The 266083-nt window shown below is 38.4% G+C and overlaps 14 protein-coding genes and 2 long non-coding RNA genes across 23 annotated transcripts; 6 read left to right on the top strand and 10 right to left on the bottom strand.

The window, feature by feature from the left end:
• Positions 1-6975: 6975 nt before the first annotated feature.
• On the bottom strand, positions 6976-21459 carry slc7a9 (solute carrier family 7 member 9). Its single transcript, XM_008405722.3, has 13 exons — positions 20799-21459; positions 18437-18543; positions 15631-15778; positions 13490-13732; positions 13144-13269; positions 12930-13029; positions 11994-12038; positions 11693-11816; positions 11384-11487; positions 11135-11231; positions 10802-10951; positions 10026-10200; positions 6976-9872 (listed from the first exon to the last, which is right to left on the bottom strand). Exons 2-13 carry the CDS (start codon positions 18539-18541, stop codon positions 9811-9813), a joined length of 1479 nt encoding a protein of 492 aa, XP_008403944.1. The 5' UTR covers positions 18542-18543; positions 20799-21459; the 3' UTR covers positions 6976-9810.
• A 1070-nt stretch (positions 21460-22529) lies between these two features.
• Positions 22530-26841, top strand: nudt19 (nudix (nucleoside diphosphate linked moiety X)-type motif 19). The gene is made up of 3 exons (XM_008405724.3): positions 22530-23431; positions 24694-24901; positions 26157-26841. Exons 1-3 carry the CDS (start codon positions 22673-22675, stop codon positions 26369-26371), a joined length of 1182 nt encoding a protein of 393 aa, XP_008403946.1. The 5' UTR covers positions 22530-22672; the 3' UTR covers positions 26372-26841.
• Positions 26842-32511: 5670 nt separating this feature from the next.
• On the bottom strand, positions 32512-34965 carry LOC103462751 (regulator of G protein signaling 9 binding protein). Its single transcript, XM_008405723.3, has one exon. The coding sequence runs from the start codon at positions 34190-34192 to the stop codon at positions 33455-33457; it is 738 nt and encodes a 245-aa protein (XP_008403945.1). The 5' UTR covers positions 34193-34965; the 3' UTR covers positions 32512-33454.
• An 11628-nt stretch (positions 34966-46593) lies between these two features.
• Positions 46594-57237, top strand: zdhhc7 (zDHHC palmitoyltransferase 7). Its single transcript, XM_008405725.3, has 8 exons — positions 46594-46821; positions 47594-47687; positions 51025-51375; positions 52084-52208; positions 52541-52637; positions 53168-53249; positions 53782-53912; positions 54439-57237. The coding sequence occupies exons 3-8, from the start codon at positions 51031-51033 to the stop codon at positions 54619-54621; spliced, it is 963 nt and encodes a 320-aa protein (XP_008403947.1). The 5' UTR covers positions 46594-46821; positions 47594-47687; positions 51025-51030; the 3' UTR covers positions 54622-57237.
• Positions 57238-60566: 3329 nt separating this feature from the next.
• Positions 60567-62265, bottom strand: LOC145551135 (uncharacterized). The gene is made up of 3 exons (XR_014086956.1): positions 61438-62265; positions 61019-61160; positions 60567-60933 (listed from the first exon to the last, which is right to left on the bottom strand). It is a non-coding gene; the product is annotated as an uncharacterized LOC145551135 (long non-coding RNA).
• A 3403-nt stretch (positions 62266-65668) lies between these two features.
• On the top strand, positions 65669-71984 carry terfa (telomeric repeat binding factor a). Its single transcript, XM_008405726.3, has 13 exons — positions 65669-65949; positions 66501-66596; positions 66832-66962; positions 67273-67359; positions 67760-67900; positions 67972-68096; positions 68635-69162; positions 69289-69387; positions 69845-69964; positions 70067-70210; positions 70450-70529; positions 70621-70667; positions 71561-71984. The coding sequence occupies exons 1-13, from the start codon at positions 65799-65801 to the stop codon at positions 71717-71719; spliced, it is 1908 nt and encodes a 635-aa protein (XP_008403948.1). The 5' UTR covers positions 65669-65798; the 3' UTR covers positions 71720-71984.
• Positions 71985-72079: 95 nt separating this feature from the next.
• On the bottom strand, positions 72080-74989 carry nip7 (NIP7 nucleolar pre-rRNA processing protein). The gene is made up of 5 exons (XM_008405728.3): positions 74742-74989; positions 74543-74629; positions 73845-73983; positions 73589-73729; positions 72080-72539 (listed from the first exon to the last, which is right to left on the bottom strand). The coding sequence occupies exons 1-5, from the start codon at positions 74795-74797 to the stop codon at positions 72420-72422; spliced, it is 543 nt and encodes a 180-aa protein (XP_008403950.1). The 5' UTR covers positions 74798-74989; the 3' UTR covers positions 72080-72419.
• cdc42se2 (CDC42 small effector 2) lies at positions 74875-81018 on the top strand. Its single transcript, XM_008405729.3, has 5 exons — positions 74875-75003; positions 76938-77186; positions 77748-77849; positions 77935-78013; positions 78941-81018. The coding sequence occupies exons 2-4, from the start codon at positions 77133-77135 to the stop codon at positions 78007-78009; spliced, it is 231 nt and encodes a 76-aa protein (XP_008403951.1). The 5' UTR covers positions 74875-75003; positions 76938-77132; the 3' UTR covers positions 78010-78013; positions 78941-81018.
• A 3430-nt stretch (positions 81019-84448) lies between these two features.
• On the bottom strand, positions 84449-92419 carry irf1a (interferon regulatory factor 1a). Its single transcript, XM_008405730.3, has 7 exons — positions 91763-92419; positions 91483-91582; positions 86065-86244; positions 85798-85971; positions 85656-85708; positions 85383-85473; positions 84449-84635 (listed from the first exon to the last, which is right to left on the bottom strand). The coding sequence occupies exons 1-7, from the start codon at positions 91913-91915 to the stop codon at positions 84517-84519; spliced, it is 870 nt and encodes a 289-aa protein (XP_008403952.1). The 5' UTR covers positions 91916-92419; the 3' UTR covers positions 84449-84516.
• A 2381-nt stretch (positions 92420-94800) lies between these two features.
• Positions 94801-99603, bottom strand: LOC103462758 (uncharacterized). The gene is made up of 9 exons (XM_008405731.3): positions 99320-99603; positions 99136-99229; positions 98889-99040; positions 98654-98793; positions 98358-98520; positions 97564-97657; positions 97381-97450; positions 96296-96369; positions 94801-96215 (listed from the first exon to the last, which is right to left on the bottom strand). Exons 1-9 carry the CDS (start codon positions 99378-99380, stop codon positions 95312-95314), a joined length of 1752 nt encoding a protein of 583 aa, XP_008403953.1. The 5' UTR covers positions 99381-99603; the 3' UTR covers positions 94801-95311.
• Positions 99604-104500: 4897 nt separating this feature from the next.
• Positions 104501-109731, top strand: ddias (DNA damage-induced apoptosis suppressor). Its single transcript, XM_008405732.3, has 5 exons — positions 104501-105000; positions 105138-105299; positions 105938-106046; positions 107177-107472; positions 107610-109731. The coding sequence occupies exons 1-5, from the start codon at positions 104879-104881 to the stop codon at positions 109213-109215; spliced, it is 2295 nt and encodes a 764-aa protein (XP_008403954.2). The 5' UTR covers positions 104501-104878; the 3' UTR covers positions 109216-109731.
• A 3667-nt stretch (positions 109732-113398) lies between these two features.
• LOC103462760 (uncharacterized) lies at positions 113399-121901 on the top strand. Its single transcript, XR_014086955.1, has 3 exons — positions 113399-113581; positions 114420-114556; positions 115791-121901. It is a non-coding gene; the product is annotated as an uncharacterized LOC103462760 (long non-coding RNA).
• Positions 119066-124812, bottom strand: LOC103462761 (uncharacterized). Its single transcript, XM_008405736.3, has 7 exons — positions 124635-124812; positions 123662-123784; positions 123366-123482; positions 123219-123275; positions 122952-123119; positions 122515-122628; positions 119066-121727 (listed from the first exon to the last, which is right to left on the bottom strand). Exons 2-7 carry the CDS (start codon positions 123782-123784, stop codon positions 121680-121682), a joined length of 627 nt encoding a protein of 208 aa, XP_008403958.1. The 5' UTR covers positions 124635-124812; the 3' UTR covers positions 119066-121679.
• Positions 124813-125376: 564 nt separating this feature from the next.
• On the bottom strand, positions 125377-144785 carry lpin1a (lipin 1a). Of its 4 annotated transcripts, XM_008405737.3 has the most exons (24): positions 144589-144783; positions 141761-141961; positions 140752-140847; positions 137358-137454; positions 137057-137276; positions 135936-136010; positions 135688-135780; positions 135392-135500; positions 134401-134638; positions 133707-133853; positions 133521-133614; positions 133051-133247; positions 132818-132911; positions 132387-132456; positions 131706-131792; positions 131383-131475; positions 131201-131262; positions 130965-131103; positions 130364-130512; positions 130112-130198; positions 128702-128854; positions 128099-128213; positions 127797-127900; positions 125377-127664 (listed from the first exon to the last, which is right to left on the bottom strand). In XM_008405737.3, exons 2-24 carry the CDS (start codon positions 141950-141952, stop codon positions 127511-127513), a joined length of 2865 nt encoding a protein of 954 aa, XP_008403959.1. In that variant the 5' UTR covers positions 141953-141961; positions 144589-144783; the 3' UTR covers positions 125377-127510. The 4 variants fall into 4 exon arrangements, with proteins under 4 accessions (XP_008403959.1, XP_017159614.1, XP_008403960.1 ...); XM_017304125.2 differs by lacking the exon at positions 135688-135780; XM_008405738.3 differs by lacking the exon at positions 131706-131792 and having other exon boundaries at positions 144589-144782.
• A 6114-nt stretch (positions 144786-150899) lies between these two features.
• Positions 150900-213913, bottom strand: greb1 (growth regulating estrogen receptor binding 1). Of its 5 annotated transcripts, none has more exons than XM_081605314.1 (34): positions 213763-213913; positions 169789-169970; positions 169541-169648; positions 168855-169031; positions 168481-168663; positions 166368-166511; positions 166137-166262; positions 165159-165320; positions 164922-165044; positions 163032-163217; positions 162292-162428; positions 161903-162179; positions 161692-161820; positions 161395-161604; positions 160928-161125; positions 160604-160787; positions 160333-160516; positions 160108-160244; positions 159679-160030; positions 159452-159567; positions 159136-159341; positions 158486-159050; positions 157692-157848; positions 157496-157598; positions 157214-157369; positions 156951-157087; positions 156678-156839; positions 156095-156299; positions 155815-155977; positions 155601-155719; positions 154114-154346; positions 152912-153112; positions 152158-152296; positions 150900-151837 (listed from the first exon to the last, which is right to left on the bottom strand). In XM_081605314.1, the coding sequence occupies exons 2-34, from the start codon at positions 169961-169963 to the stop codon at positions 151674-151676; spliced, it is 6018 nt and encodes a 2005-aa protein (XP_081461440.1). In that variant the 5' UTR covers positions 169964-169970; positions 213763-213913; the 3' UTR covers positions 150900-151673. The 5 variants fall into 5 exon arrangements, with proteins under 5 accessions (XP_081461440.1, XP_008403965.2, XP_008403963.2 ...); XM_008405743.3 differs by lacking the exon at positions 213763-213913 and adding an exon at positions 175288-175688; XM_008405741.2 differs by lacking the exon at positions 213763-213913 and adding an exon at positions 171087-171416 and having other exon boundaries at positions 157214-157366.
• Positions 213914-237272: 23359 nt separating this feature from the next.
• On the bottom strand, positions 237273-255372 carry spata17 (spermatogenesis associated 17). The gene is made up of 7 exons (XM_008405744.2): positions 255274-255372; positions 253544-253633; positions 252423-252504; positions 250985-251035; positions 247434-247537; positions 241398-241521; positions 237273-237617 (listed from the first exon to the last, which is right to left on the bottom strand). The coding sequence occupies exons 1-7, from the start codon at positions 255339-255341 to the stop codon at positions 237345-237347; spliced, it is 792 nt and encodes a 263-aa protein (XP_008403966.2). The 5' UTR covers positions 255342-255372; the 3' UTR covers positions 237273-237344.
• Between the last annotated feature and the right edge of the window lie 10711 nt (positions 255373-266083).

Here is a 266083-nt window from a genome sequence, read left to right as displayed (position 1 = left end):
TTAGTTAGACACAGGGAGGGCTATACCGCAGAGGATTTCAGAACCGCTTTTTCAGTGTTATTATGAGCTTTTATTTTAGCACAGGTCGACTCTGTTGCTCAGCAGAAGCAAACTTTTAAAGTGTTTGCCAGTGATATTCATACATTTACAGTGCCACCTTCTCATAATTATAACGTAGGCATTTGGTACCATAAGGAGATTTTTGTGGCAGTTCAGAGAGCAAACATGACCACAGCAAACTCCAGTTTTGACTCACACAGAAGAAAAGCGTCTGTTACTTCTCTCTATAGCTTGAGTCCAGCCTCAGGCTACTCTGTCCCCCAGAGATTTAAAGAACTCTACTTCAAAGACAGATCCCCTCTCCTCATGTATCGAATACCCTCTTCCTCTTCCCCTGCAATAAACACAAGAACTTAAGGAATTAATTAGACACTGGATCAAACATGGGTTAGAAAATCCAGTGAGCAGAGAATGCTGGAGGGGGGTAGCTGGGGACCGTGCGTATAAAACTTGGGGCCTTGAAAATGCAATAAAAATGTTCTTGATACAGCTGTGTCAGGTAGCAGATTTTTCAAATATCATGTACTCCTTCTCATTTTATCCACTACATTTAATTTATAACGTCAGGGTATCCCAATCAATATCTTACACCTCACGGCCTTAACATAACCAGTGTGATGTCTTCATCTATATGTACAGTGGAAATCAGAGCCTGTACGGATCATACTGATTTTCCCACCACTCTTATATTAGCCCGTGCGTCGATGGAGAAAGCTGATTCATAGCTTCTACAGCGAGAAAACGGCTCTTGGCAACATGCGAGGGATGGATTGTATTGGAAATCCATGCGCACGCTGGTCTATAAACTCAAGTCTTTGTTATCTTTTAGTGCCATCCCCAGATAGGCAGGGTGCCTGGTATTTGCAGGAGGACAAGCAGGATCTCACAGTGTGTTCAGAAAACAGGATCTCGTTGTTCAATCAACTGCAAAAACAGCGATATTGATTTGAGTAAGCAGGCTGTCCAAAGATGGGATATTAGTGACTTCACAACATATCAAGCAATGATGTGCATCGATGGCTGAATTTTAGGGATGTTTAACAATAAATATGTTCTGAGCCCTACTGAGGGAGCAGAATGGGGCTGATAAACTGCTATCAACCTAAATTGCTAATGCTCATAACCTCAGTCTTTCATGTTATTCCTGGTAGAAACACTTGACAATGCAGAGTCATTGTGCCAGTGCAAGTGGATTGATTTGGCTTTTTGTTGATTGAGTTCAGCCAAATTACACAAAGTGCTGTTTTTATTTTATTTTATTTTTTTATAAAAATAAAAACAGCATTTTTATTTTATTTCATTTTACATCGAGCTGCACAAAAGCTCAATGACAGATGAGGGAAACCACTCTTGACAAGGAGGTGAGAGATCATAACTTGGCTGTGAAGCAGTGCTGGCTGGAGGCAATGTTTAGAAATACACACAGGCCAGGATAAACATCAAAAAGCACACAGTGGGGCGGCCAGCATTCATTCAACCCCCCGTTTCACTAATGTTCCCTTTTCATTCTTCTTTTTTTTTTTTTTCCTTCACCACAGCTGGTTGAAATAATGTAAAAGACACTGGAATTATTTCCGTATATACTCTAATTCGTAATGAACAAAAATTACATATGAGGCTCTTCAAGGCTCCATTCTTGGGCTACTTTTATGATCTAAATGCAGCTCATCTGAGATGTTGCTTCCAGAGACTAATGGGAGATTTGATCATTTAATTTTTACATTACACAAATTGCTCCTTGCAATACGAGAGCTTTTAAAATAGCGATATTAGTTTATAAGACAACGAATGATCTTGGGCACCTAAACGCATGTACACTCCCCAGGTCATAACAAACCTGCTCACTCAGTTTTCTCAGGACCAGACGCAGACAAACTGTGTCACCACTTAGTTTCCACTATCTTCAGCTCTGTAACAAACTCCATGTAAAAATAGGACTAACAATAGTACTGTAGCTCTTTCTTATGTGTCAGATATTATTTCAGAAAATAATTGTTTGAATGGCTTTATTGTTAGTACAACATTGTTTCTTTCTGTTTGATGTTGCATTAGTTACTACTGTATTTATTTATTATTCTTCATTAGAATTTATTTTGTTTCTTTATTCTGCCTTAAAGCACTTTAAATTACATTATGCATGACGGATGCTATACAATAACGATCTAATAAAGAAAGTAGGTGAAAATTAGATTACTTTATTACTTCATTTATATTAGGCCTAAGTATATTTTGTTTTATGCGATGCTTAAATGTTACTGTTACAGTATTGCCTTATTCAAAAAGCACTTTGAATTACCCAGTGCATGAATGCTGCTATACAAATAAACTTGCCTTGTCTTTATTGGAGATACTTTTTTTCCCCTAATGTTCGAGGCGCATCAACATTTTTCTTTTTTCTGTCACATTCGCATATGAACCATAACGTGCATCATCACACACACACACCAAAGGTCCAACCTCCCGCTGTGTGCGGATAGTGCAGTGAAGCTACCCGTACATCATGCAAGGAAGCCAGCACATAACCATCCTCCCCACAATCTCACTATCGGCTGATCAAAGAGCCGCCAAACAGCCAGAAACTACAGCTGGTTCAGAAACCAGTGCATGCACAGCAATACAATTAGCAGAGCTTCTTTCCATGTTGAATTTTAACTCCCGACCCCTGACATTTTCACTCACGCACCCGGTTGTGGCATGTGTGCATGCAAATCGAAGCAATCCACAACCGAGTGTGCAAATTCTTCTACTTTGTTTTTAGTATTCTGCACTCAAAATGCACACATGTAAGGTGTGATTAAAGGCAATTTCTACTGAGTGACCATTTTTGATGGTAAAATACTCCTATATAAGTTGAACAATTAAACTGTGCAAAGAGCTCCAACCGGGCAGAACAGGACAGCGCAGGAAGAGAAAGATCAAAGTGGAGGGGAAAGTGAAAAGCAGCAGAAGACATGAGGGCAGAGAATGGAAGATGATGCATGAGAAATACTGTGGATGGAAGGCAGCAGCTGAAACGGTCTGCAAGTAAAAGGAGAGATGTTCAAATTGGTTCAGTCTGTGCAATGATTTTGGACAATGATTACTATAGCATGATTCGATTTTTTTATTTGGAGTTGAGCACTGATACAGCTAAATATTTTGTGCCTGTGCGTTTAATTGGAACATGTTGGCAAGAATTAATTTAGCTCTTAAAAGCTTTTTATGGGCAGACACAAGATGGAGAAAAAACCAAGAGTAAAAAAAGAGGAGAGATTATAGTGTTTGTTAAGAACAGATGGTGTAATCCTGAACACATTCCTGAGAAGAAGCCTCCATGCACCCTGGGTATTGAGTTGTTAGCTGAGTTTCAGTCCATGGTGTTGGGGATGTGAGGTCATCGCCCTAGAAACTGATCTAGAAAATCTGATTTCTGCAACAGCTGCTTGCCTAGGAACAGGGATTGCCTAAAAGTCAAAGCCTGATTAGATGTGGGAGTTTTTGTCGACATGACGTCACAACTGATTTTGGATGTGTGCCACTGAATTATATGATCTATACAAATGAATTCAGTTGACTAAATATAACAAACTGGATTACTTTTTCTTATAGGTGCCTGGAAATCATGTTTACATGCTTCATAAATATCCTGAAATTTCTACTCATGCTCACTATAATTTTACTGCAGCACAACATTTTCCCTTTGGATTTAAGGCACTATCCAGTTCTAGTCAAATCACACTTCTTAATAATCAGCATATTGACTCAGCCACGGTTGCAACCTCAACCAACCCGTTATGAACAGCTGTTGACAATTGGATTGTCAAAATATCTCCTAATCTTGATGGAATCATCTTGAACTTTTTAATTTAAAGCTGAAGACATTGCTGTCTCAGCAATCTCATCAACGTCCCAGAAGGTCAGAGAGTTAAGTTCTTTTTCTTTACTATGCTCAACTTGTATTGCACTTGTGTACACAAACGCATCGCAGATCTTTAGTTAGTGGTACGTTCTCTCTGTACACATGCCTGCAGTAATGGTTTTTAAATTAGATTTTAAACAAATAATTCCAAAATTGATTTCAAGAGGTCAGATGCAGTTCTGAAGGAGACGCAGGGATTTCCAACAAATACTGGTTGTGCTTGACGTATGACAAGTGTCCTGTATTTTCCATATTTCTGGACTAAGAAGAGGTGCTCATAAGATATTATTTTCTTCTAAAAAAAAACCCTCAAAAATTTGTAAGATGTGTGTTAACGTCAAGCTTTAGCGTTTGAGACACAGTTCTGAAAAGCATGCTTTGTACAAAAACTGCACTGAAACTGATTAGAAGAACATTGTAAAACATGACATGGTACTAAACCTCTTTACGAAGTGTAAAACATTATGTATGAATCCAAATATCAATCAGTTGTGACGTCAAACTTTCAGTTGCCTGTTACAAAGCTGAAAATGAAGAGGAATTTTATTTTTCTTTACAGTGAGTCCAACCACACAAGCAAGTCAACAACAGAAATACTTTATGAGATGAAAATTTACATTTTAGAATAGCTGAGCCAAAGTCCACAAAACCAACAATGTATCCCAAAGTAACCTGTGGAAAAGAGAAAGTCCGCATAAGTAATAGCAAATCATGGCAAGTCAAGATATGGGATCCTAACAGACTCCAATCAAAGAAAGATAAATGCTTCAATTGCAGTTTAATAAAGTATTAATTTAAGGATGTGAAACATTTTCACATGGATTACTTTTTTATTGATCAGTCTTTCCCTCAAATATATTTCTCTATTATCCAGTTAGACAGTGCAGGATAAATGTCAAAAAGTATGCGGAAAAAGCTTTCACCATAATTTATCAGAGCCTCATTTTTTGCATCACAGAAGTATATCATTTCAACAGGGAGCCGCTCTGTTAACACAATTCACCTTGTGCTTTGGTTGTAGCTCAAAAGAAATGTAGCAATTCCAGAAAAAAAAACTAATAGTATAAATTTAGGGTGGAAAGAGGGTAGAGTCACAAATTATCATGCAGAGAAAAGCAATCAAACAAAATGATTAACTTGACATTTCTAAGAAACAACCATTTGAAACTTTATAATAAAGAGAAAGAACCCCTTTTTCATAACTATCATAACATTAAAGTCAATGAAAGGATATTTCTGGGAGCCGTGCCATGAAGAGGCAATCCACAAATCTAGAAGAGCTGAACGCTGGACTGTGAAAGGATAATCAGCCTCATGAAACGGTCGGGTCCCCTTGCTGCTGTTTCTTATTGAAGTGTGCCCTCCAGTGGAAGAAAGCATAAAAGCTGACTAAAACTGTCTCCTTTGCTGAATATACGAGTGATTGTCAGTTTTATAGACAAGGAAGTGGGAAACATTTCCTTTTTAAAAAGAAAAGAAAATATATAGACGTTGCAGCAGCAACATGCCTTGATTTTGACATTTCACATTTTGCACCTTAGGATGTTTTTATATATTTGTATAAAAGAAGAATCCCACACCTCCAAAATGGTAAATACAAAACAAACAAAAAAACATGTAACACCTGCCGTCAATTTCTTTCTTGATGAATAAAATAAAATAAACACAACAGGAAGTGGTAACCATTGTAAGCATTTTAATAGAGCAGAATAAAGTGCAAGTCAGAAAGTAAACTAAGAAATTCAAGTCTCAAACCTAAAAAGAAGCTAAAATCATCATCCCAATGGTCTGGTGCAGCCTGGAGGGTAGAAGCATTATTTTAGAAAATATGCAAACAATCAGAACAATCACAGGTTTCATTTGTAGCACAGGTTCATTAGGGATGCATTATAATGTAGTTTTTGGAAAGGTCGCTGAATGATTGCGAGCCTCTAATCCAAATGCTAATTTAGTAACCAAATGCAAAAGTGCAGTAATGTCATGATAATGACATGCAGATGAGAGCTCATCAGAACTGCTAACCATTAATGAAGCGATATTTGAGCGTATTGTATGCATCGGTCTGAGTATGTGGCTATGCTGTCAGTACTGCATGCATATCTACATAATGTGTGCATAAAGAGTGCTCATCCGCAGCAGAATATTTACCATATTAATGTTCAATCAGTCTGCCACCGTAGCAACGCACAATTTGATTAGGACAGACCAAGTTAGCAATTAACACATGGAAATAACTCCCCAACTTTGAGAACCAGTGCTCTTTTTTTTTTTTTTTTTGAAAGTTTGAAAACTTAGATTTTCACTTTGAGAAGCTGGGGAGTAAAGAATTAGTGTTAGCATGTTAGCACTACATGCCTAATGCATGTGAGTCAACTGTGATCTATTTTAATTCAGAATTCAGTACTTAGAAAACGTCTCCTATTTAATGACAGAAATACAACATTAGGCCAATAGTGAAAACCAGAATTCACAGTAAAAACAGCAGTGGAAAGCAGTCACATTTTTAAGAGTCTCCTTGCCTTTGCTGTAGCTAAGATGTATAGTCATAATTCTTTCATAATTTTCTCATAAGTGATAGTTGTGACTGACTCTGTGATGAAGGGAGATGCAACTTGTTGGGTGTTTTCTCATCCTGTGGCCTCAGTGTACTTAAAAGACTAAGACTCAAATATAAACGTTCCATTCACTTTCACTTAATATTTACAGCGTGATGAGGAGCCTGATGTCTCCCTCCAGATATAAATGGGCAAGATTCACGGTGCAATTTGAACAAGTTTCCAGTCAATCACAGATACAAACAACATGATCACATTCAAATGTGAGGGCAGTTTAGGCTCACTAATTGACCCAAAATGGAGGAGGACATTACTGAGGTGAAAACTGTGGAGATTTGAATGCAGAGGATAAAATGGTGCATGACTAAACAGGAAAAGATGGTGGAGTTTGTTGAGCCTCGATATCTGTTAAAGGATGAATGACAAGTGTTGGGCCAGAATTTTTTCTTTTTTTTTTTAGTATTTATGAAAGTCAAGTAATTAAAACAGGTTTTACTGGAGCTGCATATTTCTGTGATTCAAAGTTGAATATGAAGTCATAACATGTCATTCTGTTGACTGAAGTGTCTGACAATGTCAAAGCTATAAATCCCAATTCATTTACAGCTCATCTATTTAGTAGGCATTAATTTATGACTTGGAACCGAGAAGTAAACTACTTCATCAGCACATCCAACACCATCCGCGGCAGCAGCACCGCAAATGATGCCTCATTTTTTTTCAAGTGCACTTCGCAATTTGTGAAGATACTGCTCACATATCAAGCAGAACCGCAATTTGAATTGGCTCCTTGGGTGTGGATTTCTGGTGAGGAATTATTCTGTTTTTACAACAACAAATAAGGTCCTTGACTGCTGGTGTAACGCAATACGGCACTAAACATTCGCGCTGAAAAGGAGGGAGAGAAGGCTTGGATCCCCTCATAAGCATCAGCAGCTCTTGAAGAGCCAGCTCGTTATAAATTCTGCCCCCCTCCCTCGTTTAGTTGTTACTAAAATGAAAAATGTTATTTCTTACAGCCTCGGTTTGAAAATCTATAAAAGAATGACGAAACAGAATGTAACTGCTCAACTTTAAATGATGCAAAACATTTTCAAATGCAACCTTAAATTGGTCAAACTGAAATATGCAATATTATGTTACTGTACAGACTTGCAAACCTGAATCACAAGCAAGACTTTGGCAGCTCATCTCTCTGAACTGTGAAAACTCAAATCGATTCCGCTTTCCATGCAAAACCACCACATAACCTACAAAAATAAGAGCCTGCACAAACAGCATGTTGCTCCTGCTGGCTGCTACGATCTTACTAGTCAAAAGCTGTGATTGTCAAAAGCTGTGACAATCACAGCCTTTGACTAGGAAGATCCTAGTACTGATTTTGGAAAACCCTCCATTTTAAACTTGGAACATTTTTACCTGTGAGTTTATGTCTGATTACCACTAGAGGGCAATAAAGGAGCAATCAATTATCCAGAGGAGTCTGCGATCAATTATCTTTGTTTGCCTGCCTGTCACCAAGTGATGCCCGACTATAAATGTTGTCATGTGCAACTAATGTCATATTAAAACACTGCAATAATTAAAAATAAATATACAACTAAATAAAAACAGCAGATTTTTTTTTATGTCTTCTGTAGAAAACGCAGGAAAGCCAGTAATCCACATAAAACTCTCTTTATATTTAGTGCTGAAATTATAAACACATGAAACATAAACTGACAACTAAAACCACAAGTTCCACCGACGGAGTACGTCTGATATATAGGTATTACACTGACACCTGGTGGACATTCTTAACAACCTGCTCTTACCTGAAAATATAACGACAAATGCCTCATACTACTTGCGTCACAATCTACAGTAATTTAGCTAAAAGTATTTAAAATGTGTTAAGTATTTTTGCTAAGGGAAAAATCAGGTGACAAGACCCTGCGAAAGTATACACACCCTTGGGTCTTTTCACATAATGCCAACAGCTACAAAGTCGAATTTATTTTATTGGAATTTGCAGTCATCATTTTTTTTTATTTTTATCATTTATTGAACAATTTAAATGAACACACTTGACGGTTTTCCTCCAGTGAAATAAAACTCGAGATATTTTGTTTAATGTCCCTGAGCCGTTCTTCAACATACAGAATGTGACCCATCTATACGCAACAAATTTTATATTTTAAGCACAAAAGTGTTACTTGTGCTTAGTTTACAAGGTTTTTTCATTATTAAAAACCTCAAGGGAAGTAACCAATAACTGACACTTCATTATTTATGCCTCCTACATCTTCAAAATCAAATCATTAAATTATTAGGACAAAAAAATCATACAGTACATATTGTCTCTCTGTTTTCCTATATATCTAAACTGGCAATCAACTGATTTATTTCAATCATTTAAACATTTGTGAAGTTTTAAAAAAGTAGCGGCTTAAAATAAATATCATTGGATGTTTGGGTTTGAAAAGATTAAAACTTTAATAAACAGCGAGTAGTACAATACTCTCGGTATAGAGACAATATAACTTAACAGTAAAGAAAGCTTTACAAAATGCACTTTTAAACATAAAATCTGATAATTCAATTTGAACTGGCAAATAATCATCTGCCTCATTTCTAAATGCATTTTAACAAAATTAAATCATATTCCGCCCTGCGACAGACTGGCGACCTGTCCAGGGTGACCCCGCCTCTCGCCCGGAACGTTAGCTGGAGATGGGCAACAGCAACCCTCCCAACCCCACTGAGGGACAAGGGTGTAAAGAAGATGGATGGATGGATGGATGGATGGATGGATGGATGGATGGATGGATGGACGGATGGACGGACGGACGGACGGATGGATGGAAATCGTATCCCTTTACGGAAAAGTGAATCCACAAGAATTTAGCAGCTATTTTTCATTCTGGTTTTGAATTCAGGTGGCAAATGTCATAGTGAGTATTTAATGCAAGTGATGTTTACTTCCACAAATAGATAAAAATACATATATTCTATCCTGATATGTTCACAAGTTCATGAACAATGCAGCACAACCATGACTAATGACTACAACACTCTAGTCTAGTCATCTGTTTCTATCAGACCTAACCTTCTATTGTACGATAACCTCATAAATTACTAAAAATGACTAAAAATCATGATTGTTTCAACTCATTCTCCCTAACATAGGGATACCTTTTCAAACAGAGTAGGTTCTTGTTTTTGACAGTGATCATTTACGAGCACCAGATCTTCTCCTGATCAAGTCCAAAACGCAGCAGAGGATCTCAAGAATTCAGCTGAACAGGTTGTCCCTTCTTATTCGGTTTTCTCCGGTGGAACGACCTCCATTAGCAGCTGGAGATGCATGGTGATGGGCCCTGTGGAGGGAAGAAGATGGGGTGTAATATCAGCTAAACATCACTAAACATTTTTATCTGCCTGCCTTTGCTAATGAGATTTCTGACATTAATCTCTATATGCAGGTGAATTGAGTCTGCTGGATATTCTGTTAGCTGAGAGAGGAACCATACTCATGATTTTGCGAGCCCAGTTTGCCTTCTTGTAGACCAATGGGAAGTAAAGGATGAGTCCACTGAAGATGAAGATGGTGCAGTAAAGGTACTCCCACTCAGGCTGATCGATAATGGGAGCCAAGACAAGGTAGCAGGACACCAGGGTTACGAGGCCAGCTATGACCACTGGCACCTTTAGTATGTAGCAGAAACAGGTTATTTTAGCATTTTTTACTAAAAAATTTTATTTAAAAAAAAATATAACACCCACCTTCCATACACACACAAACACACGCACACACACACCTACACACGCACATGCACACACATACAGTATGTTACAAAGCTTTGCAACGTTCAAAGCTTTGACACCAGTAGAGGTTATTAAGATTTTTAATTCATGTGTGACAATGGCTTAACGTAAGCCTAATTTGTGGCAACAGATGAATATTTACTCTCCATCTAATCTTACTGAGTTTAGGGAGTCCTTACAAAAAAGAAAATTACAATCTCTGGATGTGTAAAACTAATTCTGACATACCAGCTCTATACAATATTGACTCACTGGAAGCTGAAAACATATGTATGCCACAACTTTCTAATCGTTTGTTGGAAAAATGGTAGTCAAATATTGGTATCTGCTCTTTCTGCTGATCTATTACCCATAATCTTGATAGAATGCATTGAGATGTGTGACAAAATTGGAAAACACTTTTTATCACTCGACACTTTTAAGTGTGTTTTTTAAAGCAAAACACAATTAAATCTGTTGAAAGCTTTTCAGAAAGCCTCACCTTCACAGGCCTGTTGAGATCTTTCCGGGTGAAACGCATGACAATCAGAGCCAGAGTTGTCAGACCATAGAAGGCCCACTGAGCAAAACTGAAGTAGTTTATCAGTGTATTGATGTCCGCAGGAATAATGTAGAATATTGCCAAAATGCCCTAGAATATAAAGCAAGAAAATAGTAAAATTACTTGTTGATTTAAATAACAAAGTGAGAAACGTCTTTGCACAAAGGATTTTTAGCTATTTTGAGTTTACAGGTCAGCATTAAAAATAAGCAAGGTGATCCTGTGGGACCATGTTCAACACGAGAACTCAAACAATAAATATATTAGACTTACATTAAATAAGAGAGCAGGTAAAGGAGTGAAGCGTTTCAAACTAATATAGGATAAGATTTTCACCATGTGACCCTCTCGACCAGCCACATAGGACAGTCTGAGGGAGAGAAAAAAAAAAATCTAATGTGAGATAATAATAAATAATACAGTTGACATTGTTCTACTTCTCACTCCAAGTATAAAAATGATTTTACTAACCATAAGATATGTACAATCAGAAATAAAATTAAATGAATGTGTTTGTTTTACCTGCCAGCAGTGAAGCAGCTTCCATTTGCAGAACCAAATGTTGAAAAGGCCACAAACAGAGGAACTATCCAAGCCACAGGGTAAAGGACTCTGTCCCCAAAAGTCTATGGAGACAGAAAAAAAAGTCCCTCAGGAGTTAATCTGAAGACCTAAAAGTGGGGAGTGTCAAACATTCTGTGTTTGAAATGGTCATTAGCTCATGTTAGAAAGCTCTCATTAAAGCCTTTTAATATGTATGCCGTGCTGATAAGTTGTATAAGTTTTTTTTAAAGTTGTGCAGCTCTTTGGTTTGTGGATAACTGTCCTTACCACTGCGACAGCTGAAGACGACAGCAGTTCAGAGGGCGTCATGACAGTAAAGTAAGCGATGTTGACAAACACATAGCACACAGTCACTAAAGGGATTCCAATGACGATGGCCAGAGGCAAATTTCTGTAGTAAATTGAGAGAAAAAAATTATTAAAAGGGACTTTACACTGGTTAATATTCAAATTTTGCAAGATCTTGATATACACACAAAAGTATGCTTACCAGTTTCCGAAATAAATATCATGCAAGCATTTTACTAGCAATTTCTTGAGCAGAAGATCATAAAGGTAAATATGTTACCTGTATGGGTTTTTTAGCTCCTCTGTGATGAAGTTCAGTTGATTCCTGGCAAAATATTTGGAAAAAATAAGTTTTAATTACTGAATAAAAAAATTATACACTGCTCAAAAAAATAAAGGGAACACTTTAACATTTAAGTGAACACTGAAGTATTCTCTTTATTTTTTTGAGCAGTATATAAATTTGATTCACTAACAAACTGATTAAAATGCATCTATTTATTGTTAAGAGATTATTATCAACAGCATCTTCAACGCATAGTTTTTATGTAACGTCACACTTCCGGGAACTTTGTAGCTGACCGCCATCTTGGAAGGTATCCATAACTAACTATCATGACAGTTGCTATGGAGTTGCTATGACGACAATAAACACGCAACCTTCTCCGTCTCATATGGGTCAATTCCGACAGCAGTGATTTTGTTGATGTATCGTTCTCTTGCAAATTTTCTAAAGACTGTCAATATGCTTTCTTTTTGTTGGTCTTGAAGCCACGGTTCATCTACGCTCTGCGTTGCGCTTGCCTACCAAGATGGCGGATCACTTCCGGTTCAGACTAATAATGACTAAGCCTTCCTCAATTTGACAAATCTATCACTTCTTTATTAGACAATTGCTTGCAAAGAGGTTTGAGTGTATTTTTTTATTTGGGTGATATTTTTTTTAATCCTTTTTACTCTTCAACTTGACAGCCGGGTCAAATTGACCCAAACATTATCTATATAAAAAGTAGATGCAGGGGGGGTTGCAAATGTGCAAAATGAATACATTTTAAATTTATATGTAGAGTGCACCTATTAAAACAAATAGAAAAAGTTTCATGCAAAGCAAAAATATTTCCAACTATTTTTAAAACATTTTTAAACTTTAAAACCTAACAGGAGGGTTGATGAAGAAACCAAATTCGCTGCAAAGTAGAAAAATGTAAATTATTACCATCCATCATAAGCCCAAAGTCCGTTATAAAAAGCGAGTCCAATTGCTCCAAAAGACGTGGATGAGCCTTCAAATGCATTTGACAAGTTCTCTGTTTTTCCTGCATTCAAAAATATAAAACCATAAAACTGAGATTTCAAGGTTACTTCATCAAATGAGAAGTACTTAAGTTGAGACCTGAAATGAGAAGAGTAATCAGAGTAAAAGGGCCGACCTTGAGCCATCAGAACGATGCCAGCCACCACAATGATGACGATGATAATAAGTTTGGCCCCAGTGAAAAAGTTCTGCACATAGCTTGCTAGTTTGACGCTAAAACAGTTGACACCAGTGATTATGACTGTAAAGAAACAAGAAAAAATATCAATGACAAAAAATTAACATTTATCTTCATAAGCAGCATCATTGGAAGACGAGTCGCTATTTTATCTATTTTAAGCATATTTCTGCTACGCTTTACATTGACATCTAAACAAGTTAATTAAAAATGGATGAAATTATCTGTGATATCAGCAAGAACCAAATTTATTGTCCCGTCTTGTTTTGTTTGTGCTACTTACTTATTGCAGCTGCTGACAGGCACTTGATAATCACGAGCGGAGGGGTGCAGTCAGGGTAAAATGGAGCAGAGGCATATTCTGCAAAGCTAAGAGTGATGATAGCAAATGAAGAAGGTTTCAGCACCATAACAGTGGTCCAAGAGTAAAGGTAGGCAACAAGGGATCCAAAACCCTCCATTAAGTAGGAGTACTCTGCCCCTGATTTGGTGATCATAGTACCAAGTTCAGCATAGCAAAGGGCTCCTGAGCAGCCAACACAAAAAGACAGAAACAAAGAAAAGTCTTGTAAAACACAGCAATAAAAAAGTAGCTTCAAAAAGTCTACATTAATGCTTTTTGTTTAGAGCAATCATCAAAGTTAAAATTGATCAATAACTCCGGTCTCTTTTGGCAAAGAAGCCACATTTCTGTTTGTTGGTGATGATTATCCACCTGCTTTCCCAATTTTTTTTTTTTTATGTTGCACACATACACATTAACATTTACCACCCTGACATTGAAGGACAAAGTCCTGGGCTTTATTCTGGAAGTTTATATTCAAGAACCCGTAATTTTCCACGAAGGATTAGATTTTATAATTGTCATAAAACAATCACAGGTTAAAAAAAAATGGTGTTGTTAAAAAATAAAAACGAAATGGCTCTCAGTGGTTTAACTGATGTATAATTGTATCATTTTATGTGAGGCTTAATTGCTGCTGTAAGGTATTGCAGTATGATTGCAATACATTACATTTATAAAAACATAATAAAAAGTTAAGTAGCACGGCAAAATTTTATTACGTGTTGAACCAAGCGTCCCTTTGCAGTTGCCATATTTAACAATGAGGTTTTTAAAATGAAATAATCGAAAACATAAAGTAAGATGGTTAGATTTTAAAAGCTAAATATTTAATGACACAAACTGGATTCTGTGCAGGAAAAAGGCCATACGGTTATTTGCAATGTTAAGATGACAGACTTTACATGTCCTGAATAACTGTAAAGACTTAAAACTGGGTTCTAAATGCCTTCATCTACAAATATTCAATATTTGTAGATATTGGCCACATCTTCAATTCTAATCAGAAAGTTATTCTGTTCACAACACAGACCATGTTTACTATTAAAGTAACTATAAAGATTAAGACTTATTTTTTTCCAAAAATGATAGAAAATAAGCAGGTTTGCAAACAAGAGCTTGGGGAAATGTGGAGGCTAGAGAAGACGTAAAATGCAACTTTTGTATCCAATAATATTAGTAAAGTCTCTTTAGGTTCTTCAGTAGTTGTTTATGATTTTATGATTTCTTTTGATCAAAAAGGGCGTCGCTTGCCAAACCAACGGGTCAAGAAGAGTCCACAAAGCCTCTGCTTTAATAGGCTTGGTCAAGGTCAGTGCCTGCCTGAGCATTTCTGGCTCCATAACTCTGCTACAGAGTAATAAATTGTTATCATTCGTTATCACGTTTTTGGTGAGGAGCACAGTGACTGTAGCACCACGGCCTCGTCCTAAAATGCATTTTCTTACTGAACCCTCTCATCTCTGAGTAGTTGTGGCCCATCTCAGACACACTGAGGAATCAAACAATGTTTCATGCAGCGACTCTACACAGCTTGCATGAACTTCTTGAACAATTTTCGAGACCTAGAAATTGAGATTGTGATAAATGATTTGTAATCATTGTTGTGACATGCTTATAGTGTATGTAACCACAAAAACAGTAAGGAAAAACATTTTTTTTAAAATTAAAAAGACACAATAACCTGGTTTCATTTGTGTGCACAAACTTCTACTTTGTTGAAACAACTTTTAGTTCATGTTCACCAATTACTATTACTGAATTCACACAAATGAACCCAAAAAACTCATAGTTGATCAAATTATATGTAAAAGATGCACATCAATAACAGATAACATTAAAATCAAAGAAAACAATGTACTGTAGAACATTTAATACACAACCTAGTTCTGTTAGAAAACAGGCATGTTTAAAATCTTGTTTCCCACACAGAGTAATAAAAGCTTTGCACTGCTTTAATAAAAACTGAATTGAATCAAACCTAAAGACAACATGAAAACTGCTCTTCATATGGGATGGTTTACGACGACACCACGCAGATGGTGAACTAATCGATGTGTCACTCTGAATGCTGCTCTCACCCATAGTGGCTAATACTCCACAGGCAGTCCAGATGAGGAGACAGGGACCCACAGCTCCTGAGTACAGCAACACTGATTTAGGAGAAATGAAGATCCCTGAGCCAATCATTGTTCCCACAATCAGGGAAATGCCACTCAGCAAACCAATCTGTTCAAACACACAGGAAAAGAAAAGTCAGTCACTTAGTGGCTTTTTCAGCCTGATTCTGTGGAAACTGCAGTGTTTACATGTTCTATTTCATGTCTTATCATTATATTATTGTTGTATCTCAGTACAGTAAACATGTGAAATGTCCCCTGACTGATCTACACCAATAATTTGATTGATCACATTATGATAAAGTGTCATCAAGGTCAAAACAACTGATCATGTTCTCCAGAGCCTCTGAAGACTACTTATGAGGACAGACACTGATGATGGACAAAAAAACCTGGCTCACAGTCTCTGCTCTAAAATAATTTCTCAACTGGCAAGACTCACTCTAACCAGTTCATGTCTGGTTCGGTTCAACCCCAGTAAGCTGCTCCTCACTTTGCGGGCATGAATATGGGAATGTGGACAACTGGTAAGCAGCAGTCATGGTTGAATCTCTGCTGATGTTTGCAGTGACACTCAGCAACGGAGAACCTTGAGGTTGTGGTTGTGATTCATTTTGTCCTATAAAAATTTATTGCTGGCCCAAAACTTAATCATCATCATCGTCATCGTCATCGTCGTCGTCGTCTTTATTAAAGACACAACTATGTATTATCTCATTATACATATAAATATATTTATATTTTGCCACTTTATTTTTTTTTAAACATGCAACCTTTTGGATTTAGGTAATAGAGTCAGAAGATGTAAAACCAATATCCACACATGAACTTTACCTAAAAAAATTCCTAATGGCATCACACCAAACATAACCTTTCATGCAGTTCTGGTGTTTTAAACCGTTGGTGTAAACTGCAGCTCAGACAGAACGCTGCCCAGAGCCACAATGTTCTTCAGAGAGACCTGCAGATTGTAAGGCTGTGAGATCGCAGTCATTCTGCTCCAACAGTTAATGCATGTGTTCCTGGCAGCTCAAAATTAAAGCCATGGTTCTGCTCCTCCACACCGAGCAGCTCTCTGCCTGTCCACCGCTAAACTATCCGAGAAATGTTGTTTGGAGTTTCCAGTGACGTAAATCACAGACCAATCAACGAATGCAGTCTGCTGTCAATCAATTCCCTTCCATGAAATACACAGCTTGGCGCTGCTGGTGCTACCCCTGACTCTGTTGGTGTGCAGCTGGTGTGCAGTCACGCTGGAACAATAAGTGTCCATTCCCAGAAAATTGGAAGTAAGATGTTGTCCAAATTGTTAATGATTAGAAATTCTTCCCTAGCTCCTTGCAGCCTCGTAACATGATTACCTCCGCACCAAATTTTACACTTGACTCAGGTGTGACTCAAGTACCCTTTTCTTGGCATCAGACAAATACTGGATCTTCAAGCAACACATGTACTTTTCTCTTTTAATTGCACTTGGTAATACAAGGTTAGAAAACAGCTGTTCAGCCATGGAAACCCACTTCAGAAACTCTAATTGAGTTGGTCTCAAGGCCACATGAAGTTTGAAGGTATGTATGGCTTCTGCAGAAGGTTAGACAACCTCTATGCACTATGCCCCACCTCTGAGAAGTGAACTGGCCCACTGGCTGAATGTGGGATATTTAGTTTCAGGGTCAGTTCACAACTGGACTTAGACGTGACCTTAGAGGTGACCTCCTATCATGGTATTAGGCCAATCTGCTGAGAGTGACCTGTTGTTTCTGAAACGTCTCTAAAATCAGTCTGCATGACTAGACACTGAACTCTATACACCCAACAACCACCTACCCCCAAAGCAACAAAGTGTCTCCTTAACATTTGCATAAGAAGAGACGTAAAACCTTTAGGTGTCGGTCTAAAGTCAGTAATAACAATCAGATTTACCTCACACATTTTTTTTTACTAAAGTCCTACATTTCAATAACATACTAAACAGCAATCTGCTTCTCTCTTAATGCCAGTTTGACCTGCAAAACACAGGGACTATTAAATCAAGCATGATTTCTTGCCTGTTCCTTATCTGTAAAAACCTGTTATCATTCCACTTATCATATCATATCAGTATTGCATGCAACTGCAGTGACTAGGAGGTTTATAAAGATAATATGGGGACTATTTAATAATCCCAGAGATTTGAATGCAAATATAGTAGTAGTTATTTTGTCTTTTCCCTTTTCAAAAAGATTTTTTTCACTTGTTACTGTCATGAGGGTTTTAAAAAGTATACATTGTGCTTTGTTCAAATGTAGGTAGACTTCTGAATGTCAGCCACAAGAGCTGACTCATCGAGTTGGACCCAAAAGGGGGAAATAGTTACACACAAGCTCAGTTGCCTTTATCTTTGTGTACTTTAACTCTTTCGGTATGTTACTTTCTGTTGAAGAATGTCTGGTTTGTAATATACCAGGAAGTTGTGTTTGTAGAACATTCCTCTCAGTTTGACTTTGTTCACATATACAACATCAGCTCCTCTGCATTTATTCTTTTCCAACAACAAGCACTGCATTCAAACTATAATATCCCAAAACATATATCAGGACTGTGAGAGTTCAGAGAGCCTGGAGCTGATGGTTGCGGGGTTAATTTGCAGAGACACTTGCTGTAGCACAGCCTGGTACGCAGCTCTTGCTCCCCCCCACTTACTGCAAAAAGGTACATATGATGGGATTCTATGGTGTGAATGTTTATCCTGCCTTTTTCTCAGAACACTGCTTGAAGCAATACTCACATCTTGTTGAAGCATTGTTGCTTTCTCAGGTCGCTTTGTCTCCAAGGGCCCATCTTTGTCTGTGGGGCCATTTTGTGAAGCTTTACTGATGCTGTCTGTTTCCATTTCTGTAAAAAAAACCACACACACACACAAACAGCTTAAAGACTGCAAAGACTGACATTAGGTCAGACTGAATCAATCAATCAGATTTTGTGTAAGTTATGCTACAGTAAATGTCAGCATAATGATAAATTTGGCGGTTTTAGCTAGTTTTTATATTTTTCTGGATGTTAGCACATAGATTAGTGATCTAGTCTGACTTAAAACCGGAAAGATTTTGTCTGATTAAATGAAAGAGTGGGAAATAAATAGTTTTGTGTGTTCTGAGATTAATATCTCTTTCAACTTTATCAGCAGTCATGTTGACAGTTACTCAACTAGTAAACATGCTTGTTGTCACTTGCGTCACAAAACAAGATAAGGTTTACTGGAAATTATGTTGCCTTACAACCAGTAAACTGTTTTTATTAACTAACGAGAGCATCACCCAACAAACACATGCAAAAAAAAGAAAGAAAACAACTTCTTTTTTTTTTCCTAAATCATGTTAATTTTTTATGAAAAGTTCACCAAAAAGAAACATGATTTAGATTGTTAGTTGTCTAGCAATGTTGATTTTATTTCCAGGTTGTTTTTTTCCTGGAGTATTGTATCTGTAGAACCAGAGAGAGATAGCAATCTGAGCTTTATCAACATCATGACTAGTTATTGTGAATCAAAGAGGTGGAGAAGTTTCAATCTTCAGAAAAAACATTCTTGTGATTTGATCTTAAAACTTAAGTTAATTTATTCACATGTATAAATTAAATGTGAAAAAAAGACACTCTCAGTCTTTTTTCCACAAAGACTGAGAGTGTGAAGTGCTCACCCCCAGGAACCTTTTTAAACGTTTTATTATGGATCACTTTATGAACAGGTGTGTTCAAAATGCAGCATCGTACAAGCAGACAAATAGCCTAGCAAATCCACATCTAATCTAAAAACAATCTAGAATTGTTAGATCCGTTGATAAAATTAAAATGTATTTGCAAAATTAAGAGAGCGGAAACAATAAATACAGTGAAAACAACACAGGGCCACCAATCAACTCAAAAAGAAAGCTTTTTAATTTTAGATGTTAGCTTTTTTTATAGTTTTGTCTTCATTTTTTTTCCTAAAAAAAAAAAAAAGAAACTGGAATGCAACATTTTAGCTTCTTGAGCAAAGTCATTCCATGTCTCCTAAAGCTGCTACAGTTTAAATTTCTGAGTTGATTTTGTTGTGTTTTGTTTTGTCCAGCAATTTGCTTTTTATTATTGGTGGTAAAGTTGTACACAGGCAGTCAGATTGGAATGAGGTCACAAAATTTATGATTGACTGTGTTAAAAAACATATCATGAAGAGTTAGACTCAGATATACATAAATGTGTGTTGTTCTTTCTTTTCTAGGTGAGTTGGAAATGTGTTAAACCATGAGATGTTGCTGTTGTGTAATGCAATTAGGTTATATGCAGGGTAAAAAAGGAATAAAAACTCTCATCTTGAAGAACAAATTAGCATGTTTAGAATATATATTATTTAATCATCAATGTGACATTTCAATTTAGAAATAATGAGCATTTTGTAGAGCTAACTCTGAACACAGAGTTAGAGTCGTTTATTGATATATTTACTTGTCAGTTTTTTATAGGAACAGAACATGATGTAGTTTGTTTTGCAGATATTAAGTAACATTTGTTTAACCAAAACTAGGAGTGTTTTCTTTTTTTTCAAAAGCTGATTATTTAAAAATTGTTAATCTTTTCTGAGATTCTGGAATTTGACTATTACAAACAACATACCAGACACTTGGGATGTTTTTGAAACCTGTTTTCAAAAATGACTCCAAGTCGAGTGTGAGCTTTGAAGCATCAAGTAAAACTTAACTTAAATGATGCAACAAGTAAAACTTAACTTAAATAAGTCATCTAGATTTTATAATTACAGAAAAGATTAACTTCTAGATATAAAGTGAATATTTCCACATGTTGCTTTTTGCATATTAGTAATGACTAAAGCTTGGAATTCAAGTTTCAAAAAAATTATTTTTTATCTAAATTTGGCTACTTATAAACTGTGATTATTCAAGTTTTTAAAACCAGATTGAGTCACAAACTTTGGGAGAGACATAGGGAACATGTAGTTGTTGACTTCTCCCATCGTCCAAGATAATGTGTAACTTAACAGTGTGTTAATATATAATCAAACAAGTGTCTACAAGTAAAGAAGTAAAACAAAGAAAACATCAGGAATGCCATTCTTGATGTCCTATCTGAAAAATCATGTAAACTGTTTCACTTACTTGTGATTTGAAACCTCTTTAGTTAGAGTCCATAAACATCCACCACAGCTTCTTCAAAAACCTGGGGCCAGTGATGAGACGAAAGAGATGATGCTTAGCCAAGTTAGGAAAGAACAGCAGGAAAGTCTGACCTGGGAGAAAACCTGAGGCTCCATGAGTCTGAACACACACTCCCCTGGGGGAGGTTCCTAAATCTGATTGGCCATCCTGGGAAGTCGTGAGCTGAAAGAGGGAATGCTTCACAGCCACAGCAGAAATACACGAGTTATAGAAATGCACTGGTAAGAGCTGAAATTAAAGCATCCAAAGACAAGCAAAAGAGAAATCTGAGTATAGTCAGCTGTTTTGAGCAATGGTGCATGCATATACCTTACAACAGAATGTTGTGGGAAAAAGAGAAGAAAAAAACTGTAATTTTCTGACTAAATGGATATTAATTCTGCATGTACAACTCCATGCATGCATTGTATTTTAACTATATGTTGAGGTAGCTGTTGCTGACAGAGCTCATGTTCTGCTACATGGAGCGACAATTTCAAGTTAGAACATTTTTCTTTTTTCTCTGAAAACCTTAAAACACTTCCTTCCATTTCAGCTTAAACAACCAGACCTCTTCACAATGCCTCTTTGATAAAGATATATGATACCACTGAAGTTGTGTGCTTATTTGTGCATGTGCTTGTGTGTGTGCGTGCGTGTGTGTGCGTGTGTGCGTGTGTGTGCGTGTGTGCGTGTGTGTGTGTGTGTGTGTGTGTGTGTGTGTGTGTGTGCGTGTGTGTGTGTGTGTGTCTACTGCATTGCCTTTCCACGCTGGCCAGGTTTTGCACTGTTTTCCTTTTTTTCTTTTACTACTTTGAGCTGCATAGAAGTCAGAGAATTTGACCCTGCAACACCATAATTATTTCTTTACTGAGCTGTTTTGTTTTTTCTCAAGGCAGCTCATTACGTCTCTTTGACTTAAGATTTGTCTGGCTTTTTCTTCACCCAAACAGTTCATTGCTTATACATGAGAGATATATAAAATACAATAATAGTACAGTTCACGCAAACACAGTTGGAAAAGGTTTAGTCTTCCTGCAGTCTCTTTCTTAATACAATAAATGTTTTTAATCTTTCCGTTGGCAAACTTGTTTTTTTTGCCTGCTTTTTGCATAAGGATTGTAAGAGAATTTGAACAGTTGCCTCACAGGCAACTGTAATCTTCTAGCACAAGAACACACTGACATATAAACTCAGTAACCCCGTGAAGAACCAGAACAATATGACCAAGTCTCAGACACATTCAGGGAGGCTGAGAATCTGACTGAATTTGTTCTCAGCAACAAAATGCTGTCTTGACAGTATTATTTAAGATTTTCTTTTTTCCCACTACAAAATGTATTTATTCTTGAAATCTAATCTAATGGTCAGATTTGTAATCTAATCGCTTAGATTAGAAAGTGAATGGCCACTTTCTAATCTAAGTGAAAGTGGACTTTCACTTAGATTAGACCACACAGGTCCATGCTAAAATTGTTTTGAAATTTATTGAAAAACTGTTTTTAATTCAATAAGTCATGTTTGCGATATGAATGAAAATGAATTTAGAATTTCAATTATTATTTGACTTTTTACCTATGGGGTACTTGCTATTGAAAAGAAAATGTCTAAAAACAGTATTACAAAGAAAGCCTTGTGGGCGCCCCGTTTTATAGAAATATTCCTGTAAGTCTATAAGGCCTCCGGCCTGTAGGTGGCGATAGTACGTGCAACAGAACCCTTTAGTTGTGTCACTTCCGTCACATGTAACGTAAAGGATCTGACCGAGTGAATGTTGAACTGGGTATGAAACTTTCAGAAATTGAAAGTCGTTTAAATGCTCTCGTAGCTTGAAGATGAACACCGCTCTGAAGCAGTGGAAGGAGGCGTCCACCCTAATCCTCACCGCAGGACGCAGGCTCGGTGCGGACAGCTTGTGGCCAAGCACACCGCTGGACCGCAACGGCGCAGCGACACGGCTGCCGCACAGCTCCCAGTTTGATTACGACGTCCTGTTGCTCAAACGAAGCGCTAAAAGCACATTTATGCCCAACGCGTATGTGTTTCCCGGCGGTATGGTGGACTCTTCGGACTTTTCAAGTGATTGGTTAGACGTCTTTAAATCTTTTCTTAATTCCCCTGGTTTTGGTTTAAGGAGCGTTAAGCAGCCCGTGGAGAACAGACCCCCGATCTTTGCGACAAACCGATTGAAGCTCGGCTCTCCCATCCCGGGCGAAGTCGCCCTGAGAATTTGTGCCGTCAGAGAGACTTTTGAGGAATCAGGAGTGTTGCTGGTTGTGCCTAAAACGGAAGAGAAACGCATTTTGAAAAGCTTTCAGGACGCACGTTTTAGTCAACATCACGCAGAACATAAACTGGGTTGTGATGAACTCTCAAAGTGGAGGGCGTTGGTGAACAAGAACCCTTCCAACTTCATGAGGATGTGCCAGGAGTTGGAGGTTTTGCCCAATATCTGGGCTTTGCATGAGTGGGCGAACTGGCTGACCCCCACCGCCAAATATGGGAGGACGAGGTTTGACACAGCTTTCTTCATGTGCTGTTTGCAGGAGATGCCCAGCACGCTGCAAGATGAGAAGGAAATTGAGCGCTTTCAGGTAATTTTTGAAATGTAAGCAAGTTGGGTTTTGAAAACTTATCCTATATGCACTGATCAGCGATTTTATGACCAATTTCCAAATGCCAATATTTACTTTATAGCCTCCCCTGATTCTCATTTCTGTTTAACTGCAAATAACTAAAATTAGCAACAATACACCCTCTTGTACATCATAGAAAATTTGAACAGTCATAACTTTTCAAAAATTCCCAAAATTACAGAGTTGTCTCACTATATGTCGCTGAAAATATGTTGTGAAATTACCAGTCCTGAACAGATCTCGTCATGTTGTTGTCTTCATCTTTCAAATATTGAGGTGGATGGCTTGAAGACTTGACCAGCTTGTTTGTCTTTCTTGTCAACTCCACTGAGATGGTGGCCAGAAAAGAAACTGTATACCTGAAGAAACCCAGAAGAAACTGAACTGGGTTGAATACAAGTCTGTAAAAGAGGCCATGTTTAATTATCAAAAGGGATTCTTAGGCATTAGATTCAGAAACTTTTGACGTGGCCCAAGACCATGTCAATACTGTCTTGAATCATTTCATAAATAACAGCCAAAGTGTTTTCATAGGGGCTCCCTAATTGTATAATTTAATTTTTTATCTTGGCTTAGCTAAAATTTACAAGTAGCAAGACCACACCAGCAGGACTTTCAATAAAACGTTCATCTGATGGACAATATTGGACATTTCCAAAATTTGAAAAAATATCGATGTATGCACTTCATAAAAGATGAGAGAAAATTAAGCTGAGCTACTAATGTTTGAACTGCTAACCATTTTAAAAAAGACAGCTTACTACATTCACTACATACCAAAACAAGCCCATATGCTGCAGCTGTCTTACCACAACAGAACATAATATTCTAGCATCACCACCAGGGTTAAGGTAGATAATTATACAGAAGAAATGACCAGAACTTATTATTATTATTGTTATTATTATTAGAACCAGGGGTGATGTCACACTGTGTGTGAAAGAGAGAGAGCAGTCGGCATTACACAGCTCTGTAGTTGAACAGAATCTCACAGCTTTTTTTAAACACCTCACTGATATGTAAAGCACCCGAGTCGTCTTCTCACAGTAGCAAAAGGTTACAAATAAATGACTTTTAAAAAAAAAATAAAACAACTAAGCATCAGTATTTTAATTTTACCCCTTTCACGTTTGACATTGTGGTTTATTCTGTTGTCTCAAACGACAAAAATAAAATAAAAGAATACAGAATGAATCAACTCTACCTGTTGTGTGTTTCAGTGGTCCACACCCTCAGAGATCCTGCAGAGCTACCAGGCACGGCGACTTTGGATCGCTCCTCCGCAGTTCTACGAGCTCAGCCGGATGTGCCGCTTCCCGCTGCTGAACGACCTCCACAGCTTCGCCCACCAGCGGGCAACAGAAGGCTGCGATCAGTGGATGCCTGTTATCGTCCTTCAAGACCAGCAACACATTTCTCTGCTCCCAGGTGCTGATTATCGGCCATGTCTCTTCTAATGATCGGCCTGAGTGATACTTACGGGATAAACAGCCGCCGTGATCTCACAGTTTGGTTTTCTGGGCTGGGACCTTTGAATACAGCATTATGGCTATTGCGTCATCCCTTTTAGAAACCATACGTGTATACAGGTGATGATTGTGGACACCACAGTATCACCTGTTGATTTAAACCCCTAAATTATAATATTTAGAAGAAGACACTAGGCTAATGCTTTTTCCTTAGTTGTCTTTTCACACCTTTTTGTGCAAGTGGTAACATTTTTTGTTAACTTTCAGCCTTATCTCCAGTACTTCTGGCTTCTCAGCCTCTAAAGCCCTACGTTAGTTGAATATCTGCCTTACATTAATTAAGTACCTGCAACCTTTAATTCTACTTTGAGTCGAGCCGTTGGACTTTGAGCCAGTGTGTCCTCTTCATTTCCAAAGAAAAACTAAGTGTGTCTAAAACTAAGCTGGTGCTCTTGGAGTGATGAGTTCTGAAAATAGATTTTATTGGTCTGAGGGAACTTGCTGCCCAGCTGCCTGCTGGTATATTTTTGGAAAGTAGTTTAGCACAAACTGGTATATTGTCTCTTCTGTTGCTCTTTGAGTTGCAACTTTAGTTTTGGAGAGTCTGAAAAAGCATGTAGAAGTCCTACAAACTCCAAGATAGATTAGTGCATAGGTACACCTTGAAAAATTAGAATATCATCTTGAAAAATTTGAATATCATGGAAAGGTTTTACTGTTTTATAATATAAAACTGTATTATATAAGTTTATATATATATATATATATATATATATATATATATATATATATATATATATATAGTTTATTCCACTGTCTATTCCACAGACAGTGGAATATTTATTTCCTCTAATTTTGATGATTATGGCTTACAGGTAATGAAAACGTTTCTCACAATCATTACATACTGGAAACTCAGGGTCTATGTGTAATTAATCTATATACAATATGAGTATAACTGCCTGAAATGAATGATGAAAATGTAACTATTTGCAAATTTTATTCAGATTTGAGTCACATTCTTAGGTCTTAATCAATTGCAGATGTGAAAGTTATTGACTGACTCGGCCTTCCTGAAATTTGCATGCAGGATATTATTGTTTAATCCAAGACATTTCACCAATCACCTAGTCAATAATAATTAAATTAGTGCTGCCTGTAAATTAATTCCAACAAAATATTAACTTTTCACATTTATTCCCTCTTCCTTCTAGGGGACAAGCTTTATCCGGCAGACCCTTCAAAGCCGACCAAGGATGATCACAAAGACTCTCAGTTGGAGGAGCCAACAGATGATTCTGATTTGCACCGTATGGTGATGTCAGATCCTTACACTACAACCCTACAGATCACTGTCAAACCCAAATATAACCATCTGCTCCCTGTTGTGGCGCCAGCCTTGTCACATGATCCAAAAAGTCAACTTTGACCTGCACTGAAACATCTTTTTATTTTTTTGCACACAATTTTTTGTGCAAATTTACTGGCAGTAAATTTGCATGTGAAATTTACTGGCAGTATGTCTGCTGTTGAGTTCTGATCTCTAATAACAGCATCGAGTTCTGTTGGTGTGTGTGTTATCTTAAATATTGAAAAAAAAAAAAAAATTGTAATTTGGATAACTTGCATTTATTTTTATTTTGAATAAAATGGCTACTAATAACCTAAGTTCATATAGGATCTGGGTTTAATTTTAAACAAAAATGTGAATAAGCACAATTATGTACTGCATAGCAGCACAGCTACTCTGCCTTAAGCAGGGCAAACAGAAGTAGTCTGTTTGATAAAAAGTACGTTTTATTATTTGGAACAAAATTCATGTTTTTGTGTGTTGTCTTCAGTGAAGATTTTGCCAGGAAGATTTGTTTTGTCTTCAAAATAAAATAAAATAAAAACGTCTGTCTTGTATCAAATATTCTGAGGTGAATTAAAGCTGTAATATTAATATAACAAATGTTCTTTCACCTTAAGACTGCATCCCAATTTTACAACTTATGTTTATCATGACTAAAACAACTAACAGAGATGCAATTTATTTAGAAACAATCTGGTGCCTTTAAATTTGAATAATTAGTTGAGTTATTTGGTGGTGCAGCAGTTCAGTCTGCTTTTAACTGTCTGCATATCTTCTCCATTGACATAATGTGTGCAGGACATGCAGTCATCTAAGCATACATGAATGCGCTTGAAAATACTATGATGTAATTTAATTTAGACTGAGATATAAAAATTTAATTAATACAAGCAAAAAAACTGTTATGGACTCTTTATTTTCATTTTTATATGTTTTCAAGTATATTTTGGAACTTTTATTGTAATATATACAGAAAAAAATAGCAATAAATCGAGTACTGCAGGTAGTCAAAACCACTAACAAAAATTGTAAAAAATCGTATTTACTACCAAATGTGCTTCTTCACTGCAGTTGCATCAAGCCGTATGACTGCTTTAGTACGCTGCTAAACAGAAGGCAAAGTATCTTGTCACAAGAACAAAAACCAATTAAAACAGGACTTTGAAGGTGAGCATAATGTAAGCATATTGAAAACTAAAGCAATTATGACTGTGTAGAAATGTTGCCGTGGTGTTTCCCAGTGGGTTGCATTTATCAGTGGTGGCAGCGCTGCATGTCTCCCATCTCGGCACATTTGGGGGTCTTCCCTTCCCACAGCAGCATTCTTCATGGCATGACAAATGAGAGATATTCTGTATTAGACGTATTGTGCTGTTTGCTGTTCATAAGTTTTATATATATAATTACAACTGGGTTAGAACCTTTCACTGAAAAAAATATGTAGGAGTTTCTGTCCTTAATAGTCCTCGTATCTTCTGCATCAGTTGTCAGCCATGAGGAACCCATCAAATGTAACAGACAGTATTGGTGAGATAAGATATTCAAGGTGAAGGAGGACTGAACTGATGGTATCAAAAAGCCAAAGTTTATATTGTACTTCTCTGTTAAGAAACCAGAGTTAATCGTAATCTTGTAAAAAAAAAAAAGAAAAAAAAAAAGTTGCTTAAAGGTGCTCCCGGCTATCTGGAGTATTTCTTTTCCCTACAGTTTTTCAGTCCAGCTCCTAAATTTGGCCATGCTCTATGAACAAATAGAAAAACTTAACTAAGAACAATTTTAATATGTGTAATCAATTTAAAGAATAAAATCCTTCTCAAATTGAGAATTATGACATAAACCTGTCAGAATTGTCTTATTGTCATCACTTGTTCTAAACTTATATCAGTCATTCTGGTCATTAACTGTGTGTGAACTGATGCTAACCATATTCCAGATGTGTGATAACAGTAAAAAAAAATTACACTTTGGCTCATGAAACTAGAGCTGAAACGATTCATCTTAAATCTATTATTGAAATAATTGTCTAATTTATTAATTGATTGATTGTTAACTGGAGTATACAGACTCTTAAAAGGCCTTTTGCTAAAAGACAAACATAGTCAGAGAAGTAAAGCCAAACTTGTACAAAAATATTTGCCGTTAAGATGAAAAAAAAAAGATTTGTCTGTAAATATCTTCTACCCTGGACTCCTCAAGTGGCATAGTTTTAGTTTTGGCTGGTTAAAATCAGTACAAAAGAAAATAAATATCTTATTAAGCACCTTTTGCTATGCAAATATTAACTGGTCAGTCCAAAAAATATCAGATCAGCCCTACACTGTATTGGCGTTAAATCAAGTAGACTTAACATGTTAGAAGTATTTTTAGCAGCAGATGCGTCTTTTGCTACAAATGATGAAGCCTGCTCTAATGGAATTAAGCAACATTTTATTGCTTACATTTCAAGCAATAAAATGTTTGTTTTTACTTGAAAAAGAAGATGAACTATTTGTTTATTTGCATCTTTTAGTGTATTTCTAACATTGTTTGAAATGGTTTAAATGGTTAAATGAAAAATATACTGAATGAGCTGATTTTTTTATGATTAACTGATTAATCATCAGAATAATCAATTACTAAAAATAATAATTAGTTGCAAACCCCAGTAATAACTAAAACTGATGCTAGCCCCATTCTTTGGGCTGCCGACAAAAGAGCTGGTGACCTCTGGATGACCTCTGGACTATCAGGTTGTTTAGCCCTGCTGATTTCTTGCTTTGTCTTGTTTCAGAGAGCAACATGCTTCAGATGGCTTTCATATAAACAGAACCATGGTGTGTTGTTTTGATTTAGGAGTTTGAGAAAGCCTGTTTTACTTTATGTTGGCTAGGACAATTTTGTCTAAGTGATAAAAATCGAGCAAGGCAGCTGAAGCGGGTCGGAGGGCAAAGAGTGTTTGGAGATGAGAAATCTAAATCTAAATGTCGCTTAAGTGCAACAAAGGATAACAGACAGACACAAACTATGAAAGGGGTTGCTAGGCTGAAGCAAAGTTTAAAAAAGCAATCAAAGTACAACAAAAAACTCTTGACATACTCTAAGATGAAATGTACGTATTTCAAGATAATTTGAAAGATCTCAAGAACGTCAAGCAAACGTCAGAGATGGTTCAAAACGTTTGTGGCTAACTAAATAGAAACGTGTTCATAAGTTATTGTCATGTCAGCGATTCTCTTATTGATTTAGATTTTAAATCAAACAGTTAGGTGTATCAGTGTTGCCTGGATACCCAAATGAAGACTATGTCACTATGAAGTGACTCTGACTTGATTGAAACACTTTGAACCACAAACCTGATACATACTCCATCCTGCCACTTTAGCTTTTGGGCATATTTTATTACAACGAGACACAAGATCTTGAGATTCTGTCATCTTGCTGGCGCTGCCCTCTCCTCTTCTCGCGTCTTCTTCTGCTTCAGAGTGCTGTGGATGTGTGTGTGCGCGTGTGTGTGTGTGTTGAGCGGCGGTGAAGAAAAGGGGGGCGAGTTGAAATAACACCGCTCAACCTTCTGTGCTGTTTGCAGTCTGTTGAAGGTTTCTATGGAAACTCAGAGCTTTGGAAACCTTGCATCTAAGTCCAGATGAAGTGATGATGCTTTGGTCTGTCTCTGCCCACAGAGTGGATATTACCTTTTTTTATCTGAACTAGCTTGATGTATGAGTTCAGGTGACATGAAATGGATCATGCAGAAGTTGTAATAATAAAATGTTTTTAGATTTATACAAAAATATAAACATACTCACCTGAAAAACCTTGTTACTGATGTTATTGCTGCATTCATTTTACTCTCTTTGTTTTTAAGACATATTATTGACGATGAGGAATCGTTGTCTCTTCAACTATCTAAAACTTTCTCCTTTCCACCACATGTTTAATTTATTGCTTTTCGTATTTTTGGATCCCAAGGATGGCAAAAAGTCTGTTGTGGATTTAGAGCACAGAGGTCCATGAGTCACTGCTGGAGAACTTGTGAAGTAACTGCAACAACAAATGAGACGTTTGAAAGCTCACTGTGACTCAGATGTGAACTCAGCAGCCATTGATTTTTATCCACCAAGGTCCTTACAAGAAATCCAGTCAGCATATTTTATGTGTTGCTCTTTTTAATGTTTCTAACCAGTAGTCAAAGATGGCTCACAAACTGGATGGCGAACACAAGTTTAAGATCACAGAGAAATAAAAAAAATGAAAATTGTGTAATTTATTTTTTACCCATTAACCTTTTTAGGCAGAAGAAATTTAACAGGTTTGACAACATGCCAACAGGAAACCTTGAACACTCCGCATCTTGACGAAGATCTTTTTATATATATATATATGTACTGACAAGAGGTCTGTTGCTAATTCTTAGCATTTAATAAAAGCATTGTGTTTTCAGTAATAGTATTTTTAGATCCAGATTTATCAGCCGCTATTTCAGTCCTTATCCTGAGAAAGGCAACTGAAAATGTCATTTATTTTTGAATTATGTTTTACTGTAAATATCTTCAGTTGCATTTTTTTTATTTTTTTTTTTACCAAAAATTGTCATTGATAGAAGTTTGGGAACCAAAGAGCCTGGGATCAAATATCCAGATGTGTCAGTTTTAAAGTAGAAAATGTATGTGACACATTTTGATATAAAAGGACAGAAAATACTAATTTTCTGTCCTTAGGGGTAAAACACATTATGCTACTGTCTGTAAAAGGGATTTTTCATAGTATGAAACTATGATTTCTGACTGAAAGTGAACTAAAACAGATTTGTCAGGACGTTGATTCTTAAAACAGCTCTATAGATAGATAGATAGATAGATAGATAGATAGATAGATAGATAGATAGATAGATAGATAGATAGATAGATAGATAGATAGATAGATAGATAGATAGATAGATAGATAGATAGATAGGAAGAAAGAAAACAACCATTACCAGGGTTAATTAATCTGTATAATGTGTTTGACTTGACTTTGTGACTAGAATTCAGGAAATTTAAAAAAATTGACAGTTTTCTAATTTACTGATTGGATCGGCATGAAGGACAATTTTGCCATAATAAACATGTTTCTTTGACATCCCTACATGCATCCAGCCTCTACCTGCTCTTTAGACACCAGAAGTCGCCCATGAGTTGATGAGGTGACTGTTTATATTAAGTAAGTGCTCATTTTGACAGACTTCTCATTAGATTCCCAACAAATGGCTGCTTAAACAGATTATCGAGTAAATTATGTCAGCGAATAAGGATTACCGGTTTGCATAGTTACTATCTAACAAAAAGTGCCGCTCAGCTCATTTATCCCATGCAGCTTCCGTCTGTTTTGTTTCAATCCGTCATACTTTTTAAAATCATTACAAAAAAAAATCTTTGAAAAATTCTAAATTTAGTAGCTATATAATAAATAGAATCTACTAATAAAGAATGACAATAGTTATGCTGTCATAAAACTGCTTAGCTCTTCTCTGAGTATCAGTTTTTAACTCAATATTTCAACATTCTCAACCCAACACACATTAAAATCCATATTTCTTTAATCATCAATATTACACTTGTTTTGTATCTTCACATGCAGTTTATTACTGATCGAAAATTATTTTAATATGCAGAAAAACTAAACGAAACAAAATTTAAGGCTTTTTAACAAAGAAAGCAAATTATATGAGCACACTATTTCAGTCTTTTCCTTATTTTGCTTTCTGAGTGCATCAAATGCATCTACATAGATTTTGTTTGAACTTCAAACATTCGGTGAAAGGCTTGATCCACGTTTGTAGATTAGAAAGTTAAGGGTCTATACTCCACATCTATTTTTCTCCAGCTCACTAAGTTCATTGTGACCCGGGACAATCATCCCATCACTACTAGTCTCACCCTGGTGCCAGTCCAGAAATACCTCTAAATACTCTTAGATTTAAAACTACTAAGGAGCTAAAGCAGCATCTGTGTCACTCTCCTTTCACAATAATTTAACACTAAGGTTGTTAAGTCTGAGACTAATCCCCTGCTTGAAATACCTCTGAGTGCATTTCAGGTATGTATCTCCGTCTTTGTAGTGATCCAGATCTGACATTTATCACAACCAATGCTGGTAAGATTTTTCTCAAAGGCAACTGTGTAATGTCAAATGGCATACAGAGACTGTTTGTGCACCATCGGCGGAGCTTTCTCGAAACTGAATTCACATCGTCAAGAGAGTGTTTCAAAATTTTATTATAATAAATATACTAGATCGTATTTACATGACCTGAAACTGCTGTATAGATTGTATGTACAAATCTTCTATTCACAAGTTGCAATGTTTTTTTTTTTTACATTCAAAACTGCAAGAGAAAACCCTGAATAGAAACAAAGAGCAGGCTTTGCAGTGAAAAAAAAAAGGTGCAATAAGAAACGACTGTTCACATCTTGTCCTGTTTCTCACGAAGCCTCTGAAATCGGATGCAGTTGAGTTCAGTAAGATGCAGGCCTATTACAGTGCAATTGTAGAGATTATTACGGTGCATTAAAACTGTGCTGTCAGGACGGTAGAGCAGTGCAGATTTGTGCACCAACCTACCAAAGTGATGCGTAGGGATTAACTGCTGGCTCTAGCTTCCAAAGGCATAAACCTAATTTTAAGACGAGATGTTTCAACCTGCTTTGCGTGAACACACCTGACCGTTCTGGAGTGAAATCGAGACTTTAAAGCAGCAGTCAGATGGACATCAACCGGGATACTTAACCATCGGCTACATTTACGCTTGAGCTTTTCCACTAATCCACTTGGATTACGTGTTGTGTATATCCCTCTGATGGCCAGACACTGTCACGTAATTTTATGACTTTTTTTTTTCCCTCCCTTCCAAAAATACATGACCTATTGCCCCCCTCCAAATGCCTTTAAGGGCCAATGGCCGTTCTCTCCTCAGGCTCACATTGTCTATAATATTTTAGTAGCCTATGTTTTATCAAGTGCAACTCCTCAGATCCACCAAATACATTCAAAAATCCAAAAAAGATTCATAACTTTGGGTAGGAACATTTGTTTTTTCACCCCCTTCTCTGTCTTGTAGAGCTCTTGCCTTTTCACACGGATGTCTCCCGTGGAAAGCCGAGCAGGTGTCCTCCAGGGGCCTGCTGTTGGTCAGACAGTTCACTACATGTTGACAACTAAATATCCTAGAACCAGAGCGACTGCCACGATGACAAAGAACACCACCACGGCGCCGATCGACCCAGAGCCCCCCTCCCTGCCGCCTCCACCTTCATCGTCTTTGGGCTCCTCTTCGCAGATGGAGATGACACCCACGGAAGAGTTCCCCACGCTCATGTTGGACTTGAGCTCGGCGCCCGCTTCTTGCTTCGCCACCACGGCCCACGGCGCCACCTGCACCTTCATCTCCATCTCCTCCATCATCTGGCTCACCTGCGTGATCTCGGTCTGCAGGTCCCTGAGGTCCGCCGTGTCGATGTTGCTGTCGGCCTCGTACTTCATGTTCTGAACGCTCATGGCCCGGGCGGCCACCGCATTCGTGCTGCCGGTCATGCCGGTCTGGATGAGGTGCCTGGTGGGCACCTTGAGGGGGAAGTCCTGCCCTATCTCCAAGGATCTCTTCATGTCCACCTCCAGGAGCTCCATGCTGCTGGAGAACAGCACCCAGAGGCGCTCGTACTCGGCGCGGTCATCCTTGCTGATGGTCTTGTCTTTGAGCAGGGTGGTCAGTTTAGTCCTGTTGGCCACGGCCAGCTCCTGGGCCTTTTTGCGGGTCTTCTTTAGCTCCTCTCGCAGGTTCTGGGAATCCGATGTGCTTCCCAGAGCGATGACCAGATGCCTGTAGCAGGCTGTGACTTTGTTCAAAGCATCCAGCATTGTTTTGCACTCCTCTTTCCCCATCACTGATTGGGGGGAAAATAGCAATATCCTCAACAAAACGGAAAACAACAAACCAAAGGGTCTTTGGAGGAAAAGGCGAGGTTAGTTGCGGTGCTTTTGTCCCTCTCTTCAGTTCAGTTTCCACGGGAGCACACCGCCCGCTCTACAAATCCACACAGCGCCCCAGCCAGAGGAAATTCATCTCTATCCATGCTCCCCCTGCGTACGAGCAGGCACGCAGAGCGGCTTAGAAATTAATGCTTCCGTCACCTAAAAGGCTTTGGGTGACATTTGCTCTTCCTTGTCACGGGACCAAAACGGCACCAGAGCCCGTATATCCTGCAGAACCGACACGAAACAGGTGTGAAACAACCCGATTTTTCCTGAACCCGTGATCCAGAATCAGCTACAGGTGCCCCGACATCCGCCCCACTGCACGATGTCTCCCTCCCTCCGTCAGTGTTCGGAAATAACGCGCAGGCTGGGAGTCACTGGTGTTTTTCATTCAGTGTTACGAGGAGAGGAAGCCGAGAGGAACCCACCAGGAGGAGCATCGGCAGCCATCGGCGCTGTTTATCTGCGTGGGGAGCTGTCCACTTCAGCACCCTGTGGCGGATGTTTAAATACCAGCGAGCGCCTTCTGCGGTCACATGTAGGCACAAAACGGTGCCATTCAGAAGGCAGACAGGGCGACAGGGAAGCTCCTCTCCCATTGGTTCGATCACAGAGGCATCTGCTTCAGCCGCGTCCTGTCATTGGCTGCTCTCTGCGTGAAGTGGAAAGCCATCATCCATCTTCAACCATCTGGATTCCTGCATGTTTCCATCTACTGTCCAAGACGAATTAATAAACAATCGGATTTTTTTTCTCTCTCTCTCTCTCTCTTGATGAATCTTTGCTGAATTAATGTGTAACAGATTATAAATATACCCAGCCGCATCTAAAATAAATAAATAAATGAATAAATATCACCAGTCTATCTATATAAATCTATGTATTTCAGTATTCTAATTCAGAAAGTGGACGATTTTGAGTTTTAGCGATTAACATAAACCGTTTTTAGTAAATAATAAGCTAATGTTTTAGAATGAGATTAACAATTAAATAACAAACTAAAAACTCAGTCTGGAATTAAGATGCTCACAAAAAGAAATAGATTCCAGCCAGAAGGAATGTGTTAAATGGTGATATTTCGCGCTTTATAACTAGGAAGAGATGTTTTGTTTTTACTGTATATGGACAGAAACACAAACAGCTAATGCTAAGAAGGCAACTTTAGCTCTTTAACTTTAGATGTGTCTCCTATGGTTTACTGTTTAACTTATATCTGCCCTCTGATTTTCCATCCTAATAGCACTGTAGCCTTTAGCAGGACATATAGAAAATATTACAAAGTAGCTGATCTTAAACCTATGTTTGTATTTTGTTTGAACCATCAGTACAACAGATGGACAGAGACGAAGCTTCCCAAAAGCTTTGACTATAACTTAAGCATAAATTTGTTGTGCTTTGGAGTACAAAGCTCCGGTTCAAGACAATTAAGGGTCTTATTTTCTCATAAAATCACAAGTCTGGATTCTGGGTGCTTTAGTTTGCAGATTGTAATTTATCTGCGGCATTTTTTCATAAAAGGAAGTTATCAAATTTGCTAATTCATAAATATGATAATGCTGTCACTACTATTACCACAACTACTGTTCATATTAATGTTTATTACGTTTGTTTGACGAAGCTGAAGTTGGTGTCAGATTCCAGCTTCCGGTTCGGGAAATAGCTAAAGGGCGATTCCACCTAATTTTTCACTACCGTCTAGGTGGTGTAGTTAAAAAACTACAACACTCAGACTCTTCAAACCTGGACTGGATTCGTCTGATCTAATAGCAGGATATTGAAAACCATGCATGTTTGGAATTTGTGAAGCTTCTTTCTGATTTGTTAAACCTCAATAAGGGGTCATTTTTGTCCTTTTTTCCCCCTCAATCTCGGTCAAACTAGAACTACTCTAATTCCAAAACTCCAAAACCTAGACACTTCAAACCTGGACTAGATTATTCTCAACTAGTATCAGAATATTTAGAACCATGTTTTGATTTGTGAAACCCTTTTCTGATTTGTGAAACTTCAATAAAAGTTGATTTCATCACTTTTTTCGGATCTCGAACTGCTCCAGCTCCAAACATACACCAGACACAGACATGGAGACACCATTCTCACAAATGAAATCAGTACTACTTGAGTCCTCTGTAGCAGTTTTCCAAGAACTTCTTTTTTTTTTTTACTCTTACTTGAGTCATTTTCACTTGAATGCATTAGTTGGATACTCAACCAACCTCTGACCGTGATTAATTTAAACACAATAATCATAGTAAGTAATTTTCATATGTTAATTTTCACATTACACATCATACACTCATTACACATAGACTGACAGATTCACCATTAGCCCTCATGTCATGTGACTAACAATTAGTCTGCAGTGATTACTTTGTGAAATGCCACAACTAATACAGCTTTTATAGGCCAGCGTGATGCCAGCTGCTGCACACACCATCGGCTGGATAATGTGTTAAGTTGGCTCCTGCTGTGCTAGGATGTGCGAGACAGATAAGAAGGCTGTATGGTGTTTGCCTGCTTCGCTCTTTTTGCATTATTGAAGCGGATGGGGCCTAATGATGCAGTGACAGCACTGGAGAGCTAATGGACTAAAGAGCAGGGGATGCCACAAGATGGAGTGCGGAAGCTCGCTGTTACCTTCGGATGACTTCTGCTGCGACAAACGGATTTCTTTCTTATCTTTGCTTGCTCTTGGAAACATAAAACTCTTTGCTCACTGAAACTGCATGCACATTGCTCACACATTACGATGTAATGTAAAAAGTTGTTCTTACATTACAGTGCTGAGTTAAAAAGAGAAAGGTGTGCAGTGGGAAAAGAGAAGACCTGCAGACTGTAAACAACTGTAAATATGGGATCTAATTACTGTAGCCTTTACTACAGAAAGGTTAAAGGAATAAAGCCAGAAGTCTCTGTCTATTTTCCTGTGATGAGATTGAAGACAAGCTGGTGTGTTAGACACCAATGTGTAGGATGAGTTAAGTATATGGTGGTCTGACTGCTTTCTGAGTGAACACATCATGGAAAATAAGATTGTTTTTATTATTATTTTCTGTGCAAAAGGACAGAAACCCTATACAGATAGAGAAACTCTGCACGAGGAACCCTATAACATGTTAGTCATACTTTTACACTGATTCAAAGAATAACAATTCCAAACAAATTTTACACTTAAATTTAATAATTGCTTTCCTACTTGTCAGTGATATGATAGAAGAGTTCTCTTAACACAAAATAAAGCAATTTGCTTCATTTCGGTTTTACAAAAGTAACAGAGTGCTGTTAAGCATGTAAACATTTTTCTCACATGTGACTCTTAATGTCACACCCAAGTTCTGTGTGATTAAATTCACTTAAAGCAATGGCCATCTTTTTAAAATCCAGCTGGTCGAGCCTTTTCGAATGTGTGTCAACACACTGCCAGTATGGAAAGACATCAGCAATGTTTACAGAGAAGCAGTGGCTGCTGTCCATCCCTCTGAGAAAAGCTATAAGGTCATTAGTTTAACTCGATCAGTCAAGTGGAAAATATTGAAACTGTTCTCTATTTTCTCCCAGAAATTTTATACTAGAAAATTCACCCAATCCTTAAATCGTGCAGTTTTTAGGGAAAACTCAAATAAGGTATGAGGAAAATTTCAAAGTGTACAAGCTTTATCCTGGACAGATCACCACACAATTACAGGACAACACGGAGACACACAGGCGAAACAACCTTGCAAGCACATGTTCATACCTCAGGACTTGCAAAATTAACGGAGACTAAATAACTTAACAGTCTTGTTTTAAAACAATAAGAGGTTCCTGGATAGAACCCAAGTGTGTTCAGTAAGAAGACGGCTGCAAACCAGGGACCTTCTGGCTATAAAGCAACCTTTGCGCCGACATAGAACCCATCCTCTTGTCAACTCTGAGACATTGATTTCATTCAGATATTCATTCAAAAACAAGAACACACCTGAGATCTCCTAAACATCTCTGCTGCTTTCAATTTCATTCTACTCATCATTAAGAGGCACGGAAGGAAGAATTTAGCAACATATAATAGTTCATTTTCAGATTGCTATGAATTTGGGAACATATTTTTCTGCTTAAAAGTAGTTTGTTCCTTTGGCAGTATGTAAAGAACTGAGTACTCAAAGCTTAATAAGCCTTGCTCACCAGATTTCTTCTGTCCTGGCTGATTGGATTGAAACCTCATGTGAACTTACGTCTTCACGTCCTGCCTCTGGGTGTTGGAGTTTTAATCACGCCTTAGCTTGGACAAAGAAGGATTTTTCCTCTACAGCACTATGTGAAAGTCTTCAGCTATTTCCCCAAATCGTTTTCTTCCAAGAAGCTATTATTTCACATGTTCATGATCTCATTATTAATGCATATTCACTTTATGAAAAATGTATACAGGCAACGTTTTTTTTTCTCTATTCCAACACATATGTCACTTCTTCTAGTCGGCACTGGAACCCATTGTGTCAACAGAAAAGTATGTTTTTTTTAATATATATGTTAAACTGCATTTTTAACCCAATACATGCTACAAAAGTATGCTTTCCTCCTCATTGCACCTTTTTCTTCTCACATTTTTATCACCTGTTGAAATTGATCCTCCGCACTTTCAAGTGTGTCTCAGGGGCCAAATGGGATTTCACAGCTCAGTGAAGACATGCCGTGACACCAGGAGCAAAGTATCCATGCGAAAGCTGAACAAAAGCATCTGCAGTTTCAAGATTGATGCTATAAAATGGTTCAAACTGTAATCCAGATTAGCACATTTCTGAAAATCCCTGGATTATTAGTGTAATACGCACTAATGTATCTTTTAATGGAGAATGTCAAGTGTATGGCTTGCGTTTTTCTTCCCATGGAATCAATGTTTTTAGGCAGGAAACGGTGCTAAAAACATTAATATGCTTGCATCAAAGCTCACTACCTCTGTGTAAATCCATTAGAGGGCTTTTTAAAAGCCTTGTCAACTCTTTTGATAATCCAAGGAGTCAAACTTTTGCTCTCACTTTAGTCAAATGTTGCATTCTGTCAAAGATAAAGTCAACAAGGCTTTTTACAAACATCATCTGTTTGCTGAATCTACGGTCTGACCATGTTGGTTTCACAGCTGATTAAAAGATATCCACAAGAAGATTCAGATTTGTAATGAAAACAAATCTGTCAGACATGAAGACAAGGGTGTAAATATATTCAGGTCAGACGATAATGTGCAAGAATGTCATATGACATTGGGGGTTTTATGATTCACTTTTGTGCCAGAAAAAAATTACATCAAAGCATTATTCACATGTTTTCATTAATGTCTCATCCTGCCTGTGGAAAACCACTCAGCAGTGTCGATGTTTTTCTCCTTTATCCACAAATGGGCCTTTTGAGTGTTTTTGGGGGGAGGATCTTTGTCCTTCTTAAAAACCCAAAAATGTCAAAGTTTACAGTAGAGAATCTAAGAGGGAATCCTTCTCTATTATTACATTGTCCACCTTGGTAAAAAAAAATAAAATAAAATAAAATAAATAAATAAATAAATAAATAAATAAATAAATAAATAAATAAATAAATAAATAAATAAATAAATAAATAAAGTAATGATGCTACATTGTTCTTCATTTTAAAAGTCTCATCATTACAAAATATCTTTGTCCATGTAACCAAAAACAGTCAGTCTAATCTAATAAGAAGTTTTTCAACAGAACATTAAGGAGTCCATTTTTGAGCAGTTGCCTCCAACTTGGTTTGCACCTTTTTCACTCCATGGAGAAGAACCAATTTCCTTTCCTTTGATTTGGATGGCTGTGAATCTATTTCCAGACTTTGCCAAGGTGGTGACACATCTAAATAATTCCCATATTCCTCCCTCTTAGGTCTTCACTGAGTCCCTATGACTTTTCCATTATCCTGAGTATTGGTTGATCAGATGAGTATCCAGGTATTTGACAAAGTTCACTATATTTTCAAACCCCTGCAACAAATTCTTGTTTTAATCATCATTTGAAGTGATGTGGTTGTAATTGTTTCACTGTGGAATTAAAATAGCTCAGATGATTAACAAAATGTCCAAAGTTAAACTGACATTCATGGCAGTAATATATGCACTTATTAAACGTCTGCCTGGAATCATAGCAGCAATGATTATTTCCAGTTCAGCTGTGCCGTCAAAAATACAGTTTCTTAAAGTCCTCAAATGTACCAATCAAACCTCAAAGGCCAGACCAAGTTGTAACATCCTAAAATAAGAATCAGCAAATGGCTTGTCTCACTCTGCATAACTAATTTAAGCATTAAAAAACTTGGTGTGTTCCTGATACAGAGAGAGAGCGCGAGAAATCCTTTGAAAGCCAAAGATCACATGAACTGGACTCAGATCGGAAGTACTGCACATTCCAGCCTCAGCAAACCTAAGAGAACATACAGGCTGAAAGATGAGATCAGAGAGGAGAGCTGTTTGTAAAGCTAAGATGAAAAAAAGAAAAGACTCAGACAGTCAGAAACATGGAGGCAGAGCAGTGAGAGAGGAAGTCAGTCTTTGTTGAATTATTGATTATCTCATCTACTATGTGCCCTCGTATTCACTGCACAGTGTGGAGCCATGAGTCATGCCTTCACGGAGGTGAAGACTCTTTACTTAACCTTGACATACAGACCTATGTCTACCTGCACACAGATGTTAGTGCAGAGGGTATCACGTTGACTGACAGGGATTTATTTATGAAAAGTCACAAGTTTGTCGGTTTTATTCTCATTTGAAGCCAACAGTTTGCACTAACATTTAATGATTTATACACTTTGAGGTCCTTTTAAGCCAGCATACACACTCATGTGTAGGTTTTGCATGCAAAATTATACCCTCACAAAAAGTAAGTGTACCTACCTGAGCCAAAAAAAAAATAAAAAAATTAAACTCTCTATGAAAAGGAAAGTTGAGCTCATCTTAAAAGCCTATAAAAACTATATACTTTGTATTGATTGCAACTAATGTGCTGCAGCTCTTAGTGATGCGTTGCTGGATGTGGAGGGTGTGTGTATCAGTGTGTGTGTGTGTGTGCGTGTGTGGTGTGTGTGTGTGTGTGTGTGTGTGCGTGCGTGCGTGTGTGTGTGTGTGTGTGTGTGTGTGTGTGTGTGTGTGTGTGTGTGTGTGTGTGCGTGTGTGTGTGTGTGTGTGTGTGTGTGAGAGAGAGTAAATGATACAGACATGATTTAAAATCTGCTTTGCTCTCCTGAAGCTGCTGGTTTTTGCACTGACTTGTCATTAGATACGCTTCAGTCTACACTTAGCTTTGAGAAAGCTACAGGCATGGAAAAAAAAAAACAAGTTTCAAAGACTGTCGGTGCAGAATTGGAAACTTTATTTTTCCTAATATGATTGATGAAAATAAGATGAACCCAATCTACTACAGCACCACATTTAGCTACAACAGCTTGAAGTAGCTACCTCACGTCGGCCTTTGTTGTCCTCTCACGTTGTTGTGGAGCCGTTGTGACGTTTTCTTCTTCATACAGAGCTTCTGCAACTTCTTCAAGTCTGATTACACAAATTCAGTCAGGTTCAGGTCTGGAACGCTACTGGATCGCTATGACACCTAGATCCACTCCTGTTCAGCCATTCTGTTGCAACTTCTCTGCCACGTTTGAGATCATTTTTCTGTTGCAGAACACGATTTGGTCCAAGCCTTAACTTCCACAGTGATGTCCTCACTTTTGATTTTAATTTAAATACTATAAAGTGCAAAATCGTTCATAATCTGTACTCTGACTGTGAGGCTGAGTAGCTGCAAACATCATCATCATCACTTCTCCACCACTGGTATAAAGGGATTGTGCTGAACTTGCAGCACATTTTCTCTGCACCAACCGTCATGGAAATGTTTTCTGTTCCCTAAACTGCGTAAGCCTTCCTGTTCCAGCTTGTTCCGGCTCTTTTGTCGTAATTGAAATACAACAAAGTGCCACAGATCTTTTCACTGAGCTTGCAAACATAAAAACAAAAAAAAAAGGATTTTTCCCTTTGAAGCATTTAAAGTCCAGCCTCCGAGATAAACAAAAGGCTAGATCGCCATGAAAAGGAATTATAATTAATAGGCTTGCTTTTAAAGCATGAACATCTTTTTAACCATTTAGCTGAACAGCGTAAGCCTTTCTGATGTGCTACAGTAGTTCCACAGTATGGCTTCTATGCCAAACTCAGATGAGCCACAGTGATCCATGACATCTGTTGGGTCAAGGCTTAGCTCTAATCCCATCCCATCAAGGTAAACCATATGAGGTGAGCTGCAGACAACCCAGGCGAGGTTTGGCAAGTGTGAAAAGCTAGAAAAAATCAAATAAAATACAGGTAAACAACAACAAAATGCTAACATTTGTGTCAGTTACTCTGCATGTTGCAATTTAAAATTATTCGGAAAACAGCTATTTGGTATCAGCCTCCTTTCAAATCCCGAGCCTGTTGTTCTCTGCTTTAGATGATAGTCTCTAATGAAAACTAAAGTCCTCATAGCAAAAACTCCAGCTTTTCAGCCCGTGATCTTTGTGTGTGAAGAAAGTACTTTCTGGTTCAATTCCCTCCTTCTCTTTGAAGCCTTAATGCAGCCTGATCCATTGTACCTTTTTCAGATGACAAAAAAATAGCAATAAAAAGCCTGAACAAGTGCACTAAGAAGAAGTCCTTCACTAGGCTTTAAAAAGACTACAACAGCAGTTGCATAGTTTAGGAGCTTCGTGTTGGTTACAACTGACAACAGTGTAGCTATTGTTTGCTTTTTATTAATCCATTTGGATGCTGCTGCCGCACGAAGAAGAGGATCCTCTGGTCAGCAGGGCGTGAGGTCTACGGTCCTGTCACCTGTAACTCTTTCACCTGTAAAAAAAAAAAAAAGAAAAAAAAGTTAATCAATTGCCCTCAGAAAATCCCCACTAAAATGCTTTGCGGTTTTATTCGCATGGGTGTGGCGACGCAGCAGAGATAAGCACGGGGAGTGTCAGAGGCCTCTCGATCTTGGTCAAGCCTCTTTATCAGCGAGGATAATTCTCTCTGCAGTCAAAGCCTCGGCTCTCCCACTTACGTTCGAGTGAACAAGAGTCTGAATGCGAACGTGTGTGTGTCTTTGATATTCGAGAGTGACGAGTCAGATCTGCGTGAGATCAGTGAGGCGGAGATGTGCATTAGCAGAATTAAAACTTTCTAAAGAAGCAGGTCACGAGGCGATTGAACTTACAGTGCCATCTGCAGCTCCATAAATATGGGCATTACGTGAAATGTTTTGTTATGATACAAAAAAAAAGTCAGACATCGTTCACATTCATTTTATTTGCTTAATTTCATTGATTTTTAAGACATATTTTGTTATTTTATGCTGGAGATTTTAGGTAAACGAAGTGAAAATGAAAGGTATTTGCAGCAAACATGCATGTGTGTTCGCAGGAGGCATGTTTCAAGCGTCTCTCTGCTGGAAAACCTCTGACTCCAAGATATAAACCATCTCCCCAGAATTTTATGAAGTGTCTTAATCATCCAGCATTTTGAATTCAGGTGTCATGAAGCAGGAGAGTATTTTAAACATGCAGGTTAGTGGGTGACAGAGATCAAACACATTTTTAAATGTTACACAGATCAGGCATAATTTACCGATCAGTTAGCACTGATTTTTTTTTTCATTTATCGTGATTCCTGCTAAAGGGTGGAATGTACTGTGCAGAAAGCGAACTTTTTGTCCTCAGAGTTAATGTGTTTGAGGAAGGAAAACGTGGTTTACCAAGGTGTTTGAGAGATTTTGACAAGGTGCAAAGATGCACTATGCTACGAAGGCAAAGTGATGCTGGGGCATTTTATTGCTTCTCAAAGGGATTTCACAGTTCATATAACATTGGTTATTTTATACCTCTGCAACTTAACTAGAATTGACTCAGCGTGAAACTAAAAAAAAAAAAAAAAAGAATCATATCAGTTCTGTTTCTCTCAGAAAGCTCTTGCTCTTGATGATGATTGTCACAGTGAAAACTGAGCCTTCATGTCAGAAAACTGTCCTTACAATTATTAGCTTCAGCAGCAATGACAACAGCAAATACTCAGAATGTAGCTGGATTTGGTTGGTTTTTTTATATGTTAAATGATATATTTTGTACAAGTGAAAACGTTATAAAATATTATTTTAGCAGGGCTTGTTGGTTGCTTACATCGACCATAAGTAAAAGAAGCAGACATCTGAATATCTCTGGTTAAGATCAGAGAAAAGAACAGAGAGGTAAGAAATGCCTGGGGAGCGCTCCAGACATCAGCCCTGCAGAAAGCATTTAAAACGAATGTTTTAGTCAGCTTATGGCTCAAAAAGGGGAAAATATATTTGGAATATAAAAGCATGCAGACACATATTGTTCCAGTCAGGGCAGCCGGGAAGGGCAGGACTGTTCATAATTTAAAATGTTTGCTGCAAATGTTTTTCTTTTCTTTTTTTTTATATAGAAGGTAACACATTTCCTGTGAATGTTTTCAGTGTAATTGTGTTCTCTGCATTATTTGCATCTCTCAAATGTAACATTTTTTCAATATTAATTCTCTCACTTTGTCAATACAGTGCAGTTATAGCTCCACTTGGTTCTTTATTTTAGCTTCTTCTTTTCTTGTCATTGTTCTCTTTCTTCTTTTCTTTTGTCTGCTCTCCTCTCCTCTGCTCATCTCCTCTCTTCTCTCTGGTGCAAACCAAGCCTTGCATCCAGCTTTCCCATTTTATTCTTGCAACACAAACACAAGCCCACACATTTGCAAGCAGACAGTCTGACGTCACGCAGTCACTTAAAACCTCTGCTCTCCACTCCACTTTGTTTCACTTCATTTCCCTCCAAAAGCCTGCGTGTCAACAAAGGGCGGAGAGAAGTGCACCAAAACCCAGAGCTTCCAGACTTTGTGTCACACATCAGCAGCACTCAGCATTTATTATTGAATCACAGACAAACCTCCTGATTATAAGAGTTAAAATGAATTAAGGCTTTTTTTTTTCTACATATCTTCTTACATTCTTACACTATATTCTTCTTCTGACATTTTCTAGATGTTTTTTTCTCAGGAAGCTGGACCTGAAGAGCCTCAGAGAGTGTGCAGCAGGAGATAGTTTGCATGTAGCCACTGCGGCGGCTGCTTTGGCCGTCACTCAGATGCTCATCTAGCCGTGATGGAGAGAGAAGCGACTCTGAAAATGGAAAAGGCTTCAGTCCCCTGATTCAGCCTTTAAGCTGCTTTAGAGGATTGCTGGGTATTTTTTCTCTTGCCCCTCTAAAATAGACAGCTGATACTGGCTCTGAACCAGAACAGGAGAGGGCAGGAAGCTCTGAGCGCTCAGCGCGTGGTTGCAGACTCGGAGAAGAAAGCGTCCAAGCTGCTTTGTCTTGGCTTTATTATCTGCTCCTGGGAGACACATGACAATTGGGGCCGCTGCCCCCACTGGGGAGGCTAGTTGGGCATCTGTCCTCAGCTGATTAGAGACTTTGGTTTGGGTCAATCCAAACATTTCACTGAATCAGAATTTTCTGTTTTGCAGTGGCATTCTCGGCGCATATCCAACAATACCGAAGAGGACTGGAAAAGTGGATGGCATTAATGTTTTAGTCTTGCAGCAAACAGGACGGAAACTGTTTTCTGCTTTGTTGAATTCCTCATAAATACTTTCATACCTTTTACAAGTTTAGCTAATAGTGAGAAGCAGCAACTTCAGAACACAGCAAGCTTGGTTCCAGCGAGGCTGGAGAAGCTAAACCAAAAGCAAAATAAGAAATGATGGTATGATTTTTTTGATGCAACATGTTTAAAGAACACCAATAATAATTCAAGAGGCTAACTGTATGTGCTTAAGGTTGGCTCCATCTAATAAATGACTTTGGGATATCTTATACCACATGTTCATTCTAAAGTGTATGGGAAAAAGATATGGGACAAATTAGCTTCACTGCAGTTTAGGTTTTCACATCTTTGTTTGTTTGTTTTTGTTTTATCAATTAATCTATTTTTTTCTGTCCCTGCTGGGACTTAAAAGGAAATTAGCAGGGAAAAAAAGTCATAATCTGATGCCGTACATCTTTTGTCTTTGAGCTCTGTTTTTATGTACATTGTCATATATGAAGAAACAAATAATTTTATGTGATTGTTTATTTAGTCTTTACTTCAGTTCAGCATTTTATATTTGACGTTTTGTCTTTTGGTTGAAATATGGGGTGCCGTTTTGTCTGGCAAAAATGTTACGAAATCTGTCCAATAGCGCCTGTTAGTGGACGTTTGACATTAATGCATTTTTGTATTTCACTTCTGCCTTTGAGCACAGGGTGGCGCTATTTGGAACGACATCATTCGCCGGAGAGTTGCGAATGACAGCGGGAAAAGCCGAAGCGAAGCCCCGGAAGCTTCGTCGTTACTGGTCACTGTCAGCCTGTTGTTTGAGCGATGTGCTCAATCTGCCGATGCTCCACTGTGTTGGCTGCGGGTTTAATATAAATGGAAATAGAAATATACTGATAAGGAGTTCCTCGCGTACGAGGCAAAGTCGGCAAAGGTATGTAATTCAGCTGACAGTGCTGAGGTATTTGCATACACAGCTAGCATGCTATCGTTTGTTAGCTTCTTTCAGCGGCTAGTTAGCCAGCGAGATCCAGCAGCCAGCTCGGTGTGATGAGGTATATTTGGGCAGATGGAGACGTCTGGGCTTATCGCGTCTGAGAGAGTCCTTTCAGTTATTATTAGGACTAACAGGAAGGGAAAAATGCAAATTCTGCGTATGGCTTATTGAACATTACTCATACCTTTGCCACACCGACATCAGATGATATAACTGAAGGTGGTGTTTAGGGAGCTCAGGTTAACTGGCTTTTGGTTTATTATTACAAAGGTTATTTTGACTGACAATGAAAAAATAAAGAGGGAATTAGACCAAACCTTTGGCAGCAACAGGGTCTGTAAAACCTGAGCTCTCTATTTGGAAGAAAAAACAAATGCGGTGTTACCTTATTACGAAAAATGATGGGCGTGTTTCCTGAGCAGTTGGCAAATCCTACATGACATCCAGAGAGGAAGTCAGACTTCTGTAAATAGTGGTGATCTAAAATGAAAGCTTGAGCTGACTTCTTCAGTACAACGTTTAATAATGGTGTAGTTTATCGTGCCTTCTTTCTAAGATTTACTGACACATTTAGAAGTATTTAGTAAAAGAAAATCCTGACAGATACACGATGGTGTTGAGCTTCAACTAGTATTTTTACAGTAAATCTTCAACTTTTTGAAGGCATTTGCTCTGCAATGACACATTTTCCATTCTCTGTTCTTTTCAGGTCTCAGCCAAAGTTCCCATCTGTGCACATGTGCTTCTTCCTTAATGGTGCTCAGCACACCACAGCATGTTGTTGTAAAGCTCAGTAATATCAGGTATGTTGAAATTGACAGTCTCACATTTCTTAAAACTATACTAGCTCTTTTTGTCTTGTGTAAAAGGTGGGGAACTTGCATTCCTTACTCTAAGGGTGGCTTAGAAAACTTAAAACATGGGGAGATATACGAGACAGTCAAAGAAAAAGATTAAGTTCTTTACTGATATAATCATTACTGATATAAATTTGTTATAAAAGTATTATTCATTGCACTTTAAAAATTAGGTAACTTTATGTTATTAGAGGTAAAGTTTAAACAGTAATGATTTCTTGGTTAATATCAAGTTGTCATAACAGACATTCTGAATTATGTCAAATTTGTATTAAAAGTATCATAATTTACTGAATGTTTAGGTTATCAAAAATGTAAAAGTGTTATATGAAGATAAATTCTATTTGTGTATGAGTTTAAAGACAAGAAATTGTGATTTATGATTTTGCATTGTTTGAATTACTAATTATCAATGAGAAATCAGGAAACTTGCTAATTTAATTGGTGCATCTTCAATACCTTAGTATTTGATTTCTTGATGTGTCTCTTAAAAATCAGCCTCCGTTTGTATCAGAATTAATGGAGTTTTACTTCGGTAATAGTCTCAGGAAAATAGGTTTTTATTGTTTCTTGGACTTTTTTTGTATGTAGTTGGATTAAGTTAAGCTATCTATATATGATTACATTCAGTTTATTTATTCAATTTACAGCAAACGTAACCTCAAGGGATTGGACAAGACAAACAAATCCAATGCACGATCCATTCCTAAAGATCGCTCTGTCAGACATTTCAGTTCAACTCTCATTCTATAAAAGTGCAGTAAAAATCGCTTTATGATGCCAGATGATAAGCAGGTCTCTAACAAAGCCCAGCTGCTTCTCCTGAATAAGCAAATGGTAACAGTGGAAAGGAACAACTCCCTTTGAACAGGAAGAAACCTCCAGCAGAATAAATCACAATTAGAATTGTTGTTTTTTTCTTGGTGTTAATTTCCATGTGGGCTGCTGTTTAATGAAAGTGTGTTATGGACGTATTGGATGTGCTGACAGCAGCGATCTATTTTGTAAGGTGGCTTTAGCCAGATTGCTGGTTTTCAAAAGAAAATATGAGGGAGACAAATATTTTTTCCCTGAGTCCAGTCAGCTGGACAGTCATTTAGTGGGACTTTAATCGATCCTTCTTAACTTCACTTCAAGAAAATCAATACTGTTGTACTGCTAAAAGTATCTTCTGATTCATATGTGGACAGTAAAAAGGAATTTACTGTAGTTTATCGACTGGCCATTTTTTTCCCTATTACTTATTTATAAGCAAAAAACCAATCTCGTTTTATTTTCCGTTTCCTTTTTCCAAACACCTAGAGGCTTGTCTGCAGCTCTTAAAACAAGCCTGGAGCAAAAGCTGATGTATGCTGCTGGGAAGTCAACGTTTCAGCATAAAATATTTGTCCCACATTAGTTACACAACTGAAAAGAAAACTCAGTGAAACAACTGTCGAAAAATCCTTAAGTACTCATTCCTGATGTTCCTCGTTCAACAGACATATATAATTAAGTAATAATATATATAAATTACAGGTAATTTTAAAACAAAGGGTGGGGTCTGATGCAGTAAAACTGGTCTCTCTAAGAGAACACCCACAGTCAAGTGTTAGGGAAACAGGACAAAAACCTTGAAGTCCTGCTTTCCATTTTGCAGAGGAAGTGAGTGGACGACAAGAGAAGCAAACATCTGCAAGGCTGCTAGCTAAAAGTTGACAGCTCAGCACCAGCCGTGTCACTGGAAATGTCTCATTTACTTTAAATGAGACAGACACATTTTGCTTCAGAGCAGCTGAATGGACCTTTCACCAAACTAGAAGTTGTTTACAACTTAAACTAGCTTTCTTTCTACCACAACTTCGGGCAGTTATTTAAATGATATCTAATTTTTTTAAAAAGCAGGCCAAAAATGTACATGCATGTTGCATTTCCCCTGACATTTGGTGGTTAGCTAATTGAGAAAAAGTAGTTGTACTGTTTTAATGATGATTTCCACTGCTCCTGTTTTCTGCTAGTATGCATAATTATACAGACTATTACATTTGGGTAATTTTAAGTTTAAAATGTAACTTTTTTTTGCAGGTTCATTATTTATTTTTTTTTTATTGGAGAATGATCAAACATTTCTTCCCTGTTGTTTTTGACATAAATGCTAGTTTTGCTCAGATTCCAAAACAATCTGTAGCTCATACCTCTGTTCAGTTCCTAAAAACATCAATAAATACAGACATCTTCAGTTGAGTTGTACAGATCAGTTTCCCTTAGTGTGTAGGATGATGTCAGACTTTTAAAACCTGAGCCTAGTTTTACTGCCGTGTCTAAAAATATTGACGGTTCTACTATGATTTCAAACCGTTTACAGCTTCCCAGACATGTTCTCATATTTTTGATGAAGAGTGAAATTAAAACAATAGAAAAATGGAATCAATGTCAGTGTATGTAGCAGCAGCAGCAGCTGTGTGTTTTGAAGGTTAGAAAGGAGAAAGATGTGCCACCCTGTTCTGAATTTTGGGATTGGTGTATTTATTTATTACTAATATTAAAAACGGTATTTATTTGGTCTTCATCCTCTCCAGTTGTGGCACATGCTTGTCTGGATAAAATATTTACAACCTCGATTGATCCATCTTGATTGTTGCTGAAGCATTGCAGTTTAAAGGAGATGTGAGAGTCATGAATCTTTTAAAGGAACATTAAATGTTGTTTTCTTTTTTATTTTGTAGAAATTGACAATGTTGGGGTTTTTTCCCCCTATGTTGTTACAGTTTGAGTTCTGATGATGTTTTGATACAGACAGGTGGATGCTTTTAGAAATGACCTCTCAGTAAATTGCATTTCTGGTCTCCTCTTTTACTCTATAAAAACCTGAAACTCTGTTTTCTTCAGTTCTATGGGTCAATAACAATCAGGCCTGGCAGCAGCAGATTATTATTAGCCCATATGGACTGCAGCCTTTGGATCAGTTTTCCAAAGAGACATGGGTAGCCATTGATTGATCTTGAAGCTGTGGACTTTGTCTTCCTGTTTCTGCTGAATGTTACCCGCCGACCTTGGCCTGAAAACAAAAGTTAAAAGCTTTGGTGACTCAGGCTTCTGACAGGGGGAGCTGCAAGGCAAACTGAGAACCAGTGACCATATTTTAAGCATTTCCTAAAGGTGCGAAATAAAATGACATCAGTCCATTTCTAAAGACGACTTTCACTTAAGTAGTTTTATCTCTTGTTTTAATTACTTCCTTTATGTCAGTAGTTTGTCAAAATGAAGCCAAAAGACTCAACGTCAGTTTTTGTTTCTTCCACAGGGCACGATGGAGTCTTCAAACCACCGGCTACGAGACATGGAGCAGCACCACCCGCTGCTGGCCGCCGGCGCGGACGTAGAGGCGGGCAGCCTGGGAGCCGGGGTGATGGTCGGAGGTCCAAACGCAGGGCACTCAGAAGGGAACCGCACGGTCTGGTTCATTCAGGACAGCTGCGGCATGGTGTGCGCCACCATGACCTGGTTTCTGGTCCTGTACGCAGAGTTTGTGGTGAACTTTGTCATGCTCCTGCCTGCCAAGAACTTCTGGTACTCTCTGCTGAACGGGGCCACCTTCAACTCGCTGGCTGTGCTCGCGCTGGCGTCACACCTACGCACCATGTTGACTGACCCAGTAAGGACCGTCACACTCAGTACAGTGGGAAGATATTAGATGTATTAAACACTTAGATGCAAAGTGGAGTAACGAAAGGAGTTTCAAATAGCATATTACTGTACATGCAAAGGAAGGTATTTACATTTATTCTGGTTTTTGCAGTCAGAGAAGAGTTGAAGTTACAGCTCCCGGTACAGAGCCAGTCACTTGCTGATATAATATGGGACACCGAGCTGGGAATAGTTTGCTGTAGGACGTTCTGTGCATAGACTCTGGAGAGTAGCTCCTTTAACCAAGACTGAGCTTCAGGGCTTCAATGTAATTCAACATCAGAGTTCACATCTTCACCTCTCTGATAAAAGAGGAGTTTTCACTTCATTTTCATATGAGTTTTTAACATTTCCCAGTCAGTTTATATTATGACATCAACTGTGTCAGAGACTAGAGAGAAAAGATGAGTTTATGAACAAGAGTTACATTTAACAATTGAAGTTACAAAGCAGTTCAAACCTCAAGGGGCTGGGAATCTTTGGACACTTTCAGCTGCTTACCAGTCAGAGGGATATGATCTGATATATGGGTAGCCAGGAAACAAATGCTCATATTAGTTAGACTTGTTCTCTTTTAGTTGTGCCAGTTTTAATAGAGACATAAAATCACAACGTAATTTAATAAAATTATGCATCAACTGAAGTGAGTTGCCTTGCTGCCTTTGCCACACTTTAGGGTGCAGTTCCTAAGGGCAATGCAACCAAGGAGTACATGGAGAGCCTGCAGCTGAAGCCTGGAGAAGTCATCTACAAGTGTCCAAAGTGTTGCAGCATCAAACCTGAAAGAGCACACCACTGCAGGTGGGTGACAAAAGCTGTTTATCCTTTCTTCTGCCTAGCAGTGGGATGTTTTGACGCATTAATGCTTAAAAAACACTCACTTGTGTTTGACAGCACTCAAACTGCAGCAAAATGTCAGTGTGATCAACAGTTTTACAGACAGCAAATTTAAACTAAGCTTTCAGCTGCATCAGTTCGTCTCTGAGCTAGTGCTACTCACACATACAAACTCTTCTGTATGTTGAAATTAAAATTGCTTAACCCAGCTAACTCAACAATATGGATATTTATCAAAACTGTGTTTATGACTATATTCCTGTTTTCTCAAGCTAACCTGTGTCTCCTCCCTGCAGCATTTGTAAACGATGCATCCGGAAGATGGATCATCACTGTCCCTGGGTCAATAACTGCGTGGGAGAAAAGAATCAGAGATACTTCGTTCTTTTTACTGTAAGTACACAGACGTTAAGGAAGGAAGTGGCGAATCTTGCAAGAGGGTGTGACACAGATCGCCAGCTCTTTTGAAATGTTATCACTGCTGTAGTAAAATGTGCATGTCGCTTGTTTTGTTTCTTAATTCCTAAATATGATTATGTTCTTTGAAATTGTCTGAGCTTATAACATTATGAAACTATGTTTATTTTTGTGGAGGCAGAACCTCCCTTTGATCAGCTGAAGTTCAGAGCTCGGTGCTGTAGTGAAGAGCAGCAGCAGACCTACATTAAATGTGCACTCGCTGCCATCTGGGACTCCCTTGATAAGATCAGCACTTTTTATGGCTTCCAACCCTGACTGGATTATTCTGAAGACAGAAAAATAAAGCTGCCACATATGGCTGAGTGTTGCAGCTCCCCCTGCCATTCACACTTTCATTGATGGAAAATGAAGCAATAAAACAGGAACTTTTGTGTGAATTGTCTCATTTTTTCATGTAGAAATTCCATGCTTTTGTTTCTTTTTCCATTGTTTTTGCTCCACAGATGTACATAGCCTTGATTTCCGCCCATGCTCTGGGCCTCAGTGGGATGCACTTCTTCACATGTATTAAGGTGCAGTGGAACGGTAAGAACTGGCAAGATAAGTTTGCGTTAAAAGACGTTTCAAAATGTGAAGGGAATTTAGAATTGCATCTTAAAATAGACAAGTGGAGATGCAGAGATCAGAGGAAATAAAGGTACTTCTCCTGCTTCTGCTCAGAGATCACCAGAATTGTTTCTTACAATTCTGGTGAATGAATCCTCATTCACTTGCTATTGCTCTTTATGCTTCACTGTGGTCTGCAGGAATGAATCAGCTCATTTTTTAGTATTAATTCAAATTACACTGCGTCTCTTGGCTATGAAGAAAATGCTGTTCTTTTGCTTTGTAAACAGTTTCTGCAGCCGACAAGATTGCTGAATGAGTTTTTCTACATCTGTCGGTAGATTACCAGCTCCCACTGCTTTATGAGGCAGAACCTCAACACTGTGTCTTCTATTCAGATTTACACAGCCTGCTTTAAGCATAGCAAAAATGTTCATATGAAACTCATTTCAGTCGCTCCTCTACACTGTACAGACCTGTGATGTGTTCTTTTTTTTTTTGTCCTGTTCAGAGTGCAGTGACTTCTCACCGGGGGTGTCGGTCTTGTTGCTGATCTTCCTCTGTCTTGAAGCCATCCTCTTCCTCACTTTTACAGCTGTGATGTTCGGCACACAGATTCACTCCATCTGCAATGATGAGACGGTCAGTAACTCCATCACCGTTTGCTGCTCTGGGTTTAGATTTGTGATTTTCAAGCTGGGTAGGCATAAAGCTGGAAGGTTGACCAAACTATTAGTATGTTATGCATAATTACACAGACTGATAAGAAGTCTGGATGAAACCTTAATTGCATATATTACACTTGCCTTTTGTAAGTCTTTTTGTAAAATATGTGATCTAGAATAATAAATAAAGCTGCTTTATAGTAGCTGTTTGGTGTAAAAAGTTGCAGTAGCATCTATGCTAAACTGGTGCACATACATACAAAACAAGCTTTGTTTTTAGGTTCTCAAGTCAGAATGACTGATTTCAGGTTATATTTATTATTCAGATGCAGGTATAAATAAACGAACTGAACATCTAGATGGGTAAAAGATAAGTAGGTCAGGTTTCCGTTACGCTACTGAGGTTCTGTCAGGGGAACTGAAATGTTAGAAATTCACTTGAGATCATTTATTCAAAAGTCACACAATCTGAGTCTTTCTGAACTGATTTCCATGTCTTCCAGGAGATTGAACGTCTTAAAAACGAGAAGCCAACATGGGAGCGTCACATGAGGTGGGACGGAATGAAATCTGTTTTTGGGGGTCCACCGTCCCTTCTGTGGTGCAACCCGTTCACGGGCCTGCGTCTGCGCCGTCTGTTGGTGATGACCCAGGGTCGCCGCGGCGGCTCCGAGTTCTCCGTCTGACCACCTGGGCAGTGATGGAGCTCACACAGGTTGGCTGTCTAAAGCCCGATTTCTTGTTAACCCGCCTTGCGGGGGCTCAGATGGACCTTTTCATCCAGAGAGCGCGCCTAGGGAGGGGGTGACACACAGGCTGGACCCTGGAGCATCACAACTCTTGACTCCCACCGGCTGTTTAACACCCAACACTATTTGTGTTGCTCTGCACTTGTGTTCCCAATAATCGGGCTGTTAGTCCTTTTTTAATTTGTTTGTGTGGATTTTGGAAAAGCACGAACAGAACTCGAGATTTTTATCCCTCACAACGAAAAGTAATGTTGGAGACGCAAATATGTGATTTAGAGCGAGCGTCTTCGTCATAAGGGATGTGAACGGAGTTATGTTTTATCGTCTCTGGAAGAAGGCAAAAGGATCTCAAGGGGAGAAATGCTCAGTACTTATCTGGAGTCAGACATGGGAACCACAGTCCAGGAAATGCACTACATTGTTTAAAACAGCCTGGTGTGTAGAGCACAACGAACAGCAGTGATTGAACTGTGTGCTCCAACATGCATGTACAACAGACCAGTCAGTCAGCCTGGAAGTGGCTGTCTTTTAAAGAAACAGGCCATGGTGAACTCGAGCCTTATTTTTAGTCAAGAGGACCAAATGGGTTTTCTCCTCAAGTCGTCCTCTTCGTCTTGTAGTTTTTTTTCTGTTTCTTTCTCTTTTTTATTTTTTTTTTGTGCTTACGGGAGCCTGTAAAAAATATTCCATTTTTTGAGTGACTGCTGACGCCTTATCACCACGACCACTCCTCTCCAGCTAACCGTGACGACTCACAGGAGATGACTACTGCTGGTCTGGGTCAACGTTTGGATTAGAAAGTCATTTTCCATAAATCTATAGATTTGCCATTCATCCCTGCCTACATGCTGCTTAACGTCTCTGGAGCTTTTCTGAAACAAATGGTCAGATCACTGATATGCCTCCCTGTATTTTCATTGCAAAATAATTCAGGCCCTGGATTGAATGTTACCGAGTCTGAATTGTTCTCCTTTTTGTGTATCTTTTTTTTTCCCGTTGTGCTGTGAACTGGAGGAGACTTTTCTGTCTGGTAAGATTATACAAGAACACAATAATGAGATTATGTTGCATTCAAACACTGAGAACAACCACTCAAGCTGTTCAAGACGGAGCCAAGTCTGAGACATGGCTGCTTTGCATGCTGCTTGGCAACTGTGTGGTGCTTTTTTTGTTAAACGGTTCTTCTGAAAAACTAGCACAACATTATCGGGCGACAAAACCAAGCTTTTTTTCATTTCATTACACAGTCTTTAATAGTGAACCATAACTTGAGGAGCTCAACGATGCCTTTTTTTTCCACTCTACAATTTTAAACCCCTGCAATATCAGTCAGCAGAGCAGGAGTGTATCATAGCACTAAAGCTGTTAAAATGATCTATTGTGTTTGTGAAGATGCCCACCTTCACATTACCCCATGGCAGGAGTGATCAGCCTGTACGCACTTGAGGCCAATGCTTCCTGAATTTATAGTTAAATATTGTCTAAAAAGCTGGTGGTGCTTCAAGTATTGTCAAATTAAATCTTTTAAGTCTCATATCTTTAGTTGTTGTTATTATATACTGCTGTCTGTTCTCATCTGTGGTGGTCAGGAAAGAAAAAATCTCACCTGTTTACATATTAAAACCTCCGAGGACATAATGATTTGATTTTATTTTTAATGTTTTTAGGAAAACGCTGTCATAAGAATGTAAAAGCTACCTACGTTAGGCGCAGGGGACAGAACACTGAGCACACAGTGACATCAGGGGACTTTCCTAATGCTGGCCTCTTGTATCCGTTTATTTAGCTGCTCTGTAAGACGATCACAGCATAATGTTGGTATACTACTTGTTTATATTCAGAACTGTTCAAACAGCATGCTTAGTAAAAATTAATACAGCAAAAAAAAAAAACGTAGATGGGTAGAGATTTGACAAAAAAATCAGGAAATATGCTGTATTATTTGATGGGTGCAAAAACCAGAATGCTAATCAAGCAGCAATCGTTGCAAAAGGACATTCATAAGCGAAAAGGTACTGTGTCCCTAATCAACACAAAGTGTTAGAAACAGTAGAGACCAGTCGGGGCTATCAGCTAATCAAGAGTTAACATATTAACATATGGCAGAGTTATTCATGTTCAGATAATTCTGTGTGATTTAATTTTAAAAGAGATCTTTGTGTGTTACTTGACTGTGGATGGTGGTTGGACGTAGTGCAAACCCATCTGTACAACACTATGCTCTCAAAGAGGGTTTCCCACCAAGGTCGCAAGTTAAAGTTGAAACTGATTTTTTTTTTTTTAATGCAGAGACTTGTTGTCATGTACAGTAGCAGGATGGATGTTTTAATACATATTTATAATTCCACCATAAACAGTTATGGGAGAGTGGGTTCTCTGGCTAGAGGGAATATCTCTGCAAGAACAAAAATCATTCAGCTTTATAAACAAAGTATAAAAGTAATTATAACAATATAAACTGAATGTTGAGTTTTATTTTTATTTAAATTGTGTCAAATTTTTTTGTCATCCTTAATGTCATTTTTTTTTCCATAATAAACTTGAATAAAATAACTTGTGCTCTGAACTGTGACTGCTTTAAAGAAAAGAAAAAAAAAAGAAAAGAAAAGTAATTACTTATAGGGGATGCACTGATATGAAAATTGGGCCGATATTACTGTTGTCGAGGCCAATAACTTATGTTTACCAATAATGTATATATTTAGCTACACTTTTGACACTGAAAGTGACCGACCACACCACCTACATTATTTTCTGCTTTGGTTAACACCCCATAATTCTGTACAGCGTCATTATCACTGATGAACAAATACCACATGGTCAACTTCCTCCCCCTTCTGAAACACAAAAGCAGCAAAAAGAAGATGGAAATGAACAATAGTGCAAGTTCAGTTTTACTTACCAGATGGATAAGTAGACATTAGCTGATGCAGATATGTCGTGCCTCCCGTAGATACAACACTCACTGGTTTATTTCTAAACAAAAACCTCAAACCACTTATTGTGTGTGTCAAGTAGTCATTTGATTTAGATTTTCTTGAAAACAGGGAAACTGCAGTTTTGTTTGGGAATTAAATAAAAATGAATAAACTGAAATGTAACTGCTTCTAAATAGAGATTGCAGGCATTGAGAAAATCAGAATATTTAACTACATTATAAATAATAAAAAATGAAAAGGCCCTTTTTTTCATTTGAGCATGTTCTCTTTCAATCACTAAGACATTTTACAAAATCACAAAACACGACACACAGCGTGATGGCTGGTCACACGAATAACACAGCGTGGCTTGTACATTTGTGTAAAATAATTCAATAAGAAAAATATATCTATAATTTTAAGGTCATTGATGATGTATTTCCTATTTGGCATTGTGCAAACTCATAAAATAATAAAATCCATTAGCAGAAAGTGACTGCTGCTTTCTTCAAATCTAGTATTAAAAGCCATGCTACATGTTGCTTTTCCACTAACAGTTTTCTAATGAATAACAACTTTTGTATCTTTTTTGTATGCATCAAGGTAAATATAGATAGCTTTTACACTTTGTCAAGTCCAGATCACCATCAATAGGCCCTGACATGTAAAATCAAACTCAAAGGTGCAGTTTCTCTCTCCCAGTTATCGGACAAGAGTAGAAGGGTGTTTATTTAGTCGCATGTAACTCCATGTTCTCAAATAAGCAATGTGTCAATAATGGGTATGATTTGTCACCCGGATGTGGAAAGAGATCTTCGAGGTTATTTCAGGGATTTAATTAAACCGGCCCCTCAGTTTTGGTCTTGTAGCATCAATTAGTGAGAGATCAGTGAAGCATCGACTTTCCACAATGTCTCTGTTTACCCTTGGAGATCTTTGTATTAACTACAGACTGTTTACAAGTGGACTCTGCTGCAACTTCTTGATGAAGTGGTAATGTTTTCTCACCAAAAAGGAATTTTGCTGTATTTTCTCTACAGTCCAGTTGTTTTTCTTAATACCAGGTAAATATTGGACAGTCCCCGTTCTCTCTGTCCACCCATCATACTGTGGCCTTTTTCCCCTGAAGGTATGCGACCTTTACCACAGAGCCACTCTCACCATTGCTTCGGCTAAATACTGACCCTCTTGAAGGCTGCTCATTAGCCAGCTACTCTCCAAATTTCCACTTTTCAGACACTTGGGCAATTAGAGTCTTTATAAATACCACTGATACCCGAGGACAGCCAAACGTCCAGCACAGACTGTGAAGGTAGAACCAGAGGTGAAAGTAGTTGGGGGGTACTATGACAAAAAAAAAAGCTTCTTTGTGTGCTTTGGAGTTTCTGTGCTGATTAATTTTTTTTTTGCAAAGCGATAAAAGCTGGTAGCTCTTGAATTACTACAAAATAAAGCTGTATGTCTCTCAGCCCACTGGCTGCAATGTTGACACCTTGAGATGTCATGAGACCTAAATCCTGAACATCATGGCATGGAGTGCATCCCAGTTTTCCATGCCTGGCATATAACCATTCATTTAGCTTTTAAACTGGTTCTATTGATCCTGTGTCCAGACAGAGGGATAATCAGTAGCCCAGCATCATGACCTGTTTGTTCTGAAGATCCTGCAGCTTCCACTTCTCTTCCTAACATGGCGCCTCCTCACCCTGACTCTCATTCTGACAGGAGGAACCACAGAGCTCTGTTAGGTTAAAGCTCATCTTCTGAAGTTGGGATATTTTTCCTCCAACAGGTTCCAGAGGAATCACCTCAAACCAGATGTTGGACTGGATTTTATTTCACTGTCATTTGTGAATGTTAGAGCCTCATTTTCAACAGTGGATCTATAAAGGTTGAAAAAGGTTATTATTTTGGAGAAAATCTCATCAACATCAATATTTCCACTAAATAAGAAGCAAAAAACTAAATTGTTTGATAAAGGAAAAGCCTCTCAGACTCTGAGCTCGACCGCACCAAACTATTTTTTATATTAGAGAATTAATTTAATTTCACATAATTATTGCGGAAGAAGCCATTTGTTTGTTAAATACTTCATGAAACATATATACCGTGTTTGATGTTTGTTAGTCACAAAGAACAAGGTAATTAGTCCAAGTTTGTCGTTTATTGAATGTTCAGGAACTACACAGCAAAGGTAAAACAACCTGAACAGGTGATCAACTCTTTTTACTCTCCGTCTCTCTCTGTCATTTAAGCACACTCGTTGCCATGGCAACCTCCTGCGCTCCACAAGCCGACCAGAGATTACAAAATACAACATTCAGTCCGTTACGATAGCTTTGCAGGCTTGATATTTATTTTGCGATCATTAATAAACCTCTCTTGAACACAGAGGTGGTTGATTAGTTAATTTTAAACTCCTGCTCTGCTATTTATTTAGATAATGGAACCGAAACGCACAGAATTGCGCAACATCTTGTTGAAACAATAATTACTGAGATTGTTCATTGGGTCATTAATTTGAACATGTTTAGTTGATTTTGTTTGTTGTTCCTTCATAAAGTTTCATAAAGAGCCAGAGGACGTGCTGGTCTCAGCCTCCTGGCTGCGTTCAGTCTGTCGTGCCGAGATCGACTCAAAACCTTCCGCGATCAACGTATTGCACCGCTGCTCTGGCAAAGCACGAACAGTTCAGAAACAATATGAAATGAGAAAGAAGGTAGTCATTAACTGATTAAGTCGCGTTTTAAATTGTTCTTGAAAAACTAATCAGTCACGGCTGATTAGTGGGTGAACTCACGGCTGCACAGTGAACCCATTGATGTTTTACAGCAGACAGCCGCTCACCTCTCTTGCAGGTGCTGCTTCCCCCGCTAAATCCCGCTAAATCCCGCTAAATCCCGTACCCCCTCACTTTCACCCCTGATTATAAGTGGACCCAAGTGCACCAGGTGAGAGACGTAGTTAATTTAAGAATATTTAATGGAAAAACGAATAATCAAACTTACAAACATGAAAAAAAAAATCCAGGGAACAAAATAAGTGCAAAACAAAGACAAATTGGAGACACAGGTAGATCACAAGGAAACCAGGAAGAAATGAGAAAAGTGACTAGACAAACCGGCAACGAGGTGCTTAAATACTGGAGGTTGTGAGCTTCAGAAAAGACCTTGGGTGGATGATCCATCGATCCATTTTCTTACACCATTGTCCCAGTGGGGTCAGGAGAGGTGCTGGTGCCTATCTCTAGCAGAAGGAAGGGTTACACCCTGGACAGGTCGCCAGCAACACAGAGGCAGGACAAAACAACCATGCACGCACACATCCATACCTAAGGATGGGTACAGAAACCAATTAACCCAACAGTCATGCTTTTGGACTTTGGGAGGAAGCCGGAGTACCCGGAGAGAACCTACGCATGCATTGGGAGAACATGTGAACTCCATGCTGGGAATTGAAGCCAGGACCTTCTTGCTGCAAGGCAACAGTGCTATCAAGTGCACCCCTGTGCAGGACCTGGGCTGATGAGCAGGTGTGAGTGGAGGGAGTGGAAGCAGACTGTGAAGGGATAAGGAAAGTGGCAAAGGGGGGAAGATTACACAAGGGGAAACAACCAAAATACAAACACAAAGGAGTAAGGAGACTAAAGGAACCTAATTAAACAAGAACAAAGGAAAACTAGAAACAAGAAATAAACATAATTAGAATCACTAATGAAGAACAGATGTGGAAAACAAGGCTGAATTAAATGGAAACAGCTAAGAAACACCAAAAGAATCTGAGGAGGATGCCGGCGAACAGCAGCCTTGGAGGACGCTGGCAGCGGAGCTTGTACCTTGGTGGGTGTTGGCGACAGAGTGGGAACCTTGGGGATGCTGGGGATGTGTCAAGTCCTGACCGACCTCCTGAGCATTGTCGCAGGTTCTATCGACCTCCCAGCCAATCTCCTGAGACTGGCTTGGAGGTCAGTGGGACCTACGACACTAGCAGTTGAGCAAGTACCTGCTGGCGGCAGAACAGGAACCGGGAGGCCAATGGAACCCACGACGAGATTACACTTCTCTATTTATAATTACTCTGCTTGAACCCAGTACCTCAGGTTGTTCTGCACATTTTCAGAAGTCTATTGGTGAAGCCTCTGACCGCACGTCTGAATACTCCTCCTCCTGCTGACTGGCCTGAAACAGACTGGCTGTCTTCGTCGGTTTCTTCTTCAGGTAGTTGCTCCTCCAAGACCCCCAGTCTTTCGTTCAGCTGTTCCACTTCACGCTGCAACATTCTGTTTTCTTGAACGTAGGCGGTGCTTGTCAACTGCAGGACGATGCGATTTAGCTTCAGGTCTTTGTTTTGCTTTTCCAAGATGGTGTTTATCTGGCAGCGGATGTCATTTTCCTCCTGCAGGGATGTGTAACCCTCCTCCAGTTCAGTTTTTGTCTGCTCCAAGACAGTGTTGTTCTGCTCCAAGACGGTGTTGTTCTGTTCCAGGACGGTGCTTTTCTGCACCAGGGTGGTGCTTTTCTGCTCCAAGGCTGTGTTTATCTGTTCCAAGGCAGTGTTTATTTGCTCCAACACCATTATTTTCTGCTCTAGAGTGGTGCTTTTTAGCTTCAAGGCAGTGTTCTCCTGCTCCAAGGCAGTGTTCTCCTGCTCCAGGGCGGCGTTGATCAGGTTCAAGGTTGAGTTATCCTGCTCCAGAGCGGTGCTTTCCAGCTTCTGCTTCAGGCCGGCGTTCTCCTGTTCCAGGGTGGTCTTTTCCTTCTCTAGGAGTTCCATTTTTTGCTCCAGAGTGGTTTTATCCAGCTCCAAAGCAGTGCTTTTCTTCTTCAGGGTTGTGTTCTGATATTGCAGGGAGCTGTTTTTCTCTTCCCAGATGGTTTTTTTCTCCTCCAGGATTTTCCATTTGTGATCAAGGCTGGTGTTCTTCATTTCCAGGTTAGCATTTATCCACTCATATGAAGCATTTTCCTGCTTTAAGATGGTACAGTACTGCTCCACGGTGGTATTTCTATGTGCCAGAGTGGTGTTTTCCAGTGTCAGGGCGGTGTTCTCCTTCTCCAGGGTGTTGGTTTTTTTCTCCAAAATAGTGTTTTTCTTCTGCAAATCGGTATTTTTCTTCTCCAGGGCAATGTTCTCCTGCTCCAGGGCGGTGCTTTTCTGCTCCAGGGTGGTCTTTTCCTTCTCTAGGAATGTATTTTTCTGCTCCAGGGAGGTGTTTTTCTGATCCAGGACAGTGCATTTCTCCCCCAGGGCGGTGATCTCCTGCTCCTGGACACTGCTCATCAATGTGAAGGAGATTGTTTCCTTCTCCAAGACGGTGCTTTTCTGCTGTAGAGTGGTTTTTTCCTTCTCTAGCACTGTGTTTTTCTTCTCCAACGCAACGTTTTTCTTCTCAAGGGTGCTGTTATTTTCCTTTAAATTTTGATTTTCTTTGATCAGATTTTCTAAACCCTCGTCTTTTTGCCTAATCAAAGTGTCTTTTTCAAGTACAGCTTTTTCCAAAGTCTGAACTTGAATCTTCAACTCCTGGTTTGCGTTGAGCAGTTTCTGTGTCTCTGTAGACATCATTTTTACTTCATTCAAGATGTCTTGAAGCTTCCGGGTTTCTACAGCTAAAGTCTGCTGTGTCATCTCATTAAAAGAAGACGCCGGGCTACTCTGACTCATTGTTAGTCTTTCTATAGATAAATCCAAAAACTGCTCAATATGTGTCTCTTACCTTGTAGAACTTTCGCACTAACTCTCTTGTTAGGTGACAATCCTTCTACTTGCTTTCCCACTTCTATGATCCTTTGTGATGTCATCAATTCTCTTTGTGACATCAATTTGCATGATGTCAAAAATTGATGTCACTACCTCAGCAGAACAACTAGAAAACTACTGAAGTTTGTATTAAAACAAACTTTACAGCAGTTATTCAGTTATTCCAAGCAGACCAACGGTCAGGAAAAACACAGGGAGGAGGACAATGTATGTAATTAAGTGAAGGTTGGTGTATCAACTGTGGACTGGTTAAAAGCTGTCAACCATACTATCTGCCTCCGGAGTTTACTGCGGTGTTTGTCACCATTGTTTACACTCCGCCGGGTGCTAACGGCAACGAAGCATCAAAGGGGCTGTATGACACCATTAGCTCACTGCAGATGAAGCACTTGGAGGCATTTTACGTGGTTGCAGGGGACTTTAACCATGTGAAACTGATGGACACTCTACTCAGTTTTACCGGCATGTCATCCTTCTTACACTCTGTATTGTGTTTACACCAACATTCACGGTGCGTACAGAGCTCTTCCTCGCGCCCATCTTGGCCTCTTCGACCACTTGTCCATCCTGCTGGCGCCAGCATATCATCCGCTGATGACACGGATTAGGTCAAGGAAGAAGAGAGTCACTGTGTGGCCCAGGGATGCAGACTGTGCGCTCCAGGACTGTTTTCAGTCCACAGATTGGCAGGTCTTCAGAGAGGTGGCTCCTTATGAGCAGGGGTGAAAGTAGTTTTAAATTCTTGGGGGTACTATGACAATAAATAAATAAATAAATAAATAAATAAATAAATAAATAAATAAATAAATATGTGTGTGTGCTTCTTTTCTTTATGTGCTTTGGAGTTTCTGTCCTGATGAATTTTGAGATGCCACGAGACCTAAATTCTGAACATCATGGCAATGAGTGATCCTAGTTTTCCATGTCTGGCATGTAACCATTTATTTTAGCTAAACTAAAATAACTAAAATCTCCAGCATGGGGAAGTGGAATGAGCTCAACTTTTCTCTACACTTTTAAATCGGTTCTATTGATCCTCTGTCCGACAGAGGGATAATCAGTAGCCCAGCGTCATGACCTGTTTGTTCTGAACATCCTGCAACTTCCACTTCTCTTCCTAACATGGTGCCTCCTCATCCTGACTCTCATTCTGACAGGAGGAACCACAGAGCTCTGTTAGGTTAAAGCTCATCTTCTGAAGTTGGGATGTTTTTTCTCCAACAGGTTCCAGAGGAATCACCTCAAACCAGATGTTGGACTGGATTTTATTTCACTGTCATTTGAGTGGAGTGGAGATATAAAGATTGAAAAAGGTTATCATTAAGTCTCATCAACATCAATATTTCCACTACATAAGAGGCAAAAAAAATTGTTTGATAGAGGACAAGCCTCCCAGACTCTGAGCCCGACAGCACCAAGCAATTTTTTTTATATTAGACAATTAATTTAATTTCACATAATTATTGCGGTAGAAGCCATTTGTTTTTTAAGTACTTAATGAAAGATATTTACCGTGTTTCATGTTTGTTGTAAATATTCACAAAGAACGAGATAATTAGTCCAAGTTTATCGTTTATTTGTTCAGAAATTACAGCGGCTGTGATGCACCAAGACAAAGATAAACAAAGTTAAAACAACCTGAACAGGTGATCAACTCTAAACCACTCACACCTTTTTACTCTCCGTCTCTCTCTCATTAAGCACACCCGTTGCCATGGCAACCGCCTGAGCTACACAAGCCGACCAAAGATTACGTTAAAAACATAACATTCAGGTCGTTACGATATCAGTTTTGCAGGCTTGATATTTATTTTTGATATCATTAATAAACGCTCCTTGAACACAGAGGTGTTTGGTCGGTCAGTGAAGTTAGTGAAGTTAGTTTCATATTATTCGATATATATTCGATATATTCGATATTCGAGCTCGTTATTTTGGTAATGGAACCGAAACGCACAGAATTGCGCAACACCTTGTTGAAACAATAATTACTGAGGTTATTATTGTTGTTGGGTCATTAATTTGAACACATTTTGTTGATTTTTTTGTTGTTGTTCTTTAATAAGTTACGAACGTTTAAGCGAGCCAGAGGAGGACGTGCTGGTCTGTTTGTCTCCTAATGTCGAGATCTACTCTAAACCTTCCGCGATCGACATATCGCCCCGCTGCTCTAGCAGCACGAACAGTTCAGAAACAATATGAAATGAGACAAAAGCTATTTATTAACTGATTAAGTTGTGTTTTAGATTGTTCTTGAAAAAACTAATCAGTCACGGCTGATTAGTGGGGGTACCCTGCCGTGTCAAGGGCGTGTCAAAAACGGGGGCTTAGTTGTTCGCAGCAGTTCGCATAATGCTCGGAGGAGGCGGTATAGCGCCGGAGATCACTTTACCAACCACCATTAAACCGAAAGAAGAAGAGAAGTGAAGCGCGAACATGGCAGCAAATGAAAGTGTAAACATCGGTCAAGTAAAAGTGCAGAAGGTTGTTAACCGCTGGCTAGTGGAATATTACTTTTCTCTGACGGTGGAGTTCTTCAAGAACCAGCAGTATGCGGATTTTTGTGCTATTAGAGACGTGCTGGACGGTAAGCAGCCTCTATTCTAAACTAGCTTACACTTGCCTAGCTTCTCATGTCTGCCTATAGTAACTTTAGCGTCAACAAAGTGAACCTACTTGTTGTCTATTAACTATACCAAATGCTTATAATGTTTGCGCTTAATGTTGTAGGACAGTTTCACATTCTCTAGCGTTGCAGACTGAAATGTGAACTTACTGTATTCATATTTTGTATTCAGCAAGCACCTAAGCAAGAAGAACGACATGAAACAACTGGGAAGCTTATGTGAAATAGTTGTTTTATTTTGTGTTGCTTCTAACTGGACTCCTGCTATTGCAGTCTTTTGTCTACTTTTGACAACTCGTTTATTTCAGCTTTGGAACATGTATTAAATTACATTTGATACGTTGCCATTTGGCCAAATTTATGAGCTTTATCCTTTATGTGATAATAATAATGCTATGAAACTGCTTCATAATTTGCATCAAATGAACCTTAAATTAATTGGAAAAATCCTGAAGAGTAAGGGAAGGATTGTAGATGTGGATTGCTGAGTGTATAATTTCTGATCTCCGTAGCTGTCCTTCAACGTCCCATTGAAAGTGTTGATGACATGACCTTGAAGATCAGATTGTTGCAGTTCCTGTCTCGCATAAACGAGGGAGAAAAGCTTGGTGAGTTCATTTCTCCATGTTATTAACACAATTGCATTTATTTTAAGTGAAATGTTAAGAATAACTTGTGATACTCTCATAGTTTTACTTATGTTGGTTTAGCCAGTGCACTGGCAAAATGCTTTTAATAATGAGATATTACTTTCATTTCATTCATTTCATTCCATTCGTCCCACTGTCAGTCCTACTGTTATGGTGACCAAGCCTTGCAGTTATTGTTAATTCTGTCCCTCAGATTCATTTTTTGAACCCGATGAGTCCAAAACTCCGCTGGAATCGGCCCTAAACTTGCTGGAAAGTATGAAGGCAAATTTCCAAATTCCTCAAGCCGATTTCGACTATGTATCCACATTAATTAAAGAGATGGTAGGTGATTTATTTATGTTTTTATATATATAAACTTGTTACTGCTCTGGTCTAGTGTTGACACTTTTTAACTCAAAGACACCAAACATCCATCTTTGCAAAGTCAGAGGCTACAGCAGTTGTAATTGATAAGCCCAGCAAATCATCCGACCTAAGATTTAACCAGCAGTAGTTCTACGTATTGTAGTAGATTAATACTACTGCATATTGTTGATGAAGAAATGTGCTGATCATTTCTCTGAAGTTAAAACATGGAGATATCCTGAAAAGGCAGTTTTGATCCAGCAAATTATTTATTTCTATTTTTTAGATCCTGGGAATTTTCATAAAGAATGAGGTATTTGATAAGGCAAAAGCTGCACTCACTCTGTACTTCCCCAGTCCAGGAAATGAAAAGGTAAGTCCACCTAATCAATCTTTAACATGCTCTCATTTTGCAACTTCTAAACTAATATCGTAGATTATATTGTGTTTCTGCTGCTTCTGAGGAAATAATTAAACAATGCAAACAAAGGAATTGTGAACTGTCATTCAGCTCCCCTGGGTTGGAATATTTGGGTTGGAATATTTCTTGACATAACATAACATGTGGTTGAGGAACTAAATATTAGTTCAGTGATTAACGGGAAGCAGTAAATCCGCAAGCACTTTTTCAGTTCATTCAGTAAATGTTTGAGATTGTAGAGAAAACATGATTTTCCTGACTATTTGTGAACAGACAACCGTTACCGTTCTTGGCTACAAATTTAAGCAGTTTCCAACTGATGTTTTGCATGTCAACATTTGATTCTCTGCAGAGGGCCACATTCATGAATCTCATCTGTCAGAAGAGTAACAAACACAAGGTCATCAACCAAATCAACTTCCCACAGTTTAGGAAGGAGATGCTGTGTTTTTGCCAGAAGCTCTGCCCTTTTACTGTCCCTTTTCTTCACAAGGTTTGTTAAGACACCGCCTCTTGGACTTTTTGTTTTGAAGATGGTAATATAAATATATGTGTGTTTAACAGGCTGCATTGAGCCTTGTTGAGTCACGAATTGAAGCTGAACATGAAGCAGCAGTGAGGAGCGACGAGCAGGAGGAAGCCAGTCCGCCATCCAGCCCACAAGTAAACGGCTTTCAGTTCAGATCAAGGTAAGGAAAGTTTCATCTGCTTTTATGCTGTGAAATCTTTCTAATTACCTCTGTGATTTAAAAAAAAAATATTGTTATTATTATTTATGCAGTGTTTATCTTGCCAGAGTTACTACACTCTTTAAAAGACTTTAACCATATAGAATTAAATTCCATATGGAAATTCATATTCTAATTCTTCAAATTAGAATATGATGTTATCTATATTTCATATAAATTTTATTCCATATCTTATTGTCAACATAATAAAATTCTAGATTTCTAAAAGCAACTTTTTTTGTGTTTTTTAGATAAAAGGCGTACGTCAAATTTGTGCATTCATCTGTCCATTCATTTGCCTTTGTCTATCTGTTCTGTTGTCCATCTTTACTTCTGTCCGTTCATCCATCTTTTCATCCAACTGTTTGTGAATTCTTCCGTAATGTCTGAGTTTTGCCATTTCCATATTTAGTTACTATTAGATTTCAGGACTTTTTTAGGAATCCTGTTGTGTGGTTTTAAAACTTCTCAGTCGGTTTTTTTTTTGGTTTTCTCCCAGAACTTTGAGAAGGTGTACATTCATCCAGAAGAGCAAACTCGAAGTAGCTTACAAAGACATGGCTCTGTGCTTGGAAGAAAAAACATTTTCAGACTTGGAGCAAGAAGTGGAGGAAGAATCTCAGAAAAGAGTGTGCTTCTCCCTGGAGAGACACACTGATTCTGTTAGAGGCGCCACTCAGAGCTCAGAGCAAGAAGCCCTGTTTCAGAGAAAGTCAGTCAGCCCTATGGAAGCTTCCACAGCTGACCAGATGACACAGACGGGCGCAGAGCGCCAAGCAGCAGCGGGGTCGCTCTCAAAGACTCTCTACACGGTGGCCCGGTTTGTGGTCGAGCCGGACAGCCAGCCGAGCTCACAGTGCACAACGGCTACCGAGGAGCTGGACGTCGAGACGAGGACAACGGATTCTCCACAGATGCCGTCCACATCAAATGAAGAGCTGAGCGGCCTGCAGTGCTCAGATTCAGGCAGACAACATTCGAGGCCCAGGAGAAAGCTTCCCAGGCGCGGCAGCAATACACCGAGCAGGTTAGTTTACCGCCATCTTCCTCTGTTAATTGCTGCTTTTGCATTTTATCCCAACATGTCTGCTTTCTGTTCTTTCTTTAAGAACTGTAAGACTGAGTATGTGGGTTAAAAAAACATGTTTTTCAGAGCTTCAACTAGTTCCATCGAATACTCATCAGGCAGTGAAGGGGAATCCCCTCAGAGTGGGAAAAAAGAACTGGAGCGGCCGAATGAATCATCCAGCAAGTACGTCCAAGTGTAGTGTCGCCTCACACTGACCTGGCTTCAGGGAGTCCTAAAGATTCAGCAATTTTTCAGTTTTCAGAGTAACAACATCTGCAGTTGCATCTGAGTAAATATCACTGAAACGTTTTTACATTTCAGTCATTCAAATACAAAACTAAAAATCATGTATATTATAGATTTACTACACACAAAATATTTAGCAAATGCTTATTTCTGATCATTTTGATGATCATAGCTTATATATTTTGAAATCCTATCATTGAGTTTTCTGTAAAATCATTCAATGAAATCAAGTCAAAAATTCTATTGCACTGTACTGAAAAATGCATGGTCTGGTCACTCACTGTCACCCTCTACAATTTCCAATAAGAAATGTTTATTAAGATTCCGACCATCTGTTAAATAGATGAATATTTTCACTCGTTATGCTAAAAACATCGATTTACTTCCATGGCAGAAATGCCGACAGATCCAGAGAAGTGCCAGAAATCAAGGACGATCAACGGGCGCACCCAAACGTCTCCAGAACTCAGAAGAAGCGACCGCTCAAATGCATATCCAAGAGTTCTAAAACATGGTGAGAGGAATCATGTCATACTTATTTTTAATGTAGTGCAAAAGCTGACTCGACTCAGGTCTGTGTGGGGAAACCTTTATTTCATTTTTTTTTTAAACCCAGTGACCCGAGCAGTGGAGAGCCTGTTTGTCCGTCAGACTCTTCGTCGGACACGTCGGCTGATGCGTCCTCTCCTGACCCTGTCCCTCAGAAGAGCTCCACTCCTCACAAAGATGGTCAAAGCAAGATTCCCAGCAAATCGCTTTGGTTAGTAGAGCGGAGATAATCAGCTGCTGTCAGTTAATGAACATAAATGTGTAAAATCACCATATTTACTTTTTTTTTGTATTTATATGTTAAGAATTGATATATTCTAAACTGTTAAGCGTTAATCAATGTCCTCAGCCATGTTGTCGTTTAATGCTGCATGTTTTTATTATGGGAAGTTTTTGCTTTGCCAGTAAGAGGAAAAACTCAATTTCTTAAAAGCTTCTTGGTCTTTACAGGAGAGGACACAAAAATATAACGGAGGAAAAGGAGACGTGGATCGATGAGGACTCCCTTTTCCCCTCCACAAAGAACAGAGGTAATACTTCCTCAGCTATCAGAATCTAATCGATGCTAATCTGACTGTGAAGATCTAACAATATAAACATTATTTATGTTTTCTACTACAGGATCGGGATCAAATGAAAGCACCATGTCAAATTCAGGACACAGAAGGGTAAGCAATACGTTAAAAAAACAGTCAACTCTAAAGAATCAGTGCTAACTTAGGTTTTTCGGTGTTGTGTAAAAGTTCTTGCCCCTTTAATAGTTTTTTTTTTTCACTTTTCATTTCTTTTGCACATTTAAATGTTTAAACAAAATTTAAGACAAAAATGCTATTTAAACCAATGAGACAGGAAATAAATCCTGTCTCATCCCAAGCTCTGTTAATTTTAGTATTAAAAGTGATTAACTCAGCATTTCTAAGTTTAGCTCTACACATTACTGTCAGATTCTCAAGAAATCAGCTCAAAAGAACCTGCTTGGGAACATGAAGTAGGTTTCTTTTGATGCCTTCAGTAAAGGAAATTGAAGATTGGACATAATGGCCTGGAGAAATAATCAAAACATATTTATTTTTGCTCAATTTTTAAATTAAACCGATTTAATAATGTTTGGAACTTATATACTTTTAGTTTTTATTTAGTTTTATAATGATCCAACTTGACTGGATTTGATAAAAGTGACAGTTCTTCCTAACAAGTCACTGTTAACTACCAAAAACATGGACCCTTTTCTTTGGCACCAGGATGTTTCACTTCTATATAGGCGGCATAAAATGCTCGATAAATCAGAACAGTGCCAAGTATCTAATGCTCTCCTCCTATCCTTCGGTAAAGTAACGTTTTTTAGTTGGATCAAGGCAAATCCACCGATACTTTTGTGCTCCAAGGCCTTTTTAGGTAAACTGAACATCCTTGTGATTTTGTTGTCAGAGGCCTGGTGATACTCAGATTAAGCATTTAATGAGCTTAATTCCAGAAGCGTACTTCTTAATTTAGAGTAAAAAGTTTCAGCTTTTCAAAGCAGTACAAACCTGACCATCTTTTATCGTTTCTGCTGCTGCAGAGGTGGACTGACAGCGAAACGGAGAACTTGATTCAAGGGGTCAAGAAGTTCGGCGAAGGGAACTGGAATAAGATAAAGGCGTACTACTCCTTTAACGACCGCACCAACGTCAACATCAAAGATCGGTGGAGGACATTGAAGAAGAAAAAATTGGTTTAATTTTATTTTGTAAGATTTTTTTTTTTCTTATTCAGATGTTTCTGTTTAGAAGCTGAGTTTTTTTTTAACGAGCTGTAAAAAGAAAAAGAAAAAACTGGATTATTTTGTACATTTCTTGTTAAAGGAGTCATCCATGCAGTCTTATTTTAAAGGACTTTTGTAAAAGAATGGCACAGATTACAGCCCTGTGCTTTAAATTATCTTGGTTTTCACAGGTAATAAATGACCAATAAATACATAAAAAGGCCAGTGTTTTTATTACGCTTGTGACTGGTAAAGATATGAGGTCCCTGGTTCATGTTAAAATCCTGAGTTTATCATAGATAAAAGCATAATCATAAAACCCCAATCACTGCAAGAGTATGATAATTGGTTTATTAAGAGGAAAAACATTTACAGGGAAAAAAACATGACCTCCACCTTCAATTTGGTGATTTTTAAAAGAATCCATAAAAGACTCCACATATTCCAGGTTTGCAATATAAAAATAAGTCAATGGAAACATATCGCCGTTGTGGGACTGCAGAAAAATATTCTCCAGATGTTACGGATCCCACGGCAAGAAGAAGGCGACGCTCTCATCCCGCCAAGTCACAGTGAAATGTCACGTGGGCAAAACGAGCGGCTGTGACCTCCAGCTGCTCTGGACCCACATTTCTAAATGAGAAAATGAAAAACTGTCCATCCAGATGCAGGGAGTTTATGTCAGCGTGTCCTCGCTCCTGATGAACTCTCCCACATCGGCCTGGTGGAACACAACAATGGACATGGGGTCTACTCGCCGACACTCCTGTGTGGACTTGGCTGCTACTCCGAAACCCTGACGACAAAAGCAGAGAACATTCAAAGCTTTAGGTGAAACGAGAACTTGGACACATTGTCTAATTTAAGTGGAAATCCCTCTGCTTCTAGGACAGTTTATGTTTAGTATGTCAGAAATTATTCTTAACCATTAAATTGTGTGAGTGAGGGTAAATTTTAAATCACGCTAAATGCTCTCGATTACCTGGAGCAGCTGCTTTCATCGCTTCACACATGGAAAAACGGCAGCACTCTGCAGCAAGTCATGGTTAAAACAAATGAGCTCAGAAATGACCTGCACACAGCTCTGTTACCGGCTCCAGGGCCACATTTACAGCTAAGCAAAATTGTTTACACCCTAGCCAGTTCTGACTGAAATCAACGTCACCTTGGAGTGGCCTGTCCAGAGTTTTGACTTAAACTGGGAAGGGAGCTAAAGATTAGGCTAATAGCAATGAGGTCTTCCAATCCACCTAATTTCCTATCACAAACAAGCTTCTTTGTTGAAAACAGACTAAATCTGTTTGGCCAAAAGTATACAACCCCAAATTAAGTTCACTGACATCATGAAAATAGAAAACTACACCAAGGTTTTCAGCAATATTAGATAGTTGGAAAAGTACTTTTATCTTGGGCAACATTGGAGGTTTCGGCATGCCAGCGATTCTTCCCTCTCCTGGAAGATGCCTCTGTCACTTCCAGCAGGAAAACAACTTCTTGCTTAAAAATAACTTCAGATGTAGCAGTATAACTTTGCAAAGGTAGTTTTTAAAAATGTTATTTTTCAGCAGCTATTGACAAGTGCTAAACGTCAGAGTGAGTTGCTATTGTTACTTCTGTTGCATCATCAATTAACAAGCGTGTACTAATCCTATTGAACGCCTTGCAATCCTCCGAATAGGCTGAACTTTAACTGTTCAAAGAATGCCGCCACAGAACGAGTCTGACTTTTTAAAGTCACCTTATGGTAACCCAACTGAGCCTTTCCAGTCAAAATACTTTTGAAAAAGAGGGTCCATATTCAAGTATTTTAAATGCAAAAACGGTGGGAGTCAGAAATAGACTTACCAAAGGTACATCAGCCATGGAGTAAACCACTACTCCTTGATACTGCATCGTGTTTTCAGTAATTCTACCGAGGCCAGACTTCAGCACATGGTTCCCGTACAAGAAAGACTGCTCTGCTCCAGGTTTCACCCACACCTTGAACTGAGGATATGATAGTTTCAGATCATGTACGTCTGCTTTCAAATTTAACAAGTGTTGCCTGCGTTTTATCTCTACTCCAACTGGCATGGGAAGGAATCGTGCGGAGAATACACACCTTTGCATAGGGAGCCAGGAAATCCAGAGCTGTGATGTGCAGGCGGAACTTCTTGGTCTTTGTGAATTTTCCAAAGCATGTTCCCACTGAAATAAGTTTGTCTCTGGAAAAGTTTGTGGCCAACTTGAGAATTTTCTCGCTGTGGACAGAGAAAGTAGTTCTCAATATGATTCTCAGTTAACCAGTGGCAAAGCTTTTAAGGGTGAGACGAGGAAAATAATGGTGTTATCAGGAAAAAGAACATTTATGCCAGAAAAGCACTTTGTTACACATAAGACAAAATAGAAAAATGGTATTCGATATTTAAGTCAGCTCAAAGATTGACCAAATGAACATGATGAGAGTTTCAAAAAGATACAAATTTAACAACCATAATAGACCAGATAAGAAGATTGTGTCTGATTTAGCTGTGATTTAGCTTTTTGACATTGTATGTATGGTGAAGAAAGTTGTTCTAGATGGTCATTTGCAGTTATTTACAAAAAGTATAAGTATATTAAATTATTTTTAAGCTCTTGGCTTTTTAAATGAATGAGAAATGATCATCTGATATTGAGGACTCCTTGGAGGAAGTACTTCGGTACATGTGAAAAACAGGTTTTGAACAATTTGAAACATGCCATCACAAAATACGTGAACAGTATGGAGCTCCATGTGCTTATAAAAATAATTATATATTTGTATTAACCAATAATTACCTCATGTAGTACACACGGTCTTGATGTAGCCTGAAGCAATAGGTGCCATCGGGTCGGTCAACGAGAAGCTTAATGTTTTCCCCTATGCTTTTTGGGAAAGAACATACACTGATCACATGAATGCTAACATGCAAGCTAATACATATTATTGAAAGTTGCTCCCTTTCGGGCCAATAAAGATCATTTTAAGCTCACTTACTACTTTGATAGCTTCTCAAACATCGTTTTTGTCTCCTCCTCAGTTAACGGTCTCATTTTTAGGATTTAAAGCCGTCTTTTTTAGCAGGGAATGTGCGGTTTTTAGTCCGTAGAGGGGTAAAAACGTGGGTACCAGCGGAAGTAGTCACACTTTAAAGCGGAACTTGTCTTACGTAAACAGTCGGCACAGTTCCGGGTTTTTTTTGGGTATTCTGCTTTCAAGTCGAGCTTGCCTTTCCCTCCGGTAAACCGACCATCTTCTGGTGAGTTTAACCTCTTAAATTTAAAATGAAAACGCCTTATGGATATTTGATATGTTATTAGCAATAGATATACGGACGCTTGTTCATTTCCAACCTAGTTTTACCTTCCTATTCTTGTCTTGGTAATCGGAAATGAGCTCAGTTAGCCTAGTAGGCTAGTAGCTGTCAAGAGGAAAAAAACTCAGCTTCGGGTGCTAGCGAGGTTAGCATGTTAGCTAACCGTCTTAGCAGCTGACAGTTAACCCTAGTTTGCTGTTGACAGTCACCCTACCCACCAAATAAATAAAAATTACAAATAAATCTTGAATCAGCGGAATAGAGTCGGTGTTTAAAATCTAATTGCAACTGTCACATTTATCATTTGAAGACGCGTGACTTTTTTTTTTTGCCGCAGCGGCGCGTAGTTACATAACGTTCATTTGTTTGTAAATAGCAATTACTTTCAGATCACAGGCAGTAACACTTAATCCTTTAAAGATATCAGATGCAATTAGGACCAACTTTAAGCTTCTCTGTACTCGGTGCCAGCTAAGTGTATGCTACTCGCTGAGTGCGCACTGTCGCTTCAATGTCAGCCGAGGGTTCTGTCAGCTGCAGAGTCAGTAACTCAGTTTTGGGAGAGCGACTTTGTCAGCAAACTCTTTGCATTTGAGGGAACACTTGATCCTCCCTTCACTGCCTGTCGGGCAGCAAAAACGGCTGATCCAGTTTTATAAAAATAGGTTGGCGAATAATGTGCTATTTTATACAGAAATAACCTAGACATGTGTTTGTAAAAGATCTGAGTTAACTGAAGTTAAGTTTGACTAATCTTGGAAGAGTCACAATAGTCGTATGTTTTATTTCATCCCCCAAACATCAAGTTGAAAAAGTCACTGAACCGCCTATCGGAGTCGCAGGGGAAAAACGATAAATCCGAAACATTTCTTATAACCTCGTTTCAAAAAAATGTTTCTGTTCGTGAATGTTTCGCTATTTTAGTCTTGTACATTTCTTTCCGGGTAAGGGATGTCGGGTGTAATATTTATGATGGCTCATTGCAGGCTTTTACATTTTCTGTTTGTTTTTATGAGGTGCAGGAATGTCTGATAGCTGTGAGTTGTAAGATGAGAGCGTAATTTGACATTACACGTTTGGCCAGTTGGGGTAAAACCACCGAGTCCCTTTAGACAGTTCAAGTATTTAACATTTGAATTGGACTGAAGTGGATGAGCCCTGTAGGTTGAGGTTCAAGTCATTATTATGCTGTCCTTGTCGCTTTCTGTGTGTTTTTCTCATCTTCCATAGTTTGAGGAAGTCTTTCTTTCTGCAGTTTGTTGGCCACATTCACTTCTTAATCAACCTTTTTGAGATTTCATTAAGCACAAAGCTGTTTGTCAGTCTTATCTCCTCAGTAACCCCCTAACTTTCATTCAGACTTGATAATCCAGTACATTGCATCAGCTAGAGGGAACACTAACATTTGATCACTTGTTTGTTCAATAGGACGCTTTACTAAATCTGTAAAGCTAATAAGAGCGCTGAAAAATGTGCTGATCATTGTTACCAACAGTCAGAAGTTATAATGTAAAACCTCCACCACAAGCTAAAGTAACTCTTAGCTCAACAGCTAGCTTATTCAGCTTGTGGGAGAGTGACTAAGATCTCAGAATTTGAGAGAGTTACTCTTTGTACATGCTTTCTCAGGGTTGAACCTTTTATAGCGCAAGATAAATGACATTTACATGGTGTTGTTGTGACAATAATCCTGAAATATTCATCTGTTGAGTGATTTTTTTTTTAAATGTCAAAACAAAAAATACAAGAATCAGTAGCAGAAAATAAGGGCGTTTTCTGCTGAATTCCCCCTACCACAGATAAGGAGCTAGTTCACGGCTAGTTGTGACACATTTATCGCAGTAATATTAATTTATGCTTTTTCACTCTTCACACAGGTGTGTTCGCACTCCTGTTTTTTTTCTGCGGAGCAGTTCTTGTACCAACAGTTTACTCCGAAGGAACCAGCAGCCCTTCTGTCAGCAGTTTCCGGTGGGTGTTTGTGACTCTGGCAACGGCGAACAGGAAGACAGACGCTGAGAGACGTCTGAGCTGAGAGAGGAAACTGCTGCGGCTTCTTCGTCTGCCTCAGGATGACTGAGTTCTGGGTTTGTTTCAGTTGCTGCATTGCAGAGCAGCCGCAACCAGTGAGTGAGACATTTCCTCTGAAAAGTAACTGTTCCTGGCTTGATGAAGCCTTTGAGTTTAAGTGGATACGTGTCATTTTTAAGAAGTTATTCAACTGTAATTTTTGTGCCGTGGTCGGACATGTTGCATTTTAACCTAGCTTCAGATGAAATGCATCAAATTAGATGCATTTCATCTAATTTGAAGGAAGGAAGTTGTAAAATGAAACAAAATGAACATTTGTTTACAATGACTGCAGGATAATAATATATCTAGGGAGTTGGATGGAAACCAAGCAAAAAAAGGAAGAAATTTTGTACAACTAATGCTAAATTCTGCTTTTAGAGTGAAGAGGAAACACAGGGAATCTGAATAAATTTAGACCTATTGGTACATTTGTTTAGCTCAACTTTTCCAGCCATTTTGAATTCTATGTAATTATTAATGTTACCTCCTTCTGATTTTTAATTGTGTGCTTTTTAGAACATTAGTAACAATTGCTGTTTGGATGTTGTATTTAATGCAGTGCCAACTTTTGTCTAAGAGGTTTGAAAGAATATAACTGTTTGCATTTTCTTCAGAAACGGCGGCGACGAATCGACCGCTCCATGATCGGGGAGCCAACAAACTTTGTCCACACCACACATGTAGGCTCGGGAGACATGGGCCTTGGATTGGCATCAGTAAGCTTCATTCACTGCCCACGGTTTAATCAAATGAACTCACCACACTGTGTGACCGTTGCTGAACATTTCCATCTTTTTGTAGGTAGATCTTGTTCAGGCCCAGATGAAGTCTAAAGGAGGCTACACACACGGTGGCTCAGAGGGCTCTCAGTTGTAGTGAGGTGAGATGGGTTTGCTTCTATCAGTATTTTTTTTTCTATTTGCTTGTAATTAATAGACTCTGCAGTGTAGATTCTTTTCATCCTTGAGAACAAACAAGACAAATCAATTCTCCTCCTCATGTAATTTTCAAGAGTGTTTCTTATCAGAGCAGAGCAGCATTCTTGATAACGTCTGATAAGTAGGTTGCAATGTTTAATCCGGCCATCTAATTTGAAAGCTTCCTCTGTCTCTTTTACTGCAGTGTGTAAAATCATAACTCAAATCAACATGTCTGCTCTGCAGACTTTCTGATACCGCAGACTTTGGGCTTTTCGATTTAACACATGAATAAACATCTGCTGTAGAGCTAAAAGTCTTTGTTTTGACCCCACCCATCCTATGTCTCACCATTGATGGCACACAGCTGCAACCTGCTCTTGTGTGTGTTTGTGAGGAAACTGGAGCGATGCTCCACAACGCATTTATGCTGCGTCTGATCATATTATACTGAGAAAATTCTCCCCAAATGGGATAAAACAACGTTTATCCCCTATTGATAAACTTTGTTTTGCTGAAAACCGCTTCAGCTTATCTTGAAACACTGACTAAGCTGTTTGTAGAATGTGTTTATGTATTTATTATTTTAGTATCGCATATCAGGTTCTGAACAATGACATGTCTTTTTTTGTTGACGTGGCACTTTGCCTTGTTTTTAAACTCCCATTTCACATTGCTCTAATTGCTCCTCTCTTTTAATTAAACTGCTGTAGTTTATTTAGCTGAGCTAGGATAACAATAGCAAGCTTGAGAGAGAAACTGTATTTTAACTAGTTCTAAAAACAGAACAAATTTAATAAAACAACTTCCAAGTTAATGTAGACATTGACTTCCAGAGATGCAAATCCTAATGTTTCTTCCTGATTTTTATTTTTATTTTTTCCCCACAGCTCCTCACACTTGTGAAAACTGCTGTTGTTTTATGGAAGAATTAAAAAAGAGAAAAAAGAAAAAGCAGTTCTGTCTGTAACGGACCCAGGACCAAAAAATGAAACTACTGCTTTTCCAAGAATTTGTACATATTTTTATTTTCCATTCCTCTTTTTTTTTTTTTTTTTTTATGAAAGCACTGCTTTCCATTTGTTGCCATAATGTTGCACTGTAAGGAGCAAATGTTAAGGGTAGATTAAGGTGTTTAGAGCTCATAATGTCAGTCGGCTGTATGCTTGTGTGTATGCATGAGAAAACATTTTCAGAAACATTTGCTGTTGTAGCCCACTGGATGCCTGTAATTTATTGATTTGATTTGTGAACGGACCTCATGGTGGCTGGGCCACACTGGATATGTAGAACGTTCAGTTTCTTCTTCACTCTCAGAGGTTTATCAAACGACAGATTAAAATCAAGCGACGCATAACGGTTCAGATTTTTATTCTGAGAATTGCTCTTGCTTTTCTGAGTCGCTTTCAGGGTTGAAGGTTGCTGGTTTTGTAGTAAACTTGAAAACGAGTGGATACACTGGACTATACGTTGTACACATGCTTAGGAATTTCTCTTTAGTTTCAACCGTTTCTTTTTAAAATCACTCAGATTGAAGCATATGGAATTTTAATAACCTATGAACTTCCTCTGCCTTCCTAAGTAATGTTTATTTTTAAAATGTTAGAAGCACATTGCTGCAACAACCATGCTTGTAATGCGTTTTGTTTCCTTCATTGTGCACAAACTGTAGGCAAATAATGACACTTGGCTCAAACAGATCACAAGTGCAGGCTGTTCCTCTGAGGTAGGTTAGTGTTGTAGCCTTTGACAGATTTAATGTAAGTTGTTCATCCGGTTAAATGTAACTGATTGTATCTTTCACCAGCACACCAAGAAATCCCAGCTTATCTGACTGGTAATCCCTGTTTTAGTTTGGCTTAATTCTGCCCCCCATGAAGGTCTCGGAGCGTCTTAACGTAGAACTGAGCTCACACGTCTCTTAAAGTTTTGTCTTTAGCTGTTTTAGTTTCTCATGTAGACTTTAATAAGTTTTCGTTATTACAGAAAAGTATTATTCTCGTACCGTGTAGGCACAGATCCTCTCCCACTGCTGTAGTTTTCCTTTCTCTCTAAAGGGTTCGCCTTTTCCACAAGCACACAAACTTTCCTTTAAAGGGGAAAAGTAAACAAATGCAGCTATTGTCTGACTCTGCTGGTTGTTCAGTGATCTGGGTGGATTTCACATCTTTTGTCTAACTTTTACTTTCTCACTTGAGATGGACCTTTTTGTTGTTTCCATATCGAGAACCACTGAAAATTTAATCAGAAATAATAATAAAAAAAATATTTAAAATCAAGGAGGCTTTAATTTTGTAAACATTGTCGCATTTTGTCTATCCTATGATTGAATGTATTAGGTGCAGCATGCTAAAAGGTACAAAAGAACTCAAATTTTAACATTGGTACCAGCCATTAGAAAATGCAGTGTAATTGTAAATCCATCCACAGCCTTAACTTTTCTCTTTTGGACTTATATGACAGATTTAATGAAATTAAGTCAAGTCAGGTTTGGAAAATACTATTTTGACACATCGGCCTGTTTCCTTTGTATTGTCTGTGTAGTGATTCTCTGTAAAACAGATTTTTATGTAAACATTTTTTTTTTTATTCACAAAAATCTAAAACATGAAGTAGTCAAACTGGCATTGCAGTACATTTGTGTGACCAGCAGGCTGTGCTAGTGGACTGCTTGAATGTGACAAAATGGATCAATCGTTTTGGGATACCTTTCATGACTCATAATGACGCTGTACATAAGATAAGTGATGTATAAAAGTGATGACTCCGTGATAAATATATGTATTCACATTCATGCCTGTTTTCTTTTCTGTAAGCTGTTACAGGGAAGGTAGAGTCGGCACAATGTTTTTCTTTTTCTCAGGACTTGACTTCATGTAGTTCCCACTTTAAAGGGACGTTCAGCTATTTGTTTTTTGTTTGTTTTTTCCTTTTCTGGGTAAATAAATGTTATATGTTGTCGCACCAACTTGCAATGTCTTTGTCACTTCAGTTTAAGGCAATAATCAAAAATGTCCCCGGATGGCATTAAATCAATACTAGCTTTCTCCAAATAATCTGTTTGCACGTTTAGACATAATAATTAGCTTTAGCTCTGGCACCTTTGTTCCCTCCATGTCTGGAGAGTGTTTGACTGCAGCTTCTGTCAGATTGCATAAGAGTACTTAAACTCTACTTTAACTCACAACATGTGGTATTAGCTTTAAGTGACTTTTAGGGGCTAAACAACATGCTGCAGTGAAACTAACTCAAGATGAACTCAGAGGGTAAATGAGGGTCTTTGAATGAAGTTACAAGAGCTACGTTTCTGTAGCCAAGTGAAACAACAGCCTGATAATGTGAGAAAAAGTGAGACTTGCACGAAACCAGCATGGATTGCTATTATAAAATGGTCTATTCTAGTGACAGCTGTTAGGAGGAACTTGAAGAGACATGCTTTTGCACATCCGAGTAACAATCCTCATCACAACCTGAGCAGAACAACTCTGTGCATCTATCAGAATGCTGACAGAATTTCGGTATTTTGAGCTTTGTTACAAGTGGTGATTCATCACTAGGGTGAACTGCAAGCAGATTGGCCAAAGGGCAGAGAGTCGAGGCCGATTCTTCAAATTTCCACCATCCAACTCCTGGTCCGGACCTTCTAAGACAAAGATGAAGCCAAATGTTTAGAGTTTGACTAATGGTTCTGACTGTCTCCTCACCAGATTTGTACTGCCCCATGGATGCTTTCTTTTCGTTTTTTTCATATAAATATATCTACATTTTCTTCCAAAAAGTTCAACTTATTTGACTTTTGAAAACATGGACAAACTTTAGTCATCACAAATAGGTTTTGCAGTAGATGCAATTATGACTTCTTTATTTCAAACTATTTATTGAAACAGAATTTAACTATGATGGTGGCTATATCACAACAAACATATCTGAGCCTTGGTAGCTTGCCATGTGCCCTTAAGTCATCAATTACTTCTTGAATATAGCATGTCACACATTTAAGTCGGTTTGCCTGTTGACACATGACTTTTCAGTCATGAAAGACTAGCCTCAGGTCATGGAGACTCCTGATTACAAAATCCCACGAGCGTTTTGTGAGAACCAGGACTAGAGAAGATGCAGGACACTCCACTTGAGGTACATCCGTAATTGTTCCTCAATCATTCAACGTAAGTGGGGAAAGGATTGGAAACCATGAAGGTGAAACCAGGTCTCATCTACTCATTCAGAGGCACAATAACTGATGAATGATTTAGTATCAACCTCTCACAATGCCATTTTCAGGGGTATGATGGTGCTATTTGGACTGGGCCCACTTACCCAGACTGTAACACAAAAAACCTCCAAAGATTTGTCTGGTAAAAGCACTGATTAGTTGTTGAATAAGGTGCTTCTTGACATTCCCAACAGCATCGGCAGGCATGTGAAACTACAGCACTGATCCTCACTGGTTCTTCATCCAAAGCAGACGTTCCCTGGCCCATCCCTGCCTGTGTCACCTTACAGGTCATCTGGCATGTAGACCATGCCAATATCTTATTGTCCTTTTCTCTTTTCCTTTTCGGGGTTACAGAGAGTCATTGGTCTCCATCCCTATCTTCCCCATCTTATTCTCTCACACCAACTACTTTCATGTTGTCTTTCACTCCATCTATAAATGTCCTTTTTTTACCCTCCTCTCGGTCTCCTGTCTGGCATTTCAGTAATCTTTTACCAGTATACTCACTATCCCAACTCTGTACATGTCCAAATCATGTCAATGTATGCAGTTTTCAGTTCTTTAAATGTGTCTTTACTTGAGTGGTGTTTACCATCTGGATCCATCGGGTGCTGTTCACAATGAAGTGACCTTTAGTATATAACGTGGACAAAGGGTATTTACTTCTATCCTTTGTTATGGCTGAGCCTCAGTTCCTCTGAGAGCATCCTGTTTGAAGTTTTGAAATATCCAGGCACAGTTAGATTGATTGTTTGTTGCTATCTTGTTCTCAGGCTGTCAAATGTGAAAAGAATGAAGAAGAGGACGGTTTAGCTCCAAACTGTCTTGGAACAACCAGAACATTTGGTGCTTAATTCAAAGATTAGACAGTTGTAGTAATTTTAGGGGTTATTCGCCTTAAGAACAGCATGTAATGCAAAAAGTCCCGAAACACTGAGCAGCTGAACACCTGGGTTCACAAGTTAAGAGAAGCTCTAATTAATTTAATCTGTAAATTGTATGATGCATCTTAGGCCCATTCTGAAATTTTATCAGAATGCCAAATATACCGCGTGTTTCTTAATTTTGAGTACGAGTATAAAAATAACTATAAAGAGCTACAAGATTGAACACAGCTGAACAAGAAAGTTGTAAGAATTGACATATTCCCCATTAATTGAGATGATACATATTTCGTGCATGAATTTGAGCAGCCAACGTTTGAATAGTTACATAACTGCTGAGCACAGAAGTCGGTGTCAGTCTGGTTCTGTCTGATTTGACTTCTGTTCTAACTAGATAACTGTTGGGTAGGTTTCAGTTACTAATGGGGCAATTGAAAATGAATTGTTGTGACAGAAGCACAAATAAACTCATTAAAAGAGCATTTGAAGTTACAAAATAAAAGACTGACAGTAGATTATAATGCTGCTCCATGTTATAAAAACCATCTCATGTCTACTTAAAATCGAAACTCTGTTAAAGGAACTGGGAAAAGGCATATTAACACTTGATACATGGTGTAACAATGGAACTCCACATATAATAAATGTGAGTGAAGGAAAATTCAGCAGTCAAAATTGGGCACAAACCAAGTTTAATTTTTCATTCATACTTCACAGTAAGGGCATAAAACTCGTGGTCAAATTAACATAAACAAAAACAAAATCAGACAATTACTTCTTAAAAACCAGCAACAATAACAAAAAATCACAAAGACAAAGAATCACATTTTTTTACGCCTTGCACAACAAAATGAGGCTGAACTCAATTTTCTTTGTAAAAAAAAAAAAAAAATACAACAAATTATGAATTGAGTTTAAAAACACAAACACACATTATTATGTTTCTTGTTTTATTTTCCTGCTCTGACTTAGATGTTATTAGTAAAAACATCCAGAGACAGTCGAAAATAGACAGGAGATCAATACCAAATCCTGCGCTTGGGTGAAATCTGATCTGTTTACCCTGAAAGCTCTGCTGCTGTGCAGTTGGAGTCTTTTTAATGAGTCTGAGTCATTGAACCAGAGTGAACACAAATGATGATAGCAGCATTAAAGCTTGGCTTGGAACCAGATCCTCTCATTCCAGCGTTCCCAGCACGCAGGCTGATTGACACAGCAATAACGTCCGTTGCTCCACAGCTTCATTCAGCTTAGTCATTCTGCAGTCGGCTCAACACAAACAAGGAAACAACCAGGAGTACATGAAGGAAATTGTCATTTAAACAAATACGTTGATAAATACAGAACCAAGGGAGAAGGCAAACAGCTACAGCATCAGTGTTTGCTGATGTGTGGACCAGTCTGAGAGTTCTTTGACGTAGTTTGGGCCGAACAGATCGCCGTAGTTCTCCGTCTGTAGAGGATACAGGATCTCCTCACCGGCGCCTGAGGAGTTCACAGCAACATTAAAATCAGAGTGTCGACGTGGACAACTAAAGGGATTTGGTTCAGTCAAACTCTCATCCATATGGTTGCACTTACACCAGCTTGACTTTTCCTAAACAGAATCACGATCTCAAAATGAAAGCAAAATGCAAAGCAATCATATTTTGCTTCATGAATTTATATTTCTTTAAATTTTTTTGCTGTTTCTTATGCATAAAAACTGTTGTTCTGTTCCAAATTAGTTGTTTTTTTTGCAAGATTGACAAATGCAAAACCCTGCCCTGCAGCACAGTAGCAACAAAGTATTGGCATGTTTCCTTTAAATCGTTATTTTATAGTTTAGAAAACAAGATCATATAATATCTGATTAAACTTGATCAGAAATATCTTAATTGGAGATTTGAAATTATTCTTTTTGGCTTTTTTTAAAAAACTTGTTCCTCCTGAACCATTGCTGGTTTTCTCAGCTCTGAACACAGTAAAAGTACAAAATTATTAGCTACTAATTTGTGAATCTTAAAAAAGACAGTATTTAATTGTGTAAATGTGCATGGTTGTTTGTTTCAGCAGCTCTAAAAGTGATTACAGCTCACAACGCACTTGCTGTTTGGAATTATGAAATAAAATTATAGATTTTTAATAGCAGAATGTCATCAAATTTAGGAATCGATGACACTTTGTATAATAATAACATTTTATGAACAGAATGAAACTGAGGTCAAAAGAAAACAAAAACAAGTGCCGTACATTGCGGTTGTTCCCACTGAGTGTGTGTCCTCCATCCTCTCTGCTCCCAAGTCTGGTTCCAGAGGTCAGTGCTGCCTAAATGGTCCATTAGCTAGAAGAGACAAAACACTCACTCAGATAAAAAACATACAAAAAACATACAGGGGAAAAATATATATAATGATACGTCTTAAATCTGTCAAATGGATCCTGGATTCATAGTGGCTTTTTCAGGCAACTGTTGCTACTTCATCGTTTTTTAGTTCCATTTCTGTCAGAAAAATTAGTGCTTACCTTACAGACAGCCTCATTTGGTTCCTGCTCCACAGGTTTGGATTCCCACATTCCTGAAACGAAGCGATACTTATGAATCTTCTTGAACTGGAGAGACTTTGCACCCTCCAATGTAGGAAAGACAAGGCACTATATAGCTCACCTGGTACTTCAGGGCTGTTGAAGCTGTGTTGTGCACAGGTCTCCACCTTGTGTGGTGGGTCTGTAGCAGGCAGTGCTGTTGCAGGCTGCCAGGTTTGCTGTGAGGTGTATGTGTCATCACTTCTGGAGTTTTCCAAACCTCTCGGCCTCTCCTGCGGTCTGTTGAACAGTCCCGCTGATGCGAAGAGGAGAGCAGGGTTGAATTGGGAGGTGGGTAAGAGAAACTTTTAAGAAATGAAAAGGGTGTCGCAATTTATAAGTTGCTTACTTCTCCTTCGTCTGCGTGTTTGAGAGCTGGGCAGCATCCTGTAGACTCTGTAGGCATTGCTGCCTCGCTTCCTGCTGTGCTCCCGCAGCTCACAGATGTCAGGTAGGGAATTCAAGGCACACCGGAAATTTGCTTTCCATGTCTTGGGATCTGGCTTGTCTCTGCCTGGACGGTACTTTCCTGAAACAAATGAAGAAAGAGGTAGACATTAGTGAGGGGAGCTTTTAGCACTCGTAGATGGCTACTTTTCTGCAAAACAGCGATTTAGCCCTCAAATTATTGTCAAAACCAATGTGAATAACTTAACTCAAAAATAAACAAATCAAGAAAATGACATTTTTGTCTGTTCATAAGTATAAAGATGTTTTCTTTTGCTAAGATCCGACTGGCTGGCTGCACAGGAAGCCTAAGAAGTGAGGTTAAGGTTGCCTCTAACCCTAAACTGGCCTAAAGGGATTTCTGTTACTTGTACCAGCCATGGGGTGGGTAAACAACAACATAGTGATCAGTTTCTGTAGAAACTATATTACGCACCTCGAATGTATAATTACTATGAGGAAGCAATTAGAGCTGCAGGAAGAGGTTTGCAGCACACCTGCAAACCTCTATTAATCTCTGTCTTTCCGGGTAGCTACTCAGAAGGTGTTACTTTATGTGTCACTATATGGCATGACACAAAAACGTAACGCGTGCTTTTAAAGCAAATTTTTCCCCATTATTCATTTTCTTGTCAGATTTAGCTTTAAAGTAATGCTTTAATTTGATCAATATGATCATTTATCACCAAAGATCAATGTTCACATACAACAAGACAGAGATCTGGAAAAATCTGGTTGCAAATCAGAAGAAAAGGTTTGATTGTTGTAATACTACTATAGTTTTTTTTTTCTTCATTGAATTATTGATAAAAAATAAAACAGAAAAATGTGTTAATTTTGAATCTAATCATCCTTTTAAATCTTTTTAATATGTTTTAGGAGATGTTTGTCTCACTTCTTAATAGAAACACACGTTTTACTTGAATGAAATACATTCTAAATAAAAACCTGCCAGGTTCATGAACAATTTATGGGTTAAGTGTAACAACCGTAACCAGAGCAACCAGAGTTACCACCTCTCTGATTTATTTGACATAGTATTGGCAGTTAGAAATAAAAACATTCCTATAATGAAAATAATCAACACTACTTTGTAGACCTCAAGATTAAAAGATATAAATATGAACAAGTAATGATTGATGTGTGTCCATGTTGTTTTCAGAGATGTCATTTCACAGTCTCCAGTTGATGCTAGCAGAGAAATGAGAGTTCAAAAGTTTGGACCTCTCCTCTGTCTCTGGCTCTTTTGAGTATAGTATTAATAGAGCGAAAAGCTTTATTAGGTTTACTGATTGAGTGTTAAAACTGCTGTCTTTGTGCATTTTGTGTCGTTATAAATCAGGTTCAAACTGAAGTGGCAGCTCTGTACTGTTGGCTCCTCAAAGGTGTGTTCCAGTCACTGTTCTTTACAATCTCACTCAGAAGATCCAGATGTACTCCATAAAGCTTGGTTAACTGTCTAGTTTAACTGACTGCCTAGCAGAAATGACGAAATGGCAAAGTACCAAATTTCTCTTGATGAACACAGACACCATGATATTGTCCCTGATCATGTGACTCATCTAATGAGCATATATTTCAGCTTTATGAGCTCTTCTATACAACTGAGCGTCGGAAATCTGGGTGTTGGTTTTGAACAGTTCAACATTGAAAAGCTTTTATTGTTTAAGAGATATTTCGGAACTGAGACAGAGGGTGTGAAATGTGGAGACTCTCCTAGATTACTGTAATATATTTACCTATTATATCAAAACAGCTGCAGATCAACTTGTGCAAGCTGCATGCAGCTCCTGTGATATTATCCAGTACAAATAAAAGAGCTCATATCTTTTCAGCTTTGAGTTCTCCAGGCTGTTGAGCAGTTAATCTTAGTTTTGATTTTATTTAGAAAAACCTGGCTCTTCCATTTCCAGGTCATCCTGCAGTAGCGTTGTGTTTTGCATTTTGAAAATGTATTTCTTCAAACATATGACTGAAGCATTTTTTTTAAAGCAGCTGAATATGTTTTTATAAAGAATTGCTCTGCAACTTTTGTTTTATTAAATTGGATGTGTTTATTTTTCATTTTGTTCTAGTAATTTTGTCAATTCAATATTTTAAGCAGGTTCTTTTGTTTTTTTCTTCTTGTTTTACAGCAATTTGTGATTTATATCTATTCAGAGCATGAAACAAATAAACTGTATTTTCTTTCTTACTTACTTAAATTCTATTTAATTTGTAATATTAATGAATATGCAGACTGACACAGTTAACGTGGTGAATAATTAAAATATTCTTAGGGCAGCATCATTTCATGGATAAATATATACCAAACAGACTGTGCATCACGTCATCCTGACTAATTGGCTTTTTACTCACTACAGGTAAAAGACGAACAAAACTACCAAATGTGAAACCGAATATTCAGCGACTGAATCGGCGGCACATAAAAAACATTCATCAGTGCCGTGGATGAACGTAACACAACATTTCAGCGACGTTGGCCTTTCTTGGAAATGTTCAATTAATCATTTGCTTCCTTGAAGGGAACTTATAGATGCAAACAATTTTGTAAAAAAAGAAGCAAGGACTGAGAATGCCAAACAGGAAGAACCTAAAAATGCTTTGAACATTCCTCCAAATATGAACAGCGGTGAATGAATGCCCAGTCTGACAAGAATTCAACCATATTTAGCTAAATATGGATTATCCATTGTGGTACTTATATGTGTCAGAAACTAGGCTGAACCTTTGTAAAAAAAAAAAAAATGGAGCAGGAATACTTTAGCACAGCATGCATTTCCCTAAAAATATCAAATGTCATCAGCTGGCAGACCATCTATCTTGTAAAGTGAGTGCGAAGGTGAAATGAGTCCTTTCTCAAATTTAGCACCACTCTGTGGTTTGACTCCGAGTCTCACCTTAGACCTTAATTACAAGGGTTAGGAAGATAATCGCTGCGATCATCAAACTCAGGTAAATAATTGAGATACTTCTTACATCTGAGTTCCTCTGGAAACTGCTGTGAATGTCTTCAGTCTACATCTCATGAAAACCATTAGAGTTGCACTTTGACAGCAATATGATCACCTTTCACCCTCACTGCAAGTGAACTGCAGCTTTCCCATGATGTGACGTGATGCAGATCCAAGAAAAAAAAGATTTTCCCAAGACAAAAAGAAAGAAAATGTACTTAGCTTTGCACGTCTGTGCATGTGTACGTGTGATCTTATAAGAAAGGCAGAGTGAGAATCAAGCTCGTTAGCAGAGCATGACATTTTATAGATTGCAAAGGAAAAGAAATCTGATTGTTTTTTCATGCCAGTAATGGTTGCTCAGATGCATGAGGATCCCCCCCCCTTTTATTTACTCTGCTTTTTGTATGAAGCAATAGTTCTGTAAGCTGGAAGTATTTTTCTTGGCTGTATGCTCATGTTGGTTCTGAACTCTCAATGGGGTCTTGGATGGATTGCACCGAGATCTAAACAATGGAGAAGTGCCTCCTTGTTTTCAAAGATAGCCAGTCAGAATTATTTGCGTAGTTTGTTTATTTATGGTCTCTATGCAGCTCTCATCAGTTATCTGGAAAAGGGATTTATGTCTGGAATGTGGTTCATCGAGAAAAACTGAACGATACAGCGACTCTTCAGTGGAAATCAAATCAAAGCGAGAGAAACGGTCAACGGGCAAAGATAATTCTGAATGCAAACAGTTTTCCATTTTATTTTTAACTTTTGCGATTTTTACATTTACGTTTTAGCATTTGGGGGGCAGGTTTAAACTTATTTTTAACAAAGTGACTGATTTTCTTTCTTTTGAAGCCCAACCATTTGGAGATATCTAGATATGAAAAAAGGAACAATCTGCATCGATCTCCAGGATAATAAACATGTGAAATATTGATACGAAAGATTCTGTACCTGGTTCTTCACTCAACACTCTGACATAGAAGAATATAGTTTTTCTCAACTTCTATTTTAGCTTCTTTTTTTTTTCCTGATGGAAAAAAATATGTTGTCATTTTAACAGTTACAAGCTTTTTGTGATTCTTTTCTTTGAATGTTGTTTGTGTTTCTATTTATTAATTTGTTTAAAACAGGCTTAAAAAGCAAACAAACAGAAAAACAAAACAAGTTATGTCTAGGACAACAGAAGGGAAACATGTGCACATATAACCAAAAACTATATAAAAAAGTAAAAGCCTATTTATCTCTATCCCTTACCTCAGTTTAATTAATATACAATCTACTAACTCAGTAATTATCAGAAATGTTATATTTCAGTGCTAAAGGACCAACCAATAAATATTATCAAAAAAATTATGTATAAACAAAGTGATCACAAGCTAAATCTCATAACATGAAAAAGCAAATTTACTGACACATTATTATTTCTGCTGCTATTATTTCTGATAATAATAATAATAATAATAATAATAATAATAATAATAATAATAATAATAATAATAATAATAATAATAATAAAACAATTTTGACATAAGATTAAATACGTAAAAAGACAAGAAGTTTAATATCTGATCTTCGTTACACATAAATGAGATTAATAAATACGATTAGTATTACTTCTACCACTAATAATGGTAAGAAAAATAACAATGAAACTATTAGCAACATTACTGTAACACAAAACAAAAATAAATAAATAAAGAAAACTCGGTATTGTGCTACATAGTCATAGTTGTGCCATCCGCTTCATCCCTGTACATGTTGAGTGTTATAGTTTTTTATGTATTTTTAAACTAGTCGATGTTTGGATGTTGTTTTAATTCCACATTCAATCTGTTCTATAGTTTGGTTCCACTTACTGATAGAAAATCTTGTTTTTTTTTTTGTCCTATTGTGCTGCTCCGACAAAGCAGTAAAACGCACATTGTATCATCAGTTGCACAATAAAAACAAAGTCCGCGTGATATTTTGTGCTTTGGTTCAAACTGAGAAGAAAATAAATAGATTCAGCATCATTTAAAACACTCAAAAACTCTGACCCTGAATCAGAAACATTTATTTACAGCCCTGTGCAATAATTCAGCAATACATTTAAAAGTATAAGTATTATTGTTTTTTTACTAACAATATTAAATTGTGAAATTATCATTCTTACAGCTTCAATAATAGCAACCCAATTTGCTGCAATAGGTTACATCATAGCAAAGACTAGAGCTCACATTATATATCATGACCTTCCACTCACTGAGATGCTAAATGTGATCCTAAATGAGCCAGCAGAAGAGGAGGCAGGTGGAGAACCTGTGGTTCACTGACATGAACAGGAAGATCCAGGCGGTAGAGTAAAAGTCATTTTGTGAGTTTGTGGGTCTTACCTGTGTGCATAGCCCAACTCCTAAAGAGCGTAGCATCCCGGTCAATGCTCCAACCGTGGCGAGCTGCATGTTTCCATGGGATCTGGAAGATGCAAGCTGACTGTCGGACGAGATGAAGTCACATTTTAGTCGTCATGTTACTTAACTTTACATTTTGGTTTAAAAAAAAGGAAAAAAAAGAAGTGATTTCCCCCACAAGAAGCGACATGAACCCAGGTGTGCATGTACATGTCTGTGCAGGTGCAAGGAAGGAGGGTAAGAGTGAGATATAGGAACATACCTGGTCCAGCCAGCTGACACCTGGATACTTCCCGGACTGAATCTGCTCTTCCAGCCAAGGTCTCAGCCTCTGCCTTACCGGTTGCTGCATACTGCAGGTCAGCGCTTCAAGTGTGCGGAAAGCTGGTTTGGAAATAGGTGTCACAAGAGACATGGGAGTCCAAGTGGTGGAATAAGGGAACAAAAGAAAGATGTGGTGTGATCAAATCAAGTTCCACTGGAACAACCGTCCTACTCTGTCAGATTCTTCCAATCACAGGTAATCTTCATCCAGCTCCTCTCACATGTAAACCTGATTCAGCTCCTCCTCCAGATAAGTTTCCTCAAACACGGGCTCCTCCTCTTATAGGAAATCACACTGGTCTTCTTTTGAAGTTGCATGGAGTGGTTGGATGGGTTTAGGATTGTGTCATCATATTTATATAGGCTGTGATTGACTTGGCATTTCAAAATGCTAAGAAGAAAATGGCACTAATGAAGTCCTACTACTGCCACTTTTAAAATTAGTTGGAATTTGATTTTTTTTTTTATTATTATTTTTTTTTCATCATGAGTGCATCATAGGTTTTCAGGTGTGAAAGCCAGAGTTAAGAGATTTTACTGCACCTGAAGTACAACAGTGTGTGCGCACAAAGAACACCAGATGGAAGCAGAACAAACTCGATTGACGGCAGGCGAGTCACGTGAGCCTGCAACAGAGCTGCAAGAAGTGCATCCAACCTGTTCATGGCATTCTGGAGGAGATGGCTGAACTATGCTCCAAAACACAAATGAGACGAGATATTTTATAGAGTATATGATTTACCAGTGTGGTATGAATACGAAAACGTGTTACCGTTTATGATATTGTAACAGTTCTTCAAATTCTGGTCTAAATCTTAATCAAGGCAAAAATAGACAAACTTGCATACTTTTTCCATATTTTTTTTCCACATAGTTTCACTACTGTGTGACTAAAGTTTCATTTTTAGATTATTTTCATTAGAGTTTTAAGTTTTGCATCTATTGATTCGGTAAAGGTTTTAAGTTTCTCATTACAGGTGAAGTTTTCTCATTCGCCAAAAAAACCTCACCTGCTGTCAGGACGCTTCTGGAAAGAAATGAATTAAACAGGGACAAAACATGGCAGCCTTAAACCTTTCCTTTCAGAATAGGCGGGAATAAAAGGTCTTGCACCACAAGTTAAATAAAAACAACCTCCATCAAGAGTTTTAATCTGGCTTTGCAGCATGGAAAAGCGCTTCTGGAAGTGCTTCCATTAAGGATGAACCGATATTCTGTAAACTTTCTGTTCTCATGCAGTCGGATGACTGAAAGTGCTGTTTTCTGCACAGTTGCCCGTGTTATCTTACAGAACAAGTTATGAAACTAGTTTGAGCTTTTTGACACTGTATTAAATTGCTTGAAATCATTCTTAAATGACTATACTTTGTTGCGCTTCCTAGTGTTTTCTGTTTCATAGAGGCTGGGCAATTGACCCATTGCTCTTTTATATTCAATATGGTTTTTTTCTGGCAAATGTAAAACTAACATCGTGTCATATAAAACTATGACACGAAAGTAATTTATTAAAGGTAAGTTAGTTCCTGAAAGTCAACAAGAATGTAAACAGAAGTTAGTCAGTTGAAGTCAGTGATCTAGTGTCAATAATTGAATTAGTAGATAATTAAGTAATATTAAAATGATGTAGGTGTATATATACAATAAATAGGTAATTGAAGATAAGTGGATCACTAAACTCAGTAAGAACTTAAAGCTAATTTGGTAAAATTGAACATGAGTAACGATAAGCGAGTGATCTAGTTACAGTAGACATGAGTAAAATGAAGTGTTAGTAAGAGTAAGTTGGGAAATAAGTGGAAGGTTAGTTAAAATTAACTAACCTTCCACTCCCAGGTCCCAGAACTGTAAGGTCCCAATTCTGGGACCTTACAGTTCTGGGACCTTACAGTTCCCAGAACTGTAAGGTCTTTAGATGACTGAAACACATCAATATGTCAGAACTTTTACAGTTAAAGACAAAAACTGAGATCTTATTGTTTGACATTAGATGCAAAAGAACAAGATTATTTTATTTGGAGATCAGAAACTTGAGATACTTTTGACATTGACCTTAGTTTTAACCGTACATCAGCTTGTTACCTTTCAACACGATTTAAAATGTGTTTCGAAAGGCTGTAGCTGTTATATGAATTTGTGACGTCTTGTCTAGATTATTGCAGTTGTATTTGTGTGGAAACATATCAAAGAAATACGCAGCCAGCTTCAAATACTCACCAGGGAGAGCACATCAACCCAACAATCAAGAATGCTCCCGCTGGTTACAGTTTTGGACTTTTTTTGTTCTTTTTTTTTACGTTTTCTTTTTTTTTATGTGTTTTGACAGTACAATGGCAATATGCTGGTGCTGCTAGAGGATGAAGAGGATGAGGAGAATGAGGAAGAAGTAGTTTGTTGTTATGGTTAAAAGCTGTGGACAGCTTTTACTGAGACTTTTTGATGTGTTGACTGTTATAAAACAAATATTGTCATTTTTTAATAAAACAAAGTATATATTTTTGCTAATATTTGTAAAAAAAAAAAAATCTGTTTATGACTGCCGTAACCTCATAGCACTTTATAGCAGTGGTTCTTTTACGTCTTAAAATACTTGAAAACACGACTGCTGGCAAGTAAGGATTTATTATTCGTGCTTTCAAAAAGCATTTTCCTGTTAAACTTGCTGCACAATCAAATCCTTACTTGTAGGTGATATTTTGGTTTTACTGTTGCCCAGCACACTGCAATCCCTCTCTATCCTTATCATTGAGCATCTTTTCTTCTCCATTTGTTGTCATAAGTAAAACACGCCCAGTAGTCGTGACGCATGCTTCTGTGGAAATGAGTCACCAGCTCCAGAGAACTGCAATAAGGAAGTGATTTCTTAACCCCGAACAGAACCATGCTCTGTTTTAACTGAATGTTTCAGTCACACTCGTCAGTTTTGGTGCTTGTTTTTCTTATAAACGGCAGAGTATTGATAGATTGGTCTTGGCACAGTTTTACTCACATTATAAGGTTTATTTAAGGAACAAACAGAACACGTTAACTTTGACAGAAACATATTACTTTACTCTGCTTTCTTCAAGCATTTGCAAAAAAATAAAAGGAGATTTTGGTTCAAAACAGACGCCTCTGGCTCGTAGTTCAGAACATATGTAAACATATCTACAAATTTTACATTGTGAAAAACAAGAAAAAAGTAAACAATTCAACACAGTACAAATAAAGTCCTCATCTCATTAGAGAATACGTAGATAAATGTTTAAGCCTGTACAACTTGTTTTTGTGGTTTTCAGCAAACTTATTTTATTCACATTCATGTAAAGTACACGAAACCCTGATGATACTGTTTAATAAGGACATGAAAGGCTAAAAAAGAAGAAAATAAACAGGTGCGCAGTAAAACAACTTAACCGATGTCACTGCTACAAACTAGTTCTTAAAGTTGAAAAGGTTTCCTGAAGCTTCCACATCTTGCCATACAAAGCCTTAAGCCAGGCCTGGTGAACTACACACATTTATAGCCGTCAACTAGTATTACTGGGGCAGATTTGTCTGAAGACAGTAAGGGTAAGTGTGGTATCTGCAGCACAGAAGGACATGGACCATTCCATGTTTTTAGATCTGGAATAAAGCACGGTTGAGGCATCTGGAGGACTCTCCCGCCTTGAATCACGTTCAAACCTTGATGATCAATGCTTTGGTTTCCTGAAGGCAGAACACCTGGCTGCTCCACTTTGTTTGGAAATGGTTTGTAGTCATCTACAACTACAGGGCAGTGGAGTGTCCCTGAAGGCAGACTGCTTAAAAACAGCATTTTGAAGAAATCGGGGTTCGCTTCATCAAATCTCTTGAAGCTGGAATCAAACCCAGACGAGGTGGCTGTAGTGGCGCCACTGGAAGTGGAGGATAAGATGCCATTTTCTGAAAGAGGGGTTTGCTTGGCATCCGCTTTGCATTTCTGATATGACATGTCCACCCGCACGTCAGATGAAATATCTTTCTGTGCCAAAAACAGACCAGCAGGTATCTGTTGGTCAGGACAGTCCACAGTGTCGCTTTTGTAGGAATTGCTTGAGTTGTCTAGGAGTTTTACTGTAGAACTGTCCTCCTTCGTCAGATCCAGGGACTTGGGAAGAGACATAAAATAGCTACGATTGATGATGCCAGAGGATACAGAACTCGGACTCTTTGATGTGAAAAGAGGCACCATTTTATCTTGGGGACCAGGAGGATGAGGAGGACCAGATAAGATAAAGTGTTTTGATAGGCATTCCAATAGAGCTTTATCTATATTATCGGCAAATTCACCCTTTGGCTCAAGAGGTTCCGTCTGACCATAACAAAGATCTGAAGAGCCTCCGCTGCTGTTGCCATTTATACTGCCGTCTTCTCTCTGTTTAATTGGCAGCCTGAACATAGAGAAAGAGTTATTTAAACCATTGATGTAATCCCACACAGACAAAAATATCAGCAAATTTGTAGTACGTACATTTGGTCGTCGTCCCTTGAAGGGAGGCTTTTAACCCAGACAGGGGAGGTGGGATCAGAATCCGGTTTGTAAAACTGAAACAAGAAAGATTTAGATCAGAAAACCATGTCCTGCAGCATTTGTTCAGCAGCAGCAGAAATAATTGTTGCTTTTACAAGGGTGATTATGTAATGCAAAGGGGTGCACCAATCAATCAGACCAAGTTTCCTTAATTTTGGGTGATTGACCAAAACTAACCTTATCCACAGATTTAAACTACCCCTGCAAATCAGCAGTGATTTAGTGATTTTTGAGACCACACTAGCATTTTTTTTTTTGAAGCCTCAATTTTGTTTGCTATAAGCTATAACACCTTATAGTATCATCTATAAAAACAAATGCTACTAGTCATAGTTTGAAACAGCAGTTCAGGCTTTTTAAAGATTGATGATCATTCAGAAAACTGAAATGGGTACATCCCTAATCATGCTATTTATTTGTCATTTAATTTCTTGTTTTATGACAATGTGATTTTTGACAATTTTATCAATTTTTTTTTTATGACTTTTAAATATATCAACGCTCTTGTTGTAGAGCTAGTGAGTAGAATATTTTTAAAAGACTTTGCAGTTTGCAATCATTTGGTCATTTGGTCAATATTCTGGCTCATTCATATTTGGAACAATTTCCCTCCAGTAATAAAAATGGAAATAGATCATAGAGTTTTAAGTTCTCAGGTGAAACGATGTCTAAAACAAAAACAAATGTGTGAACACTGATGTATACTAACCTACTTTCTTGTGGAGAATTAGCTTTCTCTAATGCACATTTACATGTTTTTCTTGTTTATACAGAAATTCAGCTTAAGTGTCTTTGTGCGTTTGTATGACAGGAATTTTTAATTTTATGTTTTGCTTTCTTTTAATAAAAGTCAAACCAAGAACTGGGTTTGCAAACGGCAAGAAAACCTATGCACAAAGCAACAGCTGCTCTGTTTTTCACATGTAACATTGTTTAACTCGTTGTCCTTGATTAAATACATTTGAACTGAACTGGAACTTCAACTGCTTTTTGTCTAATTAGCTGAAACAAAAATGGGGTCTCACCTCTGGCTTTCTGACTGGCACAAAAAGTTTTTTTGGTTCTGAGAAACTGTCCCACCACTTCTTCTTGATCCTACAAAATGGAAATGGATAAATAAACACAGAGAGGTTAGAACACTGAGCTAACGGAGGCATGTAAAGCACATAGAGGCACAATGCAAATATTTTGCTAACAACATGACTTACCTTACAAAGCAGATGTAAATAGAGACTATCAAGATGATTAGAAAAACGCTAAGGGAAATGATGATCCACAGGAGAATCGGGGTTGGTGCGCTAGCTGAGAAGTGGCAAGTGAGAAGTCGGTTAGAGAGAGAAACCCAGTTTGTTCACTAGCAGCAACATAGAGGTATAAAGATTACTTCTGAGTTTACGGGGTCGTTAAATGAGCACAAATCTGATCATAATAAGTTTATGTTCTATTGCAGGGATAAGGCATATCGAAGCATCTTTTACTTCCCAACCCCCCCCCCCCCACCACCACATTTTGGCTCTTTATTGCACCAGTTATCTGTAAACACAATGCATGTAGGGAGGCCTCATCAGGAGACATCTGAAATATTATGGGTCAGATTAATTAATCTGCACTAAAAAACAGACCACACACACACACACACACACACACACACACACACACATACAGTACACAAACCTAAAGTTTCACTTAAATCAGTGATATTTGAGTCTCAGGATATATAAGACATTTCTAAATGTGTAGCAAGCAAGTTCAAATGCAACAAATTTATTTATTTGGCATTTTCTGACTTAATTATTTGACAATTTGATTTTAAAAGTTTTTTGACAGTTGAGTAAGCACCTGTCCGGTCACTTTCTATTTTTGATCACTTAATCTTCTTGCTCTTAAATATTGCCCTTTCCAGTCAAATGAGGATGTTTAATTGGCTGTTCACAAATTTCTACTATGAACAATTTTTACTGAATGAGGAGTTAAGATTTGATCACAACATGACAAAACTTACGGGTTTTAATTTTATACTCTTTGCTTGTGTCGCTGAATTTATTACTGTAGCGCGTGAAGCTCCTCACACTGATCATGTAAACTGTATCTGGCTCCAAATCTTGACCATTTATTTGATAACTCTGAAGTCCATGAGATGTAGCTGGAGTGATCTGGCCAGAACTCTGGTATGAAAAGGAAAGTATTTCAAGACAAAGGGTTGTGTGGTTGGTATTGTTTACCAACATAGAATAACACAAAACGTACAATGAAAAACTAAGACTTGGTGATGAATACTACTTGGAAATGTGGTCTTACCTTCCACAGGGCTCCATTTTTGTAGATATTCACTTCAGCGGTCGGTTTATCAAGAACCTCGTTCATGTCTGTCTTCCAGTAGACTGTATAGATCCCTTCAGTTTCATTCACAGACACATTCGTTGGAGTCTTAGGCTTTACTGTGTAAAAGAAAAGGGAAACAGACCTCAGTTTTTCTGAACTACTTCTAGTCTACATATGGCAGCGTTTTTGAGCGTTGAGAATCTCTACATACGGCTCTTCAGGACATAGAAAGTTGTTGAATTGATGACTCTTTCGTTGACTCCTTCGAAGACTTTTACAGAAAACTCAGAAGAGACAGGATCAAATACCGTAGAGCAGCAGCACTGCTCGCTGTCACACTTCTCCAAAGGGCAATTGTATTTGCTATGGAGTGAAAAATTATAAACAATATCACAAACAATAATATAAACAATGTCCCGATAAAATGAATCTGTAAATCGTAAACGAAAAAAACTCACTTATACGTATCATCCACGTTCAGTGTATATTGTGAACACTGTTTCACCCCCAGGCGACAAAATACTTTATCATAGTCGTTGAAACAGTCGAGGTCTACAAAGATTATAAAATTAAAATGGTGATGTTTACTTTATTACTTTATTTTCACAGTTATATTGCCAAAAAGCTGTTGAACATACATACCAATGGCAGCTCGCGCAGTCGCAAAGTATCCCAAGAAAAGAAGCAGCTGGAAAGAAGCCATACTTTCTTGACCGTGCCGAAAAGTAAAAGTCAAAAACGAGACGATTTAAATGTAGGTAAACTCTTTCTACTCTTTCCAATCGACTCCTTAATCAAAACCAAACCGTCCCATGATGTTCTTAGTCGAAAATAGCCTTTTCACACAGCTACCAGAAGTGCGGAATGTACAGAGTTGGTCGGGGAGGGATTATGCTGCTGGTGGAAAACTGTTCCTGTATGTGTTGCGCTACGAATTCAAGGGAAGTGCGTCCCACCACTCCCATTTCCTCTGACAGCGGGCACTTAACTGAAGCAGAGCATAATAAAAACACACGCTTTTTTAATTATTATTATTACAACGAAATAAGGAAATATCTATTTAATATGAGCGCAGTAGCATTTAGAAGTGGTGGTGAGAGAGCAGAACTTAGGAAGCGCGTCGATATCTTGCAATAATAAACACAGACGTCGTTATTTGTACTTCTCTGAACTAGACTAAAAATATAATTTCTCGTGTGTTTGACTAAACAGTCCGTACCTTTTTGTAGAGACTTAATTCCTCATAAGCCTGTTACAAAGAAGTGAAGAAACGAAACGACGTATTAGCAAAGAATTAAACTTAGTTTTTGTCTAGCAGCTGTGGTACTTCAAATTTTGAACAACAAAAATATGTATGGAAATAACCATTTCAAAAAGATGTATAAATGTGTCATTTTTTTTAATTCTGTGAATACACTTTTTTAACTACAATTGTAAAACTAAATATTTGTCAGTATAACACGCCTTATATGATCATTTTTGGTCCTTACATTTAATGTAATATGTTATAATAAACAAGAATAAATCCTGAAAAAACATCTTTTCAAAGGACGATGCACTCCATACTGAACATCTATATTCATCCTGTCAGGAAAATGAAAGTAACACAGGTCAACGGCCTGTTTCAGCTTAACCTTGTTTTCCCTTTCACGTTTCACTGAATTTCTCAACTTCATACAGAAAATGTCACATTGCTGAAGGTGGGAAGTTTGTGGTATTTTGAACACCTTTGTGATCAGATGAAGTGCAGTTTTCTGTGCACAGCTGCCAATGACTGCAGGAAATGCATTAAAGTTTCACAGCATTTGACTTGGATAAGTTAGAAAGGAGGAGATAGGATGTTTTTGTACTTCTATTTCCATAGATGTAAATTAGAAGAACATCTAGACCAGTGACTGTGGCTGTGAGGAAGAGGTTGTATTCATCAATAATCCGACAAATGCAAATGCAAGAGGTCAAGCAAAACAATCTTTATTTATAGAGCCTTTTTCGTACAGTCAGGTGAAGCACAAATAGCTTCATAGAGGTTCGGACAGACTTTTACCCTCTGAAGAGGCCCATATCAAAAAAGATCAAATCACATAAAATAAATAATTATACTGACTGAAAAATTGTGAATTTTTCAAAAGTGAGATAATTAATCAATAAAGATGACGAGAAACTGTAGAAATGCAATCATGTAGATTTGCAAGGAAACATTGTATATATATATGAACACTTTTTAGGAGAAAATAAATGAATAACTTCCGTCAAGGCTAAAGTTAAAACCACATGTAGTGAACATTCAGAAACATAAATCAAATTCAAAACATTCTGAATTAAAATATTCTTTATTTTTCAAGAATGATTGTATTGATTATTAATAATTTAAACATTACTAAGACAGTAAATACAAGTAGATACAAAAGTTTAAAGAATTAAAATACTTTTTTTTTTTGGTAAACTATAAGAGATAATACATCAATGTAAACTTTAACAGCCAACCAAATTCTTAGTTTTTTTTTTTTTTTAAACAGGCAATCTCTCAGCTGCCTTCTTGCCTTCAGGAAGGCTCTTTCACAGCAGATGGCTGCAAACAGGAGAAAGACACTTCACCTTGTGTTCTGGCTCTCACATGTACCAACAAAAGACCTTTTTCCTGAAGATCAGAGGGGTCTTGAGTTGCTGTACGACTTCTAGCAAATATGTTGAACTAAAACCATTAAGAATACTGAAAGTGTCACTAATCTGATCTAAAATGGTCAGGTTGCCAGAGAAGAGACTTTAAGATCGGTGAGCTCGCCTCTTTGACAGCATTTTAGAGACTAAATCTGAATTAGCTGTAGTGAAGCTATAGTCCTCTAAGAAACAATAAGAAGAGCAATGCAGAAATATATTATTCTTCAAATTATTCAATTTACAAAATATATTCTTCAAATTACAAAAGCATGATTTAAAGACTGTATTAATGATCCGGTTGGTGAAATTTGGATTTACATGAAATATGGCATGCATGCTTTGGTTTTTGAACTTGATCTTTAGGATTCATTGCCAGTGTTCAAACCTGTGTCTGTGTCAATAACTAAGTTATAGTGTTTCCTCAAACTTGGCAACTGACATGGGTTTTTTATGTAACCGACCACATACTGATGTCTTGACTAAATTATTCTGAAATACACGAATGTCATTTTCTGAAGAAATTCCTTCCTTCCTTAAAGTACCCACGTCTCATCAAGATATATAATGGCACACCGAGTGATGAAACTATCACTGATATTTTACAACAGACACTGCCTAATTACAAATTCGGTTTGATTTGTTCCTCTAAGATCTATAGGTGTCACAATGAAATAGTGAAGAAACTCATTTTTTATTCTTAAATTGTAAAAAAAAAAAACATGATCAGAAGTAGAGCAGCAAACATCTGTATTACAATTTTATCAAAACTTAGCGAAGATAAAGTTTTGTACTTTCAAACAAAGTCGTTCATTGGATGTTTTTTTTATTTTGCTCTGAGCAAAATAAAAAAAAAGCGTAACTATAATTAAGTAATGCACATTTAACAAACAACTCAAACACAAAAATACTGTTAGTTATAAATGTTCAGAAAAGAAAAGCCTGTGCTTTATCTAAAGAAAATCTAAAACGTATATTTATCTTTTTTTTTCTTTTTTTTATCATGTTTAAATATTCAGAGATGCCTCCAGAAACGTTTTGAAGGGGTTGCCAGAAGTTACCAGTAATAGTGAGTTGGGACTGTGAAACCAAAAGTCAGACAAGAATTGCAGGTGTTTTACAGTGTTGTTGTATGTATAACTGGAGCAACATTGTTAGAAAAATTATACACACTTCTATCACAGTTAGAATGTTGCATTAAGATAGGGAAGCGGGCACGGCCGCTCTCCGCATGATCAGCGGAATGGAATGTTCTACTTATAACCTTCGCTTGCATGCATAATATTATAACCTTGCTTATATGCATAGTACTGATAATGAAATATATTCCTGTTTCAACCGGTTACCCCCAACCTTCAGCGGTTGAAACAATAGTGTAATTAGGGCATTCCTAAAGAAATAAAAAGCAAGGCAGAGCGGAGACTTGTCAGAGTGTGTTGGGAGATTGTAACTACAAGTCTCCGGGCACTCGCCTCGCGAGTAAAACCAAATAACTTGTCTCTGTGTTCTTCCTTTCAGTGTGATGTTTAAAAATGTTTGGGGTTTGAACCTAACAAACATGCAAAAAGAACTTGTGCATTAATAAACAAATAAACAAGCCTTATTTTAGGGCAAAGTGCAGCTTCAGAAAATCCTCACCTTTAAATGTTGCACACCAAACTAACCACATGTAATATCTGTTGTCATTGTTCTCTTTTACTCTGAAAACAAAGTTCCTCCTTAAAACGACTCAGAGTTGGGAAGTTACGTAGAAACAACAGAACAGCCTAACAAGTGGCTTCTTGTAGCAACATGTCAAAAACACAAGAAGCACTCATAATGATGCCAACTTAGTACGAATATTACTACAAAGACAGGTGATTTGTGTCTGTTGTCAGGTTAGTAATGCCAAAGATATAACTTTCTGCTAAAAGACTTTAAAGAGTTAAAACCCATTCAATTCACACCATTCTGCAAAGTGCAGAAAGCTGAGACATATATCTATATTTGTGTTGATTTTGAAGAATTATTTGTCCTTACAAGTATCCCCACATCTCTGTTTTAGGTACCACTGTGTTTCCATCAGCCCTGCTGAGCCCATTCCACAACATGATGCTGCCACATACAAGCTTCATGTTAGTTTTCCCTCAGCCATGGAGTTTGCCATATAAGTCAAAAAGTTTTATTTTAGTTTTCTGTGACCAGATCATCTTGTTCCACATGTTCAAGGAATAAGATGCCCTGAACACCTTGTTCCTTCTTGCAGACAAAACTACTTCTTGCTTCCTCTCACCAATTTCACAATCTTGGCTCTCTTCCATTGAAGACAAATTTGAGGAGTGTGCAGGTTGTTCTGTTAACAGGTTCACCCACCTGAGCTGGGAATCTCTACAAGTCCTCCAGAGTTACTATGGCTGCTTTCCTAATTAATGCTCTCTTTGCCATCCCTGTGTAGGTATTCATATGCTTATAGGTGTTCTGTACTCTGGTGTGTTCCTTGGACTTTATGATGCTGGATTATTTATCTTATGCCTCTGTGACCTTACACAGAACACCTACATAAATATATATATATAGAGAGCAAATCACACACATTTGGAAGCAACAGGCTGCACTAAATATTATTTACAGGTATCAAAGTAAAAGAGGCTACAATGCTCTTTAATGCCCTAGTTGTATTTTATTAAAATTTTGAGTCATTTTCTTTGCACTTCAAATCCAGTTTACTGCTTTGTGTTGGTCTCAATTAAACCCAAATAAAATAAGGGTGGTTAATCCTATTGAAAGATAATATACTTGTAATATTCTTCTTCCACTGCACACAGCCATTGCAGTCAATACAACTGAACTCATGTTCAGTTTTATAGAACTGAACTTGAATAAAACCTGTGTTAAATTTTATTGGCTGCATAGATAGAGATTTAAAAAAGGAATTGTAATCTGACCTGAATGAAAAACAGCTACTATCACATTATATGTGTTATACAAAAAGTTTTTGTTATGTATCTAGAAATACTTCTGTATCTGGAGATACATTTTTGATGAACAGCATTTAATGCAGCCTATTCATTATATAATTTAAAATAAATAGTATAAGGTAATGGAAACATTAGATATAGAATCATTCAGCCCCAGTTTTATTCAAACTGCACTGGATAAACCGGGAAACATTTTGGCTTGGGTGGGATAAGTGAACCATAGACATGAAGTGAACATTTGAGGGGCAGAAAACAGGAAGTCAATTTAGTATGAAGTTGACTTCACAACAACCTGCCATTTCATGCATAGACCGAAAGGTGGCAGTGATGAATTCAGTCTGTAAATAACTAGCCGAAGAAGAAATTCCAACCAAAACAGCCTGTGGCGCTTTTCATTTGAAAACGCTTTGCTCTTAGAAAGAAAATCTAGGAGGAAATAAGTATCTCCGTGTTTTTGTTTGTTAGTTCCCTATTTCCTGCGTTTCTTTCCAACACCGTTTCCCCAGTTCCGTTAAATCAGCCTTCATGTATGCTAAGGAGTTAGCTAAATGTTAGCTAACAGATTAATTCTGTTCTCCGTGTTGAACTGATGTCTGTCCGGCGGGTTCTGGTGGGTTGTACCGTGTTGTCTTTACAAGATGCCTGTGTGTTTTATCCCTGCTGCAAAGGCTGCTTCTCCCGGATCGATGCTGAACAGAGAGACGCATTAAGGTACAAACGAAATATAAAGAAGTTTTAACTCTGGTTGACAAATGTTATTTCAGAGGAAATTCAACATGGTTATATTCTTATTCTGTGTACTTCTGTACTGCAGACATTAATCCACAGTCACGTGTCCTCTCTGTCAGGTATAGGTGCTCCAGGTGTGATTACAGGTGTCTCAAGGGTCAAGTGGACTACAGATACCGTCTCTCCCTGCGAGTTGTCCGAGATACATCCACATTTGGTGTAACCGTGTTTGGAAATACTTTGAACTCCTTTTTCGGCATCCATGCAAGTGGATTACAGAGGTAATTTTTTAAATGTCTTATTTTCCATTCAAAGTGACACAGTTGGTAGCTCTGTTGCCTTGCAGTAAAAATGTTCTGGGTTTGAATCCCAGCCTGAGGTTTCTCTGCACACTTTGCATGTTGGAATGAGTTCTCTGTGATCACATTTTGATGAACATAATGTATTTTATATCTTTTACATGATGATAAATGATTAAGTATCCATTTTTTAAATCCCATCCCCTCTCAACTCAAACTAAAGCGGTGTCTGTGTAATCATACAGTATTATACTATTTGTTAACTTTAGTGTCTGGGTCACTAAAAACATAAATCGAGTGTGTGTAATCGTGGGCAGTGAAAGTCCATCCAACAGGCCAAATACAATTATTGGCATGCAGAATTTGCATTTGAAATTTAGCACTCCACTTAATATTGCATTCAAGCTGTTGTTTGCATTTGCAGAACTGCACACATTGGTTTTCAAATGCTCAAATCTAATCTAATTAATTGTCTATGTTTCTGCTAGTTATTATGAGCAAGAAAATTAAAAGAAGACATTGTTAAGCAGATAACAATGGAGAAGAGTCAACTGATGATGCATAATAGACTTGCACTTATACTGACAAAATCTGCTGGGTTTTTATTTTATTATCTGTAGGTTAGCTGAAAATTCGGAGGGACCTGCTGGACCATCAGCAAGATCCACATTGTTGGCGAAAGCAGTTGAAGACTGTTTCCTCGGTAGATACTTCATCTTTGGTATAAAGGTAATAGAGTTTGAATAGGTTTTTTTTTTTTTTTGTTATGCAGCGTCGTACTTCCTAGTTTTTCATTCAGGTAAAATTCACATTAGTTGTTTAAAAAAAGTGCTAGTACATCTTGATCTTGGATCGTGTTATTTTTGTAACTGTGCCAGGTTTTACAAGTTCTTCAGGTAACTGAAACAAATCTGCCCAGTTGGCCAGGATGGCACACTAATTGTGTTTAACATGCAAGTCTAAATATTTATGCTGAAGGAAAAGAACTACCCATCCATGTTGGTATGCAAAAATGTCTTCTTTTTTTAAATCATTTGTTAATTTTATATTTGTAGTGTCTTTAAGCTACAATAAAAAATAATTTTCTTAAAGCTAAAATCAAAACATAAAGGAATAGTCTCATGATCTATCCAAATCAGTTTGAAGAATGAAACTTTTGCCAATTGACCAATCTCTTTCACATAAAAAGAAACATGAAGAGGATTCTGTATATTTCTCCAGGTTAAAATATAGTTAGAATCAATCAAGGAGCAATAAATGTAATATGAAGCAAATTGTTATTCTTTAAAGATGAACTAAACTAATGAAAAAAGCAAAGGTGCTACAATAATGCTGCTATATTATCTTCTGCTTAAGGCTGGTTCACATTTTAAATGTGCAGTAATTCCTCTGAATAATAAAAAAACGGGTGTTTTGCACATTATTTATTAAATCTGGAATAATTACAAAATATTTCAGAGCCTTCTGAATTTTAAGATTAAGTAAAATAAGTTTTATAAAGGGAATTTTGTCTGTATTTTTCTAAATCAGTCCTACAGATTTTTACTTATAATTATTACATTTTATGCACATGATAAAATATTATATTACTATAAAACAGAAGGAAGTTTTCCTGTACCTCTAAATCAGACAATCAGAAATTGTTTTCTGGATCTGCTAATCAAGTTATGTATAATTTGAGTTACTATCTTTTTTTTTTTTAGTTTTGTAGTTCTCCACATCAAAAATCCAACATTGAGAGAAACTTCAAGTTTCTCTCTATGTTGGATTTTTACTTGAATAAAGCTAAATAAATTAAAAGTGAAACCGTGGCCACGTGGATTGACCTGATCTCTGGTCTGTTGTCCGTCTGTGTTCAGGTGAGCAGAACAGAACGGGAACCCTGGCTTGAAGAACCTGATGGAAGTGAGTCCAGCAGAGGAGAGAGAGCCCAGTTTGTTGCCAGTCAGATGATTCTTCCCCCAGCTTCAGGCCCGACCGGCTGCACCGTGCTCAGTTATTATCAGCACCTCCTTCAGAGAGCTTCTGAGGAAGTAGCTGATCCCAGAAGACCGTCCGCAGCCCCCCTGCTGCTGATTTCCGGTCCTTCTCCGAGCAGCACCCTCAGTGACGTCACTCTGTGTCCCTCAGGTCATCTGTCCCAGGCGCTACTTCGGTAAGAAATGACAGAAATCACGGTGTTTCCTGTACAGAAATATTCCAGCCTCACCCTTTTTAGAATCTCCTTCACTTTATTTTTAATGTATAAAATTTGCGCACACATAAGTAAAAGCGTTTTTGTTTCCATCCCAGTTTCCAGCACCAGAACCAGTCATTTACTTCCACCCCTCCGTGGCAGCAGTCGCTTGGGCTTGTGACGTCCTCAGCAGAGCAGGAGGAAAGATCCAGTCAGGATGGCGCAGGTCAGAGCAGCAGACTGACGGGATGCAGCCCAGCGCCACTTCCTGTGCAGAGAGTTCACACGCAGAACCATCCGGGCACCGAGGAGACTCTAAAGCTAGAGTCCAGCTTTCACAGCCATCCATCCTTTACTGGAGATTCAAACTCCTCTTGTGCAGGAAGTGCTGGAAACGGCTTCAGTGTGAAAACTTGCTGTAGTCCATCACAGCCGAGGTACAAAAGCTGCAGTTTCACTCCGAAGGAGCTTCCCACCACACATCTATCCCAAACTTTTTTATCAAGCTCATTTGCTTGGGATGATTTGCCTTTCTCTGAAAGCCTCTCCGAATTTTTGTGCAAACAAGACCAAGGTTTAAATGTTCTCTGTAAAACGACAAACTTAAATTTGCAGCATGAAAAACAAACAACGGGAACCTTTGCGGAAATCGCAAACCGGTCAGCCGAGCCAGCTTCTGGTCTGAATGCCGCAGAGATGATCTCCACAAACCACCTCCAAGATATCGCTAATACGCCAACAATAGATGGAGAGGGAAAACATATTTTATCTGATCGAGACTGGAAGAGCTGTGGTGAACGCATGAGCAGACCTGAAGACAACATGATTCCGAGGTACAATGAAGCTTTTTTATCTTTTGAAAAACAAGAAGAGCAAAATGAAGTGGACGGTTACAACTGCTCAGCTGACTTATTCGGTGACTCATTTGTACACCCGGAAACGTACACAACTCACACACGCACCGAGGGATCGCCTTCAGATGCCCGTTTCCGGTTCGCTGAGATGAATGTTCAGCACGTAAAGAATGAAGCCTCAAGCGTGTCACATTCAACGCCTGACAAACGGAAGCTGAAAAGCAATCTGTGCGCTAAAAGGGATTCTGTAGGCCTGCAAGATTTCGACTTTGTTCCTCCTTCTCAGTCCACTCCCATTGTAAAAGCAGGTGGAATGACACGATCGCCCGCGGTCACTTCCTGCAGAAGTTTGAAAGATGAGACATCAAAAGAAAATTTAAGGCGCAGTGTCAGATCCAGGAGGTGGAAGAGCAAAATTACTCCAGGAAGGGGATTCAGGAAGGCTGAGAAATGTAAAGAAAGACATCCAGCGGGGCAGCAGGTAGCGCGGCAAAGAGGAGCAACTAGCTTTGAGTCACCCAGTCCAACCAGTCAGAAACGTGACTCTGAAACGAGCAATGTGACTGTTTGGGACTATGACAACGCAGAGGGAGTTGTTCCTCCTACTCCTGCTCTTAAAATGCAGTTGAGAGTCTCATTCAGAAAAAAATGGCAGACGGAAAATGGCTGCAGGGATTCAGGTTGCAACATGAGGCGATCTCTCAGAGCTGCAGGAAATGATGGCAGAGCTCTGTGGGATCAGACTCAGGCTAATGAGACAGAAGGTGAGAGAGATCTTAATGGATCTAAGGATCACCTCACTGAAGATGGAAACCTTACATGTGACTGGTCAAGGGATTTATTTTCAGACTCTTATCTGATTTCATAACTTTTCAAAAAAAAAAGGGGTAACACTTTATTTGAAAGGGTGTGCATAAGTCTGACATAACACCTGTCATGAAAATAAAGAAGTCTTTGTGAATCTTTGACAGTTGTCATAAAGTGTCATTCGTTAAATAATGACACTTTTAATGCAAAGTAGCTCTAAAAGTTGCATTAAAAGTCCATTAAAAATGCCAACTTTGCATTAAATTGTCGTTATTTACAAAATCATGCAAAGTTGGCATTTTTAATGGACTTTTAATGCAACTTTTAGAGCTACTTTGCATTAAAAGTGTCATTATTTACTGAATGACACTTCATGACAACTGTCATAAACATTCATAAAGACATTTTTATGTTCATGACAGGTGTTATGTCATGTTTACGATGGTGTCATGTCAGTCTTATGCACACCCCTTCAAATAAAGTGTTACCAAAAAATGACTTGTGTGTTAAAAATTTAAGATGCATCAGCTGCTGTCACCTTTTTTTTAATAAGCTAATTAAATATTTATTTCACTTCCTCGTGTTTTTTATTACATGCACTAAAGATCAGCTCACATTTTATAAAAATACTTTTAAAAGTGAATTAATTACCTACATTTAAGCATTTTTTGTTTCTTACAGGTTATATTTAAAAATCAGGTGTTTTCTTTGTTGAAATATTCCAAACAGATTAGGTTTTTCAGTTCTTTTTGTTTGCTCCATCCTAATTATTTTGTAAATATTAATTAGTAATACTATTACATCATAGTTATTTTATAAATTTTAACTAATGATAAATATCCAAAATATGCATATTGCTAGATGCGTTTGTGCATATGTATTTGCTGCTCAAAGGGAGGAGACGGCAACTTAATAGACGTGGGTCAAATACGTAACAGAGGTCCTCTATTAGAAAACAAACAAACGATTTGGACATCTGTTCATCACATGACCAACTAAACTGTCACTTATAAACTCTGTAGTGTTAAATGAATCCTGCCCTTCTTGGCAGCACCCAGACCCGGTGAGTAGACCTGCTGTTCCAGGTTCCTCTATGTGTGTGTGTGTAGGGGTGTGTGTGTGTGTGTGTGGGGGGGGGGGGGTGGTACGTGTGCAGGGGTCAGTTATGTAGAGCTAAGATTAGCTGTCACGATGGCTCTGTTCTGCATGTCTGAGTAAAACAGAATGGTAGCAAGATGAAGATGATGTTACATGTGTAAAAGTGGAAACTGGACAGCCAGTCCACAGCTGGAGTCCCGCGCTGACCTGTGTGTGTTGGGGCTGGTATGTGCTCACTGCTCAGCTGAGTGTGTTTGTTTGTTATGGGTCAGGAGCAGTAAGTGCTGGAGCAGAATGGGATTCTTAGTAAACGCTGCAGAAATGTAGCTTTTGCAGTCGCACAGTTTAGGTTCAGACTGAAATGTTTCTCACTTCTACTGTGAGTGGAGTGCCTTCGTATTCGTCCAAAAAGCACATTTTCTCCAAAGGATAAAAGACTGCAGAGTTAGTTGGTCATATTTTTTTGTTGGCAACAGAAATGTTGTCATAAAAATTTCACTCAAACATTTGTGATCAGTTCTGTATCCTAATGACAATCTTAGGTGCAGTTATTTGGTTCACACATGCAAAATGTGAGTTTAACCACAGGAATAATAACATTTGCTCTATGTGAATAATTAGGACAACTTTGGTAAATTTGGCAATAAAATTCAGTTAAAGTAAAAATATTAGCTTCACAAACTCTTAAAATTGTGTTTGGTCATAATTGGAAGAGCTCGAATGCTGCAGTGTACTGTCAAAATACTGTTTGACATTTTCCAGTTTGTCCCATTGCAATCAGAAACTTTAATATATTTTCTTGTGATTTTATGTGATTGATGGCACACAGTAGTAAGTAATTATGAAATTGAAGTTTTTTTTAAAAATATATTTTCCAAATACAAACCCGAGCTTTCTTTTGTATTCAGTTCCTTTAACCCAGCAGACATGCATGTTCACCTCAGTATAAATCCAGCTGAAGGCCTCAGAGGTTTGTTAGAAAATATTACAATATATCTGACAACGGAGCGTTAACACTTGTAGTGGTCAGGTATTACTAGTTTTATCTTTTGCTACGCTTCCTTATTAATTCTGTCCCCTAAGTTGTGTTGACATTAAACTCTTGCACTGTACTGACCCAGAGCACGTTGTTTCCAGAAGCTGCAGCTCTTCTGCACCCCACTGGTACAGTACGTGAGCTATGTCACTGCACACTCAGTGAATGGAAACACTTGGAGCCAGCATGTGTTGAGCTTTACTCTCTGTGACAGAGGGCACATTGCTCTGACCCTTGAATCAACGCGCCGGCCTCCTGCTAAATAAGTATCTGTGTTCAAAGGCCTTCTCGGAGAATGTGAATGTCTCAGCCTTGGCTTGTAACTTACAGGCCCGTAGGATGTCTCAGATGATCTGCTGTTGGACCCGGAGATCAAACTACACTGCAGCAAATTGCTCCGAGGCAAACTGCCAACTACTTGAATGCATTTCTTTGGAGGAGCTGATCCTTTAATTGCAATCAACTTGCTGTTCTAGTTATTTGATACTTTTCAACGTAAATCTATTTTAAGTAATGTAACATTGTGCATATTTGCTTGGTAATGTTATTTGTGTTTCTATCTCGGATTGCAATCGGATTTCTATTTATTTTCTCTCGTTTTTATCTTCTAAAGAAATTTTTCTCTGAAAAGAGAAACATTTTCATCAGAATACAATTCCCTCATTGTATGTAACCCTCATACAATGAGGGAATGTATGAATTTTCATACATTCCCTCATTGTATGAAAATATAAAACATTTTCATGCAAAAAGGGAAGATTGTTGCTGAAATTGTGTCATCATTTTATGTTACAGAAATGTGTATGGTATAAGCTTTCATTATTTTTTCTTTTTCTGAAATAGATTAAACATTTCTCGTTCTGAAATACTCTGATGAACATCATAATTAAATGTGTCCTGAAAAGTACATTTGCATTTTGATTTTAAATAACTGCAATCCCAATTTTATTTTATTTTTTTTTACGTTTCTCTTGCATGCTTTGCAATATGAACAATTAAAATAATTAACAAAACATCCACAGAGATAGTTTAAAATGAGAAAAAAAAACGGATCTTTTAAATCATACATAGGTGTTTAACTGGCTAACAAAGTGAAATGCAAACTATTATCGCTGATCAGTCTGATGCAGTAATAACTGAGAATTAGATTAGCCAAGAGCCGTTTCTTTCTAATCCTAAAAACAGCAGGCAGTAATGTTTTGCATCCGCAAATAAAAAATACAATAAAGTTTTCTGCCATGTGTCTCAGTATTTCATTGTCATCAAGCTGCTGGATCAAAATTCCAACCGATTTTGTTTCATTTGTTTAATTGACTTATTGCACATTAAACAGGCAACATCATCACATATTTATGCCGGTAAATATGTCGTACTATCTCATCTACGTGAGCCACAAGACGCACCATTTAGATGTGTCACAATGCAGCGGAGCTCAGTGTACTGCAGTAGTATTTCCATTGCACAGTTGTCAGGGAAAATGCGCTGCAGGCCTGTGGAGGGCAGGAGGTGTGGCTGTAACGTTAGAGCGGTGGAGGGATTAAAAGCCGTGACGAGCACGTGGTCAAAGGGTGGAGAAATGGCTTTGTATGGGGTTGTCAACAAAAACGTCAGCTGAAGGGAAACCGGCTCGTGACACTGGAGAAGCTTCTGTGTGCAGAAGTGAACTAGATAGAAATCATCCTGAGAATCATCAGCGCTATCTAAGGTGGCCGAACTTGCATTACACAGAGTAAGATCTTAGGAAAGACTCTGAAATAAGTAGCTTTGATCTTCAAATCTCTTTGCAACAAATACTAAAAAAAAAAATAAAAATCTCAGGCTATTCTATGACTCACCTTTGACCTCGATCCAATACAACCAGGTGCAATATTTCTGAGTTTGAGCTCTTTTTGGTGCACTATGATTCAAACATAGACAGAAATGACCCTAAAGAGCCACCATGTATCTATATCTTTTAAATAAATAAGACTTCCTGCAGTGCTTTTGTGGTGCAGGCAGGAGTACTGGTTCTACTTGCTCCAGTTCTGTGGCTGCTTCCCTGCAGGACGGTGTCAGCCCCTCTCTATAACAGGACACGGAGAGCTTGACATCACAGGCCAGCGCTCCTTATAAGCGCCTGAGCATCCGCGTCATGGCTCACCCCAATGTGAGCAGCGTGTGATTGTTTTCCACATGAGACCCAGTGCAGATAAAGTACGGTGGGACTATATATCCACAATGAAGACTTTTTTCCCACTTTAACCGAAAGCAGGGCAGACAGTGATTGTTGTCCGTCTTCCGGTGTATTATGAAGGTAAGTGTTTTTAATTTTCATATTCTCTTTTAGTCAGTCTGTAGTGCTACCAGGTCTTCACTAATATCTTTCTTGTAAAAGTTCTGAAAGCTTTGGTTTGCATAACACTGGAGCTTAACACTTTTATTTAATGTGGTTATTTTTTTAAGTTTAGATTACTCTCTAACTGCACCTGCTTATTTTTGCTTATTTGCTGAGAGTCGGACGTCATTATCAAGAATGACTAACAAACTGTTTAAGCATTGATATTGCTTTTATTCACACAAATTATTAGAGAAAATTAGAGCATTAATTAATGTACTGTTAAAAATAGATTTCGCATACAAGTTTCCCCTTTCTTTTTTTTTTACTTTTAAAAGATCTAAATTTGCTGGCTGACTATTTTCATAGCTCAGTTCTATGACTTGCAAATAAGAATCATTTGGTGGCATATTTCACTTCTACTGAGCCACTGGCATTTTTCTGTATCTTCTAAATAAATTTCTTTCAGATAATATTATGCACCAACTCTTGACCGACATTATTGCTCACTGAAACATGAGTCTTTCCCTTTATTTTTTAACTTCTGGAGCTGAAGGTTTTCAGATTACCCATCACATTCATTTTCAGGTGCATAGCTCTAGAAGACATAGTTTTACTATGTAAAATCTATTGATAAGCAATGATACTGACAGTTTTCATTGTATTATTTTTATTACTATAGTTTAAAGAACAATTTACACCTAACACCATAGATGCTGATTTGTTAATTCTACACAGCTGCAATGGTAATGATTTTCTCTTATTATCAATATATTGATGATACTGAAATCGGTTTTTCTTCAAACCTGTTCTTCAGGCGACATCGTCTCCGCAGGACGTCACCCATGCAGCATCACTGCTGGCATATCTGAACCATCAGAGGGATCGAGGCATATTCTGTGACTGTGTACTAAGGCAGGGGCAGAACTCAGATCAGCTTTACCATGCACACAGGTCAGCTTCGTATTATTATACAAATATGCAGCAATATTTTCAAAACGGCAAAAATATTCAGAGATGGTTATGTCATCTTTCTTATGATGACATAACCATGTCATCATAAGAAAGAGTAAATGCCCCCCTACAGATTTGTTTTAGATTTTTTTGCTAATGTTTCAGATCATCACACCAATTGCAATAGGAAGAAAACAAAACAGTTTTCACATCTCTCTAAGCTTAATAACTGCTTGGCAGAAATAACAATTTATGGTATTACTTTTTATAAATATGAAGCATTTCTAACGGTCAGAATTGGGACTTTTGCTTCACTGTGGAGGAATTTTGTCCCACTCGTCTTTTTTTTTTGTCTTTCAGCCAAATTTAAAGATTTTTTAAAGACACCTTAAAAAAAACCTTTACAGACATCTACGTCTCTAGAGCTGTGTTTCTTTTTTTTCTATTACTTTACATGGAGTAGAGGATAATATGTTGGCTTTTAGGTGTTTTTGTCTACTTTATTTCCAGAATACTAGTTGAAATATACTTTTTTAATCCCAGAAATCACATTTTGTTGTTACTCATAAACAATTTTCTTCAAGAGTTGCTGTAGATGATGATAGCTTTGGGAAGAAAGGATCCTGTAGCGCTCTGTATTACAGTCTCTGACTGAAGACACCCTTTGGTTTTATAGCAGTCTCATAAAAAGGATGCTCAGGGTTGTCCATAATTTTTTTAATTTAATGAAGACTCTTGTGCACAATAATCCCCAGATGTTGCAGTGTAGCCCCTGGAACAGTAGCAGCCTTCTTTATCAGCCTTTATAAATCCATGGCTCTGATGCTGCTACCCAAACAGATGATGGCAGAAGAGATGATGTTCTCCACAACAGATTTACACAGTATATGCAGCATCTTGTTACTGAACAGATAGACTGTCACTTCTACTTATCTGGCTATAATTAGGCATTTCTCTTGGCTTGTAAATTAAATTCAGCTTTCCTAAAACATAACTTTTCACTGCTAATCCATGATTTAACAAGGGACACTTCTAATTCTTCTAGACCCTTAGTGAATGTAATCATGGTTGGAAAGCGGCTTTTTGCATTTAATCAGGGTCATTTTAAAAGTTGTTTGATGATCTGCAAATTATTTTAAATATATTCAAACACTTTGTAGTAAAACTACAAAGCTAGACAGGGGCAAATATTTCTTTGCAGCACCAAGCTAAATTTGACTCTTTGCTCTGCAAGGTGTATCCTGGCAGCCTCCAGCCCAGTGTTGGCATCCATCCTGTCCTCATCTGGTGCCCTGGTGGAGCTGCGCGATCCAAGTCTCTCGGACTCTGTGCTGCCGTCCCTTTTGGACTACATTTATACCGGGGTTCTTCCGCACCCTCTCAGCAAGCAGGAATATTGCAGACTGCTCTCTGCCGCCTGCCAAATGCAGATGAAAGAACTGCAGGATGCTCTGAGAGCTAACTGGCCGCAGATCCAAGGAAATGCCACGGATGATAAAAATGCTCCCGTTATAGTTGAAATGTACTCATTTAAAGAGGCAGAAGATTCTTACAAAATTGACTTCGAGACCTTCAAAGACCTTCCGTCATCGACCACAACATATCATTTTCAAAGCCATGAAACATCTAGACAGCCGTTACTTAATGAGATGTTTCAAGAACCCCGGATAACTTCAGGAAGCACCGATGCCAGTCCTGAAAATGATGAGAGAAAAATAAAAAATCAATACGTAAATGGTCACACAAGAACTGATTTAGCGTCTTTAAATGATTTAAATACTCTCAGTATTCTTGAAAGTATTGACACAGACGACGCAGGTGACTACAGACAGGCAACGTTGTTGACCCAACGGGAATCACTGAGGTCCAAGGATGACAAAGCTCAGATGCTCGACTCATCTGGGGTAGATGTGCATCATTCGCCAAACTTTGCAAAACCAGACATGACACAGAAAACCCCAGAGGAAGACCTACTCAGTAAATCTAAGGAAAGAAAGAGATGCTCTTCCTCTCTGTCATCATTGTCACCCCCGTGCTCCGAGGCGGTGCCTGTCATTTGTCACAGTAGCAGAGCGGCTGCCCTGCAGCAGTCAAAAGTCTCTGTGTGGCCTCACAATCAAGCATCTGAGTCTTTTGTCCAGCCTCCTTCCAAAATCGCCCACTTCTCGCTCTCATTAGGCATAGGCAATGACAACACTGTTGAAGCAATTACCACTCAGTGCAAAGATCAAAATAGAGAACAGAGTCAGAACCCCAGAAGCACTATAAGGCACACCAGCTGTGCTACAGGCCACAAGGTGGACAAGGATTACAATAGCAACAATGGACATTTATTTAAATTCAATGACACCTGCAAGAATGCATCAAATAATATGAACAATAGCAATCAGACTGCCCATCTGGATTCCCTGCAAAGCCACACAGAATATTATGGAGAGTATGTGGTCCAGAATAATGACTCAAAAAGAGGCTTAAAGCACCAAATTGAAAGGGATTATGATCCTGTTCCCTCCAAAAATCAACACTTTGATTGTTTTCAATGTCAAAGAACATTGCTAACAACTTCAACACAAGAACAATCGAAACATCAGGGAGCTGCAGTTTCACTTCTCATGGAGGTTGAAGACACGGGAAGTGCTTCTCAGTGCGAAGAATGTCTTGAGGTGGAAGTGAAAAGGGGGCACAGTTACTCCAGTATGTGTCTGGATGTAACAGATGTAAAGAAAAATTACTGTAAGACATCCGGACCTGTAACAGACTGGTACACAAAGATGCACAAAGATGACAAAAGCAGAAAGGATATCTCTAACAGAGTTAGTAGCACACAGACCAAATTCAGATTTTTCACATCACATCAATCTGGATTGGCTAATGTCACTGACAGTTTCTCTGCTTCTACATGTGGCGAAGTGCTGGAAAGTAGAAAAAACTCATCCCCTGAAACCGCGGAGCCATGTTCCTTTTTAACAGCACCCATAGACCACAACCTGTCGGGCGCTACGAGGCGCACTGCTCAGCCAAATCATTGGCATCTTCCTCATCAGGGTGAACGATGCGACGACACATCACTTCAAGATTCAAATCACAAACCCTTGAAGCCTGCTTCGTCTCCTGATTCAGATGAGTTAGGCGGTGAGGTTAATGCTCCTTTTTCAGCTGAAAGATCACTGAGTCAATACTTTTCTACAGAGATAGAAGACCAGTCGGACATAAACACCAAACATGATGAGCTACCTGTGCCCTGTCAACATGGACATGACAAAGAAGTAAAGCAGTTTGTTGGAATGGACACAGCTGGTGCACAACCAAATCAGGATTCCTCTGTAGCCAGAGCTGAGAGGTTAGATGAGGCTGATGGACAGAGAGACATCGAACAAGTAAACCCATTTGATATAAAACCGTCCAAAACAGGAGATTGCATTACACAAAACATTAGCGTGACGGAGGTTTCCAAACCTAAAGAGCTTGAAACTCAGAGCAGCTCCTCTCCAGTTTGCTCACCTCTAAGTGAACCAGACTGCGATCGAGCCTCAAAGCCATCAACTGTATCTGTCTGCATACCTTCCACCCTTCTAGCCGGCATGCCAACAGATAGGTCAGCTCATCTGTCATCTCCCAATCACCAGCCTTTCCAGTGCTCTTTGTGTGATCGCTCCTTCAGCCAGAGAGGTTCTCTGAACAGACATGTGCGGAGCCACCTTGGCGTACGGCCCTTCCCCTGCCCCTGCTGCCCGATGACCTTCTCTCGCCAATATCGTGTCACAGAGCACATGCGTGTTCATCAGCGTTCTGCCCTGGGAAATGACTTATAAAAGTCCTCTGTTATAAACAATCATTAAAGGTCGCAAAACTGGAATTGATTAGCATTTTTACAGTAAATTAGAATGCTAAGGAGGAAAATTGAAAGCTTATTTGTGGATGATGGACTCCTGTCAGATTTTTAAGGTTTTGAAAACCTCACGTTTCTCAGTTTGTGGCATTCTTTGGAATCCAGTGTAAAAATCTAGCAGCAAAGGCATTTTTAGCCACTTTTCATTGTGATCTTCCCCAGCAGCTGATGAAGAACAAATCTGTCCTGTTACATTTTTAATTTATATTTCTACTACTACAATTATTTTTGGCAGCTATTTTCCTTTGAAGTCCTCTGACATCAGCAAGAATTGATGTCAGCGTTTGTTACCTGACATGGCACTGCAGAGAGATGTTGTAAGCCGTTACATGTAGAACAGATGCTGGGAATTTGGCAGCTTCAATTTTTTATTTTCCTGCTTCTGACTAAAGCCACAATTCAGCGGCAATGTTTGTGTCTGCAGTGTGTTGAAGACTTCAATGTTCTCACGAGATAACAAAATATGTCCACGAAGTGTTCCTATCTCCCCCAGTCATTGAGAACATAAAAGTCACTTCCCCTTTGCTACATTTTTTTGGCTATTACCAGAAAGTTTTTTTTTTTTTTTTTGCATAGCAAGTGCGTCAAAATCTAAGAAATGACATGGCGGCTTAGTCAAGTAACAGTTTTAGCATTTTATTTTATATTGTCACACAGATGTTTGTATTTATGTAGCTGAATCCATATAAAAAAAGACAATGTTAATAAACACACAATGTTAATTTAGCACAAACAAGGTGTTGCTTATTAGCTGAACATCCAAGTCAGTGTAGAATATGAACTGACAGATGAATCATCTTGCAGTTTTGTTTATGTCTTGGGATATTTCTCCCTTAAAAAGACATAAAAAGAAAACTTCAGATAGTGTTATTTTTTGGGAGGGAGTGGAGAAGGGAGTGTTTCTAAAAACAAGTTTATTCCTGCACCTTCTTCCAGTATCCTTCTGTTTATCCTCTGGTTCTCTGTCTGCCTTATTTCTGAAGCACATACAGAAACTTATGCTGTCATGATAATTTACTGACATGCATAAATAAAACTGTCTGAAGGAATAGCTTTAAAGACCCCCTGGAAAGTTCAAAGAAGAATTGATCATGACCACTTTTCTGATTTCTTGAAAGAAACATTTAAAGAACGTAGAAGGGGTTTAAAACCTCTAAGACACATCCTTCTTTTCTTCAGCACATCCTGGAAATTCAAAGGTATTCCCAGGATACCTTGGAATTTCACAGGTAAGTCCAAGTGAGCTCTTTGTGTGTCCTGGGGTCTCCTCCCAGTGGGATGTGCCTAGAAAAGCTCCAAATGAGAGATACAGAGGCAGCTAATTCTTGAAATTACAAATCTATTCCTAGGAGTTCTACTGTGATCTATCAGTCAATTTTACTGAGAAATATGTGAGGAATTCGATTTATGCGATCTGTTTCTGTTAGTCCAGTATGGTGCATGTCTCTGCATTTGTGCTGCTGGTTTGCTGTGACACTTCACCTAAAGAAACAAGAGTCAGTCCAGAGGTTCCAGAGTATTCTGTCTTGTTTATGCCAAGTTTATTATAATGGGTTTCTTCAAAGTTAACTTGTGGAATTTACTTTTTTTTTTATTATTTGAAGTTTAAATTAAAAAACACCTCACATACATGTAAAATAATAATGTTTCTGCAAATGATCATGATGTCAACAATACCCTGCTGACTTTTTATCCTACTTTGAGGCATTCCACTTAGGAAAAAAAAAACAACACTTTTTTAGATTTATTAATTTTTTTGGGGGGGAGGGAGTTTGTTGTCCTATCCTTCTGCTAAGGATAATTTAACATTCAAATTAAAGAAACACATGTTTAACTTCACAATGAAATTCTTTTGGAAAGCATTTATTGAAATTATTAGCAGCTTTAATGGAGTAATAGTCTACCTGCTTAGGCCTGCCTGGCTTTCTTTCTGCTACTTTATTGCCTTCGATTGTTATAGACCTCATACCTCCCACTGTACTTGTATTGTATGCCATTCACTGAATATGTGAGCTTGTGTAGTTATAGGATTTTTATAATTTCTTTACAGAAAACATCACTCAAGTCCTGAACTGTCAATAAAATGATGATCCCTTTTTGACATGGGAATGTGTTTACTTAGCATCTAGAACATCAGGTCGCAAAAATATGTCAGTTGCATTGTAATAACTACTATGAAGAAGTATGCTTAAAGTTGTTGACTTTGGAGTTACAGATCTGAGCATAACTCATGCCCATTGCCAGAATCAGGTACGGCAGCTTGACACTAAATATCAGGTTGAAGTTCCATTGACATTGGGAACAAGTATTTCTGAAGAAAATATTTGTATGCAACAGTAAGAAAATGTCAACTCAAGAAATGTTACCAAATCAGTTTCGTTATGGGATGGCCTGTGTCAGCTTTTGTGAAACTTGTAGTGCGTTGTAACATCTGAGGTTAGTAGCCACTTATAACAGTTTGTTTTTTTCTAAGTTTGTTGCATCTTTGGAAACATGGTTGCAATGACAACTGCTTGTTTGCCTTTTTGTGTAGTTAATCAGAAGTGCACGTCTAGTACAATGATATACATTTACACACCCTGAAACAGTGTAAGGATTACACTGCAAACTGAACTTCTTATGTGACTTCTAAAAGTACGGCCTCATAATCTGAGGGTTTTGAAGAGACATGGGTGCATAAGCACATGACTCCTTTTCATTTCACAAAGCATCTCAGGATCTTGAACATTTTTATAGATGCAGCATAAAATCTTGAAACAAATCAGGTTACTAAACAGGAGCGCGAAACAATACGAATAGATAGTCCCCGTAGCTGATGTATTATTTGTAAATTACCTATGAATTACACATTAAGTTGTTACCACCTGGAACTAATAGGCACTATGTATTTTTCTGTGTCTTGCTCACAGTGCTGACAATGTCCACACAGTTTGACTGTTGCAATCATTGGTTTAGCTGGTTCAGATGACGCAAAAATAAGATGAACTTCAGGCTGCAGCTATAGGGGCAGCAGCTTGCTACCACTGCTGAGCTGCAAAGCTCAGTGTTTATACTTTACTGCCAGATCATTTCTGGCAGTAAGACACAGGACTCGCCACACCACACATTAGTTGGATTATTTGTATTGTGTTCTCTACTGTCAGAGAGAAAGCCCAATATTTGAACATCTATTAATAGATGAGAGATTCTTTGTGTTGCTGCTTGATTTGCGAAAGTTTGGACCTTCTTCACTTTTCATTCAACTGGTGCTTCAGCTCCCGTCGCCGTCATCACCACGATGGCCTGAACAGAAGAGAAAGAGTGCTTGATTTAATGGCAATTAATGTTGTACCTATGTTTTCAGTAAGACAAATGCTTCTCATACTTTTAATCAGTGATGAAGTATTATATCATTATATCAGTGTCATAATCTGATTATAATGCTTAATCTCCAAATAAAATCTGTCTGAAGGATGATTTTTTTTTTCAGCCTTTAAACCAATTACACCACATTTTATAGAGGCAAAAAATATTTGATCAGTTTACAATGGTTAAAGTTTATTTAGGGATCATAACAAAACAACTGGGAACTGGAAGTTATTGCAATCAAAAACCTACAATTTTAATCAACCTAAATTTGATTAATGATTAAGTAAAAATGGGCACTTAAATAAATTATGATTAATATCAAAATGCTAAACACATTCCTTTCTATAAACTACTTATTAAACCTGAAACACCAAATTATTTCAATGGAAAAAATATAATCAGAGTTCAGAAACAGACTAGCTCTTTATGAGCCTAAAAAAAAGAAAAACATGACACAAAAAGAAAGTGAACTCTAAGAAATAAACCTGAATATAATGACAATGACAAAAAACAACAAATAATCAAAATACAAATGAAAGCCAATAACACAAACACCTAAAATATTCAGATTCCCTAACAGCCTTCAGATGAAAGCCAAGACAGTAAAAAGAGACAAAACAAAGACGAGCAGCAGCAGTACAGAATGCAGTAGAGAAGCATTATGGTGCACTTAATTTAATTTGTTCACAGAGCTATTAAAGCTCTGTCTGAGTTGTTGTACCTGAGTTTTTGTTGAACGGAGGGCAGCTCCTGCCAGCACTGACATGGTGATGAAGATAATTGTACCAATGAAGCTGTACAACAAAAAGACTACCTCCAAGGTCAGTCCCATAACCTAGAAAAAAAAAACCAAATGCTCAAAAATACAAAATAAATCATTCTTAAATAATGGAAATAACAAAAATTGACAACAGAGACATTTTGACGGAGCCTGATGTTTATCCAAGGCAATTATTTAATCATACATACAATTTTTTGTTTGGGTTTTGTTTTAAAGAGCCACAAAGCTAAACCTTTGGACATAAACATCTGTAACAGTCCTCGAACTAAAAGACACAATGCTAAATAACAGATAATAAATTAGAAACTAATATAGGTTTGGAGTTGAAATTTTACAACAACAAACAAGCAAAAAGACATTTTTGAAACAATATTTACTTCTATATGAGATGTCCATGGTATTTCATTGGCGATGTCGGTGTCATTGCTGTGTTCGTGTTCATCACTACTGTATCCATAGTAGATGTGGAAGTTAATGAGCATGACGAAAATTGTCCAAAACCCCCCGAGCGTCGACACAATGCTGAGAGCAAATGATATGGTTACCTGAGCACAGAGATGATGAACAAGGTAACAAAACATCTAGTGCAAACTTCCACAACAAGGAGGCTCAGCTACATCCACTGGTAATTTACTGAAACTTACAGTTTTCTTGGTGGGTCTGTGTTGTGTCACAATATATAAAATCCCACAGATGGTGAGCTGTAAGAGGCGTGAGAGACAATTAGTCAATTGTAAAACCCGATGCTTACAGCTTCTTCAGAACAAGGTCATTTTTAGAAAGCTACCAACCAATATTCCCATGAAAATCTCTGGAGGAATGACCATCCACATGTGGAGAATGTAGACGTCTGAGTAGGTGGCGATGGCAACAATCACCGAGGACGACCCGATGACCAGCATAACCGTCTAGAGGAAATTAAGAATGACTCTTTCAGCCATCTTCTACCAATAAGTAATCTGAAATGTGTGTGCGTGCGTGTGTGTGCGTGCGTGCGTGCGTGCGTGTGTGTGTGTGTGTGTGTGTGTGTGTGTGTGTGTGCGCGTGTGTGTGTGTGTGTGTGTGCGTGTGTGTGTGTTCTTCTTACCCCAACGACCTTGGGTTGACACCTCAGGAAGCGGTGTAAAGGTTTATTCCCTCCCAGTGTGATATCCTGAGTGGTTTCATTATTCCCATTCGGTTCACTCACAGGGTAGAGTTCAACAGACATCTAGGGACAATAAAATACATAAAAATGTAGCAGTCTGTCTGAAGTCTGCTTGAAAATATTTATTTATTTTAAAGATTGTATGGTAGAGTCCAGTAACAGAAATCAATATTTTCACCAAGCTCAAGTTGTAAGTCAAGCAACTGAACAAGAACATACATTTCAGTGAATCTTACTTTTTACGTTTGATTAAGCATGACATTTGTGAAGTATTGCTTCTCTTGAGTTTAATTTCTGCACATTCAACCCAGCATGAGTACCTGAACAATAACACTAATAAAGGTATTTATTTTCAAATTATTATTGAGAAGTAATTGGGACAAGCTATTTATTTGCAATAATTATTTTTTTTATAAATACCAGAATTTACATTTTTCTCTGTTTGATTTAATAATTTTTAATATAATCAGATGGTGGGATTAGTTACTTATCTTATTTTTTCTTCCAAACTTCTGTTTGACGCTTACGTTGTACTTTTGCATAATCTTACTTGAGCAGTTCATTTCTGGGTATTCTGCCCATCTCTGGCTGTAACAAAGGAAAGCCCCAAGTTCCCATTCCACTGCTGTGAGTTTTTAACCACGTCCTCAGTAAAACATGACAGCTCGACCGAACAGCTGCGCTCACAAAAAAAAAAAAAAAAAAAAAAAACTTTTAACCGCGCAAACTCGGAGCTTTTAACCGCAACCTTGAATAATCCCTCCTATTCGGAAAGCAAAAAAAGTCTCTTACGGTAAAATAACGAACATAAACTAAGATCAGACAATCAAACACGGGAGCCGTCTAATTTGAAGGACAAAGTAGTCAATCGTTAGCAAAGTAAAGCTAAAACATAATAGGAGAAAAGCCTGACCGTGTGTAGATGTGGGCTCAGTGCTGCGAGTTGGACTTCTTGTCCCAAATCAGGATAACATCTGGAGTGGTTGTGTTACATCAATGGGCGGTCTGTGGCTCATGCTGAACCCTGCAGCACAAAGTCAACACTCTTTGTTGTCGTCCAGTAGTTGTTGCTCGCATATTAAATGTCACCATGTTAGATGACCGCTTGCACAAAGTATTGATACCCCTCAAACCTTTACTCCCTTAATCCGTATTTAAACTCCATACATACTTATATATGTCCATAAGTTTGATATATTTGTGTGTGTCTGTTGGTTCATTCTGTATCAAGTCAGTCAGGTTAGTTTAGAGTTTATTTCTGCAAAAATGCAGAACTAGAGGAGAAGGTGATGAAATGGCCTGTGAGAGTTCAAAGCAACAAGAGACGACTTCCTGTTTTTGTAAAACTGATACATCTGTTCACTCTGGAGGTTCTCTGCTCATGAGGCGTGAAGAAATGCTAATGCGCAAAAGTAGTGTGGGAAAGAAAAACCACCAGAGGCCAGGGACTTTTAAGAGGATAGTACTGATTTGGAAGAATGTGTTGTTTCCAGGCATGAACCAGATGTTTCTTTTTCTCTCAAGTCTGTATCATGCATTTGCAGAAACGTCATATTTTGCTTCTCGGCGCTGATTTGAGTGAGGGATGCTCTGTTAATGAGGAAAAAGGAAACAGCGTATATTCATGCTTAAATGAATCACACAAAGTGGAATGATAGTTTTCTGAAAATTGTTTATTCTACATTTTAGACTGGATTGCAAAGAACAGTTTTCACGACACGCTGAGTAAAACCGCTGTTTGCTTTAAAAACTGCAATCTTTACATGTGAGAAAGTTAACTGGAAATAAAGAGAGACCGAAAGGATGTTTTTTTTAAGTTTTAAATGATCTTTCACAGAAAGAATTAAAACATGACAATTACATAATCATTTGAGAAGAAGTTGTAATCACTGATTTGATTAAGTTTTTCCACTTTCTAAAAGTAAAAGCAGATCTCTAAAATGTGATTATTATTTGATCTTTAACATTCCAACAGCTCATACGTCACATGCCTCTTTCAGACTTAATATCTCATTTAACTTAAAGGGTAAATTCCTGATTAGTTCAGCACCAGACCTAAAGCAGCTCATCCAATTACTAAACCACAACACAACATAATCATGATCAGCTGGGAGGCCTGTTGACTGGATTGTTCTCTAACCTTTTAACTAAACAATACTTTGTGTAATAAAAGTAAAAACAAAAAAAAACACTGTGAATTTTTTTATAAAGTTGATTTATAAAGGAAGGTAAAAGTAACTCTTTTACTATTGCTCCTGTTGTAAAGAAACATACCGGGACATTTCAGTCAACTAGATGTACAAGTGGAGGCCAGAGGAACTAATAGGAAATGTCAATACATTTGTTAAAACACTGCAGCTTTACTCAAAAAGTGGCTTCAACAATGTACTAAATAGCTGCTGTTGAATGAGAACCAGTAAAAAAAAAAACATACAATAAAAGAAAAAAACACTGCATGGTGCACAACGTCTCAAAATCTTTTACAACTTTGGGTAGTCTACCAAACAACATTTATGTTATTTGCAGTGGTTTTCTCCCTGTTTGGGTTACACACAAAGCAAGGCTTCTGCATCACATACACACAAAATAAAGAACGGAAAAGAAATGTTGACACGACACTGTTTGTCTTTTCTTTTTACAATAACAGGATGGATACATGGTTTAACTTATCTGCCTCTGTACACAGCATTACAAAACTCTACATTTACTCAGACCTACGTAAACATAAAAAAAATTGCATTGATGAACATTAGTCATTAGAATATTGTGTAATTTATATATTACATTCTCACAAGTTACCACATGTTACACAACATTGCTTGCATTGTCCTGCATTTATCTTGAACACGATAACAGAAAACTAGACAAATTTGTCACAGTAGCACGGTCAAAATACCACAAATATTTAGTCGCACCTGCAGAAGAGGTTGTTGTCATAGAAAACAATACCTGTGTTATTTTTTTTTTGTTTTTGTTTTGCATAACTTGGATGGCTGTGGTGTAATGCTGTGTTTGAGAGGTCTAGGAGATTCACATGTGCATGAGGTCACACTAAACTGCATTTTGTGTCTGCATAACATTTGGTGGTAAGTTGCCAGTGTTGAGTAAAAATGTTAATATTCTTTCCTGAAGAAGACGTGGAAATAGATACTGCATAAAATCCTAAAGTTACATATTAAATTATATTGTTGTATAAATGTTGTTTTATTGTTCAGCCGTATTGGTGTTAATCTAAATGAAAAGGTCTGTGGGACTGAAAAGAAGAGGAGGTAAACATTTTCCTGCAGTGTGGTGTGTGTGTGTGTGTGTGTGTGTGTGAGGTGGTGCACTTTTACATATGTGCTTTAAACCATGTGTTAGTTTTACTTTGTGAGGAACTCTCAACCTTTTGTTGAAATGTATCAGGTTCATTTTTCTGTCTTTTTTCCCCAAAACTTCCCTTTCCACAATTATTTTTCCTGAAAATGAGTCCCTATTTTCCCTTAATTATTATTTTCACTTTGTACTTATTTAGTTATTCTGCTTACACGGTTATACATACATTCATTTATTTTACATGAGTAGTCACAATTACCTACTTAAAAGGTAATGTTTTAGTGTAGGAACTGTTTTCATCGTCCATTTTTAGAGAAAAATCCTCAGGGCCGGTTTGCATCTCAGTTTTTTGGTAGCATAATTTTCACCTCTGATCTCAGATGTGAACCTCTGTCACCATGAACAGGACAAGCCAAAGCTGGAGTCTTGAAGATCCAATGTGTTTTTTCTTTTCTTCTTCTTCTTCAGTTTGCCTCAACAGGCATCCTCCTCATGACTGCTACTGTCAGGCAACTGTTTCCTCCAGTCAGTGTTTTGATCAAAACTATCAGAGGAGGGGACTTCTGCTTCCTCATTTTGAAGCAGGACCGGGAACACGTGGTCGACCATCTCACACAGGCGTCCAAATCTTAAAGAAACAAAGACGGAGCCATAAAAACAAGATTAAAAAAAAAAAGAAAAAAAAAGCTTAAAACTGCAAGAGTGTTTTCAGTGAAACCACATTAATGGAAATTAGAAATAAACAGTGGGTATTACTTACGAGGAAATGTTTGTTTTGGCATGCTCCTGCACCAGCTCTCCTTTTGGGTTGACAGTGAAGATCCTGTTCAGAGGAATGCCGACTTCCTTATACGAATACACATCCTGGAATCAAGCATTCTCAATCAGCACCAAAACATCCATTCCTTTCGTTCAAAATACAAAAACTAAAACAAAAAATAAAATTAGCTTTCATTGTGCTTGTCAAATATTTTGGAAATTGAAACCTGACTCAAAGGGGTCTCAGTGTAATCAGAAAATGGCTGTGCACAGTTTGTGACTGTGTGTGTTCAGGGTTCTTACCGTGGCTCTGTTCCCAAAGGCGGCATAAAAAGGTTCAGTGTTCGGGTAGAAAAGATGCTTGATGTCCGTCAGACACTCAATCTTGAACAATTCTGGTTTCTTTTCAATAATCTCCCTGAAAACACAGAGTTTTGATGGAATATTATATTTCGAATACTTTCCCGATGCTGTCCAGCCTTACTATAAGCCGTACACACAGTCCTATCCAATAAATTAAATGTGACATTCTGATGGACTCGGAAACCTTTAAAAGACAACAGTTATTAGGCAGGAATTAAACATGCTTTTCACAAAGACTACATTACTGTACATTTTTTAAAGGTGTGATGTAATATTCTAATCTTAAATGTCGCATTTTCACTACCTGCAAGCGGAAAATCATCATAATTAACAGCAATGAAGGCTTGAACACGTCACTCTGTGTGTAATTATCCTAGGCAAGGCAAGTTTATTTGTAGAGTACATTTCAGCAACAAGCCAATTCAAAGTGCTGCACATGATGAAATCTGTGCACTGTTTCAGGGAACTGAGCCACTGAATAATAACAATATATATTAAATATGACCGTACATTTTGCTGATTACTTGAGTCTAGTTCACAGACCTGTGAAAGGCAGAGAAGAGGCTGCTGGGGCTGAGCAGAACCGGGCCCATAGGCAGCATGGTTCCTCTTTCATTAACCCAGTGCAGGTAGCCCCTCGTCATCCCAGCCATGCCAATCGCTCTAGCTGAGCAATACATAAATTTATACCCGTTTCTGTGACAGAAGAAGATGATTCAATTACAAAACAGAGTATTAAGTAAAAAAAACTCTTTACAATATATAAAAATATTAAACGGGAGATATACCCATTTTATAGCACAATCAAGTAACTATGTTATCTATGGTTGTTATAAAATTGCTGTGTATATCAAAAATATCTTAAAAGAAATTTGACTTTGCATCATTTTGATACCTTGAAATTTGCCTCCGTCTCCTTAAGAAGTTCTCTTTCCAAACCTCTTAAATGAAGTGTTTACGTTTCTGGTCAAGTGTTTCTTTTTAACATATACTTAAAAATGTATGGTGAACAAGCAGAAATCTTAATCACTGATTATTTCCACCTTTGAAATTTCCCATTTTAAAGATCAGAGGTGGAACAAAGTAATTGTTTTGCAAGTCACAAGTACGCATCAAGTCTTTCCATCTCTGTCATGAGCCAAGTCCCAAGTAAACACATCAGAGTCCAAATTTGATTCCAAAGTAAAGACATGCAAGTCCTAACTTGAGTGTAAACTTTTATTTTCAAATCTTAAATGTGATTTACTAAATATGCTGTCGAATCACAGAGTGATAATTAGCAAGTCTGAGATTCTTAAATTATTTTTAAAGATGTTTTCGTTTGCCAGATCAAGCAGTAAGTGAAAAAAAATTGAGGGAAAAAATGGGGAGACGTTTTTATGACAATAATAATGAAAAAAATGATTTCTATGCAAAATAAAGATTATCTCCCAGTCAATCACTTGCAACCTGTTTTTACAATATTGAACGAGTATCAGATCATTAGAACAGCAAGTAAAATTATTTAAACGATCAAGTTCATTATATCAGACATGATTATTGCTGCTGATTGGACTGATTTTGGTTCAGGCTCACAGCGCAGAGAGTCGCAGTGTAGGTAAACAACCTGGAGAATGAAGCGTGCCAGTGGCAGAAACTGGAGGAGGAAATATTGGCAAATGGCCACAGAGGCACAGCAGCTGGATTGTGTGCCGGGCGTTCCATTGTAGTACACCTGGTGCAATTCCATGTAACAGTTTGTGCTTGGCATTCAGTATTTTCTAGTGAAATGGCTCATGTCCAAGCTGAAGTCATAACCAACTGTTATGGAAGTTTGAGTCAAGTCCAAAGTCTTTTTTGACTTCATCAAGTCAAACATCATTACATTTGTGACTGAAGTCTCATTCAATTCCAAGTCACACGACTGGAGTGCACACCTAACGACAAAACTGACAATTGTTAGGCAAGACTCACAGGCTGACTCTGTGGTAGAGCCGTGCAATCCCCTGGTGGGTCCAGTCTTTACCCAGTGTGGGAAGGATGTGGCCAAGAGTGTCAGACCTGAAGCACATTGTGACACAGGCACAAAAATGATTCAGCTCAAACTTTGCACACCAAGCCTGCATTAAACAAACCTCAACAGAGGAACAACTCGTGGAAAACCTGCCATCTACTGGTAACAAGCTGGAAATGATCATTGATGGCAGATGACCTGCTGCATCTTACCTGGTGATGGTTCCATCTATGTCTGAGATGATAATCTTGTCATCCCAGCTCCAAAGGTAGATTGTGCCATGACAGCGGCAGGTGCCTTGATACTGGGTGGTTACGCTAAACACCACTTCATTGGGCCCTTCCTGTAGCTGCAGGCTAGCCTATAAAAACAAACGGACCACAATTCAGGAAGTTATGCACGGCACAGGATAAAGACGTGTAAAAGGATTTCTAGAAGTAATTTATTTAGTGTTATGTACTCTGCACAGGGAACCCAAACGTTTAACACAATCGAGGTCATAAACTTGAAGCTCCAGAGATGGATATTTGTGGGGGGCCTCCAGCACCGACTCTCTACAACTTTGGCCAACAATTGTTTTAAATAAAAGCTTTTTTTTAGATAAAGGCTCAGTTTTGCAGTCTTTCCACTAAGAAATCACAGTGATGCAGAAAAAATATTTTCTTGAGAAGGTCGTAAACTGCATGGTTTTACTTAAAATGTACTTTAAATATTTAACCTGCGGTTCATTGCTTTTTTTGGGGGGTAAAATGTTGTTATTCTCTTTGTTATAAAACCTCAAAATAGAAATAACATTGTAGACAGTTACTGTACCAGCTGGTCTGACGTGAGCCGTAGAGTCTTCTTATAACACACACCGGCGGAGTTTAAAACAGGCACCGGCTGAAAGGATTCTGGCATCTGAGTGCATGATGTGTGGTCCTCGTCGCTTGAGGAGTCGTCATCTTTCAAACTAAGACATTCAAGGCACAGAGTTTGGTAAAACAGGAAAACTGATTTTAATGCGAGAGAATAAAGTGACGATGTCATTAGGCGGGAAAAAAAATCACCCGTTCACTGAGGTCAAAGTGAGCGAGCCATCTTCTCTGTCTCCCATTTCTGCAGCTGTTTCCTGAAGGGCAAAGAGATCAGAGCTAACTCAGTAAGCTGAAATATTTTATCCTCTGATCCTGTTGACATTATTTCCCCAAAACTAATTAGAAAAGAATAATGCGTCTGTCTGCGGACTGACCGACTTAGAGTCACTGTTCCTCCGTCGCCATGAAAACCACCAGCGTCCTCCTTTCTTAGGCATCTTTTCCTTCATGATATTCTCCACCGAGGCCTGAGGAAAATGATGCCGTACAACTCAAAAATGACTGGAAATGTAACTCAGACCTAACAAGCACAGGAATGACAGCCAGAAAAGAAATAAAGAAATAGGAAAAAGATAACTGAACCCCAATTATTCCGCACTAACACACAGCCATGCAAGGAGAACAGAAAAACCACACGGAAAACAGAATCGGACAAGAAAAGACATGCGAACAGCCAGGAAACAGCAGAAATTCCTACAGGCTCTGAAGTGGTGGAGCCAAACAGACCGGGGAAGCAGTATGAGAAGAGGCCAAAAACAGAAAAAACATAACTCAGACACCAGCACTTGGTGAACACAAATGCCAGTTTGATGGTAAGTGAGAGAAATTATGTAAATGAAGGGGAAAAAAGAAGGAGCATAAAGACATGACGTTATTTCAGTGCCAGGATAACAGATTTAAAGCAACATTACACTGCTGTATACAGATTGCTGATGTGATCTTCTAATAATAGTTCAAAGCACTTGGGGTAATGCCAGATATTTAAAACCAAATGATTCACATCAATTACCTAGAACTGATGTCACTTCAGATGAAATCACTGTATTTGAGAGCCAGGAATGACTGCAGAGGCATGCGTTCATTTTTAGTTTTTATACTGACAATAACCGAAGCAAAAGGTTTTATATTCAGAGGCAAAATGCTGGGCGTGCACAGGGGACATGTAACGCAGAGGGTTACAACAGAATCTGTGCAAAAAATGTTAGCAAAATGACCCAGTGTAGCAAAATAACTAACTGATGCTTTAAATGACAGAAGCAAAAATACTTTATACCACTGAGACTACATCTTAGTAAAATTATATGTTATACTTTCCTTAGCATTTACAATGTTAAAATAAATGCGGTGTCTTGTTTTTCCAACCTTGTGTTGCTCTTACCTGTGGCAGGGGTTTCTGGTAGACCTGCATAGCCAGCATAACAGGAGCAGCCGTGGTCCAGTTGTAGTACCTATAACACACCACAGATGGCGATAAAGAGCATGTCAAAAATCTTATTTAGTTAGGTTAAAAAATGCTCAGAATATTAAATATTTGGGTTATAACTTCTGAAAATCCCAGTTCACAGTTAAGAGTTAGACTTGGTATTCAAAATACATTACTCAATTTTTTTTATTATTATTATGAGCTATGGGTATTTATTTAAAGATGTCAGGAATATTAACACACGTTTGACAAACAGTGCCTCCCAGATGTGATGGCTGACTATTTTGAAATCTTTATTCATGTTTACCCAAAAGAAACATAACGTCAGTGCTTGTCAAATAAAACCCTTTGTAAGTTGAAACACTTGTTGAAAGAGCAATGCTTACTTGTTTCCAACTTTGACCACCAGGTTAGGATCATCTATAATAGACGGGTTCTCTGAGAACTGCTGGTAAGAAACTGCTCTGTCCAGGAATTGCTCTGTGGTTATAAAAACACACACAATATGGAAGAGGATAAACCGATGAACAAAAACAGGGTTAAGACACAGTAATTAACCCAAGAATTTTTTTCTGCAAAAAGCATGCAGAATATTCACAGTCACAGTTCATTTTTCTACCTTTCGTGATCTCCTTGTTGTCTGACAGTCCTCCACACAAAGAGATGGCAACATGAGGCAGGTCGGCTATCTGGTCCAACAAGCTGTCCACTCCGCTGTCCACGCCGCTGCTGCCCACTGACTGGGGGGACTGGTTGGTGCTCCTCACGTCCATCATAATCTCCGAGTCCCCCCTCGTAGAGCTGCCTCCTCCATCACTGACGAGAAAGACACATGCAGTTATCCTAAAGGATTTTTCTGTAAAACTTTTATTCAGTTGATTATAATATTCTCATAATACTATATAGCCTACAAGATTAAGAGTATATGTAAAAAAAATTTATTCATAACAATAAATTCCCAAACATGTAGAAATGTGAAGTCCTTTTGCTATAAAATTGTACTTAAGTTAACCAAACACTGAAACAAGAGTGTCAAAAATTAAATAGATTGGATGTTGGACAGACTATCAACACCTGAATAAAATGTACCTTTTCGGGAAGTAGAGTGCAGCAACTTCCGGTTCCAGCCCCGTAATGTCATCCAGATATACGCCATCGGCCCCCAGATGCTGGCTTCTTTTTTCTAAAACAAGACAAGATGACGTTTTTTATTCATAGCACCCATAAAAATATGGTATCTGAATTGTTTATGGCTATATAAAAGGCAGCCACTACCTTTCTTCTTTGATGGCGAATCAGTACTTCTGACAGGACTTCCTCCTGAACTTTCTTCATTTAGATGACCGGGGAGAGACTTTAGGGACATCGAACAAGCGGACTCCACCTCCATAGACGACGGGCCGACATTCTCAGCCTCTTTGACTGCAAATAGGGAAAAAACAGCAAAAACCAACTGAAAAAAATGAAAACAAGCGAATGAAACTACATTTACCAAAACCTACATAACTGTGACTGCTGATACCGTCTCAGGCCAATGAAGAAACTTTGTGAAAGCTAGCATAGAGGTTTTTGATCCAACATTTTTTTGTTGTTTTTTGCAAACTAGCATTTCACAATCACAACCCCATAAAGACAAGAACAACAAGCCTCAAATTTCCAAACACACCAAAATAAATGACTAACTATATACATATTTTCAACAAATTATAATTTTACTCTTGGCATACAATGGGCATACTACATAACAGGGTATAAAATAGCCACTAGAGGTCAGTAAAGGCTAAATTGAGCACATTACACCTTGTAAACTAGCAAATAATAAAATAAAAGCATACATATTTCACTGTTGAAATGTTTTACATGGCACCATTTGGCTGTCACATGTAACCAAAATATTCCAATCATTTCAAAGGTTTGATCACAGACATAATTATTTTTGTCCCACTGCAGAAACCAACTTTTTGTTCACCATTTTCTTCTCCAGAGTTCTGCTCCGATGTAATCGTTAACTTCAGCCTGGGCACACAGCTGTTTCCTTCCACGTCCATGGTCCCGTCAGCGGCAGTGGCCTGGGCTGACTCTAAGCCACAGGGACCATCCGGGCCTGACCCCGTCTCCGTGATGGCTCTGAAGTGGCTGCTTGCAGTCAGAGGGATGGAGACTGCCGCAGCTGAGTTCTGCTTCTGGCGAGAAGCAAGGAAGGATGGCTGGAAAGAAAGAAGATTTTTTTTTCACTCTGGAGTTTGTGTTTTTGTTCCCAGTTTCATATTACTTACTGCATGACCTCTAAAGCCCAATCTTGTAAGTTTAATCAGACAAACTGTTCCTGCTGAGCAGCTGTAACTTTCTTTTTGCTGATTATCCCTATTTATATCTATTTAAATATGGATCAAGCAAGCTGTTCAGAGTTAAAGCTTGAGTTTAAATAAAGCAAGTAAGCAAAAATATATAGTTCTGCTCACTGGTTCCTGGAATTATAGACAAGACATATAAATGTGTTTCCGCTATGAATACACCACTGATGCTTTAGATATGCGGTTTTTCCAAGATACTTAAAATGATTTCTATTCAAGCAGGACATTTAATTGACAGGAAATAAGACAAGATCTCCAAAAAACAACACAACAATGTAAAAAGAGTATTAAAAATATATTCAAAGTGGCATTCTAAGCTAATTTATACCTTTTTTAAAGATATATATATATATATATATATATATATATATATATATATATATATATATATATATATATAAATTGTAACTGCTTTTCTTCTTTTTGCATGTTAACCACTCATATTTCATGATGAACTCCAAGTGTTTAATCTAACCTTTTCCTCCATTTCACAGATACACTTTAAAACTGTAAAACTGTCAGTAAAGTAACAAAAGTCTAAATCTGACAGGGTATTTTTTTTTCTGTGAACATAGATAAATAAAAAACATGTCAGTGTGTGTATACCTGTGCAGCCTGTGGCAGCTCGCCCCAGGTCCACAGCATTTCAGGATTCGTCTGATTGGTCAGTTCTGAGTCACTCTTCGGTGTTGATGATGCCGAGTCATCTGGACTGCTGTACAAGTACATTTCACAAGACACAAAATTAAGACCAAGCATAATATACTGCTGTATATTATAAGAAAACAGCATTTTCTACAAGTCTGTACAAAAGCTGATTACGGTAATTGTGACAATTTCAGTATTTTAATTTCTTAGATGAATGCTCTATTCAGAAAGTGAAAAAAAATTGAAGTTGATACCCAGCAAGGGACGAACAGTGAGATGTGCTCTGAGGACAAGAGATGGACAGGCCAAAGGATGGATGGATGGAGAGAGTCTTCTTAATCACATTACTTCATTAGGGGGGATGTAAAACACACAAAAAAATGAAAAAAAGGACATGAGAATCAGAAAAGCTAAAGCAAACTGAGGCTAAACGTAAATGCTGTTATAAAAACACAGTTTGGAAGAAGCATAAAAGGATGGGATATTTGTGTCAAAGTGATACCTCTGTGATTCAGTCCACTCCGTCATGTGGTATGAACTGCTGTTGGTTGTAGGATCCAGATCATTGTACGCTGGTCTGATCACAAACACACACACACACACACACACACACATGCAGGAATAAGTACACAAACTGATTTTTTTTCCACAAATGTTTCAAGAGACCAGAGGAGGGGTCTTCCCCGAGGAGGCCTCGGGGAAGACCCAGGACACGCTGGAGGGATTACGTCTCTCGGCTGGCCTGGGAACGCCTTGGGATTCCCCCGGAGGAGCTGGAAGAAGTGGCTGGGGAGAGGGAAGTCTGGGCCTCCCTTCTGAAGCTGCTGCCCCCGCGACCCGACCCCGGATAAGCGGAAGAAAATGGATGGATGGATGGATGTTTCAAGAGATCCAGAGCTATTATCACTACAAGTAATATTATTATGTTTTTACTCCGAAATTCAAACTGGTCTTGTTTAACTGAATCCATGCATTTAAAAACTGCAATGAGGAGAAGGAAACCATTAATGCACATTCCTTCATGTCTAATAGGGATTTGGGAATTTTCCCAGCTCACAGTCGTGGTTGGACTTTCTAAAAATGGCCTCAGACCATTGCAGTAAGGGCGGCCAGTGAGTGAGTGATCCACAATGTAAAAGAAACTGAGAATATCGTGAGAGCAGGACTAATCCTTGGAGTGAATTCAACAAAGAAAGATCCTTCAAAAAAAACAAAAACATTTCCAAAGTAAACACTAGCAGGTGCAGGCTTGAAGTCCATAATTATCTTTAAATGACTTGTTCTGTTGAAACGATAATGACAGCAGGCGGCAACAACAAAAGGTATTATTCTTTATAGATTGACTGGCTGCTTGTCTAGATAAAAGATCTGAAAGCTAAAACTGTTCAAGGGAATTTTCTTTGGCTCAATGTTAAAAAAACATGTTGAAAATCCTATTTTCTTGATCTTAAGGGGCGTTTTGTATCAAGATTGTTGCTTTTAGAGAACACTAGATATGAGCACATTTCAAAGTCTTTACAGAAAAGTGGAACCTGCTGGTTTTATGGGACTTTGTGTCTGAACAAGCTGATCCACAGTGATCTCGTGATTAAAAATGGCTGTACTCCATGTCCCCACACTCACCTGCTGCTGTCCCCGTCCTTCTCCTCATCCGAACTCAGATCAATAGTAAACATGTCTTCATCCTCTGAGAACTCCTCCCCACTGTCCTTCTCTCTCCTCCCTCCTGCTCCTCCTCCTCCTTCTGGCCTCGCTTTCCTCCTCCTCTTCCTCCTTTTCTTCGATGTCGCTCCATCTTGCGGCCCCAGGCTCTGGACAGGAAGTGTGCTGCAGGGGATGTTGTCTGTGTGATAAAAGAGAGCAGCATAAATATTTTCTTTTCTCAAAATGACAAATTCCATCCTTTATTTTTAGCCAAGCGTACCATAATGGTGAGAAGCACCCCTGCCCAGTTCGGTCTGCATCAACTCCTCCCCCACTGTCATGATGGGCGAAGTTGCAAGGTAGGATGGTACCACTTCCTGTTGACAGGAGGTATATGCCTTGATCATTTGAGGTCTTCAATGTGAGCAAAAACAGCTCGTCCATAGCTAACAGAGACTGATGAGGTGTTAAAAATTTACAATGAATCATGCTCTGCTGCAATACATGTGAAACTGCAAATGTTTGAAATTGTTCTGGAACTCTATTTTATGGCCAATGTGATTTTTGTCATATGGGCAGAAGCTTTCACTCGCTGGTGAGACAAAGACGTTTTTTCACTCACCACCGGATTTGACATAATCCGGAGAGATTTAGCCTTTGAGCCAAGATTAGCTAAATCACGGTGGGGGGGTGGATAAATAGGGGACACGAAGTGCAGACTGGCACATGCTTGGCTGCACACATGCCGTAGTGCAGGATAACTCATTTAGTTGGGAAAGGAATAGAAGCAGTGCTCTGAATGCACACAATGCACAGATAAAACACATCTGCACTGACATCTGTCCCTCCTGGGAGAATTCAGTCCAAATCCAGTTTGAGTTCAGTGTTTTTATTCGCTTCTAACTTTCCATCCTAAAAGCTTTACTGCATTTCTTCCAAAGGCAGCTGAAATTTTACTAACAAGAAACTTGATTTAAATGAAGCTAAATAAAAAAGTGATGGTTTAAGCCAATTAAATAGGTTTTTCATATAAGTCAATGACATATAATATAAATATTGAAGAAAATGACAATATGAACATAGAGAGATACATTAAATGATGTTGTTGTTTTTTTCACTTTGCACTACAGGAATGTAGCAAGAGGGACCTACATTATTTGTGAATGCATAAGTCCTGACAAGTCCCGAAGTTTAACTTTACACCCTGAGGAGTAGATAAAGGGAGGGAGAGCGGGTGGGTGAGAAGGAGTGAAAAAGATGTCTGGGGTTGATCCCACATAGTCCTTTTTAAAAAAAAAAAAAAAAGTTTTTTCCTTCAACATGAAACTTTAGATTAGCACTGGGGGAAAGGGCAGAGCGAAGACGCATAAAATATGTAAATTTAAAAGTTCCTGAAACTGTCCCCTAAGGTCCTCTTAAACCTGTTCATCTAACAGAAAGCTATGATCCGTTTTTAGATGACGTACAGATCGTCTGTCTGATCCTCTGTCCCCCTGTCTGTCCTGTCTGCACAGATCAGTGACCAGCGAATTTCTGTGTGTGAACACACAAGGCACAGAGAGTGAATTGGTCAGAACTATAAATAGGTCTCTGGCAGTTTTCCACTCTGTAAAGGGAGGGCTGCGAGAAGGAGAGGATTTAAAGCTACATCCAAGCAGAGCAGTATGGTTTATTTACAGGAACATTCAAACTCACTTCCTATATACACCTATGTACACAAAACTTAAGTTTTAGAAGCTGCACATCACCTCTAATAATTGCCTATTCCAAATCACTCTGCATTCAGGACAGCAGACAACTCTTCTTGTGGTGCCACTAATGTAATTGTGACTGCTCACGTTTGTTTATCCCATTAATAGAGTTGGGCTGGCTTTGTTTTCCTCCAGAAAAGTTGTAGCCGCCCCTCTTCACTGCCCCTCTGCCAAACTCCACCTCCAGTGCTCCTCTCTGACCTCCATGCATCCTTATCTTTCACTCAAAACTCATTACAAAGTAAACACAAGTGTCTCCAGCTTATCTTATTTCCTGTTAAGCCAGAATTACAGCTGCAAATGCCTCCATGTAACAGGATTCCCCGGTGATAGTGTGCCCAAAATGTTACTGTGCTAGAGTATTTTTTCTGTTGTGTTATTCCACATAGCTAAAAGCGAAGTGGATAAGTGCCAACATGCTCTCAGTTGAATCAGTTTTTTCGCAATAAGCCCTGCTTACATTTCATTATCAAAGGCAGAACCGGGTCTGTGTTGAACCGAGCCCTATGCAGCATTTACGTTTGGACATCACAGTCCAAAAGACAAAATTTTACTAATAATCAGGGAATCAACTTGTTTAATTATATGCGCATTGTGTATTTAGAAAATATTTTAGAGTTAACAGGTCAGGCAACATTTGTCTATTCATTAAATATCATATGATAATATTTTTAAGATATAAATTATGTAAAGAAAAACTGTAGAATTTATTCAAATCAACTAAAATCAAAGCATTACACTGTGACACTGCCAATGAAAAACTGCATGTTTACACACAGTATATGTCAGTTCATTAAAAACCTAAGCAAGTTATACGTTTTGATGATTCGTCAGAATTAGTTAAATATATAGAATTCTATCAAATCTAATATTTTGGGGGAAAAAAATAAACCAAGCACAAAAGTCTCTTTTTCTTGTCTAAAATCTAAAAGCAACCACAAAATACGTTCTGACATTTTTCCTGTGTGAGAATTCAAAGGCTCTCGGTCGCCCCCTGCTGGCCTGGTGGAGCCTGGCAGTGGCTTTGTTATGCATCTGACCTGCCCTGGTCACAAAGCTACTGAACAAAGCTTTTAGGTGTGCGATGCTGATGTTACAGTGACTCATCGACTACGCTGTTATTTCAAACCCTTATTTTTCATTTTATATACATATGTAAAAATGTATTTCTTTGAGGCTGATATAATTATTTCCTTGATATTCATTCAGTAAATTAAACTTAAGATAAAACATATTACATGTATTGAGGAAGCATAAAGATTAATTGTAGCAGGGTGACATCTTAAAACACGTTGGACTCTTTCTGGGTGTTTTTAGATAAACCAGTTTGATTGAGTTGTTGATTCTTTCTTACTAGTCAGGGTCATTTCTTCCAGGAAGATGAGAGCATAAAAGCCAAAATGACACCAGAAATCTCAAAATATCTGCTCAGTGTGCTTGTGGATTTATGTCTCATCTGATATACAAAAGCACCATATAAACTAATGAGTAAGCAACATATTATTATTGTTCTCACTTGGGCTAAGGCCCTCCTGTATGCTTCTGACACAATATTCAAACCTTTACCATATTTGAGCAAAACAAACCATGACAAAGATTTCAGAATAATCAAATGGAAGGATGTTAAATAATTTTTGATAGGATTTCCCTTCTGACAGCTTCATGTAGAAAACAAAATGCCCAAGGATGCAGTTCTGGATTTTCCAGGCTTGTCTGGGCAGGAACGGCGGTTAAAATAACAAGTTGTAGCGACAGATCAAACAGTGAATTGTAACGGAGTTAAAACTGTAAAGGAACTAATCACATTCGTCTGTGTGTCATTTCAGGCAGTGAAAACCTACATCTACAAGTTACGCTGTGTTCTGCGCTATAATTGCACGTGTTTATTGCACTGCGGTAATGAATCCGTCAGCCATCACTCACCAGTGTGTTCTCAGTCTCCGTGACGAAGAAAGCCTCTCCATTCTCTCCAAGCTTCATGTGCAAACTAACTGGCTCTCCATTAATCTCTATGTCCACCTATGAGAAACAAAAGTGTTGATCCTTATCAGCCTGTTCCAAACAACTCCCTGAAATTTACTTTGCTCCTATGGAAATAAAAACATTTTAGTTGAGGTAGGATGCAATCATTGTAATGTAATGTTTGCGTTTGTGGCATACTCCGTTTTGGGACAATGGATTGTTCTCAGAAATGTCCAGGGATCTTGTTTTATAACTTAATCCTGCTTTAAACTTTCCTATAACTGCATTCCTCACCTGGCTGGTGTGTTTCTTGGCCTTTACTATGTTGTTTTTCGCCTTTGCACACAAAAAAAAACCCTAAGACTTTCAGAGAATAGGACATATACTGAGATTAAAATATGCACTGCGGATTTATTAATTTGGTGACTTACACACACAATTGGCACTTGACAGCAATGAATTTTATTTTGGGGGAAGGAGAGAGAGAGGTGGGGGGGTTTAACACAAATGTATCACTGTCTTTTCAAATTTAGATTTTCAAAAAAGGATTATATGTATCACTAATATCCAACTTCATAATTGTGAACTTCTTAGTGTAGGTCCATCACATTAAACATCAATAAAACATATTGCAGTTTAGCTTTGTAAAATTAGAATTAAAAATAATAAATAATTGAAAATAATCTAGCAGGGAATTTGTTAATGAATTGCTTGTTAAATTGGTACTAGAAATGCACCTTAACATAGTAAAAAAAATTGTCAAAGTTGTTTTGACATTTTATACTGCAAATGTGAAAATAAAAGAAATTATAAGATAAACATAAGAATACTGTTGTTTATCCTGTTTTCTTTGCTGGTTTTATTTTTCTTTTTTACCCTGTAGCATTACTTGTATCCATACACACCACCTCTAACAAACAGCACACAGAAAACACAACTAGAGGTGAACGTAAAACAGGGAGGCTCTTACCACTTTCTCACGGGACCGCAGCACACCCATCTTTCCGAAGCGGACGTGAAACGGGGAGCACTGCAGCGAGCCGTCCGGCTGCCGGACCACAATGACATCAATGCATCCAGACAGCGTTGCAGGGTTGAGCCCCCTGTAAAGCTCCTTGACCTGCACAAACACCTGGCCCGCCAGCTGACCCACATAGTTCATGGTCTGTAGCTGGAAATAAAGACATGTATAATTAATCCTTTGATTTTTACTCAATAGAGTTTATCAACGTGCTAATGATCTACGTCTAAGTCAGAGAGAGAGAGAGAGAAACTTTTTCCCGCCTACAAAAAAAGCAATGTTTTCGAATCCATTTCTTCATTCTTGGGATGCTGCTTTGTGAGGAGTATGTTTATTCATCTGTGTATGTAGATGTTCTTGCCTCAGGAAAAAGATGCTACAAATAAAATCGTCAAATGTCTCTTCCTCTTCTTCACGATCAATCAGGGACAAGATTACCTCTAAGAGACTGAAGACGCCTTATTGTTCCAGGATCTTAAAATCTTTGAGGATTGCTAAAGCTTCGCTGCAGATGCAAAGTCATGAACATGCAACATGCAGTATTATTCGACATTAGAGCAGCAGAGAGCATTTAAAATATTATTTTTTCACTGTGTACAATGATACATAATAAAACTTGATTGTAAGACATTTCCTTCAACTCGAAGTGTAAACTGCAACTTTCCCTTAAGATATTCAGATTTAATAAAAAGAAAAATGTTAGATTTTTTTTTTACTTAGCAGTTTAGAATAAAATAATCTATCTCAATGTATGCTGAAAAATACATAACACAAAACACCCTCACAGGAAACAAAATGTGAAATAAACTACAGTTGCTGAAACTATAGCAGGAACTAAGACAAAGCAAAAAAGAGCTGAGTGAAATTTATTAAGTATAATGTAACAAAGGGGTTCGTAGGATGGAGACAGCTGTCACAAGAACAAAGATTATGTGATATCTGTGGTAGGTGTGCTGACTCAGATACTGTTGCGTTTGCATAAACATCCACAGCCAGTTCAGCATGTCTAAGGGAATAGATGGCTTCATGTTACTAGAAGACACGAAGAAACACTTATGATGAAGATGATTTTTTTTTTTAACAAGAATCAAAGTCTGAGGAACTTCTGCTGCCCAGCAGACCGACAAGTTACTCATCACAGGTTGTTTTAACAAAGCAACTGTGACAAAAGCCTGGCAAAGAAAAAAAACTATAAACAGCCGAATCATGAGTATTGTAACTTTTCACCAAGTTAAAGTCAAAATGGAACGAAAATTAGTTCTAAAATTTTACAAAAACACGATGTTGTCGAGGCATGAGATGCTGCAACAGTGTGGAAAAGAAATGCTGTTTTGTTATCTGGATAAACATGTTGATATGTTGGGCATGACCGAACGAACGCTCAACAACTGGGAGCGGATTTGCTTGGCACTGATTGTGCAACTGACCGTTTGCCTCACTCTCACTTCCTGGTCCATTTAGTGTCTTTGTCTCTGCAGCAGCAACCCGATAACGTGTCCATTCATGCATGCACGGCTTTCACTGTAAACATTGCCCAATAAGTGCGCATGCATGTCTCTATTCATATGCTAACGCAGGAAAACACAATCTTGCACAGCTATAGTAGTGGTGGACTGCCTTTCAGATCCTGATCAAGTTCGACTAAGTGCAATCAGTTTAAGGCTAACTGAGACTTTAACTACTAGTATTTGTTTTTCCCCACAATGAAATACAACAATCAAAACCAGTTATCCCAAAAGCTCGATGGTAGTTGTTACCAAAATGGCACAACCAGTTGAAAAGTCTTATTTTCTACCTAAATAAACAAAATAAGCATTTTAAAAGTGCATTATGCATATTCTCTGGTTATCTTGCATGATGCTAAGATTTCTTTGATTATCTGAAGCATGTAAGTGCAAAATAAAAGCAAAGCGGGAAAAAAACTATCTGTGAGGGGTCGAATTGTTTTTCCAAAGCACCCTGGGCCACTCTTCCAGGACACCCCTCTTCCACAGCCAATCAAAGTGTCCCTCTGTTATGTAATAGGCAATCACCAGACAAACCATATATGTGTTTTTTTGGGGGGGTTTTATCCTGCAGAATGCTTTTAAAAAGATCCTTACATGAATTTAACATCATTTAAATTCACCACCACAGCATAGTCACGTTAAACTGAGGACAGACTCTATGGAGTCATACGCTTCACCACTATTTACAGTGAGGTCAGAAAGAGGTCACTGATAAGCTGGACGGCCTTACAGATGATGGACTCCTGAATTGAATTGCACCAATTGGAGCTGCAGTCTGACGCTCCAAAATGACTCTCTGCAAATAGATTCATTATCAACTACTTTCACCGAGGAATGCAACATTTTTTATTAGGATTTTAGGATTTTTAAGACGGTCGTCAGACAGCACAATTAGCTATGAACCTAAAATGGTGCGCAGAGAGAGAGAAAAAGAAGAAGAAACGCACGTTGCATCTACACGGGGCTGGTGAGTGATGCAGTGTGATGCGTGGCCTGCGTGTCAAAATGTAAACACACACACACACACACACACACGCACGCACGCACGCACGCACGCACGCACACACACACACACACACACACACACACACACACACACACACACACACACACAGAAGAGGTTCTGCAACCTGCAGTCATTTTTAGCTGCCTTCAATCCAGTTTAGGAGCTCCACTCCGCTCCGCTCCGCTCAGAGGAAGCTGCGATGCAGAGCAGTGAAACGTGTGGGGTGTAAACATCCCACAGTTAGCCATCCTTTCTCTGCTTACATTATTTATTGACGCGTCTCTTCGCTCCGGGATCTTTCCGCCATTCAATCCTCTGTCACTCTGTGTCACCAGCGTTAATGCGCGTCGGTGTCCGGATCAAGCATCATCGGTAACGTTCCGCATCCTTCAGTTTCCCTGACATCTGATCGCAGATCCTCTCGGTCTGCTGAAGGTTGCTTCTGAAGGCTGAAATATTCCTCCCTCCGCCTCGGAGCGGAGAGCACGGAGGGAGCTGATTGGTGGAGCTGCGGGTGACGTCATATATTATTGTTTATGGAATATTTCCCATTTAGAAACCACTATGTGGTCGTTTATTGGTCGTTTATTGTAATTCAGGACAAGATCAAGTCGTATTTTGGTCTAATTAAACACAAGTTCTGTGCAGGGATAGTGTTACGTGGTTTATGGTTAAATCATTTTATAGGTACGAATCGTGTGTAATGTGCAATGTGTGTGTGTGAGGAGGACAAATGCAGAAGTGCGTCACATGATCTTGTTGCTGTTAATCGGAGAAAAGAGAAAAAAAAATGTTTTTCTATCGCTAAAAAATCTGATATACTGATATCGCTATGTAGAACATTTATACATTGTTATTTTGATTTTCATACAACATTCCAGCAGATTATCACTTTTTTCTAAAATAAAAATAATAAAAAAAAAACAACTCCATTTACATATGGTCCCCTAATGAGATTGTCTGTATGTTTTTTTTACATTTACAACTCTTCCTGCTTCTCCAAAAGCCCAGCACCAGATGATTAGCCAGGCCGTCTGCTTGGGTAGATCCTTCAATGTTCTGCTAATCAAACAGTGTGTCTCTTTTAAACTGTCGTTTGTGGTTTGGAACAGAAGCATGGGATTGGTATGCTGAAATATTTTACAGGTTTTTAAACAATAACATTGGATATTTTATTTTATTTTTTTTAGCTTTTGACCAGCAATGCCGAAAGCTTCTCAGAGGTGAGGCATGATTATACACTAATAAATTATTTACCTTGAATGATGTGTTTATTGCTGCCGGGTTGTATCAGTCTCAGTGTTTTATTACTAAGGACAGTTAATGGCAATAATAAATATAAACCTTCAAGAACACAGAAGGTACATGCTGTATGTAAACTTGAGAGAGGAGCGAGGTCATGTTACCATTAAGAAGAAACATAAGTTTAGTATGTGACCGTGGAGACAAGAATAGCGTTGACATTCATGCAGCCTGAAGGCGTCAACAGTCATGCAAAAGGCCCAGTGGGTCTTTAGTGAAACTACTGACTTGCAAACAGTCAAAAGGTAAAATGGTAAAAGTTAATTTAGTTTGTGTTTTAGCACATTTTACTCTCCCCTGTTTTATTTCACTAGGAAAATGAATGCATTTGATCATTTAAAGTCTATTTGTCTGGCTTCATTTCCTGTCACAAGCTTCTAACATCTTTTGAATTCTTTATTCTGGCTCATTATAACCATTCAGGCTTATTTTGTGGTATGTTTCATATATATTTTTAGGTCAGTTTCAGACCTTTTGTTCATGTTTTTCTATGCCACCCACATATTTTTGTTCTTGTTCCCACGTTGAGTCCATTCATTCATTCATTCATCCGTTTCTATTTTAATAACCATCTTGTCTAATCTGTTGTCCCCATTACTTAAGTTTCTCAGTGTCATTCATGCCCTGCTGGATTCCTCCGTTATCTTTGTGTGTCCTGTGTAAAGATGTTTGTGTTCGTGTTTCTTGATCAGTTCATCATCTGTAAGTTTTGCCTCCTATTATTACATCTCAAAAGTCAGTTTCTGCGCTTTTGATGGATTAATCCGTTCTATGATAGCCAGAGAATTTGAAATAAACCTAAAAATCTGACCTTTTTCAAAGGTTCTTTTTTTTTGTTAAATAAAATGTAGAACTCTGTTAATAAAATGGGAGAATATTACTTCATTTTTACTGTTGGTGTAAACTTTTTAAATGGTGCTGTAATAAAACACTTTGTATTCTGTCTTTATAGAGTCTCCCTCAGTTTAGTGTTGTGGCTCTTTTTGTTGTTGCTTAAAGTTTCTAAGAACCACCTCCCTGAACTTACACTCAGCTATTTGGGTCTGGTCCTTCTTGGTATTCTGGGCTTAACGCATTGGACTCGGATTGTGTGTGTGTGTGCGTGTGTGTGTGTCTGCGTGTGTGTGTGTGGAAACAGCTCCAGCAGAGCCAACACATGTTAGAGTTGATGACTGTATTGATCAAACTTTGCTGTCACTGCACACATACTTTTCATTGCGTAACTGTGGATCATGTGACCTTTCACTTTGGCCTTGCGCCTGATGAACACACAGTTCATACACACACACACACACACACACACACACACACACACACACACACACACACACACACACACACACACACACACACACACACACACACACACATACGCACGCGCACCCACACAAATGGACTCTCAGAACCAGGCAGGAAAGCAAGGAAATGTGCTGGGCTTTCTAGGAACTGTCCCATTCAACAGGGAGGAACAAAGAGAGAGGGGGAGAGAAGAGATGGAGGAAAACATGACGGTCAGGGAAAAATGCTGGACTTGAGAGAGATTCAGGAGTTTAAGGTCTTAGCTAAGTGCTAGCTAAGACTTATACTGCAAAAACGGTCAAGAAGCTGTAGTCAGCTGGTCAGCTTCTTTAAGCACAACTCTGACGACAGCAGACCTGTGACAGGAGTTGGACTTGGGGTGGTTCGCCACAAGCCTATGGTGATATGAGGCTTCCTAACATACATTCGCCAAATAATGTTACATTTAAAGTCTTTACAAAATCTCAAACTCTCAAAGGACAATCATGGGTCAGTATTAGTGCCGTCGATCATACAGCGATCACAGTTCTTTGCTCACCAGTACAGAAGACGACTGACATAAAAAGTTTATTTCTTTAAATAGCAGAAGTCCAAGCATGGCTTTAATGCCTGTGTTAAGAAACATCATACATTAACTGTATCCTACGTCTTGGTGTATGTAATCAGGGTATTTATGTTTGTGCGAGTGCTCCCAGCTACAGTGTAACCTCGTGTCAGACACGTGAGAGCTGGGGGCCAAAACAGGGTTTGTTTTGCTAAGAAGGAACTTGCCTAGTCTCTCCCAGGCAGTACCCCTCCGAGGTCAACAATGCATTCATTTCATCGCTGCAGAGACGGTGGGTGTCTGCTCTGGGGATGGGCGGTTGGAGCCAATCAGAAAGCTGCCTGAGACACACACCACAGCCAAGCTACTGAACCCCAAGACTTCAGAAATATCGGATTAGCTTAGTATTTATACAATTACTTTGTAACTATTAGTTCTACAAAGTTTGTCTAGTTCATGTTTGTCTATCTCAAGATATTTTAATGTCGTTTTTAGCACATATTCCATTATTGCATTTAATCTGTGAGCAGTAGCTTGCATATGGTGATGTAAAAAGTTATAGGACACCATATTACTGCATGCTTGTTTATGCATCTATATCCATATTTATTAGCAACCATTGCAATACTAATATAATAATATAAGAAAGCAAAAATGTATAAAGTTAGCTGAAGCAAAACTGGATTCTTCAACATGATGACCCCAAACAGAGCAGTAAATCCAACATGATTTACTGAGAATTACTGAGATTTAGAGCTTTCCAATATGGCTGGGAATGAAGAAATGAAAACATCTTGGCCTGAGTCAAAGACGAGATCTTGATCTGTGGGCTGAATTGAAATGAGCTGTACATGCAAGAAAACTGTATCCACATCTTGATGTTTACCAGGCTGACAAAATAACTAAGCTCAACACAAACTTACTGAACAGGTAAGAGTATCACAATGCAGATCACTGTTCTTAGTGGAGTATTCATCATTTAGGTTAAAGTCCAACAGACTGAGAATGTTAAAAACAATTAAATAAATTAAAATCTGATTACATTAAACATAACTAAATTACGTGTCATAAACACTGGTGGTTTCTGTTTGGATGTAGGGCTATTGGTAAAGGTTTTGCCAACAACATATGTTACCACCAGAGGGTCAAAAGAGCAACTTTCATGAGAGTTTAGCCACCAGCCACAATATTAACAGAAGTAGAAACTTTCTGAGGTAGAAACAGAGTCAACAAAGGCATCACATGATGACAGCATGTTGTTATTATGCAATACCTTTTCTGTTTGACTGCATCAGGCCATTGAGGTGTACCTGTGTTGGCTCAACAGGAGCTGCATGTATCAGGCGCTCGGATCTAAACGTAGACAGGTTCAGTGACATAATCTGCACAAGCAGGGTACAACACTGAGAACAGCATGTGACGCTTGTTTGTACCAATGAGAGTCATGTGGTTACCACACAAATACAGCTCCACATAAAGGGACCACCAAAGGTTTAAACCCTGCTGTTAAAATGTCAGTCATTTTAACTACAAAAAATAACATAATCATTTTCAACATTTATCCTGTACAATTTAACAAATAAACAAATGGGTTAAAAATGCTGCTGTAACCTGGATACACAAGAACACATACTCCCAAACTTATGCTTGGTTGAAACGCCACTTGTTTTAATTTCAGCACTCAGTTTTCCTTGGTACACACGTAACATAAATTATAGTTGATCTGATAAATCTAAAATACATTTTTAGACATTATGTGAAAATTTTATGAAATTTGCTTATTTTATTCTTTTTCTTAAGTCAGTTTTCAAAGTTACTTTTCTGAAATATCATGCAAAGTTATCAGTCAGGAACACTGTATGGGAGCCTAATATAAAATTTGAACACAATTGGTGGTGGCAGCATCATGATGTTCTCCTGATGGAAAAGTTGTAATCATGGTTTATGAAAATACAAGTCAGCTTTAGCCCAAACTCTTTAGTTGTTTGCTAGAAAGCTGTAAATCAGGAGGTTTTTCCATTTATTGGGATCGCATTGAGGCCAAGCATACATCCAAATGAAGAAACAAAAAACATAACTGGAGGAAAACTGAAACTTTGGAGTGACCTAACTAGAGTTGTATTCGCAATATTATGGATTAAGAGAGCTGCTTTGCAAGTAACAGAGGATGAAATATCACCAAGATGTCATGTGGTGTGTGTAGACAGGTTCCCACCAAAGAATGAATGTTGAAATTGAGTTAAATGGTGATTAAGGGTGTGAGCACTTACACATCCAGATTATTACTCCTACTTTCTTTTTGTACATATACTTTTTCCCTTTAAACTGATTTGTTTTTCACCTGATTGTAGATTATACATGTCATAAGTACAGGAAATATTCATTGTGGTCTATTTTTTTCCATCATACATTGAAACTGGTGTGTGTGTGTGTGTGTGTGTGTGTGTGTACACCTTTAAGAGCCACAGTACAAAGAGAAAATCACACTGGGAAGTTTTTCTTGTAAAGTAACTGAGGGTCATTTGACCGGACATTAAAGTCCCTCTCCCTCTAACATCAACATCTCTACAGATTTCCATACAGTCAGGTTACAGCTCATATCTTGGAGCCATAACTGTAATTTCTCTTAGAAATTCATTAAGCCATGGCTGATTAAGTTTAGCTCTAAGATTTTATAATTCTCACATATGCAGTCTTGATGCACCCTTGTTTGTATATTTCATCAAAAAATGAAGTAAAAATCTTTAGCTCTCCAGTCACTTCAGGACAGTAATCTCATGTTGAGTCTGTTTTGTAATTATAAGTGACATTGTTTTAGAGTCTTACCCAGGACCAGCTGTCAGAGAGGCTGTCGGTCTCATCGGGGCAACTATAGTCTTGCTCCTCCGTACTGGTCATGTCTCCAATTCTTGGTTTGCAGATACAAACTGCTGCTTCACCACCTTAAAGTATTGACTGAAGAACCCTCTAAAAACACAAGAAATGTCTCAAAAATCTTCTGGAAAAAATGCCCCGTTGGTCTTCTGAGGTGTACAAAATGTCTTTGTTCACCGTTTCCTGGTCAAATTCCTTACAAAAATATGAAATATCACAGTTTTAGATTTTTTTTTAACATGGAGTGACTGCTCTTGTATGAGATGATGTGATCTTGTGTGATCTGTTTTTAAGTAAGCAGCTTGAGTCTGTGTGACAAGCATTTTACACTAAATTTATCAACACATGTCTTCTGGGAACGTAGTTCTAGGAGGAAATCTGAGTCCTGACAGTTCGCAGACTGACTGCAGACTTAAGGTTCTTGTCTTCTGCTCCATAAAAACAGCACCATTTTTCCTGCCCCTGACACGACAGTTTAATATTCTAGTTGATCTTTTTGGGGTAATGGGCCTGAATCACACAGGAAAACCACAGAAATTCAATCTGAGGACTGAGAATGTGAAACAGACCTGAAAATAAAGAGCCAACAAACTTTTGAACTGTTCGACATGTTGGTGGATACTTCACTACACAAACACATCGAGTTTAAAATATATGTGAATTTAAACAAATGGTGTATAAAACTGTACACAGATAAAAAGCTGCAGAGAAATGGCACATTTGTGTTCCTTTCAGGTATAAAACTTATATTAAAAAAAATTGTACCAGCACAGATACAGAGCGACAGTCTTACTTTTTGTACACACACACAAAAAAAATGACATGCTCTACATCTACAAATATAATTTCTAATGTTCGTTTCAAAAAATAAAAAAAGTCTTAAAAACATGCATCTAAAAAATCTAATAAGTTTGCCAAACATGGGCTTACATTGCACACAAATGATTGTGTCTTCCCTGTTTCCACCTTTTTGTTTTCCATTCATCTACACAGGAAGTTTGTTCACCCTGATAACACACAGCAAAAAGTGTCTGAAATGTCTGCGTTTTAAAAGCTTCATTATCTTTTTACTAAAATATGTGCTCGACACAGGTCTGTAAATGTAGAAAACTGGAATTTCTTCACCAAAGCATCAAGTGATAGATCCAAGCTTAACCGAGAACAAAATATAAAACCTTCCGTTTCCTATCATCAAGTGATCAAACAGCTTCCCAGATAGCAAGTAAATAATCAATGTCCTGCTGTGAGCTGGTAAAAGACATAAAAAAAACACCCCACTGAATTTCTTGTGACTGACTCTTTGCAGCTCCTTTTGACCATTTGTTTCAGTCAGATATGTTTTCCAGTCAGGAAGAATAGCGGCCGGTCCTCTTTGGCGTTGGCAGTCTGGAACTCGTCGCTGAGCCTGAACCTCCACTGCTCCTCCAGCTCCAGCCTGCCCACAGTCTGCCTCAGTGAGCTGCGATCTGCACTGATTACACACAGGGTTGCACCTACACAGAGGCAGGCAACAGGGACAGACATTGTGAAGATGAGAGAAGTCCTTTTCTTTTTAATAGGTCGCAGGCAGGAAGCATGAAGAACGAATCTACACAGAGTTCATGTCCTATGATGAATTTATTTTTGAAAGGTAAGTATGATGTTTCGTACAGGCCACGATTACAGAGGGACATTGTGACATTAAAAGCGATACCTTAGATTTGATTCACACTACGATCTGCTGAGTGTTTTTGTTTGTAAAATGTATTTTTTCCCTATGGGCCACTGTGAACATTGCAGCACTTTCCAGTATGTTTGTGGTCTGCTGCTGTACCTTTGAGAAAGGTGAACTTCTTGAGGAACCCAGAGGTCACAAATGTGTCAGGGAAACAGAGAAGAAGCCCACTGAACAGCAGACCAGCGGTGCTGATGTTGATACAGTGAGGTCTGGAACTGACAAAACACACCGTCACCTGCAGGAGGAGAGCGATTTGTTCAAATGGATCCGCTTCAACTACGGCACAGTTTGTAGCTGAAATCACATTCGAATTTGCATACACTTTATAAAGAGAAACAACATTTTTTTCCCTCAGTGTCGGACATTAAACCAGGCTAAACTTTTTCTGATTTACGTCAGCTATAGGGCTACCAAAATTATTGTAATTTGCTAAATGTTTTTTCATTTCAGAAGTTTATATCCATTTTTCTTGATTTTTGGTAGAACTGGCTTTGTAATTGCCACTCAAATATTAACTTTTTTTAATTTGTAACTAATTTTCTTGTATGGTTCGGGTCTTTGTTGAGTTGGAATGCCTGTCTGTGCAAAAATGTTAACTTCCTCAATGACATCTTGAGATGTTATTTCTCTATTTCCACATAATGTCAGTGTGTTTGAGGTGTTGCTTTAAGATACATCTATACATTTGGATTTTCCCACATTGCTTAAAATTATAGTACTCTTAGTGTACGTAAACTCCTAGATTCAAAGAAAGCTATACAATTTTTTTTATTTTTTTACAAATCATTATTTAATATCAGACAGTGACAGGTTATTATGTGCATGTATGGGCGGGTGAGTGTTTTTATACCTCAGGTCCCAGGTTGAGGTAACAATCCACAGACAGAACAGGGTGAGTGTAGTTCTTGGTGCTGAGAGGAAACAGTTTCTGGCTGGTGTGTTGGAGGTATTTTTCCAGGAGAAGCTGAGCTGGTGAGGCCAGGAAGAGATGCTTGCTGTCTGGGGCACAGATGTACTGCGAGGGCCCCACTGAGGTGGAAACGTCCGTCATCTGAAAGGTAAAGGCAATTTTATTTATATAGCACATTTTCAGCAACAAGGCAATACAAAGTGTTTTACAGGAATTAAAAGGAAATACAAACAAAATAAACCAAAGGAAAGAGCAAAAGAAGAAAAAGCTAATAATGTTGATCCAAAGTATATAAACTAGATATTTATATGTACTTATCTACCAACCCTGAATATCCTTTGGTCCATTTTCTTTTCTGATTTGGAAGAATAGGAGTTTAAAAAGTAGTAGTTTTCCTGAATTCTGGATTCTAATCCCTGTTCCGGGTTGCTAAATAAGTATAAGTATTCTCTGGACTTTCTAATTTTGTGAAAGTAATGAGTACTCCACAGTTTCTAAGTAATAAAAACTAACACAGGACAAAAAATGGGATTTTCGTCAGCTGTTGACACCTTGTTCTGCCGTGCGCATGGAGATTGAGGGCTTTCGGCAAGGTTTTTGTCAGAGTCGAACACTGCCAAAAATGGTCAAAAACGCTGTGTGTCCGTGTTCCCCTATCCCCTTGTGCCTAGCAGAGGTTTTCGTATTTAAATGAAGTTGCTGAGTGCCATGCAAATGCAAATCAACTGTTGAGCACCGCCTTTTGACTCTTATTCATTTTTATTCAAACTGCGCTGCCCCGCCAACTGTCGATTGCTGTCGATATCTGTCGCTGAATAGCTGCATTCGCGTCAGAATACAGGGTCAAAAATCCCACTTTTCGTCCAGAGTAAGTGTTCATGTTCTGGAAGAATTTTTTCTGGATTCTAAGTTTGTTGTAATTCCTATAATAACAGGAGTCTCTCTGCATAATAATCTAAAAATAATCTAATATTGATCTAAATAGTGAGTACTCTACAGTTTCTAAAAAAAAAAGCTAAAGAGTGACTAATGAACTAATAAACTAGAGTCTCTGGATTGTAATTTTTGATTTGTGGCTTTATGAACTGTGCAATGGTCTAGAACAACCAGTGGCTCAGCTTGAATTATGTTTTAGTGTCTACCTTGGTCTTGATAATGAATGCCCGGTAACCTCCAATGGCAATCTGCTTCTTCATCACGCTGAAGTTGTTGAACCTGCAGACAAGGAGCCCGGCGCTGTGCAGCCTCAGGGTGAAGTCCACATCGTGACAGGTGAAGCGGTTCTGGTCGTATTGGACATTCTGGCTCCGGTCGACATTGAGAAGGAGGAAGTCATGAACGTGACCTCTGGAGAACGGCTCCCACTGTTTGACACCTGATTCAACAGCAAAGCATTGCAGGATGAAATTAATGGAACATGCTGCTTTACGTTTTATAAAACAAAATGTTGATTTGAGTTAAAGTGGTTAAAAATTATTGAAAAAATAATGAAAATGTTTAGGGGATTTTTGTGGGCTTGATATAATATTCTAATCTTAAATACATTTTATTAGATGCAAGTGGAAAATCATTACAGAAATGAAAACTTCAAACATCCATCTATTAATCTGCATAATGTCTTCTACTTCTAAACTGAGTTACAGGAATAAATAAACTGTTTAATAATATAACAACACAAATCAGATCTTGAAGCTGACAATAGTATATTAGTGCATAAGAAGATGGCAGTTATATGTTAAATTCAGAAAAGATTTTAAAACTTTCCTTCCCAAATACAAAACTTAGCTTTATTTCTCTTTAGGACAACACCTTTGACCGAGCTATTACTGCCATGGACTGCATCTACTCTGCTTTTCTTTGCTGAAGAACATCCTCCTGGATCTGTGCTACCATATTTTGTCTTTATCCGTTTTCCATCCTCTCAAGTCCTGACAGATGATGGAAAATTGCAGTTCATATTGAACTAGGTTAAAAGCAAGCGGTTCCTATTCACTGTTGCCGCATGAAGAACTGATGCCAAGTCAATGAGTTTGATTTGTATTTTTATTTAATTCATATTAAAGAACAAAATGTAAATATGTGAGTCCCTTGGTTGGGAAAGCCAATCACAAAACATTGTGCAGCAATAAAAAAAACAAAACTGCAAACTACTTGATTTTAAAAACATTAACATAACTTCTAGCTATGACATAGTCAGGAAAATTAAAGTTATAATTTTCTGAATCAAAATTAATGAAAGACGCATATTTATGCAAACTAATATTCCGTTTGATTTAAATTGGTTGCTGCAAAAATCCGGGCTTCTTTGAACAGTTAATGTACGAAAAAATGCAAACTAGGTTTGTCTATAATGGTTATGATTGCTTTTGCTTTTTGCTTTTTGTTACTGCATCTGACCAAGTGTTGAAATTGGATTTATGTGAATAAGTATAGATTTCATTTATATGCGGATGTTATTTGAACTTATTTGTCAAGAAAAGTAACATTAAATAATATTATTTATTTTTAATAAACTAAAATGAAGGAAGCTGTAAGGTTTTGGGTATTTTTGGATTAAAAGGTTTTTTTGGTAGTCATTTAGTTATTCAACCTGAAACTTTCTTTTCTCCCTGACATTGTGTTTTCTCACCCGTTACTCCTCGGCTGTTCCACTTCCTTATTCCACACAGGCCGTACTGGGCAAGGTCTGGACAGGCCTCCATGTGCTGCAAGACTTGTTTTAGTGACACGGCACGTTCAGCGGGACAACTATGAGGACAACAAAAAGTAAACATGGACTGTGTTAAACCCAACAAGTTTTCCATAAGATCTTCTTTCTCAAACAGCCTACGTTTTTCTTTCACCTCAGTTTATCGTTGTCCACTGCGTTCCACATAACACAGGAGTCATCAGCTAGGATGATGAAGGGCCAGACATCAACCGACGGGCTACCTCCTTCCACCCGCCGACTGCGCTCCAACTCCAAGTTGTGATAAGAAAGCTCCTTTATCAGAAAGTGAGCAGCACCTGAACATACATCAAGATATGATTATAAAAGTGATTTAATCTGAAAAAATATGTAAAATCCAAACAAAAGCGATAAATGTGAAACAGAAAAATAAAGAGTTAATCAGGGGAACATACCGATACCCGCTCCATTGAAGACAGTGGGCAGCACCAGCATGATGTGGTTGGGCCAGTACTTCTTGTAGACAGCCATCTCATACTCTTTAACTACAAGGATGTGTAGATGTGAGGCTCCGTCCATCGCATGGTACAGGTTGAACAGACCGTGCTCGTGGCGACCGGTGGTTGGGGTGAAGATTGGACTCTTGATGCAGTCTGGGCTCTGCAAAAGTACAACGATAAAATGCAGACATTTTATTTTATTAATTCAAGATAGCTCTATATGACAAGGAATAAAAAAAGATAAAATATGGGTATTTCTGGCAAAACATGAATTGACTGTGCTTTTGTACATTTACTCAAAGATTTAACAATTACACCACCTGGTGGAGAAATATTGTAACTGCAACCAATCCTTGAAGAACGTCACCTTAAATTAATTTCTCTTTATTAAGAGCACAACATGATAAATGTTTATATGCAAAACAAAAAACTAAGGCATTTTTCAAAGCTAATCTAAGGAAAATATTCAACAGTTGAATGGTCCCTCTGGGAATCGGCACTGACAAATTCTGTAGAAAAAATGAAAATATAAACATACCCAGTCAGAAGTGAGAGGCAGCCGCATGCTCTCCAGCTGACCTCCTGGCTGGCTGAAACTGAAGTAGTGTTCCTTAGACTTTGGGATGATAAAATAGAGCTGGATGTCTTCTCCGAGCAGAAGATGGGTGAATGTGAAGGCATGCAGCGTTGACTCATACATCTGGAATTTGATAAGAGATGGCTCCAATTTATATTTTAGAGGTAGCTTGAATGTTGATTCTCACACCGTCTTCTAGCATTTTGTGTGTAAGTAGGTGTGTAACTTGCAGACCTGGTATCTGGGGTTAAAGCCAAGGTACTGATGACACTGCTCACAGTGATGATAGGTGTTGTACGCTGCGTACTTGGACAGCTTTATCCGAGACGTCCGTCTGCGCAGGTACACGTCCTCCTGGCGGACAGGGTTTCCTTGGCAACACAACAGAGGAGAGAGGAGGGAGTAATATTGCAAGATGACTGATTGAATACCTTGATTACTTTTGGAAATTAAAAAATAAACTGCCAAAAGAAAGACTTTATTTGCAGATTTCATACCATCGGCTCGTGGTTTAAATCCAGGACAGTATACAATGCTGATGTCATCATACTTTGGGTCATGGACGGTGTAGTCGAAGGGCATTGTCTTTATAACTTCTGTGTTTGGCCATGGAGCATTGGGTGGGTGGTACTGCACACCTTCTGCCTCGGCTGCTGAAAATGTAATACACTTTTCAATGCACGTTTTTTTATGAATGACAAAACTAAAAGCACTTAGCATTACGAAGCCATGTCTAGAATTTGAAGATACGTTTTTTACATAGCGATGTGAGAACTTACTGCAGTGGATGTCCTCGTCATCATAGATGTCCACCTCCATTAGCCGGATCAGCATGCGAGACAGGAGGCCCAGAAAATGAAGATATGCCCCCGTTTTCCCCACCTGACCATGAAAAAAACCAAACAATAAAACCTCTGAATAGAAGAAAACAAAAACAAAAAAAGAATAGAAGTAAAACAACCAGACTGACGGTACCTGTGGGGGACCACTAAGCAACAGTCTACGTGGGTGAAAATTGTCGGTTCGTCCTTCAGTGCGGTTGCTGTTGTCCATGTGGTAGGACCGAGGGACTGTCCACTGACGATAATAGAGCGACTGCTCTGTGCATGTCATCATTTTGCTAAGCAGAGGTCTGAGGAAAAAAACAAAAACTCAAATCAGAATGGCCTGCATTTTGAAATTCATCTACAATCCAGACCGTTTCCACTATTTCAGTTGTTTCCACTATTTCCCACACTGCTGTCATTTTAGGATTGTGCAAATCAACTTAAAGCTGATGGCTCTTGACAGCTTACTTTTGAAATGAATCTATTTTCTTCAATTGTTTTTTGTAAACTAATTGAGTTTCTTAATTTCAGGAAGAAAAAAGAAAAACGCAGTGCCTTAGAAAAAAAAAGTAAAATTTGTTTATTTCTAAGGACAGCCAAGTAATAATTGAACTCCACCTGTGTCTAATTTAATCTCAGTATAAATTCAGCTGTTCTATGTTTGTTAGAGAACATTGCTGAAGAAACTACACCACAAAGACCAAGGAACACAAAACACAGGACAGATAAAGTTCTTGAGCATGAAACATCGTTCAGCCACTGAAGCTGGAAAAGACATGCAGCTGCTTTCACTGTTCAATATGCACAACCTTTTTAATAAAGATATTAGAGTTTGCAGTTTTAGGAGTAGTGTAAAATGTATCCTAAACGCATCAAATTAGGACATCGCTACAGATGAACAACAAATCAATTTTAATACAGAGAAATAAGAGTTTCTGTTACCTAAAACTGCTTGCCCAAGCAACAGATATGTGTGGCAAGAATGAAGTGCACCGTGGAAGGCCACTGCTGTCACTGGCTGTGATAATGTCATAGAGAGCACGGGGGAGGAGCACAGATGGTGGACGACTCAGTCCTCTCGCCCAGGAGCAGCTCAGATTAGGAGAGGAGGCCCGTGGAGATGAGGAGTCCGAGGATGCAGATTTGGAGGGATTTTGAGGTTGAGAAGCAGGCTGCTGTTGGGTGGCTGTTTGATTGTAGGACTGGATATTTGTTTGAGATACTGGCTGGCTTTGACCTTGGAGCTGCGTCTGCTGCTGGGAGATCAGCTGGACATGGGGATAACCCTGAACTTGGGGTTGGCTTTGGAAGTTAGGGGTAGTTTGAAAATATGACTGAGAGGAGGTCTGGGGCTGAAGCTGAACCTGAGCTTTTGAGGGAGACTGTACGTTGTCCAGAGTTTCTTTTGGAACATTTGGAGAGGTGGTAATTCGAGATGGGAGGGGATCTACAGTTTTACTATCAGGGCATGGCTGGACAGACTGTGAGGATTGTGAAGGAGAGTCTCCTGGAAATGACCCAAAATGACAAGAGAGGGTTTTAAATAAAGAATTCAGGTCGTTTGCGAACTTCGATTAAATTTTTCATCATACCGTTCTCCTGTGCTTCCTCTTCTTCATTGTCAGTGCTGCTGAGCTTCTCGGGATCGCTTTCGATCAAGTCACTTCCTGGTCCAGGGTCGTGTGGCGGCCGTGACTCTGCCTTCACCAGGTAAGCAGCTAGTCCCAGCTCCTGTTCCAGAGTGGTCCGCTGAAGGTATGAGCAGCTTATCACTCGGAGGTCGCAATACTTCAACGACCTGTTACAAGAAAAAATAAGACAAATTTATCTGCTTGTGGCATTTATTGAAGCCAACTCATTTTCATCAGAAATTCAATCTAAAGTCGGCAGTCGAAGCTCAGCAAGTACCTCGGCAACGACTCTCCAAGCGGTTCGGTTCCTGACAAGATCAGGATGCAGGGCAGAGCCTCCAGCTCCAAGTAGGTATGAGGAACCCATTCAGCATCCTGGATCTTTAACCAAATCTGCAGTGCATTAACACACACATCAGTATATATTATTTACAGTATGATAAAGCTTTTCATTTCTGATTGCATTTGTGTCAAACTGAATCCTATCAAGAACAAACACCGTACCTTGATCTGGTCAGTGAAAGTCTGTCCAATCGTCAAAGCTTGGCTAGGATTCCCCAGAATGATTTCAAAACTGTCCTCCATACCCAGTTGCCTCCTCACTCTGGACAGCCGTCGGTGGGCCCAAGCTGCCAGAGCCAGAGAGGGGATCCGCAGCAGGACCATGTGACCATGACGGGTGGGACACTGCTGAACAGCGGTGAGCAGAGACTGTACAATTTCCATGGTTTCCACAGAGGTGTGTTTGTGGAGATTGTGAGAGCTGCTAATCTTGCCGGAAGCAGCCATCAGAGCAATACAGTATTGTTGGACTAACACTGTAGTCCGTATTACAGCACTGTGGAGCTTGGGAAATCTGAAAACACCAAGAAGAAACAGTGAACTTCTACTATGATTTTTGCTGATTAAGGACGGTGTATGTGGGTGTTGAACCTTTCTTCGAGGGTTGACGTCATGCTCTCAAAGGAGGAATCATATCGCATGAGTGGGAGGCTGCTTCCTGAGCGGGTCGACTCCAAAAGCTCTGACACACCAAAGTACCGTGTCCTCTCATGATACAGGTCCACATCCTACGCACACAAGCAGCAGCTGACATTCAGACCAACAACTAGACCACTGTATCACCAAATGTCCATCCCAAACAGAGCTTAGACTCACATTGCTGAATGCAGACGGCCAGTGAATCTCGTTGTAAGGGCTGATGCGAGTGCACTGTGTTTGCAAAGCGAAGGGGAATGAGGTGACGTGCAGAATCAAGATGTTTGTGGCGTCTTTCACCTGCCGGGAGTTTAACAACCGATCCACAAGACCCAGACTGCCGTCTGTGCTGCTGTAAAATGTGCTGATTGGGAGAGTAGCCACATAAATACAATGAATGACCTTATCTTTGTTGCATTATTTCATTGATTTAAGCTTTCCTAATCCAAACCTGCTAATATCCCAGTGGGCATGGTCATGAACCAAGATGTAGAGCGTGTAGGAGTTACTCTGTGCTTCCTGGAGGAGCTTGTCAATTCGCGACTGAGCGCTCTGATCCATCTTCACCACATAGCGCTCTGCCTCTCTCTGAGACGCAAATTCCTGCTCTGAACTTCCAAGCTCCTGAAGAACACCTGGAAAATACAAAGGAATGACTAATTTAAATCAGTAGTAGTATATAAAAAACTAAAAACACTTCCACTTAGCTTGCGACTATAGTTGAACTAAAAACTTGTCTGATACACACAGGTTAAGAGACAAAGACTTTACTAACCAGAACTCCAGAGGTGTAGAACAGTCTGCTGAAATGAGACCTCAGAAGGCGGGACAAGGATGAGGAAGCTGACCCTGTTAAAGGAACCGAGGTCCAGATTCTGTGTGCTGGAGTCTGCGATGGCACAAACATGGGACAGCAGCTTTCTAGCCACCGCCAGCTGTATGGGACGAACCTCACGCCACTCTACTCTGTATTCTGCAAGCACAAGATGGACACCAAGATTATAACATACAAAATGTAAATAAAGTTGACATTGTAACAGAAATTAAAACCAGATTTTTCAACAGTTGCTTGTTTGAAGAGCAAATCTTATCTATGGTATTTTTCTAAGGCCCTTTCTGAATAGGACAGCATTCTACTATAGATTTATAGAAAAAAGAATTGAATTTCTTCAAAAACATGAACATTAATGCAAGTACCACTATAAATGGTTAACACTCAATCCCAAAGAGCCTTCTTCTTACCTAAACAAGGGGTTTTGGGGCTTGAAGCCGTCTCCTTAGGGCTGGGCGTGTCTTTTAAACTGGATGTTTGTAAATCTTTTGGACTTGGTCTGTCTTTGGGGCTATTTGTGGTTTTGGGAGTCTTCTCTTCAGCTAATGCCCGACTACTGGATGGGGGTGATGCTTCGTGCTCCACACTGGCACTGTCCAGAAGGAAATCCATATTACCATCTGAGGAACAGAAAGCCACACAAATATTTTAGAAAATTCGGACTAAATTTTCAATAGCAAACGAACAAGCCAAAGATGGAGACTTGCCTTGTCCGAGGGAATTGCAATAGTGGATAAGTTCCTGGGCAGCCCCTGTGTGGAGTTGGTGGCTGATTTCTTTCAGTCCCTCATTGGGAGAAAACATGCTCTCTGCCAAGGCACGACACTGATGTTTACCTGAACCGGATCCACAGATGAATTCAATCTCCTGTCCACATTTGCCTTGGCATCACTACTTTTGTTACACCACAACTCTCACCTGTTACTACCACACAGGACTGAGTTTCTTGTCCCGGTGAAGTGACGATGATGACGACATAGTTTGTGTTTTCAAACCGTCCATCCACCAACCTACTGAACATTTGCAGAAGCCCCTGAGCCAAGGATTTGACATCTTCCCCCAACACCACCACACCCTCCCCACAGGACGAGGCAGCGAGCTGGGCGAGCCAGGGAAGCTGACTGGGGGTGAGGGGCTGCTGACTTTGAGGAGGTAAAGAGAGATGCTGGGGGAGCCCGGGCAAGCTAGCGGGTACCTGAGGAAGATCAAGTTTAATCATTTATTGATGCACGTCATTTCATCAGTGTTGTTTATGTAAATTTGATTTTAAAAATCACAATGCTGATACTTTTCTTGCAACGTCTGACCTCTATGCCATAGTGTCTCCCTTGGGTTCCTTGTGTTTGTGACTGCTGAAACTGTCTGATCTCACTGAGGTGAGATTCCCTCCATGACCTCATGAATATCTGCTCCAAGTCCTCAATGAGGGGTACCTGCTCAGTGCCTGAGAGAGAACAAAGCTGCAGTCAGACTTTTTGCGATCTTACCATTTATGATGGTGTATAAAAAATATGTTGCACCGGTTTATGACTGAAGGAAGGAAGAAGAATTTCTGAAAAATGAATTTCTGTACCCTCTTTGAAAAATGTAAGTGGCTGTTTTGTATGGGTCATGTGTATTGGGATGAAAGGAACAACAAATTCATTATTGTTCTGCATCAGGATGGAATATGTTACTTTTCTAACATCTTGGACTTAAACTTTATTGTTTTATTAGTTCTCCCCACTGATTAGTGACAATTATCTGAAATAATTCAATAACAGGACAGACTGCTATAAGTTAAACAGTTGAGCACATGGAGGTGAGTGAATCCAACACTGTGCAGACTGAGCATCTGCATGGCACACAATGAGGTTATGCAATGCTATAAGTAGGATATTTCTGAAACACTTAAATGTTAAGGCAGTGAAGAGTGTGTGCAGTGCATACATGATGTTAAAGAAAGGCAAGACCATAACCAACAACGCAATAGCTGTGTTTAAAAAGTCAAATTACTGTAGCTCATGGTTTGAAGATTACATTATGTTCAAAGACCTTTTGCACTAACCTAGCTGAACGAGGTAGTAAACGGTGAGCAGAATCTGCATCTCAGCAGAGAGAGGTTGAATAGGTGACGGTCCGTAATGTTGGTAAACCCTGGGGAGGGTTTGTGAGCTCAGGTAACAACTCTGTAGGAGAGAACTGATGAGTACGTCATTTGTGTTGCCCGTGAGCTGAGGAAGAGGGCCATGACCTGGAGAAACAGGAAATTTACAGAAGAAAAAAAAAAAACAAAACATGGGAGTAAATGGGAATAAGTTGAACAATGTCAGTTTTGGGATTTTAGCAGTTTGTTATATTCATGCGTCCTTTTCATGCTTCATATTACAGAAAAATTTAATACAAATTACTCCAAACAGTTGTAGTGACACAAAATGGTGGAAAGTACTAAGCCTTGATATCTGTGAAGAATACACTCAACATGTAAAGTGCCATTTTTCCCAGGGTGGGACGCAGTAAGATCGACTTTAAATTCCTCAAATGACTCTGAGTGGGTTGGAACAAAAAAGTCAAGTGGTAGACCACCACAAAAAATGCTGAGCTTAGAAAATCAGTGTGAAGATACAAGAAGATCTTCAACCAAAATAAATGACTGCAGCACAACACATATTAAAGGACCCTCATCCTTTTACATCATGATCTTGCACAAATGAGCACCAGACAAGGGATATCAAAAAAAGTATTCAAAAAACCTTTATTCTATCAAGAGAAAAAATGTATTCTCATTGTCCTGATGGCTTCCATTGTTGTTGACATAACAGGGAGATCTCTTTAGAGTAGCTCCATCATAGAAGCTTTTTCCATTAATGAAACAGTGGAGCTCGGTCTCGTGAAGCTGCATTAAACCTCAAGTGGTTTTGAGGAGATGTTGCAGCAGGCATCCCACCCAAGTGGTGATCACAGTGTTTCAACTGGAAATGCTCCAGTTTACAATGCCTGTTTAACAAAGATATGTTCCATCCTGCTCGTTTCCCTGATATAAACCAGAGTGAAAACATTTTTGGACAGATGCCAAGGGAGGTTTATAAAAACAGATGTCAGTTCCAGACAATAGATCACATCATATTGCAACAATCCCAGAAGTGTCCTGGCAACACTCAACTCTAGAATGCCTAAAATAATCAAACAAAAGCAGTGGAGCTACTTATCAAGTCTTTTTGTTGGTATTTTTAGTTTTATTTTGGGTGTGTGTGTGTTTTTGTCTAACGGCCTTAAACAAAAAGACCGTTATGAATGGCTTTTTTGAGTTTTTTCCTTTTTTTACCACCTCTTTTTTCATGTTTAACAATCCAGAAGCCTAAAATAAAAATAGTTGTAACCTTTTTTCTAATACTTATGTTAATAAATTAAATAGAAGACTAAAAACTCATTTTCTGTCACATCTTTTGGACCATTTTTAGCACCAATGTAAATTTTAGGAACAAAGTTCCTAAAATTCATTCAAGAACAAGGCAAGAACATTACAATACATGACAATTGAAGGATCAATTACTATATAGACTTAGTTACAAGCATGGTGACAAAATCACAGATTTTATCAGAAAAATACCAGGTTCACATTACCATGTGCTGGGATAAATATACATACATAAATATATAAATTGCGACTACACCAACAACAGTCAGACAAAAAAGTAAATGTACAGTAAAGGAGTTAGGAATGGATTCCTGAAGTGCACAAGTCTGTTAATTTAAAACTTTTTGCCAAAAATGAGAAATCTTTAAGAACAGAATAGCAGATACTATAAAGAGGGAACAATATTAACAGAAAAAACTTAAAAGATGATTTGTGTTAGGCATTTCTCAAACAGTGGTTGGTATATGAGGATGATTTAGCCATACAGGGTGCTGAAAATTCCTCCGACTTTCAAACGACGCTCATAGCTGACCCTCTCACCTTTAAATATGACAGGCTGCAGCCTACAGGTGTGAAGCAGCTGATCAGGCACTGTTACAGACACTTCAGGGGGCGAAAGTTGACTTGCTGATCCTCGTGATGAACTCTGTACGGCTGTAGTCTCTGGCACAAAAGGGAAACAAACACAGAAAGGTGTTTACATTTAGCACACAGTTCCAGTGAGGCTAATTAGCTTGATAACAAAAACACACAGTGGCTCCAAAGAACTATTTGTACCTGATCTTGCTCCATTGGTGATGACAGAAGTCACTGATAATGTTGATAAACTTAATGACGATTGTGCAGACTTCCCAGCACACTCTGTCAAAGTATTGGCAGATGAATCAGGTGACCAGCCTTTGTGTCTCTTTTTGGGGGGACCAGCATTTGTAGGTGGACCTAACAGGTAAAAAGGCAAAAAAATTACAGGATATATTTAGATTAAGTTTTTAAGTCCCATCTTGTGTTTAATTCCAGTGATTTAGAGCAATCATTTGTCATTTTTCAGTCAGTTCTCTTTGAGACTAACAAACTGAGGGGCACAGAAGACACTTTTCTCATCCTAACACCTCACAAATTAACACATTTACTACAAGGTGCCAGGGAGACTTTTGTAGATACTGTAATGCAAAACAGTTGTATTTTAGTCATGCATTTATCTGTCTTTTCCTCTCAAGTATCTGTTAAAATGCTGTAATAATGGAAACACATAAAAGATGCGCTTGTTAAAAGGGCAATGAAAAAAAAACAACACCACCAGGAAGGAAGTGCTTCATTCAGATATAATGCAGGGGGAAAAAGATGAGACGGAGAGAGAGTGAATTTTACAACCTGGGTTTATAGAGGAGGCAGAGCGAGAGGCAGGGAGTGAGAAGGACAGAGAGGCAAACAGAAGAGAAAAGAGAGGTAGATGTTTAGTGCTCTGAGGACAGCCAAATCAAAGCAGGGAAAACAAAGGACCCTCCTCCCTCACCCCTGACATAAAAAGTAGCTACTGGGCTCCTGTGAAGCAGACGGACAGAAAGGGGAGGGGCTTAAAGACGACTTCTTGTTTGCATATAAACAAGAAGTTGTGTTATACAAGCAGACATTGCCTGCATGGATTCTAAGTAGAATAATGTATGCCGTTCTGGGAAATTACACTATTGTCATACATGTCCCAGAAAGAACTAAAAAGCTGAAAGAAAAAAAAAAAACATTAAGAGGAATCTGTACCAGTAACTGATGGTCTCCCAGGTCCCGACTGACTTAAAGGTGGCTGGGCAATAGAAGAAGCTGCTGTGTGGTTTCCATTTATCAGCGTGGTGGGAGCATCAGCTGTCTGAGGCTCCGCGTGTGATCCTTAAAAATTTTTTTTAAAAAGACGACAAAGATTTAGTAGAGACAGTTGTGTTTTAGAAGACAACAAGGAAATGACCAGAACCAGTAGTATGTGTCATTTTTTACCTGTGGCGCTGCCTGCTGTGTGTGATGGGTGAGCCAAAGCCGAGTTAGCCAAAGCCGGGTTAGCCAAAGCTGGGTTCGATGGCCGTTCGTCTAATGTCAGGTGGCCCTCTGAGAGACTGGCTCTGATCTGTCTTATCCTGACATCTGAAAGACATGTCAAATTGGTTATCTACAAACGGAGACAAATTAAATCTCTTTCACATTATTGCTTTGAAAGAGGGCATGCCTGTGAGAAGGAGCGCATACTGTGAAGTGTGAGGCTTCGAGTACCAGAAACTAAACTCTGACCAATCACAAAAGTTGAGCACATAAGACAATAAGAGATGAGCTGAACTAAATAAAGCCTTGTCATAAAGATGACTAAAGCCAAAAAACAACTATAAATCCACTTCAGTTCTAGAGACACATTCACATACCAGCTTTGTAATGTATGTGAAACGTATCTGCAGGATTCACCTAACTTCCTGAGGAAATGTCCAGAAGACCAAAGGTTGAGTTTTGTGCAAACACAGAAGCAAACTCTTCTTTGAAAGTCTGAAAGTTGTTGCATCATCCTGTTGTATTCTGAAATGTATACAGGTTCATGAAAAAGCTCTGTGTGTGCAAATAATCAAAGTCTGGATAAAGATGTAAACAAAAAAGCCATAATCAAAAAGCCTCATTGCATAATTTTCAGAGCATAATGTTTTGCCTCTGGGTGCTCTAAGCTGGGGTTTCAGCTCGTATTTTTCTGATTTCAAGATCCCTCAACAAGTGTCAGTAGTCTGAAATTCCAGAATAAGATTAGATAATACAACAGGAAGTGACTGGTCACACACATGGAAGGAGTTCAGGACTGATTAAATGTTTTCAGTGAACGCTGCTTTTGCTTGAATCTGTAAGAACCATCAAATTTTTCTCTCAGTTTTTTCTCTGGAGATAAATCTTGTTAACACAAAAACATGGTATTTTGAAGAGGAAAAAATTGAAGAAAAATAAATAAAACAGGACTTCAGAAACTACTATGTAGGCGAACCCTTTTCAGGAAGTAAGCCTGGAGTTCCTCTGTGTTAAATTCCAGCCTCTCAACACCTACACCCAAGCGAAAAAGCAGATTAGGAGAAAATCTGACGTCTTTCTATGAACCATCAACTCCTAAATCTTACACTTTCAGTTTCAAACTAGTAAGTTGAAACAATCACCGAATGAGCCAAAAAACAAAAGACAGTAGGGGTATACCCCATAAAAACTCTACAACAGTCTTTACACCTGTCCACACAAATGCTTTCTCCACCTAATGTCCATTCTCACTATGACCTTCAGGCTGTTGCTTCTGTGCACCCCGACATCTCACCTTTGACCCCCCTAAGACCCGGTCTGACCAGTCCATCTGGTCACAGCCACACATTCACATCTCTGCAATCAAAAATGCAGCTTCATGCAATTTTCAGAGTATGAAAAACATCCGACATGCGTTTTAAAAGCGGCTGTGAATACAAGTTATTTTTATAGATTTAGTATAAACATTTTGTACCATGATTACCATCTGCCCATTTTAAAGGCATTTTTACAGCTGACTGTTGAAGTTTTTGAAAAACTAGACATTTATGTAACTGCTTCAGGTAAAATGTCTCATACTTGCTGTCTCACAAAGGATCAGAAGCTCTTCGGCTTCAGTGCTGGTTATCCAAGCTGGCTACAAATTAAACAGACAACCCAGATCATCCTCAACACCACAAGCATCTGGCTAAAGACCTGGCTAAAGTTCATTTTGTCCCTGGTGTTTGGCGGCATGTGTTTAAAACAAAAACATCTCCAGTAAGCATTTGTCGCCAAGTTATAAAGTTCAAAATACAGCTAAATGACAACTGGTGCTCTCCAGTGGTTAAAATCTCATTGCTTTACTTTTGCGATTTGCCATCTTATACATTCAATACGATGTGTATGATGAAGCAACATCATAAAGGCAATTCTTAAAACTGGTATCACTCCTTCTTATGTTTGATGAAATAAATTATAGTCTGAACGGTTAACAACACTCTTAATGTGAAATTGTACAATTCCTCAAGTGGAACGTCAAAAAAAAAAAAAAAAAATCTAAATTTCTTGTAAAAGCAGTAGCTTCATCTTTTACCATTTCCCCTCCAGCAAATGGGAGCACCCTTGACCAGCATGCCCTGGTTGTTGCGGTAGAGATGATACTTCAAGTGCTTCTGTTTCTTGGGCTGGGTGCTGAGCTTCAGGTTAATGTGGTTGGAAAACTCTGTGAAGTAACGGAAACCTTTCTCTCCACAACCCAAGCAGTTTCCCGAGAAACCTGGAAGAGGATTGAGCAAACGGATCACATTATGTATAATGATTATGTGGATAAGATCACCAATGCACTCGGATGCCAAAAAAACAAAACAACAAAAAAACGAAGATTTTTGGACTGAACTTTACTTACAACTTCTAATATTTTCAACAGAAAATCATGTCACATTGCCCTGAGAAATTCTTCTGTCTTACCAAGCAGGGCGTTTCGACCCCGTTCATCTGGCAGGAAGCGTCGGTCCACAGCGCAAACCAGCAGGTTGTCGGGGAGGGAGGGGGATTTTACCCCAACTGGCATGAACCCAGGAGGAACATCCAAGTTCTCTGACGCAAGCGAGGACAAACGCAGATCTTTGCCAGCCTGACAGAAGCCTTTTAGGAGGACAAGGAAAGAAATGTTTTCACTAAATATTCAAGTGGATCCATGAGATTAGCCAGTTTAAACAACACAATATATTCCATTATTTTATCAATTATTTGTCCACTTACACATTTCTTTTGTTTTCGTTTGTCTATATGTTTGAGATCACCAAGCTATTTTATGATCAGGAAACGTTTCACATTGGGACTTCAGTTATTAAGAAAACAGGTTTACAAACCAATCTGGATCTATGGAAAAATTAATATCTGGTTGTACCACCCTGGCAGCATGCGTCTTTGAAAACTGGAAATGAGTCTTTTTTTATTGCTGTGGATCGATTTTTGGATCACTTTTTAAAATCTTTTTCATTGTGTCACATTAATTGCCAACACTGACATTTTAAAATAAAATCCCCAGGTGACACACTTTGACCACAACCAATTAAAAATACTTCTGTCGCAAAGTGCTGAAAAAGTGCTGTTCTGTGTTTTTGTCACTACATATATAAACTTGTACATGCCATCTGTGGTGCAGCATCCGTCAGGTGGAGGTTTCATCTGATAGGGTATCGGTGGGCTGTTGGACTCAGAGCCATCTTCATCCTCTTCGTCATCATTGAATGTTCGACCTAGTTAGAATACGAAAACGTTTTATTTCAGGGCAAATTGACATGTCGCAGTCATAATTTAAATGATGATCAAAACAAATGTTTCAGACTTAAGACTAAAGATGGTGAACGTCCTAAACCTGGACTCGCTGTTGCTTCACCTGCATATTTCTTCAACCCACCATCCTGCATAAACAGCTGCTCCGTCTCAAGATACAGCTGTGAGAAGACGGGCCGAGGCACCACAGTGTTTGACCTCAGGGATGCCTCGATGGAGTTGTGGAGGACCTCCTCGAAGCGTGCGGACCGCAGCTGGCCTGCATAAGAGTTCCCCATCAGCGCCCTGGAAGCACACACAGGAACCCCATACTGAACTGAAAAGTCTTTTGGTTGTGTTTGCTGTAAAGTGATCACAAAAACCTGAAGGCGAACCAAACACAGATGTAGTTTTGGTCATTTTTTATTTAGAAGTGTTTTCTCAGTGAAGGATGTGTTTAATGATTGTAAAAATGGAAATAATCATATGTTTTAAAATCTCTCTGGCATCCATTTAAAAAAAATGTCTGCTTAGTTATGTGAGCAGACTCGCAGACACATCCCCACTTGTGCAAAGTAATTTAACATCAGAAGCACATCTGCTCTCACTGACACACAGATCCACAGAGGCTTAAAATGTGGCTGCGGGTGCATGGCGTTTTACCAAAGAGCATAATATAAAATCAGCTGCGCTGACAGAGTCAGAACACCCTGACCTAGACGAAACTCCCTCCCTCTGTTTTTCTACTTTCTCTCCAAGAGCATTTCTCCAACTCCTTCTCTCCGTGGTGTAGTTCAGCGCTAATCTTAAACAAATCATTTACGCAAATAAACGTAACAAACTCAGATTTTTAAGAGGACAAACATGTTGTAGTCGTTAACTGAAAGAATAAAACCTGACTCTGAGCATGAACCTAATCCCTCTGCATTAAACTCTGGCAGCTCCCAAGCTGGCTGACAAACTCACACAACTGACTTAAAAACCTGCTTGCACGCATAACATTAATTAGCCGGGGAGCAACCTGAGGGTCAGCTTACTGCAAAGACATCACACACAGTTAAAACACTCATAGCATGTTTTCAATAAGAACCTGTAATGTCTAGTAATGTCCTACAATGACGTGTTGCTTTGCAAAATCATATTCTGTATTATAGGACAAACAAAAAATAAAAACCAAACAACATCTATATGTTTTATGAGCCCTCTTGATCCATCTTCTAGGTGTCAACATCCATCACAGAAACACACCAGACAAAGACAGATTCATATAGAGACCAATCATTTTTATTTAATGGCTATGCTTGTTTCTGATAGGAAATGAGGCATAAACATTTTAAAACACAATCAAGCAATGTAAAAGAAGTGTCATTAAAAATGTACAAGATATAAAAAAATTGCATTTTAAAAATATACACACACTACCTTATAATGAGTGGAAAGCGCGTCCTGGCCATTACAGCAATAACTGCTCTTACGGTTGCTGATCAGATTTTCCACTGGTATTTTGATGATTGGTCTTTGGTAATGAGTTCCCAAGTCGAAGAGGCTGGAAAACCACCTTGTCATTTCCTAATATTTAAGTCCAGACCACATGTCTTCCCCCTCCCTCATAACCCTCTTTCCACTCAAACTACTTTCAAATAAAGGCCACTATAGCCAACAAAACCTATAAAAAAAATAAAAGCTTCTTCAAGGGCCACTGTCCTGCAGTTTTTAGTGCCACAGTTACAAGACACTGGAATGAAATGGTGAAATGGTTTAATTACCTCCTTCATGTGTAGAGCCTTGCTAATGACCTAATTATTCTATTAAGGTGTGGTGCAGCAGAGGCACATCTAAAAGTTGCAGGGCAGTGGCCCTCCAGGACTGGAGCTTGACACCTATGCTTTAAAGCTACATCTGCAGGGGGATTAAAATATTTTAGGGCTGTATGATCACCAATCAGCCTTAATAATAGATCTTAATTTGCTCTGATTGGTGATTGGAAGATTATACACTCAAGAAAATTTATCACCAAAGATAAAAACAAAAAATCTAAAATTTGATGCAGTTTTTGCAGTAAGGATTTATAAAAGGGCAAAATCCAAAATCTTGTAAATCCAATTATCTGTTTTTTGGTGGAATGAAAACTGCTAAGAGAGCCTGTAGCAACTTTCTATACTTCTGTCATACTACAAAAATGTCAAGTCAGGTCACACCTCTAAGAAATGTAGAAATCAGCATCAGATCATGCATCTCTAATTGTTATTTATTCCAATACAATATTCATCTACTTTGCAAAGAAACTGTCAAGAGTACAACATCAGTAGCAGATGTCCTTCTACAATCATTTTCAACATTGACATGTTGTTGGGTCAACTGTTGCAAGACTTCCAGCTTTACATTCACCTCACACATTTAGGCTGAAGATGGTTTCAGTGACACATTCCTGACCACCTCCTGCTCCCACATTTTGAAAGGAGCAGCGCAGACTTTTAGGGCCTTGCACCACCTTGCAGAAAGACGAAGTGATCGGGAGACAAAAAGCCCGGTCACCACCACACAGCCAGTGCTGACAGGAAGTAATCACACCTTCTACCAAAGAGGATGCTGATCGTTTTACGACCACAGACTGGGGGGGAGGGGGCTGGGTGGTAAGTTGAATTGGGGGGAAGCCTAAAACCCTGAGCTTACAGTCAAATCTTTTCTTACTGCAGGTGTAAAACACAATTTAATCTTCTTTGGTGAAAAATCTATAAAAAAAATAACAAAGGAACTAATATCAATAATAATAACAATAACGCATAATATCAAATAAAATTCTTCTTGTTAATGTTTCAATTAATTTGGCACAAAGGAAACTTCAGGAAGGATTAGAATTTATTCTGAAGTTGCATCTTTCATCTATGTTTCAACTTGTGCTCTTGCTCTGTCATGGATTCAGTATTTATTGCAGAAAACTTTCTGGTTATATGCATGCAGAAGAGATGACAGCAATAAGCTGTAAGTAAAACTTTTAAGGCTGCTTTGTTGATCTTTTCTCCTCCCACCTCCCCCTTCTTTCCTCTTTCCTTGACATGGAAGTGGGAGATCCTTTTATCTACACCTCTACTTTTTTTTCCCCTTCGGCCTCTTTTTCACCCTAGGGAGAGAGACACTATTGTGGTGTTTTATGACCCCTTGAACCCTATTCCCATTACTACATTTTCGCACACACACACACACGCACACACACACACACACACACACACACACCCCCCCACACACACACACACACACACACACACACACGCACGCACACACGCACACACACACACACACACGCACACACACACACAGTTGCAGTTACGATCCTTTAAAAAGAAATCCAAACACTATACCACCAATCAAAAACGTTTTTACTTAGAAACTAATACTTTAACTGATTTTTTTAAGGAATATTCTTTATTTACATATTGAATATATAATTTTATAAATGTTTAATTTAAACTCAGTTTGAAGAAAAACATATCTAATAGCATTGTGCAGTTTACACCAAAACTCAGTCTCAACTACAATATCAGGTGAATTTTAAAACAAAAATCCTGGCTACCACACTGCAAAGAGGTTTTTAAGCGTTTGCAATTAGAGCTATATTTCCATTGCTGCAAAAGTCAGCTAGCATATGCAAACACACATATATCATCTGTGCTGTGAGGGCATGGCTGAATTAGTTTGAGGGATGTCTCATGACCACAAGGTCAAAGGTGAGCCGAGATAACAATGTTTAAGTAAAGCTTTGATGTGGCCTATACTTCTTGCACAAGTGCACACAAACACACACACACACACGCACACGCATGCACAAACACAGGGACTCCCCACCTCCCACACCAGACACGCTCTCCCAGGGTCTCTAGCTAAGCGGACACAAAAGGCTTGTCTTAGGGAGGGGTGAAGGGTCATGGTGGGAGAGGTCAAATAAAGACCCCTGGCTTTTTTCTCTCTCAGCCCAGCCCACATACCAGTCACACAGACACACACACGCACACACATAAAAAAACATGCAGCAATACCAAGAATTGCATTTCTTTCTGTTCACTGTTCGACACGTGGGGTCTCCACTTACTCACATTCCCAGTATACAGCTGAGGAGATAATGGTGGACAAGATTTATGCAGTTAAAGTATTACCAGAAACTGCACAGAGCTAGTTTGTGCCTCATAAATATGTTGTTCATATGGTTTAGGAACACCAAAGATTCACTTAATTTTATGTCAAATGAGGTCATTGACGGGAAGGTCAGCAGGGATAAGTCTTCACAGATTGGGAGACTCTTTTTACTGTGTGTGTCTGTGTGTTTGGGTGCCTTTGTATTCGAAACAGATAAGATAATGTAGCTGAGGATCATCCGGCATCTATTTCTGTCCTGGGTTGCAGAATTTAAACAGTGAAAAAAAAATCTGGTTTTGCATATACTCTGACACCGACAGCATGTGCAGCATCTGAAGTGGATATTCAAATGGGAGCATCTCCAAGCAGTGACCCACAGCAAACACTTCCATTCACAGTTTGCTCAAAACACACTGCATGGATGACCAATTGCCAACTGGTCAGGCATCTCCATAGGCATGTATGCATTCATGCACTGATCCACTCTTTCTAATAGCCAGCATATCACCGATATCTATAAAAGTACTTCAATCACTAAATCCCTACAAGTTTCTCCCACTCAAATGCTCTGTTTACCCGCATGAACAGGAAACTTATATACAATGTCGGCAGATAACAGTCTATACTTTACACCATAAATCTGCTCCTCTCTGAAAGTTTGGTGGCTGCACTGCCTGTCGCTTTGCTATCTCAGAGAATGTCCTTGAGCAGAATTTGTTTCTTCTGCTCTGTTCTGCTTGCATAACTTGAGGGACTTGTATTGTCTAGTTGCATGAACATCTGGCTTAATATGTGCTTTGGTTTGGCTTTATACTTTTATGGTGCAGAATGCATTTAAAATTTTAAATCACTTTGTACCATCACCTTTCTTTAAAAAATAAAAAACAAATTAAAAAAAACAGGCAGATGTCTAAAATGTTAATAAAAACAAATTTGCATCAACTTAAGTATATAAACTTTATATAGCTATATTAAAAAGATATATCACAAAGAAATTATTAAAACTTTTTAAGGCTTATTCGATGACAATGAACACAAAACAGTCTTTCTGTAACTACAGAAATAACTTAAAAGTTTTGTGCATTTAACGTGGTAAATAAATTAAAGACATTAAATATTTGTTTAAATGCAGATAAAAGTAGATAATTAGTCCATAATAATCCAATTATTCATATCTTGTTTTTTTAAACAAAGGTGGAGTAAAAATCAAAGTCTTAATTAATTCATATTTAACTTTAGAGTTGTATGTAACTTCACAAAGCTGGTGTTAAAACATTTCAGCATGAGATTTTGAAATGAGATAAAAAATAAATGAATAAATGTTAAAAGGTAACGAAACCGTGCGGTAATCCAAAATACAACATAGGGGTAACGATTTGTAATTAAACGTCAACAACAACTGAGTTTGCTAAGTGATAGTTTACCATTTGGAAGCCAGCTCGCTCCCGTAATAATTAAAGCCAAACAGACACAAGATGCAGGGTGGACTTACCTCTACACTCCAGCGCCAGAATCCGAAAAACTACTTTTACTACTACTGCTTTTCTCACAAAGCGAGAAGATTGATCCCGCGTGCTGTCACCATGTCACCGGCGCGAGACCTGCAATCGGACTGGCTTTGGTGTCGCGCGTGTCATCACCTCTGATCCGCGCGAGGTCCCTCCCCTTTCCTCCGGAACTGTGTTACGGTCAGTCTCAGAGTACTCAGTTTGTGTGTTAAAAAAAAAGCTGTCTAAAAAAATAATGACGCAGAACAACAAATAAATCCCATCGCGAACGGTAAAGGAAAAACAAACAAATTAAATAACAAAAACAAGACAGGTTAAAAAATATTTGGAAAATTTGTGAAGCCATATAAGTTTTATTGGTGTTAATCGTATACTACGGTATTAAACCTAACTCTGTCATGGCGCAATTAAATGTAAGGATTAAAACGGCATTTAAGCAACTTTTCTTGTTTTTCTTTTAACCTATCCATCTTAAAGAAAGAAAAAAACTAAAAGCAAAACTTTCTGTGTCCTGCTGACATTTTCCGTGGAAATTACTCAAACGCACATTGGGTATTTGAACTGTACCACTCCCATCACATTAGTCAAAATTAAAGTGTCAGCAACAACATAAACTTAGAAAATCAGCAGCAAATGGGTTACTTGCTCTTTATTTTTTTATCAACTTACAAGTTCTGACTAAAATCTTTCCCTCCAAAGAGAGAAGTTTTTATTAAACTACTTTTACCACTCATTATGATATCAAATGCCAGAAGCGCTAACGGTCCTCGTATCCTATAGATAGAAATCTTGGAACAAAAACTCTTTTTAAACTGACTCATAAAACTTCAGACGTCCAAAAGATGTCTGTCGCTCTCTACTGGACAAAAGACTGCCTTACAGCGAGAGCAAGGGAATTAAAAACACCTTAACAAAATACTTGGGGATAATATCTGCTCAGTGGTGAGACAAAATCACATTTTTCCACAGAAAATACAAAAATGGGGGTTTTACAGATTAAGGTAGAATTTAGGAGGATTAACAGACACTGACTTGTTAACAGTTTGCTACTAATGAACAGAAGTCATCTTTTTTGACTACTTGGACTAATGGGCTCTTTGCACGTCAGCTTCCATGTTCGGGGAAAAGCGGCTCAGTCGTTTCCGGTCTATTGAAAGTGGCATTTTACACTCGGTGCTTGCAGGGCTTGGCCAAGATAACAATTAATGATGTATATTGATCCGAAGCCCCAACAAGTAAGCTGGATGTACGCCTCGTTATACATTCACGGATATGAAAGTGAGTTTTACTTTAAACTTTGGGCTGGCTAACATTAACCTTAGCTTATGCTAGTAGGCAATATTCTCGGAGAGTTTTCTTGTAAAAATGTGCTATTTAAGTATTTAAACAGTTTAATACATTCTAACGGACAATGTTTTTTACTTTATTTTGTACTTATTTTCAAGTATATTATATTTGTTTATTGTCGTTAGTGTCAGAGACCAAGTAATGGTTCGGGCTTTTTGCTTCCGTAGCATGAGGAAGCACAACAGGCTCCATAGCTAAAACGTAGGGCAGCCCTGATATCAGAGTTCTAGTTCAGCTGGCTGTTCAGGTTCAAAGTTGTTGCTTTAAGAAAAATATGGCCATGTTCCCTAAGGTCTCTGAGTTATTTCGTTTTATTACTTTTGCTTGCTTCTTGTGAAGCTGGATGGTGTTGATGACAGTATGTACAGGCAGATCAGTTGTTCGGCTGTCTGGATCTGGTCTGCTTACTTGTTCCCATACACTCGCTATTTCAGGCTGAATAGAGAAGTGGTTCCATGGAGATAACTCAGGAACGGCTCCTTTATTTACCATCAGTCTGCCCCTGGTAGTTTTAGGCTGAATGAGCTGATCCGGAGTGAAGTGAAGGCTGCAGACTTTGCTGTGCTAAGTTCAATTTGTGCCCAGCATTTAGCTCATTTTATCACCTTATTATAACATGATAAAATGTGAAAAGTTTAAAATTCTCCTGAAGGCCACTTTAACTGTAAAATGGGATAAAATATTTACAAACATACAATAATTAAACAAGAAATTGTTAAAAGAAATTTAAATGCCATTTACCTGAATGGGGAGACTTGAATAAGATAATACTTATTGCATTAACTGCAGGTGTTACGTTTGGTGCAAACATAAAAAAGGAAATTACATGATGTAAAACAAAATGATACTACTAATATTTCAGATTAAAAATCTCTGATTATTTACATAAGGCCTAACCATTTCAGACTCCAGTCCCCCTCCTAATTACAGCTTACATTTTGTCACTGGGAATCCCATACTTCATCCTTTCTGCTGTCCCAACTGGGCAGTGCCAATCTGTACAGTGGCACAGCCATGCCACGCCAACACAACATCCCCTGATGGGAGAACAGGTGTTGGACAGGGTCCAGTGGAGCAGAGAGGAGCGGGCTGCCATGATATATCAGATGAACCGGCCAGCACCAACTCCCCTGGCCCGAGGGAGGGGGACCCAGCCATTTATTAAGTGAGCGAGTGTGTGTGAGTGTGTGAGTATGTGCGTGTAGATTCTGGGGGTTGGGGGTTTTGGGGGGAGCAGCAGCAGGACAACAATGAACCCTAACAAAACTGATTGGAACTCAAAGACCCAACAGGGAGGTGAGCTAATCTAAGAAATCCCCAAACATAAACCACATATGCCCATCAGAAACAGAACAACAAAAACAGAACGTCAGCTTTGACATTTTCATTTTCAAAAAATATTACACTAAAAGATTGCAGATTTTTTTTCCAGACATTACTTTTTTTATTATAAATCATTTTGTCCTATTTTACTATCACTAAACTGAAAGAAAAACACATCGTGTGCGGCCGTAAAGCAAGACTTTCCTTGACCAATTCTTGTTCTGTGACTCAGAGCCTAAAACAGACACAAATTAAGATTCGAGATTAGTTTCTCAAGCCTCTTTACTGCTAATTTTACAGGCAAATGACATTGAATATGGTGATTTTCTAAGCCACAGTGGAGACATATTGGCCTAGGCAAGGCTTGTAGGTCCTGTTAATGGCTTGAATATAATATTTTATGTCCCGTTGCTATAGCCACGGTGCTTAACTTGTGATGTAAAAATAGTCCAGCCCATTCATTTTAGTATAAATACCTCACATCATTTCAAGACACAGACTGAGGTGTATGTAAAACATGTCTATTTGAATGTGCCCTGGCAGAGGAAAAGGTATTGCTACTTTAAGCATAATGACGGGCCAGGTCGTTTGGCTGAGAATAATGGTGGTTTCGCTTTAAAGCATATCACTCTCATTAGGTTTTTACACACTAGTCGTACGTAACTAAAGATGCACTTGTCTGGACACACACACACTCGACACACAGACAGACACATGCCTGCACACGCACCTTGCACCCACAAACACGCACATTCTCATATCCACCTCTAAAGTCGTTAAGGCCCTTTGAAAAGAGGCCTCATTTGAGAGAAGCAATAAAATTTTTAATCATTTTATTACCAAAAGAGTATTTAACAAGTGGATAATGAAACGCCAAAGGCAGGTTAGCTGAGTTTAACCTTCATAGAGGAAGCCATGTATCACATGCTGCCCCCAGGCATGTTGGGACAGAAATGTCATCCTCCATTATCCACCATACCTGAAGTGTGGCGTTGTTCGGCTGGCAGGCAGGCAGGCAGGCAGGCAGGCAGGCGTCTCGCTCTGCAAGGCCAGGCTGACGGGAAATTAGGGGGGAATTCAATTAATGGACGTTTTTTACGCGCCATGGAGAGGGCACCGCTGCACACACACCTCAACATGTGATGCACACTCTGGGTAACGAATGTAACGCACACATACCTCAAAGCATATCCTCCACATCTCACACTGTGCGGGGCTGCTGATGGGACAGGAGATCAGGGGGAACACATGTTCTTTCCCCTGTTAACAGCCATTGTCTTGCTTTTAACTTTCTCCTCTAAACTTTTTTTTTTTTCCCCTTCCCTGTTCCAGTGGACAGCCAGCTTTGTCGAGTCCTCTGCTCTCTAAATAATTCTCCCTGATATGATAGTGGAACAGGGTTGCTCTGCTTTTTCTCCTCAGTTGGTCAGTTAAGGAGAAAATGAGACATAAAGGGGCGCTCTGAGTGAGCCACCATGAAAGAACCGCACCTAACTGCCTGCTTTCCAATTGCTCATTTAATATACTTTTAAATTGCTATGCAGTGTACTGCAAATGGAAGTGTTGTGCATGTAATAGAAAGTGAGAATACCAAAGTAAAGGAAAACAAAATAAAAGCCTGGGGGGTGGACATCATATAGTATAGAGAATGTAATAAAAGTAGTTTCATAGAAAAGCAATCACCAAGTTTTCAACAGATGAGAATTACACCCGCCACCTCTGGCAGCACCAAAAACAGGTCCATACATTATATCCTGTAATTCCTTTGTCACAGACAGCAATAATTTATGCCTGATAACAAAAAATACTTTATTTTCAATAACAAGGTCCTGTGGTACTTAGAGGGACTGGCCCCCAAAGTTAATTGAAAAGTGTCCTGGCTCTCATTTGCATAAGAAACACATTTAAAGGTGAAAAATTATAAATAAATACACGGCCACCTGTGAAATATGGCTTTTGGCCTGCTGGTCATTTATAACTTTGCCTTTAATTACGTGACAGGCTGGGCTTCTGTAGCTGTAATGAGAGGCTGGAGTGATGGAGAGGAGTGTGTGAGAGACAGAGGGCTATAGGTCATTCACTGTATGATCAGACACACATGCCTGCAGATGCTTCCTGATAGACAGACTCACAGGCAGCATAGTGTTATATATGTATGAACACCCAAAGCTGCCCTGTGTGCATCTAAGTGCACACATACAGAAGGTGACTTTGCATGCACAGGGCCACTTTTGTGAAAAGCAATTCTGCTTATGCCTGACCTTTTGTTTTACTTTAAGCTTACTGACAGGCCACATAGACATTTATTTTGGAAATATTCATTTTAATACACAACTCAAAGTTCCAACTGAAACATCAAGATAAATGAATGTTTTCACCATGGTGATAATTTTGATACATTTTAATGAATTACTTCACCTTTTCAAGAAGGGATTTGTAGAGAGTTTAGGAGCAGTCAGTATCTTACCTGCAGTGTGTGTTTCTTTGCACTAGCCTGGCAAAAACTAGCCCCTTGTCCTACATTATTTGCTTCACACAGAGGGTCTGGGCTCTCAGCTATTGAGAAATGATTGGTTCCTGGAGGCGTGGACTCTGCTGAAGTTTTGAATTTTAACAAATTTCTAACATTTGTCCATGATGTGTCTAATGCACCATTTCGACGCTACGGAAGCTTACTAGAAACTGCTTGCATTGTAAACAACCACCCTTCACTGCGAAGAGAGAAGTGCCGGTCTGAATGAGGCGGCTGCTAATGTTAATTTAATATTTGGAAGTGTAGAAAACATGGTCTGAACAGGTTTGTACACTTCCTGCTGTTGCTAAACCACAGACAGACTACAATTCTAAAACTTCTCCTTCGCTGATTGGCCCTGTTAAAAATCGGCCAGACAATCTGAATCAGGGAGAGAAATCCCAGAAGTGAGAAGTGTGCTGGAAGTGAGAATTATCTTTGAGCAGAATTACATAGGAAGGCAATGGCTAGGCTACCTTGGACACTATTTTGTATAAGTAGAACGAATGAGTAGATGAGTAAAATGCTAGTCAGAGGGGCCAAAGAATTACGCAGTATTCCTTTAAAAAGCTGTTTTACACCTCTTTGCATCTCTGTCACTTGTGGAATGCACAATTATTTGCAAGTTTTGCTGCGATTTGTCTGTCAGACAGGAGTTTAGCTCCAGTTTCTGGTTAGCACCTTTAGATTTGCATTCTGACTGAACGTAAATGTATGTTTTGTTTATTTCCAGTTCGATCAAATTGCCTCCTGGCCAAAAGTCACAGTCAAGTACAACCTCAAGGACCACCTCAGTGTCAAGACACATTAAAACAGCACTAAAATGAGTTGAGCTTTTCCAATAAGTTGGATTTTGTCACAAACAAGGAATGTATGTGTGTAAAAGAAAATAAATGAAATTTAAGGTTAGAAAAATAAACAGGAAAAGCCCTGGATGTTATAATTACAAGACGGACAGATGACAGTTTATAACCAACCCTGACTTCAAAAACCAATATGGCCCCCTTGCACATGTAGGCAGCCACTTTACTATTGTTGAACCAAATCAATTAACCATACCATGGAAAATAAAATAAGGTGTTGCAGCTTGTCAATCCTGATTTCCTCCTCCGACGAACTTGTTAACTTGTGCTAGATGTTGCCGACCATGCTGGACTCTTGGGTAACCACCGCTGCCGTTCCTTGTTCACGAGGTGTTCCCAAATATTCTCTATCACGTGTCCCATTTGACTTGTATCCGTTCAAAACAAATATCGCTTTACTTGAACTACACATATTCTTGGAGGCTTAGGTTCATTAGCACTAGATTGCACCTGCTAAACATTAATATTAATAAGTGTAAGAGGCTGGCCATGTATCACCAGTAATTATACGTACCACAGATAGAGATCTAATTTATTGAATTGCCAAACGCATAGAAATGTGGGGCTGGCGTAACAAAAGGTGGGATGGTAGATATGCAGAATGTTGCACCTCTGGCCACTTTTCTCCTTTTTTTTACCCACCCTTCTTACTTTTCTTTTATGCAAAAAGAAAACAGCTTGCATTGCCCTGCAGGTACTACCAGAGTGCTGCGCTGTGCTCACTTTCACCTTTCTGTGCGGTCACATCCCAGTAGAACTTGAGTTGCAGCAGCCACGCTTGCAGGGCTGGTCTTTCTCTGCGTCCACATCTACCCGCTTAAAAAAAAAAACTCTCTTCTGTCTCAGTGGAGAAAGAAGGACGATAAAGGAGGGACAGGGAGAATAGGGGAGGTAGACTATAGACATGGCCCATTCCAGCCCTGAAAGTCCTATAATAAGCAAGAAAAGGCCATATTTCACCATTCCACCCTCCAGAAATATTACAAGATAGACAAGCAAGTAGGGGCTAATCCCCGGGATGAAATTAGCAGTGGAGGGGTTAGTGGCAGGATGGAGATATAATAGAATGGGAGGGTGTGGTGGAGGGGGGAGGGACCTGGGATGGGTAACTGAGCCCTGCTAGAGGCAACTCGTCCACAGGGATAATTACAAGATGCTCCTGGGGTTTGTCTGTGTGTCTGTCGGCAGTGCTGGGCCGGCCTTCATTTTTGATGGCTCTATTTTCAACAAGGGGAACTGGTTCTCTGTCTGTGTGCGTGTGTGTGTGTGTGTGTTGCCCTTTCTTTCGGTGTCTCCAGTGCTTTAGATACATAGTAAAAGCTATTAAAATTGAAATTGTTCTAGGGGCAGTGAGCGAATGAAGGAGCGAGGCGACACTCTCAACCCCCCTGACAGACTGTTTAATAATGGCTGTACAGTACGGTGTGTGCATGTGTGTTAGGGGGAAAGTAAGGCCTTGTGCAAAGATTTCTTTTTCTTCTAACAATAATGTGCAGTGACCATCTGAAATCTGTTCTTCATCATATTAATTTATAAACTTTTGTGCTTTCAAATACATTTTTGCCTTATTTTAAATTTTGAAGGCATCATAGACTCTCTGTAAACTTTAAATGCACTGCAGAGAAAAAAAGGACGTTCAATTTAGATGTAATTTTCTAAAATATCAAACGCCGTGTATTTGCTCCTTTCTTCTGTTTTACCAGGAAATGGCAACCAAAGGTAGTGACAGATTTTTATTCTACAGCTATTTAATACCTCCTTTTAACAAATCTCCCCTCCCTCCTCCGTTCTGGTCAGTGGTGAAAGCTGGGAGGTGACCATGGCAGCAGAAATCTTTGACCAGTACACTGACCCCTCTCCAGGGAAACAATGACTTTGAAAATGCTGGACCCCACGCACATGCACACACACACAAAATGAAGGATGGAAAGGGCTAACTCGTTCATCACTTTAGCAAATATAACAAGCTATTATAGGAGCACACAAAAGAAAAGATAACAGCAGTTGCACTTAGGCCAATAGCTCCATTCACTCATGCACCACCACAGAGCAGCATGCACATCAAATATCTGCAGTTACAAAAGGAACATTTTAAGCTTTTAAAGGATTTTTCAATTTCAAAGTTCACACTCCAAGCTATGTTTCCATCTTGGCATCATGAGTGCCAACCACTGTTTACAGATCAAACAATATTTTTATTTTCCTTATAACCTAGTTTGCTTGCATATTCATTAGAAACCTTTTTGTAATCGGACTGTAAGAGGTTTCCTGTTTCGCTGTAATCTCATGCAATCATTTATAGTGGATTCAAACATGTTGACAGCAATCAAGAAACACAGTGATTACACAGTGAATAAGCCCCTTGAGCTTGTTGTTATGTCTAAAAATGTTTGTCTCGTGTGAGGGGAAATGCTGTTGGAAAACCTAGACAAGAAAAGCAACTGAGGTTGCAGATGAGACCTGTAGATGGAGCTCTATACCAGGAAATCATCCTGAGTTGTAGCGGAATGTTGAACCTGGCTAAGAGCGGCGATGCACATGTGTCTGGGTGTGTGTAGGTGCGCCTGTGTGAGAGGCAGAAAGAGAAAAATAGATCAGGATGTGTGCAAGAAAGAGCAGAGAGGAAGGTTTACAGTACCTGACGTTACAGAATAGTCTAATGACCGTCCTTCTTTGTCTTTGAGCTGGGGAGACAGAGTCATCCAGCACATTCAGCACCAGAATAGCCACAGAACAACAAAGCATAAAGTGAAGTTATAAACAAGAGGGAGCACACTAGATCACAAAGAGAGATGGGCCCTGTGCGACATTTTGCTTCTGATAAATGCAGCCTCTCAAATAATTCACAAATTCGCCCAAATGCTCAGACCGCAGGCTCCAGTAGATTTAAAAGCTCTTATTTCAGCACTCCAAAACTTTTAACTAAATGGAACGAGCTCAATAGAACTCTGCAATGCACCCAAAACATCCTTATTCTACACATTTTAAAAATGTGAAACATGCACAAAACATACAGATATTTCAGAAGGTTAAATGGGTACAAGCTGATTTTCATTTGAATCATCTTGAAGTGTAAAAAAAATATTTTTTAAATGTGGCAACAATAACAGCCACAATAACAAGCATATATATAACTATAATAACTAAATCACTTTCATGGACAGAGTTGCTAAACAAATTCTTTGACATGCTCTGAGGCTGTACCACACTTGAGTCTTAATCTGGATTTAATTTTTCACAAGTAACTGAATAGAAAGCAAGTTAGTTGGCAATCATAAATTTGTTCTTTTTTTAATCGCAAAGCACAAAAGTGTGTCAGAAATACAGATTTTAAAACTACACTTGAAATTAAGATATTTTGGGGTAAATTATATGATTGTATGGCATTAACACTGAGTAGGAATCCAATTTAAAAATAGAAAAGTAGATGTGACGTGTTCACAACCCCTGCCTTGCATTTTTTGTTCACACAATAAGAAATCTTCACTATAAAATTTGAATATGAAAAAAAATTATATATACACATATATATGAGATAAATGTTGTTAATCACTGCATGATTTATTCAAGTACATTCAAAATACACAATCTTAGTTTGCATATTTGTGATTTGGCTCATAACTCTTGCACAGAAAGTAAAAATAAAAATCTGTTTAAAATTAGAACGTTGAAATAAAACCAAAACATTAAAAACTAAGAATTTGGTTTTTGAAAAAAAAAAAATTACACTGGCACTTAATACAGAGGATTTTTTTTTGCTTTAAACAATTATTTACTGATTACAAGCTGCAGGTCACTTTTGGATCATGTCCTTCAGAGAGTACAGCCGAGTTGCAGATGCACACGTCGTACCCTACGCTTAAAGGAAATTATTTCACTTAACTCATTTATTGTTTGTGAGATTTGAAGCAGCTAACGTACACAGAGATACAAATGAAGCTGCTTTTCAATTTGTCCTGCATCGTTCCACGCATCCTGGGAACAAAAGACAGACAGTAATGAAATTATTCTGTTGTATTTTTTTTATGTTATTTACATTTCTCTGATATGGCAACAACAAAATGGCACACATCTATTTTTATTCTTTAAAGTCTACAGAAAGTAAACGTTAGCGTTTACGCTTAAAATGATTTATAGAAATTTTACATTTTAATCTTTCATTCCTGTACAGGAACTTGTTTCAATTGGAGCCGTCTGTGAGGTCAGAGGTAGAGATTAACTAAGAAATGAGCCTCATGGGAGCCACACAGGTTTCAGGATCTTGCTCAAGCACACTACAGCTAAAGAAACGATTCGCAAACAATAGAGAGAAAATGTCTCTTCACACTTTGAAATTTTGTAAAACAGAAAAAGTGTCTTATTGTTAAAACATGTTAAATATGTATTAAATCTGCTTGCTTTCCTCAGCTGCATTTTTATTTAAAAAGCTTCCAAAATTCTCCTCAAAAAATATTTGAAAGGCCAGAACCAAGCATTTAAACATTTAACCTTTTTTCAAGGATTAAAAAAAACAAGATGTTCACCATAGTAGAAAAAAAGATGTTCTTTTTTAAAAATAATGTCAAGTCAGATAACTTTGTTTATGCTCTTGTCAGCAATAATTATAATTTGCTTTATTTTGCATGCAATTAAGAGAGGCTTAGACTTAACCATCATCACCTCTGTACACCCTGAAGGAGTCTCACACATGCAGTATATGGACACACACACACACACACACACCCACTGGTGGCTCTTTAGCACTCACCGCTTCACTGTTCTGCATGTTCATCTCAGCACAGGATGAAAATAAAGACATCGCCCTTGTCAAAGACATTCCAATGTCAGCAGTCTGTTTTTCATATTTCTTTAAGGAGTTCTGTCTATGTTCCTCATCGTTCCATGATCGTAAATATAGGAACAAAGAAAGAATTCACATTGCATTTTAAAATAAACCTCTTCTTGTCAAAGCACACCAATAGTCCTTTTAAAAATCATTTTATAACAATAATATGCCATTATATTACTATATATACATGTTAAATTATACTTGCAATTGCGAGATTTATTATTATTATTGTGTGTAGAAAATCTTAGAAAGCATATTAAAAAATTAAAGCAAAAACTAAAAATACTTAATTTGATAAAAATGTGAAATTATATTTATAGTGAAAAGATTTTATTACTTATTGGCAGCTTTTTCCAGTTTGTCATATTTATTTCCTATTTAATTATATTTAATAATCCTGAGAAGGAGCCGCTGAAGTCAGGACATTGAGCCAGAAAGGAGATCAATGTCTTGACTTCGTTGTGTGCGTAATTGTTCCTAAGAGCTACAACTAATGAACTGACCAGCCTTGGGGAGGCATATATAAACCCATTATCTTTAATAAAGTCTGAAGGTATAAAATGGCTCTCTGAGGTATTTTACTGTACACTTGGTTCTTCTTCCAGTCTGTTAATACCTACTTCTCTTTCAAGTTCTCTGCATGATCTTTTGTGACATTCTGGAACGTGTGTACAACTCTTTTTAGTTTAAACAAAAAATGTGCTTACGATTGTGAGATGATTGGACAACAAGATGCAGAGCCAGAAAATACCACGATGCATCCAAATTCAGGAAGAAAGTAACAAAAGAAAATGAGAAAGAGGTGAGGTGCAGTTAGATGAGTATCTGTGTGTGTGAGCTCATTGCTGCAGTCTAATCCTTGATTCAATTCTCAGCCTTTAAACATGACGAATTACATTCCTGTCCTCAGCTAATGCTTTTAACACATCCCTCTAAAAGGCCTTAATCAGGGGGAAAAGGCCTCAGTGCTGCTTCCTGCACACTAACATGCAAAAACACACATGCACATTACAGCAAATACACATCCACAGCCAAGCGAAAAATGCTAATGCATAATTTACTAATTTCATACACACACACACACAAACCTGCAAACACAGATACACACTAATACTCACACAGACACATACACATAGGCTGATTAGCCTAGTCGTGGTGCTATCCACCCTGGATAAGTCACCAGGTGGATAATGTGCTGCTTTAGCGCCTTAATTACGCCATAATCTGTTCAGCGCCTCACCCCCCTGCACAGAAGGACAGAGAGAGAGTGGGGGGAGGAGGGCAGGCGAAGGTAGACGGGACAAGAGAAGAGCAAGTGGAGGGAGGGAGCGGAGGTAGAGAAAGCGAGGAGAAAGAGCCCCGAGGCACTGTGCTTCTTAACCCGTACCTTTTCCCCCTGATCTCATCTCTCATGTCTCTCTGGTCTTTTGTGTTTCGCTTGCTTCCTTCCCTTCTCCTTCCTCCTCTGTGCTTACTTGCCTCCTGAATTCCTCGATACGCCTCCCACGGCCCACCCATTTCACCACCCCGTACACTTCAGCCCTCAGAGTTGGTCTCTGTGGCCGGCCCTTTTGTGTTTCGCTTTTCCGTGCCCCTCGTAGACCTCCTTTCTTTTACCCTCCTGCTGCCTTTCCTTTCGCCCTCACACTCCTGAACCACCCACCAACCTCCTGTCGTCTGGCCGCTCTCCCTCCATGCACCTCTCTCTGTAAGTTGGTGTGTTTCTGTATTTGAGGCCCTGCTGTACCCTGTACCTGTCACTGTGCACAGCCCTTTGACAAATCACGTGAAGGGCAGACTGAGTTTTGTAGGACGAGACAAAGCTTAAACATATGGCTACAGCGTCCCCAGGTGATCTGCTGTGTGCTGTAGGAAGTCCCTGGGAGTCCTTCTATATAACATTAGCTACCAGGTTAGCCCCTTTCTGTGTGTCTTACTGCTGCTGAATATTTGTCTGTCCACACAGTTCTGACTGAAGGTCTGTTGGAGATTTATGGAAGCTATTTCTAACTTTACACATGTTTAAATGTATTCCATAGTAATTTATCTTAGAGTGGGACAACTTATCCATACCAAGTCATAAATTGAAGAATGTTATTTATTTATTTATTTTTTTAGCAGAGAAAGTTTGAAAATGGTAAACATGGTTGTGAGAATGATTGTTTTGTCCGAGTTGTAGATTTTGTCTGGGGTGTATCTGAAGGAAGGCTGCCCATGTGGTCAATATGGGCTCCGGGACCTTCTGGTCAGTTGGAGCCTTTTTTGTCTTCAAATTAATAATAAACATGTATATAATTTTTATCTGTTTGATGCACTGTAAATAAATATTGATGAAGACTGATCTGTTGCCTCGCATCACAAAGGTCTTGGTTTTGAACCCCAAGCACATTAACTTGTGGAGTTTGCATGTGCAAGTTCTTTCCAGGTACTCCAGCCTCCTCTTAGACTCTGAAACTATGCATATTAGGTTAACCATCTATACAGGGTGCACCTTTCTATTCGCAGTTCAATATTTGCGGAATCACCTACTTGCAGATTTTTCTGTGGAACGTAACTCTAAATTTTTCACAGAAATTCTTGCAATTGGCTGGCATTTGCAAAACACCCAATCCAGCAGCATCATTCATCTTTCTTGCCGTAGATTGGCTGTACCATGATTCTGTATGTAGCTGTGCATGATTCCTTTCGATTGCGCTCATATGCATTGAGTGATGTGTCAAGTAAAAGGATTGCATACTCTTTGGTAGGGTCCACGTGTATGTGGAAAATCTCCTCACCTGGACCTTTGCATTGCTGATAAGCTCATAAAAATGCACTAGTGTTTTTTTCTTTAATAATATGCATAAAAGGGATAGTAAGGGAACACAAAACACCCATTTCTATATGAAAAAACTGAATTTTTAGGCCACCTCCTCTGACTGCAGATGCGCTTCCCATGGTAGTACACTGCGGTGGAATGGCCAAGAAAACAAGAGAAGTCTATAAGCTCAGTACTAAACATGTAGCACTAAAATTTGTGAAAATTGCCACAATACAAATACATGACATGGCTGTAATGTGTCAAAGCTGGTCAACAAAAAGGATGAATTTGTTTCAAAACATCTAAAAGAATTAGAGTAGCAGGACTATATGTTTTTGACCTAGTCAAAGTATTTTTATTTCCCGCTGGTTACTGATGTGAATACAAGCGCATACAGCCTCACAATAAAGCAAATCCCATCAGTTTTTCCTGCTAATGAAGATGAAGTGAGATATGAGTGTTTTCTCACCATGCCCGGTGCCAATTAAGTGCCCCATTTAATGCTAATTAGACACTGAACCTCAATTTGTGTCATTTTATATTTTCTTTTTAGTTTTTCTTTCTTCTCCTACAGGTCAACAAGGGATATGTTCTGGCTTTCATACAATCAACAATGACGCAAAATAAGGTTTAAGGTAAATCTAAACACACACACACACACACACGCACACACACACACACACACACACACACACACACACACACACACACACACACACACACACACACACACACACACACACACACAAGCTCACTGGTTTCGAGGGCTTCATTTAAACAGTGCATGTTGTACATACTGTGACAATCAATCAAATAACTAAAAACATACTCCTTTTTTCTCGGTTAGCCATTACTCAATAATGAGTGTTTAGGGATGTGGGTGGAAGGTCTTTAATAGATTGCCAGCTTTTTTTAGACTGTTCATTAACTTTGTTAAGCAAAGAAAATGCAAGGTAGATTTAAATAGTTAGATGTGCTTTATAACTTGTATTCTTTCTGAAAGTCACAAAGCAACCACTTTGAAAAGACTTGCATGTCGGTTCTAAAAGCTTCTACATTTTATCTCATTATTTATGTTATTAATGTTATGTTAAAAATAAAAGAACTGAATCATACATACAAATATATATATATAAAAGAGAAAATACAAGCACCAATAGAAGCTGTAAGGGGAGGAGAGAAAGGAAGACAATGTCCTACAACATTCAGATGTTCTTTCCTTTTTAAACTTTAGTTGTATTTGCTGGTGTGCAGAATAATTTTGGGCTATGCTTGTCTCCAGGGCAATGGCCTCAGGGGCAAACAGACCCCCATGGGGAACAGGTGTCAGGCAGGTGTGTTCAGTGTGTGAGGGTGTGTGTGTGTGCGTGCGTGTGTGTGTGTCAGTGAGTAATGGCGCTATCAACTGGCCTACACGATCCATCATGCATGTCCCTGCCCCAGCACCTTTAAGGCCACAGCACAAATGCACAGACTCACATTTAAATTAGCCCATCTGCACACACAGTTGCATGCACACATAAATACACGTCCACAAGGCACAGACACATTTAACAAACCAATCAGAAGTTGCCGTTCTCCCCTTTGCGGACAAAGACGCGCGAACAGGGTACGGAATGCTGAACTCATTCTGTCACAGTCGTGCTGTTACATAAGAGACAAAGTTTAATAAATCTTTGAAGACTATTTTGCTGGTTTGATGGCTTCCAGTGGCTTACTGTAATGCACTGGAAAAGTCTTTGTGAGAAAATGTCAAACGTTAAAACCTTGAACAGATTTTACAAGTCTCCTTAACTGAAACTGATAATATCGATGAATTCTGCTGAATTGTTGCAATGGCCTAAAACTTTGTGTAGAATTACAACTTGAACCTACACCACACATTACATCACTATCAACTCTACTTCCTGCGGTTTTTGCTTTGTTCTTTGATAATTTGTCTTTTACTTTTTGTCCTCTTGCCTTTGTTGCCGTTTTAATCTCGCACATTCATCTGTTGCCTTGTTACAGAAAATCTCCTAAAGTCTGAACTCGTTGCTCCGTTCAATTATTAGAGTCCTCAACAGGGGAGGATGGTTTTATAATTAACAAAACTATAAAAGTGAATTAATAAACATTAAAATGCAAAATAGCAGAAACAGAAAATGACCGGTGCTATCTATTAAAAAGAAGCAACTCCCTTGCTTTTTTAAGTCTTAATTAGCAATCAGTTCATTAATGGGTTGAGTGTGTTTTAGCAGGAGGGTGCAGGGGAGGTTACAAAGGGACTTTGATAGATTGGGGGCACACACTAAAGCCCAAGTCAATAAAAAATGTACTTTGAAATGTCTGCTTTATTTTCACACAAACTGCTTATAGAAGCGATAGTATCCAATTTGTATTTAACCAATATAATGCTTTAAGTATATTATAATGTATCATTTATATTATAATACAAAGAATGGTAGCACTATTGGTCAAAAAGGCTAACAATGTCAGATATTTTCATTATGTTTGAGTAACGGCACATACTTTGAAATAATGCACAAAAATGAGAGCATTTAATATTTTTTGTTAATCATTATAAAAACCATAAGTATACCTATCCATCCATCCATCCATCCATCCATCCATCCATCCATCCATCCATCCATCCATCCATCCATCCATCCTTCCTTGACCAAACTGAACACATTCAACATGTCAACAAATAAAACAATGCCTTATATTATTATATATATTATATGTAATTTTACATTTTCACCACGCAAATAATAGTTTTTTATAAAAATGATGACACCTGTCAAACATTTTTTATGATGCAACCACAACCTTTAATGTATTTCTGATTTAAGACACACAGATAAACCCGAAGCGGTGCATAATTGTGAAGCTAAAGAGGAGGTTTACATAGTTTTAAATTTTCACTTTATAAATAAAAATGCTAATTAATTTGTATTCATCCTGTTGACTCTAATATAGAACTGCATTTTAGAGTTTTCCTTGACCGTCTCAGTGAGAAAATATGAAAAAATCTAATTTAAATCAATCTTGCCATAGATTATCAGCTGAAGGTCTGATCTTTGACTTTGCCTCTCTAACACTTGCAACTAAACCTCTTCATTCCACTTGTAGGTGAATGTCTGCCAACATCCCAGCTTTAGGAAATCTATGACAAATTTTCTTTTAAGATTTCTACATTATTAAACCTGACGAGCTTTAAAAGATGTAAAAAAAAATTGTAATTTTAGTTGAATTAGAGTATAACTGAAAAGTCAAGGACCTTAAACCACTGAGACATCAGGCTGCCCTGGAAAAGCTATATTTAACAGTAGATTTTCTACCGGTCATCAAAGACCTGCCCTTTTCCACCTATACCTCTCGGATGATTACACACACGTGGTCACACTATTGCACACATTTCTACACCTATACATACACAAATTAATACATATATATCCCAGCTCGATTTATAATAGTTGGCATGACCCCACGACCCCTCTCAGGGAGGAACTAAGAGAGTTCAAATCGTGGCCTAATTACACACCGCTCCGCTTCATTCCCTCCGCCTTGCGCTCTCAGAAAGTAGAGCGCACGGCTGCTGCACACACACAAGCACTAACACACACTCATGTTCTGCTTTGAGAACAGACGACCCGCTTCAGACTGAGCTCTCCCACTTCTATCACACATATACATAGCCATGCATATTAGTTAACAACTGTTCTTTTAGCAAAACTTCAATCAATGTCTTCAGGTGTGTTACTGTTTGCAATCTTGGGTCAAGATACATTTTAACTGAAATGAGGTCCAAACATGTTCTACACTTGTGAACTCGTAAAAACTTACAATCCTCTTGCTATTTGAACTTTTCCATTAACACCTGACGTAATGTTTGGGATGTAAAGTTAAGCCAAAAACTATTGATACCTCCTTTAAATATTTTGTTCATCCTAGAAGTCACAGGAAAAGATAATAATGTACAAGGAGTATAAATTAAACAGAGTAATTTATTATTTTTTATTTACATTTTATTGAAAAAGACAAGTTGAACATTTTTATACACTTCTCAAAAGTATTTGTACATTTCTTATTACAGCAACCAAACCTCTTTATTTTATGTTTTTGTTCATATTTTGGCCATTTGACCTTCCTTTCTCAACCTGAATCTGGCAGGATCACTCTAAAATGTTACTATTACTTTCAGTCAGAGGAAGTAGATTATGTTATTTACAGATTTTGCAGGGGTATGAATAATTTTGGGTTTAGGAAAATATATGCTGATAGTGCATCAAAGTTTCAGTGCCATATTCACATCCACAGTCTTCAAAATTTAACTTACTTATTGGTTTATGTATCAGTAACAGAACATAACTGGAACTTTAAAACGGTACAGGCCTTTTAATATCACAGTTATAAGTCTTGGTACAAAGACGGGAGAATTTAAAAAAATGCGCCAAATCACATAAAACAGTTTACTCTCATTTATTAGCATGTGCATCAGATGAGCTGAAAAAAGAAAACATTCTTCACATAAATGGCAGTTATATAATCATGTTTTCTTTTTTTTTTTAATCCTTATTTGTGGAGTGATCTAAAAATTCTGCATGCCGCCTGTTTAAATAAACGACAGTACAATTAAATATAAAAAAGTTAAATAAAAAAGATTAAGGGAAACAGTGTGTGCATGTGTGTGTGTTCTCCTTGGAGAAGCTGGTTTGAGCTAACCCAGAAGAATAAGGTGGCTCTATTCTATTTTTGATTTCTTCTGAACACGACGCAACAGGTTTCTCCCAGACAGCTGCCATAAAACACAACACACTACCTCCACTGTGCATACCTGCTTGGGTTTGTGCTTGCGGCAATGTGTACGGAGACATTTTTTACTTGTCCTTGAGAAGATGATGCAGCTTTCACCGTGTTTGATGAAACCAGAACAAAAACATATATTTCTTTTACTACCAGTTATCATCTTTACGAATAAATATCTTTATGAAAATAAATCCTAAAATTAGCAGGTCAGCAGATGCCAGCAATGGAGAGAGGATGGGTATGCATTACATGCACAAAGTATTGTAGAATAGTTTTAATAAAACACAGCCTTTGAATCTGTGGGGTATTTGCTGCACAGAGAGCAGAGTTTCTTTCAGGGTAAGGTTGGAGGACTTGTTGGAGACTGTACTTCAGGACCTCTGTTTACCTGCACAGCATCTATGAAAAGTACTGAACAGTTGTATGCAATCAAGGGGTTGAAAACTTTTTTTAGGGACTGTAGTTCATGTTTTTCCAGTCTGATGTTACAAGAGAGTGTTGTGAATAAATGCATTCGGTAAAAAAGTGAATATCATTCCTCATTGGATCCAACTGTTTTGAGCACTCTGAACTGAACAGTGTTCTTTCATTCAACAAAACTGACGCAAGAGCATTTCTTCCTCATGTCATTAACGTTTTTTGCAAACACTTTCCCTCCAACACAATAGTTTAGTGGCTGCTCTTTGTGCGTGCGGCATGGTTGAGATGTGCACACACCGGCATTTTTTACAGTAAGGTTTAACGATATGTGGATGAGAGCAGTTGTGTTGGGAATTTGTTAACATTAAAATTCAGTTAATGAGAGCAATTCTGCTAAAGACTTTTAAGGACAAGGTATTGATGTTAAAGAGACCTAAATGACCAACAGCTTCCTTAATGCTGAAAGCAGCAGAGCATGTTTTTAACTCCGAGAGGCTGTGAAAGGACCGCTAACTTACACACACCATCATAAGACTGTTTACGTATTCTAACTACTTTTCAGTAAAATTATGCGAAGCCAACTATCAATTATTACAGCTTTCTGAGATGAAGCATAAAACTAAACTGCTGCACATCACGCTGCGCCATCCGTTGGCCACTGATCTGTATCTCCCCCTTTCTCAATTGCCAGTCATAATGGCAGTGCCAAGCAGGTGACGGTGACGCCAAGGCAGAATGACACGCACACACATACACAAACTATCCTCTCCCTACAGACGACCTTAATTAGACTCCACGCGTCCCCCACGGTCTCTGTGGCAGGCGAGACAAAGGGAGGCTCATACGTTTGGATGGACGGCAGTGTGTCCGCTTGTGTCTGTGTGCGTTTGAATCTGAGGGGCCTATCTTTAGCAGATGCTCATACCTCTACCGTCTCCCTCTCTCTGTGCGGAGCAGCGGTGCCATCATTAAAGTGTCATTGAGAAGTGGCACCACTTAATTTTAGCTGCTCTCACTGGGGGCCCTGAAGGAGATGCTAGAGACTGAGAGAGAGAGAAAGGGGAGGAGAAATGGAGACAGAGAAGGGAGGTAATAAAAAGGTACAAGGGTTAGACGTAAGGTACAGGAGGAGCCAAAAAATTTTTTTAAAGTTACCCAATCTTCTTTAGACGAGTTAAGATTGAACAAAAGCTTCAAGATTTCTGATCAAGTCTTTTCTTTTTCTGAAACAAATTTATTGTGCTGAAAACAGCTGATATTTTATCCAATTCATGTCCTATCTGCCATCAAAAAAGATTAAACTGTTCCTCCAGCTGCTTGAAAAAAGTACTTCCACTTGCTCTAAAAGATCAATTTTGCTCAGGTGGATGTTTTTTTTAAACAAGGTAGGTGGAGAGAATTGGATAAAACAAAACAAAAATTTTAGAAGTACTGAAAAACGCTGCATATTGTTCGTTTTTCAGTCTTTCGCCAAACAGCTGGTTGCCCTCAGATGACTTCCAATAGAGACACACTTAGAGCTTCCCGGTGGCGTCAGGCTCGGTAATGAATCCATGTCTCAGGGTCGTCAGGTGAGAAGTGCCACTTCCTTCCAGGAACTCAAAATAACTGAATGGAGCGTCTGAAAAGGAACGCAGACAGATAAACGAGCAGAGGCGGCCACTGATAGTGTCATACCTGGACAGCGTTGAGGAGAAAAGAGAGCATATGGGCCGTGCATAGGGGAAAGACAAGTCAAAGACACGCTCACTGAAGAGAAGTGTGTATGACTGGAAACACAGACGCATACCGCAGTTCACACAGTCTTCCTGACTTTTCTCATTGATACAGTGACCTTAACCTTGGCATCCCCTCTTTTTCTCTCCCTTCTCACATTAATCTGTCTTCCTGATGTGTCAGTGCAATGTTAACACGCTGTCGTTGTCTTCAGCAGCAGGTACACACTTGTTAATCCTACCCCCGTCCCTCCACCCGTATCTGCTATTTAGATTCTGTCTGGAAGGCTTGCGCGTTTTCAGAAGGCAGTTGCCAACACATACAGAATATTCCTCAGCGGCCTCTAAAAACTGTTACTTTCACTAGAGGGACTTTGTAAAACATTGTTTCTGGACAGTCCAATATTACCCACAGATTACTCGCTTTATCACCTCTCCAGCCTGTAGTCATCATCTTCCTTCTAGCTCCAGCTACTGCAGGTCTTTTACACATCAAGAATAGCTGTTTTGGGGAGTTTGACATGGCTGGAAAAGCAACAGAAACCAAGAAATGGTAAAAAAAAAAAAAAAAAAAAAAAAAAGGTAGAGGTAATGAATGTTAGATAACCTCAATAGGTAACTTTAATGTAGTTTCTATGCTCAATCTTTGCTTTACTTCCTGCAGGGATTTTTTGGTCCCTTCCCTCACCTTGCAGCTCTGCACAGCTCCCACCACCTTTACTGTCTCCTTGTTCACTGCCACACTGTGTTGGCATCTTCTCCCTGGACCACCTTCCTCGTGTCTTCGTATCTTTTTTCACCTTTTACTCCATATACTTTATTCATGCCTGGTTTACGTCCCAGTGCTTTTTTCTTTTTCACACAGTGTCTACATGCTGTGTCCATGTCTTGTCTCATACAAGGAATGTATTTGATAGGGCAGGTCTGGTACAGATTGAACAGCTTTTGGTGTTTGTGCCCCCAGTAACATTGTTTTCTCTCTACATGGTGTCTGCCACATCATTTTTTTTCTTAAACTTTGATGACTCCTGCTTGGATGTTGACTTTCAGTCCTGGGACTCCTTTCAGTTTTGTAGTTCTTTTCTTTTTTTTGTTACCAAATGTAAGTGAATCTCAATGAATTATATCAGTCAGTATATCTGCTTAAGTAATTAAGTGCAAAAAGTTAAATTATGAAAATGTACAGAATGTACAGAACACAAAAATCAAGTGCTAGAGTCTGATTTAGCTGCATCCAGAAAGTTGAGTGTAAGAAAAACATGTACAAAAAGGGAACAGGGATGTATTTAGTTTTTAAATTTAATTTCTGAATTAAAGACGCAACAATTTAATATGCCTGCTCACTCTCTTCAATATGAAACATGAAAAAAAAAACATGGCAGGCTGTTTGTTGAAAGGCAACAACATCATAAACATGTTTAGGTCACAATAGTTGGAGGATCTTCACTTAGTGACTGTCTGGTGTGTTTGGGCCCCTAACTAATTATTCAAGCAAAAACAGCTGCTTCTACTCTTTATAATTACTTTGGAGAGATACAGAGAAAAGAAACAAACTCAAACAAGAAAAGGGAAAAACAAATTTAGACGAAAATAGGAGTAAAACCAAAGTAATGTAAAAACCAACAGACTAAGGAAAACAGACACAACAGACACAAGATACACAACACGGGAAAGCAGCTCAGAGGAAAAGAAGGTGTTGGGAGGTAAGAAAAGGGAGAAGCAAAGACCCGATGACTGGATGAGAAAAGAGAGGATGAGGAAGAAAAAGGAGTGAGGCCCTCTTCATTTATTGCTCCACTGGAGAAGAACGTAGAGCTCTCTAATGGTGCTGCTATGGTAATAACAATAAAAACCAAGAGTACAAGAGAAAAAGAAAGACCGCGAAAGACGGAGGAAACGGAAAGAGGTTAGGACACGGAGGGAGACATAAAGTGTGATTGTTTTCTTTCTACAGTTTCATATTTTCCCACCAACTGTAGCTCTCACGCTCTCCCGTACCCTTCAACACACCCACACGCTCCCTTTCTTCGTTTCCGTGCTTCCGCTGTTGGCGCCGTGTGTCCTTGCTCTATGCTTTGTTAGGCAGGGCAGTGGCACCACTGTAGCTGCTGTGTCAGGGCTTTCTATTGGTGGTGATTAATGTATGGAGATGGACTGATCGTCACCAGCAACTAACATTATTCTCAGTGCCGGCACAGAGGAGGCGCGTGCCGGGAACTTAGCAGTGGGCTGCAGGCGGTTGCACTGCGTCGAGTCATAAGGAACTTTCAAATGAAGCTGCATTAAAGTTGTGTGTTTGATTATTGCACCAGTTCAGAGAATAAACAAATAATCAGTCATCATTGTACAAGAAAAATAAAGGTACAGTTTTTTTTTTATTTAGAATGTTTTAAAAAATGAGTTGAGTTGCAAGCCATCAACTGTTTTAAAGATTAGATTAAAAGAATAATAATTACATTTGTTTTAGTTGACTCCATATTTAAAGCATTTTTAAGAATGTCGGGAAAAGGAAGGTTGCACAGGTAACTGTTGTATTTTATTAACAAATATACTCGTTAATGAAAAACAAAGCACCCTCACCTTACATGCATCTTTAAAAATCAACTGCGTTTTCTCAACTCGCTCCAGACGACCTTGTCAAACCAAGTTTATATTCACTTTGGTCTCGTCTTCATGCTCATGTGTCTCTTAGAACCATCAAAGAGTTTTATTAAAGTAGATAAACCTTTCTTTAAAGGTAGATATCCCATATACATTTTGAAATAATTAACCATAATTCATTATTGATTGTATAAAAAAATGCTTGATTCTGTGTTTCAGTCATTGAGGTGATTGCATGCTTGGGATTACAGAACAATGAATGAATGTGGGATTATATTTTTATCATGGCTAAAGTAATATATTAATAACTTTGTATTAAAACGTTGCAAATTTATTTGATTCGGAAATTATAGCATTTTTTAGACAACCCCAACGCAGCCAGTCTTTTGTCCGTAAGCTTCAAGTCCCCAGAAATGGAAGATTCATCTGTTGTCTTAAGCCTCTACAGTCAAGTTGCTATGACTATGCTTTTCTTTTTCATTTGTTATACACTTTAAATTCTCTTTTGGATCAGGTAAACAAAGCAATTTCCAAAAATATTTCATCATAACAAATCTCTCCTCTGGGCAGCAATATGAGCAGAAACTTGATCAGATATTTTGGGAAATCCTCAGGCTCCTGCTGCTCGCCCCCTCCCCATACTTTAGATATTTATAAATTAATGTAAACAACTCTGGTGGCAAACGGCACAACTATAAAACAAGATGGAGTACCCCAAAGAGTTGTTATCTACAAGTGTAATTACCAAATAAAATTTGTGCCATATCAGAGCACCAAATGGTGTGCCAGCTTGGCATTTCTGCCCACGCTACATATGTGTGTGCTGTGATTAGACCATAGAGACAGTAGATAAATTAGCTTTGGGAGGAAAATGGAAGTGAAAGATATACTGGATTGCCCTGTGAGAGTTCATGTCGTAAGTAGCCACACACTCACACACACACATCCGTGCAGGAGCACACTAAAGCTTTCCTCCGTTTCTTCCTCCCTATCCACCTTCCCATCCATCAGGCCATCTCAGGGAGCTGCCCGCAGTTCCACTGGCTGGTTTAATTGTTAATGCTAATTGCTATTTATTGGCTCAGATGCAAATGATAGGCTGGCCAAAGTGAAATTTTATGAGGAGTGAACTCCCCCTCTCGCACAAATTGAAAAAAGTGAAACAAGAGGAAGAGGGAAATGAGGCGAGGCGAGAAGAGCTTAATGGCAGCGCTTTAATAGCAGAGAGCAAAAATTAAGACTGATTTAAGAGACGCCGCTAAATCCCCCCCAAATCCTCTGTGATCCCCTCTCAGGGAGACACCCATTTGGCAGAGGGAGGAGAGAGGGATGGAGGAGAGGAGAAGAGACGTGAGGAGAAGAGCGCGGGGCTTATAACAAAAATGCAAGAATTCACTGCAACTTGTAAGCTTGTATGTCAGAATTACTTTAAATTACATTACTTTTATTTCTAAAAGAAAAGTGCATTTCATTAAGTTTGTGATAGATAGATAGATAGATAGATAGATAGATAGATAGATAGATAGATAGATAGATAGATAGATAGATAGATAGATAGATAGATAGATAGATAGATAGATAGATAGATAGATAATTGTATTAAAGAAGAAGCATGTGGAGAATGACACTTGGCGGAGGTCATATGCAGCCAGCAGCAGCTTCTCACTGCCTCCCTCTACACCAGCTGAGTGTGAACTTGAACATCATGCACTTTTAATACACTCTAAAAGGTAAAGCAGAATTTGCACAGCACATTACCTAAACAATGTGCTGTTTAGGTAATGTGCAAGCCTAAGTGTGTGTGTGTGTGTTGGCTAAGATGCTTTGCAGAAGTCCAGGGATGCAGGACTCGCTTTGCATCCCTCTGTGACATATCAATGTCCTCTTTTGATGCTTGCTCATTTGTTTCCCTTCCATCCATTACTCCCCTGATCCGCCCTGTCCATCCATCGCTCCATCACTCCATCTGATTGAAGGAGCTTCCCTCCATCCTCAAGGTGCGATCGCCCTGCCAATTAAAGACCAATCTAATCGCTTCTGGGCTTTGTGTGTGTTTGAGTGCGAGGGGGAGCTGTTCGTGTCTGCATGTGCACACTTATTTGTATGAAACTAGATGGAGGTGTGTGTGTGTGTGTGTGTGTGTGAATGTGTTGGTGAGAGATCTGAGAGGTTAATGCAGTTAAGGTTATTTCACAGTCCATTAAGAAGCTTATGTTGACCTCCTGACCCGAAAGCCAGCAACATGGAATCCATTATCATGACAATAGGACTGCACATATATGTGCATGTATGAGTGTGATGGGGTTATTCCCAAGTTAGAAAAATATTATCACAAAGGTAAAGAGGAGGAAGGAAAAGAAAATACGCAACTTCTTGCATGTGTGTATTTGGTCAGGTCGGTCTGAGCCATGGAGTAATTTGTACCATTATAGTTAGTCTACAGAGAGGAGCATGAAGGACAATCAATGGCCATGCAAAACGCAAGAGAAAATGCTGACGCTTGTTCTTTTTTTTTTTTGGTTGCAGGAAAATTTGATTCAATTATGTAGAGAGCAAAGCTTGGAGCTGTGTGTAGGAGGGGCTGTGTGTGTGTGTGTGTGTGTGTGTTTGTATTTGTGGTGGAAAAGGAAGAAGCAGTTTGTTAACTATAATGACAGAAAACCTGACAAAAGTTGAACAACTGAGGTGTTTCGTAAGATTCAACAAGGCCGTCTCAGATGAAAGTTTTTAATTCATCAAATACTTAAAGATGTTAAATTTAGCTGAATTCCATGATTTCTTTTTGAACTTAAGAGTTTAGACTTTTAAAGTCCCGACTCAACCTCCCTTGTCTCCGTGTCCCTCGGTGTATATCTGTCTTGCTCTTTTTGTCATGCTTTTATCCACTTATTTCCTTAACACTGGGTGAAAAACCCTGACCCCCATCTTGGACCCGGTTCATCCGCAGCTCTGGGCAGGTTATTGATCCACATGCGAACAGAGGCCTAGCGCTCACGGCTAATGAGACAGACACGGCCGGTCTGGGTCCTGATAGGTTACAGTGTGAGGACCTATAAATAAACTTACAATGCCTGAGGGAGCCCCAAGATTGAATTTATTATGTTTTTGGTCACAGCTGAAAAAAAGATAAGATTTTCAAATTGCAAGATTCACACCTACAGGAAGGAGAGGCAAAGTGGTTTGCGCAGATCAGATTAGTTTGTCAAAAATAAAAAAAATTAATGGAAACACGTTTATATTCTTTGTGTTGCAGTACCTACACTGCACACAATGGAAAAAATACAAACGTAAAACCGTCTGCGCTCACACAAACTCTGGCTTTAACCTTCACCCCTGTCCTCCTCTCTCCCATCAGACATTTTTGGGTTGATTGTGCGCTTGTATCTCTGCACTGGAATCATGCTGTTATTTTATACGTTGTTCCCTTTTTAGTTATCCACATTGTGCAATTGACAGCAGAAGTGTTGTTACATTGGACAGCTGAAAATTGATATCCCTGGCCATTTCTTTGTGTCCCAGGCAATATGTTACCTTTTCAGGGACTTATCAAACTGATGGATGGGAGGGGGGCACATCTCTTGTGGCCCCTGCTTTAATCAACAACAGAGTTACAACAGACACAAGGCACACACATCAACCGTTGGAGCATTAAAATATGATACGGTTTGTGCGTTCGAGGCAAAAAAGTTTGTAAAAGTAAAACAAGTTTGAAGATGCCTATGGCAATTAAATTCATCCAGATTTTCATCCAGATTTTTAGGATGAAAAATGTCATGTTGAATTAAATTGAATTCAGTTTCATTTCAACATATTGTTTGATTTTCTGTGTTTTTTTTGTTTTCTTAGCTTTTTTTGCACAGCAGTACAATAGAAAGTATTTGATTTATAAGCAGATGACTCTTTAAGATTCCTAAAAATGTCAAGTCTGGCCACCCACACAGACGCATTTAGTTTTTTTTCAAAGAAAATTTTATTTAATCTCCAGAATTAAATTGTCAAATGTTCCCATGACTGGCTGTAATTGATGATTGGCAGCTCCCCCATTTACTAAATGCAACAAATCTAAGAGCTCTCACTATTTTCAGTATTTAAGCAGGTCCTCCAACAGCATATAAATTGCTACTTTATTCAAGTTTGATATTAAAATTGCATAAAGATTAGGAATTGACAAAAAAGCCCAACATCACTTATTCCACTGGCAGGTTAAGATTTAGGCTTAAATTGATCTTCTAATTTAACCGACACGGTTCAACTGGTTGGATGTAGTTAATGTTTTGGAATGGTCCAGCAGAACACCTGGTGAAAAATTTGTGGAGGGAATTCCAGATTAGGGTGATGGAAAAGAGGCCCTTCAGCGTCATAGACACACAAATGTCTGGAGGACAGATGGCTTTATAAATGGTGCAACGTCTGGTCATCAAATAGGAGCAGAGTTTGATCACTGTAGGGAAGTGAAAGTTGTTTTTAGGAACTGATTATTCACACTTGATACTTTTGTCAAATTTGATCATCTGTTTGTGTTGCTCCATTGTCTTTTGAGAGTTGACAATGTGATTTCCTGTAGGAAACAAACTTGTTGGTCTAATGAAAACATCTGCATCACTTCTCTTTTGCTCCTTTATGTTTTACATCTTTAGAAAACAAAGAAAATCAAAGGTTATTAAAATTCTCTGATTTAAACCTAAAACAGGACATTGATATCAGCCAGGAAAAGCCTTATTGGTGCATCTAACGGTAAACTACGCTTTACTTTTTGTAGTTTTGATTTGTTGAATCTATACGTCTGTTAAATTCAGTGTATGCACCAACTAACTCTGTTTTAATGACTCTGGGAGGTGTTTATTATTGAAGGGGAGATGGCGATCTGATGTTGGTTTTGTCCAAAAGAAAACACTGTAGGACAAAGGACACACACTCTCTCACTCACATATAGATGATGATGCTCTGTAAATTGTCCTTCACACAGCTCTCCCTGCATATTGACTGTATGTCCTTTTTCTCAAGCTGACGTTATTGTCAAATTGTTTCTCAAACGGGACACAATTGAAAAGGCGGACAGTTGTTCAATGGCTCGAGTTTTACCATTGATTCCCAATAGGGGCCCTCTATTCATCTGTCGGCTTGAGGAGCGGAGAAAAACTCTGCTCCCTGCTTGCCCCGCCACCACCGCTCCTGTTCCGTTCAGAAGCGACGAGGCTGATCTGCACTCACAAACACAGGTGGATGCTTACATGTATGCGTGTACACACACACACACACACACACACACACACACACACACACATCTTCTTTCATTTAAATATCGCTCCCGTCCCAGAGCGTTCTGGTACTTGATACAGTATGATCCCCCACAAATCAATGGGAGCCAAGGAGACAACACACACACAAAGACACACACACACACACACAGTAAAATCTGTCTCTGTGTAGCCCACAGGCAGATGGTATCTGCTTTAGACGCTTGTTATTTTCAACAACTCTGATATGGAGATCATTAGCAGACAAAAAACACGAAGGCACGTTAAGGCACCTGAAGCGCACACATGAGATAAAACTTTACTGATCACAATGTTTATGCAGCACAGTGTGTGTGGAATATTTTTTTTATTTTACTCCACTATATTTTTTTAAATATGTGAATACAACTGAAAGACAAAATATATGGAGATTATTTTTCTAACTATAAGTCAATGTCTCCTGTTTTATCTGAAATATTAAAAGAGAATCAAAGCGATAAAAGATCACATGCAAGCATTGCCTTTTACTAAGTAAGCTACAAAAAGGCAATCTTCTTGTTAATTTATGAAAATGAGCATAGATAATCAAATTCAAACAAACTTTCTAAAAGTTGCTCAGTTTTGCTCAAAGTAATAAACGTAATAAACTCTTTTCATATGCTTGTACAACGCTGCCACGGTTAAGTTACTGTGTACAAGTCTGGAGAAACACTGACAAAGATTACAACCATTATGTTTTTGGTCGAAAAGCAGTGACGGGTCCTCAGGAGGTAGGAGTTTGTCCTGTGACTGGTAGGTTGCTGGTTCAAACCTCTGCTAACTCCCTCTCTGTGTCCTTGGACAAGACATTCCAAATGCACAATGACAACCTCTGCAAACACATTAATAGAAAGCTGTCAATTCAAACCAGCACTGATTATGTATGGTAAGGAAGAAAATGTTTCCAGAAACTATTCTGACTTTTCCTATAAAATGGAGCATGCTTATTATAATTAAAGATGGGTAACGAGAAGCAAGAGTTTTTCTTCAATTACTAGTGGTGTGAAATTGTAAAGATGGAGTTAAGACATTATTCAAAGACAACTCAGTTTAAAATAAATATAAACAATTATTTTCAGGAGGAACTATTTGTGGTGCTATTAGAAGAGTTAAAAATTAATGTAAGAGGTCCTGGTTTACATTGTTTTATGTATGCATTGTACTTTATATGTGGATTTGCATTGTCTATATTATATTAATAAATATTATTAACATAACAACTATTACTAGACAGTACTAGAGAGGTTCAGAGTTAAATATAGGCTTCCTTGTGAATATAAGTCTAATAGCTTAATCTGCATCACTTGCATTTTCAAAACAGTCTGAAAGAACCATGACTGATTTATTCACTAATTTTTTTGTAATAAATTGCGTTTCGTTTGCTGTGCTTTTACAGATTTATGGTCTGTATATTTTTTAAAACTTGTTTAGATTCTCTGTGAGTCTTTCTTCTCCAAACTTTATGATTTGTTTTCTTGAAATGAGTAGTGACTGTTTTACCCAAGTCATTTAATACACAACATTTTTAGGTGAATAAATTTATGTGTTTCTCTTACTAAATTTGGCCATCAGCTTCAAGCTCCCTTCACTTGGACAGTAATTGTTTTAAAGATGATTAAACATTAATCCAGAAAATGTTTTAGGGTCACTCACAGGTCAAAATGAATATTTTAAATAGGTTTCAGACAAAAATGTGGTTCATATACATTACCGCAGTTTCTTCAGAAGAAAAGTGAACGTAGAAATAACATGACGGATAAACTTACTGGAGTGGTTATGACCAAGAAGAATATAATATTTTCTTCTTTGCCCTTTTCACCAATATATTTTAAATTAGGAAAAGCAATAGCTTGCATAAATTTTATGTGAATGCGTGAGAAAGAGATGACATGACACACAAAGAATACAGCAGCACATATAAGGCCCGCGCTGTTTGCAGGTATACGTTTGTACTTGGAGAGAAAACCTAAGTTGCTTTGTGTTGCTACATCCACTCCATCTGTTTGTGTGTGTGTGTAAGGCAGAAAGAGAGAGAGAGGGGGAAGAAGGCAGCGTCTGAGGGAGCGTGCAGCGCTAGATTGATGTGTACCGCCGGCATGGCCGTTTCTACTGAGAACGGCCACACTCCTCTGCCTAATGATGCCACATCCATCCTGGAGCGCAGAGTGCTGCACACTTAAGTGTGTTATGTGTGTGTGTGTGTGTGTGTGTGTGTGTGTGCCCACAAGGCGTCTATCCTGAGGGCTACAACATAGCACCTTCCACAGCCTCTGATCACCTTTTATTTGGCACTACTACGCTTGTGTGTCTATAATTGTGTATAGGTTTGAGAGTGAAGGGTCCTACGTGACCATTAATATTAAATATAGATACCCTTGTCAGTGAATTACATCCTCTGATCCCGCATCCTCCTCATAGGGAGGAGAGGTGAGGAGGGAGAAGTCATGGGAGGTGAAGAAGGGAGAGATGAAGTGAAGCAGAGAGGAGAGTGAGTGAAAGAGAAAGAGTTGAAGGTAGCAAAGTAAAGGAGAGGAGTGAAGAAAGGGGGAAGAGAAGCAGAGGAATATGAAAGAAGGAGGAAGAGGCATAATTAAAAGTTTTAAGAGGAATAAAACAAGAAGAGATGATGTGAAGAGGTCTTGGATTTCTCTGGATCTTTAAGCTGTCAGCCCCAAAAATAATGCATTTATATATTCATCTCATATTTAGAAAAATATCTTAGATTTATCCATGGATGCTTTTTTAAAGAACTTAAAGTTTAAACAAACAGCTAAAGTACTAAAATTACTCAAGCTTGCTGCAAGTGAACAGCCCACTGCTACACCGCATCAACTTCTTCTGTGGTATTTTAGTGAGGAAAAGGTAAAGGATAAATGTTTGTTTTGTGCAAACCTTTAGAAGATATCTCAAACTATTGAGGAAATAATAACCGGGAAAAAACTCTGGAAATTGTGAAAAGGAGATTCAGGAACCAGCAGGAAGACTGACTGATATTCATAAAGTCTTTCATCTTAAAATTTATATTACTGAGCCGTTTGGTGTGCGTTTTCTCAATCTCCGACATACACGTCTATATTTACAGCTATAAATAATTAACAATTATTGATTGTCATCGATTAATGATCATTCATGGCATAAAGCTTCTTATGGAGAGATTTGGATACAGTATGATCTTGGAAGCAGCTGTTTGCCAACTAACATTTACACCCAAAATTACAGAATTGACGGAAGCAGCCTTTTCAAAACACCATTACATTCTGCCGTCCATTGTGCCACCCAGCTTCGTCTTGGAAGATTTACCAGCTCTGTAGCGTTATGCTAATACAGCCACGAAATAATCATTCTGAGGCTTGTCTGAAGATCCGATTCATTCGAACGCAACTAAAAGTATGCAATAGTTCAGCTGGCACTGCTTTATATTTTTTAGCAAAGTTATTCTGGATCTAAAGGTATCAGTCTGCAGATGTTTAAAGTCAGATAGAACCCCAAAATCCTGTTTTAAAGCACATCACAATGCTTTAGAAACAAAAAAAAAAAAAAAAAAATGGGCACAGGCTAAAATGAGATGAAAAGGGTGATGACATCGAGTTTAATATTAGAAAAGAAGAATAACATTAGAGGGGGAAAAAAAGGCGGTGGGGCCACTGGAAGGTACGGAACAGCAGGGAGGGAAGAAGGTGGAGAAAATCTGCAGAAAGAGGGATGACAAAGGGGACTAAGGGGTTTAGGGATGTATGGATGGAGGGAAGAGGTGCCAGCTGATTGATTGTGCTGAGTGTTAGAGACTTGTGGAAAGAGGGATGACGAGAGGGGGAAAGGGAAAAGAAAACAGAGGATTGAATCTATCACTGCTAGGGAGGAAGTGACGGGAAGAAGCCAGCAAGCGAAGGGATGTATAGAAGATCACAGAGGAGGTGAAATCATTCGGCAAACAAATGTGCTGAAGTGAAAAAGTTCAACAGACGAGGAACAGACAGGAACAGGATAGATGGAGAAAGACATCAGCAGATGCAAAGATTTATTACATGAAGACATCCAAAAGTGAGAAGTGATTGAGCAATGACGGGCGAAGGAAAAACAATGGAGTGAACGGCAGCAGCTTTGACCTGTCATCTGTCTGTAATAAAGGAGAGAAGGGAGGAAGAGAGGAAAGGAGGAGTGACAGTTTTATTTTCCTAGCCAGGCGTTCATTCCCATATTCCCTGGCAAGCTCGCACCTGATGGAAAGATGGCAGAAAATCAATAGTCCATGTGCGTAATGGAGTAATGACTCTGAGTGTATGTGTTGATAATGATAAGTGTGTGTGTGTGTGTGTGTGTGTCTGCCCAATCCCTAAGCAATCACACACAGCTTAAGCCAGTCCCATGGGGTGGGGGCCACTTTAACTAACAACTTCATTACGGCAGCCACACACACACACACACCATCTCTCTCACACACACTGTTGATCATCAAGTGAAGACTTTTCACAGATATCGCTCAGGTATAAAACTTGACAATGTCATTCATCTTGTTTGAGCTTACTTTGAAATTGCTTAATTAATATTTGGTGTAAAAAGTTTTCAATAAACTCCCATGTAGTATGGACTTAAATGAGCATTTTTGCTGAAAAGAAATTTGATTTAAAGGCCAAACATTTTAAAATTTATACCCAATAAAAAATGTTTTTAGACATTTTTAGCCAGAAACATGAGCTAAAACATGGATGATGATGTAGCACATGGAAAGAAACAGGAAATCTCTCACAGAAAACAGAATATTTACATTGTTAATTAAAACATATTCCTTAATTTTTCAAACATATGCACTGCCTTCCCGGCAACAGGAAACGGATAAAGTAGCACTTTCGAGCCATATATGGCTTGTCTATTAAAATGAAGTTGAGATACATGCAAGTAAGGATTAACATTCTCCATTGGAAACTCGTTTTATACGGGGATCATAAACCAATTATAATCTTTGACTTAAGAGAAAGAACAAGACAAAGATGATGGAAGAGGGAACAACACAACTCATGTCACAGTCAGGACAGATAGCATGAGTGAACGACCGGACCACAGAGGCGCCAGCAGCCGTTGTTTGTGAGCGTGCAGTTTATCAGGTAAGAAAACAGTTGTTATCGCTTTTTGTGTCCTCTGTCAGGGCAAAATCTCTGCTGATGGCATCAGAGATGGTCTCTTCAGAATAATGTGTTGAGTAGCGTTGGGCCATGCATTTGGCACCTCTCCCTTCAGAGACAAGAGAATATATGTATTCTCTTCTTCTCTTCACTCTCTTATTTGGGCATTTTTTGTATTTGCCCAAGTAATATACAAAAAATACAATATAATGAGGCCTGGCATTTCAGAGTCATCAGATTTCAAGTGTCCTGCTCTGTATGCATCATTCAGACCTGGTATTTGGCGTTCTTAACAGCTTACCAACACTCTCTTGATAGGCTTCGACTGCAATCTCACATGCCGTGCGCTTACTTTTTTATGCTTTTAAATACATTTTTGTTTTATTTTGGTCATGAAAATGAATATAAATATTAGAAACTCCAAGCCTGAAAACAACTAAAAAGATAAAGTTGTAAAAAATTATGATTTATACCATTTAGGACAACTATTAAAACAACTTGTGTCTTTGAATAAGCCAAATTTATTTACATGGTCTGCTTTTGCCTGTTTATCTGCACAACTCTCAAAGTGTTTCCAGTATCTGCCGAGTTATGCCAGGGCAGTGGAAACATCTCCTGCACTGGGACTGCTCAAGCCCAGACACATTCTCTCACACACACACGTACACATATGCAGAGATGCACCTCAATCAACCAATTAGGTCATCAAGGGGATCTCTCATCACAAAGACAGGCCCACTGCCATGCCCAAATGATGGGGTATTCACCCCGTCTCCAACTCAAGAAACATACCGCCCCATGGAAACACAAACGGACGCATGCACAACTCAAACACACACCCTGCCCCCCAACTCATTACAGGTCCACTGATCAAAAAGAATGATGCTCGGTTTAACTATCTACCAGAGGAGGATGGTGGGAAAAGAGGAATTTGGACAAAGGGTTGCACATTGCAGCTCAGCGTCGGCACAGACCAGCAGCTCACGGCAGCAGCCCCCTCTGTTTACTAGCGGCTAATTAATTCGCCACATATGCTGAGAACATCTGTCGCTAGTGACCTGCCGGGAGTGCAGAGGACGCACTGCTGCGACAGCCCGCTCCCCCCCAACTCTCATTAGCACACACACATGTACAGTAACATACACACAAAGAGCATCAGACACATGCATGACACATGGACGACTGTTCACTCATAAGTGAAGAGAAACGCATACCTTTGCACGTCAACACTGAACTGGACATCTGCTGAAGCCCACACAAGCTTTGATCCACCTTTATATCTTAAACTGTATAAGATTTACATTTATAAATATTTTACACCGTGCAACCATTAAAATTTCAGTGACTTGTGAAATTATCTAAATATTAGTAACACCTTTTTTTCTTTTTTCTTCTTTTTTTTTACCCAGTATGTCCTTCATGCTGCACTGTGTCAAAGTTAAACTTGGTGAAATAAAAAAGCGAAGCGCTGTGAAAGTGCAAACCGCAGAACCAGCAGAAAAACTCCCACTAGCCAATCAGATTCATTAACCTCCACCATCCCAAAATCCCTCAGGGGGGACTAACAGAGACAAAGACAAACTCTCTTCCCCTTGTGTCCTGTGTCTCCCCTTCTTTCTGCCACTTTTCCTCCTCCCGGACCCAGTTACACAGATTCAAACATCCCTCCCTCAAACAGCGCTCCAACATTCAGGTTTCAACAGAGGAATGACCCTCAGAAGTGCAATTAACAGGGTTTCTCTTAGTTTTTGCTACAAATTAAAGACTAAAAAAATAACCTTTTAGAAATTTAAATTATTGAAAGATTTTTATGATCACTGCTTGATTCAGCAAATATACGTATGTTATGACTACCTCATTAATATTATTTACAAAATCAAAGTTTTAAAAACCTGTTTGGTAAAATTAATTTATCTTTAAACTTTCGTCAATCTTTTTAATCTTAATTATTCTTTTATTGAAAAAACAAAAACACACAATGTTATAATCCGATCCAGAGTCTTCCACAGAATGTATTAAAAAAATAATATAAACATAATAAACCGCAGAACCACAAATTAGGAATAAATGTAAAATTCAGTTCTTGCATACATGAGGTTCTTGCAACACTTCAATTCATTTGAAGTTTGTTTTTTAATGTCACCACATCTTTTTTATTCTCCTTTTTTCTTCTTATTTGCATGGAATGATTATTTTCTCTCCCCTGAATGACAACCTAATCTGGAAAAAACTAAATGTACAAAAACTCAGTAGTGAGTGTCGCCACAGTTCAACTGCCAAACAGATTCAACACTCATGGTGTCACTGCAACCGTCTCTGCTAATCTTCAGAGTAATCACAGGATTCTTGTGACATTCATCTCATCATAAAGTCTCTAAAGCAACCAGTTGACCACTCTCCCAGTGCTATTATCATGCCATAACTCAGCCAAATGACCAGCGAACAAGTCAACAAGTCACCCACTCGCTGAAGCATCCGACTGCGTATCTAGTCAGTCAAGCAGCCACCCAGCCAGTGAGCCCCCCCACCTGTCCCTGCTAATTTGGTGAGGAATCAATTAAGGCTGTGTTTGCCGAGTTCTCCTTGCCTTCAGCTCATCTGCTCCTCTCTAATGCAATTGTCCTGTGTGCTGCGTGCAGAGCGGCATAATAAAGTGATAAGGCTAATCAGGTTGGCTGCTCCTCTTCTCTCCCCATACGCACACTACACTTATTCTATTAGATGTGTAATGAGATTCTGCACTCCATCAACACGGTGCTGTTTTGTGTGCGTCGAAAAGCGTGCATTCCTAGGTTTGTGTGTATGTGTGAGTACGACAGTCTGCGTGTGTGAGAATGTGTTTGGGCAAGGGAGAGCTTATGCTCTTGCAGAGGAAATTTGCTCCATTTACATTCTATCATTAGCTTGAAACAAATGTGCCCTTGAGCTTAGTGCCCCTGTCTCTGTCGGCTGCAAACACTTTACTTTGGCAGACGATCATAGTATCATGCACACACATACAGACACTCTTCAGAAAGAGACTTGAGCATACAATCAAAGACATTCATGCGCAAACACTCACTTAAACATAACTAACAACACTACGCATTGCTCAAATGGACAGTTAATGTCACACATGCCGCGGAGATAATCAGGTTAGGAATCATCGTACTTTTCATAATGTAATACACGCACGGACACGCGCACACACATCTCAGCAACCAACCAGACAAGCAAAGAGAGTGATGGTTGAGTAGATGTAGAGGACACAGGGCTCTATGATGTGTAGAACAGTTCTGGTCAATGGGGCAGATAATGAGTTGCCATAAACAGCAGCAGTCTTGCAATGTCCAGCTCAGCTCATTATCATGGCTAGCATATGTAATCAGTGTGTTGCTGGGGCGTGTCTTAATGTACTCCGCTATTCCTCAAAGACAGACCTGGGCCCACGGGGTGGGTCATGAGAAGGTAAGAATGGATCAGTGGATCAACCTCAGGAAACATTTGTGATTAGTATTCACCAATTGTAAAGTCTTCTCAGTGTCTAATGACGCAATTTAGACTGAGAAACCACACAAGAAGAAAATGCCATCATCTGCAAATGCCGAGACATGCACTGATACAGCAGTCATACATTGGCCAGAAATGAGTTTGTTGATTACATGTGGATTTTGTCCTGAAATTTGGAAAAATTATCTATACTTTTAGTTCATCTTCCAAACAATAAAAAAAAAAAATGAAATAATAAAAAGGGCCATGAAATCATAGATAATTCACTGGTCATTTTATACTTATATTTTTACATAAATAAAAGTTAGATATTTTTTTGTTTGTTTTTATATAGTGTACATTGTTCACACGAGACAAAAATTCTAAGTAAATATTTCTATAGCATCTTTGTGTTGTTATTCTGATGTGCATGGACTTCAAACCATGATAAATACATCACCATGCTTTGCAGATGAGTTTTTTTCCTGCAAAGTTGTGTTTCATTTACAATCTCTGTGCTTGTGTTCAAATAATGCAGTTTTATTTTGAAACAAACTTTTGTATGGCTTTTGTCTTTTTTGGAGGAAAAAAGTTTCCTCTTAGCAAACTTCCCAAATAGTGGATGCATGATCCTCAGCTGACAATTTAACATTTTTAGAGATTTATTTTAGCATCTCACAACCAGTTCTTGGGGGGGGGAACTTATTTGGCCAACTTCTAGCCATTTCTTTTCATGTAGGCTGTTCCACATAAGTGAATGGCTGATTTTGAATTATTTTAAGATCTCTTTAGAGTAAATATTTTACAGAACTCAGGAACTGTGACAGCCTTCCTTCAAACTAAAAGTCCGAGGTTCAAACAGGCCAAATGTCCTTCAGAATGATAACAAATAATGTTGACTAAAGATGGGAAGATTACTAGTCATATGCGTGATACGGTAAGGTAGCCGTACATTTCAGTGATTTACAAGGAGAATTCTAATTACACAGCATTTTACCTAATGTTGTTGGTAAAATTAGATATTAATGTATTAATGCACAATAAATAAATAACTAAATAAATAAAAATATTGACCGAACAGTGCTTCCTGTGGACCGCAAAGCAGTGTGGGATTTAATTGGTCCGCCAACCTCCACAAAGAAGAAGCTGTACCAGAACGCGCGCATACGTGACAAAAAACAAACTGACAAACATGGCGGAGCAAGGAACCGATACATTCACCGCAACAATGTAAATCGAAAGTTTGGCAACACTATGGATTTCAGAAGAGAAGGGAATGTTTGGATAAAGCAAATTCGATTTGCAAAATGTGCCACATTCTGTCAAATACACTGGAAGCACGACAAACCTTGAAACGGCAACATGGAATCAGTGTGCGGACGCCTATCAGTTCACCTTTTTCAGAGGCGGATTCACGTCGTTCTTCTTCCTTCATCTCCACGCGTGGTGAGGCTAGCATTTCATCCTTTTTCAGCAGCTATGAACTCCATTTGTGCAAAAGCCATAAAAGACCCCTGGTATGTTACGTCTGGAAATTTCGCGCATGCGCACGATGCCGAAGGGGGCAAAAAAAAAAATGTCGCGATAAAATAATTCCGTTAACTAAATGAAACCTAGAAATGTAGGTATTATTAATTCAAGGTAGTGCGCCACAGCAAAATGAAAAATATTGCAGAAAAACAATTTTAGAATAACTCAAAACTACTCTGATCCTCTTTTACTCGCTCGCGTCCGCTACGCGTACACTCGTTGCCATAGCAACTGACAACAACGTTACAATCAATATTGTATCAAGATTCAATACCAAAAAACACTCAAACATCACACACACAGACTATATGACGTATAATTTAACCCTTATTTAAAATAACAATTAATGAATGAATGATTTAATTTTGAATTGCCTCATTTTTATGAATGACAAAATATTTATAAAACATGTTTCTCAGCTGAGTTCATTTAAATCGAGATGCATCGTGATGAGGACGTAAATCTAATTAAATCTCTGGTTGATGAAGAGGAAACCAAGATGTTTCAGATCGCAGCTTGTGAATCCAGATCTGTATCATATCAGGCAGAGATATGATCATGATCTGTATCATATGATACAGATCAACATACCAAATGTTGACAAAATATGCAGATGAAAATAGCTGTCTGTGATTGCATTCATTTTAAACAGTAATTAATATGTTGGTGCCCTTATTTGTTCTTCAGCAGAAATGACTTTTCTTTTTCAAACATATTTTCTTCTCTTTTAAAAGTTTCAGGTTAGCTAAAATATTTTAGATTTTTACAATTGTTTAAACTGATATTGAATACTCAGATCCTCACATATCTGTATATTATGATGTCCTTTTATATACTATAAGAAAAGTTTTGTTTTTTTGTTTTGCTGTGAATGCAATAGAAAGGCTTATTGTGCTTTGTCTGTATTTTAAACTAGGCTCTGGGTAAAATATAATTTAATCCTCAAAGCATCATGGCACCAATGTCCGCATTCTACAATCTCAGAAATTGTTTAAAGGTTTTTATTTTCATTTTGCTTCATTTGCATTAAACAGTAGGAAAACAAAACAACAGAGGGAATAAAGTACGTGGGTACTTTGGAGGCCAGAAAGCTGCCACCAAGACGTAATTAGAAAACATGCAGGGACTCGCGCACACATACAAACACAATATCAAGCTGTGCACATCCTCATTAACTTCATCAGTATGATAAAACACGATTCTCTCTCATCCCACCCAAGATTCCATAAAGAGGAGATAGTATTTCAAGCTGCAGACACCAAATCTCTAATTATAACCTTATTTGAAGAAAACAAGGGAGCACTTAATAAGCAAATGAAAGTGATAATAAATCGGAATATGGATTGGACCTAACAGAGTAGATTATACGGGTGAACCCCTGCCGCGAGTGTGAGACAAAGTAAGAGGCAAGTGAGAGAGAGTTATTAATAATATGGCAAAATGAGTAAATTACAAGGCTAAATACTCAAAGCTGTAATTATGTCTCTCTTTAAATAGGCCAAGATGAGTGGATGTGGGGATGATCGGATTGGAAGAAGTTAACTGCTTTTCTAATTATTCCTCTCTCGTATTTGCTCACATTCACGATGTAGTCCCTCAACCTGCATCTGTGTTTAAGTTTTCACTGTTCATAGCGGCTGAGTTTTCTGTCAAGTACTTTCAACAGAGAATAAGCACAGAACAAAACCATCTGTTGGCAAATACAAACATCTCATCTCAAAATACAAAGATGACAATTATTGCTGCTAAAAATGTTAAAATAGGAACTACATATTGATCCAGGCCATTTTTATGTGCAATATATGAAACGTTCCACTAAATCAATTATAAAAAGCAAGGTCTGATTTGTTGAATGTTGAATAAGCAATGAGGGATACCTTTACTGATTTTTTCTCGGTGTATATCAGAGATGGTTGATTTTGTTTACTGTGGAAGGCAACAGAGTTCCATTTGAAATGTATACTTAAATATTGGGATGGGGGTTTATCTCACTTCTTCCACAGACAGCAAACAAAGCACATGCAACACAACATAAACCAATATGTGCATGATTGTATTTAATGTTTGAAGTGTTTTCTTATCGTGAGCAGCATTTGGCTTTAAACATGTATTTATGCTGATAAAATAATGAATGAAACCACAAAGCAGCGCAACAGTGATCATTAATAAATAACATAAAAGCATTTTTATTGTCACACTATTGAATTGTAGCTAGATCCAAGATGCAGGCGGAGATATATTATGAGACTTTAATGAAAACTAAAACAGAAGTTTAATTAGAGGCAGTTATGGAGGGAAACCGAACAAAGACACAGGCAGGAAACTAGAAGATGGCATAAACATGAGGAAATATGACAGAAAGACAGGAACAAACAAAAGAAACCAGGAGTGTTTGGAAGAGAATGAGGAGCTAAAGTACTCGGGAGATTGATTATTGACAAAAGACAGGTGGTTTATTGGGAACATGATGCAGCTGAGACCAGTCAGGCATCCTGAGGGAAGGAGAGTTATGATCATTTAACTGAGGAGAATATAAACTTTAAGAAAAACAAAAATGTAAAGAAAAGCTAAAATATACTAAGCAGTGCATCATCAACAATACAAACACAGAAACAATCCAAAACAGGTCAGGGTGTGAGTACTGAACAAATTTAAAGTAGGATTACATTGTTAAATAATATCCCAAGTGTTGAAGAAGTCATGGAGCTCTGCTCAGCCTGTCATCTGCAAACAGATTGTAACAAAACTGCAAACATACCACACCAGGCTGTTCATCCAAACTGACAGAAAATGAGAGCAATAATCAGAGAACCATGGGAACTCTGGAGGAGCAGCGCTGATCCGCAGCTTGGAGTTTGTTGGCAAGACAGACATTATTTGTTCACTCAACCCTGGCTTTTAATGAGGAGAATGAGAATAAAGGGGATGTTGTGTTTTTACAATGTATTTCATATTCGTAAACTTTTCCATTAGAGCATTACCCTTGCTTAGCAAATATTACAGTTAAATCTGCAGTGGATGGATATTTTAGGTTGGAAAGATATTAGTCACTTTGGGCCCTTTTGAAGGCCAGTCGTATTTTATAATCATTTTACAGATTCTGTACAGGTGAACAGTTGATATTAAATCAGACATTAAAATCCTGTATCATTTATATAAAATGTTTTAACATTTGATACTGTCATTAGTATTAAAAGATATAAAATTTGCTACATAAGGTATAATAAGTGTATGAATTTCTGACACAGTTTTGCTAACCTACTACCCAGGCATCATTGAAGTGCCCCTCTCCCTCTTTGTCTATCACTATAATTCAGTTCCTTCATTTTCCTTCAGTAACCTTTCTTTACCCCCCACCTCCTCCCACCCCACACCCTCCCTATCTTCTGTCTAGTTCTCCACCATTCCCAAATCTCTTTAGGTTTGTCTTGCGCTACAGGATATGAAATTGACTTGTAAAGAGGAGACAAGTATTCACAGAGGATTTTACCATTCAAGGTTGATTTCATTTTATTTGCTATCAGGGCTGTCTGTCTCTTTGCATGTTAAAGATATGAGGTGGGTGCGCATACACACCCATGTATGTGTGTTGCTTGGTGCTTTGTATCTGCCACTCAAGCAGCTGTACAGATGTCATGCAATCTCACTTTCTTTGCATGGTTATATTTGACATATGCTTAACAGGGTCCATGGGGATCTTTTGGAGCATTGTGCACTTAGGTAGGTGTGTGTGTTTGAGTTTGTGACCCTGAGCTCCGGTGCCGATCCAATAAAGTTGTCTGTGAATGACAGCTTTATTATCTTGCATAAAGTGGAACAAATGTAGACTTGTCTTTCCATCAGAATAGAGAACTGAGAAAACAACAAACCACACAGACTAAGGCTACGTCCACACAGCAGGTATTAACAGTAAAAAACTTGCTTTATCAGGTCTTTAGACTCACATTCAGTCATTCACCCATTCATGCACACATGCTGATTGTGGTAAGCTGTGGCCACAGATCAATTCATGGTGAATTCTGATTTTTTGGTGGGAATGTGGTCGTTTACACAAATCAAACTTCTGTGTGAATAGTTAACAAGCCCAAGTGACAAACATGCACAGAAGAACATACGTGTGTATTTCAGTAAACAGCAGAGCTATTTACTGAAATAATAACTGATGCTGTCATCTATTTTAACGTTCTCCATGTCCTCTTTTTTACAGGTCAGTATACTTTCTGTAAAACTGAGTTTGGCAGGTAGAACATCACCTCTTTTCTAACCTGGCCCTGTTCAGCTGAGTCGAGTACTTTTTTTGACGTGTACCACTTGTGTCTCCATAGTCAAAACAAACATGTAAAGTTTTTGAATGTTTAACAATTGACTGCATTATTATTAGAATTAAGGAAAAATGTTAGGTACTGCAGAAATGCTCTATTGCTTCTCAGTGAGTTAGTATAGCATATCTCTGTGTGTAAACGGGTGTTTCAGAGGTTTGCAGGCAGATGTCAAACAGTTAAGGAACCACATAGACCTACTGACAACTCTCTCAGTAACTGGGAACCTTGGGACACAAGACAAGTATTGTGTGTGCATGGGTGAAAAGGAGAGCAGAGGAAAGGGAAACAGACGTGACCTACCTCCCTCTATCCCATCCCATCTGCATCCTGACATCTGACAGGGCCATCACATTCAACCATTCTATGAAAGTGTGTGTGTGTGTGTGCGTCCCACATCCAGTAGAAAGGTAATATTATGTAAATAGCCCCACATATGTCATCTATGAGAAGATGGGGATGGACACACATTCATGCATACACACACTTTCTACCTCTCTACACACACCCTAATGCCCTTCGGGTTGGGGGGTCTCGGCCCCTGTCTCATTTCTTTGGGTCAGTTTCTCACACTTGTGACAGGGTCACACACCTCTCCTCTCATTGTTAACCTGCAGTAAAAAGTCACACAGCCAGATACTCAAAAGTGAGAGTAGGTGTATGTGAGTGATTAACTGAGAAGAGTGTGTATGAGATGGAAAACTGACAACTGTTTGTTGTGTGCGTGTGTTTGTGTGACAAGAGAATTGGAGACAAGAGATGGAGAAACCTCTGCACATTACCAAATTAGCAATATGTCGGACTGCAAGCTTGCATTATTTTAGTCAACATTCAACACTCAACCTTCCCAGTGTTGAGAGTCAGCGCTGACCTTTTTGGGCGGTTTTCAGTGCTTAAAAGCATAACATAAATTTGTTTATTGCATTAAGACTTTATGACATTATCGGGAATTTGTATTTAAACACAGCAACATGGAGAGCATCAGCGCCAGCATCCTTCTCAGCCAACGCAGCCTTAACGTCAGTGCAGGATGGCAATTAATGGCAGGTGTGAACACGGGCAAAGACACCAATTACAAATATCAATACAAACATACTCAAACCTATGATGAACATAGACTCACCAAATAGTCTGGCTTGCTTTTGAACTGTGGGGTTAAATTGGAGTACCCAGCGAGAAACCTCACAGGATGAAAGATTTTCAAAACTTTGTAGGTGACAGTGCAAACAATGTAACCAAAGGGGAGCAGCTTTTATGACCTATTACCCACCTGAAAGCATCTCTGTCCATTTTAATTCACAGATGGAAAACTTTCACCTCAGATAACAATGGTGTTGTCATCCATTGCTGACACACTGGAGAACATTGAGTTGAATATTGCTAATGGAAACTGGATGCAGAGAAAAATATCCTTACAATGTGGTACTATTACTTTTTTTGTAAAACACAACAGAGGTAAAATGTAGACTATGTAGAATAAAAACCATACAAGTTTTTAGGATCTTTTGTATAGTGCCTTATTTTGTACAAGGATCTTATTTTTGCCCACAGACTCATAAGGTGGTGTTAGTGATTTATATTTCATATATAAAAAATAAGCCAATTTCATCACAGTGACTGACAGGATAGTACTATTTTTGTGACTATATGTGTGGTCCTGTGTGCATGAGTTAGCTAATGTCAAGTCTAAGGAGTGGTCACAGGTACACAATAGGATTATGACCAACACCTATCTATTTGTGTCTGTGCGAGAGGAAAGCACTGACCACTGCAAAAGCCTGCTGAATTCTAAATAGTGGTTTCCAGCTGCTGAAAAGCCAAATGATGTTGTAAAGAGATGTTGTGAGAAGCTATTGTACAAAAGGTAGGATTAATAGGAAAGCTGTCTTAGTTGCATATCGCAAAACCTTACTCTGGTGGGTTCAAATTCAACCCAACAGGTTCAAAATTTTCCTGGAGTTCTCAGGCCAACAATTTTGAAAACCAATCCTACAAATTTGCAAAATGGTAACAGTATTAAAGAATAACGTATTTTCAGATGGAAGGTCTAAAAAAGGGCTAATGAGCTAACAGTCGAAAGTGAACTTCAGACCATGGTAACCTTCACTTCTTTGCCTTACCACAACCTTGTAGAAAGTTCCATGTGTACCAGTTTCACTGTCCTCTACTGTTTTTTTTCCCCCTTGTTTCTCCTAACTTTCTCCTCTCCACGATTGGTGCTCTGTTTCCTTTTGTTTTTGTCCTTCATCTCTCTGTCACCAGGTCCCCTCCATCAATACAAAACTGTCAGTCACAGGAGTGACAATTGGCAGCTGTCGATGTATTGTAGAGGGTCGCCACTCTCTATACAGGCTTCAGACCCTAAAATGCTATCAGCTGCCAATACAAATGCACACACACACACACACACACACACACACACACACACACTGATCTCCACATGTTCAGAGATACCATTTTCTCTTTGCATCCTCATCACACTTTATCATCGCTGACACAGGAAAATTTGGTTTGGTAGCAACAAGATCAAATCAGATGAGGAAACAAAGAACCACCTTCTGACTATTCACTCTTCAGATGAATGTGTGCACATGCACACTACACACACTACTAATAAAGGTCTTTGACACAAGCTAAAGTCATTGACACATGGCTCCCCCTACTGGAGACCTACAAGACCTTCGCAATGACATCTGGGTCATTGATTACCAGGTAGTATAAGATTCATTCATCTTTTTATTGATATTGTCTTTTCTACCTCAGTTTTGAGTGCATCTTCTACGGATGTTCTCATATGAATGCATGTGAGTCACTTCATAAAGTTCAGCATTTATTATTTTTAATCCCCTCTTGATGTCTAACTACCACATTAAAAATGAATCCAGAGGTAACAAACCTAGAAGAATGGAGAATATATTTTCCCTTTTCCGTACTCAAATTAAAAATTATGAAAACAGATGTTTTCTAATGCAAGTTAAAATGATATCAATTTTAAGTGGATTGATCGCCCCTCACGTATGTTATGTACATGAGCCTGGGAGAAATAATTTGGGCAAATATCAAAATCCAAATATGTCCTATTTAAAAAATTTTTGCAATAATTTTGAAACAATTTAGTCTTATTTAAAACTTGCTTGACCATTGAATATTATGCTTTTGAAACTTTTTGAGTGTGCAGAGACAAAAATGTATATTCTCACACCAATTGGAGGGATACATTCCTCCTCTTTGCACACATGGTGTCCATCCGTATGAGAAATGTGATTACAAATGAAAGTGTGAATGAGAGTGCGGAGTGCCACAGCTGGTATGGCATCTGGCTTGGCATATCGTTGCCCAGCCTCGCCCACTGCCTGCGTGCTCTAATGTGGCTGTCGACAAGCCCATTAAGAAGCCATTACTAAATGCTCTGTCTCAGCTCCCGTTCCACGCCTTACAGCACAGACCCAAGGGAATATAAGCAACATGAAGGGAGCGAAGGGAACAAGAGGAAAAAAGGTTTGACTTTTTTGTTTTTAATTTACTTATTTTTTTTAAAGTGGCAACATGTTAGCAGAACAGAAAAAAAAAAAGATGAGACATTTGTGCCAATAGCTAGACTAGATTTTTTTCAAAAAAGAAAAAAAAAAAGAGAACTGTGTCAATTTTGTGACATGGACTGACTCTGAACCCACTTTTTTATTTAACCATCAGAGAAGAATAGGAAGTGAAGGAGCTTAGCTTCAGGGCACAGAAGGTTCCGATGTGCAGTTTGAACTTTCAAGGAAGGTTCAAAGTTAAACTAAATAATTAAAATTGTATTTTCTCAAAAAGCTAGCATAGTCTGAAAAAGTTTTAGATTTCATGAATTTGATTTTCAAGAAATGCATTTGTGCTAAAACGAGGAAGTAACTTTTATCTTATCATTAAGATTAGACTGTCCTTCAAACATTACATTTTTAATTCAAAAGGTTAATCATTGAATCTACAGGGACTAACTCTCACGCTTAAGAGGCGCAATGCTGATGGCAGTCAGCACCCTTGAGGCCTTTGCTTTCCACAGCATCTCTGTGTTGCTGCAAGAATGTTCCAGAGAAAGCTGCGTACACAGTATCCAATTTAAGGTTATGAAAGTGATAAAAGGATGCAGATTCTTCTATGTATCTAAGACACACAGGATGATGGATAATTTTGTTTTTCTAGAGCCTTGCTGGTTGGGTCTTTTGACAGACAGGAATTGGGTGGTTTCTCCTGATAAACGTGTCACCACGCAGCTGCTTCTTTCATCTTCTCTGCAATGATGGAGTGGATTACAGGGGCACTTATGGTTTTTGAGCTTTTCCAGTTTCTCTAACTGTTTGGTGGAGTTTGAAGTGGTTATATTTCTAGTAGCATCCATCACCAGGCGCAACATGTGATGGTGTCCAATGTTTCTGTTGTTCAGTTGGCAGCATTACACCTTTGTCGGTGGTGGTTGATGATGTCAGAGGTTGGTTCTAAGATCCAAACTCCTTGGGAGAAGGTCTGGGTCTTGACAGGACATTGTAGGAAACTAGTTTACCTGGAAGGTCTTTAATTGGTCATTGCTCTCATCAATCAGCCCAGCAAAGACATTGGTGATGTTGATTTCGGGTGTGGAACAGACAACAAATACTTTGTCTGATTGAAATTTGAGCCTCAGCTGAGAAACTAGCAGGCGCTTTCTGGACTGTTCCAGGTCCAGTGGTGAATAATTTTCTAAGAAAGTAACGTGTTGTTTATAAAAAGGTATTTGGGTTAACAGTGGAGTAGCATATACTGTAGTCACTACTGTATAGTAGTAGTTGATAGATATTGGCAGCATCACTTCATCAAGTCCATCAAGTGAACATCAATAGAACTACAAATAAGAAAGAAATGTTGTAACAGCTGTATCTTGGTTTTCACTATTATATCAACTAATACTGGGTAACAATTATGTATGTTTTTTTTCTGCATATACATTAAAAACGATGAATTGCTTTTATGAGTGAGTGGGACAACCTTTTCTCTAAGCAGCGAAGCCCTCTATCTCTACGAACACACTTATAAAGCACACACAGGGTACATCAGCGTATGTGGCACAAGGTAAGGGTTGAGTTTTCTGTAAAAGTTTGTGCGTCTGCACCGGCTGCTGGAACTAAGCGGGGCTCTTAATCATGACTGTAACAGGCAACATTACCGGCAGCAGCAGCAGGCTAATGATGAATGCCCGAGCCTCTGTGAAAACCCTGACCTCTTTTTCTGCTGTGATGCACAAAATGCTCTTGTTCTCTCACAGAAAGACACAAATGCACATGCATTAATGCACACACACACGTGTAAGCTGTCAGCAATATGTATATCTTAACATACAAACATAACAGAGTCACAGAAATGTAAATTACAAACATATGCACCCAGGCACAAATACACCTTGCTTTTGCATCCATGACTTCACAGCAGGCCTAATTGCATTGTGAAAGGTGTTGCGCAACTATGACAATTACAGACGGAACTTGTATATTAATTTACCCTCTTAATAAAATGGAGCAGTGTTAAGAAAGACTGGCTAAAATGTTAATTTTTGATCTGGAAGACACCTGGAAGGGGCTTTAACGTAAAATGTAAATGAGGAAAAAAAACAAGATCTTGAAATTTAAATAAAAGGATAGAAAGTATATCTGTGACAAGAAACAGATGGGCAAAAAACATGAAGAACAAAGGAATTCCAACCAAGGGAGTGAGTAGTTATAAACGAGTATAAAGTTTTGATGAAGGACAAACTAATGTCAGGGATTGGGGCGGTTCGGGCTTCCTGCTCCGCGGCTACTGCATGTGATCCCGCCTGTCACTCACACTCCATCGCCATGACAATCATCATAATGCCGACGCCTGGAGGTGGGGACAAGCCTGTCCTTGTAACAAACAGAACCCTTCCTCGATCTGACGACAACAACTCCTGAGAAAGTCTGACACACACAGATACACACACTTGACTGTAATGCATTGAAGTCGCAAATAAAAACTGTGGCTCGGAAAAAAATCAAAGGATGTTCCAGTTTAGATTGAAAATGAAAACTGTTTATCAGTAACAATAATGCGATGTGATATGCTACTGTCACTGTTTTTAGAGCATGGTGCATGCATTGTCAAACATATTCATTGTACAATGTGCGTCATGTGACCGTCCACACATACGAAAAGGAGTATGTGTGTTCGCAAACGTCAATCTACGTAGTCTGCACAATCCAATAATACATATTCACATGCGATACATGTATGATGGACAAGTGATAGAGAGACATAGACAGTGTGTGTGTGGCGGGGTGTGTGTGTGTGTGTGTGGGTTTGCGTTGGCCAAAGGGAAGAGAGAAGGGACTTGTCAAACCAGGGAAGACATGGCAAACTGGATGGTGATGCCAGCCTTGTGTGACAGCTCACTCACGTACATACACACATTTATGCACACATGCTATTGGCCCCCTAAACCTGCCCCGGCTTGCACTCTTGAGCTGTGAAAGCTGGGACGCAGAGAGAAAACGAGACTGGTGGAACCTCCTTTAACCAGAGGCTGACTGGTCCACGTGTTTGTGTGGGACTGTGGCGGAGTGGGGTTCAAAGTGTCACATCAATTTGTGGCTGTGTTGTTTCTGCAAGAGGCTAACCCCACTGCCACTTAAGCTTAGCCCGACAGTGAACAGCATACTGACAGACAGGACACATACACACAGCACACACACGCAAACACGCACACACACACACACACACACAGGCCATCTCTAGCTGCAAACATTTAAATTATTTAGATGAGTAATTAGTTTGCTAATTTTTTGCAGTTTAAGTCGGATAAAGAGCAAACTTATGATTTGGATTAGATCAAATATGGATTTATTCAATTCTTAAATCTATGTTTAATTTGGCTGCTCAGATTGGATAGTATTCAGAAAACTTCAGCTTTTGTCAGTGAAACTCCTTTTTGAAGTGACTGCAAGACATTTACCATTAAAGAAGACGGTGCCTAAAGATTTAAATAATGTAGCACAACCTTTTTTATCAGTCTGATTTATTAATTTTATGGTTCAGATGACAGGAGTCTGCCTTTGCTCCCCTTTGCACCAACAGCTCCTTCCACAAAAACGTTCAAGGTGGTATCAAGGTAGTAATTTAAGGTATTAAATGTAAAAGCATAAATGAGACTGAAATGATTTCTGATGAGAGGAACAAGCAGATGAAGAATTGCGCTGATTTCATCTGCATTTATAGTCCTGAACATAACGTTATGTGGAGATTTTCTTTACATTGCTCTTGTTGATCCACAGTTCTGGCTTTATTTTTGAGAATATTACTGGAATGTCACAGCAAGATTTATGAACAACGGATCCCAAGAGGTTCAGCTTTGCCAGTTTGTGACATAAATGTTTTGTGAAAAAGGCTATTGAGACTTGGCAGTCTAATAAGCCCTGGAACACTGCTGATAGGTACCGACCACTGCAGACTGGGAGCAGCCACAAAATCTCCAGATTTGAAGATGCTCCGAATCTGAATCTAGTTTCTTGCTCAAATCTTTATGCTTCATTATTTGATGATAAAAGGTTCATTTGCAGCCAAGCACATCCCACGCAGTATAATCATTGTTAGTCATCTCACCTATAAGTGGTCATAATGTTATGATTAACTGGTGCATATAGAAATGCCTGTAAGGAGGCCAGGATCTGTGCAACTTGTACAGTTAGCCGTCTCGACTCAGACGCTCAAGTAATGGTTGAGCTAAAATCTAATTTTGAAAAGTATCAAACCACTTGTCTAAAAAAGTATTAAACAATGCCTCCATATATTCCTGAGCTCTGAGCAGTTAGTTGAGGTGGAGTTGCTGGTTAAACACCCCCAGGGGTGACCTGGCCTGGGCCCAGACCACTTTAACCACTTGTCTCCATTAACAGGCTCCCAGATATTATTATGCTCCCTTGGGACCATGCATGATCTAACCAACCATTTACCCTCTCCCTCTCTTTTCTATTTCTCTCTCTTGTGTCTGCCTTGATGTTACTCTATGAAAAAAGACAGCAGGGAGAAAAATATGAGATTGATTTATTTGGTTCGGTGTTCTTTGCGATGGAGTCCTCTCCCACTCTTTCTTCTGTTTTCTCTCTCTCTTTCTCTGCAAATTGAAACCAATTAGCGGGTAGAGCACTTGTAGTGGGGAATGTAGGGCAAGCGTGGAGTAATAAAAAAGTATTGACTTTTCTGTGACTGTATGCGGCGTGAAAGGGGTGCCGCGGCCTTGTCCGACATGAAAGGAGCTCCATTAATTTCACTTATTTCACCCAGGCCCCTGTCAGAAGGCCCTAATGCATCCCAGGCGCACTTCTCACATGCAGGCACTCAGACAGCGCAACACAGCTCCTGCCTAGTTACCAAATGAGTTTATATTATATATCAGAGTGACAGAGAGAGAGAGAAGTGGAGGAGAATAGAGTAATTTCTAATTCACTTATTGAGACAAAAAGCGAGGCCTTTCAAATGTAGCTAATTATGGCCTAGCTTACCACGTTTGTCCCCCTTCTGTTTTATTGGAAAGCAGGGGGTGAAGGCCTAAGTTAAAGAAAAACCTCTCAAACTTGCTAAATAATCCACTGTAATTTTATTCATGTTGTCCAGTTCAAGTAAGTTGTTCAAAGATGGTCAAAACAATCTAAAAAAAATAGGTTATACAGATCTATAAATTAGAGTATTATTTAAAAGTGGGTTTATTTCAGTCACTCCATCACTAAATGAGACATATTTCCATTCATGTCATGAAAATACACATGTATGAAAATGCATGTAGTTTCACACACATATGTTGTTAAAAGAAATCTGTAGAAATGAATTTCTATTAATTTCTTCTAACAGAAATCAAAGCCTTTATTTCTATTAATTATGATTTTCTGCTTGTAGCTAACAAGAATAGGACATTTAAGATTAGAATATGACAACAGACCAATATATATATAAAAAAATTAATATTAAAATATTTACCTGATTTAAAATTGTATCTATTACAGGTTCTTGAATAAAAATATTGTCTTTATTTTCATTCATTTACTTTTACCAAAATCTGGCATGTATGGAGATGCACTGAATCATTTGTGCACAGTGCCACATATTCATTAAATAAACCATTCCATTCTGTTTAAAATCAACATTTCTTCAAATGTTTTATCAAACTGGTACATTTTAAGGAACAAGAGATTAAATGATTTATGCAGTTAAATATTAAAAATATGTGCTACCTACCAAAATATCATGCATATCAATACATTGTCAAGAATTTGTTTCTTGTACTCCATTGGCATGACAATGGAAATTATTCAGGCTTTTAATAACAAAAAGTGAAATGACTAAATAAATAAATAGCATCTTAGCACACTTTTCACAGGCGGCGGTTCTAGTGGGTCTTCGTGGTGATATCCGGTAAATTTCATTCATCTGCATTTCTACTTACACTTACGTCTGTATCTAAGCTTGTGCTTGCAGGTAAATTCATGTATGCATGCATGCGTGTGATAGAAAGAGACACCACCAATGTGTTTGTGTGTGCATGCGTGTGCGCAAGAGAGAGTGAAGAGTGAGAGGCTATCTGAAGACAGAAACTAATCAGGGTGTGTGAGATAAGAAAGCAGCCTTTATGGTGTATGGTAATCAGACCCCCCTGCACCACACACCCCACACCCCACGGCCTGCCACCACCATGCATAATCACCACGACTTATTCACATGATTGATGAAATATGCGTCTGTGAAATCTGAGCCGTGTTTGTTATCATCCCTTTTTCCAATTCTCCCTTCTCTCGTTTCTTTTCTCTCAATCTTTTTTTTTTTTCATATTCAACCTCTTTGCCCCTCTCTGTATCTGCAGTGGCCTAAGATGTTTGGTACCATGTACAAACAAGAAATTACACACACAGCATGGGGTCTTTCTTGCACACATGCACAACACAGCCACTCTCACTCTGTTTGTCTCATAAAGAATTAATATAATTCATGGCAGATGCATAAGAAAAGCAATATCATTGGAAGGGAATTATGAAGGAAAAAGGAGGGGAAAAAAAGACAAAGATGAGAGACCTTGAAGATGCATTAATTGTTCTGTCCTGCAGAGAGAAGCGTTTGCTGGATTAGAGTGTGATGAGAAGAGATGTGATAGATGGAGTTAGATAGACTCTAGAGCTTCTCTGCCTGAAACTCTATTGAATTAATCAGAGAACAAATGCTGAATTTACAACTGCAATTGAAGCAAAGATATAAAAAAAAAAACTAGGCAGCAACTTCTCACTCAAAAACAGGAAGTGTCTGAGCAGGGTGCCAAAGATGTAATTAATTAGAAAAAGTCTTCACAACAGCCATCAAGGGGAAGAAAAAAAAAACTAACTTCAATATTAGTTGGAATTATTAGAACTCCATGGCTAAAACAGAAGCCACATCTGGACCACTTACAGCAGTCTGCTATTTCCACTACTGAAGAAATTTCAACTGATTCTTTGCGCCATTTTGTTTCTAAAATAAAAAGTCGTCAAACAGATTTCCATACTGCAACATGTGGTGCAAAGGGAACAGGCTTGTGTTGATTTTTGTTCCCTTATGAAAAAGGTGATCAGAATACAGATACTGTTTGATCCGTCCAGCACCAAGTATGGCACAAAAGACAAAGATGGGATGTGCAAAGCGATCCAATAGGGCTTAGATTTGGGCTAAAAGTAGACACAGTTTAGGAAGGAGGGGGCTGAGACTGAGTCCAAGATTAAGACTGGGGCTGGTGAATTAAGGCCCGCAGCCTCGGGGTGCTATTACACATTTATAATGAGAAAGGGAGGGAGAGGGAGGCTCGCCTTCCACCTCGACACACCTTAGATTAAATATGCACAATTCCCATGCAAAACGGGCTGCGAGCAGACAGACCTGCAGTGCTGTCTAATCCCCTGTGCTGGAGTTGTTTCAGCCAGGGTTAACAGGCTCATCAGTCAACACAAGCTGCTTTGCACAGGACATCAGAGCCATTTGCAGTTATAAGGGCTTGTGATTGCTTCCTTTTCCAGGTCCCACCACATGCCACACCACACCAGCCTCTCTCACACAGTCACAGACTGGCCCCTGGACATATGAACCTGTAATAAGACATATCCAGGAAGCTCGTATGAGCCGTTGCGGAGATAAAAGCCCGCGCAGCCCGTCCGAGATAAAAGTGTGACTTTCACATACATATCAAGCGGCTTATCAAGTGCAAAACCAAGGATAACAAACACAAACACATGCTGGATAAACAAGACTCGCACACAGTGACACATTCTGTTACATACACACTGCTGGTAATAGTAAGACACACACAGATTAAAAATACATCTTATATTTGCATTTAAAAGATGCTTTCTGGCAAGTTTTTGAATGCAAAAAAAAAAAAAAAATCACATGGAAGTCCAGAAAATGTATACTGTCTGCTGTATCCTTGGTGTCCGCCTACACCATAGCTTTAACGCAATCTATTTGCATTTCACAGCCTGGTTTGACTTCTATCACCAAACACACTGCTGTATGAGAGGGCTGTCATGTTCCTCAAGTATGAGTGCGTGTGCATGTATTGTGCGAGGAGTGGGTGGGGGGTGGGAGGGTCTGAAACTAGGTACTGCACATAAAGAAAACAGAGAACTAGTGTGCACACAAACAAGGCAGCAAAGCAAAGAAAGAGTGATGACAGGAAAAAAAGATAGAAAGTGATTATACCACACTACATGCAGTATGCTTCACTGGAGCATATCTGCACAGGGACAGACTGTCCATTAAAGAACAGGCATCCTTATTCAGCTTGCCGGCCTGCTTTTTCTTTCATCCATCTACACGTGAAGTAAAAACCATCTGCATAGACCAAAAACAGCCGCCCACTTTGATTCCACCTCAAACTAAGTATAAAACCAAAGAATTTTACTGTTGTGACTGTTTCATGATACTGTATGCTACCCTGACAGGGAACGAGTTCTTGAGCGCATTAATGCAACTAAGGCAATTTTTGGCTTTTCCTCCAATGAGGAAAAGTGTTCGATTTTTATTGGTCTTTATTTATTGGTAGCTCAACATGAAGAAAGTCGGTGAGAAACGGGGAGGACATGCAGTTTACGTCAATATATTAACATGGATGTTTTTTGGACTATAAGATCAGGTTTGATTTCCTGTTTAATGCAAAACAGCACCAACCTTCAACCAGGTGTTACTCAGCTCCAAATCACGGGATCATATGACTGGCAGATCAGTATGGTGAAAGAAGTGATTACAAGTGGGAGGAGCCACACAAACTGATGGCCACATCACATGATTATTGCGCAACACAATATCTGAGTCCAGTGACAATTTACCTCAATTTTTTATCTCTAGATAAGTTATTTGATTATTTAAAATTTTTAAGCCAAGTTAAAATATATATATATATATATATTATATATATATATACTTTACACTGCACCAATGCAGAACTTCACCTTAAATAAAAGCCATGAACCTTTTCACCTAAATTACCTTAGTGTATGACAAAATATGCACACCTATTTTGTTAAATGGTGTCAACTTTTTTTTTTTTTCAAAGAAGATTCAGACTTACTTCATTGAGACTGTTCAATTAATATCATCATCTGTGCAGTTGGCCTTTACTGTTCCACTGTCAATATAAATGCCTCGGTAATGGAAGCTCAGTGTTGGGTTAATTGATAGATCGGAGGTCCTAAGTGAGAAGAAGAATGGTGGGAGGGGTGTTTTATGGCAGTGCAAATGAAGGGGCAGCAGAGTTTTACAGATGCTGTAAAATGGTTATGAGAAGTTAGCATTCCCATTTTCCAACTGCAGAAACAGATGGGTGGACTGAATACATCAGAATTATCCCCACATCTAAGAAAGTAATTTTGTTCATTTTCAGTCTGACCTGAGCCGATGAGCTCAGGTTCCTGTCTATTTGAATTGTGGAATTAACAGATGATGTGTACTATTCTCAATACAAATATTCCTCCATGGTCAGTCATGCATTGTCTTCTGACAGCACAAAAAAGGCCATTTATCGTGAGTGTTTATGTGAATTTGGGAAAGGATGCTTTTTACCTTTAGCCTGTAGCTTTACGAGTGTGCAAAAACTACAATTAGCCCAAAGCAGAGTACATGGAAAGAGGCTTTGACGTCACCTCTGTCAGGGCAAAGTAGTGAGAGCGCTTAGGGTCAGATGTGCCATGGGGGAAGCTAGAACGTCAGCGTTAAAGCTCAAGAATAACTAGTGTGTTTTATATATCCACAAATGTAGCCGTTTACATTGTGAATGTTGTCTTAGTGCTTGTGTACAAGAACGATTAGCTTTTGTATGAAAATGTGACTTGCATATAACTTAAGGTTGGTTCTGATCAGACTTTTCAAAGTTGTGATGCATGTCAGTCTAATGTGAGAGGAAAGAAAGGCTTGAAGCGCATGCAGCCACAGACGTGACCACTCACTGCAGCGTACTTGATTAGCACCAAGTCCCCTAATTAGCCATCTTTTGTGGTTACAGGCAGATCCGCTGGTGACATGGCTAATAACAACCACAAAATTTGCATAAAAAGATAGGGCTTTCCCTTATTTGCATTTTAAATTAGTCACACAATGGAAATATTCTACAGAGCTTTATTTTACAGTGAAAATTGCAATGCAAGTATTTTCTAGCTTCAGTTGTGGTTGGGCAGTGTTTTGTCAAAGAACATAAAACTTTTTAGCTTTTTTGTAATCCTTTCAATGAATTTTGAACAGTTAACATTGTATGAAGGGTATGTTTAATTGTATGCAGATTGCACAGTAGTTACAGATCTACCAAGCAATATTTAAAAAAAAAAAAGCTGTGAAGGTAAAAACCTGAAACTAGGAGTAGTGATGAAAGTGTTTCCATGAAGAAAAAAAGACTAAATGAGAGCTGCTACAGCTCATTCATCATTTTAAAAATCTGAGGTTGCTTTTCTTTTAGTTATGGTGGCATAGGTGAAACAGATGCACTTGAGTTAGAGGAACATCTGAGCCAAAAAATAAGCAATCTTTGAAACTTGTTCCTTCCACTAAGTCAAAGCAAATGCACCCTGGCCAAGTTAGAACTGTGATTGTGTAAGGAAGAAAGACTGCCTTTCTGTAACCCAGACAGCCAACATAAACAATAATCCAGCAGTCACAGGTTTTTTCTAGTGTTTGGATTGGACTGGGGGAGCAGTGTGTATCCTGCCAAGAGTTGTGATGGTCAAACCAAAGAGCCATAGTCTGGGAAAAGGGAAAAAAACTGAACTATGTTAATGATGAAGCTTCGGGCCTTGCAGAGAGGCTGTAGCAAGGCTTAGGGTGATGATTACAAGCATTGCTGGATATGGTGGCAGAGGCTGGGTGAGAGGGCTATGGTCAGGGTTGGAAAAATAATTAGGAGCACGGCTGAATAGCACTGCTAGATAATGTGGCTGGGGGGAGTTGGGTGAGGCGCAGTATGAAGATGATGAGTACCAGGGTTGAGCTGTCCACTCTACTGGCCCTGTGAGCTGTGACAAGAAGCTGTGCTGGCTGCTGTTGTAGCTGGCGGTGATGCCAATGATAGGACTAACGCACTAATTACCACGGAGTGAGAGAAGAGAGAGAGTAAACAGAGGGGGTGAGAAGCAGAAAGATGAAGCTTCACCGAGCCGGCTGAAAGTGGGAAAATATGAGGTCCGCTGAGTTTTGAGAGATGGTACTAAATTTATCAGAATAAAGGCACCCGTTCCTTGAAGGTCTCAGAAGTTTGTTAGATGGCATTAGTGAAAAAATGGTATCATGAATAGCAAGGAACACAGCAGACATGAATACAATTATGTATAAAGTTAAAGCAAACTGGGATTATTTTTAATCAGCCATTCTGAGTTGTCTGGAAAACAGGTCCATGAAGAAGACTTGTTAGAGGCTGCTAACTACCTACAACCAGAGATTGGGGTTCATCTGCCAGCAGGACAACCATAAAAATGCTAAACTTACATTTAAATAGTCTGGATCCCAGCATATCCTTATGTTAGAACGAGCCAGTCAAATGTCTACGTCTACATCCAAGGGAAAATTTGTGTTGAGACTTAAGTTGATGCTCAGAAGCTCTCTATCCACTCTAACCAAGCTTGAGGAATTTTGCAAAGAAAAACTGAAAACATTTCAGGCAAAACCATGCATCATTTTTTGTTTCCTTCACAAGAAAATAAAATCTCTGTGGCTGCAACATGACAGATTGTGATAAAAGTTGAGGAGGGATGAAAAATGGCAGATTTTATAAGATCCATGTAGGGTGAGTGCATAAAATCACTTTACAAGTACAGCAGTTTCAATACAATGCTTTAAAGTTACAATTTTATCATCACACTACTCATGCAGCCACTCTATGTGGTTAATTACATACACACTGCAGCCTGTCAGAGGTGTAATCCTTAAAAATAAAATGCTACAGTTACAATTAAAAAGATATGCATGTGAGCTTAGGAAAAAAGTCGTAGTCACAAATGCAGATGGTGTCAATGAAGCTTGACAGCAGCCGCAAAAACATCCTGCTTCTAACTGTAACTACTGATCTTTTCCACTAAACAGCTGCAGTTTGGTGCACACATATGTTGGTGGAAGATCCAGATACTATAGCGAACATAATTATATAATCCAAATATATATATACATACATCTGGGGCATAACCCACGAATGGAGGCCTTAGTTCTCGATGCAGCTGTCACAGGATCGAGTCCCGGCCCAATGACCTTTGCCACATGTCTTCCTCTCTCATTACCCACCTTCCTGTCTGGCTACTATCAAATAAAAGCCGCTAGAGTCAATAAAACCTTTTAAAAAAAATCCTCCGCTTCTTCTTTGGTATTCTTTTATTGCAATCCGACAGAATCACGCTACATTTGTCTAAAACGTCCATAATTTAAAAAATGTGTATGAGATTTATTTTCTATACATGCTATCTCTACAGATCTACAACCTTCCCAATAAATACACAACCTTGCCAATAATTTTCAACAAACACTGCATATTGCAGAGTTTATAAAATGAGCTTCCCCCCAATCTCTCTTGTCAGCTGAAGGAGACCCCATCCACCCCACAACTCAGCCCTCATGCTTATTTATTGCCACTTCCTGGGGCCGTGTTAGTTCATTCCCCTGTCGCTGCTCTCTTCTTCTTCCCATGCTCCTCTTGCTCTCTCTTGTTTCACTACTCGTTTCCGGGCAATTGGGTCTGGGTGCTGATGGTGGGGAGTAAGGGGCTGGGGTGGAGCTGCTGGGAACTTTGGACGTGTGTGTGTGTGTGTGTGCTGGGAAGTGAGCTAATAAAGGATGGTGATCCATGAAAGGCCTTGAGCAAAGACACAGTCAATTACCTAATGCCTGGACCTGACTGCAGGGCCCATGCTCACACATTCTCTCTCTAACAATTGCGTACACACACACACACACACACACACACACACACACACACGCACACACACACACACACACACACACACACACACACACACACATGCTTACACCTCATTTACGTATACATGTAGATCGGGCAGTAGAGGGCAAGCTGTGAATCGTGTGCTCTTGTGTGGGTGGGTGTGCATATGCGTGTGATGGAGAGCGATGATTTATTAAATTGCTGTCACTTTTGACAAATTTGTACAACACAAGTTGAAGGTTTCAGCTCGACTGCTTCTGTGTTTTTCATCTTTTCTTTGGGGCGGGGGAGATTGTGTCTTCATGACAGAATCCAGGTAACTTTATAAACCTGTCTGATGTCACTCTGGGTTAAAAGCTGTATCTGTGGACACTTAATAAGTCGGCTATACATCTGGATTTAGGATAGAACATAACCAAATGTATAGTTTAATAACTGAAGGCTGAGTCCTTCTGATTAAAACTATTCCTTGTTTATTTGGAAAACAAGTGACAAGAAATGCCTTGCAGTTTGTCTTCACATTATGGATATTAAAATAAATCAAGGAAAAATTAGTAACAATAAAATATGACGGCTGTTCTTTGTCATTTAATTGTAGGGAAAAAAAAGACTAAGGGCTTGGAGTGGCAAAAAATGTGTGGTCTTTAATTGTGTAGTCAGGGAAATTATTGTGTGAGACAGATCAAACATAGGGTTAATAACAGCACTTCAGACTCACACACAGACAGCTCAGTAGATTAGCTTGTGAGTGGTAATGACTTTATAGTCAAGTGTTTCAGCGAAGACACTCACAATTACTAATTAAAACTCAAGAGTCTGAACTTAAGTACTGGGAGGATGGAATATGGTTCAATATGAACCCAGTCTGAAGCCGTTTTATAACACAAATTCCAGTTTTGTACCTATGAAAGAGGTTTGTATATTATCTCATTTTGTCTTTGAGGAACAATTATGATTACATTTCATGTGTATATTTGTACAAGAGCAGATATACTGTGTCTAGGTGAAAAAAAAAATCTTAAATGCAAATAAAAAGGATGAATCATTTTCATTTAAAACATTGCTTTTTAACATGCAGTGATTTTTATAATGTGGTGATGACAAAACACTTTTTGTTTCAGTTTCCAACAGTGAGCATGTACTTAACAGTAAGTCCCATTAATTGTTTGATCGTGATTTTTCTGATGGTGATGGATAAACTTTTTGCAAAAAAGGCTAACTTAAGTAGTTTTTGCCTTTTAAAAGATGACCTTCAGTTGTGTTTTTGTTTTGAAAAAGAGAAGGAGGGGGGAAGATAGAGGAAGGGACAGGGACCCTGTCCTTGCTCTTATCGCTATGGGATCAGTGGCCTGGCCTGACCACTTCCACAGCCAGCACCTCAACCTTATCCATCACCACTAGATAGTTATCACACCAGGGGATACAGGGGGTGTAAGGTAAAGGGGAGAGTGCAAATGAAAGAAAAGAGGGACTTCCTGCCCCGAGAACAAACTCTAATGCAAACAAGCAAAGCACACATAGGGAATGGAAGACAAACACCTATGATTATGTACACACGATGAATTTAGGTGTCATGATCCTTTAATGGCACAACTAATAAGCTAGTAAGTCTGACGACACTTCGTTTATTGCATATTGTTTCACCTTATAATATATGAAGTAGTTTGATCAAAAAAACTTTAAATCATTATGTTACACTTGTACTACTGTTGTTATATTAAAAGCTAGCTTGTATGTGACGTATTATTCCAATAAAGTGAAGATCAACTCAAGATTTGTCTAAAGTATTTTAATGTTTCATTTCTTCTGTATGGCTTAATAAGCACTTTGCAGTTTATAAGTACTGGTTATGTAGTAGTTCTCAAAACTATGAAACAATGAAAATAAATTAGAAGAAAATAAATTATTTACCCTCAAGTACCATTCTTGAGGGTGTATGCTGAGTCTGAACGCAGCTGTCGTAAATAACTTTACCATTCGTTTGGCATAGTTTAAAGAATTTGTGCTCTATTCAGTATTAGCCTTATCTTTTGATTTTGCATATGTCAGCTTAAGTAAATGACATGAGAACTTTATATTTACCAAACGTATCCTTTTCACATGCAAGTTCGCTTCTGTGCTGAAAAGCTTCCCGATTTACCCGAGACAGGCTATGAAGAGGGGTCGATATGAATAATTGCTCAAGACCTAATAGCTGTGTATTTCGCCAACTCTTTCAATGATTGAAGAGATTACCTCCACTAGCTTCCAGTTTAAACTATTACTGTTTCAAAAGTCCTACTTAATGTCATAGAAACAGTAAAACGCTATGGTTTAAATATGTGTTTACTCAGATTAAAAAAGAACTAGTTCACATAAAAATAAAATGAAAGGTCAGATGATTCATTATAAATCACAAAAATTGTGACTTGTGGAAATCTCACCTGTCCAAGGTGTAATATCATAGTTTTAAGATTTTTGCATGGAGTCGCATGGAGAAGTCGCATGGAGAACAGATATTACTGTGATCCCTGTGTCGAGGTGAAGGTGTTCTTCCAGGAGCCGCTGATCCAGCTGGGCTTTAAAGCTGCTGTCACATTGTCTTTTATTTTGTCATCACTCAAACACAAGAATTTTACTATTGCATTATTTTTAATTTTTTTATCTCATTCGCATTTTAAGTGTGCTTTAATCCATTATCTGCCTCATCTGTTATGGACAGCTTGAGTCATTTTTGCCTTTCCCTTCTTGGTGACGATAGGAGGTAGTCTGGTTCTGAACTCCTGGGTTTTGGTGGAAATGGTACGTTGGGATTCAGCAGACCCAGAGAAACTAAGTCCCGTTGAGTCGCAAAGGCCCCCGAGATAACCAGCATCCCGGTGGGCCATGCTGCCAGGGACCTGATACCTGACCTGCCTCAGCAGCAGCTCCATCTCATGAGGGGTCTGCCTGTAAGGAGAGTTGAACACCCCGGGGAGCTAAAAGAAGAGAAACAAAAAGAAATTTTAGCCCACGACTCAAGAGAAGTAGAGAGAAAACCAGAGATGGAGGCTACAGGCATAATTATTTTGAGGTGGTAACAGTTTTACATGTTAACATTTAGGCCAAAGTAACTATTTAAATGTGGGGATTTTAAGTAAGTCTTACTTTTGACAATCTTTTTTACTGCTCAGCAAGTTACATAATTTAACATTTTAAGGTATTTCCACAAAACAATAAAGATGTCTTATGTTAAAATAATGGTAATAGTTTTTATAAATACCAAAAAAATATTTTGAATAACTTAAATTTAGCCAAGATCCTCACTGGTGGTGCCTCTAAAGTTGGAAAATGATGTCATCATAAAGCTTCTTCTGTATGTAACAATATCAGGATTGGACTCTGTTGGACTTGAGTTGAGACGCATGATCTCTTAACCATCCCACAGTTCTAGTTTTCAACAGTAACACTGAATGAAAAATATATATTTTTTCCTACTGGACACTACATGTTTCCCCTGAATTTCCGTGAAGGTTTTTTTGTGGCATATTCTTTGTCTAGAGTCCCAACCTCATCAAGACAGTGCCAACAAAGTCCATTATCTGAGAAATAAACAGCTGCAATTTCAGTCTTTGCTCCATTAAGAAAACTTTTCTCCAGCCTTCCATCCATTCTTTCTTCATTGAACAAGAGCGACGATGCATAGAACAGAAAGAAAACTTACACAAGCTGTCAAACAAACACTGAAATCTTTGTAGCTGTGCAGCAAAAGTATTTAAACACAAACAAAACTTTGTCTTATTGCTTCTAAAATTGGAAGAGATAAGCCACCGACAGTCTCAGTAATAATTATTCAAATCACAGTGGTCCTTTTGCCTGTCTGTTAATTAAGAGACCAAAGCTTCAAGTCGGACGACTCTGTATCTACTCTATATGCTAATAACACTCTTTGCTATTTAAGCTACTTTCAGACTGAGACAACAGAGAGAGAAGGGAAAAAGTCAGAAGTGGGAAATTGTTATATCAAGTAAAACCTCGCTCATTTTTTTTAACATTGACAAACTAGTTAATTCTATAATGTTTCACTGCTAATACGATTTTTGATTTACCTAGCTATTCAATGAGTTGTAACCATAACAGGAAATTAGTCGATTTAAAACAAGTATATTCTTATCTTTAGAATGCCACCAAATTAAAACTAATTCTTTGTTTTTAATGGGTTAATTCGATGGGCCACTCCACAATAATAATCCTTAGATACATAGAAATCAGAAATAGAAGGAGAATTCCACATTCTCCATCTTGGGATAAAGAGAAATTTGTTTCATTCATGGTTCTTTCCACTGTTTAGGAGCTGGTCCCTAACTCTGAACCCTGGACAGGTCGCCAGTCTATCACAGACTGACAACACACACACACGAACGCACGCTCACACACAGACACACTTAGACCAGTGTAGAGAAGAAAACATGCAAACTCCAGGCAGAAAGTCCTTATCAAGATTCAAACTCAGGACTGTCTTGTGGCAAAGCAACAGTACAACCCACTTAACCATACAGTTTGTACGACTTCACACTTTGGTGTAACATATGACTAAATTAATAAAGAAAAAAAGACAAATTATCTGACTGAATCTAGTTTTAAGTCAAACCTACTACACAGATCGAGGCACCAATGAATACATATTTACAACAGTAAATGCAAAAACAATAAATAAATCAAACATGTTAACTTAACCCACTGAAAAGTAATTCTAATGCTACTTTTGCTCCATTACCTCTTGGTTGCTACACATATGTTGCATCTCCCACAGGAGTGTTTTGTTTTAAATTAGGAGATTTATCAATCTGTAAAATCCAAATAATATAACAATTTTTCAGTAATTTTGTATAAAAACAAGACTTAATTGTTGCACACAATACTTTGCTAAACTATAAATACTATAAATGCTAAACTCGGCTAATTTGACAGCTTACTACAGTGTTGTAAAGATTACTTTGAGACAACGTGTGGTGGTAATTGGCACTCATCAGAAATGTTTCCAGCCTGGGTCAACAGCAGCAAGCACACACTCAACTGGACAGCAACACGATGTCAGTTCATGAAAGTCTAAATATATTAGTACAGAGACAAACTTATTTTCTTCAGAGTTTCCTGGTAACACAAACACACTCTCTTTCTCATAGACACACACAGAAGCACAAACACGAAGCCCCAAAAGTACCAAGCCAGCCACGAGAAGAACAATGATGTTGACCCCGGGAACACTGCATCTCTGTCTTTGTCAGAGGGACTTAGGGCCTTTTGGTAAGCCGTGTCTGAGTATCTGTGTGAGAGTGTGGGTTCATTGTGTGTGTGTGTGTGTGTGTGTGGGCTTGGGTCCGAGAATTGAGGAAGGATGAACTGTGGTGGAGAGCCATCTATTCACAGCTGACAAGGTCAGAGCTACTATGGGAAAGATACCCCTGCCATATGCAGAGGCAGAGAGAGGAAGACAAAAATATATACTGAGTTAGAAAGACAGAGGACAGGAAGAGGAGATAAACTCTACTATACTTTCCTTACTGCTTGTTTAAAAAAATGATTAGTTTATTCAGATGAGGAAAAGAAAACACACATTGGTAAACATCAACGACTAATCAAATTGAAATTATTCCAGCTAGCAACGTACAAAAGTCATGTCTTTGATAATAAGCCTTTTGAAACTAATCAGAAGATGGAAGTATGAGATGAAAAGGTAAAAGAAGACAGAAAAATTGAGAGGAGTGGTGCTGAATCAACAGTGACCAGTGTGCTTTGTCTTCATTATGATCCCAGTGGGGAGTCACAGAGATTTGTGGATGCCACACACACACACACACACGCGCACACACACACACACACACACGCACACACACACACGCACACACACACACACACACACACTCCTGTGCACCTGTACCAGGTGAAGAACTAAAATACTCCACTCAGCACATCAGAAGAGCCACGAGGACTCATGTGCGCACACTCAACTTAACTCCACACAGCCCTCTTCTGTTGACAAAATGGGAAAAAAAGGGAATAAAAAAAAAAGTTTTTCTGTGTGGCCTGCCTCCAGAGGACCAGCCTGTCTGGAGTGCTTATCTCAGCTTCTGTCAGTCCAACCACAATAAACTGAACAGGTATATGTGTAGGCATATGTAAACAGGGATGCTTATTGCCTAGAGTTTTTTCAGAGAAACATAATGAAACATTGTATTCACTTTTATTTTAAGCAGAAAAATTAAATTATTTGGTGATATGTGTTCAATCTGACATGTATCTTCATCTGCTACTGCAGCCTCGGTTAAAAGTTTGTTGTCAAATTCAAAGCAGAAATGTGGGAATTTTTAAAGACTTAAAACGGGTACGGCAGATTCCAGTAATCTTTACATAAATGCAACATAAATATAGTTTTCAATTCGAAGGCACACATAATACTGCTGACTTTATTTATTATAAAACTGCATAGATATGACAAAAAACAATTACGTAAAGTGTTATACAATTTTTGTGAGGGTAAAGAAAATGTGAAAATTAAATGACATTATTAATCCATGTGCATTGGGGCTAATATATGAGTAATAATAGAAAAATGTTAATACTTTCTCATGTTTGCCAAGAGAAAACACTGAAATAAATGTTAATAGGAAGCAATCATGAGATTGTTTAAGTTTTCCACTAAATATTGGTCTGGTTAATGCAAGTTTATTACATCATAGTAAAACATTTGTATGTATTTTTTGTTACTAAATACCAACCTTTTTCGTGCTGATGAGATGGTGCATTCGATAAGCTTGGTAAGCTTTTATTTTCTGCTCTTTTATAGCGTCCAGATATTCCTTCTCTCTCGCCTGTGCTTTCTCAATCTCGTCCAACTCTTTCCTACATGAAGCACAAAACAGCCACATAAATCCACATTCATTTTTTCCTTTGAGTTAATTTTTTTCTAAGAGAATAGCCGTAAAAATCAAAGTAATACACAAATACAAATATAAAGAGTGGTCAAAAAGGATAAAATAATTTTTATCCAGTTTGGTAATGATGTTGCCATTCAAAATTATACGTAACTTCACGGTTAATGTAAATGAATGAATTCTCTAAATTAATATCAAGATTTCTAAGTGTTTATCATTTTTTTCACAACAAGTTAGGACGTTATCGTGAGTTTTAGGTAATTTGTAGACAATGTCAATCCAATTAAACAGCATTTGTGCAGGTGTTGGTAAGTATTATAAGCACAGCCTGACAATTCCCTGAAGTGTCCTTCAGAGTAATAAAAAAACTGCCTAATCACACTGGGACAGACATGAAAAGGCAATGGTGCAGTGGGAGAAAAACAAGGAAATGAGGCTCTGCGGAGAGAAAAAAGCAAACTGAAAGCATGAGAGGGTATAAGTGGGAGGATGATGGATATATTTCATCACAGTAGCCAGGACAGGTCTGTCTGTGACATCTGTTTAGCGAAGCTGGCTAAATGGGATGCATTAAAACCCCATACACAGCTATTTCACTCCACAATCACGCAGCCTTATTGTTACAAAGGGGTAATAACTTAAAAGGGGAATTGGAAACAATTACTAAAACACATACGCCATGATAATTTGAAGAGACGCCCACAAAGCTAAGAGTAAAACCAATCTATTTCCGCTGGTGTAATACCAATAAGAGTTTAGCCAGAGCTCATCAACAATCCTGCATCTTTTTTCTTTTTTTTTCGGTTTCCGATCCCTTCTTTTTTCTCTTTAATTCCTCTCTGCCGTTTCTCCCCCTATCCAACTTCTGTTTTCAATTACAAGTCTCCACGCCGGAATCCGGATATTCAAAGTGTTTCTGTAATGTGAGGTTAACACATTCTGCGGCAGCTGACATTTAAAAGGGAATTACAATGCGGTCCCGTTGCCTTTGCATTCTCATTCCTTCCAGAGAACCAGATTAAATTACAAAATAAATGAAATATGCAGAGCTCAGTGTGTGTGCTCGTGTGCCATAAGAAAAGGAGCAAATCTGAATGTGTATGTTTATAATATTGAGCATAGCTATTTAATATAGTGTGTGGGGGTTTGTGTGAAAAGTGTAAATATTGAGGTTGCTGGCCTCTATTTGTCTACCAAGCTAACAGGAATATTACTTGTTAATGTAAAATATAAAGTTGGTGTTTACTGTAAATATCTCATTCACAAACCACCTGGTGCATGTTTGTATATCTTTATATTCATGCCTCACAGAGCAACAACCCGTCTTATTAGGTGTGCATCTTTCTATTTTGAGAGGGTAAAGCTGTGTTAAGTGTGTGATATTTTGTGTGTTTATATGTCACAAATTTGCCAGTGTGGTTCAGTGTCCATGCTAATTTTTAAAAGACTTTGGAAGCACACACAAATTTGTGTCAGTGTGCACGTGTGTTTGTCTTGGTCTGGCTGAATAGGTGACCTTTGTTTTCCTGCCCCCAGTCCTAGTGTTATTAATTGCTGTGTAGTGGACAAAAGCCAAACAGATTTGTAACGGCTGAAGGCACCTCGATCTGTGTCGACCCAACCAGCCACCACAACGTACAGCCCTCATTAGCCCTGTTCGGCACGTGCCCTCTTCCCGTGTGTGTTTGGAAATGTGTGTATTTTAGAATAAGTTAAATTGAAATTATGTGAAAAATATATAAATGCGCATTGAGTTTTCTGACATCTCTCATGCATAAACATGTACCAACAATGACGAGGGCTCTTACATTTAAATCCACTATTAATCTTACTATCAGCTCTAAACTAACAAAAATCAATGTAGTGAATTTGACTGGAGTTTAAATCCTAAAGAAGATATGTTTGTCTCCTTTATTAGATATGAAGTTCAGATGCAAATGATCCTTTTAAGAGAAAATAAGCTGTGATTAATCAGGGCGTAGAGGAAGAACATCTCTGGATCTGCTGGGATCTTTGGTTCAATGAAGTTGGATCCTTTGTGTTTTATAGAATGAGTTTATTTACCAAAAATGCCAGATGAATATCTGGAGAATTTAGAGTCTGAGTGAACACTTAAAAGTGGGGGCAAAATGTATAATCACTCTTTTGGGTGCTTTATATCATGTTATAATGTTATTCCCTCACAAAAGTGATACCTGGATTGTTGCTTTGACCTACCGTGGTAGCCATTCAGGGGTTTGCTGTAATGAAGCTCTGCCCATTTACCCAGCAGGAAACACCTGGTGGAACTGTGATTCTGCTGAACTTATCATGTGAACTACTTCTCAGTTCAACACTCCTATCCACAGTCGTAAACATCATGATGGATTAGCATTGTTGTGATGACATGCTGAAGGCGGGGTGTCGGAAAGAGTAGCAGCTTCTTAAAAAGACGGAGGCCAATTGTAAGGCTATTAAATGGCACTAGGGTCTGGAAGACCCTGCATATAATGAGCCCCCTTGAAAGGCCAGGTCCACACTAATCTAGATGTTTGGCAATAACGAGGACTTTTGCTTCATTTGGACCTCTGGTTTTTGGTTAAAAACAAAAAGAGAGAGATTTTAGAAACACCCTTAAAAGTGCATAGTTTTAAAACTTGTGCAAGCTAAAATTGTTTTAAGGGAGGTATTAGAGCTTTTTTTAATTGAATAGACTTTCTTTCAAAAATGGAGGAAGGATCTATCCTAAATATGCAGTAGTACATCTGGGGTCTAATTATGCGGAAGCCATTGCTTAAAAGTGTTTTTACAATGACAAGTTACCATTTGACATGAATTACAATCAGGTTAATAATTGTAAGAACTCATAACACATTACAGTTATCAAGAAATAAACATTGCTCAGACCAGGCCGCGGAAGATGAGGTAGAGCACTTTGACTTCAGCTTGTGGCCGATGAACTGCTGAACACACATGTTAATATAGTATAACTACTTTCCAATAACTGGAAACCCTTGCTGACACTTCTGCCCTGGACCTTTAATGTATTTAAATGTGTAATATTGTAGAGCTACTTTTCTCAGTATTCCATCAATAATTTACTTTATGGTTCACAACAGGGGTTCAAGGACTGATGGAATATCAGAGAGTGAGGATCCAGGGGACAGCAGGCCACACTTTTGGTCATCCAGACAGAGAAGAGAGAAGCTAATAAGCTAGGGTCTAAATATTTAGTGGAGCCTTGACCTGATTGGTTGATTTAATTGCTCCCATTGAATGATTCAATAGTTGGCAAAGAGTGTATATACAACTTTATGAACAAATTTGGTGTCACAACTTGTGGCATTTTTCAGCAACCTGTAACGATTTTTCTGCTTAACTTACTGATTGATTACAGTAACTAAGCACACAAAATGAGCAGAGTACTGAGGCAAACAATGGCTAAAATAAATATGTCCCAATTAATATAACACTCTGAATGTATCTTACTTATTCTTCCTATTGTTTTACTCTCACAAACACAAATACAGAGTGAGAGGGAGAACATACAAATGCAATCAAGCTGAAAGAGTGAACTTAACTGTATCCAGAATGGATCAGAAGGAAAGAACAGCAAAAGAAATGCAGGCGCACAGAAGTGGAGAGTGATCGCAGGGCAGGCCTGCTCTATCTCCACTATAGCAGCTCCCCTTTCATGAATGTCCTTGGAAGGGACACAAGAGAGAGAGAGAGGAAAGGAGAAAACTTGACTAAAGAAAGACGTGAAGAAGAAAGTGTGGAGAGAAAAGGGGGCAATGTAGCTTATAGAAAAGAAATAATGCAGCTCAGCCCAGTGGCAATCCACAAATTCTTCTCAATCCTCCAATTTGGCACTTTTAAGGATAAGTTAAAAGGTTTAACTACAGTGTTGCAGCATCACAGCAAGAATTATTTATCTGATTATGGCAGTAATAATTACCCAGCTGTTATAGTAGATAGAGGAATAATTCACATAGTCAACAGGCCATGTTAGTGGTGGCAACGGCGACACCAGGACATTTAGTAAATATGCAAAGCATGGTTGTTCTGCTTTCCTAATTGGCCCCATCGTCCCACTGCATGCCCTTAATAAAGCCGGGGAACTTTAAGTGTCACCCTGACAAAGTGATAAATTGTTGGGGTATCAAGGAAAACCGAGGCAGAGAGGGGACTTCGCTGGGGTCCTGACTTCATTAGGGTATGCAATAGGAGAGAAAGGATGAATGAAGATGGACACAGTGAACCTGTGGCAGGGAGAGGGAAGATATAGAGCTAAATAGATTAAGACAGAGAGGAGCAAGGAGAGAAGCGAAAGTTAGAGATGAAGGCAGTCGCGTATCGAAGAGGATGGTGTAAGTGGCAGGGATTAGTTGGTTGCTGTACCTAATGAAATGGCACAGATGGTTTTAGTGCTGGGGTGATCTGTCATTAGACAAAGAGACTGAAATAAAGACTGAGTGTGAAAGGACAGAAAGCGGTTTAGCAAGACACATACTACTGTATTACTGCTACAACAACATTCGCTGAATGGACACCATTAATCCAGCACTCAATAACGTGTTCAGTGAACTGGACAGACAGACAGATAGTGGAGGAAAAAAGCATGTTGGTGGATTAAGCAGCAGAACTTTGTGGGGTTAGCGATCAGGTCATGAGCGATTCAAGGACTAAATACCTAACACAGGGCGGATATTTTCAATGAATTACGGAACAGTGTTAATTGATCATGACCTCAGTCGCACTGCATAAACATGTGATTATCTGAAGCAAAGGAGAACTGAACACCCTGAGCACATCAAGGATGCAGCTGAGTCCATATCTGCGCTTGTGCAAAAGCAACAGAATGTCATACATTTATAATGCAGCCATTGGACCGAATATGGAACATTTAAATCTTCTCAACTCCATGCAGTATAATGCATTATAGTTCAGCAGAGTATAAGCTTTAACAACGCAGTCCTAGCTCTTTCTAAAAAAGGTTAAAGAGGAAGGATGTAAGGTGAAATGCAGGTGGGGTCCTGAGGAGGAAAGGCAGTGATCCAAGAAGCATTGTAACAAATTTACATTTAATTTTAGCTGAAGCCTAGAGATATTTTCTGTTGAGATGAATTAGCAGCATTAAAAAATGTGGCTATTAGCTAAACATGATAGTTTTTTTTTTTTTGTTGAAAATAAAAGATGGTGTTTCTTTAGCACTAAGCCCTAAAGCAGAGCATGTTTTATTAATGCACAGGCTGCAGTTCAAATCAGAGGTTAATTTTTAATTTCTTCACATGTTCACTTCTTTGTCCCTTAGCCCTGAGCACTTTAAAGAAATCATTTCTCAGCCTCTACCTTCTTCTCTATTTCTACGTTTTGGTTTCTCATATTTCTTCACTTATCCTTTCCGCTTAGCTATATTTTAGTCTTCAAGTTACAGCATTCAACTGTACTATTCCTTATAAGGTAATCTTATCTTTAATACATGTACATAGTAGTACACGTCTACTTCTTGATTCGTTGCATATTTCTTTCACTAGTTTCCTAAATTTTGAAAGCGTTGTGACAGCCTGATGTCTGATAACAAAGCACTAAAAAAGGATTTAAACATATTTTATCTTTGTCCCATACGCATTTGAAATTAGAGTTTTAAAAGTATTTCCAACACTGCAGGGCACTCATATTATGGACCACGTGGGTATATGCATTAAGCACAAATTTTGTAAACATGTAACACTAATTCTTCTCTTTTGGGGGGGCAGGGAGGTAATTGCTAATTAAAGTTACACAAGCTCAGGAAGGCAATACACCCTGTGTACGTGTTATGAAAAAAAAGTGATCTTCTGTAGGTTATGTAAATAATATATATAGTAGAAAGTAAAATCTGTTTAATTTTCTTCTTACCTCACGAGCTCATTATTCATGAGAATTTGCTGCAGATATCTTTTCCGAGCATAAAAGTAATGGATATACTTCCTGAAGTAGAATCCTCTCCATGTTTTCTGAATCTGTAGAAATTACACAGAACTTTCTCAAAACTTTGTACTACGAATTATGACAGAATAGAGAATAGATAACAAAGTACAGAAGACACGTTTTTGTCTTTTGAAATAATCTTATACCAAGACACTGTGCCCTGTACAAAAGACAATAAGTTCTCTACAAAACATTATCTGCTGAGCAGGTGTCAGGACTGTCCCATTACTTTCATGTATTTTGTGCTGTGATAGTTTTCATATAAATCACATGCAGCATTTTATCCTACAAGACAGTGTGACAAACAGGCTATTCAAGGTGGGACTGACAAGTGACACAGCTCTGTGTTTTTAACCATTTCCGCCTCCACCGACAGAGTAGGCTGCATATCAGCTAGCACATCCACCCACACACACCAACCGACCATTTTAAAGCAATGGGCGGATGTCCTTCAGACTAATTAGGAGATTAAAACAATGGCAGGTAAAAGAATAATTATGCTATGAGAAGGAAGAGGAGAAGGAGGAGTGGAGGCTGTGGGAAAACAACAAAGAGCAAAATGAGAATTAGCATTGATCTGCCAGTCAATAGATAATTTTAAATAAAGTAATTGGCACCACAAGTTCTTTGCTGACCTCTGTTGACTAGTAAAATCAATGCTGTTGAATTTAATACAAATACGAGGTGCAGCATGTAAACACTAGTTTCTATTATGGCCTTAATACATTATCTTCTGTTATTCAACACAACGTGAGGAAAACAAGGGGAGATTAGAAATAAAAGAATGGAGTCAACATTGATTTAAAGGAAACATCACAACGTGATCCTAAGAGGCCTGTTTTATTCCTCTGTGTCTAAACAGTGAACACGTATTTAGTGAAAATGTGCTAATTTCCTTTGATAAGAAAGTTTTACATTTTGACTCAATTGTGTCATGATCCTTCTTGTGTTTTATATAAATACGTCAAAATTATTGTTTATCTTAGAAGGTTGCATTTGTCTGAAGTCTTGTGATTAACGTTAAGAATGCCATTTTATCTTTGTGACAAACCACAAGAAAAATAGGAACAAGTCGCCACAGCACAAAGTGAAAGAAACATAAATTTCTGAAACAATAGGGATTTTTATTTATTTATTTTATTTTTCTTTTGCAAAATATATTATAATCACAAAGGAAGCCTCCCATGTTTAACTAGTTTTAGAGGTTTTAAGATGCTAAATTTTGTGTTTGAATTTCGCTTGTTTTCAGAGTAAATCTGAAGCATTTTAAGTTTGGGGGGCTGAATGTGTTTGAATGGCAGATAACGGCATGAAAAATGGAACAAAAGCTGAAAACTTCTAAAAGCTCACTTTTGGCTGCACACCTTTCCAGTCATACCTGCTGTCAGTGAATGCTGGCCAGTAGGATTAAATGAAGAGCCTTTGTTGACACCCCTCAGTAGCTGATCTCTTCTTAAATGTTGAGCTATTTTCTTACCAACATTCAATTGGTCTTACCTTCTTCATTTTTCTTTTTATTTCTATGTGTTTGACATCATTAGAAAGCTTAGAATCCACACTTTCAAAATTTGTAAATAGCTCAAAGTGCCCCAGCGAGAACTTGTTCCTAACTTTGTTGTGGCCAGTCACATATGCCAGACATGTAAAAGTTTGGTCTTTGTATTATACATCTTCAAAAGTTTTTATAATTGTAAATTTTTTGAACTCTACGTCTGTAATATCGCAAGGCATAAGATGTGTTTAAGGAATTGTGGGTGGTAGAAACTCTACCTCTTAAAACACAGTTAAACATAGAATAGACTTTACAGGGCTCATGTGAGGATTAAATCCTTTTCTTTCTCACATTTTAACCACAGAACCATAAATCTGGAAGTTAGAGAAATATCATAGGGATATAGCATGTTTTTAATAATGAATAAAGACCCCTCCCCTTTAACTTTAGAAGCATGTACTTTGCTTCACAGGCTGACATTGGCAATAACTTTTAATACCGGGGCATTTGTCTCTATAATGACTCATATTTACTATAGTTGTAAAGAGTACAAGGAGTTTTCAGTTCAAACAAAATGAAAACATTCAAAAACATATTTTGTCTTTACCCATCTGGACCATTACTCTTTTTCTTTTACATTTTTTTTTTCCTTTCTGTTTCACCAGTTTTCAGCCAGTTTATGGAGGAGGAGGAATGAGATTTTGCTCTAAAAATAAAGAATATAAAACTGTAAAAACAAAAGGTGTCTGTTTTTAAAACTGCCAAGCATCAGTCATGGTTACATTGCTGTGATTTATGACATAAAATGTAGGAACAGCTCTGAGGGAAAAAAGAGAGCATTTGCTAAAGCAAAGATAGTGGTGCTATAAAAATTGAGAGGAATTAGTTTGCCTACACAATTCTAAGAATCAAACTATGATCTATATGATCTGCCTGTATAGACTTATCAAAAATACATACTTGGTCTTGACAGGTCTAAACGTAACACTTACAGTCTGGAACCTTTAACATCAAAAAAGCAATTTTTGCCCTCAGTCCATACAACTTATAATTTTTGATAAATATCTACTACAGAAATCGAATGTAATATTTAAAGAGTAACTATTTCCTACATATAGGTTCTAACAGAAAAAAATTAAACTTTTTTTTAAAAGGTGAAATGTAAAAAGTAAAAATTTATTTACATAAAAATGACATTTAGTGACATTTACGCAATTATTCCATGAAAAAAAATAGCTAAAACCTGCATTTGTTATATCTATTTTTGAAACCTCAGTTATTTAGTCAAAGTTATTAAGAAAAAGGGGGTTTGGGAGCAGCCTTATATACTTGAAAATAATTGATTTGTAGTGACAAGAGTTTAAACAGGTCGTTTATACTCCTAAACCATCCAAAGTGGCTGAATTTAAACAATTAGTCAAAGAAAAGTGGGCCTAACCTCATTCACAGCGACATAAAGGACTGATTGCCAGTTTCAGACATGCGTCATGATTTCATGAAATCATCATAAAGTAGAAGAATTTAATAATGTAAACTAACTCATAGGAACTCAGGAAAAACGGAGAGAAAACAGGAACACAGGGTGTGAGGTACACAAGGGGAAAGTCAACACTGGGATTGGGATTCATGTGTGGTAAAAATAAATCTAAAGAAGACTCAATTTATAAGGGGGAAAATACACTTTTTATTACACTGTATGTGAATGAAATGCAATGTGATATTATTTCTATTCTCTTTTTCTAATGTAAATTTCCCTATAAATCTAATCAATCTTCTTATGATAAATCCCGTATAAACTAAAATTCAGCACTGATGTTAATGTTTCAAATAGAAAATATAAAGAGTTTCAGTTTTGCAGTAGAATTGGTAATAAGTGTTAGAGATTGCTATTCGTGGGGACTCCGATTCACAGCGGATACTAAGCAACAGAGTGTCCCCACAGTAAGACACTGAATTTGCTAATACAAGACACTATCATGATATTTACCCTGACCGCCATGTCGTTGTAGAAATTCATCTTCATGGTAAAATATGCCGCCTGTGAACACAAAGGAAAGATGCCGTTACATCTTGTCTCCCGGCCCTCTGATCTGTCCACAGCAGGCATCAAAGATAAAGAGCTCTTTATACATAATACATTGCACAGAGACGGCACAGAGAGGGCCACAGTAAAGGGGGAGGGCGGAGGAAGAGGTGTAGGAATGGAGAAGGAAAGAAAGCAAAAAATAAGAGAGCAATGAGAAAAGGTGAGGGAGATGCATGAGAAGGGGAGAGCGAAAGTGTTTAGTGGGCCTTTGTATCAAGGGGAGGACGGCACTCTCTTAATATACTAACACAGACAAGGGCCAAGAAAATCTATGGTAGTCAAGCAGCGCGCTAATGGAGATGTATGACGGCCAAACGCTCTCCTCTGGATTTCATAATCAATGACAGCCCTGCCACAGAAGAGACTAACAAAGGGCCAGAGGATACACAGCCACGCGCTCAACAAGCCGTCACAAACCGAACGTGCCAGTCGACCACTGGGGGCACATTTCAGAAGCAAACCAGAGAGTCGGCCATAAAAGAGATTCATATTTCAGCACGTCTTTTTCAATAACGACGAAGAAGACGGGATAGACGGGAAGGGGGAAGAACACAAAGACTTGAAAGGAGATTGTGAATTCAGCTTGATGTTTCGTGAAGAAGCTTTGCACGAGTCACATTAGACACGATAAGATCCCAGAGACAGAGGAAGACAGACGGAGACCAAAAGTGAAGCGTGGAATATCTCTGGGCTAATTCAAAACAGTGCACCGTGGCAATTTTGAGTGATTCAAATTAGCACTCGTCTGTTTTTAAATGAGACCAAACAGCCTCATTTTAGCCCATATGTGTGTGTGACGCATCCTTCACTGTTTATTTTAACACCCCTTTCGCGCCCCCTCCTTTCCAATTCTTGAACGCCTCCCAAACGGCAACTGGCAGTTATGCTTTAGCAAACAGTCAATTTACAGGCATGATAAATAGCTTGTTGTGATACATTTACAAAACTCAATCCAGGGGAAAATTATATGCGAGAGCGCTGGGTATTGGATCCGGTATCAACAATCTGTTCAATTAAGAAGCAGTTGGAGGCAATATGCTGAAAATGGGGCCTTGTTTTACTAAAGCGCACACACACACACAATCATCATGTGCACAACTCTTTCCTCATTTCTATTTGTCACTAAACTCCTTCTGTATGAATCCCAGAAATTATGATATGATGGAATTCCTTATCGTAATTCATCACATTTGCTAAGTGTTAATACCCACATGTGTAACGAGTGAATTATATTTCTTAAGGTCAGAGGCAGAGACTTAGAAATATGGCAATTGAATTCTAATGCATGCTATCATATCATAATCAATATATCTATTGCTATTCCCGGGCTCTAACTTACCTTCACCATTTGTCTGACACGTGCCCTTGCTGCAAAGCCGCGCCATGCCTTCTGTAAGATGATTGCTTTCTTGTTCAGATGTCTGTAATAAGATCATATGGAGAGAACTAGATGGGTATATTTATAGTTGCTGAAAAGGCAAAAACTTTGAAATGGACATTACTCTGAGATTAATGAAAATAAAAGGAAGTATGTCTGTGTTTTATTACTTTAATCACAAACAGGTTAGTTTATAGTCAGAAATTATTTATCTCAGTTAAAAACAAAAAGCTAGCCTAAGCAGAAACTTCTAATTAAAAAGGTCAATATTCAGATCTACCTAAAACAATGTAGTTGATCAAAATGTACCTTTATTTAAGAATAACTTGCAAATGGCAGCAAGAGGTCTGGAAAGGTCAGGAAAACATTATACTCCCAAGCTCTCAGAAAGACACACGGACATGGAAGGCCTCTGCGCTTCCAGGCTTTTCAATCACGCCAGATGAGCCTTTCACCCCCTTTAGTCAGTGGTGCACATTTGTATTCATCTTCAAACATACTCTAAATGCAAGTCCACTGCGATTCTCTGCCTCCAACGAGGCCATCAATTTCCAAAAGGCCATTTATATGCCCAGAAAATCAATGCTTATAGTGGGGATAGCACAACCCCGGAGTTGCACTTAGGCAGCTAAAATTGTTGCTAATTATCCACTTAACGCATTGATCAATTAACTAAAGTAATCTGAATTAACCTACTGTCTGGAAGTTTGTCTGCTGACCCCGCAGAATGGTGCTAGGGTCACAGCATCGGAGGAAGCATGAAGGTAGAGATATTTCTCTGTGTGTTAAACGAGCTACATTTATTCCTCGAGGCCATTTGCACAGCTCTAGAAGCGGGATAATTATGTGAGTGAGCTAATATCAGGGTTTCCCTTGAACTCAACTCTTAAAGCTGAGCCTCAATATTTTACAGCCTTCAGAGAGAGAGAGAGAGAGAGAGAGAAAAGACAATTAGGGCTCTTTCTGCTGCTGTGCGTTTGTGTATGTGATTGTTTTTTTTTTTATTTCAAATACAACAGTGTTCGGTTAATTTAGCTGTATTTAGATCAAACACTCATAACATGCAAGATCTGCAGAACTACCTGATGTATGTCCGCACCCTGCAGGCTCGGAACCAGCTCTGAATTCGGATGGCAGCCTGGGTCTCCTCCTTTCTGTTCACCTCGGCTTGCCTAAAGCACAAAGGCCCAGAATAAAACCATTGTAAACTCTGGAGTTAGATTATGTAACAGCGGCTTAGCATAAATAATGTAATGTGTACCCAAAGCAGACACTATTCACAGTAAGAAGGAAACAGATGCAGATGAACTAAATGTCTACTCCTCCTAATGATTAAATACTATCAAACATTCAAACTGCTCACAACTGTTTTGCTTTGATTCTCCAATTATGTCAGGAAATATCCTAGAAAATCAAACACATTTTTAGAAATATTTAAGTTTTCTTTTCTGCTATAATTAAGAACATGTTTTGATAGGAATTGTAATTATGTAATTTAGACATATAATTTGTGGCTTTTCAGTCCAAAATTCAGGAGAGAATACCACCACAACAAAATGTGTTTAAAAAATGCATAATGATGAATGTGTTCATAGCATTTAGTACAATTTGATGCATAAATTTAAATGAATGTAAAACTATTTATTTTAAAGATATTTCCCACTGTTTGGATAAAAATGTCTCACTACAATCCTTCAGTCATTGTTTCTAATTCTCACCAATTTGAGCATTTCAATTCAATAAATTAATTGTAACCAGGACTGCATGATTCCCAGGCCTTTGAAGCATTATTGGTGTCTGTTATTATGAATTTCACATTAAAATGTATTATGATTTCAATGTGCTTTAAACAAGCAAGAAAAAAAATTACTTCCAGTACAATGTTAATTAAAATTAAAAACTTACTTTAAACCTTAAAATTAAATCTCGGATAAATACGACATATTTTTAGCCTACCTGTATTATGGAAATAACCCATTAAAATTTAAAGTATAGCTGAAATTACTAAAAAAGTTGTAAAACTTAAGAGATGTCAAAACGACAACTACAATAACATATATCAAAATATCTTTTTTTTTAAAGTGCTGTGTGCTTCTAAACAAATAACCACTTTTTAAATCTGGATGCTATTTTTAAACTTTATAAACTTTATAAACAAAATACATTTATAACACTGGTATTGTCATTTCTATCAAAACATTTCCATCACACAAGTGATGGAAATGACTGGTGTGGAATTGACAATGTGGATCACTTTTAATAGACCTGTTCACATGTCTGTTTTAGAGTTGGTGTTAGATATACTCATACTCAATACAAGCTGATATTTTAGTCAAAACAAGTCCCTGAAGTTACATTTGTAGCGAGTGACGGAAACGAGAAGGACTGAAAATGTGTTCTTTTCATTAAAAACATAGTGTGTTCACAATTAAATTGAACATTTCACGAAATCTATTTTTGTTAGATTTCTCAAACAGCCAGAAACCAACAACATACCAAAACCATATTTTAGGAAATAAAAATCACAATGTACCCTTTAATTTCTCGTTCATGTTCGTAAATTATGTGGTGAAAAAAAAGATACTATCGGTTTTTCTTCATCCGAAAAAAAACCCTCTATAGTGTCAATCGCTACGACAGTTTCTAAAACATAATGTCATTGCTGTTTACGTCACACTAAATTTCAATGACAAAAAAGTTCATGTCAATTAAGCTAATTCGTTATTGCCAAAAACTTAAAGTTCTGCGACAACCACATACACGATATAGCTATGTAAAGTAATATGTAGATATGAAAATACATGTCACGAACCAGTTTCTGTTGTAGTATTCACTTTTAAATTCCTCTACTTGTTGTTTCAAGTTTAGAAGGTCAGCCATTGCCACACAGTTTACTTGTTGTCCTGGCAACGACAGCTCTGTTCCGAAGAGGCGTTCAGGGCTCGTCGGAAATATTTGTTAATGCCATTAGCACGTTAAATTTAAAACATTTACATGCAATATGTTTAGTCATTTGAGCGTCTGTTTTAAACTTAGGAACTGACAGATTTTTTTGCTTTTGGTTTTTTAATTAAAGTAGTTTTGTTACAAAGAATTGCCAAACCAAATACTGTTTTATTTTTGATGATATGAATAAATAATAGATAACTTCATAATGCATAGCCTCACTCAGTATTTCCAAAAGTAAAGCTGATTTCAGAATTTCAGAAAAAAAAGTCATTTTATTAGAATAGAATAGGACAGACACATAATTTATTGTCCAACATTTATATTTATAAATGAGACTTTGCAGTAAGATCAATTCCAACGTAAGAAAAGCAACGGTTATTAAAAATAACATACTCAGATCTATTGAATTTATTACATAAAGCTTTAAAAAAGTATTTAAATAATAAGAGCATTGCTAGAAAGTCATTTAAAAATGTCTGCTTTCTGGATGCAGATTGTAGATGTTTGTATTGATCTGCCAGTCTCCAAAGCTCTTCCTTCCAGACGCTCTTTCATCTATTTCCATCTTTTCTTGACGTTATCAACCTTTATCAAAAGTTATCAGTTTATGTCTCCCTGCTCTCCCTTCCCCATTTCCTCTCATCTTCATTCCACTTCTCTTCAGTCATATTCCGCTGTCACGGTGATCACCAAAGCAGTGTGTGTGTGTGTGTGTGTGTGTGTGTGTGTGTGTGTGTGTGTGTGTGTGTGTGTGGGTGTGTGTGTGTGTGTGCGTGTGTGTGTGTGTCTCTGTCTGTCTGTCAGTCACTGTGCAGTTTTATATCTCTCCTAGGAAAGACACCTGTATGCCTGTTGGTCAGAGGTATATCAGCATTATAGATTACTCCTTGAAGACAGGGAAGTGACAAATACTGAGAGTGAATAAGTATGTGTCTACTTCGATGCTTTTTCATGTCTGTGCACCCACATGCCTAAGTCTCTGTCAAAAACCTTGTTTGAAAATTTTCTCTGTGTCTCTGTCGTTTTCTGAAGCCAATTTGCTGACTGCTGTGCAGGTGAAAAGAAGTACGCAGACATCGGTGTAGAGTTATGGCTGCAGGGGCGAACCCATGGTTGCACAGTCCATCCATCGAAGGGCAGTAGGAGGGCGGCCACCCTGGTAATTACCGGAGAGCTGTTGTGACAACAGGGTATGAAAAACGTGTGTATGTGTGAGAGAGAGAAACACAGAGAGAGATTTTGGGAGAGTGTTGTTTTGACAAGGCAGTAAGAATGGCTGGAAGCTATCCGTCCTGCCACAACACTGATTAGGTGGCACCAGGTGTGTCTCTGTGAGAAAATGACAGAAAAAAAAGAACAGGAGCACATCATGAAAGACCTGCTGTTTACATGCTGTTTAATAATGCAGATTCTGCCTGACTACCTAATATCTTTGCTTTTCAGCCTTTTTTTTTTTTTTTTTTGCTCATCTTCTGTCAGTTCTCAATCAAAACATTTTTGTTGCTCCGGGGGGGCAATAAGCCCTTAAAGACAGTTTCCCATGAATACCGCTTCCTTTATTCTTTCTTACTCCATCTCTCCATACGGGGCATGTCACTTAACATGCATCCAGTCACCTCCCACAGTCAAGAAGCTTTTTCAGCCAGTCATTCTGCCCATTCTCCCTAAATGAGGGGTGGATGTGCTGTGGCCAACGCTGGTCATAAAGACACATGCACACCAATGGTGATACCAGCTTCTGTTGATAAGCCGGGTGTATGTGAAAGTGCTCAGCACTGTGTGTGTTTATCATTATTGTATGTGTCAGCGTATGAGTGATTAGACAAATGTGCCCGTGGATATTGGCCTCTCGCTTTTTTCAGCGTATTTCTGTGCAAGCATGTTCCTCCAGCCACAGCTGGGTGCAACGGATGGAATGTGTTTCTCGGCAGGCCTTTTTCGGCCATTATTACTAAACATCTGTCCATAGCACATTAATTTCCCCACCCTGACGCATCCCTCTCTGCCCAGGGATCACTTAATTGAAATCCATAATGACACTTTCTTCTCTCGTCTCCCGCTCCAGATAGAATGAAAAAGGAAAATGTGTTTTGAATGAAAAGGATATTTGTGCCAGCTATTATCTAATCACTATCCCACAGCAGTATACATTTTAATTAAAAGACACTAAAAATGTTTGTGTGCAATATGAATAAAATACGTCATGGTAATTAATATTTTACATGTTAAACAGGAAAAAGATTTACTATTTTTCTTCTGTTATCCATTCATTTTCTTTTAAACAACAAACTTTGTTTTCACCATATTTACCAATTAATTGACCAGAGATTGGAATCCAACATTTTGTCCTTGATCCTGACTTTCATTCTTTCTTTTCATTAAATGTATCAAACCTAAGTACTCAGACCCTTTGTATAGCATCACCTTTTGAATTTAAGAACATTTAAGAAAAATCAGATAAAAGCCATGGGCCTGATGATGAATAGATTGTAACACTGGTCAGAACAACTGGTTCTGACTTCCTAATTCCAGTTCTGACAACTGGTCAGAACTGGAGAAAAAAAAGGGCCTTGGTAACAGGTAACAGTTTGTCAGAGTTTGCTTCCAAAGCAATAGTCCAGAGTAGGATTTTATGGTTCATCAGTCTACTTTGTATTACTTATGCATAATTATCCAACCCTGTGAGGGAGTCAGTTCAATCTAAGTATAATGGATGAGAACTATAGGGCATGGCCTACAGGTTAAAATATGATCAAACTGAAGTTCTCATTTATTTAGATGTGTTGCTCCATGTTTCCTTTTTAACTAATTTAATTGCGACTGAACCATTAAACCCTTTAATATTGTCCATGAATTATTATTTGAGCTACTTTTTATTTGGCACAAAGATTCTCATTTTTATTTCAATCCTTCTGTCTATCCTTACAGGTGCATCTTCAAAAATGCATAACATCAATCGATAGATTAAATATGGTGGAACTTGGCCCTTTTTCTTCTCAGCAATAGTATTCAAATTGCTCTTTTTTTATTCCTGGGGCAGCTGTTACTACGGTGTGGGTACTTTTGCAACCAAATGTCCATCTCCTAACCTCTCCTCAGTCTTCCTTTCTAAAGTCCTAATGTCTTACTAATGGATAAAATCTATGATTCTGGACGTAAAGGAGAAATATCTTACCTTTATTATCTCACATATAGCCAGAAAAAGGGAGGGAAGGAGACTAATGAATTGAGCATTGTGTAAAATAGTTTAATGCAGGGGTGGTTCATCATTATTTGTGGCGGATTGCATGCAGACAGGGGTGATCCATTAGTGCGGTCGTTTCCATCTGTGTATGCGTGTGTATGCGTGTGTATGCGTGTGTATGCGTGTGTGTGCGTGTGTGTGGTGATGAATCTCTCATTGTGACAGTGGGGCCGGCAGCAGCAAATGTCCTTCTGGATTGGACACACACACAGCCACCCACACACTGCCACGCGCACACACACGCACAAAGCCCAGGCTACAGTACACATGTGGCATTATTGTGCCATCATTACTCCTCTCATTTTGCTTTTCAACAATTTGTCATTTTGTTGCCTGCATTGTCTCTCTCACATACACACACAGTAACATGTGGCGGTATGTTGTCTGTGTAGATCGTCATGGTTCAAGTTTTAAATGTATTTGATTTAAAAATAATAATAATAATGTAATGTTGGAAAAATTCAAGCAACAATGAAATGAAATACAGAAATTCCAAAAAAATGTGTTATAAATATATATTCAGCTGCCCTGGGACAATAATTTGTGGAAACTCATTACACTGCAATTGCAACCGCAACTGTTTTAATGAATGCGTCTTTCTGATAATCCTGTCTACAGACTGAAGGTTTTGCCTTTTCTTCTCTGCAAATTAGCTCAAGTTCAGACAGACTGGACAAAGACTGTCAATTCACCAATTTTGTCACAGATTATTCTGTAAATCTGGACTTTGACTGGGCCGCTCAACGTGCTACTTTGTGGTGGGCTGTTACATTAGACACTAAACAACATTTGTCTCTATTAAGAAATCTTCACATATAGATGCCTATTCTTATTTTTCACTCATTTCTGGGAAAGAAGGTGATTTAATTGCATTAAAAAACAAAGTATTCTTGTTTTACTCATTGAGCCACTTATCAGCAAAATGTCCCTTAGATGATGATGATGATCTATAAATAGCTAGTGTCACATTTGGCTTAAACACAGTGCTCACTCTCATTTCAACAGCCAGGAAAGCACCTAACTAAAATGTCTGAGGCTTAAACAGACCAGACCTTTTTTGAAATACTGAGCAGTTCTCATTATGTGCCCCTGTGGCATATGTTCACGTGTGAATTTAGTCATTTTGGGTCAAAATAAGTGTGGATGTCCTCATTTGTACTCCTCAGTTGACATAAGTACAAAGTGCAAGGGTTTTACCGAAAAGTTTAAAATATATTTCCCTCTGTTTTAATTGTTTGGTTACATTTTCTAATAATTATATGTTCAAATATATTGAAACAAATATTTTATGCATTTTAGTTCCTAATCATGTTATTAACCCTAACAATCTTAAATTATCTGTATACTGTATTTGTCCAATTACTATTAAAGCTGTAATGTTTTTTCTGTGGACCAACATTTTTTGTTACATGCTCTGGCTTTTATTTATTTATTTTTATGGAAAAAAATCTTTTCTAAGACCCATTTCTCATTCAGATCATATTAAAAGCACAATTTTTAACTGCACAGTTCCAACATTTGATGAGTATTATTTCTATATGCATTAGTGGCTGTAAGTAAATGCGCCTTAACTATTCTGTAAACCTAAGAAGAATTTTTCTATTTGTACCATTTTCTTCCTTTTTTGACAGAAAGTAGGGAAACGCACCATGACAATCAAAGCAGAACAAGATGTTGAAAGTAAGATGAAGACCATGATTGCCACATCTCATGACTGTGTTTTATATTCCTCACATTTACGCCCACAATCACATTCTTCATTTAATATAAAACTCTCAGTAGTTTAATAGAATGTAGATTATAGAATGTAGATATTTTTTTATTTTTTTCCAACGACTCAATTTTGGAGGTAGAAAATAAATCATCCACTCTGTACTGTGATCATGGCAGGGTGTAGTCTTACAACTCTCCCTCTCCCTAACACTTTGCTATCTCACCCTACTTGTTCTTTTCATCTGTCCCTCTCCATTTGCTGGTCCTGTTTGCTTCTAATTCACATTTGTGCCTGTCTGACTGGTATTCCATGTTAGCTCTTCAACTTGAACTATCTGAGGACTTTTATGAATCTATTTTTTTTCTGTTGCTCTTTCTCCTTGTTACTGTTTAATTGCTTGTTTCCTTTAGTTTCTCCCCTTCTTGTAGGTAGTTTGCATTATATTGTAATAATTGTATTCCATACATTTATCAATTGAATAAGAAAGGATTCTGTAGCAACTCTTGTTACTTACAACAGCCTGTGAAATAAACTTTAGAAATATGCAAGTAAAAGTCAGATAAACCCACAGTAGAGGTTGGTCAATAAAGGGCAGAAAAGTCACAGACGTTAACTAGAGCTTGATTTTTATTTTGCCCCCCAACAAGTAAAAGGGCAGACAATGGTCTGTAGAGAGAAAACATTGAAAAGAACTCCAAGAATCTAATCTGCAAAATATAAAAATAAACTAATTGAGAAAAATTAGAGTTCAGGCTCCTGGCCATGGACCTGTAGATTCTTCTGCCTCTTCTGGCCCAAACTGCACACACACAAAGGATCTTCTACTCCGGGCTTTATGCTCCTCTGTTACGGCCCTGGGCCTTAAGGGCTGCGCTGCAGGTGTTGCTTTTGTCTGTCCTTGTGCTCCTCCCCTTTACAGGTGCTGCTGATCAGGTTGATTGGGAACGCAGAGTACTTAAACCTGGTCGCCTTCATCTTCTGGGTCGCCTTCAGCGTCCACTCTGCCGCTTGACGCTTATGGTGTTCTGTTGCCAGGCCTCGGCTCCCCTCCTTTTTGCACATTTGCGTTTGTCTTGGCACTTCAACACTTCCATATGCACTCATACAACACATCCAAGCATTTGCATCACGCCACTTATACTGATATCCACAATCCATTGTTGTTTTTGTTAATAAATATTCATTTTTCTAAACTTTAACCCCTGCATGGTCTCCCGTTTTGTTATGACCTTGAGCCAGTCGTAACATCCTCCTACAAGACAAACGATTGTCAGTGAATCATCGTCACGGATACTATGATGGTCGCTGTGGTCAAACTCACAATGTCTCCAAAATTAAGATTTTTGTTGATGACTGCATGTATTTTATTTTATTTACTTTATTGTTTTTGTGAAGTCACACAAGAAAGCAGTGTGTTTAATGTTTACAATGCAATGACATTACCTTCTGGACTTTCCTAAAAGTTTAAAGATATATCTTACAGAACCGAGTACATAAACGTTTGACTCTGAGAAAGTCATAAAAAATCCCACTAATGTTCTGGCATTTATCAAGTACAAAAAAAGTTTTAATTCTAACCAGCTAAAAGCAGAAAAAAAATTCTGATTTAACACTTATATATATATATATATACACACATACATACATACAGGGGCGGATCTAGAAAAAAAATATTTACGGGGTGGCCAGAGGGGGGCAGGGATTTCTTTCAGGGGTGGCAGCATATGCCACCCCTGGCATATGCTGGCAGCATATATATATATATATATATATATATATATATATATATATATATATAACATCTCATTCTCACATTTAGCTTACACAGACCTAACATTGGACTTAATTTACTTGATTTACTTGTTGCAAAATATTGTTTTTAACTTGCATTGTTTCAAAATGAACTTCATGTAGCCCTGAGGATTAAATATAATTTCTTAATATAGTATAGTTAACTATTTTTATGTCTTTCATACTCCTGCTAATTGATATGTATTACTGAATTGGACAGTGCCTATTAGTCGCTATGTGATTCATTGAGTTATGTCCAGAAAACCATTTTATCCCAATGCAGGACGAGCAGAAATCTGTCACAAAAATATTTGTAGCGCCATCATTTGTTATTGACTTAAAATAAAGAGGAGAAAACTGATGATTGATAAATTCTCCGTGATACAAATCTATGAACAATTTTGTGTCTCTTAGTTCTGTCAAGATGCAAGAAGGGGCAAATTTCCCTTTTATTGGTCAATTGTTTTATTTTAAATATGCTGCAGGCAGGAGCCATAGTTTGATGATTAGTTCAGTTTTTGTTGCTTGTTTAACTTTTATGAATTGCACAAAAGTTCAACAATTGCAAACCCAGTCTTCTATTTTAAGTCAGACAGGCAGAAGGTAGTCTTTTACTCCTTTTTTTTTTTTTTCTCTTAGCACCCAGCTAATTGGTTGGACCAACAGGCTGGAGAGGTGGCCAAACCTGACAACGAGCATGTGAGAGAGTGTGTCAAATGTCCTTTGGCATGCTTCAAAGAGCTAATCATAACCACACTGCAGAGATTAATGAAGTCAAGAGCAATCAGTTCTGACACACAAAAGAGACACACATGCACACACTCTCACTTACGTGGACACGCATGAGGACGTACAGTGGTTCTGGAACAGATACAGGAGACTTTGTTTTGCTCAGCAAGTGACATGGGGATGGACTTAATGATTAACTGAATATCTTCTAGTGTGAACATCTTTACTTACATATGTTGTATCACAATTCCACCAATCACAGAACCAATCTTTTCTCACCTGTCACCGTTAGAACTACTGGTATTATATAAATCTAATTGACTTTTCTTCTCTCACCTGTCACCGTTAGAACTACTGGTATTATGTAAATCTAACTGACTTTTCTTCTCTTACTCTCCCTTCTGATATTTTTCATTTATTGCTTGTCTGAAAAGAATGCTGTTTTGGTGGCTTTCATATTAAACGATAAAGTGGACGACTAAACTTGTTATTTGTATGTGTATGTAATGAAAGCCATGGTGATAAAAACATTGGACTGTGAACTTTTGGGACAAAGGTCTTGAAGTTTAATAAGACCCCCGCCCTCTTTTCAACCAAGATTAACCACATTTTTATAGAAATGTATTGTTATTTTTAAGCAGCTATTGATTCAAATGTGTATTATTTTTTAGCAATCACATGACGCATGCTTTTACGCAGTCTGCACTTCTCAATATAAATGTGAGGGTTACCAGTGACCACCCAATCACATGCACCAGTAAACTTGTATTTGTGACTCACTGGCTGTAACAAACATTCTGACTGAGTTGAAACTGTTTTCCACTAAATCCATCCATTGAAGGATTATTTTCTGTCCTAATTTCCCTGACTGTCAACACTTTTGCTTAAATGTTTTGCTTAAATGTAAAGTTGGATTATTGCTCTTAACTAATAACTAAGTAAATATAGCCATAATGATGTGGATGGTTAATGCATAACACAGAATTGTTGCAAATGTAATGCTTCTACAACAGCCTACATTCTCATACACACTGAGCTTTATTCATTACACAGCCAATCTAACATACAAATCAACTGAAAACGGGTCTGACCACAAGTGTATGGCCAGGCCAAATAGCCTTTCATTAAGTGGGATTTGTGTGTGTCTTTGTTTGCGCGTGTGCGTGTGTGTGTGCGTGCGTGTGCGTGTGTGTGTTTGTGTGTGAGAGTGTAAGAGAATCATGCTGTCTAAAACGGTTTAGAGGGAGAACAGAGTTGCCCAACTCTGAAGGTCTTTTCTTTTGTAAAGTAGCTCTTTTGTTACTCGATTCCCTCCACTTTGCTTTTTATTTAGTTTAACAGAAATGAATATTTATGAATGAACTCCCAAACCTGTGCTATTTGCTCTGTTTTTTGTTCATCCTTCTTCTGTGTGCAAAGCAATCACAAACATATTTTCAGAAACAGGCAAATCAAGGACTAAGAATGTGTAAGTCATTTGCACTACAGTTCAAGCACTAGTCTAAAATTGTTCAGACTTCTGGTATATTTAGGTTAAAGGCATTCTATACACTTTAACATTTTGTTTATTCTAACTTGAAGTAATTTTGACCTGCATCTTCTACTGCAGTTTTACAAAGCAGCCATTCACCCATCCCACAGACTAATCTCACTTTGATGCACCAAAAACCATCCATTCCTCAGGCTCCCTACCTGGACATAAAACTCTTTGAAAGATGTAAAGAAAATCTGTTTCATTGCTAGAAGACCAGGAAAGCTCACACTGTCTTCCCATCATCCCTGACATCCTGCACTGGCCAATTTTCCCTCATTTTTATTCACATCTTCACAGGGCCGTGCAGAGGCCACTAAAGGGACAGGTGCTCAACAAAAAAAGGGCACATCTAACCACATTCTAGGACAGAATATTAACAAAGCCTCTCAGCTTTCAGAGTTTAATAAACAATGATAAATTACAAAATTGTGAGATGTACAATCAAAGCTAAGGAAAATCTCTTTAAAGAGCATACAACTATGCATATGTAAGATATTTTATTAGTCATATCTTTCTGCAGGTCTATTTTGTTATAGGAAAGTATTGCAATATTCAAACCCGAAATTTAGCATGATATGTAAATCAGAGCTAGACTACCAGACATATTTTGTCTTTACATAATTACACTATTAAAAATATAAACAAGGGCACAATGCAACCTTTTAGTGACTGTAATCTATAAAACAAAGAGCTGCCTGTTTGCTTCAGTGGAGATGAAGATGGTCCATTCAGGAAAGCAGAGCTGCATCAAACTTTAATGTGGAACTGCAGAAAAAAAAAAAACAAAAGCAAAAATGTAATTGTTAATGCATGTCATCATGAAAAAATCCTACTGAGTTTTGCTTAAAAAACCTGTTTTAACATTAAAATCACACATTTTTGTCACATGAAGTGAAAAAATTATTTGCAAAACAAAATTTGCGCTTGTCATAAATCTTTTCTTGCTATTCTAAGTTTTTGTTTGTGACTCAAAGTTTTGCTTGTGATTCTCACATGAGTCGTGGGCAGGGTCCAAAATCACAACAATAGATTTCTGATGTGTGCAAATAAAAGTTTATGTTTGGCAAATAACTTTTTAAGTTCACAAGACAAAAATGAGTTATTTAATTTAAAAACAAGTTTTTTTAAACAAAACATTTTGTTTTTAAAGAAGAAATCATTACAATTCCAAAAGTTTTGATTACAATTTTATTGTAATCAATAAAACTTAACTGAGGTTTTTTTTTTTTTTTACATTGAATAATTGGGAAAAAAAATGTCCGCAAACCAGACCCTAAACTTACTTAATGTCTGGATTGAGTTTTTCCCCTTCATTAAAGACACACTTTTATTACATACATTATATCTATCTTGGTAATTCAGGGTGAGTTATTTTTAATTCTAAATGAATATCCTTGTTGTACTTTTATTTAAGTGCTATTCTCCTTCAAGATACATTTACCTCACGCTAGAATAAATGAAATATACATTATGCAGCAAAGGAAATTAGAAGATCGGACATGTATCCATTATGGAGATGATCGGTTTTGGATGGGCGATGTGCCCTTATTGCATAATAAGTACTAAAGAATGACCGCTATCATTAACGGTACAGGGAAGAAGCTTTTTAGTTATCTAGCTTTGCTAGCAAAGTCGTTAGCTAGCAGCTAGCTAATAGCACA

This window comes from Poecilia reticulata, chromosome 3 (assembly GCF_904066995.2).
Source record: "Poecilia reticulata chromosome 3, P_reticulata-male-v2, whole genome shotgun sequence".
Classification (NCBI taxonomy): Eukaryota; Metazoa; Chordata; class Actinopteri; order Cyprinodontiformes; family Poeciliidae; genus Poecilia; species Poecilia reticulata.
Note: the sequence above shows the minus strand (reverse complement) of the source record. Positions and strands in the feature narration are given on the sequence as shown.

Bases quoted from the DNA above. Each gene is read 5' to 3' on its own strand.
- slc7a9 (XM_008405722.3), bottom strand. From the start codon at position 18,541: ATGGAAACAGACAGCATCAGTAAAGCTTCACAAAATGGCCCCACAGAC. The intron at 13,270-13,489 runs GTAAGTAGCACA...GTTTCTTTACAG, and splicing joins CCTGTCAGCAGCTGCAATAA to TCATAATCACTGGTGTCAAC. The intron at 11,817-11,993 runs GTAACATATTTA...AATTTACTACAG, and splicing joins GAGCTAAAAAACCCATACAG to AAATTTGCCTCTGGCCATCG.
- nudt19 (XM_008405724.3), top strand. From the start codon at position 22,673: ATGAACACCGCTCTGAAGCAGTGGAAGGAGGCGTCCACCCTAATCCTC. The intron at 23,432-24,693 runs GTAATTTTTGAA...TGTGTGTTTCAG, and splicing joins AGGAAATTGAGCGCTTTCAG to TGGTCCACACCCTCAGAGAT. The intron at 24,902-26,156 runs GTGCTGATTATC...TCTTCCTTCTAG, and splicing joins ACACATTTCTCTGCTCCCAG to GGGACAAGCTTTATCCGGCA.
- LOC103462751 (XM_008405723.3), bottom strand. From the start codon at position 34,192: ATGGGGAAAGAGGAGTGCAAAACAATGCTGGATGCTTTGAACAAAGTC.
- zdhhc7 (XM_008405725.3), top strand. From the start codon at position 51,031: ATGGAGTCTTCAAACCACCGGCTACGAGACATGGAGCAGCACCACCCG. The intron at 52,209-52,540 runs GTGGGTGACAAA...TCCTCCCTGCAG, and splicing joins GAAAGAGCACACCACTGCAG to CATTTGTAAACGATGCATCC. The intron at 53,250-53,781 runs GTAAGAACTGGC...TGTCCTGTTCAG, and splicing joins TATTAAGGTGCAGTGGAACG to AGTGCAGTGACTTCTCACCG.
- terfa (XM_008405726.3), top strand. From the start codon at position 65,799: ATGGCAGCAAATGAAAGTGTAAACATCGGTCAAGTAAAAGTGCAGAAG. The intron at 69,388-69,844 runs GTACGTCCAAGT...CTTCCATGGCAG, and splicing joins CCGAATGAATCATCCAGCAA to AAATGCCGACAGATCCAGAG. The intron at 70,530-70,620 runs GTAATACTTCCT...TTTCTACTACAG, and splicing joins CCCCTCCACAAAGAACAGAG to GATCGGGATCAAATGAAAGC.
- nip7 (XM_008405728.3), bottom strand. From the start codon at position 74,797: ATGAGACCGTTAACTGAGGAGGAGACAAAAACGATGTTTGAGAAGCTA. The intron at 74,630-74,741 runs GTAAGTGAGCTT...TTTCCCAAAAAG, and splicing joins TTTGAGAAGCTATCAAAGTA to CATAGGGGAAAACATTAAGC. The intron at 73,984-74,542 runs GTAATTATTGGT...CTCTGTCCACAG, and splicing joins GACCGTGTGTACTACATGAG to CGAGAAAATTCTCAAGTTGG.
- cdc42se2 (XM_008405729.3), top strand. From the start codon at position 77,133: ATGACTGAGTTCTGGGTTTGTTTCAGTTGCTGCATTGCAGAGCAGCCG. The intron at 77,187-77,747 runs GTGAGTGAGACA...CATTTTCTTCAG, and splicing joins TTGCAGAGCAGCCGCAACCA to AAACGGCGGCGACGAATCGA. The intron at 77,850-77,934 runs GTAAGCTTCATT...ATCTTTTTGTAG, and splicing joins TGGGCCTTGGATTGGCATCA to GTAGATCTTGTTCAGGCCCA.
- irf1a (XM_008405730.3), bottom strand. From the start codon at position 91,915: ATGTCTCTTGTGACACCTATTTCCAAACCAGCTTTCCGCACACTTGAA. The intron at 86,245-91,482 runs GTAAGACCCACA...CATTTGTTTCAG, and splicing joins GAGTTGGGCTATGCACACAG to GAAAGTACCGTCCAGGCAGA. The intron at 85,972-86,064 runs GTAAGCAACTTA...TCTTCGCATCAG, and splicing joins AACACGCAGACGAAGGAGAA to CGGGACTGTTCAACAGACCG.
- LOC103462758 (XM_008405731.3), bottom strand. From the start codon at position 99,380: ATGGCTTCTTTCCAGCTGCTTCTTTTCTTGGGATACTTTGCGACTGCG. The intron at 98,794-98,888 runs GTATGTAGAGAT...TCTTTTACACAG, and splicing joins TTTCTATGTCCTGAAGAGCC to TAAAGCCTAAGACTCCAACG. The intron at 97,451-97,563 runs GTAAGTCATGTT...TCCATTTTGTAG, and splicing joins ATTTACATCTGCTTTGTAAG to GATCAAGAAGAAGTGGTGGG.
- ddias (XM_008405732.3), top strand. From the start codon at position 104,879: ATGTCTGTCCGGCGGGTTCTGGTGGGTTGTACCGTGTTGTCTTTACAA. The intron at 106,047-107,176 runs GTAATAGAGTTT...GTCTGTGTTCAG, and splicing joins ACTTCATCTTTGGTATAAAG to GTGAGCAGAACAGAACGGGA. The intron at 107,473-107,609 runs GTAAGAAATGAC...TTTCCATCCCAG, and splicing joins CTGTCCCAGGCGCTACTTCG to TTTCCAGCACCAGAACCAGT.
- LOC103462761 (XM_008405736.3), bottom strand. From the start codon at position 123,784: ATGTCTGTTGAACTCTACCCTGTGAGTGAACCGAATGGGAATAATGAA. The intron at 123,120-123,218 runs GTAAGTTTCAGT...CTCTGTGCTCAG, and splicing joins ACAGACCCACCAAGAAAACT to GTAACCATATCATTTGCTCT. The intron at 121,728-122,514 runs GTACAACAACTC...TCTTCTGTTCAG, and splicing joins TCCGTTCAACAAAAACTCAG to GCCATCGTGGTGATGACGGC.
- lpin1a (XM_008405737.3), bottom strand. From the start codon at position 141,952: ATGAACTATGTGGGTCAGCTGGCGGGCCAGGTGTTTGTGCAGGTCAAG. The intron at 140,848-141,760 runs GTAAGAGCCTCC...TGTTTCTCATAG, and splicing joins TGCGGTCCCGTGAGAAAGTG to GTGGACATAGAGATTAATGG. The intron at 131,104-131,200 runs GTGATTTTTTTT...TGAATGTCTTAG, and splicing joins ACTTTGACCTCAGTGAACGG to TTTGAAAGATGACGACTCCT.
- greb1 (XM_008405740.2), bottom strand. From the start codon at position 171,118: ATGGCCAGGACGCGCTTTCCACTCATTATAAG. The intron at 161,821-161,902 runs GTGAGAGTTGTG...GATCCGGTTCAG, and splicing joins GTCCTGTGTGGTAGTAACAG to GTAAACATCAGTGTCGTGCC. The intron at 160,031-160,107 runs GTTCAACACCCA...TGGTGTTTTCAG, and splicing joins ACGTCAACCCTCGAAGAAAG to ATTTCCCAAGCTCCACAGTG.
- spata17 (XM_008405744.2), bottom strand. From the start codon at position 255,341: ATGGCTGACCTTCTAAACTTGAAACAACAAGTAGAGGAATTTAAAAGT. The intron at 247,538-250,984 runs GTAAATATCATG...TAATTTCTACAG, and splicing joins ACAACGACATGGCGGTCAGG to ATTCAGAAAACATGGAGAGG. The intron at 241,522-247,433 runs GTAAGAAGAAAA...TGCTTCATGTAG, and splicing joins ATGAATAATGAGCTCGTGAG to GAAAGAGTTGGACGAGATTG.